This window comes from Lampetra planeri, chromosome 5 (assembly GCF_965212315.1).
Source record: "Lampetra planeri chromosome 5, kcLamPlan1.2.h2, whole genome shotgun sequence".
Classification (NCBI taxonomy): domain Eukaryota; kingdom Metazoa; phylum Chordata; class Hyperoartia; order Petromyzontiformes; family Petromyzontidae; genus Lampetra; species Lampetra planeri.
The window spans coordinates 15,481,591-15,704,528 of NC_136111.1; the positions used below are offsets into that span (position 1 = coordinate 15,481,591).

At 46.8% G+C, this 222,938-nt stretch overlaps 10 protein-coding genes across 20 annotated transcripts; 5 read left to right on the forward strand and 5 right to left on the reverse strand.

Annotated features, from left to right (window-relative positions):
- Nucleotides 1-5,156: 5,156 nt before the first annotated feature.
- Nucleotides 5,157-21,051, reverse strand: EFHC1 (EF-hand domain containing 1). Of its 2 annotated transcripts, XM_078594673.1 has the most exons (10): nt 20,985-21,051; nt 20,807-20,873; nt 18,959-19,192; nt 16,812-17,099; nt 15,521-15,667; nt 15,119-15,305; nt 12,755-12,978; nt 10,248-10,388; nt 9,512-9,725; nt 5,157-6,906 (listed from the first exon to the last, which is right to left on the reverse strand). In XM_078594673.1, exons 2-10 carry the CDS (start codon nt 20,864-20,866, stop codon nt 6,725-6,727), a joined length of 1,677 nt encoding a protein of 558 aa, XP_078450799.1. In that variant the 5' UTR covers nt 20,867-20,873; nt 20,985-21,051; the 3' UTR covers nt 5,157-6,724. The 2 variants fall into 2 exon arrangements, with proteins under 2 accessions (XP_078450799.1, XP_078450798.1); XM_078594672.1 differs by having other exon boundaries at nt 20,807-21,032.
- A 5,681-nt stretch (nt 21,052-26,732) lies between these two features.
- SPTY2D1 (SPT2 chromatin protein domain containing 1) lies at nt 26,733-50,454 on the forward strand. Of its 3 annotated transcripts, none has more exons than XR_013585512.1 (6): nt 26,733-26,945; nt 32,122-32,236; nt 33,345-34,988; nt 36,292-36,454; nt 37,948-39,274; nt 43,082-44,066. XR_013585512.1 is itself a non-coding variant. In XM_078594675.1 (6 exons), the coding sequence occupies exons 1-6, from the start codon at nt 26,886-26,888 to the stop codon at nt 45,486-45,488; spliced, it is 2,166 nt and encodes a 721-aa protein (XP_078450801.1). In that variant the 5' UTR covers nt 26,735-26,885; the 3' UTR covers nt 45,489-50,454. The 3 variants fall into 3 exon arrangements, 2 of the variants coding, with proteins under 2 accessions (XP_078450802.1, XP_078450801.1); XM_078594675.1 differs by lacking the exons at nt 37,948-39,274; nt 43,082-44,066 and adding exons at nt 44,583-44,660; nt 45,383-50,454 and having other exon boundaries at nt 26,735-26,945; XM_078594676.1 differs by lacking the exon at nt 37,948-39,274 and having other exon boundaries at nt 26,734-26,945.
- A 2,062-nt stretch (nt 50,455-52,516) lies between these two features.
- Nucleotides 52,517-55,356, reverse strand: LOC144718579 (calcium-activated potassium channel subunit beta-4-like). The gene is made up of 3 exons (XM_078593952.1): nt 54,991-55,356; nt 53,707-53,840; nt 52,517-53,096 (listed from the first exon to the last, which is right to left on the reverse strand). Exons 1-3 carry the CDS (start codon nt 55,354-55,356, stop codon nt 52,925-52,927), a joined length of 672 nt encoding a protein of 223 aa, XP_078450078.1. The 3' UTR covers nt 52,517-52,924.
- Nucleotides 55,357-61,905: 6,549 nt separating this feature from the next.
- On the forward strand, nt 61,906-65,876 carry TMEM258 (transmembrane protein 258). The gene is made up of 4 exons (XM_078594703.1): nt 61,906-62,081; nt 63,931-64,040; nt 64,508-64,662; nt 65,001-65,876. Exons 1-3 carry the CDS (start codon nt 62,079-62,081, stop codon nt 64,632-64,634), a joined length of 240 nt encoding a protein of 79 aa, XP_078450829.1. The 5' UTR covers nt 61,906-62,078; the 3' UTR covers nt 64,635-64,662; nt 65,001-65,876.
- On the reverse strand, nt 65,259-93,655 carry LOC144718995 (guanine nucleotide exchange factor for Rab-3A-like). 3 transcript variants are annotated; one of them, XM_078594700.1, is made up of 12 exons: nt 93,560-93,655; nt 87,988-88,385; nt 78,701-79,217; nt 78,293-78,388; nt 76,602-76,679; nt 75,801-76,028; nt 74,410-74,538; nt 71,385-71,497; nt 69,841-69,864; nt 68,700-68,802; nt 68,046-68,112; nt 65,259-67,092 (listed from the first exon to the last, which is right to left on the reverse strand). In XM_078594700.1, the coding sequence occupies exons 2-12, from the start codon at nt 88,374-88,376 to the stop codon at nt 67,010-67,012; spliced, it is 1,827 nt and encodes a 608-aa protein (XP_078450826.1). In that variant the 5' UTR covers nt 88,377-88,385; nt 93,560-93,655; the 3' UTR covers nt 65,259-67,009. The 3 variants fall into 3 exon arrangements, with proteins under 3 accessions (XP_078450826.1, XP_078450827.1, XP_078450828.1); XM_078594701.1 differs by lacking the exon at nt 69,841-69,864; XM_078594702.1 differs by lacking the exons at nt 87,988-88,385; nt 93,560-93,655 and adding an exon at nt 84,655-85,036.
- A 4,931-nt stretch (nt 93,656-98,586) lies between these two features.
- Nucleotides 98,587-102,867, forward strand: LOC144718997 (DBH-like monooxygenase protein 1 homolog). The gene has a single exon (XM_078594704.1). It carries the CDS (start codon nt 99,272-99,274, stop codon nt 101,069-101,071), a length of 1,800 nt encoding a protein of 599 aa, XP_078450830.1. The 5' UTR covers nt 98,587-99,271; the 3' UTR covers nt 101,072-102,867.
- Nucleotides 102,868-102,981: 114 nt separating this feature from the next.
- Nucleotides 102,982-115,063, forward strand: LOC144719216 (bestrophin-2a-like). The gene is made up of 9 exons (XM_078595104.1): nt 102,982-104,045; nt 104,893-104,987; nt 106,001-106,234; nt 107,903-108,057; nt 109,934-110,011; nt 111,587-111,739; nt 112,397-112,477; nt 112,751-112,902; nt 113,755-115,063. Exons 1-9 carry the CDS (start codon nt 103,894-103,896, stop codon nt 114,239-114,241), a joined length of 1,587 nt encoding a protein of 528 aa, XP_078451230.1. The 5' UTR covers nt 102,982-103,893; the 3' UTR covers nt 114,242-115,063.
- Nucleotides 115,064-120,459: 5,396 nt separating this feature from the next.
- On the reverse strand, nt 120,460-136,827 carry LOC144718998 (uncharacterized). Of its 2 annotated transcripts, none has more exons than XM_078594706.1 (16): nt 136,720-136,827; nt 136,001-136,167; nt 135,233-135,319; nt 134,216-134,604; nt 133,594-133,678; nt 132,719-132,773; nt 131,748-131,937; nt 130,607-130,643; nt 129,925-130,027; nt 128,851-129,000; nt 126,970-127,082; nt 124,709-124,799; nt 124,429-124,499; nt 123,881-123,938; nt 122,645-122,810; nt 120,460-121,939 (listed from the first exon to the last, which is right to left on the reverse strand). In XM_078594706.1, exons 2-16 carry the CDS (start codon nt 136,147-136,149, stop codon nt 121,743-121,745), a joined length of 1,941 nt encoding a protein of 646 aa, XP_078450832.1. In that variant the 5' UTR covers nt 136,150-136,167; nt 136,720-136,827; the 3' UTR covers nt 120,460-121,742. The 2 variants fall into 2 exon arrangements, with proteins under 2 accessions (XP_078450832.1, XP_078450831.1); XM_078594705.1 differs by having other exon boundaries at nt 122,645-122,813.
- A 2,269-nt stretch (nt 136,828-139,096) lies between these two features.
- On the forward strand, nt 139,097-159,660 carry COPB1 (coat protein complex I subunit beta 1). Of its 5 annotated transcripts, none has more exons than XM_078594711.1 (22): nt 139,097-139,211; nt 141,403-141,520; nt 142,211-142,440; nt 143,125-143,294; nt 144,086-144,200; nt 144,496-144,588; nt 145,032-145,169; nt 145,878-145,997; nt 146,622-146,729; nt 147,213-147,359; nt 147,692-147,837; nt 148,449-148,545; nt 148,980-149,140; nt 150,433-150,553; nt 151,189-151,416; nt 152,094-152,273; nt 153,204-153,348; nt 154,250-154,369; nt 154,684-154,829; nt 155,365-155,454; nt 156,695-156,850; nt 158,324-158,802. In XM_078594711.1, exons 2-22 carry the CDS (start codon nt 141,430-141,432, stop codon nt 158,381-158,383), a joined length of 2,862 nt encoding a protein of 953 aa, XP_078450837.1. In that variant the 5' UTR covers nt 139,097-139,211; nt 141,403-141,429; the 3' UTR covers nt 158,384-158,802. The 5 variants fall into 5 exon arrangements, with proteins under 5 accessions (XP_078450837.1, XP_078450834.1, XP_078450836.1 ...); XM_078594708.1 differs by having other exon boundaries at nt 139,098-139,211; nt 141,385-141,520; nt 156,683-156,850; nt 158,324-159,660; XM_078594710.1 differs by having other exon boundaries at nt 139,098-139,211; nt 141,385-141,520.
- Nucleotides 159,661-160,747: 1,087 nt separating this feature from the next.
- On the reverse strand, nt 160,748-217,689 carry RRAS2 (RAS related 2). Its single transcript, XM_078594713.1, has 6 exons — nt 216,995-217,689; nt 181,376-181,463; nt 177,139-177,241; nt 167,218-167,326; nt 163,471-163,589; nt 160,748-162,075 (listed from the first exon to the last, which is right to left on the reverse strand). Exons 1-6 carry the CDS (start codon nt 217,091-217,093, stop codon nt 161,988-161,990), a joined length of 606 nt encoding a protein of 201 aa, XP_078450839.1. The 5' UTR covers nt 217,094-217,689; the 3' UTR covers nt 160,748-161,987.
- Nucleotides 217,690-222,938: the final 5,249 nt, after the last annotated feature.

Genomic DNA, 222,938 nt, shown 5'->3' on the forward strand with positions numbered 1-222,938 from the left:
TAAAACAATCACGTCATATCTGTACTCTCATAAAACATCGCTACTCTTTATGACATGTGAAATTTGGTATTTCATTTCCACTTATTATATTTCTGGAAATATGTATAATCTACAGTGCTCCAGAAAAGCAATGGTCTGCTTTAACTTTGATGGAGAAACCTCAACTTAACAACATCTGCACAAGCATTTTCATTGTTTCAATTATATGTTTAATTGCCAGGCATGACAGAATGCATGTCCATTTCAAGGTTAGAGTGCATTACAGATCATCTATAAATGACCGTGTGAAATAGTGCTGTTTACCATTACTCTCATTTTGTTGCGACATCCACATAGCAATACAACACCGTAGTCAAAACAGTGTTAGCTGCAGCTGTAACTTTCATTGTCTTTGGGTTTATAGAGCCCTGTATTTGGAGTCTATACAGATATGTAAAGTCCAATACAGTTTCGTTGCATTCTCAGTTAGATTATGAGTACATACGCAGAATTTCCCTACATCCAATTCGATGTCAGTGTTTTCTGTTCGTGATCCCATTAACCGTGTTTATCTGCACAGATCACCGTCTTCTTCCACTGCGGATAAACCCAGACAATAGGGTGATCCTGCTACCACCTTTTGGGTCACTCTTATCCACGCAAATGCTCAGATAATCGGATGAATTTAACGGTTCCGGTATACCACATCCGGGTGCAGTATATTGACGTTCATTGTCAATTCTGTTTCAGTCATAACGTACTTGTGTCACGCGTTCTCCACATGACAAATAAAACAGGCAACAGATTATCTGCAATGTTAAACTCCTTATGGGGAACTCCAGTAAACTACAGCAATATATATCACATTGCAATGTACGATAGAGTAACACTGTACTGTAATCATGGGCTTATAAGAAGACATAAAATGTTTCCGGTCAAAATATCCTGCCGTACTATGATACGCTTTAATATGCACGACCATCTATGGCACAAATTGCCCTCAATATTTGCATGTGTTGTGCTAAGCTTGTTTGTGTCTGAGCAGTACTAACTGTTCATTAGAGACAATAAATTATTAATAATTTAATAACCATCTCATACTGGACCCTACCATCGAGCCTCCCGGTTTAATTCTAGATTTGAATTCTAGATTTGAAGCTTTCGTGACTGCAAGGATTCATATTCTTAGGTTTTTTCGGTAAAGTCACGTAGGTAAAAACATTAAAATTAATAAAAGTAAAATTAAATAAAAATCACGACGTTTCGGAGGCAACACAAGCCTCCGTCTTCAGGTGGAACCGTCACAGCCACGATATATACCTCCCGGTTTAAACCTTCCACTTCGCCAATGGTCAACCATCAACCGAATCGGCATGACCCGATGCGGCTCTCCGATGCACAAACGACACATCAAAGATTCGGCGGCCTTGGAGTGGTCCGGCCACGAATCCCAAACCATCGACCGCATCGTAAACACTCCGCTGCTGTCTCCACTCCTTTTAAGGAGGAATGGACGTGATCCACTCTGCTTATGAACAGACAATTGAGTGGATAACAAATCTGAAATTGCATCTTTCATCTGCTGCTATTAATCCATACGAAAGAAGATTAGAGACAATATACAACAAAAATACGAATTGTTTATGAAATCCATCAATAAAGGTACAATAGGATATCAGGGTTAAGGGTGAGTGGGCCCCAGATGTTGGCACTATATAAGGCTCAGGACCACTCCATATGGTAGATTATGACAGCAGGCACTCTCAGTGTTCAGCCATGTTGTGCACATGTTCCTGTCTATACAATGCACCGTAATGCACACACGAACCTATCTATGCACTCATGAAAGAGCAATATATAACAATACAATTGATTGCAGTACAGTGCTACTTTCCTAGAGTGTATGTGTAGTAAGTGTATGGTATGTATTAGGGCACGCATTAGTTATAACACCATACTGAAGAATGTAAAAATTATGTACGCATTAGAAAATGTCGCCATATGTGCCATCTTAATCTATGCTGACAAAATTAATGTAACTGTACCACACACACAGTGGAATTCCTCTTATCTGTGACCATTGTATCCGTGACTCCGTTGACCTGTGCTTCCGAGTTTTGCGGGGCCGATGTTTCCTAATTTTTATTATCTGCTATTTTCATGGATCAGAGGAGTTGTCCCAGAGTGGTCGCAACAGGAGATAAATTCATCCCGTTAAGTTTCACGGATAGAAAGGGCCACGTGAATAATTTTATGCCATTGTTAGTTTTTTGTGGCTAACAGGAGTTGTTTTTGTGGATAACAGGATGAGAACTCCTCCTCTCGTCTAGGGAAATATCAGAAAACGGTTACACCCCGACCATGCCCCCCGAGATCAAAGTGGATAAGAGGCGTTCCACTGTATTTGTTGCTGGCACACACACATTCTTATAGGTTGTTTAGCCTCATCGCGGTAAGGCTTCAGTCAAGCTTGGTATCCTTCCTCGCCACAAAGACGAACAAAGCAATAAGCTAACTGCGTCTTGAATCAAACCATCTGGCTATAAGAGCTCCAATATGTAATATTTACAAATTCACATTCGATAAATATTAGAAGTGTGAGGAAGCATCGATTCATAGATTCATAAGCCCACAATAAATGTATAAAAACTGCCGAAGAATCAATAATTTTCCATCTGTATGTGTTTAAATGGGCTCACATGACCCCTGTAGCTGCTATAGTGGCATTAAAATGCCACCTTCATTGTGGCATTCTAATAAAGGGCATGGTGAACCCAAGATTAATTTAGCATTAATAATATTGGCTGCAACTTTTCCAGAGTGTGTACATGAACAAGTTCTATTGTTGGAAGGTTTTTTCACAACATATAGTACCGTTTTGTAAAGCAGAATGCTACTTATAGATTTTTTTAAAGTAACCATTATTTGGCAAAAAAACATTTAACAAGAAAATTGCAGCACAGCGTTAATAGTTTACAGAACTACAGATTTCACGTCTCAAACACATCCGTCATGACAAAATCCTCGGTGGAAGTGCGTATTTTCATACATTTCACAGCACAATTTCCTTTCACCTCTAAAGATGTGTGACTCTGTGTACTCTATAGTTGTGTGTGGGTGCGCAAGTTTAGAGTGCACTGTGTTCCAATCCCAGCCACCTGGGTTGGATTATCGGCTTCGGACAACACCAGTATGTGTGGCAAGTGGTATCTGACCCTGTCCTGGGCCTCCCGTAGGGTCTACCCAGTCCTAAATAGGTAGTCGGTGGATTGCATAAACATTGGGTTGGCCACACTATCCCCTCGTATGCCATTTCGACCTCACTTAATAGGGTCCTACCAGCACTTGACCCAAATGTATTTCAGGCTAAATGGGGGTCATTGTCTTTCTATTTTATGCTCATTTCACGCATTATTTGTCATGTGGCCCTGGTATCGCCATAACCTGTAAGTGTTATGTCATAGCCTTGGGCTGTCTAGATCTTGCAAGTCTCAATTGAACACCCCTGGCTTTTAATGTGGTCAATTCTGTGGTGTCACAGCACAGGAAAAAAACAATGGACCATCGAGAGGTTCCCCTGACCACTGCCAGTCAGTCCCACGTCCCCTGGTGGCCACTGTTACTCATTTCCCACGTTGGTGCCACAAGATGTTCACCGTAGGAGAGGCACGGCATACCAATTCTAGATGACGGAATTGCGATTTTGTTGATACGCATAGCGTATCACAATTGTACAATTTATGCGTGTCGACATAAACGTTCATGTGCACCGTGGCAGTAGTGTACTTACACGTGTTTCAGTCAGTATTCATCTGAGGCAAAACACTTAAACAATGTGCTGAGATTGTGTAATATCATACTGATTGGCATTTTGGTTTCAACATTACAGTACACAGTTAAATTGGTTGCCTATGCATCAGTACATTTCTATACATACAGTACAGTCATGTGGTAATCCACGTGAAGATACGGTCGTATTTCAGATTTACTTCCACACAAATCTTGTTTTCTGTATATGTTACCACCACTGCTTCTCTATCACCACCAATGTTGCACGGCATCAGTGGAAAAAACACCACCTTAACATCCGCTAAAACTCCCTGTAGCACTGGTCAGCTTAAAGATCCACCTCATCACCCACACATCTTAACTCCACATTACACACACCTCATCGCCCAACCACATCAACTCACAATGTAACGCCTCTCAACACCCATTCACGTCATTATTCACCACTTCAAATACTCGCAACACCACGCGCTGACCTCAGCTCGTATAACACCACCTCATGACGTGTTCACTTTGTAACCCACACCTTGCCACCAATCCATCTCATCATCGATCCAACTCATTTTACAAAAAAACCACACCTCTTGGGCGTTTCTGTTGTGATGCCTGTAGTTTGGCTGTAACTATGTTGTACTATGGTTTTTGTTATTGTATGTAGTGTTTCGTGGCTAAGTTGTCGTATGGGTATAGCTGTTGCATTGCCTTGTAATCAGGTTTAGTGGTTATTTTGATGTCGTTGTTGTGATTAATTGGTGTAGAGTATTTTGTTTTATTTTATTTATGACCAAATCGCTTGCAATGTTCCCTATCTCAAATCTTGGAATCTAAGCAGGGCCTGGTTAGTGCTTGGATGGGCGACCGCCATGCATGGGTTGTCATAGGACTGTGGGGCTATGTGGTGAGCGGTGCAGCAACATCCATTGTTGTACTGAACTATGCTCCCACTTCCATGATCTTCGCCTTCATCAACCCTGATCCAATAACCCACCTGACCTCCACGGCGTGGGGAGGCCCTCATCCAGCAATGGATTTGACAATGGATATACATTTGATCAGATTGTTGTCGCCTGGTTTTATGTTTTAACGGCAGTTTCCAGCAGTTGCAGATACGCTTTTTGAGTCTCATGGTGTTATCTGATACACGATTACCTGTAGGTTGCAGGCAGATTTATTTTTGGAAAGGCAGAAAACTGCCAAAATGCGCCACCCCTATCATCAAGGATTTCATGGTACAACTGCAACCAAACACCACTAAGTCAGTGTTTGTCTCATTAAAAAAAATATCACACATCCATTCATGTGCCCAACTTACAGATACTGATCGTTACAATAACGGACTATATCACCAATTAGGGGACATGGGTGTAAAATGACAAAACTTCAAAACGACAAAGTGGTATATATATTGAACTTTTTTAGTAGTGTCCACACACTTTAATACAGGCATTTAAATTGCTTTATTAAAAATTTTGAGTTTAGATATTTTTCATTTACATCTTAATTCAGTAACATGAGCTCTTCACCCCATTTCATGTAATGGAATTAACCTAAATTTCCCCACCCATACAAGACATATACTGTACTGTGATTACTGAATTAGCAAGCATCTAAAGCAAGATAAATGTTTTAATTCTTAACACTCAAAGATTAAATATTATCAGCCCAAAAAAAGCACGGTAATGACACGAACCACAATATTCATTTTTGTATTGCCTTTGGATTTTCTGAAACACATTGTGCATGTAAACATAGCAGTACACTGTAATGTGAAGCTGCTGTAGAGGAAGTTCACCGATGATAATGAATTGCAGGACTATTATTAGTGTGTACCATGATTGAGAGGGCACATTACGCCTGCCCTTCTGTCTGCTTCTTTCTGGAATAAAATATCCCTCCACAGTCTTGATCAGGAGCAAGTTATTGCATCATGTTTTGGATACATTTCTCACCAATTTATCCCTAAAAAGGGGAAAAGTTTACACTTATTTTCATTCTTGTACCACGTGGGATTTCGTTATGCACTTCTCTGTATGAACTATAAAAGATACAAAAAATACCAAAGTAACAGCTGAAGACAAATATTTTCTCAACCATTTCTAATCAATTCACAAAAACTACGTAGCAGCACACATCAATGCCAAAATGTGTAGCACTGCAAAACTTTAGAAAAAAATGCATACAGCATTTTCCAATGCAACACAAACATGCTAACAAGGTGCCTATTTCTATAAAATACTCTATTTATCCCAATATATTAGAATGTGGGGTGAAGTAATAATGCAGTGCTTAGCGCATTGAACTTTGAACCTAATGACTTAATTTTAATTACCAGCTATGCCTAACATCAGTGGTGAATTATTTTTTAACCGGTTTATATTAAAACTTGGGGAATGAAACAAGCCTGCAGCTGTCATAAGTATGTACGCAGGTTGGCTAGTTTAAATGAATCCATGTAATGAGATTCTAGAGAGCATATTCACTGATATTAATATTTTAATGTTCTAAGAGAACCTCCAGAGTTTACAAAGTTCGTTTTGACTTCCTGTGCTGATTGAAATAATGTGGTGTTCATTTTGTGTTTCATATATATGTATTAAAATGAAACAAAGGTATGGTTTTCGAATTTCAAGTCTGATTAAATTTGAAAAGATAACAGTAGTTAGTCGGCACCCACATTGCAATATGACTCAAATACGGTATAAGCAGGGCCTGATTTCAGCTGGAACTATCTGAGTCGCATCCGGCACACCACATCCAGTTTACCTATCGCTGCGGATGTCGCTACTATTCATGTGCATACTCAAGTCTACTGGTGACCCAGAAATCATTCAGTGGGAAATTAAGCCCTGAGTATAGGGCTCCAACAATGCGATTTGAAATTACTGTATTTCAATCGTATTGCAGTATTTAAAAGCTACAGAGGAGAAGCAGGATGGCAGTGGGAATCATGAAGCTATTACTGCTCCTGCACCGTGGCTGATGCTTCAGTATCCAGTGGCGCTCGCTCCTCATAGTTTGCTGTGTCGTGCTTCTGTTGGAAGGTCTTGAGAGTTGCTTGTGGGATCATTGCAGCATTCTCCTTTAAAAACTTGAGGACGTATTTGTCAGCATCGGTGATAATGTACCTGTGCCCAAACGCTGCAGAAGACATAAAAACAACACAACACATGCTGCCTGTAAGTAGATTCATGAAGACGTCTTTTTTTAAATTTCCCAAACCACATATGAACCGGCTTGACTTGGTGTATGATTAAACTCAGAAACGGTATAATCACAACTTTGGGAAATAAACTAAGAATAGTATTGCAGGTTTATTAACTGTGTAGAAACCCTACAATGATTACACTGATATGAGGTCCACAGTGTAAATTAACTTATATTATAGCTTTTCCTTCTTCATAATGGTTTTAGAGTTACATTCCATTGATGGCAATGACTTGGTTTATCAATGATGGCAGTCATATTGTATATTTAAAACATGTAACACAAGACTTTAAGCAATTTAGAGCTTTAAGATGAGGCTGCCGTGTAAGTGAAAACAATACACCTCCAGGCTGTAATATTTGCAGGAGCAAAATCGAAAATGTTAATTTGAGGATTTTTTCTCACGGTGATTAAATAGTTAACTGCAAGTGAACCATTATTTGTAAGTGAACATAAATAGTGTACAACAATAGACCGACAATGAAAATGGGGCTTTACAAGTAACTGTTAGGGAAATAGAAGAGTGCTTGTAAAACACATTACTCCCACCGATATCTGCACAATTCAAATGTACTTCCCTTTTAGCCAAAACAAATAAGACAACAAACTACTTTTATATTTAATCATTCCACCATAATGCACTTTAATTTACCCAAATAATGTATTCTGGCTGGGTGGGAAAATGAGGGCTCTACTCAATGCCAGAAGGCGGGTCAGATTAGTTCATTGTGTGGGGGACATGGAGACCTTTCACAGAACGAATCGCTGCAGGAAGCATGGAGCATCACGACTTGACATGAAATTATGGAACAAGGGGAAAATTCACCTCAGTGTATGCTTTGGCTGGCTACCAATATGCCTGCGGTGTGCAGTCTACAAGCCTCCCAACTGTCAACACTCTGCATAATCAGAGGTCACAATGCCCTGGGACTAAATGGCATTTTCACATTTTAAAAAACAAACTGCATAACATCCCTCGCATCCCCACAATCAAAGTCAAATTGTGACGAAAGTGTGCTCTGATCTGTTAAGACTCCCTTGTAACACATACATTACATAATGGGTTGCTCTGGAATAAAGGTTGCTCTGCATGACTGGCTGTGTTGCTTTGTGGGTTAAATCCTCTTATAAGATTACTGCTCTGGCACCTTTGAGACCTCCATATAGTTCTGAGTTTTAATCGTGGACTAAATTATACTTGGCTGTAAGAATGTATGCACAGGAATATACCTTAGAGAGTAGTAGATAGGTGAAAGCAAGCCAAAAACTGAGAAAGGAATATGTGCCTGGCTCTGTGGCTGAGTAACTGAAGTAATTTATAATTGTATTCTAGAACAGCTATAAAGCTGGAATGTATCACAAATACAGTTGAGTCTGGGCTTATAAATACCACAAACTAAAATTTGCCAATTTGTATGCCCCGAAAACATAGGGCCAAAATGTTGCTTTGTTTCTCTCATACGGCAGTCAGCCAAAATATGTTTCTTCATTACGTCTCGTGATAAACACTTCATATTTCATTGGTATCTTCAGTGAACCAAGTCATTTGGCTCCTGTATAGTGTGATGCAGAGCCCACTACTGGTTTATAGTAATAACATTATATGTCACAGCCCTTTGTCGACCAACTGCTGGATGAAGGCCTCCCTATACTGTATCAGTCATTCAAATTGTTTAGCCATATTTCACCCTGCTGGTCAGTGCAGGTTGATGAGAGGGCAGGGGACAGGACCGGTCGATATATCACTTGCTACCAGAGGTGTGGACTCGAGTCATGTGACTTGGACTCGAGTCAGACTCGAGTCATGAATTTGATGACTTGCGACTCGACTTGGACTTGCATAACAATGACTTTGTCCCACCTATGAGATGTGGACTCGAGTCATGTGACTTGGACTCGAGTCAGACTCGAGTCATGAATTTGATGACTTGCGACTCGACTTGGACTTGCATAACAATGACTTTGTCCCACCTCTGCTTGCTACTGATGTTAGCTGTGGCTGGGAATAACCACCCCCTCTTGTAGGGTGGTGGTCCAGTGGTTCATGCACTACGCTATAATCCTGACGATATAGTATTTTGGTCCAACTCCTAAACATGGCTAACATTAGGGCCCCTCCCACTTCATCAACCAGCAATGACTAGCATTGTGAAATATCGGCAAACAACACCCACAAGCTTGCACTCACAATCAAATTACATATATGTATATACAGTACATGCAGATATAACGTCAAGCAAAATACTTTGTGTAACCTTTTGCTGTTGTGCTGTATAGCTCTCTGATTTGTTTTTGGGTTGTACCGCGTGCTGTTCTGCATGACGTGTGACATTTCGCTCCACGTGCTGGAAGCTTCTGCAGAAACTAAAAGTTGCGCCTCGCTGCCAGCACATCGAGCGAAACGCCGAACATCATGCCAAACACCACGCAGTACGTCTCGCAAACACATCGGAGAGTTACCAAGCGCAATGCGTTGGTATCCTTCCACTTAAGGGGCAAGATACGTTGAAGTGAAACGCCACAGGCATGCTGAGGATACCGTGAATAGTGGCGCCAATGGCAAAGTCGGCTGGTCCGTAGTACTCCGGGCTCTCGGTGGAGGTGCCGGGCTTGGAGATGCGTGTCTTCTCCAGCACCTTGCCGCCCACGATACCGGAGTTACGAACGGGCGGCTCGTAAATACTGACCGCGTCCGTGGACAGGTAGTACGAGATGATAAACCGCCGTCCTCTCTCAACTTCCCGCACAGAGTCCTGGAGAAGACACACAGGGGATAATGCAGTTGTCATTAGTTATTTTTAAAGACTGAGATACATTGTTGTCGAATTTAATAATAATACTATAACAAATAATTCACTTTCATTTTAAATACCATATATGGGTCATCAGACATGTAAGTGGTGGTTTTAATGCAAAACTGTTAGGTGTCAACTTTGCAAAAACGAAGGAATGCAGTGTAGCGATGTGTTTTAGGGTTGCACTCAATGTAGTTTGGCATGATGCTCAACGTTTCGCTATCGTGTACTGGGAGCTTTATCAGCACAACATGAGGTACAATCTTAAAACATATCAGAGAGCCGTACAGCAAATCCGTAAAAACCTTCGTAGGCAGTAACAAAGGGTCAGCGACGACAAGGTGTGGTGGCATTGGCCTTGCTGACCTTTTAACCTCGACTGAATTCCTTGCAAGGAGCTAGCTCTTAAAACCCTGAGCCTTCCCATTGATATTAAACGAAGGGATGCCTGTCGTAGACCATTCACGAGTGACCTCTCACCAGCACAGCCTCGTATCGCAGCACTTTGCCGTTGTTCTCCAGCATTTTAACAACATCCTTCTTGGGCGGCTGCGGCACCAGAGTGAGGCAGTTTTGCAGCGAGTCCTCCAGGGACCCAAGCCCATTGTATGGTGGAATTTCCTTCAATGAAACGAAATACACATGAGCCGCATTAATATTTTGTATTTCACCTCCTGATATAACACTTTTCAAGGCACATAAAAGCGGCTCCTTTGAACTGTTGGTTTAGGTCTGCCAGATAGAATGTTGTCAATGGAATATTCACTACATGTGTTGGTCTCGAGAGATTAACATTTATGCAGCTGTAGTGTGTCCAACTGAGTCGCAGACGTTGTTCCTTTTAGAGGCAACACTTTTATTTGTAACACCGTAACACAAAGGGGTAACTGCCCCTTTACCAAATACAACCTCGGGTGGTGACCACCCAGCTAACTACACTATACAGAGGAGTTACTGCTACGAAGGGTCGGACCCTCACTCGGGTCTCCGACCACGTGTTTGCCTCGTAGGACAAAGAGCTTCCAGCTTGAGACGTAGAGCTTCCAGCTTGTAGAACGAAGAGCCCCCGGGCCCTCTCAGGGACCCGCCTTATATCCCCCTACGGTCGGAGCCGCTCCGCCCTCGACCCCGCCTTCTCGAGCATTCTCGTTCCCTCTCGATCCTTCTCAAGAGCCTTCCCCAGACACGTAATCACCCACTAGCCCCCCCACCTGGGGCCCCCTGTGTGGACACTAGGGATCACGTGTCTACGGGGTCAACCAGAGTGCCATGGCCCGGGGCAACCCTGCCCCTGGGCTGACACTCACCCACTCCCCCTCGGGGGAGCCCCCCACCACACGCTGTGCATGGTGCCCGCACTATCCCAGTGCTCGCCAAGCCCCGCTAGGGCTGGTGTTACACACAGCCACCCACACGGTGCTGTCCACGATGTAGGAACATCGAACGGCGCAGCCCTTCTGGGCCGGCACCATACAGTGACATCCCTGATGTCACTACACAGCTATAAACTGATATCAAACATTTGTTTGATAATTGAGTACTTTTCTAAGACTTGCAGCTCTGGTAATGACTCATTTAGTAAAATTATGTATCAACTAGCCTTTTGCCCGTCCAAGGACGGGTGTATTGCAGTAAATCTGAAACTTGCAAGCGAAAGGCAGACCGCGACGTGATATTCATTACATCCATTCGTGTGCAATTTGTAAGGCCGCGGTGACAAAGACTTATTTAATTTTAATGTTATAATCCCTTGTTCATCATGACGTCCTTTTTACTTTGATGTCTCAATAGCGTTTAGGAGATCGCGTGATGTGAGGGTTCTGCCTTTGTAGTGAGGGTTGTAAGTTGACGCCGAGGAGGGGGGAGCAGGCGCCTCGGCCCCCCATGTGGAGTGACGTCAGCCGCTAATTATTATGAATGGGGGGGGGGGGGGTCCATTTTGAGGACGTAACCTGCTCATGATTATTAATGAGGGGGGATGGTCGACGTGGAATAACGTCACCTGCTCATGATTATTAATTAGGGGGGAGGGTGCTTCATCTGGAGTGACGTCATCTTCTCATAATTATTAATGAGAGGGGGGGGGGTCCATGTGGAGGACGTAACCTGTTCATGATTATTAATGAGGAGGGCTGGTCGACGTGGAGTGACGTCACGAGCGTTGCACACAGACATTCTTGGCTCATTATATTAGGTAATAGTAATAGGGACGATGTCCATTTGGAGGATGTTACCTGCTCATGATTATTAATGAGGGGGGCTGTTTGATGTGGAGTGACATCACTTGCGCATGATTATTAGTGAGGGGGGGGAGCACTCCATATTGAGTGACGTCACCCGCTCATGATTATTAATGAGCAGGGGTGGGGGGGGGTGTCCATTTGGGGGACGTCACCTGCTCATGAATATTAATTAGGGGGGCTGGTCGATGTGGAGTGACGTCACGAGCGTTAAGGACAGAAATTCCTGGGTGATTGTATTAGGTATGAGCGAAATCAAAATTAATGTAATCATGTCCTTGTAAATACATACACAAACAGTCTTCGTAACCATATACAGTAATACCCTGGTGAACGTCAGGGGATACTTTCTCGAAAGGTGCGATGACAAATATTGAAACGATGTAAATCAAATAAACTTACAGGGTAGGTGGAGGCGAAGGCTGAGGCGACGGATACGAGCAAGGATGGACGATGCAGTCAGCGATGTAAGTGTGGATTGAGGTAGCGCAAATCGGGTATTAATAATAAACCGACGACGTATTTGCGAAACGACGTCAAAGGGGAAGGTGTAAATCGGGGTATTACTATATATCAAGAGATCGAGTGGTTGTCATACAGATGTGCAAGCATGTATACAGGAGTCTAAATATTTTCTTGAAGAAAGTGCACACAGATGTCGTCCACCGTGCAGTCACAAATGAACGCATCCGTTTCATATGCATGCAATATCAAGACAGACCCAATGGGTCGAGCAGTGAGCCTCACCCGTGTGATGGAGTACGAGGGGTACTGCTGGGGCGGTTCCACGGGAGTGACATCTGACATCTTGAGGTATTTCTGGTAGAAGTCCTTGGTGAAACGGTCCGCGTCGTACAGCAAGAAGCGGCGTCCCATTACCTCCACCTCCTTCCCTAGGACCAGGTCCTTGGGCGAGAGCCACCCCGACACCTCCTGGTCTGACAGCTCCAGGACGCACGATGGGAACGTAGCTGCAGGGGGGGCAGGGGGCATAGTGTGAAGAGCGTCTCACCTCGCACTGTGTTCAACAACCATACTGCAGGACGTACGTTTGTATGTATGTTGAACTTCTTTAGCACCGTATGTAGCCAACCGTGCTAATCAGAGGTACGAGGGAAGGACAGCTAAATACCAAAAGCAGTTCTAAAGAAATTCATTTCCAATTTAGATTTAAAAGTGCATAGCTCCAGTGGCTTTCACATATCACAAGGAACAGCATTTCAGACGGCTGCAGAAGCACACGAGAAAGCGTGCGATGCAGTGACCATCTTTGTTCAATGGTTCACCAAAAGCTGGATGACCGGAGTTTACAGAATTATGTATGCTCCTTGATGGGATCAGCAAGGTATTGTGGTTCATATGTGGCAAGCACTTTGTGTGTAATGAGTGTAACCTTATAATGCAGCTCAGTAGGCACTCGATGGACATAGTCGGATCTTGCATTATCCGTCACGACACGTGGCAAATAATATTGGACACTCTGCAGCTTGGTAATGTACTTTTCCAGACGTCCCGTAGTGTAGTCAGTTGCAATAATCAAGCCTTGTCGATATAACTATGCTACACGCCACCGTGTTGGCTATGTCATGACTCAACAGTTCTAGAATGTATTGTAGAGCCCTGATATGAACATTGCAAGACGCGATATTTTGCACGTGGTGATCAAACGATATATTCTGGTAGAATATGGTGCCGAGGGTCTTTAGATGAGTAGAAAACTGAATCCTGGAGTCTGTGACCGCCACACCTAATCCTCCCACATATTTGTTTCACCTGAGCCCGAGTGCCAAAACACTTGTCAAACTAATTATTTTATTGAGCCTGCTCGACTTTGAAATTCCATTCCTTCATCTCGTTTTCCCAAGTTCTTAGAATCTTGCTCAATAAAAAAAAACACAACTCTTTTCTTGTACACCGTCATGAATGTTGTTTATCGCTGGCCCTTTGGCGTTCTGGGCTTCTGGGCCTGTGCTTGGCAGCTGTGATTTAAAAGCATAAGTGTCACAGTGCAAGGAGCTCTGCCGTGTAAATGAAATCGTAGGTGTAGTCACAAGGTAATGGGCTCAGGCGAGTCGCAAAAAAAACCCATCATTAATTTGGTTTACTTGAGATTGATTGATATAAGAACACTCGTTACAGATCTTAGAAAATAAATAACCGTAGTCAGGATAAAAAGGTCTGTTAAAGTGACTTCAGGTCTGTGACATCTGTGTTTGTTCTCTGACCACAAGGTGATGCAGGCTGTGAAAGAATCAAAAGGACATTTACATGTGTCAAGCGATGACTTGGATATCACAATTGCAATGTTATCTAAATCATAAGAACAAAGAAACAAGTTAACACGGTATAATGATTCAAGTAGAGTATTTGCCCTAAGTATAATTTTGTCGTAAAATGAAGTAGTATTTTTACATAAACATGGTACGTTCATGTTTATTCGCGAATTTACCAACGTAATGGGAAGAAAAATGCTTCAACATGCAACATGGACCAATTAAAAGCTAATCCAATGTAAAAATTAAAATCACATGCTTATTATTATAATATCCAATAAAAATTATCATTACATTTGTTCGCGGCCACGTGTGGTCTCTGTTTTTCGGGTGCCCCCTAAGCCCAAGAGGGGGCCCCCTCTAGTGGCCGCGCGCTGCACCTATAAACTAAAACTAAACTTTGTATTTTACCAAGGCCCACTGAGCTATATAGCTCTTTTTCAGAAGCGACCTGGCCACAAATGAGCTCAACGAAGTGGCTTATCATGTGGACATTTATAGCAGCCAAATACTCTAAACGCATGTTGATTATAAATGTGGAGGGAAAAACCGGGGGACCTGGAGAAAAATCCCCGCGACCACGGGGAGAGAAAAACACGCAAACTCCAAATATACAGGCATCAGGGTTAGGATCGAACCCATGCCCTCCTGTATACTAGGAGAGGTCGTTATCATCTCGCCATCGTGGCACCCATTGATGTAAAATTATGCTTAAAATGATATAATTTTTATTTTGATTAATTTATTATTACTAATTATAATAATTAGAAAACTTCTATAGCTCCGGTTCATGGCAAGCCATTATAAGGACATTGAACCCTTGGAGTGTGGGACCCACGGCTTATGGAGCCACGATCCTTGGGGATGCGCTGTCGTCGCAGGAGCACGGGAAAGGGGTCCCGGCCATCGTTGGGCTGGTGAACCTCTCGCACTTCCAGCGTGTCGTCCACCAGGTAGTACTGCAGCACCACGGGCCGAACCTCGCCGCTCTCCTTGTCATCCCATACGCAGTAGAACCTCAGCACCTGGCCAACACAGAGCACAACAGCAACGTTTCTCTCCGGATCATTGAGTTGCTGCAGAAGCTGCCTTACACGTGGAGCAAAACATCAGAAATAATGCCGAGCAACTTACGGTAAAACCCGGTAGCACATCAGAGGGTTATAATTAAATTTGTGATCAGGTGCTATCAGATGTAAATGGCTGAGCGGCTTCCTCACATGTGTCAAGGAGAGGGTACCTTGCGGTCCATGGTGAGAAACTGGCCGAGCTTGTCCAAGGCGGTTTGCATTGGGGCAGCCGGAGCTGGCGGAGGCATCTCCTGGCGTGGATTTGATGGCATCTCCTCTGGCTCATTCAGCAATATCCCCTCGCTCTGCAGAAAATCCTACAGGAAGATCGCGCGGAAGAGGACACCATGATGTACGCACTGAGGTATAACGTACAGATCATTTAAGATAATATACACACTGAAGTATAATATATAGAAATAATATTTTTTAATCAGACTCGTGTATCAGCAATGGCAAAGGCCAGGTGACTGGGCGGATATGTTATGTGAGTGCTAAACAAATGCAACATAAATTCACGTACATTGAATAAATGCATATGCTGCTATAACAATTTGTCGATTGTAAATTTTTACATTTCGTGTATGCACATTTCAACATTATCAATGAAACAAAGAGAAATAGTAAAAAACATAATCTACGTGCATTTGTTTAAAAAAAAAACTCTTATGAACAAGTCATAAAACAAGGCGAAAGGAAAGTAAGGATACAGGTTGTTCCTAGATCATGACTTTGCATAATTACATGTGGACTAAAGATTTAAACCAAACAATGATCTTCAACAGTATCCTTGACGCTGTATGGACACACGTCAATGTCTCAACTGATACTCAACAGTATTAGCCCATCTTAATCGTTACATTACAATGCTAAAATAATCAATTTAGAAGTTTATTGACTAATATACATATGGGCATGAGACGTCAATACCTATGGAGAATGGAAAATGAACTCTTGAAATGGTACATAAACCACAAACCCATATTAAACAACAAAAAATGTGGACAAAAGATGCGACATACACTACTCTATATAGATGCTATACAGCAGTGGTTCCTAACCCTTATGGATGCGTGGACCACTGTCAACCCTCACAACAATTTTTGCAGACCACAATTCAGTAAAAAAAAATCTATGGTGTGTAGTATTGTGAAAATAAATATTGTATCTGCAACAATTATGTGGACCACTTCCCAATTCTGTAGACCACTTCCCACGGCTTCACAGACCACGAGTGTCCCATGGGCCACCATTTGGGAACGACTGTTAAAGGACAATGGTAGGGAATTTCATTAGGACTGCTTTGTGAGTTTAGTTAGTTGTCCTTCCCCGCACCTTTGATGAGCATGGTTGGGTACTACGGTGCAAAATAAGTTCAACATACATACATACAATGGGAATTAAAAATGCAGTGAATTAAGTGTTTTATTGATTTGTGCATAAGTAGGCTTTGGTACGTACGGCAGTGAAGCGGTCGCAGTTGATGATGTGGAAAGTCTTGCCGTACATCGTGATGCTGGTCGCCACATTGAGGTCCTTCCAGTGCCAAGTGTGCCCCTCGTTGTTCTTAGGCATTTGCTGCCTCTTCATGAGCTTCCCCTGCGTCAGACCAGAGTTCTCCACCGGGGGCTCCATCACCACCATGCTGTCATCCTCCAGGTAATAGTATATGATGACTGGACGAATGAATCCGTCTTCGTCAGAATACTCGTCCGCATTCTGCTTGAAGTAGGCATCGAAACGCAGCACCTGACGCAAGTAAAAGCAAGGACATTTTTACAACAGAATCCTGTTTTATTTGTGACAATATTACGGTGTTTTATGTTGCCAATATATCGTATGCATTTTAAGTTTGCAGAATGCCTCTGTTTGTTCCAAGAACATCTGACTGAGGTGAATACATATATGTCGACAGATTATAATGTTCATTGCAGCTTTTAAAAATTTAACCAAAATTTTTGTATTGCTTAACATTGTTGATTTAATTACAGTACAGTATTTGTACAAGGCAATTCGCTTGGCATAGTGTGCTCAAGAAAGTAGTTAGCAGAGGAGCCAGGTGCTCAATTGTAGAAGTTCAACTTGTTTTAAATAAATTTAACCTTTCTTATCACACGTAATTCGTATGTATATATAACTTCATTCACACCGTACGTAGCCAACTGTGCTAATCGGAGGTGCCTCATAACAAGACACCGCATACTGTAAGACTAACATTACTGCCCTAAATGTCTTGAGATTGGGGTGCGTTTAGATGTTGTATTCATCGAAATGACATCATAAGGACAAACGGCACACATATCTATTATCATAGCAATGTTGATCTGTAGAAGTGCCATTGTCCAAAATCTTAGCGTGTTGCATATTTTCTGTATGTTTATTTAATAGGAGAGTGTTAATGATGGTTCGTGCTTTTACAACACTAACAATACAGTCCCATATTTTTGTCCTGATAATCACTTGCACTTTATTTGACAATGTTCTTCGCATTGTCAACAGTAAAAAAAAAACCTTCATGGCCTCTCAATATGCGAAAGTGGATAGAACACTGGATACTGTGCTCACAGCTTTGTAAAAATGTCAAGTGGCTGCACTTGCAAACAACTTACGATGTTCAACAAGTTCTTGAAAACTTGTGACATTCAAGGATGCCTGACAGTAATGAAGCACCATGTATGATACCTGCTATTTTTAGTAATTCTTCGAAAATGTTCTTGCAGAAATGCTCAACATTTTACTTTTTCTGTTGTAACAACAAAATTGCACCTGTAATCTTTTAACTAATACAGTAGTAGTGCAATAGTATTTAAAAGGCACATTCATCTAAACACAGTTCTTCTGGTTGACTTTACTCCATTAGTGCCGGTGACTTACTAAACTTTGTTCTCAGTAAACCCTTTATTGTGAATTATCTAATAAGTTAAACATTCAACTTTGAATCCTATAATTTTAATCCTAATACCTCTGCTCATAGTAAGAAATACACGTAATGCAATCAGTTTATAAGCCATCCATATAGAATGTGATACTGTATCGTACATGACATAACATGAAATACAAATATAAACACTTTCTTGTAATTATTTTGTTGCCATTGGTAAGCTGTATCTTAAGTTTAGTCATGATTGTTTAAGAGGTTTTCTAGCTTTCTGGAAAATAATGTGAAGTGTCCGCAAATGGACGGACAAACTGACAAATAGACTTAACATTTCATGCTCATTGTAACAAGCAGCCATCGCCTCCCCAGTGATGTAGCCTGGTTGGCATGGGCCCTGGTGAATTAAATTAAATGCAGCTCCCCTGTCCAATTTCCACACCCCTCATCATAGCCTGGCCACTTTAGGCTGCCCGGTCCGTGGGTCTCAGTGCAGTTTTATGTATCAGGCAAGGCCCACTGAACTATGCAGCTCTTTTTCAGAAGCGACATGGCCACAAATGATAGCTCAACGAAGTGGGTTATCACGTGGAAATATAAAAGCAGGTAAATACTCTAAACGCATTTTGATTCTAAATGTGGAGGGCAAAACCGGAGGACCAGGAGAAAAATCCACGCGACCACGGAGAGGACATGTGCACCACCACTGCTCCTGCCATAAATAATGTATCACCTTCTTGTCCCAGATGACGTGCGCAGGTACGAACGGCGGTGGTGGTGGCGTGCGGGGTGGCCCATACGTAAGAAGGGCCTGCTGCGTGGCCATCTCCTCCAGCTCGGCCAACGAGGGCTGCACTTGTGTCGGACCCCACTGCGGTGCCTCTGTGCCCACGCCAGCGCTCGCCACCCGTGGCTGCGCGTACCCATTTCTGTAGTCCAGCGTCTGCAGCCGATGGAACCTGGGCTTCTGCTCTCAGCAAACATCGTTCAAGGGTTACGTGTAAGGTTGCTGTTGCAATTTGGCTATGTGGAATCGTAATTCTGCTGTGATTATAAACAGCATGAAAATCTCAGCTTATCATCGCACATAGTCGTTAAATTGAGTACAACTTTATGATAAGTCAATGGACAATAGACCCCAGATATGCACATGCACACTGCTGATGATTATGCTTATGAAAAGTCAATGGTTGCACTGGTATAGTACCTCCAATTAACACGACTGACTTACGTACGGTGCGAAAGAAATTCAACATACGTAGTCCATGATATCTGGATTGCTGGCTCTCCCTTTGTTTGAAGAACATGCTCAAGACTCGTCTTTCTCTTCTGCCTACGATTCCCTAGAATAGTAATTGAATGTGTTTAACTATTGTTTTTTGTCTGTTTTAACCTTTCTCTATTTATACTCTTTGGTTCTGACTTTACCGAAATAACCAAAGAGTATGGATTCCTGCAGTCACGAAAGCTTCAAATCAAGACTACTTTCTCTATTGCACTTAAGATACATTTGATCAGAATTCCTTCCTGTCAGGCATCTTGCGATATTTTTTTTTTACATTTTAACACTATAAAAATCAAACGTTTAATTGTATGGATTTCCACCCCTGGCTCAGGAACGCAAAGAGACAGATACAATACGAAACAGGATTTCTCCACAAATCTGGCTATCGCCTGATGAAGCTAGTTGTAATTACTGGTGAAACGTCGTACTCAAATTGTAAATGCTGTAGGTTTACTCTCCAACACACCGGTGTGCTGTACTAGTAACGAATTGGCACGTTCTGTTTACGTGACAAACCTTACTAATTGGCTGGTCGAGTGGTGGCGGGTTTAACGACACATTTATATTTAGGCGATCTAACTGAAAATAAACCTCTTATAGAGACAGATAAATACTGCTCCACTCTTGTTGAGATACTTGAATACACCCTCTGCCTTAAATTAAAAACACGGACAATTATGTCCGCCCTACTATGCTTTAATGCACGCGTAATTATCAAGAAGTGTTAGTAAAACCTGTAAAATGCTTTTGTGAAACTTTTATGAAGTCACGCACACGGTGCGGTTGAAAAGAACTCGCCACAAGAGGCCAAATACACAAACAACAACAAGAAGGAGGATCCAACGTGGAAACAATAGACACGAGCAGACACAATAGGAGGTGTAAGGCACCAAAGAGAATACACACAAGAGGGAGACACACACGAGGGAGACACAAGAGAGAGAATTAGCATGGTTGGCTACGTACGGTACATGAGTACAACAGGGGACGTAAGAGATGCAGGAGAATGCGTGAAAGACGGAGACATGATATACACAAGAGACAGAAAAGGGATCACAATACACACAATGAGACGTAAGAGGAGATATCAGAGGCGACAACGAAATAGATGAGAGGTATAAACAACACGTACACAGGATGAAGAGACACAAGAGACACACGCACACTGTGGAGGAGACAAAATAACACGCACAGGAGACGTAAAAATAAACTTTTAAAAGGGGGAGCCGCAAGTGGAATCACAAGGGCAGAGAGGGGGGGGGTGCGAGCCCCCCACGGAGTTCGAATCTCACTCACGGCAGGGTCCCTGAAGGAGTTCCCGGGCAAGAATGGCAGCTCCGGCGTGGACAGAGACATCTTCAATCTGACAACAACAACACGCAAACTGAATCAATGGCCACACGGAGAGAGAGAGAGAGACTCTCTCTCACGGCTACAGCAACAGCAGCCTTCTCACTATCTCTCACTAACTCACTGCTACTACTGCTGCCACCACCACCACTCGTGTTGGTTCCTGCGGGTCACTGCGGCTCACAGCTGCGGTGGCGGCGGTGGCTGTGGCGGCGCGTCCTTGCGTCTCCACGGCGACGGTTGCCAGGCGACGGTTGCCAGGCGACTGCCTCACATCAACAGCCGGCGGTGCCACGTGCGGCTGCTGTTACAAACACAAAGATTCTCACACCCACCATTGGAACCTCCTTTGCCAGTAGCAAAATACGATAATTGTTTTTTTACCCTTTTATCTGGCAACAAAACTGACACCTTTTTTTACAAGGAGTCATGTTTGTATTAACCACAATACCTGCAGTCGGAATGCAAACAAAAAACACAACTCTGATTGGAACCTCCTGGCAAAGGAGGTTCCAATGGTGTAAATGTTTACCCCGAGCTCTCATACCCTGATGGTGCGTTGTCTTTGAGTTGTGCGCCTTTTGGCGTCATCTGGTCCAACACCATGTGAGACTAGGCTCAAAGAAAAGCTGTCTCGGGTGTGGACCAATCAATTTCAAGGACAGTGCATACATTATCAGAGTTGTGTTTTTTGTTTGCATTCCGACTGCAGGTATTGTGGTCAATGCAAACATTACTTCTTGTAAAAAAAAGGTGTCAGTTTTGTTGCCAGATAGAAGGGTAAAAAAAGCAATTATCATTCTCAGACCCCTCCCCCTCAAATATGACGTCACAAAGCTCTGCCCCACCCCCCCCAATAATAAAACATGCTTCAAATCGCTTTGAACTATTGTCATTGTGTAGCGCGTATTTAATGTGGCGCTGCACTCTGATGTTGTAGAAGAAAACATTTATTAAAAAGTCTATTTAATTAAGTAGAACGTGTTGTCTATCTATATATATAAAATCGCAAATCTGTCTGTCCGTCTGTCTGTCTGTGTGTGTGTCTGTCTGTCTGTGTGTGTGTCTGTTTGTCTGTGTGTCGCCGGACCATACGCAGTTTCATTGGACGGCGGTTGCCCCTGGCAACGGGTAGCGACGCATTCGCTGCGGGGTGGACGCCATTTTTAATTCCCGTTAAAAATATGCGCACGCATTAACACGCGACTCTGAGGTAAATTCATCAAAGTTTCACGTCCTCTTCACTCCCCCCCCACCCCAATGTGTGCAATTACCAGAGGTGGGACAAAGTCATTGTTATGCAAGTCCAAGTCGAGTCGCAAGTCATCAAATTCATGACTCGAGTCTGACTCGAGTCCAAGTCACATGACTCGAGTCCACATCTCATAGGTGGGACAAAGTCATTGTTATGCAAGTCCAAGTCGAGTCGCAAGTCATCAAATTCATGACTCGAGTCTGACTCGAGTCCAAGTCACATGACTCGAGTCCACACCTCTGGCAATTACTATTATAGGGTCGGTAGATAATAAAATTATAGCGATTAGACAGTATTATTGTAGCGCGGGGGGGGGGGGGGTAACGGCCCCAGTACCCAGCCTCAACCGGGTGGGCAATCTAGGCGAGGCCGGAGGCTCTGCACGGTACTAGGCCTCACCACGCCACTCTGACAGGTGAGTACTTTGTGCTATACAGTCGATAAATACTGCTATAGAGTCAGCATGTACTGCTGTAATCATAGCAGGTACCACCACAGTATGCACTGCTGCAGTGAAAGCAGGTACCACCACAGTCAGTACGCACTGCAGTTACATTATTAAGAGTAGTTTTGAAATATTTTTAAAACCCGGGCAACGCCGGATACTTCCTGCTAGTATTTATTTAAAGTTGTGAATTTTGATGTGACGTCACATTTCTCACCCCCGCCCCTCGTCACAAATGTCTGACCCCTCCCCCCCCCTAGGTGCGTGACGTCATTTATGGACGGCCCCTTACTGACGGGGGGTGGGGGGACCTGAGCGTTGACCCCCATAAGAGACAGAGACACACTGCTCTGGTGGAGTACAAAGCACAAACAATGACAACAAACTCTGTGCATTATTAACACGGTGGCCTTAACAGGACCCTGCGGGGTGGGCTGGTAGGAACGAATATCCAAAGAATATAAACATAATGTATTATTACACTTGTTTAGCCAGGAAAGCCCCACTGAGTGAAAAGGTTTTTGTAGGGTCCTGCCAAGTGTTTGCAGTAGGGGGCGATGTTGCTACACCTAATCGGACCATACGAAGGGAGAGATTGAGGCCTAGTTCTAGGCTTTAGGCCTAGCTGTAGGCTTTAGGGCGCTGAGTTAATTTTTAATTTAAATGTTTTAATTATTTATGTAAAAGCTTTAAATTTAAATGTTTCTATTTAAAAACATGAGGGAATGTTACATTGTTAAACATTAACTCCCTTTCACACACGCGGGGGTACGATACGAAGGGAGAGTTTCAGGCCTAGTTCTAGGCTTTAGGCCTAGCTGTAGGCTTTAGGGCGCCGTGAGTTAATTTTTAATTGAAATGTTTTAATTATTAATGTAAAAGCTTCAAATGTAAATGTTTCTATTGAAAAACATGAGGGAATGTAACATTGTTAAACATTAACTCCCTTTCACACACGCGGGGGTAGGATACGAAGGGAGAGTTTCAGGCCTAGTTCTAGGCTTTAGGCCTAACTGTAGGCTTTAGGGCGCTGTGAGTAAAATTTGAATTTCAAAGTTTTAATTAAAAGCTATCTCAGGGAATTATAATGGAATGTTACACTTGTTTAGCCAGGAAAGCCTCATTAATTTAAATGTTTTAATTAAAACCTATCTCAGGGAATTGTAAGGGAATGTTACACTTGTTTAGCCAGGAAAGCCTCACTGAGTCTAAAGGTTTTGGTAGGGTCATGCCAAGTGTTTGCAGTAGGGGGCGATGTTGCTACACGGACGGACGGACGGACGGACAAAAACAGGACCCTGCGGGGTGGGCTGGTAGGAATAATACTAATACCGGTACAGGGATATCGACCGGGTATAGAGGAGTTAAAAAGAAAATTATTTGTGCATGGGGGGTGAGCGATGACGTCCACACCCCCCTCCCCACTGACCCGCGCGCCCACAGAGCAATGACGTCAACACCCCCCTCCCCACTGACCCGCGAGCCCACAGAGCAATGACGTCAACACCCCCCTCCCCACTGACTCGCGCGCCCACAGAGCAATGACGTCCACACCCCCCTCCCCACTGAACCGCGAGCCCACAGAGCAATGACGTCCACACCCCCCTCCCCACTGACCCGCGCGCCCACAGGGCAATGACGTCCACACCCCCCTCCCCACTGACTCGCACGCCCACAGAGCAATGACGTCAACACCCCCCTCCCCACTGACTCGCGCGCCCACAGAGCAATGACGTCCACACCCCCCTCCCCACTGACCCGCGCGCCCACAGAGCGATGATGTCCACACTCCCCTCCCCACTGACTCGCGCGCCCACAGAGCAAGGATTGCAACAGGCGATGTCATTGGCTACACCGGATGTGGCGGCCATCTTGTTTAGTTCATTTAGTTCACGGATCGCAGGGGGAGCGGGCGGCCATCTTGTCGGACAGACGACGGCCTCGCGAAGCCTGTCGCAGTAGGCCTCGCGAAGCCTGTCGCAGTAGGCCTCGCGAAGCCTCCAGCACTAGGCCTCGCGAAGCCTCCTGCAGTAGGCCTCGCGAAGCCTTCTGCACTAGGCCTCGCGAAGCCTTCTCTGCAGTAGGCTTCGCGAAGCCTTCTCTGCAGTAGGCCTCGCGATGCCTTCTCTGCAGTAGGCCTCGCGAAGCCTGCCGCACTAGGCCTCGCGAAGCCTTCTCTGCAGTAGGCCTCGCGAAGCCTTCCCTGCAGTAGGCCTCGCGAAGCCTTCTCTGCAGTAGGCCTCGCGATGCCTTTTCTGCAGTAGGCCTCGCAAAGGCTGCCGCACTAGGCCTCGCGAAGGCTGCCGCACTAGGCCTCGCGCCGTGCTTTTCGTGCACAAATAAGGCGATTAAATGTATCTCGTCTCTGTGTTAATAAATGTATCTTGTCTCTGTGTTAAAAAAAAAACGTGCTGCGTTTCAGTAAAATAAATTTGAAGCGAAGTTTAAAGTTTCGCCGTGAGGCGCCGGAAGCGACGGCCATCTTGTTTAGTTCACAGATCGCAGGGGGAGCGGGCGGCCATCTTGTCGGACAGACGGACGGACACATTAATCTATTGGTGGTCTGGTCCACTTCGTTCCTAACAGGACCCTGCGGGGTGGGCTGGTAGGAATAATACTAATACTGGTACAGGGATATCGACCGGGTATAGAGGAGTTAAAAAGAAAATTATTGTGCATGGGGGGTGAGCGATGATGTCTACACCCCCCTCCCCACTGACCCGCGAGCCCACAGAGCGATGACGTCCACACCCCCCTCCCCACTGACTCGCGCGCCCACAGAGCAAGGATTGCAACAGGCGATGTCATTGGCTGCGCCGGATGCGACGGCCATCTTGTTTAGTTCATTTAGTTCACGGATCGCAGGGGGAGCGGGCGGCCATCTTGTCGGACAGACGGACGGTCTCGCGAAGCCTGTCGCAGTAGGCCTCGCGAAGCTTCCTGCACTAGGCCTCGCGAAGCCTCCTGCAGTAGGTCTCGCGAAGCCTTCTGCACTAGGCCTCGCGAAGCCTTCTCTGCAGGCCTCGCGAAGCCTTCTCTGCAGTAGGCCTCGCGATGCCTTCTCTGCAGTAGGCCTCGCGAAGCCTGCCGCACTAGGCCTCGCGAAGCCTGCTGCACTAGGCCTCGCGAAGCCTTCTCTGCAGTAGACCTAGCGAAGCCTTCTGCACTAGGCCTTGCGAAGCCTTCTCTGCAGTAGGCCTCGCGAAGCCTTCCCTGCAGTAGGCCTCGCGACGCCTTCTCTGCAGTAGGCCTCGCGATGCCTTCTCCGCAGTAGGCCTCGTAAAGCCTGCCGCACTAGGCCTCGCTAAGCCTGCCGCACTAGGCCTCGCGCCGTGCTTTTCGTGCACAAATAAGGCGATTAAATGTATCTCGTCTCCGTGTTAATAAATGTATCTTGTCTCTGTGTTAAAAAAACGTGCTGCGTTTCAGTAAAGTAAATTTGAAGCGAAGTTTAAAGTTTCGCCGTGAGGCGCCGGAAGCGACGGCCATCTTGTTTAGTTCACAGATCGCAGGGGGAGCGAGCGGTCATCTTGTCGGACAGACGGACGGACTGACGGACGGACGGACACATTAATCTATTGGTGGTCTGGTCCACTTCGTTCCTACCAGTACCAGTATAATCTATTGGTGGCTGGTCCACTTCGTTCCTACCAGTAAAAGGAAAATGTTATAGGTCAGGTGACGTTTCGGGCAACGGCCCCACGTCATTTCATAGCGGATATAGATGCTATGAAGAAGGACCATTGCCTGAAACGTCGCCAATTGCATACAATATACGGCATTAATTTTTGTTAAGGCCACACACACCCACGGTGGTTATTGACGAATGCGTTTAGTTTTTTTTTGCCCAAGCGAAAGTAAAACGCGGCGTGCGCGATGACGTCACGCGGTACCGACGTCACCGCGTGACAACGTTTCCGAACGTCATGACGTCAGGCGGCGGCGGCAAATGCCGTCGAGAAAAAAAGATGGCACTTCAACAGACTCCTGGAGGCGCCGGGTACGCAGCGACGTCACGCGACGAGAACGTAACTGCGCGATGACGTCCCGCGACGAAAACGTATCTGCGCGATGATGTCACGCGACGGAAACGTAACTGCGCGATGACGTCACGCGACGAAAACGTAACTGCACGATGACGTCACGCGGCGATTGACGTCATCGGGGCAAAGCGTCATCGCGACGAGAAGGCGTCATTCTCCCCACCCAGCCGGCGGCGGCGGCTGCCATTGCTGTGCGGTTTAAAGGTCCTCGCTTTCGCGTCGCTTGTTAGACACCACCAATAACGACACCAAGAGCACGCGACGCGGGATAGCGTCGACAAGATGGACTTCAACAGACTGATTTCGGAAGCCTCTAAAAACAAAGAGTCCGTCCGCACCGAGGTATGTTGTTAAGGGGACCCGCGTTGTCCCCGTCGTCCCCAACTCCCCCTGCCGCTCGCCTCGCACCAGATCCTGCGGAGGTTTCGGGCAAGGCGCGGGGTACGACCGCCCGAACCAGGCCTCGTGGTTCAACGTCGGTTTTTGTGGCTCTTACCCGCGTTAGACTGAGAAATGTTATAGTTTTTGAAGCGCCCAAGTCAGCAAAAAAACTTACATTTTATTTAAATTTTAATGCCTTTTTAGGGTGCCACGGTGGCGATATGTTAAATACCTCGACTGGTGTTGGCGTGGATTTTTCTGCGGATACTCCAGTTTTTTACTCCACATTTTAAAAACGTGCGTTCCGAGTATTTGCCTGCTATACATTTCCATATGATAAGCCACTCGGTTGAGATGTCTTTATGGCCAGGTCGCTTCTGAAAAAAATATATATAACTCAGTGGGCCTTACCTGGTGAAATCAAATAGTATAGACACGGTGGCGTCGTGGTTGGTGGCACCGCGCTATGAACATCCGCCCGAGTTAATTTACCGTCCACGGCAAACCTCAGTGGCGAGTGATAGATGGACTTTACCTTTAATTGAGACTGACCAGCGTGGTTGAATACGGTTCAACCATCCCCATGACCAGGGGTCGGCAGCCGACGGCTCCGGAGCAGCATGCGGCTGTTTAAGGATTACTTCGTGAGGTTATTTATTAACAATTCCAATGTATAATGCGCATTCCATCCAATGATCCGAATGCGCAATGCATGAAAAGCAGGAAACTAAACAGAACCAGGGCAACCGACCAAACTAAAGAGGGAAGGCTCAGTTTAAAGAGATGGGGTTTTCAAAGCAGGCATACATCTCCCTACTCTGCCTGATTTCAAGTGGAAAGGCGTTACATAGTTTGGGTGCCACGCTAACAAAAGCACGATCACCAAAAGAGCGCAACTTAGACCTGGGTGGACCGTCTCGTGTTCACATTAATTGCGGCTCTTGAAATTTTCATTTTTTTTAACGAATTCAAAAGGAAATGACTTCTCTGGTTATTTTGCTTACCGACCCCTGCCCGTGACCAACACCGCGTGGGGTGAGGCCCTCATCCAGCAGTGGAGTTACAGTACAGCAAATTGTTTCACGTGTCCTTTTGGATAACGCGCGGGAACACAAGCCTCATTAAATCAGATTATTTTTCTTATTTTTTAAAATGCTTCGCTGGCTGCAGACATCGGTATTAAGCTTCGTTGAAAAGAACAAAAACTTTTCAATTGCGATCACGCCCTGAATCACGTAATGAAACATATGGTAGTGATGTCATTCCACATCAACTAACATCACTGCAGCGCCATGATACGATGGACCGGAGGAATTTTTGTCGCCTTTTCCGCTAAATACTTTTTTTTTACGAGTGGAAGGAAACTATGAGAAACCCTACAGGCGAGAACACTGAAACTGCTAAGTAAATAGCCAGTTTAACAAAAAGCAACTTGCTGTTCTACCTACTACAGTCCCTCCCATTACTCAGCAGGATGTCTCGCTATGTCCATTTCATTATGAACCACCACCCCATGGCCAAATTCTACTGAAGTTTCGGCTATGACCCAGGAAACAGTGGGCTGTCGGCATGGACCACGCAGTTATTGTCCTCAGGAGGTCATGGATGTATGGTTTGCCCACTTAGTCGCCATAAGCTCTGTTCTTATTACTGCTGGATGAAACCTTTCCATGCCATAATCATCCCTCATGAGGCCGTGATGCCAGTCCATCTCACTCCTGCACATGAATCTGTCTGCATGGCTGCGTTTCCACCATGATCATATCAGGTATTCTGTTCCTTTGGTCGGCATTCCGTCACTAGTATTATCTATTGGCCATTGTCCATTTTAGCGATCTGTCCACATAAGCAGGGTTGGCATAAAGAGTTACATTTCTAGGTTTGTGACATTTGCTTTTTATTATGTGTGGTTTACACTGGTTGATGTCAGTCAAAAAGCAATAAAACGTATCATACCTTCCGTCAAGTAAAAAAAACATTCTCTATGGAGCATTTTTTAGTGGACGTGGCACTCGAGGCAGCTTACTATTGCTGTATGCATTTCTTTTAAGATAAACTCGCTTAAAAGTCAATATTAAGGGCTGTTAATGGCTCCAACCTGTGTACTTGTGTGAAAGGGTGGCAGTCATGAACAGATCACTTATCTGGCATGTACTTTGCCAAAAAAATACGATATATGCGTCGAATTTATACCGAGGCTCCAATACTGTTCGGGTGTCTGGGGATGTTTGTTAATTTTATTAAAAGTACATTTAATTCTATCACTAGACCACCCCTTTCTCCTCGCCACGTAATTTTGCAAAGCTTGTGATTAATTTCTAGAAACACGCTTGGAATATTGAGCACATTATAAGAGGAAGACTTCCTGCCTTAATGTCAGTCTGATCTTAATCACCGTTACGTACAATTTAGTTTTTCTGTGCATTTCAACAAAAACACGGAAGCAGTTCTGCTTTCTGTATTAGAAATTGGCCCCGAAAAAGGTGACAACATGAAGTGATTTTTTTCCCCCCACTGCATTTGCCAGCAGATTGTTCCCCCATTAGCATTTGGTTTGGACATTTGCAACAGACGCTACAATGGCAAGCTGCTCCTGCGGTGCCACGTGTGCTGAAAATTGCACTGTAGGGATTTTCAAATGTTATGGAACATCTCAATGTATATTCGGATTGTACAGTGGTCCCTTGGTTTATGATGCCATCGATTTATGATATTTCGGTTAACGATCCGCATCTTATTGGGTCCCATTGTTTCTATTAATGATACCTTTTCGGTTAACGATATGTTTTCGACCAATCGGAGCGCTCCTAAGTGGACTCAGCAATCATCGACGCCCTTCTATAAGCGGTTTGAGAGCAACTGGCTCGCTTTTAAACTTCTCCATTTACCCCTTAAGCCATCCCATCTTCTTAGCCTAAGGTAAAACATTTTTAATTTGTGCTCTATTTATGCACATTTGTACGCTCCGTTTATGCATTATTTATCCATGTTTCTATTAAAAATAATGCTTTCATGTTCTAATAACGTTTATTTATTAAAATTACGTATTTAAGTTTGATAAACTTTGTTTTTAGGGTGAAAAAGGTCTGCTTCCGATCGTGTTGGAACAAATTAAGCCTTTAACATGTATTTCCTACATTCGATGAACATTAATTTTAATTAACGATGGTTTTCATGGAACCAATTAATATGGTTAACCGAGGGACCACTGTACACGCATCAGAGAGCTACACAGCACAAGCGGAAACATCCACGCAATAATCAAAGATTTGTTATTTGACGTCTCTTGACCAAAATGAGCCAGTGGAATGCCACAGATGTAACATCTTCCCGAGCTTACAAATCTTAACCTTAATCCTTCACTCAAAATGTAACCTATTGTTCATTAGTCCAACATTTAGTCTTAACTAACCTAACCCCATTACTCAACCATATAGTTAACTGAAGCGTGAGTGACAACCCAAAATATGGGCTTTATCTTCAATTACTACTGTAACACTTTGATCTGCTGATCTGTAATACAATAAGAATTATTTAATGCTTTCGATTTAAAGCTTTCGTGACTGCAGGGATTCATCTTCTTGGTTCTTTCGGTAAAGTCATGTAGAAGGGAAATAATAAAAATAAAACATAATAAAATACAATTCTCACTAAGCTGCAGTGGCTCTGCCTTGGGCTGCAGTAGCTCTCGCTATACAGTAAAACCGTGGATTGCGAGCATAATTCGCTCCGGAAACGTGTATGTAATCCAAAGCACTCGTATATCAAAGCACTCGCATATCAGTTGTGATCACGTGACGCTCGGCAGACAAAGCGTATACACGTTCAACTCGTATTTCAACACCTCGCTCGTTTATCAAATTTATATTTATTAAAAAATTTTGCTCGTCTTGCAAAACATTGGCAGACCAAGTTACTCGCAATCCAAGGTTTTACTGTATTCCTACCTCAGCAGTCCGCCTGCTGTATTTGTTCACCTGAGGACGATTGCTTGTGTTGCGATCGAAACGTCGTGATTTTTTATCATTTTATAATTTTTCTATCTACGTGACTTTACCGAAATAACCAAAGAATGAAGTTACACTCATCTAATCCTATTATACCGTTATCAACGGATGTCAATACTATTACCTGTGTTTTCATTATTCTGCTATGGTGTCTTTATGTAGTTATCTGTTCTGACAACATAGATTAGGCTGTGGCTATCCTTTGTCTCGTGTAAAGTAGTTTAAAAATGAAAAATGGGTCGTTTACATGTTAAGTGGGGCATTGCCAAACTGCAGCAGCTGCACCTACTTGAATGACAAGAAGGATTAGCATGCCTTGGATGCTTTGAGCGTTGCATAATCGGTTGCAAAAAACGTTTTGCTAAAATAAGCATTGACCAGGGCTTGCCTCCTGTTTTTTTAAAATTCCTATTGCTGTGACCAATATCTATATTTAGTGCTTTTGTACGAAGATAGCTTTCCTTATACAAAATTACGGAGTCTCCTTTCACAGTTTTTGTTTTTCCAACATTTGTTGAGCATATTTTTGAGGTATCTATAAATGTATTTATTGCCTCTATAGAATCACATTGTGATGCATTGCCTCCAATAGTGTTCTAGCAGTCTGAGGAACATGTGCATGCAAAGAGGTAATTGTATTCATGGCTAGTGGGGTCTCGTGGTTAAGACGCCATACCAACATCAAGTTGTCCCGGGTACAAATCTTGGCCACGATTCCAGCATCGGCGGTATACAATTTTAACCTGGGCCTCCCATAAGACATTTCAGCCTTCATTAAGTATCTGATGTTATATGTGAACATTGGCACTGGGAAGATAAACATGCTGGCCACATTTCCCTCTTGTGTGCCATTTCAGCCTTACAATAAAAACAATAAACATGTAATTTACAAAGCTTCCTACAGACAGGTTCACGAACGGACTTGCTGTACTATCATTGCCTGGCCACATTCCCATTCAACATGGTTTGAGAGTTTCACAAGTGTGCATTATCGGCGGCCGACGCTTATCTCCAAACTGTTGGATTGCAAGCTTGTGCAATCTTAGTAGGTGCTCTCCTCAAGCACCCCCCCCTACACTGTATGAAACTAAACATGGCATCTGTGTGTGTTTGTTTGTTTGTGTGAGAAGAAGAGGTATAGCCTGGCTGTGGGCCCCCCAAAGAGAGACCCCAAAGTGAAGGGGGTGCAGTCTGCAGCTGTGCAGGCCTTCCTCCGTCGAAGAGAGGAGGACGAACGTAAAAAAGGTGAGTGTACGAGACAATGGTTACTGAAATACATGGGTACATTTTCCAGTAGATGGCACCAAGGTTGGAGCATGTGACTCACGATTTGGAAGGGTATGAGTTACAATGCTGGTCAGGGGTTGACTCCATCCCTTACTCTTTGCAGGATCAATTAAATTAGTTTCTTTGTGAGAAGCCAACAGTGGTTGTCATGGATAGACTGGCTTTTGCCATGAGATTGTGGAATTCCTATAGCCAACTCAGGCTCACCAATGGAAGTGAGGGGACCACTCGTGCACAATTAAATGGGGAGGCCATTTTCACTCTATTAATTATGCATGATGCAATACATTATTATGTTTTTTTAAAACAAATCAAACACTGCATTCTTACGTTATGAAAGTTATGTTTGTAAGGTAGGTGTAGGTAGCCTTTGTTTGCATTGACCCTTTAATATATTTAAGATTGTTGAGAGTACACGGAAATGACAGCTGTCTTGCAGTGCAGACCAAAAAGTCAGTCTACCACGATTGCATTTTCACAAAGTGGTCCTCATTTGAATCACCTCCGAGGGGTGAAGGGGCTGGGTCAGATACCTGACTGGTATTTGAACACGTAATCTTACAATTCCGATGAATGCACTTCAACCATATCAAATTATATGGAAGTTCCCAGTACAGTTTAGTGCAGAATGTATAAAGGATTAGTTCTCTTGACAATCCACTGCTGGATGAATGTCTTCCCACCCCGTGTGGGCCATGGGAGTTGTTTCACTATACTTGACCACACTGGCCAAAAGATGAGGAGCATAGTATAGTATAACAATGGATTTTACTGCTCTGCTTTTGGCCTACATTGTATCCACGCAGCAGCCTATAACACCTGCTTTATTCTCGGTGGGCATACATCCATGCACTATCCAGGTTAAAATTCTGGTTAGCTTCCTAAATCAACATAACACTAAGTAAAAAAATAACCCAAAGCAAAGCAGATGGTGCCACACTAACATAGTGCATTTCCATGTAAAAAGTTTTTATAATAATCTTGGTTATCCTGTGTAAATAAGTTTTATATATATTGTGTTATTTATATTAATGCTGCCATGGAACTAACTCGTTTGTGCGCCCAGCCGTGGAGGATGAGAAGCGTAAGGCGGAGCTGCTGGCTAAGCGCAGCGAGCTTAATACCACGCGCAAGGCCCGGGCGATGGCATCACGAACCAAGGACAACTTCCATGGCTACAATGGCATCCCCGTCATCGAGAAAGAAAAGCCCACTCGACAGCAGCGGGAAGGGGAGCAGCACCAGAAGAACAAAGATCACGAAAAGCACTGCGCTAGCGACTCGAGTGACGGCGACAGACGCAACGTGCTTATCAAGCACTCGGTGCAGGAATCGGCCACCACCTCCATTCCTGCCAAACGACCGCGATATGACTCCGGCGCACCAGCACGGAGCCAGGAGCGGGTTCCGGGGGGTGTGGAAACGTCCAGGGATAAGACGAAAAAGGTGGCAAAGGCACAGTCTAAGGCGGCGCCATCGCTGAGCTTCATGGAGCTTCTGAAGTTGGCGGAGAAGAAGCAGCATGAGCCCGTGCCGCTTGTACCGAAGGCGCCGCCTGTCAAGAAGGAGGTCGATATCAACGGACTCACACAGCTGGAGGTCCGGCAGCGGGAGTACCTGGATACTGTCCTCAAAAAGAGGGAAAAGGGACAGCCTAGTGACAAGAAAGAAACCAAAGAGGACAGCAGGGACGGCAGGGACGGCAGGGATGGCAGGGATGGCAGGGACGGCAGGGATGGTAGGGACACCAGGGATGGTAGGGACACCAGGGATGGTAGGGACACCAGGGATGGTAGGGACACCAGGGATGGTAGGAACGGTAGGGACATCAAGAATGGTAGGGACGGTAGGGACACCAGGGACGACAGGAATGGCAGGGATGATAGGGACAGCAGGGACAGCAGTGGCAAAGAGGGCAGCCGGGGGCATGCCTCTGCAGGGAAACCTGCACCAGAGGGTAAGGCTGCCCTGCCGGTAAGACTTAATGGCTCATCATCTGCTGGTGCCAAGGTGAGCCGGCCCTCGTCATCATCGTCACCATCGTTGGCATCATCAGCAAGCCTTAAAGGGTCCAGCAAACCTGTGATTGTGAAGCAGACACCAGACAAAGAGAGCGGGATTTTAGGTCTGTCCAAGCAGAGCATTGATCAGGAACCACGTTCCAAGACCCAACAACTACCCAGAATTTCGAGTAAACCTCCCCATGGCAGCAGTAAGCCCATCAGCAATTCGTCAGCAAGACCGAGTGTTGAGCGCCAGGGAATAAAGCCGGGATCCAGCCATGGACAACCGGGGTCCAGCCAGGGACCACCGAGGCCTGCCCAGGGACCAGCGAGGCCTTCCCAAGGACTACCGAGGCCTTCCCAGGGACTACCGAGGCCTGCCCAGGGACCCAGAAAAGCAGCCGGTCCGGCTCAGGCACCAAAGCAGGCAGAGCCACGGAGGTTCGATACTGGACCCAGGCTGGGAGTGCGGCTATCTGGGCCCCACGAGGGCTCGGGAGGAGTTGTAGGGAGCCAGCCACGGTGCACCGTGGTGTCGGAGACCGTGTCCACCAGAGACTTGGCGCAGAAGCAGCAGGAGAGAGCGGCCGCGCTGGCGGGCCGGAGCCTCTCGCGGGGGCCACAGCAAGGCGCGACCATGCCCTCGAGAGGGCCACCGCCAGGAGGGCCCATGGGCAGAAAGCCTGGACCACCCATGGCCTATCGAGGTGAGCTCCCCAGCAAGATTGTTATGCTAGTTACGTGTTAAGAGGCTGAGCTGTGGATTCAAGGGTTGATGGCAGAGATGAGCAGTGTAAGTGATGTAATTTAAATGTGTAATTTCATTTCCTTTGTAATTGTTAATTACATTTCACACCTCAAAGTAATTGGCCGTTTGTATTTAAATTATACTGAATATGGATGATGGATCATTTGTCTACTCTATATTATTCCAGTATGTAATTTAAATGGCTTTTCCCATCTCTGATTCATAGGTTGTCGATTTTTGATTTGCTGGGCCAGCAGGTTTAGTAATGCCTGATGGCCAGGAGTCAGCTGATAAACTTTGAACTAATTTGTTTAGACCCTTAAAGTGTTCCCACTTATTCCAGAGTTGGTCTGCTCTGGATACCCTGGAGGAAAATGCTTTTCTCCCCATGCGAAGGACTCATAAAAGAGCATTATCCAAACATGAAAATGGAAATTCAAGACCCTCGTGAAAAATAGTGTGCGCATGGGGTGTTTTTGACCTCTTTTGGTGGCCCTGACCCAGTAGTATATATCCCACCTTCCTATGGCAGAGCCAGTATATCTGATTGGAAACTACTTCTGACAAAGCGATACACATTTGTATTAACATCATGAGGATAATAGGTTAGACAAAATTGGAACTCGTAACCTTGAGATCGTCAATCAGGCGCTGTAACTAGTGAGTCATGGTGTGGGGAATCCTCATCCAGCAGTGGATTTAAATACTCATTCCATGTCGATTGTGGTAGTAAACACATGTTCGTTTGCTGGTCGGTGTGGATTGGTGAGAGTGGAGAGCACAGTGCAGTACTCCATTGTTTTGGTTCAGTGCCACCCACGTAGGCCCGCAGCAGTCTATAACACCTGTTTTGTGCATGGCAGTAGCAGATCCAAGCGCTATCCAGGCTCAAGTTTGCTTAGATTTCATAATCTGATGAAGTGGTGAGATATAAACTACCTCGGCTGGTATACAGGAGGTCGTGGGTTCGATCCCAACCCTTGATGCCTGTATATTTAGAGTTTGCGGTGTCTCTCTCCCCGTCTTCGCGTGGTTTTATCTCCGGATGCTCCAGTTTTTCCCTCCACGTTTTAGAGCATTTGGCTGTTATACATTTGCACGTAATAAGCCACTTTGTTGAGTTATTATTTGTGGCCAGTTCGCTTCTGAAAAAAGAGCTATATAGCTCAGTGGCGCCTTACCTTTTAAAATAAAAAGTTAAATTAGTTTTTAGTTTATTCCTGGTGATTTGACCACAAGCGTGTGTGAATGTATTTCATTAGGGCCCCCTCCTGGGATGGCACCCCCTCATCGGCGGCGGATTGAGGATGACGAGGAGGAGGAGGAATATGACTCGGAGATGGACGACTTCATCGACGACGAAGACGTGCCTCAGGACGACATCTCGCGACATATCAAGGAGATCTTTGGCTATGACCGCAGAAAGTAGGTGTACGCACACGCTTAAGAAAAAAGCCAACTGCTATGATGTAACGATTATTTGCAATACATACCATAAGATTTTTGTGGTGCTTATGTCAGGCGATATATTGCAGTTTTTTTCAGATCATGAAAACCCTTGTTTGTGCATGCTTATTTTGTGTGTTTGTATGTATGCGTGTGGTTTTGTATATTTGTATGTTGGGAGTGGTCGTGTCGTGATGACAAATATCTGAACCTGTCCTGGGCCCCCTCGAGGTTGACTGAGCCTCAAATTAGTACCTGTTGTAGTGTTTACACCAGCAACTGGGAGACGGAAGGGTGTGTGGTGCTGGCTCTATGCAATGCAATTGCTGCTGCAGTTGGGGCAATTTGCTTCTGAGGCTTTGGGGGAAAAGAGCTTTGCTTGCATGTCATGTTAGGAGAGACCCCTAACATGATGGGCTGATGATTTAAACTTCATCATAGAACGCCTTTACCTGCTGGCCACGTGTCATTTGGTAACGTTTTGTGTCACTTGTCACAGGTGGGCCGGAGCCCCACGGATAAACAGAGTTTGGGAAATTCTGCTCAATATCTGGGGTTATTCGTGGTCACACCTGAATAAATGAGTGATTCCCCAGTTGGGACCCCAGATATTTGTCACTGGGGTACCCATGCCCCCTGTTTACCCTGAAATAAGTGGAGTTTGTATGCATGTCCGTGTGTGTAAGCATTTGTCTTTTCAATCCGTTTTATTATGTGTGTTTTCATAACGCAAATTAGATATACTGTGATGAATGTATTAGGGAACATATCTTTTTATAACACGAATGCGAATTGGATATAACGCGATTGAGTGAACAGAATTACGTCGTGAGAGTAGGAATAAGCAGCATCACACAAGGCGGGATACTGCTGGTTGCTACCGACGCGCCTCAGTCTTTGTTCAGCCTATATATGTGTAGAGGTGGTACGTGCTGGGGGGGAGGATCGTGAGACAGCGCGTAGTGGGTGGCTACATCACGGTCCGCAGGCAGGTGTCCACATCGCGGTCCGCATAGGCCCCGCCCCCTGGCGCGGAGGGCTATGTAAGGCGATGCGCAGCAGCGCTCGGGGAGTCGTCAACCAGTGAAGAAAGAAGACGGAGCAAGAGATAGGGCCCTGAGACCCCTAGCCCCGCTGCCCTTGTAAGGGCCGGGACTCTGTGCGGCTCAGTGGCAAGACCTTGGGGATCACGGCCTGACGCCCTTATAAGGGCCGAGCTGTGTGACCCAGGGGTCGAGACCCGTACCCTGGCTAGGACGGGTCAGATAGCCTCCCCTAGGAAGCACGTAGCCGGAGGGCCTGAGAGCGTAGCCGAGTTAGGCACGCGTAGCGTAGGCTGTATCTCGGCTGTATCTGTTACTGTTGTGTTAGTGTTAATAAACAAGTGCTGCCCCGTCAACTCGTCTCCCGCCGTATGTAAGATATTACAACTGGTGTCAGAAGTGAAACTGTCTTCAAAATATGGATACTAGGAAGACTAATCGTACTCACGAGCGAGACCGGGAAGACGACCACGAAGTGCCGGGCCAGCAAGCTTCGGGAGGAGAGGAGGAGGAGCTGCCGACACCGCAGCACCTTTCGGGGACGCCCGACGCTCCACTCGGGTCCGACACCGGACTCCAGGATGCGCACTCTCGCCTGGCGGAGCTGCTACTCGCCGCGGCTTCCATTTTGGCGGAAATCACGGCATCTGGAGGAGGAAGGACGATGGCGAGCGTGGAGGAGCAAGACCGGGCGCGGGCTCGCTCCAGCACCGCGCCGCACGCCGAAGATTCCCGCCAAACTACGCTTCGCGCCTCGAATATTGAAAATGGCGGCATTTTTACGGATCGTCCGTCGATTGGCGGGAACCGCGACCACCATGTGACCGAGGAACTCCACTCTTCGCCGCCCGCGTCATCGGCGCGCGCCAAAAGTCGCCACGAACAACCCATAGATGGGGCCGCCATTTCTCACAGCGACGGCGCAGCGCGGGAAAGTCATCTATCGGAAGACGACCAGGTGTTTCAACAACGACTTCCTGCGTTGACGGCCTTCAAAGCTGAGGGGGTGACTGGGGAGCCTTCCAGCGGAGATTCCTCGCCCATCAGGAAATGTCAGGGTGGTCTGATGCAACGGCGCTACGTGCGTTACCAGCGACGCTGGACGACGACGCACTCGCCGCCTTCAGATCCACCCCAAGATCGGGCCGCTCCACACTCCAAGCCGCGCTACGCCTCATGGCCAGGGTCTATGGGCCACCCTCGGCCTGCCGCCACCAATTCTACGATCGACGGAAAGGTGACACGGAAACTCCACTCGCCTACCGCACAGCGCTGCTTGCCCTCGCGGACGCCGCCTTTCCCCGCATGGATGAGGAGGGGAAGGACGCGATGGTGACGGAACAACTGCTGGCGTTGGCGCAGGACCTGGGGGTCCCTATCAACGTGGTGGACGAGGTAGACATTTGTTCCTTGCGGGTTGCTACGAGTATCCATGCACACGAGGTCCTGAAACGGAAGCGGACGGTCGTCTGTGCATCAGCCGCGGTTTCAACACCTACCTCGGCAGACGGCGACCCCCAAGTCGTTCTACCTCGGGAAGAGGCCTTCGCCACGGTGAGACCGGGGGTCTGGAGGTCGTTCGCCCCTGCGATCGGGCCGCAAGCTGGAGCAACCGAAACCTGCGACGTCTCTCGTCATGTGTTACAACTGCGGCCTTCGCGGCCACGTTGCATCCGGGTGCCGGGCTCCGCGTCAGCGCGCCACGGGACCTCGTCTGGACGACGACCAAGGCCCAAAGTCATCCCAGCTACCCCCGGTAAGTTGCGGCACTACACATGCTCGGTCCACATACACGTCGCACATGGGTCGCCGCTTCGCGGCGGAGGGAACACGCATGGGGGCCGCGGGTTCAGTTCGGCGAGGGGGGTTCGTACAGGGGCTGGGAGCGGCCCAATGATCCGAGCTGGCCCACAGGGTAGTGGCTGCGTCGGCCGGGTCGTCCTTAGTTACGGGGTTTATAGACGGAGTTGAGGTCCGGGTGCTGGTTGACACGGGCGCGTCGGCAACTATCATTTCAGACCTTATTTATAACATTCTCCCCGTCCAATGTCGACCCCTGCTCCCGGTAGACGTGCCATGTTATGCGGCGAACGGGGGCTCCTTGGGTATTGTCGGGCAGATTCGGGCGACCATTTGCATCGGGGATATTAAATTGGCGGGACCTGTTTTTGTCTCTTCTTCCCTGGCGGTTCTATGTTTATTGGGCACAGACTTTTTGGCTAAAATGCCGATTAAAATTCTCGTCAATCAAGGGTGTATCGAGCTCCCATCGGGTCGCCGTATAACATTTTTATCGACCCCTACCAAACTACGCACGGTTTGTGCGACGGTCCAAGCGCTGGAAACCCAGACAGTGCGCGTACCCCCGGGATCGCAGATGCTGGTACCCCTTCGGTTACGGAAACCCTTGGGGGTGGATACGGCGGGGCAGGGCGTGCTGTTGGGTCCGTCGAACAAAGCTGTTGGGGGTTTGGACTTGGCGGTGGCTCAGACGATGGTATGGGCGGACAGGGACCCATTCGTCATGGTTTTGAACGCGGGGTCGCGGCCAGCCGTCATTCCACAGGGCACCGTGCTTGCTCACGCGGCGCCGGTGCCCGTGGATGAGCAGCTCATTGCGCACGTTGATTCCACTCCGGGTCCGCATCTTCAATCGGGGGAAGATCAACAGTGGTTGGACTCATTGTGTGCTGGCTCCAGAAACCTGTCCAGTGTGCAATTGGGGGCGCTGCGCGCCCTGCTACTCGAATTTTCTGACGTGTTCAGCAAACATAAATATGATATTGGGTGCACTGACCTGTTACGCCACCACATTGAGACGGGTGATGCGGCCCCAATTCGGCAAAATCCTTTCCGGTTAAGCCCAGCCGAGAAGGAACATGTGCAATCGGCTGTTACTGACATGCTGTCCGCCGACATCATTTCGCCCTCATCCAGTCCATGGGGAGCTCCCATCGTGCTTGTTAAGAAACACGACGGATCCTTGCGGTTTTGTGTTGATTTCCGCCGCCTTAATAAGATCTCGGTGGCTGACGCGTATCCGCTCCCCAGAATGGACGAATCCCTGGATGCTTTAGCGGGGGCACGTTTTTTTTCGACGTTAGACCTGCTATCGGGATTCTGGCAATTGCCCCTCGATGAGGAGTCGAAACCAAAGGACCGCCTTCCGAACACCGGTAGGCCTATTTCAGTTTAATCGGTTGCCCATGGGACTTCATTCCGCTCCCGCGACGTTCCAGAGGCTAATGGAATTGGTTTTGTCGGGCCTCCAATGGGATACCTGCTTGATTTACCTTAATGACCTCATCGTTTTCAGTCGAACTTTCGAGGAGCACCTCCAACGCTTGAGGGGGGTGTTCCTCAGAATGCGATCTGCTAAATTAAAGTTTAAACTGGGAAAATGCCACCTACTTCGGGAATCGGTACGGTACTTGGGGCACATTGTGGGCCGCTCGGGGATCTCCACCGATCCCGCTAAGACACTCTGTCAGTTCATGGCCGACGCCCACTTCAGTTACTGAGGTCCGCAGTTTCATTGGATTTGCCTCCTACTACCGCTGCTTCGTTGAGCACTTTGCCACCATAGCCAAACCCCTGCATGCTTTGACAGCGAAAGGGGTGAAGTTTCGCTGGGGGCCGGAGGAGGAGGCCGCGTTTTGCTCCCTTCGGGATGCCTTGGTGAGTGCTCCACCCTTGTGTTACCCTGATTTCACCAAATCATTCCTGCTTGACACGGATGCCAGTAACACGGGTATTGGGGGGGTGCTCTCACAGGTGATCGGGGGAGTCGAACGTGTGGTCGCCTACAGTAGCAGGGTTTTATCGCCGGCGGAACAGCGCTACTGTGTGACCCGTCGCGAGTTACTAGCTATCGTCTTTTTTATCCAGCAATTCAGACCGTATCTCTACAGCCGTCATTTTACTGTCCGTACGGACTACGCGGCGCTGCAATACGCGTTGCGTGTTGCCCAACCCTCGGGTCAGTTGTCACGGTGGTTGGAGGTCCTCCAGGACTACCAATTCATGACCACTTACCGTAAGGGATTGCGCCACACCAACGCTGATGCCCTGTCGCGGTTGTCGCCTCGCTCGGAATGTGCATGTCTTCTGGGATCGGCGCGTTGTAAACCCCCTGTCGCCGTCCCCACGGGAATTTTGTTCGCCGCCGCCGACGCGCCACGGGTCGACATTCCCGCTGCTCCGACGGGCGGGGACTCGTTACTCGCATTGCCTCTTATTGAGTGGGGCCGACTCCAAATGGCCGACAGCTCCCTTTTCACATTGCGTCGTAAGGCAAAGGGTCCCGGGGGAGGGGAAAAGGGGGTCTGCTCCTGGATGGTCAAACAGGGCCTCTTTATGAGGTGGGACGGTATGTCCCGGCGACATGCGCTTGTCGTGCCGTCTGCTATGCGGGGTAGGGTCGTTCTGGCCGCTCACGAACGGCTCTTGCATTTGGGAGTTCATCAAACGCTTGCCCTGCTCCAGCGGGACTACTATTGGCCGGGTATGGGGAGTGATGTGGCGAACATACTCAAGGGGAGTGTGGGGTGCACCCAACGAAAATCGCCGCCCATTGCGGCCAATCCACCGCTACAGTCTATTCAAGTCTCGCACATAAACGAACTCGTTGCACTGGATATCTTGGAGCCCTTTCCGGTAACGCCTCGGGGTAACAAGTACCTGCTGGTTGGCGTGGAATACTTCACTCGATGGCCCATGGCGTGGCCGCTCGCCAACCAGTCGGCGGCGGCCGTGGCGGACGCCTTTGTCCAGGGCTATGTCTTGGACAAGGGTGCCCCCGAACGCTTGCTGACTGACCAGGGAAATAATTTTTCGGGCGTTTTGTTACGAGAGGTGTGCGATCTTTTGGGTACCAAAAAAGTGCGTACCTCTCCGTACCACCCACAGACTGATGGGATGGTGGAGCGGCTCCACAGAACGATTACATCCATGTTATGCCAACAGGTGTGCGAGGCTCAGGTTGATTGGGACTTGCAGGTCCCTGGTGTCCTCGCCGCGTACAGGATGGCCCCCCACGCGGCGACAGGGTTTTCCCCATTTTATCTTATGTACGGTCGGGAGGCCGATCCGCCCATGGATGCCCAGCTGGGGATTTCCGAACCCCGTGCTAAATCTAAATTGGCCGACCATATCAAATTTAACACTGCTCAGCTAGCCGAGGCGCGGGAAGCTGCGAGGCTGAATTCGAGGTCTCGCCAGATTGCTAACGAGCGGTTGCGTGCACGGAGGGTGTACATGCACGAATGGAAACCGGGCGATAGGGCCTGGCTGCACTGCCCGCATGCGCCGTTGGCTACGTCCCCGAAACTGCTGAGGCCATGGCGGGGACCCGTTGAAGTCGTGCGTGTTGCACGACCCCAGTGCATTCAGATAAAGTGGGGAAAACGCCGTTGGTACGTTCACCCCTCCCGGCTGAAACCTTTCGCGGCGCCACATGGCCTTCCTTCATGTCGTAATGACCGAGCATGTGATGTGGCCGTTGATTCGGGGAGGGAAATGTCACCGCCTGATCCTCACATGTCTCCACCTGATCCGCTCCCAGGTGTCTCGGAACTGACGGCTGCTGACCGTCGGCAACCGGATCCCCGAGGCACGCGCGGATCTCCGAAGCCTGCTCCGTGCCTTCCTGGACTGCCGGAGCCGCCTGACGGTCAAACACGTCCTGTGCCGTACAACGGGCCGGCCAGAAGGACCCGTGCTAACTCGCGCCGCTTTTCCTGACTGGGGGGGGGGGGAGGCAGTCCCGCCGGGTCACCTCGTCACAGCGTTCCCCTTCCGTCCGTTCTAATGTTCCGTGTCAAGGGGCGAGCAGGGGTCGAGGGGACGCTGTACAGGTCGTTCTTGTATATAATTTATTGGTTTTACTCGTCGGTGTGTACATATATTCTTGTTATTACAGTTAAGGGTTCGGTTATTTATTGCGGGGTTCGCGGGGTTCTCGTTGTGGTTGGGTTGTGATTGTTAGTTTTGGTGTTACGGGGCGCACACGCGGAGAGTTTTTTTTTGCAGCCGAGCCGGCTGCGAGCTATGTGGAAGGGGGTGATGTAGACGTGGTACGTGCTGGGGGGGAGGATCGTGAGACAGCGCGTAGTGGGTGGCTACATCACGGTCCGCAGGCAGGTGTCCACATCGCGGTCCGCATAGGCCCCGCCCCCTGGCGCGGAGGGCTATGTAAGGCGATGCGCAGCAGCGCTCGGGGAGTCGTCAACCAGTGAAGAAAGAAGACGGAGCAAGAGATAGGGCCCTGAGACCCCTAGCCCCGCTGCCCTTGTAAGGGCCGGGACTCTGTGCGGCTCAGTGGCAAGACCTTGGGGATCACGGCCTGACGCCCTTATAAGGGCCGAGCTGTGTGACCCAGGGGTCGAGACCCGTACCCTGGCTAGGACGGGTCAGATAGCCTCCCCTAGGAAGCACGTAGCCGGAGGGCCTGAGAGCGTAGCCGAGTTAGGCACGCGTAGCGTAGGCTGTATCTCGGCTGTATCTGTTACTGTTGTGTTAGTGTTAATAAACAAGTGCTGCCCCGTCAACTCGTCTCCCGCCGTATTTAAGATATTACATATGCATCTCATGTGTTATCGCGGACTATGCTTTACCCTATATTACTATAATGCTATTTTTCCAGAGCTTGGTCTTGTTCAGGAACGCAACCACCGCTTTATAGGAGAACAGACTATCTGTGAGCTGTATTGACACCCAGTGGTTCTCGTTGGCAAGATGTTAACTCCCTTGCCTGGTGTGCAGGAGGTCGTGAGATTGATCCCGCCCCCTGACACCTGTTGTATATTTGGAGTTTGCGTGTTTTCCCTGTGGTTGCATGGGTTTTTCTCCTGGTCCCTCCAGTTTTTCCCTCCACATTTAGAATCAACATGCCTTTAGAGTATTTGGCCACTATACATTTCCACGTGATGAGCCACTTCGTTGCGCTATCATTTGTGGCCATATAGCTCAATGGGCCTTACCTGATAAAATAAAAATGAGTTTCTAGTTTAGTTTTTAAGCTGTCTGGGTTTATTTCCTGTCTCTCTTTCCCGCTTGCTGTGAAGGTACAAGTACGAGAGCGACTCCGTACTGCGTTCCATGGAGACGAGCTGGAGAGAACAGCAGAAGGAGGAGGCGAGAAGGTACCCACAACCCCCCACACAGGAGGCTTATTGCCATATAGGTGGAGGCCGGGGGAAATCGTAGCGCCACGTAGAGCCAGAGTTGGGTGGAGCGGTGGCGCAGTGGTTGGCAACCGCGCCATGAAGCCTGAGTTCAATTCCCTGCTGCAGTTAATATCAGTGGCGAGTGATATTTGAACCGGTCCTGTACACCCCCACCTTCAACCTGCACTGTCCAATGATATGAAGTTGGGTCAAACAACCCCCATGACTGACATGGTGTGTGGAGGTCTTCATCCAGCAGTGGGTTGCCTAAGGGCATTGAATTTAAAGTTAGTGCCTCCCTGTGCAAATGATCATTATGGCAGTGCTTGGGGCAATTTCTAGCCATTAACCAGTGTTGGAAATTCCACATTATTCCCTGGTGGGAACCAATCTCTCTGTTGGGGGACCTCTGTCTTCTCACAATCTGGTGGTTATTTTATTAAACCTGTAGGGGAAGATAGGCAGATTTGGCCTAGACTCGGATTTAAACTTGTAAACTATCAACCTTTTAGGTAAAATCAAAAATTTCTAATTCATCCACAATTATGACCGCATATTGTTATTATACCTGTATTACTATTATCTTACTAGATGACACTGAATGTTAAGTGCTGGGAATCGCAAACAAATTATTGCTTCCCCATGGTGGCATGCCGACGAATGCTGTTCTCCCCCCCCCCCGCTCTACGTGTATGTAGCTTGAGGCTGGGAGTCATGGAAGATCAGGAAGATATCAAGAAGGAGGAGGAGGAAGAGAAGAGGAGGAAAATGCTTAAAGATATGAAGAACAAAAAGTTAAAATGAAGGACACGAGAAGTTTTCTAAACAAAAGCCCAAATGCAAACACTGCCCTTCCATGCAAAACACGGTACCTGCAAAATCGTCAAGAGGTTTGCCAGGCGCTGTGGTGTTCTCAGGCTTTGGACGGACGTGTGGCGTGAACCTTCTATGCAGACAGTGCAGCGTGATGCGATGTATGGCGAAGCTCACCTTTGTCGAAGCCAGTGACGTGTTGGTTGAGTTTTGTGGGTCGGTGAGTCCTGATAACGTTACGCACAAGGATGCCCCCTTGCCTGGCAGGGAGTTGTGGTCCCACTCGAATGAAACTGGAATAGTTTCTAGTTGGCGCTCTTTACAGTAGGGGAGTTGTATTCTCTCATGCACCTGTTTTTTTCCCAGTAAGTCTAGTTTCATACCAGATGCCCAAATAGGATCTCCCTGAAAAATTCTTAACTTGGAGAGGCTTTCCTGCGCAAAGAAATTCGACCTAGAATTAACAGAGACTCAAACAAATCTAAGACTACATTAGTCAGTGAGCTCAATATATGTTCCTATTTTTTTCCTGCAAACAAAATAACCCTAAATTCACCCAATCTTTCGTGTAAGTAGGGTTGGCCTGCCACGTGTTGTATGTAGATTGTGGGGCTGCGTGGGGGCTAGGAGATGGCAGTGCTTAGTCTCTCCCCCTCATATGCTTTGTGGATTTTCTCCCAGGTATTCTGGTTTCCTCCCACATGCCAAACGTTCATTCATGGAATTGGCCAAACGACCCAATGCCATACCCTCCTAAAAAATAATACTGAGACTCATTGAAATATTTGGACAAATGTCATCAAATACAGAGCAATACAAGCGTGTCTTGCTTAACGAGCGAGATACCTTCCGCGAAAATTGGGGTGGGTGGCCAGCACCACTCCCACTCACCTTTGTCTCCCTCGTGGCGATGTTTACACACTATCAGGTACTCATTTGAGGTTGAATCGACCTAAGGGAGGCCCAGGACCAGTTCAACTAATGGTCACTGGTGTTGGCCGTCAGCGCGAGTCAAACTGCTCGCTGGGTTTGTAGCGTCGGCGTGCTAACCGTTACACCACCACTCCTCTCCCGCCATCCACCCATTACATAACCACCACGAGGCCCCCTCTCCCCGACACGGAACACAAGGAGCACACAGCCCAGCTGGTAAACAAATAGCTGCGGGCCACGGTGCGTGCGCCCCCTGCCGCCATGGGACGCATATTTATCGATTGGTCTCTCACTTGATAAGCGCACATTTTGCTCGTTTTGCGAACAAATGGTTTTTAATTCAAATTGCTCATAGCTAATTTTGAAATAAAGAATGCTCGCTAAGCCAGATACCATCCCTGCGTGTCCTGGCACACTTCAACTACATCTTGTTCCTCAAGCACCCTCAGTACAGTTAATCAAGATTCCATTATTTAGTCATTTTAATTAATTCTAATGGCAGTGGCATCGGTTACATGAATTCCCATGTAACACTGAGTAATGCAATCACGCATCAGCACGACTCGGACCCAGATCAGATATTTCATTGAAAGTGGAAAATGTAGTTGTGTTATGAAGGTCTGTAACGTATATTATACTGAGATGTGTTGGCCAGTGAATATGTTTTTATTTATTCTCTTTTACTGGCCATGTAAAGAGATTGGGAGTGAAGTTTCAGTACTTCTAAGTGGTAGAAATGTTTTCTTTAGTCCATGGATGTTACTGTGAAGTCTGGTTTATCCTTTGATGAGGTCAATGTGTGATTCATCTGTGTACAAGTACCTTAATCATCACCTGTTCCAAATAGTTCCAGTTTGTATCAAACTGATTAAGTGGTGAAAACGTCAGTGGAATAAGCATGACACCCGTGTGTGTCTGTGTGTGAACTTGCTTTGCTGACATTGTGATAGCGACGGATGGTTTGTGGTGCCTGGCAACACGGATTGCCCGAGCCCAACTTCGTGTCAGTCTGGGCACGTAACGGTTTCTCTTACAAAACATGAAAGTAGTAATATTACGATTCTTGCCAAGGATATGCATCATGAACGTTTCGGCTAATTTTACAAACGGGACACTGAAAAACGACAAGAAATGGGACAAAATAGTTGATTATTGGATCGCATTCATCATGCCATTTGGTTTGAGGAGTTTTTTATTCGTTACGTTCCAGTCAGTGGAGCTATGAGAGAGAGCAGAGCCTTGGAGTTTGTGGCACTAACCCAAACTTACATGCGGTGATTTTTCTTTCCCGAAACAAGAATTGTCATTGCTTTGAACTAGCGATGTGCTCTCATTTCCGTAGGAAGTGCTGTTTCTAGCCTAGACTGTTATTGGGCAGTGAACGATGTGATGACAATTTCCTTTGTCGTTTCCTGTAACTTCACTTCCCGATGGAATAAGACCTTGACTATGGGTGAGTTATCGAATTAGAATTTAAGTAATGTGCTTATCTGATGGCTGCTGTCAAGGTCTCTGCTTTATTGCGTCATCTGCACTTGAAATGGTAAGACACAGTGCTGCGCAATTCCGACGGTAGCAACCGAGCTGTGGACTTAATGATAATCACTCAACCATAATGTTATTAATATCAACACGTGGACCAGTCTCTACAAGTGGAGACTACTGCTGCATAAGATGATCGACCAAGTGCCTAAAGCTCTGTTTCTGTGTAGGTTTTGCTATTATTTACCCCGCTATCGCCTAAAGCCAAAGCTCTGGATGTCTTTAGCAGGAGCTGTTGTGTACACAGGGCATCTCGATATTGTCTTAATTTCAGTAGAACTGCATAGGCGTGACAGCGACTGACCTGCCTTGCTACCGTATAGTATACATATATAGCGAGACTAGCTTGTTTTTAAAGGGCAGTACAGCAAGTTTGTTTCTTAGGGGTTCTGTGTTTTCCCTTTCTATGTGTCGGGTTTCTCCATGCACTGCTTTTTCTGGGGGGTTTTTTTCCTACTGGAAGTAGAATTTCTCAAAAAAGGAATTGGCCAAATCATCTCAAATTGAGACCCTCTCAAAACGGAGTCTTGAAAAACTCCGTGTGGCCTTCAAACATAATTAAAACTGTTACAAAATAATGTGTGTCCCCCCACCCCCTTTCTGTTGTGTTATGGAACCTATACAATGCAATGATCTTGTCAAGCTGATGTAAATAGGAAGCGTCTTGATGATGGGAAGTAGTTTGGAGCCGCGTGTGATTCCTGAAGGCCACGATGAATTTGGGCGACCCAGAGGGCAATCGTCACCAGCAATTGTTGCTAAGCCAGTTTTGGCTTTACAAGTTTTAGTTGCTCAACTCGGTACCAATTGTATTGAACCGTTTCCCCAACTGGGCAACTAGGTTGACAACTTACACACAGGCAAGTCACATGATAGAGGCTGTATGCTCTGTAAACGAATTATTCCTTAAACCCAATTTGCAACTAACACTTTTCACTGGCTAAACACAACTCTTGGCATAACATGCCAGTGCCATACTGTGTTGCCATAGTTGCTGGTGTTGGATGTGGTGCTGCTGGCACTTTTGCCATTCATGGCTGTATTGTCGTGGCCATCAGGCTTCAACGCGGTAGCAACTTGGACAAAGTTCTGGAGTCGTGAGATAAGGAAGGTTAACGAGCTGAAGATTGTTCTCAATTGATACGAATTGGTGGATCTGGCCGGATTTCCCCCTCCGACACCAAAGACTGCAGTCATTCGCTGTATTCACGTACCTAGAAAGGGAAACTTATTTTATTTAAGATTCTACTTTACAAAAATAAGAGTTGAGTGATTATGTTTACTTGAAACAGAGTTAAATGATTTACAAAGTAGCATTAAGTGACTGGTTGGTGCCGTGCGTCGTGGTTTATTCAAAAGCGCAAGTTCATGTCCTGGTTTGTGCTTGGCTCATAATCATCTCTTTGGGGCTGAAAACATTTGTATGAAAGTCAAGAGTGGTCATCCAAGGAAGAGAGTGGGCCCCCATCCTGGCACTGTGGAATTTCCACCAATGTCTCCGAGCCCCCGAGTGGAGATGAGCACTACCCTATGCTTAGTTGAGCAGGCAGATGCGTTGAGTCTTTGACTTAAGATGATGCAATGCGATGTGCTTTGTTCTGTGATGATTGGAAATAATCTGCCAGCCAGTCGCGTCCCCATCCAAAAAGTGACATTGTGTTGGGGTGAGTGGGTGCAATGCTTGCAATGCTTGCAATGCTATGCTGCTTGACATAAATGCATATGCCGCGACATTTATTTATTTTATCGTAAAACGAAAGAGTAAATCTATTGTACAGTACAATTGAGCATGTTTTGTGCCTGTGTGTGCTTGCAGTCTGTGTGGTTTGTCGGGAAAGAGCTTTCATGCATGATGCCGTTTCACCACATTGGTTTTCTCCATACCACTCGGTCATCAACCTTTTGAATTAGACAAATTATTTGGTGATGATGCTGCTGCGTTGCCAGTGGTGAACAAGCACAATTAACATACACAAACTAAACACATTCGTCAATAACACTGCCTGAAAAAAAACAATCGGTAACGTTTCGGGAAATGGCCCTTCATAACACACCTCTCTTCAGGTCGTTGAAAACCGCTGATGGAAGTCAACAGCTGTTTTTCTCTGAAAAGCCTAGCCAATTTAATCTGAATGTCAAATTTCTACCATGAGCGCGAGTTTCGCACTTCTGGTTTGCACGGTTGATTCCGTACGGTGGGAAAGACGTCCAGCATAGATTCAGACACCAGGCTTTAAACATGACATTCCGCATGATTTGTGGTTTGTCCGAGCAGGTGCAGTTCAATCTGTAGGGAATGCGTGTCTAGCCTAGGCTGTTCAAATTCCCGATACGTTGAAATTACGAAAGTGTTCTATACATTGAAACTAAATACGGTTAGACTTAGCGTTTGTATTAGAAATACCAGTATTACGCTGAAAACAAAGTCCGTAACATTTTTTGTACAGATTTATTTGGTGAATTAAAGTGAAAAACACAGGAACTTTGATCTATGACAATTTGAAATGTATGAATGCTGATTCACGTGGAATTTGCCGTTTGTCAACTTTCGTTGTGCAATGGCCAAGTTGGCAGATGCCAAAGTATCGATTTGAACATTTCATCATGCCCAGACATCGGTGGAAACGGCATTTTCTGCCAACTGTCACTGAAAATGCCTCGGCCAATGCAATAATTACGCCCCTTCGTGCATGGGTTGATGCAGCACGTGCACATTCGTGCTCATTACGTACTTTAGGGTCGCGTTCGTGTGTGATTGCATAAACATGAAAGGCAGGTAATGAAACCCATCACTGAATACAAATCACGTTTTGTAGGCTAAATATATTCACATGTAAATAAACTGATTAACACAGAAAGGGATGTTTCACCGCCCAAACAAAATTACCGTTTAAATCCATCCGCCAAAGAGTTCTAAAAGAAAATCACTGCTTTCGGACCTGAATGGGTTTTTTGTTTAGTTTTGGGTGGGTAAATACGAGCGCTTCTGTTTATTCGCTTGTTTTTATTACCCACGGTCGTCCACCAACAGTATAATATCAACAGCATAACACATTACTGCGGAAGGAGCTGGTAGGAACGTTGGGTTGCTCGGTCAATGGCCAGGGTCAACGGCGGCGTGGTGTATTCCGCAAATATGGCCGACTGTGAGGGCGGGCACAAGCCGGCGTGAGTAGGTTAAACGTTGAGTTTTATAAAGGCACCACGGGGTGACCAGCCCCTCCCCACCCAGCCCCACCCCTCCCACCCCCACCCAGCCCCTTCCCTCCCCAGCCAGACCCTCCCCACCCAGCCCCTCCTCACCCTCCCCTCTCCACCCAGCCCCACCCCTCCCATTTTTAGATGCACGACGGACGGACGGACACAATAATCCCCTGTGCGCTGGTGGAACCAGGTGGTTCCTACCAGTAATACACGTGTACCCACGGTCGTGCTTTGGGATGGCAACTGTGACCAGACAAATCGCTTCACACACAGCAGTTTCATTTTTTTTCAGTAGAATTTTGTTTCAGTTTCATTTATTAGGTATAACTCTGTGAGCCATGCGGCTCTTGACTCGGGTGCAACCGCAACGAAACAAAAACATGAACAAGAAACATCTTAAAGTGACTACAAGCAAAAGAAAAATCCTGGAAAAAACAGCAAAGCCTTTCACAAAAAAACACCGAATATCAACGCTGTGCAAAAATCCCAGTGAGATGCAAGTCAAACAATAACAACCATAAGACAATGTAGATTAAAGTTATCAGGCCAACTCTGTACTACAACAAACAAACATGGCCAGACCAAACCGTCCTCAAAATCACCAAAATAAAGCCACAAAACAATGTAACAGTGATCATATGAACTGTGATTAAAATCCAACAACAAACGATATACATAACATGTACGACCAAACCCCGCAGCCACAGCTGGCTACATGAGTCACTCCACAACAGCAGGAGCATCAGTAGCAGAATCCAAATTTCGCAATACACCTTTAAAGATCAGCACACCACAATCAAAACTCAAGATCATACTTTGCAGCGGTCATCCGGAATGATACATTTGATTTCGGGCCATGCTAAATAGCAGAGGCAAGAGCACAGCACTCGACTCGGCAGATATGGACGACTGGGAGCTTAAATATACGATGGAAAACGCAATTTTTCGAATATAGAATGTTGCGGTGAGCGTGTGCAGGTGAGTGAGCGAGTTTATCAGTGGAGTGCCTCTTGGAGAGAGCATGTCGCGTTAAGTACAGAGGGTGCTCTCTTGCCTCTGCGCACAATAGTACAAGCACATTACTGCGGAGGGAGCTGGTAGGAACGTTGGGTTGCTCGGGTCAATGGCCAGGGTCAACGGCGGCGTGGTGTATTCCGCAAATATGCCCGACTGTGAGGGCGGGCACAAGCCGGCGTGAGTAGGTTAAACGTTGAGTTTTATAAGGGCACCACGGGGTAACCAGCTTTTCCCAACCAGCCCCACCCCTCCCACCCTCCCCACCCAGCCCCTCCCCACCCTCTCCTCCCCACCTAACCCCTCCCCACCTTCCCCTTCCCACCCAGACGGACGGACACAATAATCCCCTGTGGGCTGGTGTAACCAGGAGGTTCCTACCAGTATTATACAATGGCTGAAGAATTGCGCCTGACCGCTGAGATTCTTCCATTTTAGAAAGAAACTTAAAAGCCTTTTTCCCTATATGTTTGATAAACTTAGATGCATTTTTTGTGTGCGTGTTTCTTTAAAATACATTTTACTGAACGGCTATCTGAGCCACTGTCGTACGGCCTCATATAAATGTAAAGAATGCCCACATAATTAACAAGCCGTCCCAACAACTTTACACGGCTAGGTTTATTCATTCTTAACGTTTTGTGTGCAGCATATTCCTGCTTGTTAGGGCCCGGCCACGGCCGTGAGTACCCTCATCAACCTCGGCGTCGTCGCCACTGCCCTCTTCGTCGCAGTCACCGCAACTTCTTGAGCTTGCGCATGGCCTCTGCGCGCACGGACAGGCTCTTTGCGCACGTGGCCAGGCCGATGAGGAGCAGGCCGACGAGCAGGGTGAGAAACGGCCAGAAAACGCAGTGGAACACGACCGCCCGGCTGTCGTCTCGATCCAGGATGACATCGTCTGGCCTGGGGAGGTGGGGAGGGAATCAGAATCTTTATTGAGAGACTGGAGGAATCCGATGCGTTGACGCTCTTTCTTCACAGGTGGGCCGGTCTGTAAGTGACAATTCCAACAGAGAGGGGAAGCGAGATGGAGAGATGAGTTTACGTGCACGAGCGGCATGGGTGGTAGCAGCACTGATCCGTGAGAATGGTGACGGCATTGGGAGACAATTAATGGATGACGATGGCTGTTGTATCGAAACGATGGCTGCTGGGCCACTCAAATGCTATCGGAAAATTAATGGGTTTCCATAGCCGACAAGACTAATCTTGCCTGCAGATAATGTCCACAATTATTTTCCACAGTCTCCGCTTACTTCCCAATCTCTCTACAGGAATAGGATGAGTCTTGCTTTCCAGAGTCTCCATAGAACATGGCTCACGGTGGGCATGGGAGGCAAAATAAGCGCCACGTGTCAGCGTGGAAACGCGCTTCGTACCGCAAGTGCGGACGGCGTGCGTCCCGGTGTTCCGAGCTCGAGATGCTGATGATCACGAATTAACTCATTAATACCGGGAGGAAGGATGGGGGCGGGGTGCGGGTGGGGGATTTGCAGGTTATCATCATCCTCACCTGAGCTGCCCGTCGAAGTAGCAGGGGAAGGAAGCGGAGAGCTCCAGACTGCGCCGCCAGCGCGCCGCCCAGCCGCTCACGTTGCGCGCGTTCTCGGAGGGGTCCCGGTGGCACGAAGGCGGCACGTAGGAGCACTGCGGGGCGCCGCCAAGAGAGGGATCCCGACGAGGAGGAGGAGGGGGCAGGGAGAGGAGGCATCGTGCCGTGTGCGTTATCTCTCTCGGTGTGGGGAGCGGGAGGGTTAGCGAAGGGTAGCGCGCTGCGTTCCCTAAAACCGCCGGCCCCGATTTTTTTATTCCACCGGTGACGATTTACTTAACCGGTTATTGGCCTCCCCTAGGTCGAGTCCGCCTCAAATGAGTACGTGGTGCGATATGTAAAAATTTCCACGAGGGAGACAAAGGCGGCCGGGCGTGGTGCAGGCCACCCACCCCCTCGTGTGCTGTTCCGGTCTTCATCGGTGCTCGTTAATAACACTTTCCCCCTACAGTGTTTCCGTGTGTGTCTTTGTCTCAGTGTCTGCGTGTTTGTTCATCTCTGTGACTGTGTTTCTATATCTGTGTAAGTCTCTGTATCGTTACCGTGTGTGTCTCTATCACTGGGTGTATCACCATGGATGTGTCTGTCTCTGTGTATCTCTGTGTCTATGTACATGTGTGTGTTACTGTCTGCGTCTCTGTGATGCCGTGTATCTGTGTCTCAGTTTGTCTCCTTGTATTTAGTTATCTTCCTTCATCTGTTTGTCTGTGTCCATGTGTCTGGGTCCTTATGTCTGTTTCTCCTTAACTTTATCTCAGTCTGTGTCTTTCTGTGTCTCTATGTCTCCCTGTATATGTGTCTGTAGTCTCTGTCTCCCTACAGTGTATTTGTCTCTGTCTGGATGTATCTATCTGTTTAGCTTTTGTTTATCCGTGTGTATGTCTATATATCTCCCGTGTTGCTGTGTTTGTCTATCGTCTAGGTAACAGTTGTTTCATTCTGTCTTGTCCCCCCTTCTCTGTCACCACACTTTAAATAAGGCAACTTGTCTACCCACCTACCATGTATCCGCCCATCTACTTCTAAAATAACCCACCTACCTATCTACCCAGTCACCCACTCACGTCTTCAACCCACCAACAAACCTGTCCACCCATCCATCCATCCACCTGTCCACACACCTATCCATCCGCCTACCTGCCCTAGTCACCTATCCACCATACCCGTCCAACGACCCACCCATTCGCCCACCTCTCCACCCACTCATCACCCACCCACCCACCCACCTTGTCCACCGGCACGCACCCTGGGGTTGAGCGAGAGCTGCAGCAGGTCCTGGTGGAGCAGCGCGACCCTGCCAGAGGAGTGCGCGAGGCGCGCGAACACGCGCACGCACGGGTAGCGGGAGTCGCCGCGACACGCGGGGCCGCACGAGAAGGCGCACGGCTCCCCGGCGGGTCCCGAAGCGCCGCCGTCCCCGGCGTCCACCCTCGTCACGGAGCAGTTGTCCTCCCGGGTGCGGGCGCGCAGCTGCAGCGCGGGGCGCATCCAGCACAAGGCGAGCGTGGAGAAGGAGGCGAAGGCGAAGAGGACGAGGACCACGCCGAGGCGGATGGCGCGGTCCTCGCCCTCCGACGCGAACGTGGGGGCGCCGCGCGCGTGTCGCCCCATCGGCCGAGGAATTGACTGGCGGTGATGGTGGTCGAAGGTTGGGTTCGGAAGTCGGTTGTTCTAATTCGGCCGATAGATCGTTCGGTCACAGTACTCGATTACCTGTGTGATCAGTCAACCGCGCGTTCGTTCGCTCAGTCGCCGATTCGTTCGCGCACTCACTCGCCCGGCACTCTCCCGCCCACCTGATTCACTCGACCACTCACTATCGCACCCACTCACCCACCTACTCAATCGTCGACTCGATCAACCTACTTACTCGACCACCGACTCACTCAGCCACGTGCTCATTTACTCACAGACCGTAATCATAACCTCACTCACTTGGCCACTCATTCGTTCATGCATTCACCTGCTCACGCATCTACTCAGTCACTCGCTCACTCGACCAGTGCACCACTCACGTCCATCCACTCGCCTAGTCACCAAACTAATACTCAGCATTGAGAACAAATTTCCCCAAAAGTGACAATGCTCAACCTAAACATGTAAACGTTGTGAATGAATGAGCGATAAATATAAACCAACAAAGCATTTGGTAAAATATTACATAAATGCCCTTAGCCGAGATGCCAGGCAGAGCTCACGAATTATGCCAACTGGAGATTTAGACCATGCTGGCTGATGCTGTTAAGAGATTTGTTGGGAGATTGCAGCGATTATGATTTCGTGTTGGAGATTTAATGCATTCGAGGGTTGATTTAAATGCTTCCTGATCTGCCATAAGGAGAGTGAGTGGGACAACCATTTATTTGTATATTTCTACTACTAGATTTTGTAGCAATAGATTAACCCTGACACGTGCTCACGTTTAAAAAAATCAGCTTGCTTCATGTTACCAGAAAAATGTATAGATATCTAAAGTGCGTGCAGAAATAATGTGAAAAGTCCAGAAATATCTCGAGCAAAATCATAGCCCAGTAAATCCATAAGGATCTGTAAAACGAAACCCGTACTTACCAATCAAAGGTGGCTCTTAGTGCCTTCCAAATGTCTCTACAGCTCAAGCATCAAACGCGGAGAGGAGAGCGACTTTATGGTGATGATGAAGCGACGTGAGCTGTGACCTCTGAGTGATTTGAGGGGTGAGACAAAGAGTTCTTAAAGGGCGGAGTGAAAGCCCGTGGACAGCAATGATAATGGACTTCGTACAATCCACTCCACGGAGAGCACGTAGAAATATAATTGTGGCTTAATGGAGAATTTGGCGTGGATTGATCTTGGTGGTGTAAGGTTTATGTAATGCGGTTGGTGGACTTCGTTGGTTGGTGTTGTAGGGTTCATATTGTGGTTATAGGCTTGGCTCCTACTTGGCGGTTTATGTTTTTCAGTTGATGTAGTGTTAGCTGATACTTCGTCATTGATGTTATGTGGTTGGTGCTATAGGATTGGTTACACTCCTGAGACCCCGAATATTGCAATGTTACCGAAATTTATTTGAGAAAACACATTGCATTTTTAAAATTCTTATTTAAGATTGAAAATTTGGGGTCGCCCTACCCTTTGGGAAGCTTCTAGATCCGCCTATGGTTATTTCGGCGTGGTTTGTGCTCGAAGATGGGTTTTGCATAGGCGTCATTGCCATGACGCCACGGTGGCGAGATGTTGACTACTTCGCCTGGTATACAGGAGGTTGTGGGTTCGATCTCGACCCTGACGGCTGTATATTTGGATTTTGCATGTTCTTCCTGTAGTCGTGTGGATTTTTCTCTGGGTCCTTCGATTTTTCCCTCCACATTTAGAATCAACATCGTGCGTTAAGAGTATTTGGCTGCTATCCATCTCCACGTGATAAGCCACCTTCGTTCGGTTCTCCTTTGTGGCCAGGTCGACTTCTGAAAAAAACTATTTAGCTCAGTGGGATTTACCTGGTAAAAAAAATATATTTTTTGTTTAGTTTTTACTTAGTGGCGAATGGTGGGTGTTTTTGTTTTGCGTGGTGGGTGGACCCTGGGGAGGTTTGTGCTACTTGGTCGGCCAGCCTGGGAATTGAGCGGCAGGATTACAGCATCAGCCAAATATCTCAGAATAGCCATGATCCGCGTGATGCCTGGCCCAAAACGAAGGGATTAATTCCAAAGCCACATTCTGGCTCACCTCACATCCTTGAGCCGGATTAATACCGAGGGGGACACAGGCATAGAAATATACACACAGACATGTTATCTATCCAACACACATGTACATAACATGTACTGAGACGCACCAACTCTCATACAACAACAGCCGTCATTCGCCACGAAGTGATGGTGACCTCACCACGGCGCCTGTGCCAGGTCAGGTGCACTTTGAGGTCACGTGAAGTGTCGAAGGCTCACTGACAGGAGGTCACGGGACAGACTCAGGTGCCATAGGTTGACTGACTGAGATGACTGGCAGATGCACCACTTGTGTTCCCTACTGTGTCACCTCGCATTTAATCCAACCCGCGCTCTGCTCGTTATTGTGAGCGTCGCTACTCTGCCCTCCACTGTTGTTGGAGGGCGACTGCCTCTAACTGACTATTAGCGTCCCTCAAGAGGTTCCTCCATAGAGGCCGATCTTGAGACCGCTAGTACCAGTCGTCAACAAGTCCACCGAGCTCCACATCCCCCTTTTCCGCATCAGTCCACCTTTTTTCAGTTCGTGTCGTGCCCGTTTAGCCCAATTAATCCAGCCAAACTGCTTGGGCATGCGGTGGCTGGCCATGCGAGCTACATTACCCAGCCAACACAGCCTGGCCTGCCGGAGGAGCTCATCGATGGGATTTTGTCTAGATTTTTCAAGGATTTGTGAGTTCCTCACACAATCCAGGCAGGCCAGCCGAAATATTTTTAACCGGTGAAGATGTCCCTTTAGGTGGGTCCACGTTGCGCAAGCATACGGAAGGGAGGGCATGACCGTGGCCGAGAAGACCCATAGCTTCGTGTGGAGCGACAGACCAGGTAGCTTCCACACACCAGAAACAGCTTTCTTTTTAGCCTAGTCTCAAAATGGTGTTAGACCAGAGGACACCAAAAGAAAACTGTCTCTGGTGTGGCCCAATCAGTTTCAAAGACAATGCATATATTATCGGAGTAAGTTTTTTGTTTGCATTCTGACCACAAGTATTATGGTTACTGCAGACATGATTCCTTTCTAAAAGGTTTCAGTTTGGCGTTTTAACATCTTAACACCTGTTTTGTTGCCAGAAAAAAGGGGAAACCCTATTCTCATATTTTTGTACTGGCAAAGGAGGTCCCATGATGATTCAGTGTCTCATCAACAGTAAGGATTGCTCGAACCAACAATGTTGGGTGGATCAACCGCCAGATGCGGGGAAATGTCACCAACAAAAGAAATAAATCCCCTCGCCTCTTCGCCATCTGTCTGTAAACCTCTCCCCACGTGACTACGTTGCCCCCGGGTTTGGGTATCCACGTGTTTCTCACGCCCTCCAGTGGCTGCCTCACGCAAATGTCCCCTCCTCAACGTCTGCCGGAGTTTCTCGTCAATCGTTGTTGTTTTTTAACCTTGCTTGACACGTGAAGATGTATATAACAAGACATTGCTTTGTTTAGAGATATGTGTAGAAGACGCGTCATGGGAATGTGGAATTCACCACTGGATTAATAGAGATGAGTGTAGTCTCTTTTTAAGGGAGACCTGCTGTCCTATGGTTTTACAATGAGTAGTGATTGGAGTTTGGGAGAAATAGCGGTGGGTTTATTTACGCGTTATGTTTGGCACCGTCATATAAATGTGTAATTTCCACCATATTGGAGTAGAGAAGTCGACAAAGGTTGTTTTAGTCAGAAGCAGACTTGCTCTTTCCATAGGAATGTGGATTTTCAATGAGCCAATTTTACTTGTGGCCTGGTCGCTTCGTAAAACGAGCTATGTAGCTCGGCGGGCCTTATCTGGTACAAATAAAAAAAATAGCAGTAACAGTAGTACTTTATATCCCCTCCCACCACTACTTTCTCGCTAACGTATCTTGTGGGGTTGCCCCCCAATCCCCGATCTCCTTGTGCACTCATTTCTTGAGTTATTTACCAAAGGCTTGGTTCCGTGTATTTATAACTTTTTTTTGTGCTCAATTTGTTGTCCGTTCCCCCGCACTTCCGATTAGCACGATTGGCTACGTACGGTGTGCAAGAAGTTCAACAAACAAACAAAAACATTTCCCATTATCTGGTGTAGGAATGATGCCTCTAACTCGGGGTGTACTGAGTTGGTCGTGTCATGGTTGTGTCATGTCCACCAAGTGTTGTTGAGAGACAGGGGTGGTGAGTTAAGGATGTTACTGGTGGCGTGGGGTGGGTTAAAGTGACCAGCGTTGAAAAGTAGGCCAAATACCCTCTATGAGTCTATGGGGGGAGGACGGCTCTCTACACTTTAGAGCAGTGGTTCACAATTGGGAGTACGTGGATCCCTGGGGGTGACGTGAGATGATTTATAAATGTGCGAATTTATATCATACACGAGGGCCTTTGGGTGAACAATCATGTACGAATTTGCCAATATAAAACAACTACGATCATTTTTTTTAATCCGTATGGTAACCTAGAACAATATAAAATATATGTTTAGACTCATTGATCATTAACAAGGTGGTTTCCACCTTGTTAATGATCATTAACAAAGTGTAACAAGCGAGCAGGAACAGATGACGGCACGCATCCAAAACGTCCATTGATTTAGTTTTATTCGCTTTCAGTTACCAGCTAGTGAGCATACCTCACAAAATGGGCATTTGGTTAAACTATTGATGCTCATTATTCATAAGTTTGTTTCTCAGAACCATGTTGGGTCGGGCAAGGGGGGTTACGATTCGGTTGAAACAAAATTCAACAATTAGCCAAACAAGGTTGTAGCCAAAAAAAGTTGTTCGGCTACTTGTTCTGGCTACTTGTTCTCGTAGTAAAAAAATTAACCCGTAAAAACAAAGTTTTTCACTATAAATCCTTTATATGCGTGGCGGCTAGAGTCCTCTCGTCCTCTGGCTTGAGATGGCTGCCACCTATGGGTCAGATGATTGCCTGCCACCATTAAGCAATTGGTAATTAAATATAAAAAAAATTCCTAAAAAGTGTAAAGTTATGGAAATTTTTTTCACGAAAATAAATTGTCACGCACAACGAGTCTATGTGCAAAATGTCAGCTCGATTGGATCACGGGAAGTGGGTTAAAAAAACGACCGAAAGATTTGCACGGTCGTAAGCGCGCAAGCAAACAAGCAAGTGAACTTAATATAAAGGATTTAAAAAGAAGTTAAGCTACTTGTTCTAGTCGCCAAAAAAGTTGTTTGGCTACTTGTTCTGGCTACTATAAACAGTCTGCCTCAGCAGCAGACCACGCTTTCCCACCTGATGATGGACGCTTGTGTTGCGCCCGAAACGTCGTGATTTATTTTATTTTATACCTACGTGACTTTACCGAAAGAACCAAAGAGTATTGTTCTGGCTACTTGTTCTAGTAGCCAATAAAGTTGTTGAGCTACTTGTTCTGGCTACTTGTTCTAGTAGCCAAACTAACCTTGTTTGGAGTAGCCAAACTAACCTTGTTTGGCTACTAGAACAAGTCGCCTTGTTTGGCTACTAGAAGCTACTTCTTGTTCTAGTAGCCAAACAAGGTTAGTTTGGCTACTAGAACAAACATTGTAGTTTGGCTCTAGAACCACTGCTTTAGAGCTCCGTGAAATAGGGAGCTTCTTCCACCAAGCATTGTCGTGAGTGAGCACTTTCAGGGTCGCACCTTCTTCCCGTGAAGGTCTTGCCATGGGATTAGGGAATTTGCGTTACTTAGTGGGAGCGGAGCAGTGATGGTCTTGGTGAATAGTGGAGCACTGTTGCCTCGTCATGAAAGCGTGAAGTTGTGATGTTGCCACAACTTTTGGGGAAGGGAAGGAAACGATGGCTCGTCGCCTCTAAATCGGTCCGAACTCTCGTCTCACCCACCACACTGTTCAACCACCGCACCGCGGGCCACAACTCTTCCCCTTTCAGAATCAGAATCTGTATTCAGACTGGAGGAATCCGATGAGCTATGAAACTTTTTTTTTCTAACACTGACGTCCAGTCCTCTAAAGTAGTTGTCACGGATGCTTCTTCACTCGCACTACTCCACTATGAAATTCCCTCCCGGCATCGTCTCTCTCTCTCTCTCTTATTGTTTTGTTTGTTTCTTCTTCACAAGAAAGGTCGTCGGTGCTGTTTGTTGCTGGCCGCTCGGTGCCTTGCAAAACGAGATTTAAGTTTTAAAGCAACACACGAGGGGCGGGCTGGGCATTACCATGGCAACGCGGAAGGAAAAACCAAACGTCCAATCAGAGCTCTCCAACGCTTGCGCGTGACCCCCTCCTCCCCCCCCCACCCCTGCTTCCCCCCACCCCACCCCTCCTCCCCTCACCCCTCCTCCCCCCCACCCCTACTCCCCCCCCACCCCTCCTCCACCCCCCACCCCTCCTCCACCCACCTCCTCCCCCCCACCCCTCCTCCCCCCCCACCTTCCTCCCCCCCACCCCTCCTCCCCCCACGGGCTCGAAGTAACGAGGCCACTGATTGGTGGAGGCGCGCGATTGTATTTACCACATCGCATTGGCGCGGCGCGCCACACGTCAACGAACGCGGGTCGCTCATTGGCCGCGCGGGGCTCCCGTGACGCGGCGCCCCGCCCCCCACCTCAGCGGTGGCGTTTATCCGGTGTGGGAAATTCAGTTCCTCTCTGGTCGACGTGTCCCGAGTCCGAGCAAGCAACTCGCCATGGTGAGGGCAGGCGACGGCTTCCCTCCCCACAGCCTCTCAGAGGCGACAATCCGTCTCCAGTTGTCGTCTTTGTTGTTGTTGTTTAATGTCGAGTAACTTGCGTCAGTCGCGTGGCGTCGCGGCGAAGTCCACAACGCTTCGGGTTTGTGGTTGATGGGCGAGCGCGGGGTTTGCCTCGCTGAGCGCTGCTTAGGCCTCCACCCCCCATTCATTAACAACGCCAGTGGCGTGGAGAGGATGCGGATTTGATCAAACAAATCGGTCTTGGCTATCGTCGATTGCAACACTGTCGTCGACAATCCTGCAAGGACAACGACGAAGTGACTGCACACGCGTGGCCCTGACGCCAATGGAGGATGAGTGGCGCTGTGGTCGTTGAGTTTGGGGACGGGATCCCATCACAGGAACGTGGAAGTTGCTCGCTTCGTTTGCCAGGGAGGGAGGCAGTCGAGTTGCATGAGGAGACACGGGCATGGGCCATCGCATAGCGGAGGCTTGAATGCCTCGTTGCATTGGAGATTCTTCGTGTTTAATTTGTTACAGGGATATGTCTCATTACGAAGTCCTGCTTGATCCGGCCATGATAACGTGGAGGTGACCGTGTATTTGCTGAATGGAAACACTGAAGTGTTTATTGAGGATCGATTGGAATTGGCTGTAGCAACGTGGCATTTAATGTTCATTGTTGCAGCCAAGGACGTTTTTAATGAGGCGGTGGTTACAGTTTTAATTGGAGACAAGGAGCGACCGTGCCCCGGCACAATAGCGTGGAATATGGGAATTACTTCATGGATCAGGGAATTTCCTGTGGAGTGATTGGGATTGACGACTCTTGTGTTCGATTTGGGGTCAAAGTGGCCGGGTCGTGCAGGAGTCCAGAGACGCTGATTGATCCGGCACCGCTGAGATCGTGGGTTCTGAATTCGGGTTTCTTCCGCCTCTTGACTAATTCGGGTTCTCAAATGACCGCGCAAAAAACCCACCTTAATTAAATGCAGTTTTTGCTCTTACTTTAGATACACTACCGTAGACGATTAATATATAAGTTTTGCTGTCAGAGCAGGTGGGTAAGTGTTGCTCGCTCCTGTGTGGACCAGAGGTTACTTGAAGGAATCTCACTCATAGTTCTGTAATGTCTCCTTCTGCGAGTCATTCTCTGGCATGAAAGGTGACACTGCTCTGCTGCAAGAGATCCGACTGTGTTCTTCATTCCATGACATGACGCCTATGAGACAATTCGGGATGCAATTGGGAAAACGAACAATTTATTGAAGGAGCTTCGTGAATTTTCAATGCCTCGCCTAATCGGTGTTCTAATATAGTATATTTAACTGGGTATGTATACGCAAGTCATTGAAAATGCGTGGTTCCACGTCTTTGGTGAAGGTGGCAGGCCTCATGTTATTAAAGACGGTGAAACACTGCATTTGGGATGTTTACAATGGTAATAATGAAAACAATTATTACACCATTTTGTACATTAAATATCTAATGATTCTTAAAATGTATTTGGACGGCAGGATAAGCACATCGAAGCATGTGCATAATTGTTTCCAATTGACATTTATTTTTAAAATACTATATTCTACAAATTTACACACCATAGTTTCACGTGCAAAGGAGGTCAAAAATCTAAATTATTTGCCATTAAAATCGTGCCCTCGAATTGTGACATCTCTGGTGAAATGCTAATTACCAATAATACGATTGCACAATAGCAACGCTGTAATATTAATTGATTACCAGTATTTGCCTTTGATAATCTCACTACATTAGCGCAATGTTACGTTTAATGCGCATCTCCCAATACCGTGACCCCTGCGTGTCCGTGTTGTGTGTTGTGATGCAGGAGCTGGAGTCGATGAGCCGCTACAGCAGCCCGGTGAATCCGGCTGTGTTCCCGCACCTCACCGTCGTGCTGCTCGCCATCGGCGTCTTCTTCACCGCGTGGTTCTTCGTGTATCCTTAACACTACCACCGTCAAGTTGATGACGCTTGAGCTGTTTTGTCGGCTTTTTGAGCGAGGAAAGGTGGAGTTTTGATCTTTGTCGTCGCTCTACCAAGCTTGAGCATACAATCAGGTTCAATCTTAAAATCACAAGTACTGGTGTTGTCACTGGAGTAAAGTTGGCTTGGGCAGAACACGTCGCTTGCTAGAAAGAGGGTCGATGAGATTAACGACGAAGTGGTAGCCAAAGGACGAAACGTGCCCTAAGTACATTCACCATAGAGATGGAGTGATGAAATCAGCGATGTGCAGGCACTAGACGGATTGTTACATTTCAGAACAGTGCGGGGGATGGGGAAGGCCCTGACCCGGCAGTCGATTGATCGTGGCTAATGATGGTATGCACCAGGAAAGTGCCGTTTCTCGTTGCTGCTTTGGGCCTTGACTGAAGATGCCTGTGGTGGAAACGATGGTGCAGATACGAGGTGACGTCCACCAAGTACACACGCGACATCTACAAGGAGCTTCTCATCTCGCTGGTGGCGTCGCTGTTCATGGGCTTTGGGGTCCTCTTCCTGCTACTCTGGGTCGGGATCTACGTGTAGCTGGGGAGGACGATGACGGCGGCGCTTGGTACGCGGTGCAGTGATACTGCCGGAACGTTGAATCGCACCATTTTTGTTGAATCTTCCTTGAAACTTCTCTTGTGATAATTTCATATTCGATCATTTCATTTGTCTTGTTGCCTCTTGAACTAATTATACGGCAATACTGGGTTGGCGGTGCATAAGCGCAAATAACTCAACGCATTAAATAACACTGCCTTAAAAGGAAAAGTATGTGATAGGTGATGTTTTGGGCAATGCCTCTTTACAGCAGAGGCAGTGGATAAAAGTTGTCTGTTCTGTACTTTGCTGATTTCTGCTCTTGGTCGATAAATTATGTTCACACTGCTGTTTTATTCCTTTCAGGGTCGAGGGGAGATGGAAAGGGGTTTTCACTGCGATCTTGTGGACCGACTCAACCATTAATTTGTCACTTCATCACAAGGAATAAAATTTGTATATAAAAAAATATTTCTTTGACTTGTGCACCTTGCACTGTGGTCTGCTGCCTTACGAAGACCTCCCCATGTGCACCTCGCGTGGCATAACTATCATAGTGACATTCCCAGTGGTGGATGTTGCTGACGTCACATGAACACAGATTACAACCTCGCACCAGGCCAGTTGAACATACAACACGCTGTTTATTTTTGTTATTTTACAGTAAATACATAAGGAGTCTCATCAGGGGTGGGAATTGGCCATGAAGTTGCCGGAGAAGGCACCACTCCTGCAGGCCACTGCTCACAAAGGGATCGGCCGTGGCACCTGCGTTAAACGTCGTACAATCACCTCTCCATGCCCGTCCCCCACAGTGGCCGACCATGTTTTTAAACAGCTCATTAAGGGCCAGATTGACGTCTTAACAAAGTGACCAAAACCCTTCGCCATGGCACTTGGTCCCATTGTTGATGATGGAGACTTTGGGCATCTTCGCCAAAAAAACAGACAAAACGAGATATTCGCCGACGCGTGAATTGTGGCCCCTGAAAGCGTTTTAACATTTCCCCCGCAGCGGTGAAAATAACGAAGGTGCATCTGCCAAGCCGTTATTGAAGTTTAATCATTTTTTTGCATAGAGAAAGTGGCGATGCTTAAAAAATATATCCCGTATATATGATCTTGGTAGGACGTAGTTGTAAACCGAGACGCCGAAGTGAACCTCTCACTTGTGCGTGTCACCAGGTGTAGAGGTTTATCTTTTGTTAATGACTGCACTCCGCAATAAAGTGCATCATCGTATTAAGCGTTCCAGAGCTGATCGTATAAAGTATTCACGTTTTGTCATTGGCCTTTATATACTGTACAAAGGACACGGTTGTCCTGTCACGTTCATATATAACACGCTTTCATCAAGATTGTACGAGCCTCGTTCCAGTTTTCTACTTGGCTGACCACTATCAAATATAATTTCCAAAGAAAACAATTATAAAAAACGATTGCACCCGTCGCAAACTTCCTTCATGTGAATGAATGACCACTCACACTTGAGCACTCCATGGGTCTGTCTGGGGGGAGGGGGGTGGCTATCAACACAGCAGCTCTTCATGAAAAAACCATGTACCAATAATCTGAGCATCTTCACACAAGCTAACCCCAAGCACAGAGGGTCGTGGTTAGCTGCACACCAAGGCTTTCTCCTGGGTTGTTCACTGCAAATTTGAGTTTTCGGTTGTGATGCATCAAATAAGAATCTTAAATCATGGTCAGGCACAACATGGTGCTCTCGTGATAATCACTTCTGAGCGTGTTAAGTGTGTCAGGTTTGATGTCACTGTAGAGAGCTATAATGATGCACCTGACCACAACTTCTCTTGGTGGCAGCTGTGCAGCCAAGGTGTGCTTATTGGGCTGTTCCAACATGAGTTTCAATCTTCATTCGTGCAAACAAAAACTTAAGTGACTTTTACAAGTGCTTCAATGATGTAGCTTCAGCATCACCTGCTCATAAGATGTTTCCATGACAGCGTTCCCAAAAGCGCCTTAAAGTGTTGGACAGCCCAGAACACGGGTATTTTAAATAGTTATGTTTTTAATGTTTCAATCTGCTAGAAATAAAATAAACACTTTGGTCAGTTTTCCACCAATCAAAACCCCTCCACACCCACCAAACACCCTGCTTCACTGGAAATGAATTTCAAATATATTCATTTTCACTCTGCACGCCTCTCAAAAACAAAACCTTTAAATGGCCAATCGTACATTTTAATGCTGTTATATTCACGTTAAGTACCGGCAATCGCCCATTGGAGCGCTACTCCTTTGGTAAGCCTCGCTTCACTGGATGGCTAGCAGGGAGAAGGGGTTGTTCCCTGGGGCCTGGCTGAAGGGGTGTGGAAGGTGAGCGGAGGAGGTGGAGGGAGTCCTCGTGGCTGTCACAGCTCGTCCTTGAAGAAGCCCAGCTTGGCCACCGACATCTCCCTGCGCAGCTTCATCAACTCCCAGAACATCTGCTCGGCTGTGCGGGAGACACGGACAAGTTTCGGGGAGATACGAGGGATGGGGAGGGGGAGTGGGAATAGAGTTAAAGGGAAACGTGGGGAGATACGAGGAAAGGTGGGGAAAACATGGAAGAAGCAGAGCAAAGGAAGACACGGAGAATGCAGGGATGACCTGAGACATGGAGAGAAGCTGGAAGACCAAGGGAAACACGAAGGCATGGTCATATGGGAGATATTGACCTAGAATGAGACATTCAGGGAGACATGAAGATGCGTGGAGACGTGCTCTCTCCCACCTCATCTGGCTGAGAGGAGAAACGGCACTGTTTGACCTCGGAGCCCTGGCATCAGGCTGACCCACAGAACATGGTGACGCGTCATAGCTATTCATCTCCGCTCCCCCGACAAAACAAAAAAGAAGGCATGTGTTTTATTTAGGCCTGATCGGTGAGGTCAGGTTCCACCGGGAGTCGCCTAACCTGTTTGTGTGTGCGTGTTATGTTTACCTGTATTTGTCCGGGTATGTATGTAGATCTTTCTGGACGTGTCACTATGAAGGTGTGTGTGGAAGTGCGGCTGTGTATGGAAAGTGTGCATCTATGTGGGTGTGTCTGTGTAGATGTGGGAAGGTGACTGTGTGTGGATGTGGGTAAAGTGGAGCTGTGTGTTATATGGGTGGTTCATCTCCCAGTCACCCGAGTCAGTTAACCAATAACACATTTGGTTTTGTCCTATGATCTGCCAGCGAGGTTTTCCACTTCACGTGGCACTTCACAGCCTGGTAAAATTTCTGCGGTGATGTCACAGCCACTTAGTGGTGAATGGCAGCTTTTCATGTTGGTCTTTTAAGGGTGTGCATCTGCAAGTTTTTCGTGTGCGACTCCTGCTCGATACCGGCCAGAGTGTGCGCACCAACAGAACAACAGTATCCGGTTACTGAGTTCAAAGTTCATAGAGCACAATCGCTCACCATCCTGCTTGACAAGCCCCTGCTGGATGTAGCGGATGTAGGTGAAAAAATTGCAGACGGCCGTTATCTGAAACAATAAAATGATGTGACACATTCAGCACGCTGTCTACTGCTAGCATCAGTCACACGTGGAAGGCAGTATAGGTGCAGGAACAGGTAGGAGGGTGAGTGGCTCATGGGTAGGGGGCAAGACGGGTGAAAGGGTGAACAGATAGGTCGGTGGGTGTGAATTAGCATGAAGGCTAGATTTGTTGACCATTTGATTTGTTGGTGTTAATACATTTGTCAGAGGTAGGCAAGCGAGTTCGTGATTGGGGGTGTTAATAGTGGGTAAATTAGTGAGTGGATGCATTGGCTGGGTGTGAACACATGGGCCAGTGGGTAGGTGAGCAGGCTTGTGAGTGGATGTGTCGGCTGGATGTGTGTTGTGTTTGGGTGAGTATGTGGACGAGTGGATTTGTCAGCTGCAAATGAACACTCGGGTCAGGGGTTAGGTGAGTGAGTTTGCAAGTGACTGGATGTGTCGGCTGGGGTCCTTTAGCAGTGAATAGTTAAGTAGTTAAGCGAGTCCTTTGTTGGCCACGCGAGTGAACACAACTCATCGGCTAGGCCGCTCGCGCGGATGGAGAACGTGGGCGAGGTGCGTGCGCGTACCCGCGCGCGGCACGATGGCGACACGTAGTAGTAGTGGCTGCTCGCCTCTCCCAGCTTCACGCGGTGACGGCAGGACCGCGACTGCCCGCTCAGCGCGCACTTCCTGCGTCCACATGCAGCGTCACGCATCTTAGCACAAGCCACTGGTGGCACCGCCGCAACCCTTGCCCCCCCTCGTCCCCGCTCCCCCCCGGCCGCTCAACCACCGCATTTCCACCACGATAATGCGACGACATGTCGGCGGACACGTCCGTGAGCAGCGTTTGGGATGTCGATCGCAGGGACAGTGTTAGAGGGTTAATTAGAAAGTGGATCGATGCACAGAAAGTTATCAGCATTGTCTGTCAAGGGAAGGTTATCACACGCACGCACGTATACAAATGCACGCATGTCACGGCACACGAGAAGCGGAGGCATTCCGGCTAATGGGGTTACGGAGAAGTGATGGGGCTTGGAGTTCCATAATTGCTGAGCCAGTAAAAAAGATTGCTTATCTGGTGCTGTGATTGTCAGGCCAGTTCCGTTCACAAGTTCTGGTAACTAACATTTCTGAAAGATGTCAGAACTACTTCTGTTTTCTCTTCGACCGGGACAACAACTTTTATATGATGTCCGCAAAAGTGTTGTATGTCGCAATCAAAGGAAAATTTACATTCTCAGAGCTGGTATTAAATATAATAAGCAGTAAACCCAAGTTTTTAACCATTTGCATTTTTTTGTGCAGTCATTTATGGTCACCGAGCTGGGACTAGCAACTCATTGCATCCGCGAACCCGGGTTTACTCATTCATGGCTGAAACTCGAATTGGAAGCCAGGATTCTCTGCAGTGCCAAGCTCAGCATCTCTGACACGGGATTTAACCTCCTGATCGAGAATCAGAATATCAAAATCTCAATATGTATTTATCCTGGAGGAATCCAGATGAGCTATAACGCTCTTTCTCACAGATGTCCACTTGACCCCACCTGGACACCTCCAAGCGATCACTCTCTCGTGACGTGGTTATCCGGAACGGCTCCGCACAACATGATGCCTCGCAGTGGGACGGGGAGAGAGACAGGTTTCAGCAATGCGAGCGGGATTAGTGGGTATCCAGGGTGGAGAGATTCAGGAAAACGGACCGAGAGTGAAGTCACTTACGTAACTATTTGAGCCCGCCGACCGCTACGACAGGGACAGACACCGAAATCAATGAAAAAAAAGAACACAAATTAGCAAAACAAAGACAACAAGCACCAAAATCAAAAAGAACAGCAGCAGCAGCAGCAAGTTCCCAACAGCAACAATAACAAAACACTTAAAATAACAAAAAAAGGTGAGTGTTTAAGGTAACTTGAAGAAAGATTTCTAAAAGCAAAGGACAACGACATTTAAGACCACGAAGCTATAAAAGAAAAGGCAAATGTTTGTGAGTGCAGCGTTAATCATTTAACCTGGAAGTCTTGTGATGTGTTGAGCATGTGTAGGCGTTTGTCGAGAAAATGTCACGTAAAATCGATCGACGTCTCTACACGCGGCTGTAACGACCAATCCCGCACAGAAAATTCTGCTCTTCAGTGAAGAAACCCTTCACATAGTGGCATTCGAGCAGACAGTTTTCATTTTCAGTGATGGAATAAGCCAAAATAAATTTCAATTTCACGCACTGTGCAGTCTGTGGTGATCAGGCTAAGTACCATTAAATAACGACACCAATCATGGGTTCCGTAAAAAACCTTGATTTAAATACAGGATGTGAGTGGTGGCCCGGCATGGTTATTGTACCCATAACACCACTGAGCAGAGCAAGTGAGCAGTGATAACATCTTGCTGTGGTGGGATGTTATCTCCCTCGCCTGGTATGCAGGAGGTCCTGGGTTGGATCCCCACCCTGACATCCGTATATATAGAGTTTGCATGTTCTCCCAGTGGTCGTGTGGATTTTTCTCCGGGTCCTCCGGTTTTTCCCTCCACATTTAGAAACACGCGTTTAGATTATTTGGCTGATATAAATTTCCAGATAAGCCACTTTGTTGAGCTATCATTTGTAGCCAGGTCGCTTCTGAAAAATAGCTAATATCTCGGTTGCCTTTACCTGGTAAATAAAATAGTTTACTTTGAGACTCGATTTTTACAGCAGCATGTGAGTGTGTGGGTGCACCAGGGACGTGCGGTCAGGGGAGGCAGGGGAGGCAGAGCCTCACCTCTCATACTCCAATGAAAATAGCTGTTCCCGAAAAGTAAAGCAAATAATAATTATAGATTTAGATTTTTCCACTGATCTGTGTTATAAATGTCATTTCTGTATGATTCCAATCATTACAGAGAGATAGTAACAGGCACGTGCTTATTGCCCACACTCCATCCAGTTTGTGAGGGGTTGTGCAATCAGAGGGGAGGCTGAGCTCGTCGCTGCCTCACCTCTTGTCTCTCCCTGTATTTTCAGCGGAACTCCGCAAAATTTGGGATTTTGACGACAAAAATGATTGGAATCATACAGATATTAGATAACACAGATCAGTGGAAAAGTCTTAATTTTTTTTACATTTCGTAACAGCTATTTTTATTGGAGTATGGCAGGGGAGGCAGAGCCTGCCATATTCCAATGATGTGCACGCGTGTGCACGCACGTGCGCATTGAGGCTCGAGTGAGTGCGACGAGCAAATGTTACCGCCATCCCGCCTGCCCATCCCCGGACACTCACTTGGGGCCTCCGCACTCGATCGCTGATGCCTTGACCACGGGCAGCGACTGCACCCCGACCGGCTCCATGCTCAAAGTGTTGTTCTCCACCGCCATCTGGATGGCCTGGCCCAGCTGTGCGTGCAGCAGGCACGGATGTACAAGCACACAAGGCACCCAATTCACCTAACAAACTCTAGGGGCGAGCAATGTTAGCGAGCGCCTATGAACCCTTTCCCATTCCGACAACATGTGTGTACGTCATCAGCTTTTATTCCGGTTCCGTTCCAATGACGTACATGTACGTCATAAAATAACTTTATCGGCGCTATGCCTCTCTAAATAAAATTAAAACTTACCGCTTGCCCATTCCGAGATTCATTAGTGAACACGAACCAGTCTGCAAATTGCAGACGTCTTAGAATGAAAAAGGGTTCATGCTGACGCGACACACGAGAGGGGGTTGGTGTAGCCAGGACCGTGCAAGCTCCGTCTCCGCAGAGTTGGTGTGCACACACCGTACCAGCTACTCATTTAAGGCAGCATTGACCAAGGTGAGGCCCAAAACAGGTTCAGACATGAGGGGTCACTGATGTTGGGAATCAAATCCAGTTCACTGGATTTACAGCATAAACCACCTCTTGCCGCATACACACACACATGTACACCACCCAACACAGGCATACAACATCCCAACATGCACACAAAAAAAAGACAAAGATCCCTCGTATATTCACAAAATACTTTTGGGGCGAGCACCTAAGAAGGCACTAACAAACAAACCCCATACACACGTAACAAAGAACCTTTCTCTAGCTCAGTGGTTCCTAATCTTTACTGTAGCCTGCACCGCTTTGGTTCTCAGAAAGGGCATCTCGCACTCCCAGGGGGTGCATGCACCGTAGGTTAAGAACCACTGCTTTAGCTGTTACAACTGTGAGAAGCAGGTTGTGCAGGATAGTGACTTAAATAATATGATTGATTCTGTCATTTCTAATAATATCATTTATATTCATTTGTCGTCATCCCAATGATGAGCTCGCTGTGCGAGTTTATTGTTTAATATTCGGCCACTCAACTTGCAGTCGGAAGGTTACGAGTTCAAATTGCGAGCCGGTTCTCTAATATGAGCACTACGATGTTATAAGTCAAGAGTGAAAATGGTATATGTAGACTGTCCCCCCCACCATAAGAATATGGAATTTCCACCACTTGGCCCCAAGTTACTTTAGCAGGTAGACACTGACTTCTATATCGCATTTGCAAACATATACATACAAATATCCCCCCTTAATAGACTGTTTTAGGCATTAATAAACTGTTGAGGAAAGTGCCGTTTGCGACCACCTAAGGCCAACACAGCACATGAGGGGGTGGGTGGCCGGCACCAAGGGCGGTCACATTTGTTTCCCCAGTATTACTATTTGCATGTACTCATTTTAGGCTGAGTCGACCTAAGGAAGGCCCAGGACTCGTTAATATAATTGTCATTGGTGTTGGCCGTGAGCAGGAATCGAACCACTGCGCCACCACTCCCCTAACAAAGACAAAGATTCCCTGTAAAGCATTAGCAGACTGTTGGCGCAAGTGTTGTTAGGGAGCACCTCTGTTGTTAGGGAGCACCTCTGTTGTTAGGGAGCACCTCTACTGTTAGCAAGCACCTAAGAGGGGGTGCGTGGCCAACACCATGCCCGGCGGCCTTTGTCTCCCTCGCGGCAATTTTTACACTGCACCAGGTACTCATTTAAGGTTGAGTTGACCGAGGGGAGGCCCAGGACCAGTTTAGATAATCGTCACTGGCGTTGGCCGTGAGTGGGAATCTAACTCGGGTTTCCGGGTTCGTAGTCCAGCATGCTAACCGCTACACTACCGCTCCCCACATACATACACACACTGTATTACATGCAATCTATATTGCAACACACTACACAAACCCAGAGGGGCACTGGACACATTGTTCTAGTAGGAAGTCAAAAAGGTTGTGAGAATGAGATGGATATCTTAAATTAAACCATGCTCTCACCATGTACTGTTACGGTTATTTTGAATTCCTATCCTCTCGTGATAATCCAAGCACAAAGTGAATGTGTCAGTGTCGGCAATGGCTGCAATGGGAAATGAAGCTGTAATTGCTGGTCTCGTGTGGCCTCTCAGTGTCAAGTTTCACAGCGTTTTGATCTCCCCCCATCAGCCGCATTTACACCGGGGAGCTCATTAAGAACGAACTTTCATGTGTTAAGAACACAAGCAACATGGAGCTGATTTTACCGTGTGCGAGATACAAGTGCATGTGTGTGTATGCAAGTTTGTGAGCGGGTGAGAGTGTGCGTGAGTGTATAAGTTGGTGGGAGCATGTGTAAATGAATGTGTGGTGGCGTGTATGCATATGCATGTAAGTGTTTGAGACCACGTGTGAGTGTTGGTACAAATGTGTACACGTGCGAGCACATGTTAGTATGCACGTCAATGGCTGTATATATGTTGTACGCTAGCTTGTCTGTGCATGCGAGTGCCTGTGAAACTGCGCATGTGTGTAGTGGGGAGCGGTAGTGTAGCGGTTCGCGCCCTGCACTATGAACCCAGCGACCCGAGTTCAATTTCCGCTCACAGTCAACACCAGTGACGATTATATGAACCAGTCCTGGGCCTCGCTTAGGTCGACTCGGCCTCAAATGTGTACAGTGAGGTGTGTAAACATCGCCACTGGGGAGACAAAGGCGACCGGGCGTGGTGCTGGCCAACCACCACCCCCCCCCCCCCCCTCGTGTGTTGTGCCAGCCTTCATAGGTGCTCGCTAATTAAATCAAGTCTGTTAAGGCTACACGGTCTTTGTCTTTGCGTGTGTATGCAAGTTTACTTGATGTAACCCATATTGCCGTTACACGAGGCAATGTTGCGAGTGCACGGACGCACCCATGATTGTGAGTAGCAGCACTGTGTGTAAGCATGCGCGCGCGCGAGTGCATGGGAGTGAGCGATTGTGAGCGAGCGAGGCGTATGCGATGTGCGAGCGTGCGGATTTTCCGGCATTCGGCTCGTTAGCGAACCTCGCCCTTGGGGAAGCAGAGGCAGGGCGTGATGTCCTCGCGGTAGATCCTCTCCAGAAAGGGGCACGTGTGCTCCAGCGTCGGTGCATCCTTCCATGCCTTGAACTCCGCAAATGCCAGCATATCCACCTGGGGCGATACACGGGCAGCTGTCGTCATCATCATCAGCAATTATCATTTCACTGCTGGATGAAGGTCTTTCCAGGCTGCCGCCATCTCTCACGATCATGTTACGCGACACCGGGGAAATAAAATAGCAGCACTTTGGAGATACACGTCTAGGCTGTGACCTGGGCTCTCCGACAAAAGTTTGAAGCTTTGCTCATGATGAAAAAAAAAAATTAAAATTTAAGTCAAGTTTGCCACAATCGCACTCGAGTGAGACCAGGCTCAAAGATGTAAATATGCAGAAATGACTTAGGACCATTGTCACTGGTGTGCCACACCAGAAGTAGTGACACTCGACTTGTTAATGTCCAACTGAACACTGCAATACGGTGAACTACCGGAACCCTCAAGTCGACTCCAACACCCTGGGGCTCCCCGTGCTGTCACAAGTCTCCCCCCCCCCCATCTGCCACGAAACTGCAACCCTCCAAAAAATCTTGCAAATCGAGGAGTGACGGTCGCCTTCCGATTCATCAGCATCTCAATAACGTCCCTCGTCATCGGGTGAAGTCACAGAAGTCCTTTTGGATCTATGTGCTGAACCGAAAACAATGTGAATTTAACCCCGATGAAGCTTGGAAAGCTAAATAGAGTTCAAAAGAACTCACAAACACATTGGGAAAGACCCAACACAGAAGATCCCTGGTTTTGATTTTCCATGAAGCTCATGGTCCACCTTAAAACTGCATCCGCACAAGCAATGGCAGATGCGAATACCCGATGCACAAATGGAAATTTAAAAACTCTGCAGCATGCGACTGTAGTCATCCAGAAAAAAAACCATATCGCATATAATGATGCAATGCTCGCTTCACAAATACGAAGGAGACATTACAGCGATAAACTCCACTGCTCCTGGCTTGACCACCTGAATGTGAAATTGTAGTTGTTGCTCTGCATCTACATCAGCAGCCATACGAAAGAAGAAGACTGGTGTGCCATAACGACGTGCTTGAACGCAACTTTTTTTCTCAATAACGACAACACAAACTCTTGCCATTCAGCCTAGGTCACAGCTGACATACACATATCTACAAGTGGGATTTGTCCGAGGTAATTTTAAAAGCTAGACACAACAAAACGAGTGAGCGAGCGAGTGAGCGAGCAAATAAACGAGCAAGCGCGCATTTCAAAGCAAACAGGTGAGCGAAAGACTGAAGAAACACCACAGCGAGCCGCCTCTCACCACCCACCCCAACCCCACCCCCCTCCCGACCCCTGACCTCTCTGCACTCGCGAGCGAAGGCGTAGAGCACGTCGGGGGCCTCGGCGAAGCTGTTGGGCGCCAGTATGGCGCTGCTCGTGCTCTTGTTTCGGATGTGTCCCTTCTTGAAGGGCGCCGCCTTGCCGGACGGCTGCAGCTGAGGGTGCAGCTCCTTGTTGGGAGAGCTGGGCGTGGAGGTGATGACCAGAGTCTTGAGCGCCGTCACTTCGGCCTGAAGCACGTCGATCTGGGGGCCACGCAGACGCCGGTGAGGAACGCGGAGGCCACATTTTGTGTGGCGAGGGGCACACGTGCGCGCGCATCACACACGCAGGTCGCAGAGATGACAGCGATGCTAATGATTACAAATAGGGGGGCGATTGTGATGGTCGCAAATGCTGCAGTGTAGATACAATACGATTAGGTTTTTTTGACAATGTCTAAATGTGACTGCATTTCATCAATAAAGATGACGACTACATGCAAGGATGATTACAAAATAAACAGCTGTTAAAATTATTAGTACGAAAATGACCAGGATGACAAAGATTCTGATGACGATGCAGACAACGATAATGATTATTACAAAGATGATGATGGATTTACAATATTACAATGTTTGTGAGGAAGATAATGAAAATGATTCCGAACGACAATCATGATTACAAAGATTACCGTCATTACAGATGATGATGACGACGATAATGTAATCATTATCGTTATCATAATGATTACAAACATTACGAGTCCCCGCTTCTCTGGTTCATATGCCACCACCCCTCCCACCCCCTTTCCCCCCACCCCCCACCCCACGACGTACTTTGCCCTGCGCCTCGTTCAGCTGCTTCTCCGCTGTTGCCTGCTTCACGTTTGCTTCCCGCACCATCTTGTGCGCTTCCTGCACACATGGGCCAAAACGACGGGCGTCAAAACAACAGCTGTCACCATCGACATCATCACCGCGTGGGGCTGGCTGACCTGGTGACCCTTGGCATTCTGTTATAAGGTCGCGCCCCCCACACTTCCGGTCGGCCCCAGACATAGGTGGAGGTCCGAACACGAATTTACCAAGACCAAGTGTCACTTCGTACTTCAACATCGGCCTCGGTAAAATAATGTTTGGGGCCCACTGCGTGTACACATACCGGACGCGCCCCACACTTGCATACAATGTGTGAATACAATGTGTGAAAAGAAATCTAGGTGCAGTCGCCAACACAGGCTGGCCTCACGCTCGCTTCTCCCAACTGGTATCAGTTGTTGTGCTTCACTTCCCGGCCACCTTTGTCACAAGGTAGTAGAGATGGTGCTCTTCTATGTCTCAGCGATGTTCAGAGAGTGATGGCCAATCACCGTGCATTGCCTACGAACACATCACCCTGGATGCGTTGGTATCATCACGTCTTGGAAGCTTAGAAGCGTGCTTGAACCTGGTTTATACTTTTTGCATTTAGTTTGATGTGCTTCCCCTGCACCTCCAGGAAATAATACTTATAATAAGTAAAAACTATTTGTAAGGTGTAAAAACTTTACACAACAGACAATTAACTGTGTGATCGTGAAATCGGAGGTGCGGACCACAGGCCCGTGGTTCACAGAATGCCAGCCTGAACAAGTTGTTCAGCGCGTGTTGACCTAAACATGTGATTCAGCTTGTGCTAGCATGAACAAGTGCGGTGCCTTCAGCCCACTCATGAAGGCAGAAGAAGTTTGAATGCTTCATATGTGCTGTGGGAAAAAGTTCCAGATGTCTGTCGGGGGCAGCCACGGAGAAAGGTCACTCAGTCAGGACAACCTGTCCAGCCAGGAAAACCTGTCCAGCCAGGACAATCTGCTGTAGGTTGGGTTCCGAGGAGGCCAGGAGTTAGCCATGCAGCAATTTAATTGAATCCATCTGTGTGGAACTGTGAGTGTTCTGTGTAAATACTTTCCGGGTACTCCTATATCTCTCCCACACGCCATATTAATACAACTCAATATATATGCACTGGTATGGGCTACTAAGCAACCTCGAGTCAACACAGTGAGCCGTGCGGGCGGGCACGAGTGATGAGCAATGGAGCGTCGCAAGGACTTTGAGCCGCTATTTAAGTTTTGTATTTGCTGACTACCTGCATTAAGTGGATAACAAACAGTGCCCAATTCACACATTGCTGGCAAATGCTCCTTCACTCCATCTTTTGGTGAAGAAGTGCCCGGTGCCTCCGTGACCAACAGTGATACAAAACGCCAAGGCGCTGTGTTTCACCTGTTTTCATTGAGATGCGAATGTGACCCAGAGGATTTGTGCCAATGTCTCGTGGCATCACACTGAAATGAGCACAGGGGAGGGGCCTCGTCGTTTGTTGGCAGACTTGAGCTGGCACGTAACTCGTGAATATTCCACACCATCTCCAACAGCAGTGCTCTATCCACTGCTGGATGAAGGCTTCCTTCCCCCCCCTAGACGTCACTAATTAATCACGGTCACGTGCGTTGGTGCAGGCATGCATGCAGTCTCTGCAATCGCACCTCAAAGAGGCTGGCTGTGAGCTCCTCCAGCTCCTGGCCCAGCTGATCGCGCACCTTGGACAGACGCTCGCACTCCTCATCCTTCAGCTTCAGGTCCTGCTCAGCGGGAGGGTGAGAGAGAGCAACATGGGGGGACACACAAAGCCGGAGCAGACGGAGAAGCAAAGGGGGACAGACACAACGCCAATTATGCCCCGGCGATCTTCTACCCGAGCACTAACCAGTCCCAGCGCCTGGTGCATTCAGAGGGACTTGGTCGTGCGGCAACCATTGCCCCAAAACCTCCCACAGAGCATCTCGGCATTTGTCCTACTGGACATCTGTGCAAAAGAGCTTCTTAGCTCATCGGATTTCTCCAGGATGAATACAGATTTTGATTTGCGAGCGGTGTGTGTGCGCTTCCCCCACCTCCTGTGCCTTAGCAAGCTCCTCCTTGAGCCTCTCGTAGCCCTTCTCCTTCACCTCCTTGACGGACGGGCTCCGCAGTTGTGAGATTCCCGACGTGAAGCTCTCGCTAGCATCCTCGTTCCCGCCCGCCCTGCCCGGATGAGCCGGTGCAGCCCTTGCCCCCGCAGCCGGGCGATCGCCACCGCCACCGCCGCCGACACCGTCCCTTTCATCGTCATCGCCCCCCTCGTCGTCCCCGTCATCCTCATCGTCGTCATCATCGTCGTCGCCGTCATCCACCCTCACAGGGTTGCACGGCCGCACGGGCTTGCAGTCGTCGCTGTCGGCCGAGTCTGGGGACGAGCGGTGGGGGGACGAGCGGTGGGGGGAGGGCGACCCCGACGCCCAGTCACCGCCACCGGCACAGCGCCGCAGCGGGGGGCTCCGCGCCGGTCCCCTCGCCCCGTCGGCCGCTCCGCGCTGCCCGGGGACGCGTGCCCTCATGAGGCCCTGAGCTGCGCTGGTGGAGGCCGGGGCGCTGTTGGGGGGAGGGGAGGACGCGCACGCGGAGGTCGGATGTTAGTAGAGTGCTCATCCACTTGGTGATGAGTATAATGACTTGACTGGACATCACTGCACCGGAATACGCATCATCATTATCGTCACTGCAATCATCATCAGCAGCGTAACATTAGTATCACAATGATCATCATCGATATGTATGTTGAACTTCTTTCACACAGTACATAGCGAACCGTGCTAAATCGGAGGTGCGAGGGAAGGACCACAAATGAAACACACAAAACAGTTATTAAGAAATGGGTTTTTAATCTAGATTTAAAAGTGCATAGCTCGAGTGGCTTTCTAATATCGATATAATCAGAATTGACAAGTAAAATGCATAACCGTGCAAAACTACACTAGCCCTTATCATTATCGTCATCATTATAACAATCACCAACAATAATCAACACCGACAGAATTACTGGGATCGTTCAAGACCATCACATGCACATTTATTTCAGTACATGTTACTACTTCACGGTTGAATCACATTATGTGGATTATAACCAATACTTTAATCACCAGAGGCCTCATTACATTGGCGCAAACGCTTACACTTGTGCTGCCGACGTTGCTAAGCAATTTCCGACCGAGCGCTCTTAAAACGTGACAAAATTACTTTCAGTAAAAATTGGAAAACAGGGAAAAAAACATTCTGCTGCGACATCGCAACAATGAAATACGCACGCTCAGCACCAGTGCGAGATCGCGTGCCTCGCGGAGGAGAACGCAGCTGACAGTGGCTGCTGACAACAGCTGACACACGGCTGCTGGTAAAAGTGCGCGCAACGCGAAACGACGGAGACACACACACACGCTTCGTGTGTGTGTGTCTCAATTGTACGTGCAACATGACACGACTGAGACACACATGCTCCGTGTGTTTGTTTTAAACGTCTCACTCACGCAAATAAAAAAAGCATAGCCGACTAACACAGAGATCCCCTTATTGGACTCATGTGAAACTATGTGACATCTGTTATAGTTTATGCTCTCTATACGAGACTATGGGCCCTATGTGAATCTGTGGGCGCTACATGCAAGGCAATGTGCCCTATGAAAGTCTACGAATGATACGTACGTTTTTGGGGCCAGTGTAAATCTATGGGTCTTGTGCAAGTCACTAGGTCCCATGTTAATCTATGATCTCTATGGTAGTCTCAGAGCCCAGTGTTAATCGATAGACCTTCTTATTCTTCTCTCGTATAGCAAGAGGTGATCATCAATATTAAAATAGCCACGTGTGGAATACTTAACAGAATAATACTGAGAGGATGTCTACCTTGCAGGTGGATCAATTAAATCAGCTCCTGTTTAGGAGCTAGATAAATGCTTGCTTCACAATTTCGATTTAAAGCTTTCGTGACTGCAGGGATTCATCTTCTTGGTTCTTTCGGTAACGTTACGTAGAAGGTAAATAATAACAACACAAGCAAGACGGCTGCTTGTGTTGTGGCCGAAACGTCGTGAGAATTTGTATTTGGGAATCCCTAGATTCAGCAGTGGAGGAATCATGGCTCACTATCAACAGCTTTGCAAGTGGCTTGCTGTAAATAGGATGCTGCGAGAACATGATTGAAGTGGGAACGTTGTACAATGTGGTCCATTGTTTGCGATTGTGTGCACAGTCTGTGCATTATATCTCAATCTATGGACCTAGCATTAGCATTTCGAGATTAAATAAGCCTATGAGCCCAGTGTTTGCCTATGGGTTTAATGTTAACTGTGAGTCGAATGTTGGTCAAAGGGAGCTAATATCTACAGATCAATTATACCCCTGGAATCTCCAAGGTAGTCTATGGGCCCAGTGTTAGCCTGTGAGGTACACTACTGTGCTCTAGAAAGACAAAATGGCCAAACATGCAGTCGCTTGGAGCTGGTGGTCTGCACAAGGCATCTGTGCATGCATTGCACATCTTAGTGCGTTGGTTATTAAGCCTATTTGATTTCCAGCCTCCGCTAATCTTTCTATTGTGGTGAGGTTTTCTCGTCATGAACAGATTTAGAAAAAAAAACTGCCCGAGTGCAGCCACTGTAAACCTAACCCATTAACAAAACAAGATCATCGTCCTCCGTGGGGCAGGTTGCAATCAACAACAATTTTGATAAGAGAATCACAATAATCTAATTTCGCAGGGGCACTTTTTGTCAAATCGGTCGCGTAAAATCTAATTTAATTCTACTTCACATACGTGCAGCCAGTCACGGAAGATCACTCAACATCGGAGACGGAGGGAGCCACAGGAACCAAGGCTTTCGACCCGCGAGTCTCCTCGCCCAGGCTTCACGGCCACGTGCAGGAAAGTAAAATACGCGCATGCCACCGCTGCCGGTCCATCAGAGGTCGCAAACGGGTTTTGATTCCTTACCCGTACCCGGCCGTACCAGGGTCGCAAACGGGTACCCGTACCCGATACCCTACCAGGCTACCCGTACCCGGCCAGGTATCGTGTAGGGTAAGGCTACCCGATTGCGACCTCTGAGATGAAGCCATGTTGCAGGCGCGGGTGGGTTGATTCTAGGAACTTGAATTGTGAGAAGAGACAAGAGGTTGGGAAATGAGTGACAAACGGTTACTCACCAGTGACTCACGGCCTACCCGTACCCAGCCGCACCAGGGTCGCAAACGGGTACCCGGGTATCGGGTAGGGTACGGGTATCCGATTGCGACCTCTGCGGTCCATCCACAGTCCCGGGGGCTCCCACCTCCTATGCTCTCGGCTTTAGGAGCATAAACCATCACGCAACATCCTCAGAGCAGCGGCTTCTGGCTAACCATAGAACAAAGATGGTCACTGCATTGCGCGCTTTCAGATGTGCTTCTGCGGCCGTCTGGAACGCTCTTCCTTCCGATATTAGGAATCCACTGGAGCTATGCACTTCTAAATCAAGATTGAAAACGAATTTCTTTAGAAGTGCTTTTTGTGTTTAGTTTGTGGTCTCTTCCCCCGCACCGTCGATTAGCACGGTTGGCTATGTACGGTGTGAAAGAAGCTCAACATACATGTTCAAAGCCCAGCACATCTGGGTTACATTTCACGAGCGGGTCCAGGGAAACCACTGTTTTGACGTCTTCAAAATTGCTTCCAGATTTCAGTTGCATTGACAGGAGAGCGACAATTTGTGTTTTCTTTCATCATCACAGTCATCATCAGCCGTGGTCAATCCACTGCTGGATGAAGCCCCCCCCCCCCAAGCCGCTACACCACCTCTCACGATCCTGTGATGTAACTATGTATGGTTAAGCACCTGCACGCCGATTCCATTGCTCCATCTCATCAAGGGACGCCTCTCAAGTGCATTCCATTCCTTGGCTTCGTTTCCTACTTAAGATTGTTGTGTTTTTTGGTTCCCTCATCTGGTGAAATGGTTCTTTGTACAGTACTACTTTATAAAAACAATTTTATAAAATGGTGCGATTTTGTAATATTGTTTACATAATAGTACTGCACTATTTGAACGTTTAACTGAAATGGTTTTCTAAAATTACCAAGCTGCAGCATGTACGACATTCTTTGGCACGTGTCGTGATACGTGTCGTCCCCTCACCTCCAATTAACACGGTTGGTTACATACGGTGCGAAATGTTCAAAATAGAAACGTACTGCAAGATCTGACCATGTCCGTCCAGTGTTTGCCGAAGTGCATTGGCTTCCGATTGCAGAACCAATTCATTATATAGTCGCACTCATTACACACAAAGTGCTTGCTACAAATGAAGCACCAATACCTTGCTGATTTTGTGAAGGAGCATAAACCATCACGCAAACTCCGGTCATCCTCACAGCAGCAGCTTTTGGCTAGCCATCGAACAAAGACGGTCATTGCATCGCGTGCTTTCAGATGCTTTCTCTGGCCGCCTGGAACGCTCTTCCTTCCGATGTTAGGAAGGCACTGGAACTATGCACTTTTATATCTAGATTGAAAACTAATTTCTTTAGAACTTGTTTTTATGTTTAGTTTGTTGTCCTTCCCCTGCACTTCCAATCAGAACGGTTGGATACGTACGGTGCAGAAGAAGCTCAAAATATTTACATAAATTATTTCAAGTATTATTACAGGATATATAAAACAGTGCGTTTTTATGAAAACAAGCATTGCTTCTATACTCTTTGGTTCTTTCAGGAAAAATCACGTAAGTAGAAAAAAAAAGATACAAATATATATCACGACGTTTCGATCACAACACAAGCGATCGTCTTCAGGCGGAAAAAATAATCCAGCAGTAGAACTGCTGAACCAGGAAGAAGCATTGCTTCCTAACAGTCTGGTTTATAAAAATTGTTATATAACACCGTAGTGTTAGTTCGTGGAAGATGCTCATAGTTTTCCAGCATCCTTCTCACACTGTCCCGGGCCAGACAGACGGAATGCATTGTTGTTCACAACCAGAAATGTCCGAGGGACGTCTGGGATTTATAATAATGCACGCTTGTATTTTTGCGCAGAGCACATTCTTTCCTTGTACCGAGTCGCGTTCAAGTAAAGTCTAAAAACTTTCCTCTTTCTCTGCCTATGACCGACTTCCTCTCTCTCTCTCACACGAAGTGACTTCTCCCTTCATCAAACTGGTGTCTCATTTCCCCATCCTGCAGGGTGGCGTTCTCGCCTACACACCAATTCCACAACCACCCCGGCGATTCGTTGAATCGTCACAATTCAGGGTTACGATTTGATCCAATCATCAATTCTCTCTCTAAAACATTGTTGTGGTGAGTGTAGAGCGGCCTCTCGTGCATTCAGGTGTTGATGTGCGCATTACATTCACCATATTTGATTTTAAAAAAACGTGATTCGATGCTAGTATCGCGAGCTTAAGAACAGATTATAATGAATGCATCATTACACCTTTAAAACACTCCAAATTATTCAGATGCACGTCCCTCTCCCCTCCCCACTGCGTGTACAGTGTCTTGAGCGTTGGTCACATCTTATTGATAAGTTCCTTATTTAAGACAACAACGGGCTAAGCCTATCCCCCAAGCCAACCAAATCAATCTGGCTCAGTGACGAACAGGCACAACGTAAAAAGGCACCACGTTCATCAATGAAACTGAACATTAAAATAGAAAGAGATATGCAAAATGTAGCTTTCGGAAAATGTCCCTTCTTTATTCAGAGGAGTGACAAACATCACAGAAAACGTTCGACTTATGAAGAGATTGACCGACTCGGAGCCAATGCCTGACTCATTGATCATTTCTAACTATAAGTCAGCCAATCAACATGCCTGTTAATCTGTGCCCCCTCTGTTCAGAGAAAGGCACATTGTCCAAAACTCTGGCTTATTATCTCCTTCTATTAATTACAACTTGGCAATATTACAACTTCAATAATAATAATAATTTGTTGACTGCTTGAATGCACTGCACACGGCTTCACCGCCAAAGGCAGCCGTGCGTCCACCGTACCTGATATTGGGGTCGTCCATGAGCGAGCGAGCGAGCGATCGCTGCGTCACGGTTCGATGGAAACGCTGCACCGGGCACAGCCGTGCGATCTGTCCCACTCACCGACGCTGCTCCCACTTCTCAAGTCACCACGACCTCGCCGGGGGCCCGGATCACCTCTCTGGCTGGTCGGCACTCCAGGCCGAGACGACAAAATTACGCTACCCGCCGCCACGGCAAAACGTCGGTGCAGAGAAATGAAATGGGATGGCGATAAACGACTCTGCCTCCTAGGCTGGGCAGATTTTAAGATTCGGAAACTAAGCGAGCCAAGAAAACTTTGTGGGTGCCACGAATCTCGGCGCGGAAGAAAACACAGCTGGTCGGTCCCCCCCACTCTACCGCTCTGCCCCTGCACCCCCCACTTCCCTGCCAGGGCAGAAACACGACACGCAGTCCCGCATCCTCACAGGAAGGAGGGGGCGGAGGAGGAGGCTGCCACGTGCAGAGCAAGGGGCCGAGGCCGTCAGCACACTGCAATAACGGCGTCGACACTTCCTCTCGCTTCGGGTCCAGACAACGGGGCCAAGTGTCTCGCGTTGCCCACCATATCCCTCCTCTCCGCGTCTCTGCGCCTTTCTACAAGCCTCCCCCTCCTCTCCATATCACCCTCTCTCTTGCTCTGTCACTGTCTCTGATTCTGTCACGCTGCCTTGCTTACTTTTCCCCATTGTTTCTGGCACTCTCACTGTCTTGCTGGTGCCGTTTCTCTGCCTCTTATTTCCACCCAATCTCTCTCGCTCTCCACTGTGTATTTGGGTCTGTTTGCTCTGTCCACATTCCTCTCTATCTCACACGTTATGCAAATCAATGATCTTAATTTAGAACCAGGTAATATCCCATTCAGCTCAAGGCCATTTTCGCAACGTGTGGCCACTTGCATGAAAATACCTTTCGTATAATTTCCTCAACGTCACGTGAAGCAGTAAAGGTCAAACGAAAAAAACCTTCCAAATGTTTTATGTGACTGGGCAAATACAATTTGTAAAAGTCAACAGCACAAAAATAAATTGCAAAAATACACAAAAACGTGAACGTTCTATGGTCAATCGCCCTATTTGGCTTTGATTGTTTTATATATTTTTCTTTAAAAAAATGTGTTATTGTTATTTAAAACACATTCTCGACATCTGGAATGCTCGCTCTCTCTCTCTCTGTTTTCATTAAACTCGGAGGTGGGGGGTGCAGATCTCTTGAGATGCTTTTCTGCAGCTCTGAGCATAACGCACGAGCTTCAAGAAACGCCACCGCAACCACGCGCGCCACCGCAACCACACGCGCCACCGCAACCACGCGCAGCCAGCGCAGGCACACGCCAATGAGCCTTGTGACTCGCCACTCTCTACTGCCCATGTGACAATTCACTTCCTATGCCACAAGCGACGATTCACTTCTTAATAGACGTGCGACAACTCTCCACTACTACTACTACATCATCATCTGCCTTGTTCAATCCAGTGCTGAATGAAGGCCTCCACCCCAGGCCATTGGATGTTCTTGAAACATGACCATTGAATGGCATGTGTAAGAATTTATATTTTGAAATCTTTTCTGTTATCAGCAATGGGGTCAATATGAATGTCTGCAGTCACAAGTTGCTGCTACATTCATCCCAATGAAAAAATAATCGATTCTTAGATGGAATCGAGGCCTTGAATCGCCATGATGGTGAACCACTACACTTATGATTGCCTATTATTTATACTGCATCTTATTTTTACATGTATTATGCCAAGACATTGATAGCTGCATTGTTTTGTTTTTTCTGCACCGAGAAAGTTCGAGCCATGTCTGCTCATGACCCAGGTCTCCCTATCAAAAACGCAACTTTCTCCTCCGCGTGCCCTCACGTGTTACAGATTAAAAGTTCACGCGCACTACACATGTATGCGCTCCCGAAGGACAGCGCTCCCTCCTGCGTGGCCAGCGCTCGCCTCTCCCCGCTCAGTTCCTCCAGCTCCAGTTCCGAGAAATACGGCACCGGATGCTGATGGGAGCGATTGCAAAGCAGATGGTGAAGCGCGAGTGCCGCGGCTGGAGAAATAAATCAACGCAGGCAACTGCAGGCACTGCTTCACACAAGAAGCATTCATCAGCCAAGGTGGTCCACCGAGAGAACGGGAGAGAGCTGGCGGGTTTGTTGTGTGCTGCTATCCCCCGTGTGCTTCGACTGATTAATTAGCGGCAGATGCCTCCTCAGCTCGGCAATATCCTTGGACAACGCACTTTCTCATGAACAGCAGTACCATCGGGTAGCACACAGTCGCCGTTAGCGATTGAGTAACGATTTCCTTCGAGTGCCAAAGGAGCTTTTGCTTCGTGGGCCATTCGTCTGTGTTATAATTTGTTTGCTTCGCTTGCGGATATTACCCCGCTTCTATCTTGCCTTCTTCTTCGATCACAAAACAAACAACACAAAGCTTTGGGATACCTCGTGGCACGAAAACCACGACATTACCGTTGATGCTGACGTTGTTTAAACAACAACAAATTTACATTAGTTTGATGCAATGATGGATGATGATAGTAAAAAATATATATCATCGTTATCATGATAGATAAATGACCATAAGAATAGATGATGATCAAACCAATATGATGTTTATGATAACGGTGACAATATGCCACAATCATTGACAGTGGAAAAGCTTTGCACATGATTAGAAAGGAAATCCTCGTGTTGGAATTTCACCAAACTAAATGCAATCAATCAACCCTTGCCTCAAAAGTGTTGGATCACACACTTGTCACGACACCCTGCTCAAAAGCACATCCCCGAGCCATCCAAACGTTGGCAAAACTCGACATCTCGCCGAGGCAGCAACTGCACGTGTGCTCTCCGACTTACTCCAGAAGCTGCTCCACCTGTATCTGGACACAGGACACCGACCGTGACTTTCCCACCGCCGTCACAGGGAGGCAACGCATGCTCATTAGTGCTGACGGTGACCAGAAATTAAGCCTTGAGTTTGGGGACCCCCCTCTTGGGCACATTTCCTGCTTGTGCACGCAGAGGGACTGCGCGAACAGTGGCTTCCCCGAAGCGCTTGGCTCAAAGAATACGGTGCTAATACATCACAAATAAACAGTGCACAGTGTAACAAGCATTCTGTTCCACCTCCAGTTCATACCAAACCCAGAACCCCAGTACTAAAAGCTTGCCAGGCAAATATAGACAACATAAGTTAGTTTGCACGGTCCTCTTCGTCAGTCTCCTCTGATCTGTGTAATCCAGATCGCAGTTATCTGCATTTGCATAGCTACACAAATCATGTCCATCAGCCTCCCCCTCACCTCGCGGGCCGAGCGACCCCGTTTGGGGTCGACTTGAGGGCTCTGTACGCCGGCTTTGGACTGAGCCCTGCGCCCGTGTGCCACGTGCCCGGCACAGCAGCAGCGGTGGTGGCGAGGCTCGCGGGACGGGGCGACGCGGACGAGACGACGTAGGTGTTAGCGGCGGTAGCGTTGCCTGGGCCAGAGCCAGGGCCTGGCGAGGTGCGTGGGGGCGCACGGCGGGCGTGTGCGATGGTCGGTACGTAGACGGCGATGCCGGCGGCGTTACGCCGGGTCAGCTGTGCCGCCCGGCGCGGGCCAACCCCCTCCGCCTCGTCCACCGCCTCCTCCGGGGTGGTGGGCGAGGAGAGGTTGACCTCGTGGAAGCCCTCCAGGGCGTTCCTCGCCATGCGCCACACCTGGTGGGGGCACACGAGTGGCACGGGGAGAGGGGGAGGAAGAGGAGGGATAGAGATAGAGAGGGCAGAGGCTGTTGTTAACGACACAAATGTTCTCGCCGTACACAGACTAAATGAAAATAATTCGAGTGAACTAACGTTTTAAAATTAAAATGGCATTATTGGCTTATCGATCAGCTTCAGTACGTGTGTTATTACTCGTGACTATCACTGCTATAAACGTATTTGTATCCCCGTTAAATATAACTAAAATCATAACCATCAATCTTGATTTGAAGCTTTAGGTAAAGTCACGTAGGTATAAAATAAAATAAATCACGACGTTTCGATCGCAACACAAGCGGTCGTCCTCAGGCGTAAAAAATAGAATCCAGCAGTGGAACTGGTGAACCATCAATATGAACACTATCAACCATCAATATGAACACGATCAAGGGCTCATCATGTTCAATGCTATCGGTGTAAACATAGCCTATATATGCCACCATATGAACAGCGTCTTGAGATGCATTCATATTTTAGGCTAAATATACTCAAACTGTATTGTACTGTATGTAGGGATATAAGAAAAAAACCTCCCGAGCGATCTAATGAATTGTCAAAATTTTGAGCCTCGAATTAATCCAGAAATGACATCACTTTTTTACGTTTTTACTTGAAAATGTCTCGTTTGTACATCTTTGTCCTAATCATTAGCCTCAATATAACATAAGCAACTAATTAGCAAATATTTTACCAACACCGCATTAATACATTCCCACACATATGATTCAATCTATGTGAGTTGAAGAATCTACTTTAAATCGATTTGACGTGACGTGCGCAATATCTAAACAGGAAAACGTTGCTTTTCTACATGGAAACAATTGCATCCCGCAAGTGGAAGGCAAACAATCCGGAAAAACCTCGCGACTGCCAAAATAAAACCTCTTACTGAGCACAAATGCACCCGTTTGTATTCGTGCCACCAAGAGCAATTCTGTACTGATGTACAACAACAACGTCTGTCAAAACGTTTAACCCAAAAACAACTGGTTTGGTGGGGGGAAAAAACAACCCATGACAACAAAAATACAAAACGACTTCACTTTTGACACAGTGTGTGACACAGGTCAATGGCAACGAAACGAGGTTTCCACTACAGCGAGCATGGTGAGCATGGCACTCATGTGACCAGACACAAAGCATCCATACACGCAAGCCACATTCCACAAACAAGGAAGGCTTAATCCTATGATGCCTGGCACACACTTCTCCATTGACGGGCTGTACCGGGTGAACAAAAACCACCAGAGCATTAAATGTTCCCAAGGGCACAATGCAAAGGTAAATGTTTGACAAATAACCGCCAAGGCACAGAGAACCCTCAACCACCCTTCCCAACCAAACCCAAGTCAAATTTTATTTTAAGAGCTCGGAGTGAAGGGATCAACTGAGATATAAAAAAAAAAGTCAGTAGGAAAATCAGGAATGAAACCAAGCAAACCCAACCCCGGCAATGAGAAGAGTAGGTGAAATTACAACTCTGTCAGGTATTTTTTTTCTCTCCAAGGCTGAAGTCTGACAGAAGATAAAGAGGCTAAGCACACTGAATGTAGAATGAAATCCTTGGCTTCCGAATGAACTCAGAACGGCTTGCTTCACATGCACACAGAGACAAAGAACCTCCATTTAATTTTTGTAAACTATGGAGCAAAGTTGTTGGTGAGCACACACCTACGAAAGCTGGCATGACACACGAGACACATACGCTATTCAAGACTCCAAAAGCACCGTGGGTAATCATTTTAGTTACAGTTAACCTCAGAGAAACATAGATGCAGGTCAGAGTTCCAACAGCACTTGCTGTACATGATAATGTGCGTTTTGACGAGCATGTACAACCTATTTGCTGTACTAATATCTCAGGCCCTAAAGTTTTGGAGCTTCACAAGTCTGTGTGATCCACCAACCCTTGCCTCGAAAGTGCCAGTTCTCAACTGTGTATTTAAACAAATGCTGCTGAAAAGCATTGGTTCGGAAGGCTCATTCGTGAATACTTTGAATGTATTTAGTCTTCAAAACAGAAGCCTTCTCTGAAAATCGCTAAGGGACCAATGTGCAAAGTCAACACAAGTTTTGTTATAAAAAAGGAATCTTAACCTTTATAGCCCAGATGATATTTTGCTTAGCAATCATTATGAGTATTGCCTTTACAGTGTTTGTTCTAGCACTCCTTTATTAAAGTTTAACCTGAAAAATCTGTTAAACTCTAACGCTTCAAAGTAGTATCATTCATAAAGCCCTCGGGGCTTAGTTTATCTGTAAAACAAATGTGGACCTTAAACACCAATTGCGAATAATCAACAGTGTCTCCCTACTTAGACAAGCATGGGTCAGCGATTATTGTCTCTGCAGGTCACAAACCAATATGACAATTACACATTTGTATGGCAGAGACTAGGTGTTCAATAGGAAATGCAGTTGACGTTCCACAAAGTGCTCCTCATTTCATTGATCTCCGAGGAATGTTGGTGGGATGATTATATCATCTTTATTTAGGGTAGAATGATGCATCCGTTAATTAACATTGATTGTCAAGATCAATATGCATCCATATATTTGCGGGTGTAAGAATCGATGTTTTTCAATTTTTAGATGTCACATATACACGACTCCTGAGACCACTGGCTGCGCTACGATCCACTGCACTATTACAACAGGAATATTTAGAAGTGAAAATCACCACCCCAGATCGTGATAATTCATGGCAACGCATTATGCTTCGACTAATTTCCTTCCAATTGTGTAGATATAACAACACCAATATATATCATTCATATCGCTGTAATTAAGAACGCACTGCTAAGACATGAAGCTAAGTATATGCAACTGCACCGTGGTGGCTTGTGGTCTGCCATACCATTGGTCATAACAAATAGCTGATTGATCATGGTTAAGAATAATTAATACTGCAGTTACTATTTCTATATTATGTTGTAATGGCCCCCAACTGTTACATTCATCTTATGCTTATTTTAGGCAAGATGTGTTACCTCCGTAGGTATATATTTAATAATAATTGGCAATCGGTTTTAAATAATAACCTTTACTCAGGAAAACTTCATAGACTCAGGTCTTTTTTTAGAAGGGTCCTGCTTGGTCAATTCCATTTGATTGATTGACACATGAAAGTAAACTGGAGTAATTGTAGGAAATAACACTCAAATCTTCCATAGAAATATCCCAAATCCATTCCAAGCGCTAAACCACTAATTTCGAGATGTCATGAGATCGGGTACATTCAGGGTATTGGTCATAGGCAATCAGGCTACTTGCTTAACATGTACATAACAGGTGCTAAAGAACAAGATGTTTAAAAAAATGATTTGATAAAGCAACTGTGCTATTCAAGAACAAGAATTCAAACAACAATAAACTTCTAGGAAAAATGGGGGAAATAAATCAAATTGCAACCAAACAATTTAAAAGCGAATGCCCTAGATGTGAACGTTATTACAAGTCGTGACTAACGTGATTTCCTTTGCTGAAGAACATTAGTTATAATTTCCTCCGAGTTGGTAGAACACAGACCAGTGGCTGGCCAACTCGTTTGCAAGGGTGTGGATACTGAACGGGCTGCACACTGCACAACACCAATAACAGACGTGGCTACGATCACTAGTCAAGGTCATGTAGAGCGATAAGCTCTCAACGATGCGCATTAGCAGTGTGAGTAATGCACATGCGAATTGCGTGTGCATTTATACTACTGGCATTTTGTTTCATCAGTATATATAGTTCTGTAAAAACATATATCGATGTTCATACACCGACACATACATAACAAAGAACACCATCTATTCCTCCAGTTATGCGCAGTGCACTACACAATTAAGAGTGGCATTCTCAACACTGCAGCTTATATTCATATACAAGCGTTTAAAAGCCAGTCACACATTCACAGGACCACATGCTCTTAGGTACAGCATCAGCTATTTATTGAGTAACACATACTTGCCACCACACTCTTGCACAGTAAAAAAAGCATAAAACCATACATCAGCACATTAACAGACAATGCACAAGTATACGCAGTAACGTGCACTAAAATAGAATTATAAAGTGCCCCGAAGCAACTATTATTCATATACTGTATACCGAACCCTACCCAGTAAAAAACATTCATGCACAGTAAAAAAACACTCACAACCCCACAAATGCATATGCTATATAGAGGCACATATAATGCCACTCTGCCAACTCTAAATAACATTAATGTACAATTCAAGGCGTGTCAATACCTTTCATTGGGCAGTTTCTATCTTCAATGCAGTTATGAATTGGATTTTGTGGAAATTCCACTTATTTATAAAAAAAAAAGATCCCGTACACACCTAAATAAGTGGCGACTGTTGACTCAACCACAAATGGAATGTCCTCATTTATGTGGCGTGAACCAGTCTCTCAACCGCAATTCAACATCTGACAATGATGATGAAGAAATCCTTAACCATCTCAAAGGCACACCAACAACCGCTGCTACTCATGAGTCATGACAAGCACACCAGCAACCCCAGCTCATGGCAGAGGCCCATCAACAGTCCCACATCACACAAGCTCACCAAACAACTCACGCGTACACCAACGATAAATTATCACTCACAGAAATGTAACCATCCGACGCGAACTTAACATAACCCTCCCCTGCTCCCCGTACAACCGGCACCCTTCCTTCACGTCAACCACACCGACACATCATTGACAACTGTTGGGGTAGCCTTACGTTCATTCACTCTCGCCTGAGACCTATACTGGACCGTCAATGACCAAGCCGCCGAGGCGTCTGTCGCTTAGGGGAAAAAAAGACCGCAACAACAAGCGACACTCAAAGCAGAGCCCGGTGTTTAACCCTGGACGTCTGTGAAAACGTAGCTCGTCGGAATTCTCCAGGATAAATATTCTGATTCTGAACCCGAGCGACGGGAGTTCGGGGTCCTTACGCCCCGACCACTGCTCGGATAGTTTTTTCACCGGGAAGGGCGCACCTCACCCGGTTGGGCGACTAGGCCTCGACGGGTCGGTCTAAAATTTTATTTTTAAATGTATGTTAATTGGCACAGGGGCTTATTCCCGTCCGCGCTTGCGACATTTTAAAGCAGAGCAGCTCTGAAGGTGCGAGTGACGCGTCTCACCGGGGGTGATTAATCCCGCGCTGTTCAACGAAGCCAGCCGCTCATTCCCAACGAGCGGCATCAGCCGCCTTTGCCGACGTCTTGACGTCACTGCCCTTGCTGACGTCATTACGGTCACTTGACGTCATTGCGCAAAAACGTGACGTGCCCCCCTCCCCCTTTTTTTTTGGCTGCTGCGTGATGTCACCGCGTAAATTTGCATCCGTTCTTCCGGGCGTCAACTGACGTCACTACCCCGTCGAACGTCATGTTACGCGTGACATGACGTTTGCCTTAGCATGACCGGTCTTCGTGTTATGGGTGGCGTCATTTAATTGTGCATTACGTCATCGCGTTCCGCTTGGGGTCACCTCATTATGCGTGACGTGATGTCATTATGCGGCGGAGTGAACGCATTTATGCGTGACGTCATCGCATTATGCGATGAACTCGTTTTTTTGCAGGAAATTCAAGCGGAGCCAAACGCTCAAAAGTATTGCAAACCCACAGCGTGTCGCTTTGTTCCGTGTGAATGCGTGATCAAGGCTGAGATCTCTTGGCCTTTACCCAGAACGACGCATTGCAAACGGTCAGATCCGTCACCCTGCGTCACAATGCCACCCCCGTGTTTGAGCAAATAACAAAGAACCCCCATATATCTTCTTGGTTCTTTCGGTAAAGTCACGTAGAAGGGAAGTAATAAAATAATAAAAATAAAACATAATAAAATAATTGTCACGACGTTTCGGCCACAACGCAAGCAGCCGTCCTCAGGTGAAAACCAGGTCTGTCGAGGCGACAGCGTCTAAATGAAACAGCACCATGCTTGGAGCATATATTTAAGCTGGGTTGGAAGGGGGGGAAAGGGCGCCTTGACAAAATAATTTACATATCAAGAAGAATTTAGCATATTTATGAGAAATGCAGGTATGTGATTAGTACTACTTATGCTCGTGCATTATGCAGGATTAGCAGCATCAAAGGGAGGGGATATGGGAAATGCAGGTATGTGATTAGTGCTACTTAGGCCCGTGAATTATGCAGGATTAGCAGCATCAAAGGGAGGGGTTGGGGTAGCATTAATAAAGGGAAGGAGTGTTAATAGTATGTAGCTGCAGTAACTAAAACCACCACGTAAACAACTAAAGTATAAACTACATAGTATCATCAGTATACTAAATATACTCTACAATAAGCTGAGTTACTAACAGTAAGTAATACATTACAATTCTACGTCGTAAAAATATAATATGCTTCCATTTAAACGTTATTCTCTTACATCACACGAGTCTACACCGTACTATATACTGCCATAGACAAACCCAACATTTAATTACATACTGTATTGCTATACATTGTAATATGTATTATTCTACCCACCCTAATATATATCACACTGATGTATATTCACCATACAATTACGATACTATATATTACTTTGTACATTGTATTAAGCATATACATTTTATACTATTTGTCATTATACACTGTACCATTGACCGTCGTGTGAAAGATACTAAGAGGAAGCAACGAAATATGTCAATGGGAGAGTAGAGTTAAAAAACTTGCAGCGGAGCAAAGAATCCATTCCCTGCGGAGAATGCAATGCCAGTGAGTGGAACGCGGTCTGAAAGTCACTGTAAACGTGAACACAATCATTTAAGATCCGAAATGGTTTATTACGTCCTTCCAATGATTGCTAAGACAGAATCCATCTTCTCGGTTGAAATTGTCTCTGTGTTTGTATATGTGGATCGCCTCATGAACGAATCTCTCATGGTAGCCAGATGGCTTGCAGAGAACGTCTGTCTTGGAGAAGTCAAAATCATGTGAGCCCACTTTGTCTGGTGCCAGGATGTAGAGTGGAGTTTGTCTGGTGCCAGGATATAGAGTGGAGTTTGTCTGGTGCCAGGATGTAGAGTGGAGTTTGTCTGGTGCCAGGATGTAGAGTGGAATTTGTCTGGTGCCAGGATGTAGAGTGGAGTTTGTCTGGTGCCAGGATGTAGAGTGGGGTTTGTCTTCTGCCAGGATGTAGAGTGGAGTTTGTCTGGTGCCAGGATATTGAGTGTAGTTTGTCTGGTGCCAGGATGTAGAGTGGAGTTTGTCTGGTGCCAGGATGTAGAGTGGAGTTTGTCTGGTGCCAGGATGTAAAGTGGAGTTTGTCTGGTGCCAGGATGTAAAGTGGAGTTTGTCTGGTGCCAGGATGTAGAGTGGAGTTTGTCTGGTACCAGGATGTTTAGTGGAGTTTGTCTGGTACCAGGATGTTGAGTGGAGTTTGTCTGGTGCCAGGATGTAGAGTGGAGTTTGTCTGGTGCCAGGATGTAGAGTGGAGTTTGTCTGGTGCCAGGATGTAGAGTGGAGTTTGTCTGGTGCCAGGATGTAGAGTGGAGTTTGTCTGGTGCCAGGATGTAGAGTGGAGTTTGTCTGGTTCCAGGATGTAGAGTGGAGTTTGTCTGGTGCCAGGATGTAGAGTGGAGTTTGTCTGGTGCCAGGATGTAGAGTGGAGTTTGTCTGGTGCCAGGATGTAGAGTGGAGTTTGTCTGGTGCCAGGATGTAGAGTGGAGTTTGTCTGGTGCCAGGATGTAGAGTGGAGTTTGTCTGGTGCCAGGATGTAGAGTGGAATTTGTCTGGTGCCAGGATGTAGAGTGGAGTTTGTCTGGTGCCAGGATGTAGAGTGGGGTTTGTCTTCTGTCAGGATGTAGAGTGGAGTTTGTCTGGTGCCAGGATATTGAGTGGAGTTTGTCTGGTGCCAGGATGTAAAGTGGAGTTTGTCTGGTGCCAGGATGTAAAGTGGAGTTTGTCTGGTGCCAGGATGTAGAGTGGAGTTTGTCTGGTACCAGGATGTTGAGTGGAGTTTGTCTGGTGCCAGGATGTAGAGTGGAGTTTGTCTGGTGCCAGGATGTAGAGTGGGGTTTGTCTTCTGTCAGGATGTAGAGTGGAGTTTGTCTGGTGCCAGGATATTGAGTGGAGTTTGTCTGGTGCCAGGATGTAAAGTGGAGTTTGTCTGGTGCCAGGATGTAAAGTGGAGTTTGTCTGGTGCCAGGATGTAGAGTGGAGTTTGTCTGGTACCAGGATGTTGAGTGGAGTTTGTCTGGTGCCAGGATGTAGAGTGGAGTTTGTCTGGTGCCAGGATGTAGAGTGGAGTTTGTCTGGTGCCAGGATGTAGAGTGGAGTTTGTCTGGTGCCAGGATGTAGAGTGGAGTTTGTCTGGTGCCAGGATGTAGAGTGGAGTTTGTCTGGTGCCAGGATGTAGAGTGGAGTTTGTCTGGTTCCAGGATGTAGAGTGGAGTTTTTCTGGTGCCAGGATGTAGAGTGGAGTTTGTCTGGTGCCAGGATGTTGAGTGAGCCCACTGAATTATAACAGTGATCTGCCACGGCTGAGGTAGTAGTACGGTGTAGACTCGTGTGATGTAACAGAATAAAGTTTAGATGGAAGCATATTATATTTTTTACGACGTAGAATTGTAATGTATTACTTACTGTTAGTAACTCAGCTTATTGTAGAGTATATTTAGTATACTGATGATACTATGTAGTTTATACTTTAGTTGTTTACGTGGTTGTTTTAGTTACTGCAGCTACATACTATTAACACTCCTTCCCTTTATTAATGCTACCCCTATCCCCTCCCTTTGATGCTGCAAATCCTGCATAATGCACAGGCATAAGTAGTACTAATCACATACCTGCATTTCCCATATCCCCTCCCTTTGATGCTGCTAATCCTGCATAATGCACGGGCATAAGTAGTACTAATCACAAACCTGCATTTCCCATAAATATGCTAAATTCCTCTTGATATGCAAATTATTTTGTCAAGGCGCCCTTTCCCCCCCTTCCAACGCAGCTTAAATATATGCTCCAAGCATGGTGCTGTTTCATTCAGACGCTGTCGCCTCGACAGACCTGGTTTTCACCTGAGGACGGCTGCTTGCGTTGTGGCCGAAACGTCGTGAGAATTAAAATCCTTTATATTAAGTTCGCTTGCTTGCGTGCTTGCGTGCTTGCTTGCTTACGACCGTGCAAATATTTCGGTCCTTTTTTAACCCACTTCCCGTGATCCAATCGAGCTGACATTTTCCACACAGACTCGTTGTGCGAGACAATTAATGTTCGTGAAAAAATGTTTCAAAAATTTTACACTTTTTAGGCAAAAAAAAATATTTTACATTTATTCAAATACAACTCATTCATGGCTTTGGCTGAACGTCACAGTGTAGGAGCCCATAGCGTAACCCCTCCACAGGCCCTGGCGGAGTAGCGCAGTTGGTAGCACCCTCGCTTCCCATGCCAAAGGTCGCGGGATCGATCCCCGCGTCCTCCACAGGCGAATATATTTTTAAATCCTTTATATTAAGTTCACTTGCTTGCTTAGGACCGTGCAAATCTTTCGCTCGTTTTTTAACCCACTTCCCGTGATCCAATCGAACTGACATTTTCCACACAGACTCGTTGTGTGTGACAATTAATTTTCGTGAAATTTTTTTTCCAAAATTTTACACTGTTTAGGGAAAACAAATTAAATATTTCATTAGCAATTATTTAATACTGGCAGACAATCATCTGACCCATAAGTGGCAGCCATCTCAAGCCAGAGGACGAGAAGACTCTAGCCGCCACGCATATAAAGGATTTATAGTGAAAAACTTTGTTTTTACGGGTTTACTTGTTATTATTTTATTACTTCCCTTCTACGTGACTTTACCGAAAGAACCAAGAAGATGAATCACTGCAGTCACGAATGCTTTAAATCGAAACCCCCATATAGCCTTCACAGACTGTTGGGGCAAGTGCTGTTAGCGAGGAGGACCTATGAAGGCCGGAACAGCACACGAGGGGGTGGGTGGCCAACTTTATGCCCGGCCGCCTTTATCTCCCCCGTGACGATGTTTTACACATTGCTCCGGAGGCCCAGGACCGGTTCGGATATTCGTCACTGATGTTGGCCGTGAGCGAGAATCTCCGGGTCTCGTAACACAGCGTGCTAACCACTGCGCCACCGCTCCCTTGAGTGACTGCCAGCAGCCCGCCCCTCCGCTGCACCCCAGTTGTGCGTGCACCGCTCGCACGCCGCTGCCTGACTCTTATCTGGAGGCTCCCTTGGTAATTGGACCAAGCCCTCTTTTTTTGATAACTTGACCGGGCCCCCGTTTCACTTTGTCGGGAACGCTGTTTTTAATAGCGCCAGCCCCGCTCTGTGCTCTGTGCGCCCGGGGTTTAGCGGACGAGGAGCCGGGCTTGTTCCGTCAGCTCAGGCACCATTAATTGTCTCCAGCTACATACAGTCTTAGTGGGGTGGGCGAAAACCTGTGGCTTGTGAGGCGAGTCTCGGTCTGTGGATTTCGCGTGGTCATTCGCTTAGTCTAGCCGACTAAAGCCGTCACAAGTTGAGCCAAATACCCTCGGAGTGAACGCAAGTTGGAGTGAGAGGAAGCGCGATTTGTTACTCGACAAATTTGAGGTCAGCTAATCACTGCACTCAGTAAATAGAAAATACACGTGACTTAACATTGTATTTCGCAGTGCACGTTACTCGCTTATCTTAGGCTGCGTATTCATTCAGGCTCGTTAAATAGGTCTCATCATCGTCAGGTTTTTGGTATTTGGTGGTTAACCATAGGTGATTTTTCGCGCAACCATAGTCGCAATCGTTCAGTCAAATTAAACTGCTGACCATTCTCCGGAGCCAGAGGTATCCAGTTCCCCGTGGACCGGTCGGAGTGAAGGTGCATCATGATGACCTCTCCTGCTCGGCTGTGCCTCGTGGTCCAAATAGCGGCGGTGGTCGTGGTGGCCCTGACGGACCCCAGCGGGGCTACGGACCTGTCTTTGGAGGAATTCCAGCATCGGGCCAAGCTGCACGATATGTTTGTGGTGTCGTGGAACTGCAACAGCTCCTACATCGTGTTCAAGCTGGAAGTGCAGACCCGCGGCTACGTGGGGTTCGGCGTGTCGAGGCACGGCGGCATGCAGGACACGGACATGCTGGTGTGCGGGGCCGACCGTGCCGGTGACCCTTACTTGTGCACGGACCGCTACTCGGTGAACGACACGACCCCCGTGAAGGACGACTCTCAGGACATCCACCTCTTCGCTGTCGACGTCGTCGACGACACCCGCGTCGTCAGGTTTGGACGGCAGCTCAGCACCGGAGACGCACGCGACGTGGACATCACGCGCGGCACGGTGAACTTGACGTTTGCGTTCGGGATTGACGAGGTGATCTCGTACCACGGAGATAAACGCGGCACGAGTGCGATTGTGCTACTGCTGCCGCCGCCGCCACCACCCGACTCTCTTGAGACCGTCGAGCTTCTCACCAGCAACTTCACAATCCCATCCGATCGAGACACCTTTTACTCGTGCACGATGTTCAAGTTGCCCGAGCTGCCGGAGAAGCATCATCTCATCAAGGTGGAGGCAGTGCTGGCGGATGTCAGCAAGTCGTACGTGCAGCACATGATGCTCTACAGCTGCACGGGTGACATCGAGGGGGCGCACAATCAGCAGAGCCAGTGCTACCAAGCCAACGCGCCGCTGGCGTTCGGGCACTGTCAGGGCATCGTGGCGGCTTGGGCCATCGGTGGCGAGCCGTTCGAGTACCCCGAGGACGTCGGCTACTCGCTGGGGATGAAGGACGACCCCAAGTATGTCCTGCTGCAGATCCATTACAACAACCCTAAATTGGATAAGGGCGTCGTGGATAACTCTGGCTTCCGGCTCTTCTGCACCGATAAGCTCCGGAGGTACGACGCGGGTATCTTGGAAGTGGGAACGGACCCGAGCCCCTACCACATGATCCCTCCGAACGTGTCCGGCTTCGTCACCTACGGCCTGTGCAGCACGGAGGTGCTGCGGAAGGGCCCCGTGTCGAGTGTTCGGGTGTTCGACGCGCTGCTGCACGCGCACGTGGCCGGGCGACAGATCCACGTGCGCCAATTCCGAGATGGCAAGGAAATCGGACATCTCGGTCAAGACGACGTCTACGACGTCAACTCTCACAAATACAAACACTTCCCGCGGAGCGTAGAGGTGATGGCGGGTGACATGCTGGTGGTGGAGTGCACCTACGCGACGGAGGGGAGGAGTGATATCACCACGGGAGGCTTCGAGATGCGGCAGGAGATGTGCCTGGCGTACCTGCACCACTACCCGCGCGTCGGCCTCGCGCGCTGCCGCAGCACCGTCCACGTGCCGACGCTCGCTCGCGACCTGCTCGGCTGCGAGGTGACGGCGAGCGACAAGTACAGATACGTGGTCTCGGCGCCGAAGAAGTACGAGGGGAGGCCCCTGGAGTCGGTGATGGCCGAGTACGAGTGGAGCGAGGAGCGCGTCAAGGAGTACTCGCGGCTCCTGCGGAGCGCAGACTACGACGTGAGACAATACCTGCTGACCACCGACACGTGGCTGTATGAGACCGCACGGCTGCCGGCAACGGGCAGCGTGGGTCGCGTTGGCCGCCTGGACCCGTGGCTGTGGTGCGGGTGGGAAATCATCGTGACCACCGCCGTCGCCGTCCTCCTCCACCTGTGAAGCCCCACCTCGTCCTCCCTCTTCCCCCTGCGGCCACCCCCGATCGGTCCCCGCAGCATCTCGCACCCAGGGCCGGATTAAGATTATGTAGGTCCCATGGGCTACAGGTTCTGTGAGGCCCCCAGTAAAGAAAAATTACATTTTAATTTGTTTACAAGGCTAACAACAAATAAAATTCAGCATTCACAAACGAAATCACTTTTCGCTTCAATCTCTGGAGGCCCCTCCAGCTGGTGGAGGCCCCTGGGCTGCAGCCCCTAAAGCCCCCGTGGTGCCTTAATCCGTTCCTGCTCGTAACCTACGAATATTTGTTCTGGGCAGATTTACGGGATCGGCTGTGTTCGGAATCACTCGTCACACTCATTCCGAGACACGTTCACTCGCCACATGCGCCGTACGAATGCAATCTGCGGAGATTCACTCGGAACATTCACTTCAGTTTCTTCTTCTCGTAATATTCACTCGGTTAACGACGCAGAGGCACAGCTCCGAGATCACTGCGCACAGATGTACTCAGCAGTCGGTCATCACGGTCACTACAGATTCACTCCACACAGAATCACTCCACAGACAGTCAGTCACTCGACACGTTTTCTTCAGATTAAGTGGTAGGTGTCTTGAAACATCGGTGTGTTTATACATCACCGGGGAAGTGCTGTACCACCAGATCATACTGTAGGTATTATGAACGGGCTCCACCGCCCTGCTTATGCCTGGTTGCGATTGCCAGCCAGTACTGGAAGGAAGCTTGTCTTTTTTTCTGTACACGAAGCACAAACTCGACAAAGTGGAGCACCTCCACTTTGTCTAGTTTATTCCTCACGACACTTATTATAAGTCTACGTGAATCAGGTTCATGGAAGATCCAGCACTCACTGATTCGCTGCACTCACTCGTTCACCGGCAGTCAGTCGCCTTCTTATCACTATTCCATCGCTACAATCGCGGTTACTGTTCCTGTCAACTTCACTCATCGATTCGTCCACCATGTCGAGGGCTCGGTCTACCAGACGTGTGTGCCATCCTTGCTGTGTTACCCCACAAACACCGCAGATTACAACGTGTTTTTCTGCTTTGATTCCACTTTGTAATTCCCTCCCCTCGTCTGTTTTTCCACAAGCTCTCATAAACTTGCTCAATTCACGGGCCCGTACCCAGAAATTGTGTAAAAAAATTATCCCATAATAGTTAATCTTTTACGATGCTATAGTTTACGAGTTCACTTAGCCATTGTGGTAAAGTATGGTCAAAGGACCACTGAGACTCACACGGCGTAGGGAGGCCCTCATCCATCATTGGAATTACAAAAGGGCTAGATGGGCATATTATACATTGTTCACTACAATCTACAATGTTCACGACATTGACGGTGATTATGCATGGCCAATAATGGCAACCAATACTCGCAACTATTATTCTCAGTCATATAGCGATTACATTGCTTTTGGTTTGGGAGTTGGTGGATTGCAGATACACCGCCTTCAATTTATATTTGGGGCAACGCGATTTGTAATGTTAATTCATAACTCACATTAAACTTCTGTAAATGTCGGGTCTAGCTTGCTCTCCAAATAAGATGCCTATTCAGAATACTACGTATTAATAATACATTACTGTATATCGATTACCGTACGTTATATTTACACGTTATTGCAAAATTATACGCAGGTAGACTTTGCATACCGGAAAAAAAACTGCTGAAGGAGTGGTCACGTGATCTTTTGGGCGTTATATAGCAAGCGAACGCTAAACCGCAACAATGTGTTGCTTTTGTAATAAAATTAAGCTTTTTAATACATAAAGAGTTATTTGTTTTTTTTTATATTTTATTTTTAAAAACTCGGCTTTTGTAAGAGCAATTATGCACAGCAGCACTAAGCACTTTTTGAACCGTAGTTCAATGTAACATTGCAATTAAGATGTACTTTTCAATCGTGCCATTTTCCCAACATCACCAAACCTCAAGTCGTCATCGCCACCACCTTCACAATTGCGCGGAGCTCTTGCGCTCAACATAATTCCGGATTTACACTCCAAAAATCCACGCCACGTGCCCGTTGTGTGGACGGCACAATGCCACCCATTGTGCCCTCGTGGCCTGATCCCACCACCCAAACATTCGCAAGTTGAAGAAACGACAAAACTGACCACAGGCAGTCGAGGCGAATCGTTTTACTGGCGGCAGTCAGGGCTGCCATCAGCGTATTTCTAATGAACACAATTCGCAATTGCTTTTTATTTGTCGTCTCCGCTTAGTAAAGGGGAGTGAATTGTGCGTGAAAAAGTGGTGGATTTTTTTGTGCGTAAGCCATTTGAACATAGCTCGTGTTATTATTTTTGTTTGACTGACATTGTACGAAAAGCCAGCCTTTTTTGTATCATTGTAGGATATTTCTTTCTACAGACAATTGCTTTTTTGTATCTTATACGTTTTAAAGGAAGTTAACTACATTTTCCTGAGGTAGTCAAGTGTAAAAACATACAATAAAACAATCCAAAGGTGAGTATATTTGTTGATAAAGCTTGGGATCATGTGCAAATTATTCCACAAGCTTTAAAAAAGGAATCCAAATATAAATTGTCCGATTTATTTTGCAATTCCATTTCGACATGAAGGTCAAGTGTTGTCAGGTGTAAGCGGGTCAGGTGAGGGTGAGGTCCGGGCCAAATCACATTGTGTCCAATCAAGCTCATCTGGGTCAGGGTCAGGTCATATTTTTGTTCCAGATCAAGGTCAGGTCAGACTTGGACCATGTTGAGCCAGGTGTCGGGTTAAGCAAAGGCCACGTCGGAGTCAGGTGAGGGTTAGGTAAGATCACGGCATGACGGTTACCTACTCCAACAAGGTGGCCAATGCAAGACTCGGGGGCTTCTCACAGCTGCTCCTGAGATGGAAGGGGTCCATCTACAAGCTTCTCTACAAGGAGTTCTGCATCTTCCTCGCCTTGTTCTTCACGCTCAGCAGCGTCTACAGGTGCTCGCGTGATGCGGTCCGAAGATGGGGGATAGATGCTGTGAATCGTTCGGAGAATGCGGTGTTGGTGTATTCACTGCGGAACATCACATACTGGTTTGTCAGTTTGTGTAAAGACTCCAACAGAGACCAATCTATGTATTGAAAAAACGGCCCTATCAGCCACTGGTTTGACTTTTTATTGTCTAGAAATCATTCAAAGTCTGGGCAGCATGATAGTTTTGCGGGTTAGCCTGTCAGTATAGTATTGGGTTTAGATACCATTGGCGGCTGTGTGTGTATAATAGTCTGACGATCTCACCAAACATAGATTTGTCAGTATATTGTTATCCAGTAGACCTCATCAGAGACTGGTCTATCAAATTGTATGCTTTAGAGACACAATTAGAAACTGGTTTATCAGTCTGTTGTCTGAATACCTCATCAGAGATAAGTCTGTGTATTGTATAGACACCCCATTAAAGACTGGTGTTAAGACTTCATTCGAGTACTTAATGTTAATCTTCTGGTCGACGGCGTGAAGACCTCATCAGAGATCAGTATTCTGTCTGAAGCCTGTTAGAAATACAGTATTGTCCTGAGAGCAAAAACAAAAATCAAATTCAAGTCAATTCCAGCTGGTCACTACATCGTATTATTTAGCTATCACTTGATTAAAGGCCAGTGACTTGTGGCTATAAAACTGATTTAATTCCATTAGATGTAGGTACCAATATCAGCCCTGCGCAATAGATAATCCAGAGACTTCCCTGCCGATTTAACTGGGGAGGGAGAGCAGCATAAGACCAGGAATGATGTCTGTTTTGATGATAATGATAATGCTGACATTTGGTTTCATATTTTTTAGGTACATGCTTCCGGAAAATCAGAAAAGATATTTCGAGAAGCTCGCGATGTACTGCAACAAATACGCGGAGCTCATTCCTGTCTCATTCGTGTTGGGTAGGTGTCTCAGTGACCACGGCTGTCAGTGCAGAGTCTGTTATCAAAGTTGAGAGTGCAAATACGTGTCTGAGAGATGGATGCACACTTGGAATTACACTGAGACAGTGGCGTAGTAACTACGTTATCAACTCAGGGGGTGTGGAAATCGGTCAAGTGGGGCCTCAAATTTGTATTTGTCTCACACGTTCACAGCCAGGCTGCATATCACGACTCCTCTTGTCTAATAACATTATGACGTAAGTTTTTGTTCTTTTACACTGTCGCTGAAAACACATCTCATGGTGGTTGTCAAGGCGGCTCCAAATAGCTTTAGCCACCAGGATGGGAGCAAGGCACCCCTGCCCCCACGATAGTTATGCTACTGCACTGAGAGAAAGAGGAATGACTGTTAGGAAGAGTAAGTGGGATTGGATAGATCACGTCGCAAGAAGGGCTGCTGATGGCTGGTCGTCGAGGCGAGCGACGTTGAGGCAGCCACAGGAGGGACACGTGCCAGTGAGGATGTCCACCGTGCATGTGGAGCGATGCGATTGGCTCGTGTTCAGGAGCTCGAGAGATAAATCTTGATGTGACTGCAGGAATTCATATTCTTTGGATCTGTCGGTAAATTCTAGATTTTGAAGCTTTCGTGACTGCAAGGATTCATAATCTTAGGTTTTTTTTCGGTAAAGTCACGTAGGTAAAATAATAATAAAAAATAATAATAAATGAAAATAACTCAATTAAATCACTCTTTTGGTAAAGTCACGTAGAAGGGAAAAAATAAATAAAAATAAAACATAATAAAATAATTCTCACGACGTTTCGGCCACAACGGACGGCTGCTTGCGTTGTGGCCGAAACGTCGTGAAAAAATATTTGATTTCGTTTTATTATTTTATTATTTTATTATTTCCCTTCTACGTGACTTTACCGAAAGAACCAAGAAGACAGTTGAATCGTTTCAACAGATTGGTGGCCCGCTCACTGCCCACACGCGGGTCCCCCCGTGCGTCTCGCTGTCGGTGCAGGCTTCTACGTGACGCTGGTGGTGTCGCGCTGGTGGAGCCAGTACGAGAGCCTGCCGTGGCCCGACCGTCTCATGCACCTGGTCGCGTGCAACGTGCACGGCGCGGACGAACGCGGCCGCCTGCTGCGCCGCACGCTCATGCGCTACGCCAACCAATCGGCGCTGCTCATCCTGCGCTCCGTTAGCACGGCCGTCTACAAGCGGTTCCCCACCATGGACCACGTCGTTGAAGCCGGTGGGTGGACTCCCTCGCGTCCACCTCTGCTCGAGAGGCTGGTCGTCCGCTCTCTGCCCTCAGGCGGTTGCTTCTCGTCTTCTGCAGGTCCCGGGTCTAGAACTCATGTGGTTGTCTGCATTTCTGGCTTTAGTCAAGTCCTTGAACGAGAGCTTACACTCGTCTCTCCATCGTACTATCACGAGACTTTCTCTCTCGGTGGGTGACCGCTTCATCTCCTCTGCTTGCCCACATTGAGTGGACACCCACACGTCCACCTCTGCTCGAAAGGGTGGTCGTCTGCTTTCTTCCCTTGGGCGGTTGCTTCTTCTCTTCTGCTGTTCCTCTGTCTGAAACTCATTTAGTTGTCTGAATTTCGGCAAATATCGTCATCTGTTTACACATCCGTATGACAGTATATAATCATCATCATATATTTGTTTAATGTTGAATGTTGTTATAGCTTATTTTTGTAAATTGTGATGTGATCAGTCTGGAGGTAATGTACCTTAGCCGACATGTGCTGGAGGGAAATACATATTTTTTAATTTATTTAAGTTTGAAATAATGTTGATTCCTCATGGGATAGTGTTTTGTGTTTGTTATGATTTATATTTAGTTGATTCCTGCACTTTAGTTGTCATCGTGATGACCCAGCTTACTCTTGCAAATGAGGAACATCCTGGTCTTTTGAGCTTTCATCTGGTAAAACAAAATAAAGTTGAAGCTTGCAAATGTACACGGCTTATACTCCTCTGCACCTGAGCGTACCGAGGAGAAATCTGTGTGACAGAGCTTCCAGTAGTCGGGCACCTCGTTTGTGGAACGTCTTACCTCTTAGTCCGTCAGGGTCGCTCTGTCAATCCACCTTTTAAGGGCTCGTCTTAAAATACATTCTTGCGTATATCCGTCTGTATAGGGTTGTTTTTCCCTCATCGTTTTAATGTTAAGGGTTTATTGTTTTCCCCTCATAGTTTTAATGTTAAGGGTTTATTTTTTACTGGGACTGTGTTTTTTTATTTAAAGCTTTCGTGACTGCAGGGATTCATATTCTTGGTTCTTTCGGTAAAGTCACGTAGAAGGAAAAATACGTGACTTTACCGAAATAACCAAGAATATGGGACTGTGTTGTCAAGTGCCGTGAGGCACTTTGCAAGACAAGCCTTTGATTACCTCTCTCTCCATCATACCATCGGCCTTTAGCTCTCACTCTCCCAGATAAACTCTAAACAATTGTTAAACGCCAAACAAATGAGTGCCGATAAGCATCTACATTTGTCTCCCAGTGCATCCTGCACTGCTCTCACTCCCAGGAAAGGCCATGTGACCTCTCATCGCCTAATTGGCAATCTTAATTAAGAATGGGGGCTGAGTCTGCAGCTGCTGGCGCGGGCGGAGTCCACAGATCCCAGTTAAAGACACGAAAAACTCGACACACTCGTCAATCTCACGGTGGCCTTCGATGGGAAAATATATAACATTTGACGTTTCAGGCAATGGCCCTTCATCTTATTATTATATATACACACACACAGTATTTTTTGTTGCGTTGGCAGTGTTGCCTTTATAAGGCAGCAATGCCCATACCTTTATAAGGCAGCACTGCCAAAGCATCCGCAATGACCAACTAACTGAGTGAAGAGGGCGAGAGACGCGGACTTTAGGCGCGCGAGGTGCCACCACCCGCAGGCTTCATGACGCCCGCGGAGCGCCGCAAGTTCGACGGCCTCCGCTCTCCGCACAACAAGTTCTGGGTGCCGTGCGTGTGGTTCGCGAACCTGGCGGCGCAGGCCAAGGCCGAGGGACGCATTCTCGACAACGTGTCGCTGCAGCTCATCCTCAACGTGAGTGACGGGGACAACAAACTAAGAAAAACTGAAAAAAAACGATTTGATCCACAATAGGGGTTTTTGGGGTTAGATACGAATGTGCCGTTAAACCCGCCACCACCCGACACAGCCAATTAGCATGGTTTGTCATGTAAATAAAACGTGCCAATTCGTTACTAGTTCGGCACACACCCGATGTGTTGGAGAGTAAACCCACAACATTTACCATTCGAGTACATTCGAGTGGGGTTACTGCCCAACACACCAGTGCGCTAAACTAGTAAAGAATTGAATGTTTTATTTACGTTAAAAACCTAACTAATTGGCTGTGTCGGGTGGTGGCAGGTTTAACGACACATTTATATATACGTAGTCTAACCCATTTGGATATTGGTCGTGAAAGCCTCCGTGTTAAACTAAACTATTTTATTTCACCAGGTAAATCCCACTGAGTTATTCGCTCTTTTTCAGAAGTGACCTTGCTATCACAAATGTGTGGCCACATCGGCTTCTGAAAAATAGCTACGTAGCTCAGTGGGCCTTACTTGGGGTCACACTAGCGGTGGACATTTATAGCAGCCAATGAAGCTAAACGTGTCTTGATTCTAAATGTGGAGGTGAAAACCCGGGGACCCAGATAAAAATCCACGCGGCCAAGGGTAGAGAGACAGGCGTCAGGTCGGGATTGAATCCACGACCTCTTGCATATCAGGCAAGGGAGCTATCATCTCGCCACCACGGCACCCCAAACAGTGAATGAAAACCGCTGCTACCAGGGTCTTAATTTTTTCACCAATAGTTTCTGGGTCGCTGGTAAGACTGCAGTAGGCACGTGTCCTGCAGCAATGTCCATACCGAATGGTATACTGGATGTGGTGGCCGGGTGTGGGAATATTTTCTGGGTCGCTCATTCGGAAAAGAATGTAGCCTCTGATAAAGATCACCTCTAATGGTCGACGTTAACCACTTTGGAAAAGCAGAGAGGTCAACTTTTGTGTTAAGAGATGGATGAATGAGGCAGGACCAATATCTATGTTACTATTCTGGACGATAACAAAGCAATAAGATAATGAACTATTGGCTATTTATGATAAGTTACGTACGGTTAAAACACGGAAAGCAATGGAAAGATAGGGTAAACAACTGGAGGCTCAGAGTAGAACATGGCTGGAATGTGTTTATACTGTAAATGTAATCAGGAAGAGAATGTGGAGGAGGTTGTGATGAACGATGTGCGTGTGGAGGGAGGGTGCAGGGGAGCGGTGGTGTAGCGGTTAGCACGCTACACTACGAACCCAGCGACCCGAGTTCGATTCACGCTGACGGCCAATACCAGTGACGATTTTCTGAACCCTTGGTCGACTCAGCCTCAAATGAGTACTAAGTGTGGTGTGTAAACATCGCCACTAGGGAGGGAGACAAAGGCGGCCAGACGTGGTGCTGGCCACCCATCCTCTGGCGTGCCGTTCCGGCCTTCATCGACACTGTCCCGCTAAAGGCACTCGCCCCAAAAGTGTGCTCAAGGCTACACGGGGGATCTTTGTTTTAGGATGACAGGTCGTTGAGACTGGCGTTGGAATGTCACCCAGAGGTCAGTAACCAAGGGGGCGGCTGTTAGAGCGTACCCAGGAGATTGGGTGTCGACTCTGTAAACTCTGCAACAATAGCAGGATATGGCAGGATACGGCAGAAGGAAGAAACGGTGACGGGGGATTGTTGTGGTATCAGTGTGTGGGCGTCGTGGTGGCAAATAGGCATTGGCCACGATTTTATTTGCATCTGAAAAACATTACCGTGCAAGATAATCCCCAAAAAAACAGTTCGAACAAGTTGAAGATTGCAATAAAAGTGAACAAAATAGCCTAAACATAGGCTATTTGCCGATTTCCAGGACCTGAACAACTTCAGGAGTTGCTGCAGCATGCTGTACAGCTACGACTGGGTCAGCATTCCCCTGGTGTACACGCAGGTACACTATGAGATCTCTTTTACCAGTGGCAAAATATAGTAGTAGGTTTTTACCCTTTTAAACTGGTACAAAACTGACACCTTTATTCAAGGAATCATGTTTGCAATAACCACAACACAAGTAGTCAAAAAAGCAAACAAAAAGAAGCAACTCTGACAGTGCATATTATTATCATTATCAGAGTTGCTTTTTTGACTACTTGTGTTGTGGTTATTGCAAACATGATTCCTTGAATAAAGGTGTCAGTTTTGTACCAGTTTAAAAGGGTAAAAACCTACTACTGTACGCAGGTAATGTCACCTGCCGCAAACCGTTCTCACCTGCACCCTTCCCCCCATGCTCTTCCTCGCCACGCAAAGGCTGCCACGTGCCTTGCGCTTCACTCACATTCACAAACGCTATTGCCCCGTCTGCCTCGACCTGTGTGGCCATGACAGTATACCGGTAGTATTCGCAACGGCCAAGGTTAACTTTTCGCAGCGGCTTTTGGCGAGCCATTGCGCTTCTGCGGCCGTCTGGAACGCTCTTCCTTCCCATATTAGAAAGCCCACTGGAGCTATGCACTTTTAAATCTAGATTTAAAACTAACTTCTTTAGGACTGCTTTTTGTGTTTAGTTTGTTGTCTTTCCCCCCACACCTACGATTAGCACAGTTAGATGCGTACGGTGCGAAAGAAGTTCAACATTCCACAGCGCACACACACCTCTCGTGCTTGCTCGATCTTCACGCGGTAAAGTCAACCACACACATCACAGTGGGCCCCTCATCCATCAGTAGATTGATCGTGGCTGATGACGATGATGGTCATTGTGTGTGTGTGTGCACGCTGCTTTCTCAAGTAATACGCTGGCCTTTGTTCGTCCATCTGGATCTCTGCGTCTGATCTACTGTGCTCGTCTCAATGACCGTGTGCGTATTGCTTGCTGTTGATGCCTGTGTGTTTACGTGCTTGTTCATTCATTTACTTCATTGTCCGTGTTTCTGCCGATCAATTCAAAAGAAAATACTGCAGCACACCTAGACGTGTTAACGGCACATCGGTTGCACCGCACTTCATTTTTCGTATGGCTGATATAGATGCAGAGCAACAACTACAATTTCACATCGATCAACCAATAATGTGTCGTTTAAGTTGTCCTGGAGGTGGGACCACCACACACTCAGCCCAACTTATATCTCCACCAGCTGACTGTGGATGCATTTAACATTTGGTTTAAAAGCTTTCATGGCCCGAGTCCAGGACCTGCTTAACGGGCAAGTGCCATTTGCTCAGCGGTCCAGTCCAACCCTGGTGGCTGCTAGGTAATGTGTATCATTACTTGCATGCCCGTATCGTCCTTGTGACGGATCGTGCTGCCCTGTGCTGTCGTACTGTCATGCTATACCTTGCTCAGCATGTGCAATGCTGTTCCACACCATGTGGGCTCGTGCATGTTGCCTGTGCAGTATGGTGCATGAAGTTGTATGGTGCTCATGGCATGTGCGGTGTGTGCCGCCAATGTGTGGTGGCACGACAATGAACCATCTGTGTGGTGCCGAGTTGACTCGCCTGTGTGGTGCGCGCGGTGCTGCAGGTGGTCACGGTGGCAGTGTACAGCTTCTTCCTCGCCTGCCTCATCGGCCGCCAGTTCCTGGACCCAGCACAGGGCTACCCGGGCCACGACTTGGACCTCTACATCCCCGTCTTCACCCTCCTGCAGTTCTTCTTCTACGCCGGCTGGCTCAAGGTTCGGGAGGTGCACGCTGCCCGGGATTTGAACCCTCGACCTCACGGCTGAGGAGCCGTGTTGTTCAGCCGAGTTGTCCTTGTCCAATGAGTCAAGAATCAAAGTGTCTCCTTGCTCAGTCGAGCTATAGTGCGGTACTCCTTGACAATTATGACACTAAGCCAGTGGTGGGAATTCCATATTCCCACAATGCAATAGTGCGGTGCTCCTCTCTTGGTGTATAAATAATTTCTGATAAAACTCTACAGTGTGCTACTGTGGTCATCCAGAACAGAGCATACAACATATAACGATACAATGCCCAATCCAGAAATATCACAGCGATACACTCTGCTGCTTCTAACGTGGTTGTCTGGTTTGACCACCTGAATGTGAAATTGTAGTTGTTGCTCTGCATCTACATCAACCATATGAAAGAAGAAGTATCGAGTGGGGGAGAACACGGGATGTGAAGGTTCAACTGCCATGGAACGTGGGATTGAGGAGGCTTCCCTCGACGTGATTAAGTTATTTTACAGCCAACCATATCAACCGCTTGGAATGTTGGAGTTCTTTAGTTTTTGCAATGTATTTATGCAAGGTTATTTTCATGTTTATTCTTGGCTGTGAAATTCATGGTGATGATGATTTCCCCTCCATCACGGCCTCTGTCCGCAGGTCGCAGAGCAGCTTATAAACCCATTTGGTGAGGACGATGATGATTTTGAAGCCAACTGGTGCGTGGACAGGAATCTGCAGGTAAGGAGTAGCGCTCGCCACGACCCCTGTAATGTTCTGCACAACTGTCCACTTGAGTTTTTTGGACATGATTGGCAAACATCAAATCTTTTATTATTTAAAGTAAATACCTTATGCTGCACACCAGCATGATTATTAGGTGGCTGTGAGCGAGTTTGTTTTAATAATGCAAGCACATGTGGGTGCACGCAGTTGCACGTTTCCCCATGAGCCGGCCTGAAAGTTTGTTGTGGGCTGTATTTTCCCCTAACGGGCACAACGCGGTGGCCGCAGGTTTCGCTCATGGGCGTGGACGAGATGTACCGGGACCTGCCGCCCCTGGAGCACGACGTGTACTGGGACGACATCTCACCGTGCCCGCCCTACACCGGCGCCAGCTTGGTCCACCACAAAGCCTCCTTCCAGGGCTCCACCTTCGACATCAGGTGCCCCAGGGGCTCGCACTGGCAACTAGAACTAAAGCGCCATGGTGGCGAGATGTTATCTCCATCACCTGGTATGCAGGAAGTCGTGGGTTCGATCCCTGACACCTGTATATTTGTAGTTTGCATGTATCTCTTTCTCTCCCGGTTGGTCACGTGGATTTTTCTTCGGGTCCTCCGGTTTTCCCTTCACATTTAGAACCAAAATGCGTTTAGAGTATTTGGCTGCTATACATTTCCACATAAGCGGCTTCGTTGAGCTATAATTTGTGATAGCCAGATCGCTTATGAAAAAGACCTATATAGCTCAGTGGGTCTTAGCTAGTAAAATAAAAAATAGCAAAGTTTATAGTTCAACTCGACTGCAAAGCGTGGATCGGTCGCTCGCGTTTATTTTACTCACGGAGTCAGACGCAGGATTGAAAATGTTAATTACTCGACATCAACATTACCTCTAGTCGTGGTTGTAATGTCAAGTGTGATCTCTGACATTGCAATTTGGAATTGCGATCATTGGCTTATGAAAGTCAATGGAAAGGAGCACCACTTCAATGTCTATTTGAGAAAAGAAACACTGACTTCATACGAGCCGCTTATGGATTTTCTTGACTCCTCACATTGTAAATGACCATCTCCCAACTAAATCCTGGAAAATTATGGTCAGAAAATATTGCTGCTAATTGCACACCAGCCTCCCTCCCGCACTTCCAATTAGCACGGTTGGCTACGTACGGTGCGAAAGAAGTTCAACATACATACATACGCCCCATGGGCAACACCCCCAACACCCCCCCCCCTAACCACATCATGACGAGATGTGCCATCACACAGCAACCCCCTTGCCGTCCGCCCCAGCATTCCTGCACAGGAGATGGAGTTCCAGCGACTGGATCACATCTCGGAGGAAGCCGAGCGATGCTCGTCTCCAAGCGTTGCTGGCACCAGCGATGGCAGCCTCACACCACCGCTGCTGCTGTCGCCACCGGCAGTGCCGCCAGCGGGGAGGGGAGGCCCGTCGCGCCCCCGCTCGCTGCTCACCATGCTGGCTGCGGCCACCCTGCCGCCACCGACAGCGCCAGATCGTCGCGGCTGGAGCAGCGCGCCACAAACGCCCGTGCTGAGACGCACGCAGCCATTGCTGCCGCTGCCGCCGCCACCGCCACCCAGGGGCCGCCGCTGCGGGTGTGCCGTCGGCCACTCCGATGGCCTCGTCGTCCCGCTCGGCACAGGGCAGCGGAGCAAGCACGACGCACAGGTGTGGGACAGTGTAGATATATATGCGTGTTCAAGACCTATGGAGACAAGGATTGGTGGCTCACACACCATCATTAATATGATGTAATCTGCATTATAGCGGAATGGGTTGATCTAAATGAGACGAATGCTATGTGCGCTGGCGGATAACACGTTGATCTGCGGAACTCGGGGTCGTTATGGGATACAAGTTGGCCAGTTAGCAGTACAGCAAGTATGTTGAACTGACCCCTGCGATCACAATACAACCCATATGTTACAGAATGCTCTCGTATCTAACAACCCTGTGCGTTTCACTGCTCTACCCCATGGCAGGTCAATGGGAGCTGCCACGTGGACATGTCCACTCTTTAAAGTGACGTCCGCTCAACACATCACGTAGAGCAGTGCTCAAATAGGACTGGTGTCGATTCATGAATTAAAACATTACATGAATTCTCTATCTAGATATTTTAAATGATACTACATTTTTACTTAAGGTGATTTCATCCAACCAGCCACCCACTTGAATACATCCCATACCTGCTTCGAATCACAATGAAACATACGGGTTAATTGCATGAGCTTACTTCAGTGTGCAATTGTCATATATTAGGCATATGAAACACCCGTGCAGAACTTGTCTTCTGATGTTCAAAGAATAATTCGCATTAAAAGCGTCCCCAATACGACATCATCACGATCTACGGGCAGATCGCCCGTCGGTGTCCACTGCACATTTAGCCATCCTCTTTGGTTCTTTCGGTAAAGTCACGTGGGTAGAAAAAGAATAGATAACGACGTTTTGATCGCAACACAAGCAATCGTCATCAGGTGGGTCAACCACAGCAAGAAAAAAACTGCTGAAGTAGCCTACTGATCATATATGCATTGTCTTGAGAGATCTGCCGTGGCACGAGGTTATATAGGCCTCGGCAGTAGGGGGGAGAGAGAAGGGGGGTGGGGGGGAGGAGGCGGGGCAAAAAGTGGAGCCCGCGGCAGCACCCGGGTCACTGGAGTAGAGATCGGAGGGAGATGCACAGAGAGAGAGAGAAAGACACACAGAGAGTCGGAAATAACAGCTGACATAGGCAGGTAGGATGGAAACATCACTGTCAGTTAAGACGTTACCTGGTTAATAACGTCCTTCCAATGATTGCTCAATTTGTACCCATCTTCTCGGTTGAAGTTGTGTCTGTGTTTTAATATCTGGATGGCTTCATGAACAAATCTCTGATAATAGCCGGTGGGTTTCCAAAGTACCTTCGTCTTGGAAAAGTCAATTTCGTGTGAGCCCACTGCATTCAAACAATTATCAGCAATGGCAGAGGTATTAGTCCCACCGTGTTTCAGATCTGCCTTGTGTTTGCGAACACGGTCCGAGACATGTCGTTTCGTTTCCCCAATGTAAATGCTGCCACAACCACAACTCAGTTTGTAGACATCAGGGTATTGCATATCAGGAATCACATCCTTTACAGATGGGAACAAATCACAGACTTTGTGTACTGTGTTGAAACGAACTTGGATCTTGTGTGTTTTTTTAAGGTTTTGGAAATCTTTTTGGTAACCCCTGCTATGTATGGTAAAGTGATGGTATTGGTTTAACTTTTTATTTTGTCTTGTGCCAATATGCTCAAGTAGTGCACATCTTTCTGGTACCAATCTCTTGTCGTCATCACACCATTCTGTTAAGTATTCCTCTCTTTACATTTGGGGCCGTCCATAAATGACGTTATGCACCTGGGGGTGGGGGGGGGGTTAGACATTTGTGACGATGTGTGACGAGGGGGGGGGGGTTGATAAATGTGGCGTCACATTAAAATACACAACTTTAAATAAATATAGACAACACGTTCTACTTAATTAAATAGACGTTTTAATAAATGTTTTCTCCTACAACATCAGAGTGTAGCGCCACATTAAATACGCACTACAATGACAATAGTTTAAAGCCATTTGAAGCATGTTTCAAAATGGAAATATGGTTTGGGGGGAGGGGGGCAGAGCTTTGTGACGTCATATTTGAGGGGCGGTCTGACTTTTTGTGATGCCATGTGACGAGGGGGGGTGGTCAAAATCGTCCCAAATCGCGTGACGTCATTTATGGACGGCCCCTTTCTCCAAACACACTTTACATTTTCCTATTGTTACCCATCCTAAGTGTCCAAATAGTTCCAGTTTCCTTCTCATTACTGCCTGCAACATGTCTTCGATTTGAAACCTTTTTCTGACTTAGACATTGGTCTTTGGGTCCAGCTTAGATGCAGCATCATTTTGTAGAAATATTGATGCCAATATCTTACCTATTCTTGGTTCTTTCGGTAGTCATTATTATTGTATTATTTCCCTTCGACGTGACTTTACCGAAAGAACCAATAATATGAATCCCTGCAGTCACGAAAGCTTTAAATCGAAATATCTTACCTCTGTTAGTCTTTTTTAATTCTTCAAAGGCATAAAGCTATACTGAACACGCATGTTCTTATGATGTTCAGATTGATCTTTTAGCCGATTTTATTGCTTCTCCAGATGTTATTGAATTCTGCCATTACTGATTTTACCTTTGCGATTCTCGCTCTTACATCTTTTGTGCAGTCGTCCCATGTCAGAAGACTTTCCTTTACATTCACAATCTTGCTAATATTATTACTTCTTTTTCAATGTCCTCCCTTCCGAACACCATAATCTTTTCCACGTTAATCTTCAGCCCTGCATCCTTTCCTGACAGTGTACGGGCACTTTCCTGCAATACTACGCCGCTTTCTTCCATCAGATCTATGTCGTCCACGAATCTATGCTTACTTATTCCTTCTCCTTGCAGAGATGTTGCCGTGCTGTTGTCCTGAATGGCATCTATCACTCTTTTCATGTGACGAAGTTGTTTGGTGATTGTGGATCTCCTTGTCTATCTATTGTTGTTGGGAACCATTCTCATATTTCTTGTTCAAATTTTACTGTCAACTCTTGACATTTCACCTATATCCTGCAGTGTTTTATGGTCTTAATGTTTCCGACGTTAGCTTGCTTAGTCGAACACCAAATGCTTTCTGGAAATCCATGAAACAGTTGAAGATCAGTCTATTATTTCTCTTTGCTTTCTCTACTATAAGCCTTAACATCAATATTTGCTTTACTGTGTTTCTATCTTTCCAAATTTCTCTCTGTTCATCTGCCAAATAACCCTCAGTATGCACTTTTAATCGATTTAATAGTACTATCGTATCTCCCCCATGTGGCTCATTAATGCGACGGTTGTGTATTTTTTACAATCGGGGTATCGTCACAAGTGTAATGATAGGGTGACACGTGCTGGCCTGGGAAGGGATTCACGGGTACGGGCACAGAAGTAACAACCAATCAGGGAAGGAGGTGTATCTGGGGCAAAGGTAACAGGTGGAATTAGCTGCGATACTCCGAGAACCTGCTCGAAGGTTCCACGAGAGGGCGTGGCCGGAGGTGGGGCTGAGCCACGCCTGGGGGGATATAAGAGGGAGTGGACCCAGAGCTCAGGGCTCGTGTGTGGGGTCTTGGGTCCTGGCTGTGTCGCTGCTCGCCGACATCTCTCCGTCGTCTGGCCACGTGGAAGATCTCCTGCGTGGTTTCCATCGCCGTCGTCGTCAGCTAGCGGCGTGGCCGAGGGGACCACGCCGAGTGATCGGTGGTGTCGCCAGTAGAGACGTTAATATCGAGTGTTGTACTCGGTGTGAGGAATAGTGTTGGCCTGTGTTATGCCCAGTGTGAGAAATAAAAGTACCCTCTGCACAACGTGGCGTGGAAGTCGCTCATTACACAAGGATGGAATTTGCATAGCTCATGGATGTACATTATAAGTTACTTCCCTCCAGTCTTGATCATTTCTCCGCTTATACCGCCCACTCCTAGATATTTGTTTTCCTTCAGATGTTTTATTGCCTTTTCTACTTTGTACAAGACGTCATCATTTTAATCATCCCTCAATGGTGGGATATATTTTCTACTTCATCCAGCAGCTCTTAATTCTCCCCAATACACCATGCCTAATTATTACATTTAGTCATTTTACTTAGAAATGAATTCACACCGATTACACATACAATGTCAATGAATCCATATCCAATCTCTATCCACAAAATCAATCTGACTCCACCCAACCTCTCTACCAAACTTGAAGGATTGTTTTAAACTTCTTGTACGTGTAATAAAGTATTTCCACAACGGGAGTTTGTTGAATGCTTCTTTATTCAAAACGGTACCACACACAGCTTCACTTCCCTCCCGATGGTTTTACTCTCCCAACCCGTGGACGAGGCGCCTCTCTCTCTCCACGTTCCCGGGGGGCTCACTCCACTATCCGGCCTCGTCGCTGGCTGACGGCGCGCTGGGAGCGGAGGCAAGCTCCGAGGGAAGACCCGCCACGTGGCCCGTGGCAAGGAGAAGGCAGCGCCACCGTACGCAACCCAGGCTTCCACACTGACCCCGAACCTTCCCCTGCTCTCCATTATCCCCCTTGGCGGAGCAAAGCCCCGCATCTGGCCACATCCCCTCAGGGAACCTTCTCGAGGGTTCCCAACGCCTCACCACCCCAATCATATCCCCCCCTCTCGGATTGGACCCCGATGACATCATCGTGCCCGTACTCGTTACCCCCTGGTAGCCCCCGGATGGCGCTCCCTCATTACATATGTATGTTGACCTTCTTTCGCACCGTACGGAACCAACCATGCTAATCGGAGGTGCAGGGGAAGGACAAACTAAACACAGAAAGCAGTTAAACAAATTAGTTTTCAAGAGGCTTTTTGGCCAAAAAAACATATTGCTTTCCTTTTAGCAAAAACAAAATTTGATATCTTTATTAAACTCGCTATACATGGCAGTCGAGATTTTAAATATCACGATACATAAAAAATACAAACGAAGATTGCGAATGGTGCAAGTGGGGGAATTAAATAAAAAAAAACCGTGGCACACATTGTGAATGAGAGATGCAAATTCAGTCTGCTGTGATGATCAATGCCCAAACAGTTGCCATCACCTCTGTTGCTTTGGCACTGGTTCCTTTTAAAACGTTTTGACAATGCCGCTCACATTAATCACTTTAATCGATTGGGAGGAGACTTGAAAGACTGAGTTGTCGTGAGGCGGCAAGGCCGGAGAGTGGCGAGTTTAGCAGCTCGGGGGGGGTGAAGGATTAAGGGTGATGCAATCTAGGTTGAGCATAGTGGCACACGGCGTTAGAGAAATTCAAAAGCAGTTTCTGTGACAGACATAATTCTCATGGCGAGGTGATATATGAACACGAGTGGGTTAACAAAAATCTCGAATTGTAGACTGCTTCGACCACACCTGTCAACGAGGCTGCTATGAATGCAATTTACAATTGCGAATATATATTTTGAAAGTAATAATTTTACAGACAAGAGGTTTTCCAAGTGACCAATGGCACATCAACGTATCCATGGTTAGGGGTAAATAAAGTACCATACAAGGCATTGCAGCAAAGCATTACACCAACACATTCATTATGCATTTCTGTACAAAACGTCAAACTAAATATTCACCACAATCCTGCATAAGAGGCAGTGATTAAGACAGGGCTGCCCAAACTCCAGTTCTCACTTCACCTTTAATGTCCTCCAACCTTCACTGCGATGTAAGCCTGCACATTCCAGACCTTAATACTGTTGAAAATTTGTCTCGCACCAAGCAGTGCAGTCTGGGAAGCCCTGAGCAAGCGTTTAGAGGCACACCGACAGTAATACAGTACATCGCATTCCTTCCTGCAATAATGGGGGGTGGATGGGGGGGCGGAGAAGGGTTTTAGGAACTTTGCCAAAGATGAAGCAAAGCGAGAACATTAATTACATGCTCAATTCTGACATGCAGTAATGGCATTATTTGTTAATGCGCATCAGTTTCTGGTACTGTTAGCCAATGAACGGTCTAGTTGTGCACAGGGCCTAAGCCCAAGCTCAGAGCGAGCAAGGGTTTTTTTGATTTTGCCGATACCCTGCGTATAAGGCACCCGGTCAAGGTGGAATACATCTAAATATGCATTGCCAAACTAACCTTAAGATGCCAGCACAGAAGTTAAAACTACGTCAAACAACAGCAGTGCATTGTGCGTCAACGTTGGACACAAACTGCCACCTCCTGCTCTAAAGAACTGCAGTTTTTGTTGCGTCTAAAAGTCTAGAGGCCAATTACGCCTATTGGAAGCATTTTGGCAGCACAGAATGGTACGGGTTGAGTCTGCAATGAAAATACAACCCTATTTATCTCAATGGTGATTGTGAAACGGTAAATTTTGGAATATTTTTAGCTGGGAAACTGGACTAGCTTCTATATTTAACTTTGGCATAAGCATTAATAAACAAAAATCCTTCATGACCATGACTAATTTCTGTGCACAAGTGATTTAAGGCAGTTACTTACATGTGACTGCTCAAACCTTAAGCCTGCCTATCAATTGGCAAGAACCAGTGTGAGTGAAGATGCTGTTAAAATTACTGTTATTAACACTGGCTTACAAGTGAAACATCTGTATTCAGATAACATTTCATTCAATGGCCCCTCTGAACAAAGTATAGAGGGCATGCAAAAGATTGTGACTTGCATTTAGAATTACAATTTCCGACCATCCGCTCTGAAGAACGAGCATCACCCAAAATAATCTGTAAAAGCAGGATCACAGTGGTGTATACTTTCAAGCAGTGGCTCCTGTGCAACTGCCAACAGTGTCCGATGTTTCATTTGCAGTTCTAAAGCAAGACAGACACTGGCCTGGTGTCACAAAACGAGGGGAAAACATCACAAAAACCGTCGCAATTGAGTCCCCGGGCTCACGCATTGCACGTGCACACGTGTCGCTTCAGCAAAATTCATCATAGAAATAGATTGTTTTAACTCGATCACACATTTATATTGTTTTAACAGCACAACCCCCGAATGTGAATCACCAAGTAGCGACTGTGTATTGGCGAATGTTCGTGAATGTACACGAGAGTCTCATTGTGTAAATCAGGAGATCTCCAAGGGGGCAGCAGTAACATGGGACAATTAGCAGGTGCTGAGAACACAAGTTAAAAGTGCACGCTTGGCAACAGGAGGGGGAGGTAGGGAAACCTATTACAGGAACGGAGCACACCAGCGGATCTGATCCTATCCAACTAGACCTTCAAACTCCAACACTAGCCATAACCATAACACTAACCACAGCACTAACCTTACTTCTAACCCAGTTATAATAGTCAACGAGACCCTAGCAGTATCCCAAGTCATAAACTACACCCAAAGGGCCATCCAGACTATGCAAGTAACAATGCACCGATTTATCAATTAAAATGTTATTATGCTCACAAATGAAGCTTAGGATTTAAAAAAAGCATTTTTTTTATTATATGCAGTTGACAGGCCAGTGTTACACTTAGGCAAACAGTCAAAATATAATTTCTGAAATCTAATCATGACCGGCGGGTGAATTGTCACATGCCGAAACCAGACCCTACCCCTGCGCCTGCCAGCCAACCAGACGTGATATCAGCAGCACCCCTACTGCTAACCCTATCCCTAAGCCCAATCGCCCCGCTGTCGCGAGCGCAGTGCTGCGCTTTGACAGCCCACGCTCCCCACTAGTGTCCCAGGATGCCAAGCCTGGTATTCTTGAGCGGGGGTGAGTTCCAGTTGGCCGAGCTGGAACGACTGACGTAACACTTCTTGCGCTTGTTGAAGATCACCTCCAGGTCAGGTACTTCGATCACATCAAACAGTTCGTCGAGGTTGGGCGGGGTGGCGTACTGCTCCTGGAGGGTATGCGCCAGGTTCTTGTCTGTAGGTGGCGTGGAGCGCCAAAAGCACGCATACACGCAAAACAACAATAACTATCGCCGCCATAAGTGATGGTGGCATCGTCAAAGCTGGGTGCACTTTTGAGAGCCATGTGAAGTGTCCAAGGCTTGTCGGTAGGTCACAAGACCCAAGTGTTTTTGGCCAAGTGCTGAGATAACCGGCTGACGCACCCACCTGTCCTGCCTTGCTCTAATTTATCCGCTCGGCGCATTGCTCATTGTGCATGCTTCTCTACTTTACAACTCCACATGCGGTGCACGTGTACACTTTCATGCATGCACGCATGCACTAGGTAAGTAACTATTTACCCCTCCTGGTGATTCAATGAATTTCGGGGTTGCTATTAGATTCAATACTGTAATTTTTTATGTCCTTGTTAATGTAGTTTGTATTTATTACTTAATTTGTCTTGTTTACATTGCTTTCTAAGCTATATTAGCCTAAATTAAATGTATTATGTAAATTGCTCATAATTTGCATAAAACAAATAATTATAATGAGCATCATTTTCTGTGTGTATCATGAGCACGGAAATAAATGGTAATCGATTTTAATCCATCAATGCATTGTTGCATGCATGATGGCCACTGTGTACAAAGAAATGTAACCCTCATGCTGCCCCAGTTGCTTGCCTAGTGCAGAACATTCCTGCCATTCCCTCTGGCCGACCTGCGGCCCCACCTACCTGTGGCCCAGAGTGGGATGGACTTCTTGGGCGAGCGCTCGTCATCTGTCGAGTCCCCGCTCTCCAGGTCTATGCCGTAGTTTTCGCCTATTATCTGAGGCGGCTTGGGCACCGTGGCGGACTGTGGGGTCATCTCGTACGTCTGTGGGCTGTCCACCATCTGCGGCTGCTGCCACCAGACGGGGGGGGGGGACATGGGTGAGCGAGAACCTAACAAGCAGGACCTTGCTAGCCGATGATGAGCTTGCATGCCAACATATGGGAATGAATTAAACAGGGAAATGCAATCAATAATACAAAGCAAAACATTTATATAGTGTCTAAGGAAGACCAATCTCAAGATTCTGTAGAGAAACTGGGCATATTTTATAGGTGGAGGGAGCTACTCATAGGACGGTCTTGAAAAGGGGCAGGGAGTAGACAGCATGGATGGCAGGGGGAAGAACATTTCAGACTGAGGGTAGCAGAGGTGGTAAGGAGAACCAGAGGTCTAAGTGCGCACACACGCATGCACACAAGTGCACACAAGCACATGCGCAGAGGTACACAAACGTGCATTAATGAAAGTGCACTCGTACACATGCATACAATTGCATACACGCAAGACATACATTCACACACCAACATGCACTTACATTCAGGTACAAGACAAAGATCTCCTGTATAGCCATAAGACTTTTGGGGCAAGTGCTGTTAGTGAGCACCTGAAGGCCGGCACGGCACATGGGGGGGGGGGGGATGGTCAACATCACGCCCGGCCCCCTTTTTCTCCCCCAGTGGCTATGTTTACACACCGTACCAGTGACAAACATTCGTCACACTGGTGTCGTCCATGAGTGGGAATCAAACTCAGGTTGCCGGGTTCGTAGCGCACGGCACTAACTGCTACACTACCGCTCTCCGTTCAGGTACACATGCACACACATGAATACAATTGCAAGTATTAATATTCGCGGATGTAATATTTGCACTGTTCTCCAGAAAAGTATCCCCCGCTAATATGAAGGGTTTACTGTACGTGCTTTTGTATGTATGTAGAACTTCTTTTGCACAATATGTAGCCAACCGTACTAATCTGAGGTGTGGGAAAGGACAACAAACCAAACTGCTTTTTGTGTTTTGTATCAAACACTCCACCCCATCTCCTCACGAACACAAACATGCACTCGCATACACGTGCATGCACACAAGGGCACAGCCTTGTACGCAATGCCACGAGGTTGCTTATGCATTCACCTTTATCGATTGGTTGAGAAGAATTTTGGATCCAGGATTTAAGGTGATCTTGACAGCCCTGTTAAACCCAGCATCACAAACAGTTGGGCAACACACACACACACGACAAACAGCCCTTGTTTAGCTTTGCAGACAGTAAGGGTAATTACAATCAGAAAGCACCTACTAAGAAACTCATGCCCCATGATGGGGTGCTGTGGGTTTAGCACCATGCCTGGGCTGCCTAATTTTACGTTAACAATTTTCATTCCTGTAAATCTACCAGCTGGATAAAGACCTTCCCACGCCGTGTTGGTCAAGGGGGTTGTTTAACAGTACTTCTCCAATGTAGTCGGTGCGCTGAAAGAGGGTTGCCTTGGATCAGTTCTGATCTCGTTCGGAATTAATGTTAGCCATGGCCGGGAATAAAACTCGCGTCACCGGATGCATGAGTGGTTAGCATGGTATGGCACTAAACAAAACAATCGAACAGGAAAACTCTCCCAAGGCAAAACCGAGAGGATGGAAACAGATCGGAGCAGTGCTGTTGACAATGTGATCACCGTTACCTGAGCAGGGGCACGGGAGTCTTGGGGAGCTTCTTCGCCTCGTTTGCCTTGCGCAGTCGCTCCTCCTCCTCCTGCGCACGTGGAAGCAAAGTCACGACGGCACTGAAACACAACGTTCACTTGCGCAGCATCCGAAGTTAATATATTCCTTTTAAAATGTTTTTGTAATTGCATTCCAACATTCCAATGTGATCGAGATGCAGAGATGAATCGTTGCAACTCTCAGGATACGGTGGCCAAGAGACTAAACAATGCAGATGCCGTGCGTGGCGTTGAGAACCTTTTCCGTTTTTTCTTCGGCCTTCCTCTTCTTATTGAGCTCCTGCTGTTCCATCTTCTCACGAGCCTTCTGCTGCCGCGCCTCACGCTTCCTGCACGCTCCCAGACACCGGCACGTCATGCAAAACGCTTGCTGCGGCGAACTTGCCATACACTGCAATGCCACGCAATACCGCACTGTCAATTGAGGTCGATCTTCCCCACCGTGCCCTTCGTGTCTACTCAGCGTGGCGGCAAGTGCAGGGTAGGATCGCCCTTTGGTGTCTCGTGGGGGGGGGGACCGATACGTCGATCGGTTTGCGCCTCATGATGATGATAGCATCTTTCTTGCCGCTAGCCATCAAACAAAGATGGTCACCCCGCATTGTGCACTTTCAGATGCGCTTCTGCGGCCATCTCGAACGCTCTTCCGTTATTAGGAAGCTGCTGGAGCTATGCACTTCGGAATATAAATTTAAAAATATTTCTTTACAACTGCTTTTGTGTTTAATTTGTACTTGCCCGCACCTTCGATTTGTATGGTTGGCTACGCGCATTGTGAAAGCTTAACATACATACATAGCCACATTGATCCACATAGATACGGTTTTAACGGAAAGACAGTTTGCAGTGACGTTTGACAGATACATTAACAAAATACTGCTCCATTTCTCCAACCTTGTTATTCTGGCAAAAATGTGGAATCTTACCTCTCCACTTTCTAAATGAACCAGGCTCCTGGTATTAACTCATAATAATACAAAACAAAAATGAACTTTCCTTGTGGGAATGAGTGGCAAAAAGCATCTAAAAGACAACATTTCTGAATTACAAATGTATAATCTTGATTGGAGGCTTTCGTGACTGCAGGAATCCATACTCTTTGGTTCTTTCGGGTGTAAGTCACGTAGGCAGAAAAAAATATATAATAAAATATCACGACGTTTCGTTCGCAACACAAGCGGTCGTCCTCAGGCGGAAAAAATAATCCAGCAGTGAAACTGCTAAGCCAGGAAGAAACACAGCGAGAGAGCTGTTACAACAAGAGGTTATTTATGTGGCGAAGTGCAAGCAGGCGGGGTCTGAGCTGGAAAGCACGCAAAGCACGTCGGTTGTGTTAATGGGGGAGATTAGGGAGAGAGAAATTAGGGAGAGATATTAGCAGACCCCACCTTCTTGCCCTTCGCCACATAAATAACGTCTTGTTGTAACAGCTCTCTCGCTGTGTTTCTTACTGGTTCAAGAGTTCCACTGCTGGATTCTTTTTTCCGCCTGAGGACGACCGCTTGTGTTGCGATCGAAACGTCGTCATATTTTTTTTTTCTACCTACGTGACTTTACCGAAAGAACCAAAGAGTACAAATGTATACAGTCAATTTAATCATGAAATCAAACACGGTATACACATTACATTTTTCCACGGGGACCTTGGAAAAATAATACCGATACCTTTTATTGATTCAAGTAAAGCAACCCTGAGGGGGAGACTTTTTAGGAGGGTTCTGATTTGGATGCGGGAAATTCCTGATCGAGTATCGCAATGCAATTCTGAGGATTTGTGCAAATCAAAGTGTATTGCATTGAATACTGAGCAACTTTTAAATTTCGATTTAAAGCTTTCGTGACTGCAGGGATTCATCTTCTTGGTTCTTTCGGTAAAGTCATGTAGAAGGGAAATAATAAAATAATAAAAATAAAACATAATAAAATATTTCTCATGACGTTTCGGGCACAACGCAAGCAGCCGTCCTCAGGTGAAGAATGAAACACCACCAAGCTTGGAGCGTATATTTAAGCTGGGTTGGAGGGGGAAGAAGAGCACCTTGACAAAAGAATTTGCATATCAAGAGGAATTTAGCATATTCTTAGGTTTTTTCGGTAAAGTCACGTAGGTAAAACATTAAAATTAATAAAAGTAAAATAAAAAATAAAAATCACGACGTTTCGGAGGCAACACAAGCTTCCGTCTTCAGGTGGAACCGTCACAGCTGTCGTGGCTGTGACGGTTCCACCTGAAGACGGAAGCTTGTGTTGCCTCCGAAACCTCGTGATTTTTATTTTTTACTTTATTTTACTTTTATTAATTTTAATGTTTTACCTACGTGACTTTACCGAAAAAACCTAAGAATATGAATCCTTGCAGTCACGAAAGCTTCAAATCTAGAAGGAATTTAGCATATTTATGGGAAATGAAGGAATTCCATATTTATGGGAAATGCGTAGGTGGGCGGGGGGTTTCTTGATGATTAATGATGATTAATGCCGTAGCACTTGAGGTCTCACTTCTTCATCTCCTCGAGCTTCTGCTTCTTGGTCTCCTCGGCCTTGCGTTTGCGCTCTTCATCCATCTCCTGCTTCTTTTTCAGCTGGTCAGCCAACGCTTGCCGCTCACTCTCCTGCGCCACAACCACCAAAACAGACGATGTTTACAGTATCCTGTCGTGAGGGATACGTTCCAGAAATGCACGTGAATCGAACATTTGTGGATAATTAATTAATTACCTTAAACACATAAATAAGCTATTAAATCCATGAAAATTATCATAACACGCCATCACTTTGTCCCATCACTTTCTCACATCACATTCTCTCATCACTATACTCTTTGGTTCTTTCGGTAAAATCACGTAGGTAGAAACAATAATAGATCACGACGTTTCGATTGCAACACAAGCAATTGCTCTCTTTTCCCCTGAAGACGATTGCTTGTTGCGATCGAAACGTCGTGATCTATTATTTTTTCTACCTATGTGACTTAACCGAAAGAACCAAAGAGTATGGATTCCTGCAGTCACGAAAGCTTCAAATCAAGATTATCTTATTACTTTATTTATCTCTCTTGATGCAGTTGTGTAGAGTTCCAAATGCGATTCGCAGATAGCCAAAATCGTGGATAACTTCGTGAAAAAACAATACTGGAGTAATAACCAAGTAATGCTCACCAAGATGGGAAGTCTCTTTTAAAAAGAGAGACCTGGGTTTAATTGTGTACAGCGAAGCAGGATATACTGACAAAGCAACCCACACAAGCCAGAGTGGGTTGGAGCGGTAGTGCAGTGGTTAACGTATTGCACTATGAACCTGGCAACCGGTGGTGAATGATTTCTGAACAATTGTCGGGCAAGCCTCTACTGACCAGCTTGGTGAAGCATGACAAAATAATCCCAATGATTAACTGTGGGATGGCCTCCATCAAGCAATGGAATACCAGGAGTATTAATTAATGACTTACGAAAATACCCCCGATTTACATTCAGATCTATCAACGTTACTCATTAACATTTTTACAAACTCCTCCAAAAACGATAAGGAGAGACACGTGGAATGACAGTGATTAAGGGCAGGCTGGTTCTGTTCATAACAAAAAAAACTGGAAATCCAAGTGAAACATCTAAGTGTCTCCCTCCCTGCTTATGTGAGAAACGAGGTAGTTATTGTCTCCATTGATGGCCATGAGCGAGTGATGTGAATTCCACCTTTGCAAGGTGTGTGGGTCAGTCTATCCATAGGATAACTATTCAATTCCAACAAAATGGCTGTCTACTCTATGGTTCTCGTTTAAAATGGTTCTCATTTTATTGGCACTTTAAATATTACAGACCGAGTTTCCCTCACCAGGACATAACTCACAACTCTCCAATTGCGAGTTCCACTTTGCCCAAAACATCTAGTTGTTCATCGTTATAGCGGTCTACTCATGATGAAATTGACATTTCAGTTTGTTTTACCTTGCAGTTTGTTAAAACTCTTGTCACATGCTCAACAGCTCCTTTTGGCATTGCACTGCTGGATGAGGACCTCCCCCACACCATGTGGATCGTCAGGGTTGTTTGACGATACTTCACCACCACTCGTCAGTGTGGGTTGGTGAAGGCGGACAGCGTAGACGTTGCAGCATGGTTCAGTAAAATATTGCATATTGCATGTTTTTGCAATGCCACTCTGCTGTCAATGTAACCATCTATGGCACCTGTTTTATGCATGGTCATCACCTATCAAAGGGCTCAACCCTGCTTGGTTCCCGAGATTGGACACAATCCAAATGAACTGGTTATAGACGATCAACAACAGCAATCTGTAACAGGAAATCCTGCCAGCTTCCTCATTTCAATCCACAACTCCTATCTCCACCACCCCCGCATGAGGGGGCCGGCATCCTCAAACCTTGGAGTCTGCCTTGCGCAGGGCGTCGGGCTTGACAATGGCCTTGGGGGTTGCGGGATGCCCAACCAGCAGTGGCCTCCCTGGTGAAAAAACCTTGCAAATCTGGCTCACGAAGCTGCGTGGCCCGGTCTCTGCAAAAGTCACTGCACGCTTCACGGTGTGGGGGGGGGGGGGGGTAGGGAGGGGATGTCATCACAATAATGGTCACATTTATTTAAAAAGCCTTAATGAGTCTTAAGATGCCTTTGTTTTAGGTAGGTAATGCATTGGTATGTTTCACCAATTCCTTTTCAATCCGTGTTTTACTTTGTGTGGGAGGAAACTGGAGTATGGCAAGTCCTCACTTAATGTGTGTTCGCACAACGCGTTATTGCTATAACATGGTTATTCTATTCGGGAACAGTTTTTGTACAACTTGGAACGCGCCCATTATCACGCGGTTTCTGAGCGGTCGACAAGCTACTTTCGTGAGCTACATGGCTGAGCAGTAAGATGCAGTATGCAGAATGATACAGTATGCAGAATGATACAGCATGCAGCATACCCCCTTCATTAAATTCTCTGCCATTTCGTGGCTACGTCACAGCCCAAGCTTACAGCGCCTGTTATTCCTATTGTACAACACTACTCAGGTTTAAAAACCTGATAAATTTCCAAGATCCGAGAAAAGGAGCATCAAGGGTTATTTGGACATCTGCAATTTATCATCATCTTACATTAAAAGACCTGAAGGTGGACACATGGGGCTTAAAGCACATATGAAAATCATAGATATATTGACTTAACAAAAGTGACCTTAGGTACAATGTCTCTAGAAGGCATAATGACCAGTGGTCGAAAATAACTATGGTGTGGTAGCGAAGGTAGATAACGCTCCCGAGAGGAGTGATGAAATCAACTCATGTGCAAATGCTGGGTGGACTGTGGCATCACAGGACTGTGGGATGTGGCGGTGGACTTGGGGGTGGGGACCTTAAGAATCCAGCAGAGAATTTATAATTGCTGATGATGGTGATGACTGAATCGATACAAAGACAACTGCTGTGCTTTCACAATCAAGCGCAGGAGCTATACCTTGAGCACCTTGGCTGGGATGGTCTGAAGTCTCTTCCTGGGCGGTGATTTCATCGGGGTGGTGTTGAAGCCGATGAGCAGGGCTCGCTTGAGGCTGAGTCTCCTGCATCATAGGGAGGATATCATCAGCAACATTACTACCTTCATTATACCATCACTACCCCCATCACCAATAACACCACCAATGTCATCACAAACATTACCATCACTATCATCACCACTTATAAGCTTTACCATTATCAGAATTACCCTGACCACATCACCATTAATCACTACCATCATAATCTTTCCCTCTCCCCTCTATAACACTGCATTGCTACCCTCACCACTTTCCCCCTATATATTATTTTGTTTTCTATTATTTAATTGATGTATGAAGCCGCAGCATGTCCGCTGCTCTGTGTTACTTGAATAAACGAATATAAATTACCGTTTTTAATGTTACTGTCAACATTACTATTTAATGCTATTACCATCCTCAACACAATGGCCCTTGTTACAATGACCTTTGAAGTCACCATCACTTCCATTATCACAACATTCATTACCAAATTTACCAAAGTACATTGGTTGTAGTAAAATGTTAACCACGTACAGCACTCACCTGATATTTGTTTTTAGTTCCGATTCTTAACTTGAGCCTTAAATGTGAAACTCACACTTGCCTGGCAAGAAAACTCACCTTACTACTTGCATCGCATCTGCATCGTTTCCAGTCTCTGTAACAAACAAATTGCTTTGCTTTAAATGAAAACTTTCATACACAAAACCCCACGATAGTTTGACGTGCTCACCGTGTTACACCTACATTCATGTGATCCACAATTATTATAAAGACAATCCTTGACTTATGAACACCCGACTTACTAAAACCCATACTTACGAACCAACATCCATGAAAGATAAAAATATAACATTGACTTAAAACGCCAACTCACACTTGCAAACTGAACCGTGGAACTATTTTGTTCAGAAGAGCGATCCTCCGGAAGATGTAACGAGGTGGCCTCGCACTGGGAGTGTTTGCGTGTGCAAATGAGTGTGAACGTGTGTTTGGGGAGCGGTAGTGGTGGTTAGCACACTGTGCTTCGAAAGCAGCGACTGAGTTTGAGTTTTGCTCACGGCCAACACCAATGACGATTATATGAACTGTTCCCGAGTCTACCTAGGTCGACTCAGCCTCAAATGAGTACATGGTGCGGTGTGTAAACATCACCACTGGGGAGACAAAGGCAGCCGGGCGTGGCGCTGGCCACTCACCCCTTGTGTGCCGTGCGGGCCTTCATTGGTGCTGCTCGCTAAGAGCACTTGCCTCACCAGCCTGTTAAGGCCATAAGGGGGATTGTTGTTGTTGGGATGTGTGTGCATGCTTCCATTTGTGTCTATGTGTGAGTGTGCACGTGCCCTGTATGTGTGCAATTGCAACCTCTCATTGACCCCACTTCCGACATGCAAGCCAGCATCAGGACTCAAGCTAAGTGAAAATAAAACATTTTTTTTTTATTTGTTACTTTATTTAGTTTTATTTACTATACAGTATTTTTTTTAGTGTTACGTGCAAATATACAATATGTAATAAGTTTAACAATATTTCCCATTTTGTTGAACCGTAACACATTTAATAACACCGACCATATTGTCATTTAAATACAGTGCATTAGTGTTCTGATTTACGAACTGTTCAACTTACGAATGGGTCTCCAGAATGAATTAGGCTGGTAAGCAAGAGGGCGTGGGCAGTGAGTGCATACGACAACCACCAAACACCCCGTCCCACAATTTCCCCATCCGTGGCCCCTGGTGTAGGTTGGTGCTTTTCTCACCTCTCGCGCTCGAGCATACGGGGGTTGAAGAGCAGTGGGCCGAAGGGGTGGTGGACATCACGGCAGGGCTGCTTCGTGTGCTCGTTAGTGGAGTCTTCGTGGGGGTTGCAACGATGTCCTTGCCGGTGGGGGTCGTGGGGTTCCTGCGCATCGACCGCATGGATGCGTTCCGCAAAACCTTGGCCAGCTTCTGAAGGCGTACACAGTCAGTTCAGTGACTTTTATTAATGCTTTCCAAAAAAGATGTAAAGTATTAATCCATTAGCTTTGTCGAGTCCGTCTGCCTGCCTGTAAAATAGGGTCATGTTAATTTTGGTAAAGATGATCAAATATAAATGCTTTTTTAGGATAAAACTGTGTTGCTGTATGGTATTTACTCTATAGAAAAAACTGAAGAAATTTATCAAATGGATTCCTAAAACTTAAGGTGTTTGTGTGGAGCCATTGAGACCATAACGTCTCCACATTTAAGGATCCATTTTAATGATGGGCTGCTGAAACCTGGATTTTAATACAGGAGAGTAAGGATCTCAGTAGTTCAAGCTCAATTCTCGGACATGCGACCACCTCTCCAATTTGTAAAATGTAATGTACCTTATATAACCAATACAATCTAATAAAAATGTGTTCCCATTTTGATTATTGGATCATATCGACTTTCATGTCCTTTATTTAATCCAAAAGTCGGATTCTATTTGTCCTTCATTTAACCAGTGTCACATTGAATTTCTTTGTATTAAACATTACATTCAATTAAATCCTTCATTTAACCAGGGCGATACATTCAATAAATGTAACCAATGTTCAAAACCAATAACCTTTTCCTAACCAGTGTGTCAAGTTCAATGTCCTCGATTTAACAAGCACATCATAATCGAAAGAGCGTCCTTTATTTGACGAGCCTCTTTGGTTTTAATAGCAAGATGTCATTTCAATGGAGGCTTCACACCACACATTTGAGAAGCACGCACTTTCTGTGGTTGTTCTTTCTCTGCTGTACTCTTCTCCGATTTCTTCTTCTGCAACCTGTGCAGTAACACATTCGGATCACACAATCATAAATCAACAGCACAGATCAACAGCATTGAAATAGACGAAAATACCCTACTGACTAATGTAATACATTATTAGAGCACTTACAGCTATTTGTCCATCCAGGAAGTTGCGTGACTATTGCAGTTGGGTTGTACATTAGGATGTTTGGACAATTCATTTTATTGGAAGGCACAACACAAACAACATAGCCCCCAATCAACCTTTGTTCAGTAGGAAGGCACTCAATCTCCTCTGCGAACCAGTCTGGAACTCCCTTCCCCCAGCTGTCCAGGACTGTCTGACATGAGATAGAATATTTTACTTCATGTGGGAAGAAATCAATACCCAATCAGTGCAGAGAGAATACCTACCGTGCACATGAGGAGGTAACTCAAAGGCTGACAGATGGGTCATGAACCAATTTGGTATATTTCCATTTCTTACATACTTTAGAGACCCATGGGTTTGAGTATTGCAGCATACGATAACTCATGAAATCCACATCCCTGCCTCTAAGCGTTGGATTACAGGTGTGCACCATCACACCTGGCTTGAGTAAATATACACGACTCTTCATGAATATAAAAACCCTTAGTATTCACCTGTTTTACGAATGAGTCACATGGCAAACTGATCCAATTCATGTTGTCCACTACCTGAAGTGGTTGGTCACCAGAGGTGATTATGCAAGCGTTTTCACGAATAATAGTTACCTAACAGTGCAGACAGATTCACCCTGTTATCCAGGTTTAATTAAGACATTCTACAGAGTTTGGCTGGCATGGACACTGTGCATAGCCCACTTGCCTACCTCGTCAGGGTGCAGTGGGGTCTCTCCTCCTGCTTCACTTCATTTTTCTTCACCTGCAGTCGCTCTGGGACCTTGTCAGCATTTTCTAAATGACAAATGACAGTACCAACACAGCAACATAGGGCGAAAGGTTGGTGATTAAAGCAGCATCCATCGACGCAATGCATAGGCCATTGCTAAGATAACATTAAATGCCATTTATCTATCTAGGAAAGTTTCAAAACACCTCTTTAGTAGGATGCTGCATTATTTATTTGTATTTAACAGCTTTTGTTTTGCTTTTTGGAGGAAACTAGAGCAAACCAACCATGTGCATGAGAGCATATCACTCAAAGCTAAAGGCAGGTTAACGAACTCACTTTGTACCGATATCTACTGGCCACCTCATAGCCCAGGAGGCTTGGGGATTTCACAAATCTTCATGTAATCCACCAACCGTAACTGTCAAAGTGCTAGATCAAAAGTGTGAGCCATCAACCTAACAACAGTGTTACCCCCTTCGCAATGGACCAAGATCGCTTGAAGGTATCGCAGATCACAATCAGAATAACATATGGAGAATGTAAACGAAAAGCAAATAATAAACAGCAGTTGCAAGTGATATGTGTACAAACAGCCACACCTGTGGGCTGAGGGGTAGGTGAATCAGTCAGGCTGGTGAAATCCTTCATCAGGGTGCGGCAGATATTGTCAAAGCCAGGCTCCACCGCTGCGACTTCACTCGACTCTGGTTTGTTGACTTTTCCAGGTCCCACCTGCTTCTCCAAGTCACTACTGCCACTACCGTCATTACACTGTAAGACAAACTTCTCCTTCGCAGATGCCACTGCCAACTCGACTTTGCCAGTGACAATGGCTAGTACCGGCTCGCCCAGCGGCGTGGCCTGTGTGGCAGCTTTGACCAAGGGTGCTGCTGTCCCACTCTCTGTGAGGGACGCAAGCACCGGGTAAGGGTGTGTCTTGAGGAGTGAGCGGCGAGCACTGCTTCTGCGGCCGGACCCCCACGAGCATCTGGAGGCAGGGACAGTCGGAAGCATGCAAACGTGCATACATGTAAATGCACATACGTGCACTCAACGCAGTGCATTGTGTCGTGCAGTTATGCTCGTACAGTCAACGGCAAATATGTCCATGCTCCAACGAGTAGGGCAAAGCTCACCTCTTCAAGTGTGAAGGTTTAAACATTATTTATTTTTTCTGAATTGTAATGCCCTCAAGTGAATGCAGGTGTCACGTGAATCTACTACATACCATATACAATGATTTTAAACCATCAATTTGAAAAATCTATTCTCACGTGTATGATTTAATCTACTTAATTTCGATGGTAAGAATAAATCTCTGTGAATCTATCCAATACAGACCAAAAAATTACACGTTCTTTGATACATGCCAATCACAACACAGAACAATTAGTCCTGGCTTTCCAAGAAGCAAAGCTGTACTCAATTTGCCAGCCCCAGAGAAAAGATATGCAGAGTCATTCCCCAACTGGGATTTACATTTGAGACTCCCGGAGGGAGTCGGGCATTCTGATCACAATGGCACCAGAGCGGATTGTAGTTGGCAAACAAAACACAACTGGAATTACTCATTTATGCAGGCTTTGGCAATGCAGACAAACGATATTGGTACGTACTTCCTGGGGTCTTTAACGAGAAGGGACTTGCGTTTCTTTTGGCGGTTCTTGGCTGACGGTGTCTTTGGCAATAACTCAGGCTCTCCGCTGTAGTCGTGTCACACACCAATGCATAACACAGACACAATGTACACAAACATATCACAAATACACATTATATACACAAGAACCTCACAAACACATCTAATACACATATCACACAACATAAAAATTGCACACATCCTACAAAAACACACACATACAACACATGCCCACGACAAAAAATAAAATAACACACGCATCAGTCACTCGACCATACTATAAAAACACTTAGCTGCTTCGAAGTCCAAGCATCCTCTAAGCCTTCAGCGGCAAACAATGATGGCTTCCCAGTGGAACAGATAACATAATTCGTTCAAAATGGTGATACATTCATCAAATTCGACACCTTAGCCACCAAAAAATCAAACATCACCACCAACATCAAAGATGGATGCCGCAAAAAAGACCATCCTGGATAAATTGCGGCAACCTTTGATTTTCAGAAGGCAAATTAGTTTTTCTGAAAATAAAAACCATTGCGAATATTTACAAGTGCAAAGCTTGAATCACGATCGAAAGATTCCAGTGAACAAATGCAATTACACGCTCCACTACAATCTACATAATTGATAAAAATTATTTTTGAATGTTTACCATTTCAATTGCGTGCCGATTTTAAGGGGGTTAGTGTTAGGATCACAAATAACGCAGCTCAGTGACACACAGAACCCAGGATTACGGTCGCACCAGCAGAAGCGTCCTTTGGCCTCTCCCAGAATCTCATCGAGCCAGACGAAGTGCTTATCTTCCACCTCGCGCACCATCTCCTGCAGCCGCTGCTCCACCATCTCATTGAGAGAGGTCAGCAACTCCGCGAACGAAGCCGCGGCGTCCATCGCGTGCTCCTCCTCCGCCTGTAGTCACGCCGCCCCGAAAAAGCGACGCGTTAAAGCGAAACCTGACGATGCACATCGCGATCGACCCCTGCGTAACCGCAAGTACACGCGTTGAACTTTGTTGTGTGGTCACAAGTCGATTGTGAATTCCCACTGTAAGAATTTGCTCAGGCGAGTGTGGGAGCGGTGATTTTTCCCCCCGAAATCGCAGAGCGACTCCACGTTTCCACAAGTAAACACGTAACGAACACATTCACCGATTTCACAATCACCAGCGTGTGCTTAAAACATTTTTTTCAGAAACATGTAGATTTAACCATGGCAAATGAACTTTGAACAAAGCAGATGAAGCATCGGCAAACACTTACAACGTACAGCAATAGATTAACATTAATAATGCGAATTTACTCGAACGTACGATACATTAAAACTTGTGAGGCCTAGCTCAGGCCTTACTCAAACGAGAGCTCGATATCGTGTCGTTACTTTAACTCTCAACGAGCTGGCGGTGGACGCGATGGTGGCGCAAAACAAAAGTAATGGAAATATAAACGAAATATAAAACGTAACTTGTATGTTGAGGTAGACCGAAGGCGGGAGCCGTATTGTCGATAGCGACTATTCACGGCAACAAAAGTTTAAATTCAGCAGCTGGGTCGGCTCAGCCAATGAGAACGTAGAAAGGTCGTGACGTCACCGCGCCGAGCGAACGTCATCACGAGAGTTGATAGTTGACGTCATCGGAGCGGAAAACGAATCGCACAACGGTCACATCCGTGACGTCATCTTTCGCTTGTATTTCTGACAGATGTCCAGTAGGGGCAGCTCAGAACGTTACAACAGTACAAAATAATTGATAGGAGTGCAAAGTGCAGGAAAAGTAAACAAATCACTTGACATATATAAAACCATTAAACCCAACTATTTTTTACCTTACCAGGTAAAGGTCCACTGAGCTATTAGCTTCCTTTTTCAGAAGTTACCTGGCTACAAAGTATGAAAGGTCAAGGAAGTGGTTTATCACGTGGAAATGCTGTGCGGTGACGTCATTAATGGAGCTGACATGGGTTGAGGATGATGTCATCGCGGCTGGGTAAGACGTGGCGGTGGTGACGTCATTAATGGAGCTGACACGGGTTGTTGAGGATGATGTCATCGCGGCTGGGTGAGACGTGGCGGTGGTGACGTCATCGTCGCGTTGACCTGTTTTCGGCCGTATCATTCGGTTTTCGTTCGATAGGTGGTTTTTAAAGACTTTTGACCACTCACTTTAACATACAACTGAATATATTCGTCAGTAACACCGCCTTAAATAGGAGAAGTGTATAATAAGCGACGTTTCTGGCAATTACCCTTGTTCATAGTATTTTGGCCATTGTGAAAAACTTGGAAACTTTACACCATAGGGCCTGATAAGAATTACATTTCCTGATGAATGCATTTTAAATTGGCATCGGAAGAGGAAAGGATGTCATGAATTTTTGCTCCGCGCTTTTGCACGACTGCGAATTCAGTATCGCAAAAAAATGGTGAACTGTATTATGAAACTCAACACGTTCGTCAATAAAACTACTTTAAACGAAAAAAAAACATAACCGGCGAAGTTTCGGGCGATGGCCCCCCCTTATCCATAGCACGATAGTCCTTCCGCTTAATTGCGTGCCAGTGGCAACCACTGCCAACGCAGCACAATCACCCAATAGAAATAGGGGAGAGGAGGAGGGGCGGGGGCAGCGAAGTGAGAGGGAGAAGCCATGGAAGGAAGAGGGCGGTGAGTATGTACATTATAGCGGGAGGGGGGTAATTAACATAAGAGGGCGGGGTTATATAAATTAGCGAAGGCGGAGATTAAGTTTAGGGGCGGGGGCTATGTAAATGAATCGGAGGCTCGTGAAGAACGCTGCTACTATATTCTTAGGTTTTTTCGGTAAAGACACGTAGGTAAAAAATTAAAATTAATATTTTATTATTATTTTACTTTTATTAATTTAATTTTTTTACCTACGTGACTTTACCGAAAAAAACCTAAGAATATGAATGCTTGCAGTCACGAAAGCTTCAAATCTAGAACGCTGCTACTACTGTGGTCAGTTGGAGGCAGTCGCCCTCCGACAACAACGGGGGGGGGGGACGAGCGGAGGCGCCCGGCGGCTAAATCGCAGTAAGTTGGCAGAGTAAGGGGGGGAGGGGCAACAGCTGGTTGCACGCCTGCCAGTCATCTCAAGTCAGTCGACCCTTGGGGCAACCTGCGTTTTGTCCCGTGACCTCCCCTGTCAGCGAGCCTTCCAACAGCACCACGTGGCATCAATGTGCACCTGACCTGACAATCACCGTCACTCAGTGGCGAATGGCGGGTATTGGTTGTGTTTGTAAATTAACGACGGGGAAGATGCAGTTTAGAGGCGGAGGCTTTGCAAATAAACGAGCAGCTTCATCTTCTTGGTTCTTTCGGTAAAGTCACGTAGAAGGGAAGTAATAAAATAGTAAAAATAAAACATAATAAAATAATTCTCACGACGTTTCGGCCACAACGCAAGCAGCCGTCCTCAGGTGAAGACCAGGTCTGTCGGGGAGACAGCGTCTCCCCGGTTAAGACCTGAAGGCGGAGTTATGTAAATACAAGGGGCGGGGTTAACACCTCAAGGCGGAGTTATGTAAATACTAGGGGGCGGGGTTAAAACCTGAAGGCGGGGTTATGTAAATACAAGGGGGCGGGGTTAATACATGAAGGCGGGGTTATGTAAATACAAGGGGCGTGGTTATGTAAATGAGGACAAGCGAGGGGCGTGGCCACTGAATCAATCGAATGGGGATCGGGGGGAGGGAGGTCAGCTGATCGCGCCTTCAAATTCCTTAGCGCGGATAGGCGCGGCGCGTGCACGCCCCCACCCCCCACCCCCGCGCCCCACGTAGACGCCGCGCCGCGCCGCGCCTAAGCGCAGTGCGGAATCTAATCGAGCCGTCGGGCACCCTCCACGTCACGGGAAGCGGCGGCAGCGGCTGGCGGCGCTTCGGGCAGCACCGAAATCCACTCGGGCGAGAGGTGAAAGCGCCGCGAACAGGTGGGGGTGGCCGCGTCTCTTCCCACGGGAGAGACGCGGCCCGAGACGTTGTCGTTTCGCGGTGGCCGCCGACGTTTTTGTGCGGCGATCGGAGGCGCGGGGTCCGTTCCGCGTTGGCGGGGAGGGAGCGAGCGAGAGGAGGGGGGGAGGGCGGCTAGTCGAGGTGGCGGTGGTGGTGCTAGGCCCTCGGATACGACGTTTCTTATCGTCGCTCAACTCTCATCATCATCTTCGTCGTCGTCGTGAGCCTTTAAAGCGGGCACACGCACTGCGGTGGGATTGTCACCCGGCGAAGGCACCCAACGTGTGTATCGTGTGGGTCACGTTCGTGGTGGTGTTGGTGGTGTTCGTGGCGCGATGGAGGTGGGGCTGGAGGTGTAACGTGGAAGACGCCGCTCGCCAGTCGTGTGCGAAGCGGGTTTCACGAGATTTCCACACGGAGGCGCTGTGCGCCTTCACTTCGTCGTCGTCGTTCCCATCATCATCTTCATCGTCGTCTTCATCTACTAAAACGTCGTCGCAGCTTAATTTTTATATAAATAGATTTTTGTGTTTTAAGTTGTGGCCTTGTCCGCCCCGCCCGCCGCCGCACCTCCGGTGAGCGCGGTTGGTGGTGCGAAAGAAGTTAAAAAGCCATTATCGTCTGCTTTTTCACCGTCTTCATACAATCTTTTAACAACGGGACGTCATTACCTCCACAGCTGTATCGCCATCGTCGTTTTGTGATCACCTTTGTGTCAGCAGTCGTCCGTGATCGTCTTAATCACCACCACATTTTACATCACCATCGTCGCGACGTATCGTCCCTTCTCACGCCTTTGCCATCTTTCGGAGTCTTGCGATGCCACAATCCTCTCAATCCGTGGAATTCCTTCGCCGTGTGGGGCTAGTATTGTCGGGCTCGTTTCCCCTCCTTTAGCTTCAATTCCACCACCAGTCTCGCTCATTTTCGTTCTTGTGGCGACGCCGTGCCGGGCACATGCTCGCTAAAATGCCACCGCATCGGAAAGAGTTTAACATTTATCGTTTTTTTTGCGTTTCTTTTGCAAGCGCTCCCCTTTTCCTCCAAATGAAACCTTATATAATGCGTCTCTTATTGGTTCTATGCATTCCTTTATTCTGTTTGGCAGTGGCCATATTTATACAAGTTATAGCTTGCTGTGTTGCACTTATTGAACTCGTTCTTCGTTGAACGATTATTAACAAGGAACATCGCTATGACTAGCCGCTGAGGGCCATACTACACTTTGGCATATACAGTCCAGAATAAGCAAATCTCGCCTTCCGAAGGTCTCGTCAACAATTCAATGCCCTGCTAAAGACTGCCAGTAAAAGCTCATTATTACATCAGTTCTCGCAATACCCATTTACAGAACTGTCCAGAATATCCAAGAGTGATAGGTTGGTCTTCATAAATATTAGGCTTAATGAGTGAGCCATGCCCTGCTACCCACTACCCAGAGTCCTTGTAATGGGCTGATAATTCAGTGTGGGGCTGACTTTTCACGTCGATAAAATGAGTACCACTTCGAGGAACATCACCACACAGTTGTAGGACTGTGGACAGACGGATCTTGCCAGAGGATTATGGAATTTCCACCACTCAAAGCCACCAGCCAGAGATGTGCGCTACCACATGCATGTTTGAACGAGGAGGTGCACTGAGACTTCTGGCTTCTGAAGGGCTGTTCTACTTCGGCAAAGAAGCTCGCTAACTTTAATTTGCACTGTCAATCTTTACTTCATGAGGAGTTGCTCATACTTTGTTGCTTCGACCACTGTTTTGAATACCTTTCCCATTGTTAACTGTACAACTTGAGACTCCCACTTTTCAATTTTATGATCAAGACTTTGTACTTTTACCGATGACTCTGTCTATGACATCTTTTCATATGCACTCTAATTTCCTTCTGACATGTAGAATTTTACCCATAAATACTCTTTCTGTGTGAATGATAACTATAAGCAGTAAATAACCATGTAATATTTTGGCATGTGTGCCCTGTTTATACAGCATCTTGAGACTTTAGGTCACATTTGCATACTTTATTAATCTAAAATGTATTTGTAATTCCCACCCATCTATCGAATTGCAATTGAAGTTTCCAGTGTGTATCAAGTCAATGGGTTTTTGTCACAGTAATAAGGAATTTTGTGTCCCATCCAACTTCAGGTTGTGTTCGGCACGCAGACGTGCGCTGCAGGCTCGTCACGAGACATGACGGCCGCCGAGAATGTGTGCTACACGCTCATCAACATCCCCAGCGACTCAGAGCCTCCCACTGAGATCAGCCTCAAGAATGACTTGGGTAAGGTGGCTGGGGAGAAAGGAGGGCAGGTTTCATAATGGCCGTGTCAGACACCGAGTTGGCACCGGCTGAGATCTTAGTCCCAAAAATGACCTGTGTATGTTTGCCCGGTGGTTCTGGTGTAGAGGGTAGGTTTCATAATGGCCGTGTCAGACACCGAGCTTGCACCGGCTGATGTGTACTGGGTTCAAATCCAGGTATCGGCCGCCCCGTTGTTAAAACCAGGTTCTCAAATGTAGTGAGTTGATGGTCTGAGCAGTCACTAATGACTGCACATAAAAGCCAATATTTAATTTGCTTAACTTGTAATTTGAAAATACAAAAGGACACATTACTTTATGGTTTATCATTTATATTTTTAAATATACTTAATATACAGGGTAATCGATTTATAGATAACCCACTAAAATAACCCACTAAAATAATGCAGAAATTATAGAGAAAACTAAATTATATTTTTAAGCCTGGGCATGTCTCCCATGGGCCTCACTATGCTTATTAACTTTAAATGGTCTTTATTGTCTTGAGCCATCTCTTTCATATTATTCAACCACCTGTTGGCAAGAAAGTTAAAAGGTTATTAGAAATCCATGTAATATCTATAAATTGTGAATGGTTTGTAACAACAGATGCAGTTTTCTTGTTCGAAAAGGAATACATTTTTTTCCCCCTTACTCCTTTGACTTACAGAGAAGGGTGATATCCGTGCCAAGACAGAGGCGCTGAAGAAGGTGATTGTGATGATCCTGAGTGGCGATAAGTTGCCGGGGCTACTCATGACAATCATCCGCTTCGTGCTGCCTCTGCAAGACCACACACTGAAGAAGCTGCTGCTTGTCTTCTGGGAGATTGTGCCCAAGACGACGCCCGATGGCAAGCTGCTGCAAGAGATGATCCTTGTGTGCGATGCCTACAGGAAGGTACGTGCATGTGTTTGTGCATGCGTACGTAACTGCTTAATCACCTATTCACTAGATCACTGAAATTCATGGCCACCCCACCTGCTAGTTCGTCCATCAACTCAACTGTTTAGCCATCTGCGCATGGTCTATTACTCACCCACCCACATACTCATATGCTCATCTTGACTTTTGGATTTAGACATGGGTGAGATGTCTTTATATTTGGATCTCTGGGAAGGAATCGTGTCCATTGCTTGAATTCTTACATTTGTTTTTCTGAAGCAGTGTTGTTAATATTGACAGTGGTGAGCTGTTCTTTGCTGTCCATTGGGGCAAGAGGCGCAGAGGTGTAGGTGCTGACTCGACATACATGGTTGTATGGATGCATTTATTAACATGGGTTTCAACACTGATATTACATCCATTGAATGCAACATATAAGAATGCATTTTTTCCGATTTATTCATATTTTCATGTTATTGAGGCAAATATAATTAACACAACTGTTAAAGCGAGACAGAATAAAATGAGAAACAATACAAATAAGACAGTGCAAACAACACGAAACAAATACATTTTTGATCGAATCCCATCCATAAATTTCCACGCTGCGTCGAATCAAATCTCTGGGCCGGGACGGGCGAATCGTTAAAGGACTCGTGCTGACGTCTGCTGCGCCCTCCTCGCTCCCTGCACCCTCAGGACCTGCAGCATCCCAACGAGTTCATCCGTGGCTCCACTCTGCGTTTCCTGTGCAAGCTGAAGGAGGCGGAGCTGCTGGAGCCGCTCATGCCGGCGATCCGCACGTGCCTGGAGCACCGGCACAACTACGTGCGGCGCAACGCCGTGCTCGCCATCTACACCATTTACCGGTGAGGCTGCACCCTCTGCAGCACGAGTGCAACAACAACCAAACAGCAGAATAAGGGATTTAGTTGGTGTTCAAGGTGCGGGGCAAAACCTTAGAGGTGAAGCACACCATCAAACCAGACTCTAAGACTTGTCCTTAGTTACACTTGCAAACCAGACCCTAATGCTAGCATTACTCACATTGGTCAACCAGGCCCTTCTCCTACCCATACCCCTATCCACATTATTCAACCAGTTGCACCCTTAATTCTGATACACGACCCAACCAGACACAAGCTTTAACTACTGCCAATCTGCTCTAGATGTGTTCCTACCCCAAAGCCTAACCATACTAGCCATTCCGTACACTAGTACTAGCACTAGCCCAAACAAAACACAATAGCCATGCTGCCCCTCATACTATCTCCAACCCTATTCCCTAATCAAAGCCCCTCTGCACCTACTTTGGCCACCCACATTTTATTTGTCTTGATGAGAGGCATTGTGATGTTATATATATACCCTTAGTTCAATGATGACCTGATGCTCTGTTTACGATGTATTACATTGTATTACATTACAGTTTTGGTCTTTTCAGTGTCTAATGCGACTGCATCTCAGGACTCTTAACAAGGGCTATGTGCATCAAGGTCAATTGAGCAAGTGGCCTTATTTTGTGGGATTTTACCTTTTCATAGGAGACAGAGGGTGGGGTGAATTTATTTAAATATTCGCTCTTTTCCGAGTACAAACAACAACAAAAACAGTCCTTGTAATTACGCGTCAAATATTTTCATGCATTTTTCAAAATCAGAAACTTCGAGCACCTGATCCCGGACGCCCCGGAGCTGATCCACGACTTCCTGGTGAACGAGAAGGATGCGAGCTGCAAGCGCAACGCCTTCATGATGCTCATCCACGCCGACCAGGCATGGCACCACGGAGATAAACAAAGCACTGCTCTAAAAGAAACGCTGCCGTCGATCGCTGTTGGTTTTGGAGCCCAGGGGGGTTGCGTGTGACATACCCCCACGTATAGGGGAATAGGGGGACGGGTCGAGTTTGGCGGGAGGGATAATTAATGGCTACTGATCGTCTGCAGCGCTATTTTTCAAAGCAGCTGTATAAAGCACTGCAGCGCATATCTCGCACCCACCGTGTGTCTTTAAATTTTACATTAACTTTCTTCACGTTAACCGGGGCCTGTTTATTGCACCACTATAGGATCGTGCCCTGGACTATCTGAGCACCTGCATCGACCAAGTGCAGACGTTTGGCGACATCCTGCAACTCGTCATTGTTGAGCTCATCTACAAGGTAAGTCTCCGCCACGCCAAGCTGTGATGCATTCAGGCACTTTTAGGGCTATTGTTGCATGCAATTGTCACCAGCAGTGGTGGTGATACCATGTTCTATTGAATAAAACAAAATGGTTTCCAAAATTGACAAATCTGTTCACTTTGATTGTAATCTCAACTGTACATTCCTAAGACCAATTATTGATTAAATTATCAAAGCCACTTTTCAACAATGTGTTTTCACTGGCCATACATAATTCTGCCACATGATGCCATTGTTCATAGTAAGTGAATGTGTTGCTCGTGACAATTTCCGGCAACAATTGTCCTTGTGCATCATGGCCTTGAGGAACAAGTGCCGCAGAAAAGCCTCAATCTCGTTTGCACTCTGGCCGCTTGATGATGCTCGCTCACCTTGCTCGCCTTTCCCCCCCCCCCCCCGATGGCCGCTGCCCATCGTAGGTGTGCCACGCCAACCCCACAGAGCGCGCCCGCTTCATACGCTGCATCTACAACCTGCTGCAGTCGTCGAGCCCCGCGGTGCGGTACGAGGCGGCGGGGACACTCGTCACGCTCTCAAGCGCCCCCACCGCCGTCAAGGTACGGGGCCGGGCCCCTCTCGCCGGGAACACGGCAAACCAGTTGTCAAGCGGCCCCCATGAGCCAAGCCCGTTGGTCGGTACCACCTGGGTTGGCAAATGGCACCAACACATATTTTTGGAATGTTACCCATATCGTTCCAGATATGAATGATAGCAAAGTCTGTGTAATAGATTGAGAAAAATGTAATTATCCAAATATCCTTCTTAAAAATGTTCAGTAATAGTTGTCTTTGTAGAGCTCGGCTATCCGATTAGCTAATGGATTACACTACAAAGTGTTGGCTTGAGTTGCTTGATTAACTGGATAACAAACATAGTTTAGAGAGTGTGGGGGGAGACCAATCTTTTTAAAGGGCTCAGAGTAATTGACCACAAACAAAGTTCTCGCATCGTGCCTAAACGTTTGTCCTACTGTAGCGGATAGCGCGCTGCACTACAAACCCAGCGACCCGGGTTCCATTCCCGCTCACAGCCACCACCGGTGATGATTATTTGAAGCTGCCCTGGGCCTCACCTAGGTCGACTCAGCCTCAAATTATTACCTGGTGTGGTGTGTAACATTGCCGCTAGGGAGACAAAGGTGGGCAGGCATGGTGTTGGCCACCTACCCCCTTGTGTGCCATGCCGGCCTTCATATGTGCTTGCTAATGGCACTTGCCCAAACAGTCTGTTAATGCTATGAGGGATGGTCTGTGTGTGTGTGCAGGCGGCGGCCCAGTGCTACATTGACCTCATCATCAAGGAGAGTGACAACAACGTGAAGCTCATTGTGCTCGATCGCCTCATCGAGCTGAAGGACCACCCGAGCCACGAGCGAGTGCTTCAGGTGCACAACTGGGAAGGGGAGGGAAAGGGCAGCAGAGGGAAAGGGAAGGGCAGTAGAGGGTAGGGGAGCGAAATGCATTGTAGGGCACTCGGTATAGCCAACATCTAGTATACACTTTGCAGAACGAGGGCGTTTGAAGCCTATTTTATGTCACTTGGCAGTAAAACTTTCGATACTTTCTGTGAGAATCAATAGTTTATAGAAGATTTTTGGAGTGAGAATAGGGTTTTCCCTTTTATCTGGCAACAAAATAGGTGTTAAGTTGTTAATACACCAAACTGAAACCTTTTACAAGGAATCGTGTCTGCATTAACCACAATACTTGTGGTCAAAATGAAAAAAAAAATACTCTGATAATATATGCATTGTCTTTGAAACTGATTGGTCCACACCAGAGACAGCTTTCTTTGAGCCTCTTCTCAAACGGTGTTAGACCAGAGGACGCCTTTTGGCGCCTTTTGGCGTCATCTGGTTTAACACTGTTTGAGACGAGTGCATGACAATCTGCTGCTCTTAGCAACACGATTGGCATATCATTTGGAGAAAAACTGTAAACAGAAAAAAACCAACGTAATAATTGACTAGGTAAAGGTTAATCGGTGGGTGCCCTTTGACCCGACGCAGGACCTGGTGATGGACATCCTGCGTGTGCTGGGAACTCCCGACCTGGAGGTGCGCAGGAAGACTCTGCAGCTCGCGCTGGACCTGGTGTCCTCGCGCAACGTCGAGGAGGTGAGCGCTCCCTTGGTAGCGGTGCCGCAGTAGCGTCCACCAGTGATGTCAGCCACGCTGGAGGCCCATGAATAGCTCCATCGCGATGCACGTGGTGCATGCTGAGAACCTTTCCATGTTAACCTAGGAAGACTGGCACATGGAGGGGAAATTAAATTGCATACACTCACAGTCCTGTATCTGGGAGCCGGGATTTGGGAAGTCAAATGGGCATTTAAACTGCTATGGAGGTCTGGAGATATTGATTGCAGCTGTAAGCCCCAAGCCAGTGTTCAAACATTGTTTTTGAGGGGCATCTCCCTGGATTCAAGAACACGCTGCATATCCTTTGCAGCATAGGGCATCCCAACTTTGGGAACATGGACAGGCATCGGTGTGGACACCGAAATGGAAAACAAAGCTACTGCTCACAGCCACCACCTTTGATCCTCTCGTGTCCTCCTTGCCCCCCCCCGCCACCACCCGGGACACATGCCGACGCAGCTGGTGATCGTGCTGAAGAAGGAGGTGATCAAGACCAACAACGTGACGGAGCACGAGGACACGGACAAGTTCCGCCAGCTCCTCGTGCGGACACTACACTCGTGCAGCGTGCGCTTCCCGGACGTGGCCGCCAGCATTATCCCCGTGGTGCGGCTGCCTTTCTTGTGACCCCACTCTGCTGTAGCCCCTATGACCTCTCGTTTGACCCCGCTTGTCTTGTAGTCACTCGGCTAACACGGGTGTTGGGCGAGCGTTGGGAAAGAAAAAAGGTTGTCATGGAAGGAGTGAAACATTACAGCCTTATCGGTTAAGATCGGTAGCAATTGTTCATTTGAGTTGAATTTGCTTTTTAAGTTTTTGTATAAATCGAGTTTTCGGAGAATGCAATTGTTTAAAGATAGAAATTGATAGTTTTCATTCAAATGTCTTTCCACTTTATTTTTCCCCACGGTGACCCGTCTCCACCTTCCCCGTGCCAGCTGATGGAGTTCCTGAGCGACACTAACGAGCTGGCGGCGGGCGACGTGCTGGTGTTCGTGCGGGAGGCCGTGCAGCTCTTCGAGAGCCTGCGGCCGCTCATCATCGAAAAGATGCTCGAGGTCTTCCACTCCATCAAGGCTGTCAAGTGAGTGGCTGGGACGAGGGCAGGAAGAACGGCAGGAGAGGCACCGCACTCCCGCGTTGGACAGATTTATACTCTGCACATATCCGCTTAATGCCGTGCACACACGTGTGCTGGGTCTCCTTCAAAAAGCCGAGTGAGTTGAGTAACTTCTCATTTTCCAAAATGAAATTGTGTTTTTAACAGCAAATACTGACATTCTGTACTTTTATTATTACTTAATTTTTCCAGGAGCTTCCTCATAACTAAACCTAGATGGAATCCATTACTTAGAGCTAATTTTAGCTTGGCTTATTCACTTTCTGAAACCATTATTCAGCAAAAATATCCAGGACTTAAGAAAGTGAATTGTTAACCTAGTAATAACAATTGGACATGTGCTTATTAATCTACATGTGTTAAAATATTAATCTACATGTACTTGTGCCAATTATATGTGATTCTAAACTATGGCGTCATAAAACAAACAATACTGAGAATGAGACGGATGATACGAATGAGACCAAACGCGACGCAACTCTTGAATCAAATTGTGACCACGCTCATGAGACTTTGTGATTGAATGGTAGGGCTGAGAAGGTCAATTGTTGTGTGTGGGGTGCTGTTGTGTGCAGGATCCAGCGCGGGGCGCTGTGGATCCTAGGCGAGTACTGCAACTCCAAGGAAGACATCCAGAGTGTCATGACGGAGGTGCGCCGCTCCATCGGAGAGGTGAGTCGCCCCACTGGCAACCTCAAGAAGGCCTTGGCACCGTGACACTCGCAATCGCAGTGCGTGGTGGGCACACGCCCATGATCTAATGCACCCGAACACAGCTCTACCCCAGACACTACCTCTACCGACTCGCATGCATGCCCTGTCACCCACCGGACGATGAGGAGATGGAGAATCCAGAGAAGATACTGGTGCATTACCATCTTACTCTTAAATTTTTCCCCCACAATGCTGCTAGGATGACGGCTAAAGCTCTCGTTTAAAACCACCCTTCTCCAAAACCCACTACCGGCAGAGCGACTGGAGAGGACCAGGGTTTGCGGCGGCACTGACCGTGAGACATTCACGCAGCGTACAATGGCACCCTCCAGTTCCTCCCCGCTTCAACGTTCATCTCGGTGTCGCCCCCCCCCTCATCTTACTCGTGGCAGATCCCCATTGTGGAGACGGAGATCAAGAAGGCCGCGGGTGAAAACAAGATTGATGAAGAGGTGTCGATGGTGCCCGCGCAGAAGCTCGTCACCGAGATGGGCACCTATGCCACGCAGAGCGCTCTCAGCACGGCTCGTCCTTCCAAGAAGGAGGAGGAGAGGTGGCGTTAACTTCACTGCTCTCTCTCGGGTTATGGAGGCTGTCGCTGGCGACGCTCTGCTGTTAGCTCGTGGTGCAGGAGAACTCACGGGTGGCTCAGGGGTCACAGCACTGAGCCGACACTGCTGTGACCCTGGGTTTGAATTCGGGTTTTCGCCACCCATGCAGCGAGGTGATGGTTATAGTTAGGCATAGCCCGGTTCATTTGACAAAGAGCTCAGTGACTGTTGGCTGGTTGGTTAGTGGTAGTGCTAGGATCAGTGGGAGCGGCTGTACTAACGTTTAGGTTGCTAATTGGTCAGGGTCAGTGAAAGGGCTACATTAGTGACTGGGTAGCTAGTTGGTTAGGCCTGGAATTAGGGATTGTTTGTTTTGTAGGGTAGTGTACTCCACTCCAAATTGCTTGCCCATCTTCCCTGTTGCAGAAGCAGCCTTTGAATTTGCTGGTTGCTTTATGTTTCTTGTGTTTCACCACGTAATCGCTCGGCACGTCACTGAGCTCTTTGTCAAATGAACCGGGCCGGCTAGCCGGCGCCTCTGCAAAAATGTGGCGCAATGCTTGCCAGGGCCAGGCGACCCACTGCCAAATCGGCGCTCCCATTAAATGGGCCTTGACTAAATTTGGGTTTAACTGAGCATGCTTGCAGAATGAGTGGCGCTCTGCTGCAATGGGTTGTTGCCAAGCACAGCTGCATTCCTTTAATTCCATGAGTAATGGAAGCTGTTAATTTGAGCCGTGGCTTGAAAGTGGAGGCCAGAGTAGAAATGGAAACCGCTTTTGCCTTTTGAGGATAAACACAGAGGAAAGGAAAGGTCAGCAGAGGTGACTGCTGAGACAAATCATGCAGGATAGAAACCTGACACCTCATGAGGGCTGAAACCACAGACCTTATCGCTGTTATGATCTGTGCATGCTGTTATGTCTTGTGTCTGCTGTGTTGTGTAATGTGTTGTACGTGTTGTGGTGTAGGGCAGTCTGTTGTGTGTTGCACTGTGGTGAGCGTGATAGATTTTGCGTGTTTTGTTGTACGTGTGGCGTGTTGTGCTGTCACACATCCCGTGTGGTATGTTCTGTGCCACGAGTGTGCATCTGTATATGAACTATTTCTTGTGTTGTGCTCGGTGATATATATATAGTATGTATATCTGTGTATCTATGCGAGCTGCTGCATAATTTTGCATGTGTTCTTGTGTGCACTTATGTAATTGTATATGCAGTGTGTGTGTGTCTGTGTATCTTCGACATTTATGCGTGTATATTTTTCCCCGTGGCTCTGCTGTGCCGTGCCTCAGGCCACCCCTGCGTGGGTTCCTCTTGGAAGGAGATTTCTACGTGGGCGCAGCCATGGCCACTACCCTCACCAAGCTGGCCCTGCGCTACATCGCGCTGGTGGACGACAAGCGCAAGCAGAATGTGAGAGCTTCCACCTCCACACCCCCCCCCCCCACTTGCCTGAATTCACCACTCCCTGGCCTTCGTCACGTTTCCCGTGTGTGCTCCGAGCCACAAACTCGCACGTTCTTGTGTTGCTCAAAGTGGTACACAGCAGAGGGTGACCGGGTGGTTCAGGGGGCTGATTCTGTACCTGACACGGGGTGGTGCACTGCTCATTGCTTCAGAGGGTTGGTTCGATCAAGGGTCTGTTGCTTCATTCGAGCACTGAGCTGGCACTGCAGCCTATCTGGGTTTCCAAGTGTGCAGTGCCAACCTACACGTGTGTACGCCTTGTGTGCATGTGTGCTAGTTTTTCTACGTGTGTCTATACATTACATTTATACGTAATTATGTTTTTCCTTGTGCGAGCGTGTCTCACGCTGTTTGTGTGTGCATGCCGCACTGTGTGTCTGGAAGGGTGAGTGTGTGTGTCTCACGCCTCGCTCTGTGTGTCTCACCCGGTGCAGGTGTCTTGCCCTGTGTGTGTGTGCATATGTGTCTCACCCTGTGTGTGTGTGTGTGTCTGAAATTGTGTGCGTGTGCGTGCGTCTGGTCCTTTGCGTACGTCTCACCCTGTGCTGCGTGTGTATTGTGTTTTTGTTGCTGCTCCTCAGTCATTTGTGGCAGAGGCGATGCTGCTCATGTCAAGCGTGCTGCACCTGGGCCGCTCGTCGCTGCCGAAGAAGCCGATCACCGAGGACGACGTGGACCGCATTGCACTGTGCCTGCGTGTGCTGTCCGAGCTCTCGCCGCTGCTCTCCGACATCTTCAACAAGGAGTGCCGTCGCTCGCTCTCCAACATGCTCTCTGCCAAGCTGGAGGAGGAGAAGCGATCGCTCAAGGTGCCAAGCCAGGCAGTGGCAGTCTCCTGCTCGAACGCGCGGTATCTGTCGCATGTGATGTTTGTGAGTGCGCGTGTGTACGTAGGTAAGTTGAACTTCTTTCGCACCGTTTGTCGCCACACTGCTCATTAGAGGTGCGGGAGAAGGAGAACAAACTGAATACCAAAAGCAGTTCTAAATAAATTGCGTAATTTAGAGCTGAAAGTGTATAGCTCCACTGGCTTCCTAATATAAGAAGAAAGAGTGTTCCAGATGGCCATAGAAGCTCATTTGAAAGCACAGGATGCAGTGACCATCTTTTTGCGATGGTTAGACAAAAGCCGCTGTGTGTCAGTGTTGTTTGCACACTAGTTGCACATTCTACAGGTGTGTCTATCTCCTTATGTGTCTTTGTCGATGTATTTGCCTCTGCTTTTAAAGTTGTCTTTCCTTGTGTGTATGCTTTGCTTTGTGTGTCTCTCCCTTTGTGAATGTCTCGTCCCTGTGTATGTGTTTATATCTGTGTTATTTTGTCTGCTTGTGTGAGTGTATACGTCTTACACACACACTGTATGTGCATCTTTTCTTTCCTCTGCGTGTCTGTTTCTATATGTGCATTCACATCTCTGTGGGTTTGTCTGTTGGTATGAGTGCACACGTATCTCACGCTGTGTGCGTGTGTCTCTTTGTTCATACAGAAGGAGAGTGAGAAACGCACGGTGAGCGTGCAGGCCGACGACCCGATCACATTCATGCAGCTCATGGCCAAGAGCGAGAACTCCTCTAAGGAGGACCAGTTCCAACTGAGCCTGCTGGCTGCCACGGGCCACTCGCAGAAGAAGGAGGCTGCCGACCCCCTCTCCTCCAAGCTCAGCAAGGTCAGCGGCTCGGGTGTAGGGGGGAGGGCGGGGGGGGGGGGGCACCGTACACGTGTAGGGCGGAGGTGAAGTTTGCTTCAGGCAGGAAAGCGGTTGTGCCGGTGGGGATCGAAGGTGGCGGGAGTTCTGGGAGCTCATGCTGCCATAGAGACGCGGGGTCACGGACACAGAGCCGGTACACTGTTAACGTCCTGGAAATGCATCTGGATTTCGGCTGCTCGTGATTAAACCAGGCTCTCAAGTGTAGCGAGTTGATGGTCTTGGCCCAGTCACCAATGAATGCACACACAAAAATTGTTAGATTAAAATTTTCAACTTAACATGGAATATTATAACTTCTTATACTTTTCCAAATCAAGCCAAATTGAAGCATTTGGGTTGTTTAACATGCGGTTATTTGCCGAGCATATAAAATGGACTTTCCACTCGGGGCCAGGGGAGTGGAGAAGTGCCTCGTGTTCATTGGAGCAGGAATGTACTTTTGACTTTTCTTCTTACGAAACCCCTCCCTGATTCACATTTTTATTTCATGCCATTTAAACTCCGGCCCCAATTGGACCCCACCCGATTGCCACCTCGCGGTTCCAATTCACTCACTCGTCACGCACAACGCCCACAAAATGGCACTCCTCAAAAGCTCTCCGGCGTGTTTCCAGGGGTTGTAGACTGTGTTGATCAGCTTGATGTTCGACGTTTCTCTCCACGTTCCGGGAGCTTTGAAGCGTCGGACACCAGCCTGAACAACGCGCGACACAACCCAACAGAGCTGTACAGCACGACCGCGTCAGTTACGCTTTCCCCATTGCTGTGTGCCCATCGTCATGCTCGCGTGCATCTCCCCCCTCTCCCCCCGCACCACCTCCCTCACCCCTGTTCTCCCGTCGCGCCGTCCGATGACGCCTGCTGCTGCTGCGGTGGTGACGGTACAAGGTGACACAGCTGACGGGCTTCTCGGATCCTGTGTATGCCGAGGCGTACATCCACATCAACCAGTACGACATCGTGCTGGACGTGCTGGTGGTGAACCAGACGAGCGACACCCTGCAGAACTGCACGCTGGAACTCGCCACCCTCGGTGCGTCCCGCCGCCAGCGTTGACTGCTGTGGCCAGATAGATTTTTCACTTAAATAAAATCTTCCTTTTAAAATCATGTAGGTGCCCACATCTTGTTCATAATGTACGCCCTGCAGCAATGTTTCTCAATTCCAGTCCTCATGACCCTATTCGGTACCGCTTTCTGCGATTACCAAACCATCAGGTACACTTGCAGTATGCAGTGGCATCATTTGGAGCTTGCATGGTCGCCTGGTATGCAGGAGGTCAGAGGTTCGATTCTGACCCTGACGCCTATATATTTGGAGTTTGCATGTTCTCCCCGTGGTTGTGTGGATTTTTTCTCTGGGTCCTCTGGTTTTTCCCTCAACATTTAGAAACGTGCTTTTAAATTATTGAGAGTATTTGGCTGCCATACATTTCCACACGGTAAGCCGCTTTGTTCAGCTATCATTTATGGCCAGGTTGCTTCTGAAAAATAAGCTAATAGCTCTATAGGCTTTACCTGGTAAAAGAAAAAGTTTCGTTTTATTTGTTTATTGATTTACTTACCTTTCCTATACTATGCACGCCTATCGTGTGTTCGTATTGTTGTAACTGACCCACGCCGACTGGATATCTGTGAAAAAGAGCTTCATAGCTCATTAGATTCCTCCAGTATAAATAAAGATTCTGATTCTCATAATGTCTATATATCGGTCATTACCAAAAGGTGGACTGTGGCATGGGAGAACCTCATCCAATCATCCAGCAGTGACTGTATTATCAGTGGATTGGCCCAGGGCTGTACACACTCATCTAAAGTAGGATTGATAGTCCAGTGATGCAGCCACTGCGCTTGACTTGTAAGCAGGTCTGTTCCCGGTCCGCTGGTCGTCGTCGTTGCCTCTATGTTAATATCGTTGTTTGGCGGCACTCACAGGGGACCTGAAGCTGGTGGAGAAGCCGTCGCCGCTCACGCTGGCTCCCTACGACTTTGCCAACATTAAGGCCAACGTGAAGGTGGCCTCCACCGAGAACGGCATCATCTTCGGCAACATTGGTAAGGCGAGGAATGCGAGTCGGGAGTCGATTCGTCCCATCATCATCATCATCCCATTAGAGGCTGGTAAAATGAATACCACTTTTAGAGAAGTCTGCAGTGCTCGTTTTTGGGGTTTTGGCTTCTGCCAAAGGAATATGGAATTTCCACTGCTGACCTAGAGCCTGTTGAAGTGACTTTAGAAGTAATTTGGTGATGTCATCTTGACATAACGATGGACCGGAAGTGTCTTTGTTGATGCATTTAATGAGTGATGGGTCATTGGTTAAACAAATCCCCCCCCCACCCCCTCTTCACCCCCACAACGTGCCCAGTGTACGACGTGACGGGCGCGGCGAGTGACAGGAACTGCGTCGTCCTCAACGACATTCACATCGACATCATGGACTACATCCAGCCCGCCACTTGCTCTGATGCCGAATTCCGGCAGATGTGGGCAGAGTTCGAGTGGGAGAATAAGGTACCACAGTCACCGCCACTCCAGAACCTCGCCGTGCCGCACCTCCGATTAGCATGGTTGGCTGTGTACGTTGCGAAAGAAGTTTAAAATACATAGAGCCCCAGCCTGTGCTTGGTTGCAGAGCAACGCAGAGCATCTCTGGCCATAGTGTCGGCCAGTGAATGAGCAATTTGTTTGATGGTTACCCGAAGCATCCTGGCCATACTTGATTAAACGGGCAATAAATAGGCATCGAGCAAGTCATACGTTAATCGATTTTGAAAGATTTTTTATACGCACAATAATACATACTTTAACATTTTGACACGTAAGGTGAGCATTAAGAATAGATTTTTAATCGATGGATCAATGCATCGTTGCATTCCTCATTACCGTTACACCCGTCTCCCTTTTTAAAAGTGGGACTGAATATGAAATGGTCACGGTCAAGTAAAGTGACCGAGCACTAAATTTGGTAACCGGCAATGGATCGCGAGCCTGCGTCTCTGGCCGACTCGGTCACGTTTGTCTTCGCCCACGTTCTGCGAACGTGCAGGTCACCGTGAGCACCAACATCCTCGACCTCATGGAATACCTGAAGCACATCCTCAAGTCCACCAACATGAAATGCCTCACTCCAGAAAAGGTCAGTCCACCAATTTAGGGGCAACACGCGAAACCGGGCGGTACACGTCTTGGTACATGGGCTGCTGAAGCCACGCCAAACGCTCGGTGCAATGTCCAACACCGGAAACAACCACCACCGCTGCTACTACAGCTTAAGCTTAAAACACTTTCTCTCCTTTGTCTATCCACTGCTGCATGAGGGGCCTCCCCACACCATGCATTTGGTCTAGGTTATTTGACCATGCTACACCACACCGGTCTGTGTGGGTGACTGAAGGGGGGAAGTGTAAATGTGGGAGCATAGAAGTACTCTTTGGTTCTTTCGGTAAAGTCACTTTACCGAAAGAACCAGAGTAATTCCTGCAGTCACGAAAAGCTCCAAATTTAAGCATAGAAGTAGATTACAACAATGGTTATTGTTGCACTGCCCTCTGCTGCCCATGCTGTAGCCATGGGGCAGTGCGTGCTGCTTTACCATGCTGGAGTTTACATCTCTCGTGTGTGAGGTTTCTCAGGGCACTCCAGTTTCATCCATGACCCAATCATTGGCAATGTGCCTGATCTTGTCAGATCCGAGACACTAAGTAGGTTTGAGCCTGGATAGTGCTTGGTTGGGTGACCACCCATGAACAAAGCATGCTTTTCTAAGGTCTCTGGCTACATGGTTGGTAATAGAGAGCAGTGCAGAAATATCCATGATGTTACTGTGTTTCTATGACCTGACGTCTGTACTTCTGGCTTTCGACAAGTGTGGTATATTATCTTCTGATAACCCTCATGGCATGGTAGAGGTCCCTCATTCAGCAGTGGGTTGACAAAGTTGTGTACATGTGTAGTGAGTGACTTCCGAGACACAACGTTTAGAGGGCTTCCTATTTATTCTCACACTTCTGGCATAATCACCGGGCGACATATATATACACGGCTACGCATAGCCGACTCATCTACACAGCCCCATCGTCGTCGTCGTCTAAACTATATAGTTGGCTGACTAATATAGTGATGACGACGATGGGATCCGTGCAGAGGATCGGCCATGCGACCTGACGTTGAAGAGAGATGACGGCGAAGACTGCGATGGCAGCCAAGATCCGGGACCCCACGACAGCCCCGAACCTTCGGTCACGTCCCCCTTAGATACTTCCCGGCGTGGCCAAACGTAGTCGGATCTTGTCGTACCCGAGTGGCGTTAGGGGATTGTGTTTGTGAGTTTAAGGTGGTGGTAAAGCCGTGTTTACAGTGAGCAGTTTTCGCCGCAGGCACTGCTTGGGAACTGTGGCTTCATGGCGGCGAACCTGTACGCACGCTCCATCTTCGGGGAGGACGCGCTCGCCAACGTGAGCATTGAGAAGCCCACGCACCTGGGCCCCGACGCCTCCGTCACCGGACACATCCGCATCCGTGCCAAAAGCCAGGTACGGCGTCCCAACCACCACAAGCACCACTAAACTATTTTTATTTTCCTATGCAAGGCCCATCGCTAGGCTAATTGCATTGACCATGACACTACCGCTCCCCACTGTGAGAACAAGCACCTGGTTATGTGCACACTAAACTAAACTTTTTATTTTACCAGGTAAGGCCCACTGAGCCATATAGCGCTTTTTCAGGAGCAACCTGGCCACAGGTTGATAGTTCAACGAAGTGGCTTATAACATGGAAATTTGTTGCAGCCAAATACTGTAAACGCATGTTTATAAATGTGGAAGGAAAAACGGAGGACCAGGAGAAAAATCCACGACCACAGGGAGAACATGCAAACTCAATATACAGGCATCATGGTTGGGATCGAACCCACGACCTCCTGTATACCATGTGGGGTGGTTAACATGTCGCCACCGCAGTGTTTTTCTACCACAACTGCAGCTTAAACTCAGAACCTTTTGTCAGAAGATATGTGAGGTTGAGCCTGGTTCGTGCTTGGATGGCTGACCACCGGGGCTTGGCAAGTATTGAAGGCGTGTGGCCAGGAGATGGCAGTGTGGGTGGGTTTTCTCCAGATTTTCCAGTTTCCTCTCAATGTCGATGGCCATAAACCCAAGATCCTCCTGAAAAAATATTCGGACTCAGGAAGGCTTTAGTGGATAATTAATTTCTATAATAGAGGCACGGTAAAATGATCTCATGTATTGAGTGTTAATATTTACAATTAATATTTTCTTTCGGCACTCCCAGAGTAGTAAAAGCTGATGAAGCCGTGTAGAGGTGACGATCCGAAAAGAGCGTGCTCGATGAATTGTCACAACACAGTCATGCATTTTAGTAAATAATTGATTCACAAATTGTGTGTACTTTGTGTCGAGTTTAGAATAATTTATAGAAGTCACGATCGATTTGTTATCCTTGGAATGCGATGATGAACCTCCTTCGGTTCCTCTTAAAGCTTACCTATTCTCCATTGCTCATTCTCTTCCTCTTCTCTCATCCCTCCACTTTCCCGCCCCTCCCCTATCCTTATGATCCATTAGTACTCTCTCGTCGTCAATCATTCTGCAATCCGTGCACTCCGCTGACATGTAATTAATTCTATTATGTTTTTTAAACTATGTCAAGCACCGCAAATGAAGGCGCTCTATATATATATCATTAGGTCACGCAATAATTTCTTCACACGCATGCATGCCTGTCAGGGTTTCACATTGGTCCACTCAACGCAAACACAACACAGCCTCGCGTATGCACATGCTGATCACGCTTTAATATACAATCGGTCCGCAACACGACGATCTTTGTTCTCACTTTGCTGGGTTTTTTATTCTGTCGGTGGCCGTCCAGCTGTGGATAATCCTTACCAGCGAAGTCTTCCCTGGGTGTGTCTGAAGGAACACTGCCGATATTTGTTGTTAATTTGCAGATCTGTCTCCTCCCACCTCCCCTCCACCTCGCAGGGCATGGCACTCAGCCTGGGAGACAAGATTAACCTGTCCCAGAAGAAAGCTGCTGTGTGAGAGTTGGCACGGGCACGAAGAAAGGGAGTGGATGGCACTGCTCTGCCGGAGTTTTGCCAATTCACTGCTAACACCACCACCAATAGAGTACTTAGCACCACGTGAATTGGCTGCTGTTGGCTAAAAACGGGATTACCGTGGCTCTTGGCCCAATGCGGTGTAGACATTTTAAACGCCGTTCGGAAGTTCTGCCCATAGATGGTGGCTTTTGAATTTGTACAAGTGACTGTTTTCCAGGTTTGCATTATTAGGGCAAACGATCCTTTGAGTAACTTTATGAAATACACTTATCTGTTGAACGATTATATTTTGTTTCTTGTGGTTTTTTGTTGGTAAATCGGCAATGTTATAACAGCCCTTTATAAACGGGGAAAATAAATTTGTGCATTAAAACTATCATTCATCGAATTCTCAAATAATGATCCACGTCTGTTGCACGTTTTTTTTACATTTTGCTAAATTAAATTTGACGAAGCCATTTTATTTCCATTCGTATAAAGTGGGGTTGTTGAGAGTAATTCAAGGTTCACAATGGAAGGCTTTCAAATATCATTGTGCATTTGTCATTAACTTACTGGTGTTTCAAGCAAGGGCCACGGCCTGAAAGGAGAGGGGGGGCTCTGTTGTAAGGGCCATTGTCTAAAAGTTGGCCTATTATACATCTTTGTTCTTATGGCTGTCGATGACAAATGTGGTGCTGTTTCCGATCGCAAACCACCGCCAATGCATTTCATTAATACTTTGTTTATTTGGAAGGTTCATATAACGAACTCCCCATCTTCCCATTAACTATTATTAGTATTTAACAAGTGTACTTATGGATAACTTGGGACAATGCACAAAGACTTGCAGACAATCCCTTGAAGCTATGGATTAAATTAAAACAGGAAGAATCGGCAACTGAGGTGCATTGGGGAATAGCAGAGGAGCAGTGATGTTGTGACCTCATGGGACCAGCTGACAGCAACCACCTCAATCATCCGACTAAACCACACCCCGCCCACCCTTGACAACCTGGGCTTTAAGTCACTTCCACTGTTGCAGTGAGCAGAACCATTCCATACCCACAATCAAGTGTCTGAGCCAGTGATGAAAATTCCATATTCCCATGGCAATAGTTCGTTTCTCCAGAAGACAACTGTTAAACTCCCAGTGCAACTCTGGCACATTGATGGACTCCATCCCCAATTGATATTTTAATGAGGTGAGCTCTAACCAGTCCCACCTGCCTGGAATTTGTTATGCCCCAATTGTGCATTAAAATATTGTTAACTTTTGCCCAAGCGTGTGTTTATGGTTCATGGTGACTACAAAGTTTGTAGGATTGTTATCAGTTATGGAGTCGATTCTCAGTTTCGGAGCACATTTCAACGTTTGGCAGCTTGGCCATTACTGTCACGACCCTTACCACACGTGCCTCATCATAGTCACATGGCCCAGACTGCGACAAGGATATATCCACTGTCTGGAAATATGTGAATTGTGGCACCAGCCTAATGAAATAATTTGCCAAATAAAAATTCGTTGCACCCTTGCCAAGACAATTTCATGCCACATGACATCAACCCAACACCATGGTTGTAGCCTTTTGCGACTTATCCCAAACAGGACAGTGTGGGGAGGTGGGGGATACCAGACAACCGAGTTACGGTGAAATGGCAGGGTAAGGGTTCATTCACTCCCAATGGTGAATCCACCCAGTTCTCGTCCCACGAGACTAAACGACGCATGGCAGGCACACACTACTCGTCCTTTATGTACATATACACAAACGTATACTTGTGAAAGCATTGGACTTATAAACATATAAAAATACCAGTTTTGTTGGCTATATATGAAAATAAGGAATAGGATTACAATTATTTTTTTTTCAGATTTTTTTTTTTCAACGGCTTTAAAAAGGCAGGTCAGTGGACGACCTTAAAATAACAACAGGCAATGATGACCAACATTAAGGAAGCACAGCAGAAGCAGGTGGACAGATTTATAGGGTAATGTAAAAATCGGGCAACACACTCTAAAAACAGAAAGACATTACAGTAGTTGCTGGACTTAAAACAGTGTTAAGAAAATGAAATAAAACCATTGGCAACAGAATTATGCTTGAACTTTTTTGCGTTGTCATTTGAATCTGAACCGAAACGCACAACCTCTTTCGGTCGATTTACACCGTTAATGGCTAAATTAGTCGCATTATTTCAGGCACAAAAGAAAATAATGAAATACCGCGCCCATCCGACCCCTGCCTTCTGTACTAAGAACGAACGCCACTCGTTCCGATACAATGAACTTGCAAGTCTTGAAAAAAACCGATAACAGTAAAAATAAAAAAACATTTTAAAAAATCCACCATGCAATCAGGCACACTATTTGGTAATATATTGCAATTAACATTAGCAAGCAGTCACAACTATATACTTAATTTTTTTAAAGTTTGACGTAAATTTTTTTTCCACCGATTTTTGATTTTTTTGTTCGTTATATTTTACACAGCGGGGGAGAGATTGACAACCCCCTCCCCCCGCCACCTCTTCACAAAATCACCCGGCAGTCTCGCCTACACGTTGCCTGTCACCTTCAGTTTGTACGACTTCTCGCTTCAATGACTACTGTGTCTCAATACCACGTACATCGTTGGCGAGCGCGCCGTACACGCGACGATGCCCATATGGGGGATGTACACGGCTTAAGGGTAAAACAAGGAGCCCACCTCCACTCTGCCTTTGTTGGCACGTGCTGTTAGCTATTAAGGCTGCCATGGCAACACGGCTGAGGAGCCAGTAAGAGCAGTACCACTCACACATGCACGGCCACCTTTGTCTCCCCAGTGAAGCTCAACCACCGCAACAGTTAATTTTATGCCAGATTGACCCAGGGAGGAGGCTCAAGATACGTTCAAATAACCATTTGGCCAAATGGACAACAAATCCGATCTAGAGTCGAACCTGGGACGCCGGGAGAAAAGCGCAGTGCGTGTGTGAACCACACGAGCACTGCTTCACCCTAATGCGGGGAAGCAAATGCTGTCGTGGGTTAACATCACCATATATACCTCATCACAAACGGGCACTTCTGGTACGCGGGCTTAAGAAGTTATTACAACTTTGGCATAGGAGGATGTTTAATGACAGTTACCCGTGTTGGGTTCTCTTTACACCCCCCCACCTCTACCCTACCCCCCACCTCTACCCCCCCCAAAATGGTCGACATTACACAATAGGCTTAATACAACGGTCACTAAGTCTTACACGTCTACTCTGCGCGGTGAAGGTACGTGTTAGGGACACGGTGGGCATGGCTAATGGAGCATGCACTCCCAGTAGTTTTCATTAAAACGACGAGCGCGGTGGTAGCAGGATGATGTGGGCCCTGGCCCTCACTCTAAGGCATTGCATAAAACAGAGAGACCGCTTCCCCGCTCCCGCGCCACACCCGCTCACTCTTCCAGCCCCCCCCCTACTCCCATCACGGCGCTGCCGGGGCAGCTCGGCTTAGTGGTGGCAGCGTCGTCGACTGGCGGGGTCGGTGTCTGGGAAGGGGTGCGGGCGAGTGAGAGGACAGCTGGGCGAGGAGTGGGCGAGTGGACGAGCGCTCCGCCCGGCCGTTAGAGGATGACGCAGCGGCAGCCGTTCTCGGTCGACTCCTTCGTGGGCGGCTCCGAGGAAGGCGGGCACTCGTCCACCTGGAACTTCCTGTGGGTCATAGATGGTGCGCGACTGTTCACTATTGCCCCTCTCATTGCATGTACACATCCGCTTATCTCTTCTAAATCCCATAAATATGTGATTGGCTACCCTGCTCTACTGCTTCAAACACAGGCAGGGATGACCAGTACCCACGTCCCTCCTCATTTGGACTCATTTGTAAAAATCGGACAACATTCTAAAACCATCGATGACTTCCATCTCGGTCTCCCCTTGCCTTGCCGAATGAGATTTCCTCGAACAACACGTCTAAGCAAAGATATCCCACAGGTGTCAGTTTTTGACCGTATATGCATTCACACCTCTGATTAACGCAGTTGGCTACGTACGATGAGAAAAAAGTTCAACATCTAGATATTCTAAACCTTTTCTCCATTTAAGTTCACCCATGATGGACTATGTAATGCTGTGTCACAGACGCACAAACAGTAGCCCATCATTGATTCCGCTTTACATATTCCTCGATCACATACGTTCACCCTCTTCTTCCGCTCTCGTAGCAGCTTCTTCCTGTCTGAAGCTCGAACATTCTACAGCAGCCCAGCAAACCTTAAACTTGATTTATGTACAAATATTCCACCTCTAAATGCTGTGTGAAGATTTGAAATGCTGCCATTTTCCACTCTGATTCTCTTTGTCCCTTGCTTGTCAGGTCTTAATCCTGCCACGACCTCCACATCATCTCCTTGCTCATGACAACTCAACTCCGGCACTGCTGGATCCCTCCTTCACCCCGCTCTTCCCTTCATGGAATTCCTCAGTCATTCATCTCCAGCTGTCACACGTGGAATGCTGCTGTTAGGATCCTTACACAAACCCATAGAGAATGGTTTGTATTCCCATGCTGTCACTTCCCATTCTCTGGCCACCATATCAACCGCTGGATCCCCAATCCTCACACCTGGTAATTCACATGTTTTCATCCAGAGACATTGATCACATGGCCATTGCACTTGGTGCTAAAGTAGCAACTTAAAAAATAAACTTACAGTACTTTGTTTATCTGCAACTCATGAGATGCAGAATTTGTCATGTGGGTGTGGTAAAAAAAAGTGTGGGTGAACAGAGCACTGAGCGCATGTGTGTGTACATGGGACTGTACGTGTAGCTGTAAGGCCACGTGTGTGTGTGTATAAGACGTCTAAGTGTATGTATGACCATGCATGTGTTTATAATACCATGTGAGCGCATGTATGACCATGCGGGCGTAAGACTGCAGGATTGTATAACCACGTGTGCCCATGTTCAACCGTGTCTGCATGCGATGTGCACGTGTGTGTGCATGTGCATACTGGAAGTCCCAGTGCAACTAAACACATCCACGCTTACGTACGAACGTGAATGTGTGTACGGCGGTGTGCACGCGCATGCGGTGTCCCTCACCGTATGACCCTGACGAGTTCGTGGAAGGCCTGGTCCACGTTGAGTCGCACCTTGGCCGAGGCCTCCATGTAGGGGATCTTGAGGGAGCGAGCGAGCTGCTGTCCCTCCTCCTGCGTCACCTGCAGCAGCAGCACACGACACGCGAGGCACCGAAGCCAAAAGTCGGTCACCTTTCCTGATCTTCAGCTTCCCTTGTGTAGAGTCCCCATTCAACTACTCGCATCGTCCTGCCAACTGATGCGTCTCCTTGCTTTTCCCTCGTAATATCTTGATTTTTTTTTCTACGTGGCTTTACCGAAAGATCCAAAGAATATAATAATTATCTTGGGCAAATAGAGACTCGATAAGCACAGGCACATGACGCTTACAAGCTGATGTGCTGTGCCGGAATGGTGGTCCGCACCTAGTACTTTGAAGGAGAGGGTTGACGGATCACGTAGACTTGTGAATACACAGACCTGTTAAGCTGCGAGGGTGGCTAGGAGATGTAAGTACGAGTACAGTGATCCACCCTTGTGTGAAATGTTGAACGTCATTGCCATCATATGTATGGGTTTGCTCTGGGTTTTCGGGCTTCCAGACAAAAACACACTCATTGAACAGAAATTGGCCTAACAATGGGTCGTAAAGTAATGTAAAATACTCTTTGGTTTTTTCGGTAAAGTCACGTAGGTAAAACAATAAATGAAATAAAATAAAATAAATGAAAACAACTCAATTAAATCTCGACGTTTCGGAGGCAACACAAGCTTCCCCCCCCCCATCCTGCGCCCGTCCTCCTTGGCTCCTCCCCCTCCTCTTACCCTATATAACAATGTCTCATCACAAATAACTCTCACTACAGTTATTTTGCTGTGCCCTTTTAACACCTGATGGAAGGGAGCTTGTATTGCCTCTAAAACGTCGTAATTTAATTTAGTTGTTTTCATTTATTTGATTTGTTTTACCTACGTGACTTTACCGAAAAATAAACTAAGTATAATTCCTTGCAGTCACGAAAGCTTCAAATCTAGAAATGGTGTAAAACAGTTGGGCATCTAAGTTAGGTCTTGACAGTTATAACCGTCAACTCGGTGAACTTGAAGATCTGGGTTCAGTTTGGGTGGCTGGAATCCAGATTTGAACACAAAACATCAGGAGTGCTCAAGACACCACACTCGCCTGTAACTTTAAAGTCGAATATCTCATTAAGCTCTTTGTTTTCTGGTAAATGAAGCTTAAAACTTGTTGTTGGCCTTATTAGGTTGCGTCCTTTAATCACTCAGTGCCAGTTCAGTTTACGGGTCTGGGATTACAGTCGGCCAGAACCGACTGCTCATCGTGCTCCCGCACCGCCGACGCGGAGCCAACACGGATGGGGGCGGTGGAGGGAAACGATGTCGCGCCTCCACCACGGAGCTGGACAGGAAATGCGACCGCTCGACCAGCCAGGGGCGAGTGCCTCGCAGCGTGGCTTGCGAAGGTTTAACACAATGCCTCCCTGTCTGATGAGGCGTTGAGGTACATCTGCGTTTTATTTATGCGCGCCCAATTTTTCCTTACAATAACGCTACACAAAACTTGGTGGAGCAGGACTAATTGCGAGCTACCTAAAAAGCTGTAATTGCAGGAAAGGGAGTTAATGGTTTTCAGACAGCACCTCCAAACATGGACTTGCAGCCGTCCAGTCCAACGTGGTACGCTTGACGTTGTTTTGTGCTGTTTTTCCAAAAATAAAATGTGTGTACGGTGTTTTCTGATCTCATCAAGGAGCATAAACCATCATGCGAACTCTGGTCATCCTCACAAGCAGCCGTCGAACAAAGACGGTTACCGCATTACGCGCTTTCAGATGCGCTTCTGCGGCCGTCTGGAAGCTCTTCCTTTCAGATATGAGGAAGCCACTGGAGCTATGCACTTTTAAACAATCTAAATCGAAAACTCATTTGTTTCGAGCTGATTTTTTAGTTTAGTTTCTTGTCCTTGCCCCGCACCTCCGATGACCACGGTTGGCTACGTACGATACAAAAGAGGTTTAACATCGATACGTTCTACTACCGTCAGGACTGCAACGTTACGGAAGTGAGGTTGTAAAGCATATTGAGATGGGAGGTGCCCACTTGCACCATGGAGCTCATAATGGCCATCACAATCACAGAGCCTGGAACTTCTTGACAAACTCTTCCTGGAGGATCTTGCATTCATATGTTTGGCAAAGTAAATATGAATGTGTTTTTTTAGTTTGTGGCACAACCAGAGTTACCCGGAGTAAATCCATGCATGAAGGGAATAACACCCAGAGAGATGCACAGATGGATTTAAAAAATGCACCTGCTCCACTGCCATCGAATGGCCACATCAAGAGCAGCAGGGGGTTTGGTTGTTTCACAAACTGGCACGAACCAGCCACCCATTTTTTTAGCCCAAAGCAACCAATCGCAGTCATGAGCCACCACACTGGGTGTAAGTTCCACATTCCTATGATGTAAGCCAGCCTACCCCAAAAGACAAACACAAATGATTTGTTACAAAGTCAGGCTCATCTTCTCCATCAGAGAGAGATGATTTGCCGATTCAACCACCAACTGCGATTTGAACTCCGAACCCTTACGACTGAGTTGACCGCCTCACCACAATGACTGGCCAGTGTCTGCCAAAGCAAATGGGATGCAGCTGGGCTAAATAAACGACCAAAACAAACTAAACGGAAACAATACGAGGGGGTGAGATTTGTGAAAAGGACAGATTTGGGGCTTCCAGCTGCCGGCCGCTTTGCTCGCGCCGCCTTACGGCTCTCTGTGGGCCTTTTCCGGTGGTGTCGAGTGAAAGGTGATCCCCAGAAATATCCGGCGTTTCTGGCACAGCACCAGCTCACACCGCAAGAATGCCGAGCTGCACATGATCACCAAGGAGACGTGGATGTGGTGGGGTGACGCAGAGCGCAAGCACGTGCACCGCACTTGCGTGCACAACGCCACCCTAACGTGCTCACCGCCAGCACACCAACGTCCTTCACTGCCATCACACCACTGCGCACCACCACACCATAGTTCTCACCACCGCACGAATGTGCTGAAAGTCACCACACCAGTGTGCTTACTGCCACCACCACCACTCCAATATTCTTACCACCGCACCAATACGCTCCCTGCTACCACACCAATGTACCTCACATACCACATCGTGGACTTTGCATCACTTTGTGTACCGAGTATAACATCACCCGTGCAATGTTCTTTCGAAGACACTTACAATTGACCAATTACATTTGGCAATGGTACAGGCGCATATAGCAGACGTCGTATGACACAGCTGTACAGGATGGAGGTTACTAAAAAACTCAAAACTTTAATTTTACCAGGTAAGGCCGACGGAGCTATAAAGATATTGTTTAGAAACGACCTGGCCACAAATGATAGCTCAATGAAGTGGTTTACATGGAAACGTATGTCAGCCAAATACTCTTAAACACATGTTTTTAAATATTGTGGGAAAACCGGAGGACCCGAAGAAAAATCCTCACGACCACGGGGAGAACGTGCAAACTCTAAATATACAGGTGTCAGGGTCTGGATCGAAGCCACGACCTCCTGTATACCAGGCAAGGTAGCTAACATCTCGACACCATGGCGCCGATGGTGGCGAGATGGTTAAGAGGTGGGTGTACATACAAAACATGTGGAGGAAGGAGTGGACGAGCAGACATAGGTCAGAGTTCAGAGGTGGGGAGCCAGGAAGGACAGGGGGGGTCATTGTACGGTGTGCTACCTGGCGCTGGTGATCGAGATCCGCTTTGTTGCCGACGAGGATCATGGGGAACTCGTCCCGGTCTTTCACGCGCAGGATTTGCCGGTGGAATTTGTAGATTTCATCAAAGCTGCAGGCACAAGGACCACATTCATAATAGGGTGAAATATACGTCGAAATTTAAAAGTATACACGGAAGTCAATACAAAATTTTTTATTAACCACAATTAAAACTGCACATTGCACAAAAATAACATCAGATAATGAAATGGATACGCACATCAATATTTTTTTGCACGAGTCATGTTATACACAAATCTATTTTGCAGACTTTATTAATAATGATTTTTACCCAAACTCCACTGGTAAAAACATTACTTTAATGTCCCGGTTACAAATCGTTCAGTTGTTGCCCGCTTGGCTGCCCCTTCCTCCACTTGTTCTATACACCTGGCACGTACACCTGGCACGTACACCTGGCTCTTAACCATCTCGCAACCCTGGGCGCCACAGTGGCGAGATGTAAACTGCCTTGCCTGGTATACAGGAGGTCGTGGGTTTGGCCCGACCCTGACACCTGCTGTATATTTGGAGTTTGCATGTTCTCCCTGTAATCGAGTGTTCTCCGGGTCCTCCGTTTTTTTCCTCCACATTTAGAATCAACATGCGTTTTTAACATTTGCCTGCTATAGATTTCCACATGATAAGCCGCTTTGTTGAGCTATCATTTGTGGCTCGGTCGCTTCTGAAAAAGAGCTATATAGCTCAGTGGGCATTACCTGGTAAAATAAAAAGTTTAGTTTTTAAAAATAGTTTTAACTCCCAGTGGCCACCACACCTCGAATGCCCCCTCTCCCACCACCCACAGCCATCCCCGGCCCCTACTGCCCCATCCATGAGACCTGATTAATGGCACAGGAATGGTGTGATGTCACGTCTGTCTCAACAGGGTGGGCGAGCGGGTGGGAGGGCCAGCGAAAGAGGGGGTGGGGAGCTATGAACTCGCTCTCGCCTGATCGCACGTGTGCCGGATGAGTGCACACGAATAAGCAGGGAGCTACGGGTTCCCGATATATATTCTTCTCTTTTATGTTATTTCAATTTATTTTCCCAGAGCTACGCGGTGAAAAAAACCCCATAATGTAAGAGAGGCAATGGTGAAGGCAGGCATGACCCTGCTGGGGTGAGTGTCACACCTGCTAAACAAAGTCACGACCAAAACAAATGATCAGCACTCATCTTGTTGCCAAGGTGCCTGTGTTCTGGGCAGCTGACGCAAGTTTTAAGCTTCGGTAATGAGAAGAAAAATACTTTAAAATCATGGTCAGGTGGCTCCATCATACCACTACAGTGACGTTGCTGCTTTGACATGCTAAAATGTGCGAGAGGCATGTTTGTGCTGTCACCAGCATGCAATACTGAAACGTTTGACCGGAACATTAAAATGTTCTCATTATTGGAGCTTCAAACTTGTGACAAACAGCCCCTAACACACAGCCTAGGCACATATTTTAAACAGTTGTTTTGATCAATGGATTGAACCCTCCAACACATTCCTGCGGAGGGAGCTGGTAGGAAGGTTGGGTTGCTCGGTCAATGGCCAGGGTCAACGACGGCGTGGTGTATTCCGCAAATATGCCCGACTGTGAGGGCGGGCACAAGCCGGCGTGAGTAGGTTAAACGTTGAGTTTTATAAGGGCACCACGGGGTGACCAGCCCCTCCCCACCCAGCCCCACCCGTCCCACCCTCCCCACCCAGCCCCTCCCCAACCTCCCCTCTCCACCCAGCCCCACCCGTCCCATTTTTGGATGCACGACGGACGGACACAATAATCCCCTGTGGGCTGGTGTAACCAGGAGGTTCCTACCAGTATTAACTCGTGACTAGGTTCATCAGACATGTGGCAGGGGGACACAGAAAAGAGTCTGTATCATTATAAACAAGATGGCATTAGACTATCACCTGCTTTAAATAAAGGGCAGGTTTTTACAACCCTTTGTCAATCCACTGCTATATGGAGACCTCCACCCCTGCTTTGTCAGTCATGGGAGTTGTATGACCATACTTCACCACTCTGATGTTAGCCGCTATCAGGAACGAATATCAGTCCACCAGGTTTATAGTGCAAGTACATTAATCACTGCGCTACCACTCTCCACAACTCCAACAGACGATACCTCCACACCTTCCCATCTACCCACCACCTACCTGTATCCCGACACACCTGCCTACCTAATTGTCATGATATGGTGTCAGGGTTATTTTCCAGATTCAAATCGTTATTTTGACATTGTCGTGGTTGTCGAAACCACAGTGGCTGCAGGGTACCCATGAAGCAATCACGTGCCATGGTGGCGAGATGTTAACTACATCGCCTGGTATACAGGAGGTCGTGGTTTCATTCCCAACCCTGACACCTGCTGTATATTTGCAGTCTGAATGTTCACCCTGTGGTCGTGCGGAATTTTTTCCTAGACCTCCGGTTTTTCCCTCCACATTTAGAATCAACATGCCTTGAGTATTTGGTTGCTATACATTTCTACATTTTAAGCCGCTTGGTTGAGCTTTTATAATTTGTGGCCAGGTCGCTTCTGAAAAATAGCCATGTAGCTCAGCAGGCCTGCTTAGTTTAGTTTCACTTGCATAGCACTGCGAATCATAAATGATGCAGGTAAATATTACGCACGCTTCATTTGCAGCATGTATCCTGGGCGTAATAAATGACTAAAGAATGAATATACATTACCCACCATCTATATAAATAAACACCTTAATCTGTATGTATGTATGTCTCAAAAACCTCGAAGGTATTTCCCGACAAGGTAAAAAGCTGAACTTGTTTTACACAGGTAGCTTTTAGGACACACGCGACAGGGAGAAAAATATTAAACTGAGAATTTTCTACTTAAGGCCACCAAAACTCAATTTTAGGTGCTCATAAACATGTATATGCGTGTCGTTTAGAAACCGTTAAAAATGTAAGATTGCGTTTTTTGTTCGTTAGATAGTATGCTAAACAGAAAATACAATTAAAGCGAGAACCATTGTTCTATCTTATTGTTTGAGATATTTCCGATTCAAGTGATTTTGAAAAAAAAAATACGCATTTTATGATGTTCAAATTAGAATAATTTGAAAACAGTAAACGATAGAGTTTGCTCTCAGAATATTAAGTTAATACATTTTTGTTCTTTCTAATAACAAAAAAAACGAAATCTTTAAGTTGATCGGTTTCCAATGGGCACGTCTTTAAATATAATAAGTTTAATCAAGTCGTCAACAATTTTATTTGTTTTTAGCGGAAAAAACACACATTTTTGGAGTTGTTAGTGTCTGATCGTAGATGAAAACTGTACAAAAAATCATATCAGGTCAATTATTATATTTATTGAAAACTTTTGTCTGCCGAAGATAGCCTTTACGAACCAAGTACGTAAAAGACTTTGTGATTTGTTTAATAAAAGCGCTGTTCTCGTCCGTCACCACGAGATGGCGCAGCGTCAGTTCACATCTTAGTCAAGACTGAAGGTGCTGTACCATGATCATTGTTTTTTTACCCTTTTATCTGGCAACAAAACTGACACCTTGTTTTTTACAAGGAGTCATGTTTGCATAGACCACAATACCTGCGGTCGGAATGCAAACAAAAAACACAACTCTGATAATGTATGCACTGTCCTTGAATAGTGCTGTACCAGTCCGCATAAAAAACACACACACAATAATAATTATCAGTGATGCTCACGATTATATTGTGGTTATGGGTTATATAGTTTTGCGTCGATATAGGCCCAATATCGAACAAAAAGGGTCCTTGCCTACATACACTTTGCAGATCACCATCATTGGTTCCACTGCTGATGAGACGCTGAACATGGAAACCAGCCGAGTGCGTACTCTTTGGTTCTTTCGGTAAAGTCACGTAGGTAAAAAACAAATAAATGAAAAAACAACTAAATTAAATCACGACGTTTCGGAGGCAACACAAGCTCCCATCTTCAAGTGGAACCGTTACAGCCAAATTCACTGTAATAAGCTGTAATAAGCTTTCTGTAATAAGCTGTAATAAGCTTTCACCTATTACAGTGAATTTGGCTGTAACGGGTCCACCTGAAGGCGGAAGCTTGTGTTGCCTCCGAAACGTCGTGATTTAATTTAGTTGTTTTTTCATTTATGTATTTTTTGCCTACGTGACTTTACCGAAAAAGCCAAAGAGTATGAATCCTTGCAGTCACGAAAACTTCAAATCTAGAATCAGCCGAATGCGCTAGCGTTGGGCCAACTATGCTCAATTAACGCACTCCCAGAATGCCGTGTGACTCATGTGATGTATACAAACAAGAACACTTTTACATTTTACATGGAGGAACAGATATGTGAAGGCGTTTCTCGTCTGCTCATGGATTTTATATTATAATAATAATTACAATGTGCTTCATGTTATTCACGAAAACCTCGAGGTCTTCCAGGCCCACTTTTTTTTCAGGAGGGTCCTGCACTTAGATTATTTGGCAAATTCCACTCATGGGAGTTTTGGCAAGTGGAAAGAATTCGGAGTGGCCTGGAGAAAACCCACGAATACGAGGCGGTGACACCGGAGGTTCACGACGCACTCGTAACGCAGCTCATCTGACTAAAGTTGGCAGAGTACTGCGCGTTCTGCATCTGTATGTAAATGAACGAGCGTGGATTCTCAAAGGCGACGTCACCGCGCGTGTAGGACAAAGACATTCCTGCGGAGGGAGCTGGTAGGAAGGTTGGGTTGCTCGGTCAATGGCCAGGGTCAACGGCGGCGTGGTGTATTCCGCAAATATGCCCGACTGTGAGGGCGGGCACAAGCTGGCGTGAGTAGGTTAAACGTTGAGTTTTATAAGGGCACCACGGGGTGACCAGCCCCTCCCCACCCAGCATCCCCCCTCCCACCCCCCCCACCCAGCCCCACCCCCCACCCAGCCCCACCCCCACCCAGCCCCTCCCCACCCAGCCCCTCCCCACCCTCTCCTCCCCACCCAGCCCCACCTTCCCACCCAGCCCCTCCCCACCCAGCCCCTCCCTGCACGATGGACGGACACAATAATCCCTTGTGGGCTGGTGTAAGCAGTGGGTTCCTACCAGTATAATCATCTCCTCGACCTACGGGCGCCAAGCCACCCACATGCGCGCACGTTTCAAATTCCACGCATGTGACTGATCTTACGATTTACCTAATGAAGAACGTTGCATGAACAACGACAAAATATATTTTTTGGGAAAAAAATATATTTTATGATTACAAAGTTAAAGTGCAACTTTGCATTGACATGTATTGGTGAGAGACTATTTATAGTATGTGTAATATATATGGGAAGGACTTCATCCAGCGTTGGAGAGACCATGGATGATGAAGTAAAGTGATAAAATATTACTAATGTATTGCTTTCAATTATATTTTGGGGTATTTTTCCACACCATATTTTCCAGATCTCTGCCAAATGTGCTTTTCTATTTACAATCGCCTATTATTATTATTATCTTATGCAGTGAAGTATGTTTGTCCCACTGGTTTGTTTTCATCCCAGACCTCGTTTGCAAAAAAGGAAAACTTCATTATCAAGAAAACTCTCGCTCACCTGCTCATGAATAAACACTTCTGTGCGAAAGAGAGATTTTGGCCCGTGTTTGCCGGGTCCTGTCCACGTGATGTGCGAGTGGAAAATTACCATTAAATTAGAATTTATATACTGTATATAACATAAACACGCGAGTGTTATTGCTCTGAGAGTGCCACTTAAGAATGTTACCCATGTGTGGAAGAAATTGCTCACACTTCGCTCTGGAGACACGCTGCTGCATTTCGCACGCATAAAATCAAAAGTATGCGCGCACTCACAAACACGACTTGGTTTTGGACAGCAGCGACATGTGATCGCTTTTCAAAATGCTAAAAAGATGCAAACACAAAGACACACGAGCCACATACGCAAAGGAAACATGCACGCACACACACAGACAAACAGGTAAACGGATACACAAAACTCGCTTAAAAATTACAGTAACCCGAAAAGGAAAAACCACATATATTAAGGACTTTGAGCTCTGACTCCACACCTCTGAGTTCTCGACCAAACATTGTGCCCGATTTGCGAAATGTGTGCATTATAAATTGTTCATTATTATATGACATGAGGGTTTCGCCAACGGCCCTTCTTTATCACACACTAAGGGCCATTGCCAGAAATACTGCTAATTACATGTTTCTTTTCAGAGCAGCGTTATGACAAATATGCTGAGTTGATGTTATGTGTGCTTATTCACAACTGCCAATGCAGTATCACAAGAAACGTAACATTTTCATAAACAAAAGACACATACACAGATACAGACAAACAAGGATAACAAAAACACGGATACACAGGGACATGCACATTGAGACCTACCCACCCACATACATACAAACCAACACAATACAGATGTCCCCTCACATCCTTAACAGACTGTTGGGGCAAGTGCCGTTAGTGAGCACCTATGAAGATCGGCACGGCACACGAGGGGAGGCAAAACCATGCTCGGTCGTCTTTGTCTCCCCAGTGGTGATGTTTACACACCGCATCAGGGACTTATTTGAGGCTGAGTCGACCTAGGCAAAGCCTAGGACCGGTTAAGATAATCGTCACTGGTGTTGGCCGAGAGTGAGAATTGAACTCGGGTCACCGGGTTCGTAGCGCAGCTCGCTAACGCTACAGTACTCCTCCCTACATACATATGAAGCAAGGCACACACACACACACGCTGCTCAGAGTTTATGTGGAACAGGTGTGTGTGTGAGAGCATTCAACCCTAACCCTATCTAATCGCGGGGCAGGAAGGAAATGTTTAATGTTGAACGTTTGAGCTGTGCGCAGCACTAGGTAATCGACAGTTCAATGGAAACTTCACAACCTGCAATGTTTACACCATTGGAACCTCATTTGCCAGTAAAAAAATATGATAATTGTTTTTTTACCCTTCTATCTGGCAACAAAACTGACACCTTTTTTTACAAGGAGTCATATTTGCATAGACCACAATACCTGCTGTCTCGGGTGTGGACCAATCAACTTCAAGGACAGTGCATACATTATCAGAGTTATGTTTTTTTGTTTGCATTATGACTGCAGGTATTGTGGTCTATGCAAACATGACTCCTTGTAAAAAAAAGGTGTCAGTTTTGTTGCCAGATAGAAGGGTAAAAAAACAATTATCAACCTGCAATGTGTTTAGCTGTGAGAAAGAATAAAAGGTGACCGACACTAGTGTTTAGACGTGTGTTACATGTTCGGTGTAACACACACGTGTGGCCAGTGGTGTGTGTTACATGTTCTGTGTAACACACACACGTGTGGCCAGTGGTGTGTGTTACATGTTCCGTGTAACACACACACGTCTGGCCAGTGGTGTGTGTGTGTTACATGTTCTCTGTAACACACACACGTGTGGCCAGTGGTTTGTGTAACATGTTCTTCTGTGCTCAGCAGCATCGTGAGCGGCGATCACAAACAGAAAGTTGCGAGTTCAAATCTTGGCTCTGGGATTGACTCAGCCCATAACTTCTCGGGGGTCGATGAAATTAATACAATTTTGTCAACGGTGGTCCTATGGATAGACTTGCCCGACCAGAGGAAATGTGGAATTTCCACTACTGGCTGAGCTGCAAGCAGGAGATGTGAACCAGCATCGATTATGATCGACAAATCGTCACGGTCCTCATCAGCAGCGAGCCACTGCACGAGTCACGTGGTGTGTGTGTACTGTACGTGCCACATGCAGTTCGGCCACTGATTCCTTTGTGATTGTCGTGGCCACGCTTTCCGCAAGCATGCCACAGTTTCTAAGAATTAAAGAAACAGTCAGCATTAATCTCATTCTTTTAAATGTTCCCAATCCCATTGAGCACGAATTGGACGCTGAGTCAAAGTTTCCATGAGTGCGCTGCCTGGGACTGCTCATCGCTCTCTCACCAATCACCGCTCTCTCACCGATCACCAATGTTAACCGCCCTGCATCATCAACACCGGCACCATCGGGGCATGTCATGGTTCATCCATTCAGTTGGATTCCTACACTTAGGACAGAGCCATTAATTGTGGCTCTGTTAGTCGACTATCTATTTACTGTTCAAAAAAATACTTATCCATCTCCATCAGCTATGCTTAATCCACTGCTGGATGAAGGTCTCCCCAAGCCATCGGGCAGCTCTTATCACCCTCCTGCGATGTAACAAGCCACTCGTCACCTGTACAAGAGTTGGTTTCATCACTCCGTCTCCACGGTCGGTGACGTCCTCTTGGCTGCATTCCCTCTCTTGGCCACCACTCCTGTCATTATTCTAACTCATGGGTCACAATCCCTGCCGGTGAACGTGTCTTGCCAAAACCCACTTAAACTTTTATAAACCGTCAGATCGATGTCTTTAACCTGTGTCCGTTCTCTAATCCATGCATTACTCTGCTCAGAATTAACGTTGCCACGTAGAGAATGTAATTCTTATGATAATTGCACCACTGGCTCGAGGTCTCCCCGTCCTTGGTAGCCGACGTCATCGCGAGAATTTTATGCGGCATGGGACGAGTAGCCAAGCCAAGAGCCACCCGCAATCCCTCTGTACTCATCAAGCTAAGTGGTGTCCACTTTAATCTGTCTGAGAATACATTCCTCAAGACACTGCTTCACTATATATTGAAATTTTAGATGCTGTGGTCAGAGCATCCGGCTCACGACTGGAAGGCTACGAGTTCAAATCCCGGGCAAGGATCCAAATCAGCGCCTTCATACCTACGGGATCAATAAAGCAAGTACCGCTTCATTGTACTGCCCACAGTTTTTGTTCTATGGGCACAGTGAGCCCCATTATGGGAATGATGGGGCTGCCAATGGGGAGGAGCACCACCCCATTTGCTCGGTGCAGATTTGAACCCACACAGTGCACAGACCATGAACACAGCATCAATTAAAGCCTTTAAAAGATCATCCCAAACTCAATGTGCCACTAATGTTACCGATAGCCAGGAGCTTAACCAATATTTCTGGGATTGTAGTATACTCATTAATAGGCATGTAACGATTCACCTCCCCCCCCCTCGTTCACCCCCACCGCTCCACGATTTGATTTGTCACGAATATGTTTCTTTTTGTCTCATTCACTCCGTCCCGTACACTGTCTTCCCTGTGCGTTCTCTCCATTTTGTTTCATCGGCCTGATGCGTGCGTCAGGCGAGAATCAATTTTAAATCGATAAATTGTTACTCGCCTACTCATTAGCACACAATCGCACTCGCTAAAGCACTCATGTGCACACCGCATGTTTAAACGTACGCCCACGCGCTCACAGGCTGCGATACTTGAACGGCACTGTGGGTTCACTTTTTTCTCCCGCACAACACCGTGTGTAACCATGGGCTATGCGTGGGGCACAAAGATGGGGCCCGCTACCTGCACGATGCGAGAACGGCTTTGAGCACATGGCTCCTCGCTTCCCATTGGTTGACGCTGCCTGCCAGCTTCTCTGTGCTGGAGAAGATCGTGGGGTGGAGGAGGAGCAGGCTGAGGGGCCGGCTGTAAGTCAACCGTTGCTATCGAGACTTGGGGATAGGAAGGAGGCTTTGCCAGGAGGGACCCCGAAGAGGGAGGGCTCTTTTGGAGGTTTTGCCGGGAGGGCCCCTAGGAGGAGGACTCACCTGGGGGCTTTGCCAGGAAGGACCCCTGGGAAGGGGGGTTGCTTGGGGGCTTTGTTAGGAGGACCCCTAGGATGGGAGATCACTTGGGGGCTTTTCCAGGAGGGATCCCTAGGAAGGGGGTCACTTGGGGGCTTTGCCAGGAGGGACTAGGGGCTGGTGCCAGAGGGTGGCTTACGCTACATGCTGCCTCTGTGCACGCTCTCACGCTTGACAAGGTCGTCTCTCCCCAAGATGTCACGCGCCGCTCACCTGCCGCGCTCCGTGATGGAGAAGACGAGGAGGAAGCCCTCGCCTGTCCGCATGTACTGCTCACGCATGGCCCCAAACTCCTCCTGCCCGGCCGTGTCGAGGACTGCACCACAAAGCAACAGACACCCAGTGTTCGGTTTAATACATGTATACTGTGGGGGTGGGAGCCAGCACTGTTAGCGAGCACCTATTCAGGCCAGTAAGGCACACACGACAGGACAGTGTGACTTGAACCACACTTGGCCCAGCAAAAGGATGTTCGTTTATGGCTGAGAGGACCACTTGAGATGTTGTTAGCCTGGGCGGGAAACGAATTGTGCTCTCTTTGGTCAAGCAGTGAGATTGAACTATATACGGATGATACAAGTCCGTCAATATGTGCTCTCTTTACAATCACCCTGTCGTGCAGGCTGTACAAGCATGACAAGACGGTACAGACAAGACAAACAGTACAATCAAGACATTACAAACGAGAAAAAGCAAAACCAATTCCTGAATGAATTGTAACAGTCCATTCAATTACTAAGGGGTGAATAATTACAAACATAATGTTCGCTACAGCAAGGAAAACGATTGGAAACCATGCCAAACTCAATTGGTGGAAATTACGGTGGTTGTGACTCAGACTTAAAGAATTATGCAAAGCCTCAGATGTCCGCTGCAGAGATGGAGGAATGAAATCAGCTCGTGTGTGGGTGAAAAGTTGAATTGTATGTAAGTTGAACTTCTTTCGCACCATACATCGACAACCGTGCTCGGAGATGCTAAACTCAAAAGGAGAAACTAAACTCAAAAAGCAGTTCTAAAGAAATTCGTTTTCAACCTCGATTTAAAAGTACATAGCTCTACTGGTTTCCTAATATCGGAAGGAAGAGCGTTCCAGATGGTTGCAGAAGCGCATCTGAAAGTGCAGAAGCGCATCTGAAATTGCAGGATTTGGTGACCGTCTTTGTTCGATGACCAGCTAAAGCTGCTGCGAGAGTGACCGGAGTTGACGTGATAGTTTCCGCTCCTTGACGAATTCAGCATCACAGGATCATGAGAGATGGCGACGGCTTGGGGAGGGGGCTTTCGTCCGGCAGTGGATTGTTCATGGCTGGGTGCTGGTCAAACCCACTAGGGGTGGATCTCACTAACGAGGCCAATGTGCAGTTGGGCATCATGGCCAATATCACCGATACCAATGCACCTCGCTATCACGTCCTTCCCTCTGTCGGACCCCCTTGGACCTGCTGGACAGTCGACACCCAACCTCACAAGGTTGGATCTTACAGTCTCAGCACCACTGGCTTTTGTTTCTCCACTTGTTACACAGGCCACATGTGCTTCAATGACTACTTATACTCTTTGGGTCTTCGGTAAAGTGACTTTACCGACTTCACCGAAAGACCCAAAGAGTATGAAATCCTGCAGTCATGAAAGCTTTAAGTAAATGACGACTTAGTCTCATTACCACCACCCTCGAGCTTCAGGTCACTCCTTCGGTCGCCGACTTTTGGGTGCCACTATCATGTCTACCCTCCTTCACCCTGCACACAACTATGTGGCAAACATTGTTATGTTATTTGAGCCTATCTATGTGACTTTACCGAAAGACCCAAAGAATAATAAGAAGCATATTGATTTTGTTAATCACCCATCGAGCCATATGTCACTGTGGTAGAAGTTACTCAACTTGAAATCAGAAGGTCGTGAGTTCAACATCCAAATCAGGGGGTCACAACAAAATATACAAATATCAATTTATGAAACGTCAACGGTGTGGTCATCACATGAACAGACCAATCCTATCATGGGAATACGGAAGTTCCAGCTCTGGCTTCGAGTAGCTGATGGGAGATTAGTGCCTTCTCTTTAACTTTTGTCTCCGTGTTTTGCATGGGCAATTTTCTGCTTAGGAACCCCAAAAGGTGTTTTATTTCAGACTTTACCCTTGAAGCCAACTCCTCACCCACTGCACTCGTCTCCATCGAGTCACGCGATTCCACCACCGATATAAATCCACAGAAGCTCTGGCTGAAAATACGAGACCGCAAGCGTAGGCAGCAGTGCGAAACAAGAAAGGTCGTTGATGTTTCATGAGAACGACCGTCTCCCTTCCCCCATAAAGTTATTATTTAGTTTTCCACCTGACTTGGCCATGAAACGGAAAACGTTAAATGACATCACTGTGTGCACTTTCTTGCAAAGCATATTCAGAACACTTTCTGTACTGCAACCAAATAAAGCCTCCACCTGTGCAATAATTAACCCAGTCATCCGGCATTGCGGAGACACTAACGCCATCAAGTTTACAGTAATACCACGGGCTTCAGACAGCGAACACGTAGCACGACCCTTTAGAGCAAAGGTGCATGACCATTTTCCCATGGCGGGCAGCATCCACGAGGCATTTTAGGCAGAGCTTCCGACGAGGTTAAAACCCGGAAAGTGTTCGTTAAAATTTGAAGGAGTGGGGTGGGTGGAGAGGTGCGAACAAATGAGTGGTGGTTAGCGCAATGCACGATAAACCTGACGAGCCGAGTTCGATTCCCAGCGGCCACGATTAACACGAGTGCCGAGCAATATTTGCACTGGTACTGGGTCTTCCGACTTCACCAAACCCGGACTGTTAGCTTTGTGCACTATGGTGGTCAAACAAGCTCCTTAACCGACACAGGGTGAGCTGGGCGTGCCCCCCCCCCCCCACTTGTTATTTCTCTCACACGGCACTAGTTTGCCAGGTGTTGTGGGCTTCAAACAAGTTCAATGTGAATGCAGCGTAAAGGAATAAAAGTGAATAAGGGTTTGGTGCATGTAACATTTTTTTCTGGTAACGGGATGATCTTCACAATCTATACGGAGAGCTGTTACGTTATGTATAATTCTGCAGGCCCGTTGTAAGTTATGTTGAACGGTGAGAATTCCATTACCGCAGCTAACATCATGGGCGCGCGGTGCACGATGGGCCTATGGAGCTCAGCGGGCCTGCATTAGTGGCGTTCAAGGGTTTCACAGGCGAATTGGGTTTTTTGCCACATTGCCATGAATCTACGTTGCCTTAGTAACGAAATAAAATAAAAATATCTCTTAGTGGGAACGAGCGAAGTTATTTAAGCTTTTGAGTCACAGCCACAGAATGGAGTTAGCCGAGGAATGCCCGTGTGGTTCCGAGCGCTGGGGGGTTTTTGTACTGTATGCAGGTTGCAGGTTTGCTAGACCCCATTCATTACGTTGACGGAGAACGCCGCCCCCACGTACACCATCAGCGCACGCACTTGCCGTGCGTGCACCGGCGCACGCACGTACGCGTGTGGTGCACGGGCCGACGCTCGTTTCTCGGTCGGGAGGCTGAATCGCTCGGTGTGTGTCCCGGCGCAACTGCGCCGGTGTAGCGGCGACGTTGCCGAGGGAAGTCGCGAGCCCAGAGAGAATGCGCACTTGACGCGCGTGCGACTTGACACGCGTGCACAGCGTCAAGCGAGTCACAATGCTCCCGTGTATCTGAGGCTTCACGGATGCCCAGGATGCGCGCGTTGACTGGTGCGCATGAGAACAGAGTGTTTTGTCTCGCATAAACGTACGCAGTGCCAATCGTATCCCTTATGTCCGCTGAAAATGTGTCTCGTGTACCGTGGGGTGTCAAGTGATTCAAGCTAAAAAGAGTGTTCTATCTGCAGCTTGTCACGGCTTGTGGGAGGGACCTTCGAGTTAGGAGTTTCGGCCCTCGCACAAAGTCACTGTGACAGCAGGTCGTGACCCTCCCGGGTGGCAGGAAGCTCGGTATGCTGGGTGTGGTGTCACAATGTACAATAAGAATAATGGGGATTTATTTACCACGTGAAGCGAGGTAAATAAATCAGGAGGGTCTTGCATTGGAATGTTTGGCCAATTCTGTTTCTACGAATGTTTTGTATGTGGGGAGGGGGGGGGAACGGAAGTATCTGGAGAAAGTGCACCGTGCATGCAAGGTGATAACACAAAAGTTCAGCTCAGACGGGTTCATAAACTCGCCTGCCATACTGTCACCTCCCGGCAATTTTCACAGACAGCACGCACAAGACAGACAGTACAAACAGTTCCGACGAGACAAACGGCGCACAGTAGGTGGTACAGATGAGACTGAAAGCACAGACGAGTCAGACAAGACAGACGAGACAGCGAGTACACAAACGGGACAAACAGCGAGGGAAGTCGATCTTCACGAGTCCAGTGGACACCGACGTCGGCAGCTGACAATGCCGCGGGGTGAACTCACTGTCGAGGCGTGCAGCCCGGTCGTCGATGACGCACTGCTTCGTGTACGAGTCCTCGATGGTGGGGTCGTAGTCCGTGACGAAGTACGACTGCCAACGACAAGGGTGGGGTTACGTCATACACTCGTTCGCATGCAGATCGCCGAATGGCCGATCTAGCCGGGCGGCGCTGCGACTTGCACACGCGCGACTTGCGACACGAAGGTTGCGCGTTTAACGCCCAGTCGGAGACGGTCTCCAAGGCCTTCATCCCTTCGGAAGCTGACCCAATAAAGTACTGCTTGGTAGGCGGTGTCCCATAGACTGTGCCCGGCCATGTGACTGTGAAATATCCACCACTGGTTCAAAGTCATCAATAGAAATGAGTGAAGCCACGTAACTTGTTTGAACAGGAAATCACTTACTCTTCACTTTCAATTTAATAAGTAATTTTGCAAAACTAACATGAGTAAAGCTACTTGTTGATCTTAGAAGTCTCAGCGAGTTACATGACTTTTACCAGAGGCTGCTAAATCGGGATGTTTGGTCACTTCCATTGTTTTCATGAGTGTTTTGCATGTTTGGGGCCATCCATAAATGACGTCACGCACCTGGGGGGGGTCAGACATTTGTGACGATGTGTGACGAGGGGGGGGGTTTGAGTAATGTGACGTCACATAAAAATGCGCAACTTTAAATAAATATAGAATTGTTATAACAACACTCCTACAACATCAGAGTGCAGCGCCACATTAAATACGCACTACAATGACAATAGTTTAAAAAGATTTTCAAAATGGAAATATTTTTTGGGGGGGGGAGGCAGAGCTTTGTGACGTCGCATTTGAGGGTGGTCTGACTTTTTCTTCTAAATAAATTTGTAAAATAATCGTCCAAAATGGCGCGACGTAATTTATGGACGGCCCCTTTGAGGAAACCAGAGTACCCGGGTAAACCCACGTGGGACTCGTAAAAGTGAATTAAAGCTCAAAAGGTCTGCACATGAGGATTCTAAAAAGTAACCAAGTGGTACCGTTATCAAGAACCAAATCACCCAGGTGGTGCCGACTGGCCTGGGTGTGAACCCGTGCATGCCAGTGTGGACCCGGTGTGTATCCAGTGTGGCCAAAAAGCATTTCTCAACAGCTGCCGAGAACTAAAACTTTGACCTTCATTACTCCACCTTTGGTAAATACACATTTTTTTTCGTGCTTTACGTAGTAATCAAATTGGTAACCTGCGGAGTGTCCTGCACAAGCAAATCATTTTCTACACATGGTGCTACACGCCTGGCCTTGATCACCACTCTGCGGAGGAGACAAGGTGACCTGTGGAAGCATGAGGGGAAGTAGGTTGCCCAGCCATCTGCTTGGATTGTTTTTCAGTGTTGTCTCTACATACGTATGACCATTGCGGTCTTCTCTCAAAAGCAAAAATGCTCGTCCAAAAAATTGCTCAAATATCCCAACCAGGACCCTCGTGAAAGTGTATGGAGACCCAGTTAAAGCCCAGTTGAAGCTTTCTTAGGTAAATAAATCCACTAAGTGATGTTCATAAGCTGTGCGGGATTAGATGTAGTGTGTTTACTCAGGTACACGCAAGCAAATGCAGCGCCACTTTTAGCGGGAAAAAACCCATTTTGTGCTCTTCTGCCAACTTGAGAAAAGTCCATTGGCCGATCGCATAAAACAACAGAGGTGAAATTTTACTTGGCGTGTCATTCGAAGCTGTACAGGTTTGATGACGTTTAATGGAAATAGTGACAAAGCCGTGTTTGTTTGTGCTATTTAAGTTATGTACAAATTTAGTCCTATGGAAGATGGTGAAAGTCAAATGCCTGTTAATAAAGAAATGAGATGTATATAATAGGGGTTATGCAATTTTCCCCATCTCTCCGACGATTTGATTCAAAACACTACGATTTGATTTGAGAATCAATACACTTAACGCATTCATCAATAAGAATGAACAGTCTTTCGATAATCTCTTTAGCAGTGTGGTGAATGTAGCGCATGCTCTACCAGCTACGGCAGGCGTCACGTGAAGCTATTACACGTGGCATGTACACATTAAATAACATTTCTTCTTACCCCCGTGATTTTAAGCATCTATCATTAGCTTAACAATCAATATTAATCAATGAATCAATGCATTGTTAAAGATCTCGCAGGCGCTAAGGGAAGGTTAAATACCATGAAGCGGAAATACAGTGAAATGATGCTGTAAGTGCGAAGGGTGAAGTTTATTGAAAAGTGCCGAGTTAAAGTGTAAAGGTGCTGATGACCTTACACGTGAAACCGCACATGCAGATATCACGGCATTTTCCACAATAATGCGGAAAGGTTACAGACACAATAAACATCGTTGTAAAAAGCACACTAACTTAAAAACTCAGCTGCGATGTATGTGCAGCGTCACTTTGGGAAGTAATAAAAAATCAAAGCCCGAAGGGAATTGTGAAATTTGATATTAACCGAGTACGGGGGATAGCGACACCGAATAATTCACGAAATGCTTTCATTCTTCTTTTAGCGTGTATGGCAAGTATATGCCAATCACACGTCCAAGTTGAAGTCCGTGAGCCATGCGACTAATACCGCTCAGTCCGCCGGAGAGCGGCCCATAGGGATGCAGTCGTTCGTGATATGCTCCCATTGTCTGGTTCGGGTGGCCGTAGTCACACTGTGGGTTGTCTAATTCTCCACTTGTGGAGGAGGTGTGGTGCAGAGACCCAGTTGCTGTTCTGAAGCAGTTAATGGAGCACCAGTTTTCTTCGGCAGATCAAAGCCGTGGGGGGAGCAATGTTGGGGTCGGAGATGGCAGCCTTCTCATGGCCCATCTGTTAAGTGCCTCATCGTGAGACAAATACCATCACTTCGGCCTTCTTGGAAAAATCGTGAATATTTTCAATGCTTTAATTGAGAGGTCAGTGGATGATAAAACGCATTTATAATTCAGATAACATTTTAAGAGGTCATTGGTCGATAAAACGTGTTGCATAGAAGACCATGACTTCAACATCCCGCTGCCTGGGAGTAGAACCCTGGACCGAGGCGGTGCTGCCTCAGTGTCTCTGACACGGCCACTATGAATCCAATAAGTGAAAGACACACACACACAGCCCTGAGGTTTGAATTCAGAATATCAGCCATTCTGGCTGAGTGCGCCTGACATGTATGTTGAACAAGAACTCACAGAGAGTAACTACACGCTGAACACCTTAACAGGAACCCTGGATCTCAGCAGTGCCAGCTCAGCTCTATGACATTATCATGATGAGCCCCATGAGTGAGTCGATGCTGTAAGTTGACTGTACGCTGTAAAACCTAACCCGCTTCCAGAGGGCAAAACTCCAATGCCTCAAACGCAAGCTGTCTTCAAGTGTGAGGAGGCAGCACTGGTAAAAATCTCTTCCCGTGTAATCACCATCTTCCTGTGTCTCCTTGCCTAAGTATGGCAACAAACCGGATTCAAACACAGGATTTGAACTCCGTATTTCTGTGGGGATGGCTTAGTGTGTTTGACACCATATTGGTCCCCTGCACGAGCAGGCCACTCGTGGGGTGATGATAAGAGTCTAAGCGCAGTGCCAAAGTGCTGGTGAAGCAGCCACTTGGGAGAGAAAACTTCAAGTGTTTCCCTGCTCAAACAACCCATATCATCTTCAGTGGTGGCCCCGAGGCAGTGTTGTAAATTCCACTTTTGTATGGTCAGGGCCAGTTCTTCCATATGACAACCACTGTAGAGTTTCAATCAAGTGAAACACATTGGATCAGCCATGAAGGGATGAAGGGATGATGGAGTAAGTTGACCACCAAACAGGATTTGAACCCGTGACCTTCTAATTTATGAGTTGGGCAGCCTGCCCACTGCAACACGCGGCCACTAATTTAGTCAGCGGTTGCACATTTTTAATGCAACGTACCACAAAATGTAGCATTTCTTTAAAGGTCAACGGCATAGATACTGGTAGTGGTTTTGATCACTGTCGGGACAGGCAAGTAACGACTCATTGATTCACGAACATAAAGAATATATTCTGTCGCTCACAGTACATTACTTTAGTTGGGCAAATAAAATTATTATTTACGACTTGGACAGGATTTTTTGTATTTTCACCACTCTCTAGATTCGACATATGGGGGGTGTAGCAGTGGCCCAGTGGCTAACACACTGCGCTGTGTTCTACAGAGACCCAAGTTAGATTCCAGGCTGCGGCTAATGTCAGTAGCAAGTGATATCTGTACGGGCCAGGCATCCCCCCCTCCCCAACCTTCAACCAACTCACATTGACCAGCATGGTTAAATATCGTCAAAGAATCTCCGTGACCAATGTGGCGTGGGAAGGACATCAAGAGTCGAGAGATCCTGGCATGACGAGGCTGTGAAATCGAGACAAATTTTTTGGGGAGATTCTTGAAAACTGAATGGCAACCCCAAACTGATACTTCATCAAACCGCTAGGGGAATGGGTAGTGGGGGAGGGGGGGTGATGAATCACTACATAGTACCTACCGGAGAGGCATGCGTTAGCGTGAAGCGACAGTGGGAGGTAACAGTTGGGAGGAGATGGTGGGGAAGGGGATGTTTAGAAGGGGTGGGATATGAGATTGTGGGGAGGAACAAGACGTTAGAGCTAAAACTAAAGCATTGTTTTTTTTTACCAGGTAAGGCCCACTGAGCTATATGGCTTTTTTTCAGAAATGACCTGGCCACAGACGATAGCTCAACCAAGTGGCTTATCATGTGGAAATTGCGAGCAGCCAAATACTCTAAACGCATGTTGATTTTATATGCGGAGGGGAAAACCAGAAGAACCGGAGAAAAATCCACGTGGCCACAGGGAGAGAGACATTCAAACTTTAAAAATACCGGCGCCAGGGTTGGGGATAGAAACCACAACCTGCTGTATACAAGGCGAGAAAGTTAACATCTTACCCCAACAGCAGTGAAGGTTGGGGGGGGGAGGGGGCACAGCTCCCGTATCTGGGCACGATGCATGAATGCATACGGACTCACGCAGACACGCCGAGTGCCAACGCACGTCTACTGAGAACGCAATCGCGAGCGTCGTCCTTGCGACCGCAAGAATCCGCGAGGCACGCGGGAGCCACGTTCACGCTTGCCCGGACCACAAAGAGATAATTGTCAGCAGCATAAATGCGCATGGTGCACCTGCTCGCAGCATTTAATTATTTTTTACAATTTTTTTTGTATTTTTTAAGACAAGCCTGTGCAGGGAAAGTGGTCGTGCGGTGCTGCCGACGTCAACGCTGGGAGGGATGCATTGGCAACGCCGTGGCAGGGAAAGGACTCGGAGCGTTTACAGCATTGGCATCTTCACGCGCGACGCAATCAGATTCCAGGACACGACTCTGGGGAAACGTGCACTTGAACTTCAGTGCTTAAAGTGCAATGCAAGCAGCTCGTGACCGATCTCAGAAAACTCCCAGAAAACTCCGAGTGGAGGCAAAGGTCACACAAGAGTTCGCCTGTGTTGATGTCCATTGGCAGTCCCTGGGGCCAGTTTAGAAAATTCAATGAATTTTGGTTGGAACCAGTCTCTCAATGACACACGACTTTCGTGCATGTCTCTGCAACACACCCAGTGGTAGAGCTCACAATCACTCTGGAGCTATGAATCCCGATCAGATGCTCGGTACACGATCATATGTAAGTACATCTATTTGCTGTTTGACTCCATATCTTGGAGAATTAACTTTTAATTTAGCGCAACCGTGTCTACGCATGTAACGATTCATCAACTAACTACCATTCTTGCACTTGTGCTCAACGCATCAATTTGAGCATCTAACAATGCACTATTTACTATCTCTACAAATATTATGCAAATGGTGATCCAAAGTATTATTGGGTTAATGGAATGAACAATACAGAACATACGAGAGCGACAATACAAATGAGACAACAACAATCTATTCTTGAATCAAAATCATGACCCTAGAGTCATGAGATTAATCGCTGCAAGAGAGGATGAATTGTTATATACCTAGAAATATTAAAAATCTACTACCCTATCCAATACTGACAGGTGAGCAATCGTTAAGTCAGCACATATCACCATCAGCGCCGACAATCCTACCCTTTGACCCTGATGGCAGCATTCCACCCATACGTGGGCGCAATCTCCATTCCCCGTCACCGCCCTCTCTCTAGTCGACCTGCGAGTTACAGAGCTGGATGGGCCCCACAGCAAATCCCTTAAGTTCCACCCCATAAGCCACCGACACCATGGGTGGCTTAGAAGTTGCCGGTTGAGCTAAATCAACATATAAACTATTATTATTTTACCAGGTAAGGCCCACTGAGCTATATAGCTCTTTTTCAGAAGCGACCTGGCCACAAATGATAGCCCAACGAAGTGGCTTATCATGTGGAAATTTATATCAGCCAAATACTCTAAATGCATGTTACTAAATGGAGGGAAAACCGGAGGACCCAGAGAAAAATCCACGCGACCACGAGGAGAACATGAAAACTCCAAATATACAGGCATATCAGGGTCAGGATCGAACCTACGATCTCCTGTATACCAGATGAGGGCGTTAACATCTCGCCAACGGTGGCGAGTTTCCCGTGAACCGTGTAAGGCCTTCCGACAAGCGGAGCGAGGCGGAGGGAAAGTCGCTCGGATTTTTCAAAGGAAAGCGACCGACCGGAAGGTTAGCGATGACACGCTGACAGAGATGAGGCCCCGTGGGCGTGCGATGGACAAAAGGAGACACCTGCCGCCCACACTCACGAGCCAGTCACCCACGTATGTTGTCGACACATTCACAGGAATGCATTACACGCTGGCAATACCGAAGCTTTAGGTGTCAATAAAATGTAAGAAGAACGGTTTAAATCGGTGCGTATAGCCAGCTAGGACAGATGGATCACAGAACATGGATGTTGACATTGCTTTATATACATTGTCCATCAAGTAGCTAGGTATCGGCAATTTGATTGTCATGATTCAGGGTCACGATATGACTTCATAATTAATTAGTTGTCATATAATTTTTAACATCTCATACGTGTTTTTTTTCTGTCTCATTCATACAAGTATTTTTTTTACTCTAGTATCGTAATAATTAAATTTGCTCCACGTGGCAGGAATTTTGTTTCTTTAATGAAACCCCTAAAACGTTGATAGAAACATCGGACATCGCTCGGTACATCCAGACAACACATCGGACAGCTACAAAGCATCAAACATACTTGTGCCAGATAGCCACACAGGCCGGACATATATCCACAAGATATCAGCTCTTTGTTGCCAGATTATTTCTTCCTTTAACCGTGCCAAACCCACATGCGAAAGAGACGTCGGGTTTTTTTTTATTTTACCAGGTAAGGCCCACTGAGCTACATAGCTCTTTTTCATAAGAGACCTGGCCACAAATGATAGCTCAACCAAGTAGCTTGTCATGGAAATTTATAGTAGCCAAATACTCTAAACGCATATCAGGTTGGGATCGAACCCATGCTAACATCTCGCCACGACTACCTCCAGAGCTAACCAAGGAACCCTCCTCTCTCCTTCCCAGTCTCTCCGCCGAGCAGGTCTCATCAGCCGTTACACAAAGGCACGCGCCCAAATCAGGCTAGCCATCTGGAATCGCAAAAATGCAGCCTGCATTGCGATGAGCGCCAGAGTTACCGACGATGAGGTCAGCACGGAGCCGTTTGGCGCGGCGACGGATGGAGGTGAAGTGAACGCAGCAGCGATGGGTGCCGTGAAACCGATGGGGGGTTCTGTGAGGCGTGCGGGTGCTATCGCGTCTCCAGATGAGGGGCACAGTTATGGGCGACCGTGTGCATGCGTGCACAAGAGTGGGGAGGAGTGTCGGAGTGTGTCTGGGTGTGGGGAGGGGGAGGTGTCTGTGTGGGTGTGTAGGGGAATGTGTGTATAGGCGTGGGGAGAGTGTGGGTATGTGTCTGGTGTGGGTGCGTGTGAATTTATGCTTGAGTGAATGTGGGGGAAGAGGGAGGTGTCTGTATCTTTGTCTCTGTGAGTGTGTGTGCATGTGTGTGGCGGTAAAGTAGCGGTTCGCGTACTGTGCTACAAACCTGGTGACCCGAGTTCGATTTCCATTCACGAACAACACCAGTGCCGATTATTTTAATTGGTCCTGGGACTCCCCTAGGTCAATTCAGCCTCAAATAAGTACCTGGTGTGGTGTGTAAAAATAATCGCCACTGGGGTCGGGTGTGGTGCCGGCCACCCACCCCCTCGTGGACCATGCCGGCCTTCATAAGTGCTCGCTAACAGCACTTGCACCCAGTCTGTTAAGGCTATATGGGGAATCTTTCTCTTGTGTGTGTGTATGTATGGGAGCTCTGTGTGCAGGGGAGTGCGAGTCTGTCTAGAGTATGTGTGCATGTCTTTGGGGTCAGTCTGGAGGTATCTGTGTCTGTATATGCAAGTGTGTGTTGAATGTGTCTGTCGAGGTGTGTAAGTGTCTGTATCAGTGTATGGGGTCTCTGTTAGCACAGTGGAGAGCACAGGTGGTGCATGTATGTATGTATGTTGAGCTACTTTAGCACCAAACATAGGCAACCATCCTTATAGGAGTTGCAGGAAAAGGACAACAAACTATACACAAAAAGCAGTTTTAATGAAATCAGTTTTCAATCGAGATTTAAATGTGCATAGCTCCAGTGGCTGCCTAATATTGGAAGGAAGAGCATTCCAGACAGTCGCAGAACTGCATCTGAAAGCGCACGATGCAGTGACCGCCTTTGTTCGATGGTTAGCCAAAAGCCGCTGCGAGGATGACCGCAGTTTGCGAAATATGTATTATAAGGGTTGTAATTGTTTGTTTGGTGTGGTCACCACAGCAGTGTATGTATTTCACATATGTACGAATTCAACCACAACAACTGGATAAAGCCTGTGACCCGCGAACCAGCCTTCACAACACTCCATGTGACCTCAAAGTAGTTGTCGTTTGATCTGTGTCTGTCTGGATGTCTGCGTTCATTTGTGAATATCTGAGCTCACAGATACCTAAGAGTTCTGGACAGTTCCATCAGAAATCTCTTCTGGGAGGCAATGCTGAATGGGGTGGGTCATGTAACCCGCATGCCCAGGGCACCACATGCCCACACATCTATTTACTCTGATACAGAGAGCTAAATGGGCATGGCACATGGGCTATTCAAAAGATTGGCTGCTGTGTTACAGGAAGACTTCCAGCTTATTGGACTTGCCAAAAAATTGGTACCAGTGGTGTCAAGATCGGCCTCTATGGAGGGGATTTGTGAAAGATACTACTGGGCAGCTGGTGGTAGCCGCCCTTCAGCAACAACGAGCAGAGGGGCTGGCTGGAGTTAGCACAGTATGAAGAGTTGGTTAAGCATCTACCACACAACCTTGCCGGTTAAGTGATAAAAAACTGCGTCGATCCCATGACGCTAATCAGCAAACCTTCACCTGTTAATGTGGGCTCAAAGTGCACCTAAGCATGTCACAAGGACCATAGTGACGTCATATTCCACTTAGCGGCAAATTGTGGCTGCAGTGTGTACACGTGTTTGTGTGTATGAACATCGCCACTAGGGAGACAAAGGCGGCCGGGCGTAGTGCTGGCCACCCCACCCCCTCATGTGCCGTGCCGACCTTCATAGGTGCTCGTGAATATCACTTGCCCCAACAGTCTATTTAGGCTATACGGGGCATCATTGTTTTATTGCATAGCACAGTAATGTGAAAAAAGCACAGTCGGTAAGAGCACGTGTACGAGTGCGCTGGTGTCTGTGTTTTGTGTGGGATGTGGTGGTGCAGTGTGTGGTGAACTAAGCTGATTATGGCAAAATTGGTTCGATTCCTGGCCATACATGTGTATATGAACCAGTTTTGGGCCTCACTTAGGTCCACTCAGCCATCAATGAGTATCTGGTGTGGGATGGTAATATCAGAAATGAGGGAAACCAAGGTTTCTGGGCTTCAACCTGGCCACACCACCCCCACTTGTACCATACCATGATTTGTAGGTGCTCGCTAATAGCTCTTTCTCCAAGAGTCTACAAGTCTATATGGGGGATATCTGTCGTTGTATTGTGTATGTGTTTGTATAATTATTCTTGAATGTGCCGAGACCATAAACTCGTTTCAAAGCCTCTAAAAGTGTGAATATAATTCATTGTTTTGAAGTAATTATATTCTAATTCATGTTCTTCATGGTTGACTAAAACAATCATCACCACCACCACCACAGGCTAAAGTGTCCACTCAAGAGCAATTTAAGAGGTTCTTCCTTCCTCACGGCAGACACGTATCTCCCCAAAAAAGCAAAAACAAAATGTCACAGGGTTGCTCGCAAACAGAAATTAGGCGACGGAGCTCAAACAGGACCAGTGGACTTCCTCCTGCCAACGGAATTGTTTTTTTTTTCCCAAAAGCATTCAAAGTCGGCACACACACACACGTGCACACAGCACCAATAACCGCACTCCGGAACGAAGCGTAGGGGGAAATCACAGGCGAAGCATGAAGACGTGTCACAGTGTAGCCAGGCCCTGCCTTCTCTGCTCTGCCCCACATAGCCCTGCACTGGCCCAAGCAAATTATCCGACCACAACTGTGACCATAACCGGAGGTGTGATGATTCACCCCTTCTGCTGACAATTTTATGAATTGTTACAATTCAGGGTGATGATTCGATGCAAGAGCCACTTACATTTCTGCTGTTACATTACCACAATGAGGTGGATGTAGCGGTCACACATGTGAACCAGTTCCATCCGACACACATGAATATAAAAATTATTTTTCTCACACCCGCGATTTGATGCATGTGTCACGAGCCGAAGAATTGATGTGAATCTATGCATCTCTACACCTCTAACTCCAACTCTCAAATGCGAGCGAGCATATTAAAGAAAAAAGGTGGGGTGTGCCACCTCACACCGGCGGCAGTCCTGTTGTTGAAAAAGATTCTCGACCAGGTGAAGGCCAGTTTTTTTTCTTACTTTCAGCACCCACAGCATTTTAAAGCTGTACGAAAATGCGTTGCCTTCGGACTGGCTTAAACCATCTGCAGAGAAAGTATTTAGACAGGCAGGATAACGCCGAACCCTAGCCACTTTATAACTTTTTAGGACTGTGCCGAGATGTAACTAGGACTCGCAGAGACTGACTTAAAACAACAAGCATGCAGCAATCGTGTGTTGTTGTCTCGCTACAGGCCATCATCGGAAATAATGAGCAGCAGAAGCTTGCCCACGTGCAAACAAACTGCCTGGGATTTTTTCCCCCCATGTCAAGGCAGTTTACATATACACACGTGATGCGGTCGTAAGTACTACTGTAAAAGCAACTGTAACCCGCTAAGTCCAGGAAGATTGTACACCTTTCAAAGAACACTTGCTACTCACTTTGAAGAAAAAAGCGTCTTCAAATATTCCATGGAGGAGGTGTAACATTATTTAGGAACACGAGCAAACACCCGTGACCAGAACAAATAAATAAAAACACGTTAGGCAATGAGGACTAGTAAAACCGATAGCATCCCTGTTAAGTGTTGGATACCAATACATTTCAGAAACAATGCAATTGGGAAGTTCACTCAAATTCAACAGGTCGGAGGTAATCATATAGATCTCGCTGGGCTTGTGCAGTACTGGCCTAACCATCCCTTTGTACTATCCTACTACTTAATAGGCGCACACAAAGAGCACCCAACGTGGGTAGCTGCCTGTGTGCTCGAGGAAAGGCACCTGCACAACTGTGCGCTCAGTCGAAGTCTGCATGACGGAAGTGTCACCTAGAAACACATTCCTGCAGAGGGAGCTGGTAGGAACGTTGGGTTGCTCGGTCAATGGCCAGGGTCAACGGCGGCGTGGTGTATTCCGCAAATATGCCCGACTGTGAGGGGGGGCACAAGCCTGCGTGAGTAGGTTAAACGTTGAGTTTTATAAGGGCACCACGGGGTGACCAGCCCCTCCCCACCCAGCCCCACCCAGCCCCACCCAGCCCCTCCCCACCCTCCCCACCCAGCCCCTCCCCACCCTCCCCACCCTCCCCACCCAGCCCCTCCCTGCACGACGGACGGACACAACAATCCCCTGTGGGCTGGTGTAACCAGGAGGTTCCTACCAGTATAAACCCAGGATTGCCAGCGCTCAGACACTGCCGCCGTGTCCAAAGAGTGCTGAGCCACTTAAAGTGTCACGATTCCAAATGAACATCCCGGCGCGCCAGGGGCTGCTGTGTCGCTCCGTTACTGTCGGGAAGTTATACAAGAGCAGCAGCGCTGCCCGGAGGGGAGAGGGCCCGCGGTCTGTTGACATTACATCATTCGGCACGACCAGCCAACACCCAGCCAACACCCAGCCATTCATTTGTCGGAACTTTCCTTGCTTCTCCCCCGTGCTGGTGTGCACGTGCGCTGGCATGCGCACACATGGATGGGTATACATTCACCCACGCAGTCTCATTCCCACACATGCCCACACCCAGTCTCATTCACACACATGCACGGGGAACAGTCCCTCTCCCACACGCAGCCAGTGTCGCTCACCCATCCAGCCACCCAGTTTCTCTCTCATACACTCACCTCGCCATTCTCTCCCACGCTCAGCCACCCAGTCTCTCTCTCACACACTCAAACAACCCAGCTTCTCTCACATAAGCACAATATCACATTCTCACGCCCACTCAAGACAAAGCACTTCCTTTCAATATGGACAAAATGTTAGGGGAAGTTAGAAAGCACCGATTTAGGGGCAGGCACGGCCCGTGAGGGGAGTGGTGCAGTAAGCACCACGCCCTGAAGTCCAAGCGCTGGTGTTGGTCACCCCGAGGTTTGGGTGGAACCCACCTAAAGAAGTCCAAAGACAAGTTCACAAAGCAATTCCCGCTCATCCCGAATGGCCACAGTTCAGGATTTTCACTAGTCACAGAGATGGGGGGGAGCGCAGTGTGAAAACCAATACAACGCCACTCCTCGTCCACACACGTACCCTCCCGCTCACGTAAACAAAGGCACAGCTACACACTCGCACAAGTACACACACGCCCATATACTCTCATGCTCACGTAAACGAAGACAAAGATCCCCCATATGGCCTTTACATACTTTTTGGGGCAGGTGCTGTTAGAGCACCGAATTAAGGTTAGCGCCGCACACGAGAAGGTGGTGGTGGTGTGGTCAGCAACGCATGCAGACACCTTTTTCTTATCCATGGCAATGTTTTCGCACTTTACCAGATACTCGTTTTAGGCTGAGTCCACATAAGTAAGACCTAGGACCAGTTCAGATCTACTCCACTAATGTTAGCCATGAGCGGGAATCAAGTGCACATCACTTGGTTCATTGTATATCACGTTAACTACGGCAATACCGCTCCCCACTGTGAGAACACACACTTGTATATGTACAAACTCGAGTAAACTTTTTATTTTACCACATATGGTCAAGTGAATTAAATAGATATTTTTCAGAAGTGACCCGGCCACAACTGATATCTCAGCGGAGTGTCTTATTACGTGGAAATGTATAGCCACCAAATACTCTAAACGCAATCATTCTAAATGTGGAGCGAAAAACCGGAGGACCCAGAGAAAAATCCACGCGACCGCGGGGAGAAGAACATGCAGACTCCAAATATAGGTGTAAGGGTCGGGATGAAACCCACAACCTCCCGCATACCAGGCGAGGTATTTAACATCTCAAATACTCCCACACAATAGAGCCACCCTAGCTCTATTTCATCCCACCGGCGGCTGGTAAACACAAAGATGGGCCCAAGGCACTCGCGAAGTGCCACTAATTCCAACACAGCGAGCCCGTCGCTCGCAGGGACATTCCTCAGCGCCCGCATGTCCTCTCCTCACCAACGTTCACGGTTACCAGATCAGAGTGTTTACCTTCAGGTCGAGAAGGTTTTTATTTCACTGCAAGTCATGGACCAACGAACGACAAGTACAGTACAAAGGTCCAAACGTGACAATTCATTGATTTGTCAAGTGCACATCACACATCCTCCACTCCCAGAGAGTCAACAAGTGGAGAGGGGGAGGAAAATTGAGTGACGGGGGCGGACCAATGGGGTGTGAAGGGCCACAAGAGCCGTGGTTGGAGGAGCATTTCCTCGGCTCACGGGGGAGGAGATGCACCGAGTAACAACCTCACATGATTGAGGATTACAGACGTTGTTACGTGGTGGATATTCCATATGAGCGTGAGGCAGAGGCATCCTTTTTTTAAATCACAGTTGCTGAGCAAATAAACTAAAACTGCCACAACAGCCAGCAAGAAGCAGCACGGTTGAAAGTGTAATAGGTCAGTCTCTACATTTCTTGAATTGCGCACGGTTATTGTTAATAACTTCGGGGGGGCAAAAATGAGAGGGAATTCCAAATAGGTGCGGTGCAAGCAAAGCAGCAGCAAGAGCAGTGATGTGGCCTGCAAGTGTGGTGGTTGAACAGTGTGCATGAGATGAAACAGTCAGTTTGGAAGACCAAGTCCTCAACATGGGTGGAGGAATCAATGAGGGAGGCTCATGGGAACAGGCTCTGCGCATAGGTAGACAACAACAATATCTGTCATTACCAGCAGTGATGCCCACCAAGCGCTGCATGTGCATACATGTGAATGAATCCATCGCAATGTCCACACATGGTTCTGTTCACAACGCTGTTTAGAAACACAATGACCGCGGCCATCATCTGAAGGGCTCCTGACACTAGGCGCTAGGTCACAGGTCGAAGGGCACCTAGCCAGAGTGTGGGGGTCGCAGCATCATGTGCCACTCAATTATAAACCACGACAAAAGCAGCAGCAGCAGCAGGCACGTGGCATGGACTCCAAAACCAGTGCAATGGCCCCAGACGTGACTATAAATACTGAGCGTCACATGCCGCAGCAATGTGTGACCTGCACCCACCGAGCCACCCACCCACCCAGCCACCCAGCCAACAACAACCGCCGTTCACCACTAAGTGGCGGTGACGTCACCACGGCACTTGTGCCATGCTCGGTGCACTTTGAGGCCACGCGAAGTGTTGAAGGCCTGCTGGCTGGAGGTCACGGAACAGACCCAGGTGCCATGGGTTGACCGACTGAGATGAATGGCAGATGCACCAATTGTGCTCCCAACTGTGTCAACTATATGCGTTTTAGCTGCCCAGCGCTCAGCTTGCTGTTTGTGAGCGTCGTGCCTCTGCCCTCCGTTGTTGTTGGAGGGTGACTACCTCCCCAGCAGTCTCCTTTATGAACCTCCTCTACAGAGGACAATCTTGACACTGCCACATCAGCCCATCTCTTCTCGAGCCCGTGCCACACCCGTTTAGCCCCATCTATTAGGCCCAACAGAAACTGCTTGGGCATGCGGTGGCTGGGCATAAGGGCAACATGCCGAAGGAGCTCACTGATGGGACTGTGTCCAAACCATTCAAGAACCTGTGAACTCCTTACACAATTAAGTCTGGTTAAACCAAGGATGGATCGTACACAGACTAGCCTTAATATTTCAAACCGGCGCAGATGTTCCTTTAGAGGGCACAATGTTTCACAAGCATAAAAAATGGAGGGCATAACTGTGGCCGAGAAGACCCAGAGCTTTGTAAAGAGCGATTGGCCAGGTAGCTTCCACACAGCGTTATGCAGCGAATGAAAATATAATGCTGCTCTGCTTATTCAGAATGAGACCTCGGCTGCTCAACTAGTGCTGGTCATAAACACACTGCTCAAGTACGGAAACTTCTCCCCTCTTTCCACAAATGCCCCATTACTCGTAGAGAGTTCAGGGAGGGAGCGACTGATGACAGGGGCTTTTTTGTGGGGCCAATGATCAGGAGCAACCTCTTGGTAGCATGCTCCAGGTTAAGCAGTAGCATCTCCAACTCCTTATCAGAGTGGGCATAAATCACTAGATCATCCGCATACATAATATGGTTGACTAATAGAGAGCCATACTTTGACTGCACCCGGGCATCGATCAGCCTTCCATCGTAACTATACCAGATGGAAATTCCACTGGTACATTCATGCAAAGCTTCTTGAACTACATGGTCAAAGATGATGTTAAATAGTGTATCGGCCAGAGGATATCCCTGTCGCATCCCAAAAATAACAGAAAATGGCTCCAACACCCACCCCTGAAACTTTACCCATGCTGGCCCAGCATTATGAAAATCCTTAATGTCTGTGACTCCAAAAGCATAATAATAACTTCGAGTCCTGGCCTATTGATGGTATCATAGGCCTTGACCAGGTGAATAAAGTAGAGATGCACATCCTGTTGAAATTCTCTACACCTCTGCTGTACCATATGGACAGAGAAAATGGCATCCGTGCAGGACTGCCACCTAGACCAGGGGTCCCCAACCCCCAGGAAGCGGAACGGTACCGGTCCGTGGCCTGTAAGGAACCGGGCCGCACAGCAGGAGGTGAGCGGTGAGTCTGCACGTGGCCCGCCCCCATTATTGTATTTACCGCTTCCGTCCACGCCTCTTTCCCACACTGCGCACTTGTCTCAGTCACAGTTTTGGTAAGCCCACAAGCAAACCCTAGCCAGAATGAGTTAAAAACAAACGTCGCTGGAGAGCTTCTTTGAAAAGGGGGAAAGACCCAATGATGACCCCCCCCCCCGTCCGTGAATGAAAAAATTGTCTTCCACGAAACCGGTCCCTGGTGCCAAAAAGGTTGGGGACCGCTATCCTAGACAATCACCCACACATTTACCCAGTCACTCACCCACCCAACCACCTGACCAATCACCTACCCACCTATCCAGCCAGCATCTCCATTGTTTGACTACAATTGACCCCTCCAACAAAGTGATACGGATTTTATTACCCGCTTGAACATGATAGACTGAGTCAACCTCTGACCGGTATTTCAACTCACAAGCTTGTGACTTAAACAAGCACTCTGCACATAGCGCCACCTAGCATGAAACATTATCACCGATTAGTCTTCTTAAATGCGCTTTTCGTCTGAATGCTAATAGCACATTTGTCTTTCTGAAAGCACACTTCCACAAAGGGCCTGTCTTTAACACAGGCATGCATCATCTAAATGATATCCACCTTACCCCTGACCAGCCCTAAACCTAACCCCAATCTATCCCATACCCTGATCCACTTTCATCACGCAACCAATTACGACACTGAAAGCCATATGGAGGTACCCATTTAAGCATACTATTACAATATTGGGTTCTACTTGACGATAAAAGTTTCACATCAATGCTAGGATTGAATAAACTCACTCTGTGATCTTCCATGCCTTATATGTGCGTGTGTATTTAAACTCAGGATTCCATATTATACTATAAACTATTTTTATTTCAACAGGTAAGGCCCATTGAGCTATAAAGCTCTTTTTCAGAAGCGACCTTGGCCACAAATGATCACTCAACAAAGTTGCTTATCATGTGAAAATTTATAGCAGCCAAATACTTTAAACACAAGTGTCTAAATGTGGAGGGAAAAACAGGAGGGTCTGGACAAAAAATCCCCACGAACACAGGGAGAGACATGTAAATATACAAGAGTCAGGTTGGGATTGAACCCACAACCTCCTGTATACCAGGCGAGGTGGTTAACATCTCGCCACCGTGGCGTACACGTAAGTGCCGTATACCTTTGAATTACACGTCAATATCATGGTTTATTTGTTCTGTTTTAGTCACCTTTACCATGCGATTAACCATTAACAGACATCTGTTTCCCCCACAATCTCGAGTAAACGAAATGTTGATTCATCGAGTACATTCTTGGATCAGGGGACCTTGAATACACACATACATACATTTGTTTGATCGATAGGGTGAGGGGGCTTTCCAGAGGCGTGGCACGCTTCAGAGCAGCCGGATATTTAAAAAGAGCAGCCCCTCTCCATTCATCGTCCTCCATGCATCGCTCAGTGCCAGATGCGCTTGGAGTCAAAGTGACTCCCAGTTCGACACACATATGTGTTGGCAGCCCTGAGTCGGTGGTGAAAATTCCATTTTCATATATCTGTTGGACGAAGAGTTCGGGTATATAGTGGGTGTTATATTCTTCGTATGCTCCATAAATTGGATGTTGGGTTTTTGTGGATTTTGAAATATTTGTTAAAATATCAAACCCGATGTGCTGTGGAATGTCTAGAGACAATAAAATCAACCAGGCCAGTGTAACAGGTGTAGCTCAACCACCGCCACATTTCTATTACCTGTGATCTTCCTGGATGGCGCTTATTGACTGTGTGATGTTAAAATGAGATGCCTTTCAAAATGTTGAAAATTACAACGCACTTGAACAAGGCAGGTTGTGTTTGATACTTTTTGGTTAAACCGGTAGCACTGAACCTGATTATATCCTTTCAAGTAAACAGTGCCACCGTTAATTAATGACGAGTGGCAAATATTTAAAACAAATTATATAGCCGTCGACATCTTGTAGCATTTGGCCGGAAGGACATATTGACCAATTTCCATTCTGCGTTGCCGGTATCAATAATCACCAGCGAGATTGGCTTGCGCCGCGCTGCTGATGGTTCTGGGCCCGCTGACTCACCCTCTCGGTGAGCCCCACGCCGTGCGAGCGGTGAGTCATCACGTGCCAGTGCCCAACGCAGTGGGTTAGTCAGCACCAGCTGACACTTGCACACACGCACACACGCTCGTTGTCGACAGATGAAAGGTCTCTCACCTCCCGAGTTTCTTCTACGATGTCAGGGAACAAGAAATTCGGGCAGCATTTTATTTTCTCCTATTTCCATGTTACAAAACGGCCCACAGAAGCAAATATTACAGTGTTACTTCTGAGATAAGACAGGGTTTAAAAAGAAACTTGACAGTTGTTCCATGTTGTTGAATAATTGGTCCCCACCGTTCGAATTTGGAAATTCCACTGCTGGCTTAGGGTCACTAATGGAGATTAATGCTTACCCACTGCTCATTTGTGAAGGGATACAACTTTTGCTTGTTGAGGTGCACAATGCACTGGCAACACTGACAAAGTATGAACACAACATGGATGAATGACAGAGAGAAAGGTGAATGGACATACAGATGAATAGATAGGAGAACAAGATACAGATGGACACAAGGACAAAGCAAGTATTGGATAGATGGATGAATGAACAAAGACAGACAGACAGATTCAGTGAGAGATGGATGGAAGGCTTTTGCCAAAAAAAATGAAATTAACGATGCTCTCCGGGTTCTGCAAACGACGTCTGCACAGGCATCACCACATGCAGATCGACTCTCCACGAGCAGCCTATGGGACTAGACGGACAGAAGACCAAACGGAAGTTGAAACGGGAGAAATTATCAAATGGATATATGGACGGATGCTCGGGTGAACGGCCCTGCAGGCATGGCTCGGAGGTAGAGTCTGCAGACGGCGCGGAGGAGTGGAAAATCTGACCGTGTGATCGTGTGTGCATGCAACTCGATAAAGAGTCGTGACCGAGATAGCACTTGTACTCTGGCAATGGAACAGCCACAGAGGCGGCAGTAGTGGTGGCGGATGTAGTGACGACAGTGCTGATAGTGGTTGGAGTGGTGGTGGCGATCGTGGCACTGACAGTACCGATGGCAGAGGCAGTGATGGCAATGGTTAAAATAAATAAATAAACTGCTCTTCAAAACCACAATCATTTAAATGAGTGGTTCTCAAAGTGTGGTCCACGGACCAACAGTGGTCCACAACGGTCCTCAAGGTGGTCCTCTTTCACACCGTATATAGCCAACCGTGCCAATCGGAGGTGCAGAAAAAAAGTGAATGTATTTTGTCACGAAGGGGGGGGGGGCTGGGTGGTCTGTGCAAATGTTTATATCGGCTGAGTGGTCCGCGGGCCAAAAATTTGAGAAGCAACCGATTTAAATGATTAGCGCCACGCATAGAGGCCGAGGCTCCACGTGGCCTGAGCGTAAGCGGGTGGAGAATGAGATTTCCAAAAAAGTGTAAAGCCTCTCCAGTCGACTTGCTAGGAATGTGCTCATAACACGGCACATATGTACAGTGAAGGTTTTTTTTTCACAAGAACCAATCTCATACCTGCCGCCCACACAGACAAGGCACACATGCAGGACAGCAGGAAACATCGTTATATAATAACGCGCCGTGACAGGCAGAGCCGTGCTGCACACACGGGGGAAGAGCTAAGGGCTTGCGCTCCCGCAATGTTAGCGAGGTCGTTTGGTATTCGCTTAATTCTTTTCGCTTGTTTTGATTTCATTCATGTTTTCACCAAGGTAACGTTCGAAAAACAGAACCAGGATAGAGGAGCGCCGCGGTTGGTACGGAAAAATGGGTCTTGGAGTGAAGAACCTGGCTGTGATCTAAGGCAGGGAAGAGTTGCTGGGAAAAGAGAGAAAGGAGACGAGAAAAAAAGAAAGAGAAGAAAGAAAATGAGTGATAAGTGAAGAACACACTGGAGTAAAAAGATCAAGCCAACAATGACAGTGATGCCTGCAAGAGAGCCCCAATTACGTTTGTGTAGGGATACCTCATGCATCAGAATCAGCCACCGTTAAAAGACCAGGGTAGAATGTGAGTTTACCAACATCTCAATTGTTAGAGCCTATATTCGCTCGATTCTAATATAGCACAAGGCGATCACAAAGACAATAAGTGCCACAGGAGAATTATCGTTTGCCTGCAGGGGGCGATGTTGTGATAATTCACCAAATTCAGTAATTTGCAGGTATTGTTTCCACGTGCTAAACCTTTACAAAAACTCAAATAACGTTATGTTTTTTTTTTTAAACGTCTGCTGCGAAGCAGATGGCGTGCTGTCTCTCTGGTTAATAGCCCCACAGTAATAACCATGGCGGTCGCTGGGATGGAACCACGAACCTCTGCAGGAAGCAGCGAACGGGATCTAGCGCTGAGCCCTCCCACCACTCAATAGCGGTGCCTCGGCAAGGATGGAACGATTCCACACGGGGCTCGGTGGCCAGCCAAACGGCTCAGACGCTTTGTAATTGAAAGTTGCTGATGAAATGTCTGCGGCTATTGATTGTGAACCTAATTACAGTCGGCATTGGTGGATCCGAGTGTGGTAGGTGGTTAAAATTAGATTTAAAATAAACCGGCAAACCTGTAATCGGGTATGAAGGCAAGGAAGGGGGCAATGGATTCCAGAGTTTAGCAGTAAAGGGTTAGGTAGAAGGGTGAAGAGTTCCAGAGTTTAGCAGCATGGAGTTCGGAGGAGACAGAAAGCTGATGGAACCATTAATACATCGGGGGGGGGGGGGGGGAAATATCACAACTTTGCAACGACAACAAAATTCATGCGCTTTTAATTGAATCAGTTCCTCAAAATGTGAAGTGCGGCTCACTTAGTCGATGAGTCTCATGAAAGTTTAAGCTTGTGAAAGTCTGGCAAGCTGGACTCGAATTCCACACCCAGTGATTAGTCACTGCAGGGGGCCTCTCATGACTGATTGCTCCACAGTAGGGCTTGAAACACAGACAGTTGCCCATTTGGCTCATAATGGCCATGTCAAGCCAAAAGTATATGAGAACCTTCGTTCAAAGTCAGTGGCACATTCTGCTAATAACACCACACTTGGCCATCACTTCCTTCCTTCTGCCAGACCCACCAGCTGTTGCAGTCAACACCCAAACTCCAAATTCTGCTTCTAAAGAATCATTACCACCATCTGGATTTATACCCAGCTTCAAGCTACGTGACCAATGCACCACGTTCCCATGTGCAGTAAGTTTTGTGGTTTTAATTTAAGTAAGAAGTTAAGACTGCGATTGCAGTTATAGAAAAAAAAACAGAGGACTACTTTGCTCAATCGCTTAGCCGAACAGATAATGGGTAAGAGACCCTTGAGGGATTTGAGGCAAAATCTTTCGTCTCTTTCTGTTCATTACCTGCCTATACAGACACCCAGGAGAGATAAAAACAAAAAAAATCCTGCACTGTATGCCAAGAATATGCCAATAACAGTTATACAACTAGAATAAAAATAAAGGACACATCCATTAATTTAAATAAATAAATCAGCTCATGATACATGCATGGAACCATGTGTGAAAAAAATGTACGATTCGTATACATGTGTTGTATTTGGCTATTGGGAGATGCCGACAGCTTGGGAAGGCCTTCATCTACCAGGGGATAGATCATGGCTGACGATGCTGATATACTGTATTGCGATTGGTTCGCGAAATCACGGCGGCCATTAAAGATTCACTATGCATCACAAGGACAAAAACTCCTTTAAAAAGTTTTTTTTTAAAACAACGGTTTTATTTTGAAGTGCACTAAAAAGTAAATAACTCGATTGTACAACGGGAAGTGTGAAATCGAGACATGGAGCGCCTGCTTTTTGCGTGAGCCGATTCCACAGTTTAGGGACCACGGCGTTTTTGACCTACAAAAAGATATAATTAATATGCCGTCCATACAAAAATTGTAATTGCTTGAAAGGATGCAATTAATTGAAGTTTTGATGCCGATTTTCATACAGGCGTGCATTGTCACCGGATCTGAGTACGTGTGCAAAATGTGGAATTGATTGGACAACAGGAAATAGACGAACTTTTGATTACAAGATTTGACCATGACACAGCTTTCAAGTTAAGTAAAACCGTTGAAAAAAACAAATAAGTTATTCTGCTGAATCGTGGTTCTGAATAGTTACACATCACATACATAACCCTGGACGAGATTAAGCATTACAAGTCCAACAAGAAAGTGCTACAAACCCAAAGGTAACATTTTTTTTAAAAGGAAGAGACTGGCTGAATGCGTAAAATGATTCATTGTAAAGAAAATAACAGCTAACCATCGGCGCAAGGTGCCAAATCCCAGCAGAACAGCCACCGCCAGCGCGTCACATGCCCACTCCGCTCTCCTTAGCAGCTCCGTGCACTCGTAAAGCACAGCCTGGACTAAGGTTTAAGATAATTAACCCTGCTCTCTCTCTCCCTGGCGGTACACGTTCACTGTCCGCTATTTGTCAATAAAGTTCGGCCTGTTCTGCAATAAGACTCAAGACAGGAAATGTTTTGTAAAACTTCAAAGGCTAACTATTGCGCTGCCGCCGTAGCCTTTGCACTATGAAAATGGCGCAAGCGGCAAATATACTTGTTTATATCTTATTTAAAGTGGCCAGTGCAGAACTAGAGGAGGTGTTAAGGTGAGGGCCAAGTATAGTACTTGGGCTGACTTGCCCATATAGATGTTTGAGTGTTATTCTTGTGTTAGTTGGTTTTCTCAAGGTCCTCCGATATCTCCCAATGTGCAAGGAATTGGTCAAACATCACAATGTAGGACCCTCCTTGAAGAGCGAGGCTTTCATGAATATTACAGTTTTTATTATGGTGTTACCGATGAGCGATGTCACCAAGCCCTATGCGTCCATCATCACCTCCCATCCAGCAGCACACATGGGAACAGAGGTAGACTTGTTTTCTTCCCAACTCCTTCGGTGCACACCAATTAGTGAAGTGATTGAACTGATCATTTGTCGAGTAATCGATTACTTGAGCCACCGGATAAGCCCAGCACAAATTAGAAGTACTATCATTAATAGGACGTTGTGGCTCCCTTGTGCAATGGGCCCTTTTCCGCCCCCCACATGGGAGTAGGATGCCGTGCATACCGAAGCGGGTGGGGGGGGGCAGGAGGAGGCACGAGCAGGGAGGCCGCGGCAAATTCTTTTCCCAGCCGCTCACCCACCCCACTGGGCCCCCGCTCGCTCAGCTCTCTCTCCTTTCGCTCGCTGTGAAACAACTGTTTTGGGCACAGGCTGAAAATACTTCGGCTGCCCTTGTCAGAAATGCAAACCGAGATTGCGGGCTGCGTGGTGAGGTAACGTTCCGGGTGATGGGCCTTTGTCATAGTGCATGGGGCTGGAATTCCGGCAGATTCTAACTTCTACGTGGGTGCCAACGTTTTTGCACTGCGGTGAGATGATGATGCCAGTGACAGTAAAATATTTGCTCAGTCCAGCGGCGCTGCAATTAAATTGCTTGACTCACAAACGTGAGAGGTATGGAGTTTAAATCTCTGTGAGGAAGCAGCGGCCGAGCCCATCATCTCTCCAGGGTTGGACAAATGTTGTACCAATTTGTTGGGACATTCAACAGTGGTTGTGTTAAGAGGCTAATGAAACGAGCACCGCATTATGCTGGAAGCCAGCAGTCAGTGGCCATCCTCACCAAAGCCATGAAAATATTGAATTTCCTATTTCCATCACTGGCTCAGGTCTACCAATGAAGAGGATTGACGCACCGTTGCTCGTTTAAAGACGGAGATTGCCTCGACTTGTTCGAGTTCAACACCACCGCCGCCAACTCCTGAACTTTTATTTGCTTTGGGCAGCCCACAGCAGGCACCCAAACTCCCACCATCCCCAAACGAGCATCCCTAACACATCCCACCCGCCCAATGCAACACAACACGCCCAACGCGCAACGCCCACCCCTGCACCTCCAACAGGGAAGGTCCTGCTCCGACACAAATCCAGGCGGAAATCCCACGTGCGTGGCAACAACTGCTTCCCATCCGAGCCTGCGCCCCTTCTCCATTAACACGGTAACGAGCTCAAGAACAACGGCAAGGTTGTTCATGTGTAAACCCAGCTACAAGTGAAGGATTCTGAAAGTAAAAAAAAACTCCTCACTTGTACTTGCAAACAAGACTGCATCACCCCTGATCATCTGATCCCCCAACCGGCTGCCAAACGGATCTGAACACAACTACAAGATCACCCAAATCTTCTTCAAGATCCGAAATATACTTGCTCTAATCTACTTCTCCCCCTCTCATCTCACTCTACTCCACACACGCTACTATCCACCCCCTCTCATCTCCCTCTAGTACCCTCCTTACACTCTATACTTCACCAAGGCCTTGGTGTTGCTCCTTTTCATATGTTGTCCACGTTAAGTATCGCCTTACAATGGTGCTCCTCGCCTCAATCTACTTACGACGATCTCTTTTCCCACGGTGCGTTGTCGCTTCCTACAAGGGCTGTGACATTGAATCTATTAAATGACTTGCTAATATTAAACAGAGGCGAAGAGAACAAACCACGTTGTACAGAAAAAATGCAAAAGAAACTGAAATAAACCAAAGAAAAGGAATCCAATCTAGAACCAAATCACAATCCTGAATTGTGACAATTTATATAATAACGTGGGGAGGTGTGCAGAGACGGGGAGTGAATCATTACTCACCTACCTCATAGCCCGTAGAAACCTCTATCCTGAGCTCCCATTACGACGCAAGCAAAGGGTGCCTTGAGATGCAGTGACATTTGGCCGAAGCGTAACTCCACATTGTAGCGCGCTGACGCGTAGACGTTTTAAACGATGCAGCGATTCATCTTGTGCCGGCGTAGCACGTGCCGCGATACATCGGGAGAGATAAAAAAAGAACGCGGCTGGATTCCTCACATTGCACACCGGTTATTCACAACGGATGCGGTTATTCACAACGCCGTTTGTTTATTGTTGTACAATGCGTTTTCATTTTTTTATTAAGAGTCATTGCTATTGAACCCCGGGCCACTGAGGTTCCATGTTTGGCTGAGGGGTGAGCATTGCCGGGTCTGAGATCAGCTGGAGCTGGTGGCCACGGTGCATAAACATTGCACACCAAGCAACTCCCCCCCCTCCACCAGGTTAAAGAGGAGAGCAGAAAGGAATGTAATGCCACTTACAAGCCCGGGGTGGTATTTCAGCAAACAGCGTTAACGACATTACAGCAAATAAATGTTTTTGCAAGAATCTTGACGTTTTTTTAGAGTTTCAGTCACGATGCGAGGGTCATGGTCCAATGCAATAATAGATTTGTTTGTTGTATGGTTTCCTGTTCCATCTCATTTGTATCGTTTTTGTTCGCGCCATTAGCCTAAATGTAACGTTAGAATATTGTTTCTACCGAATTTTCTCAAGCCATAAATAAGGCATTCTTTACGCGCACACTTTAATGCGTGTACAGTAATAACTCAATATATATACTAAGTAGATGCGTTCCAGGAGCTTCAGTCGTATATCAAAACTTTGTTTATTGAATAACTTCTAACATGACTACTGTGAAGGATGCATTCATAACCTTCGTAACTTACCATATCATACTATAAACGTCTTCTTGGTTCTTTCGGTAAAGTCACGTAGAAGACCTGGTCTTCACCTGAGGACGGCTGCTTGCGTTGTGGCCGAAACGTCGTGAAGATTATTTTATTATGTTTTATTTTTATTATTTTATTACCTCCCTTCTACGTGACTTTACCGAAAGAACCAAGAAAATGAATCCCTGCAGTCACGAAAGCTTTAAATCGAAATTTAATACTATAAACGCTTCATACATTAGCATTCATATTGTAAACAAGGACAATTTACGTAAAAAAGTGTATAGTGTACAGGATTAAAATGTTAAACTTACATGTATAAAAGAAGCATTGTGTACTGTCAAATATCTTCACTCAGTGTAGCCGTCGGTGCAGTCATAACGTTGCATTACCCTCCAAACACCACGTAGCTCCATAACACCGTGCGCGTTGCTGTGCACTGATTGGCCGAAACGAATGTAAACAAACATTCTATGACCTATCGCGATGCGCAACGCTTAAGACACAGATCTTATTATACTTTCACTCTTATTTCCTATAGTACAATAGACTGATGTTTTTGTTACATACATTCCAGCGTACTTATTTTTTATTTTACTAAATTTTTTACATTATTATAATGATAATAAACCCGAAGTTTGGTATACCGAAACTTCATATATCGAATATTCCCATATCGAGGTATGACTGTACTGTGAGCATAAAGGTTGATTTTAAGGATTAGACTAGTGGATAGTTATGTCCCGAGTTAAGTTATGTCGATTGATCATTGGGGGAACACGAGGAAGAAAAAAAGTTGTGCATTTTTTACACAGAGTGTGGTCCATGGCTAAATGTTGTGTCAAAAGCCTAACGATCATTTTGCACAATGCCAGAAAGACCCACTCAATACAGCAGTCACGTTGACAAGGTGCCTGTCAAGTTCATCAAAGCGCACGTTGTTAAACGTCATCATGGTACGAGTACCAGTGAAGCGAGACAAGCTATGAGTCACAGCAACAGCGACCAGCCAGTAATAGCTGCAAGCGTGACACCCCCATTACATACAATATGAATACATCTCGACTCAAAGCTTTCGTGACTGCAGGAATTCATCATATTCTTTGGGTCTTTCGGTGATTTTCGGTGATTTTCTTTGAACCTATCTACTACTACGTGACATGACCGAAAGACCCAAAGAATATAAATAAATTAAAACATTCCCCTTTCTCACGCCTCTGATTAGCACGGTTGTTGACGTGCGGTGCAAAAGAAGTTCAACATACATACACGTCAACGCATTTATGTATTGTGTGCAAGATAATCGACGTTAAATCGATGAATCTAAACACCTTGAATAGCTCTACTATGTAGGAATAAAAAGATAGGAGCTGTTGATTTTTTGGACTGCTGATATGCCAGGATGCGATGAGACGGTTTGCTATACGAGGTTACAACAATGTATTTGGGACAACGCCATCAACAGCCATCACCGAGAACGTGAGCACTCCAATACAAATTGCGAGATCGAGTGACTCTAGCAGGGTATTTACCTTCAATTAGAAGATAACGATTCATCCACTAACATTGATTCTTCGCACTCACAATACAAACACCGAATTGTGCGTATGAAAATATATTATATAAGTTTTAATATTATTTGCAAACTTTTAAGATAATGAAACGAACGAGCAAGAACAGAAGGGGCAGTACAAATAAGCATGCTAACTAAAAAAACAATACAAACGAGACAGTCCAGAGGTGAAAGACAATCCAAATAAGACTTGAAATTCATCGATTACCGTAATTGAATAGTGAAAATGCGTTGAATCGCGGCAGATGGAGGCACGTGAAGTATTACGTGCTTATTCAATACACCACACTGTGTGTGGGTCACTGCGTGGGTGTGCATATTTGCTTTTTTTTTACAAGTGAGAGTTGTGGAAAATTTACTTTGCAGTTAGATAAAGCACGGGCCAGGTAAAGGCAGCTTGGGCCACACAACAGATGGCAACTGCCGTTAAGTTTCACCACATCCTGCAGCCATGTACCGATGAATTTGCGTCACTTTTTTACACTGGAAAGCCTCGCCGAGTCTCAGCACAGAGTCAGGAGGGTCCTGCCAAGTTCTTTTGCAGAAGGGGGCGATGTTGCTGTCGTGATAATTTCATAATTTGCATATTTCAGAATTGGGAAATTTTCCCAATACCAGTTGCATTGTATGAGGGTTTTTTTTTAGCTTTGGAAGGAAACCGGAAAACCCTGATGAAACCAATGGAGAGAACATGGGAGAACATCCAAACTCCTCACAGAAAGGCGTCTGCATTAGGAATCGAACCTTTGCCCCCTTTTGCTGAGAGGCGTGAGCGTTCCCACTGCGCAACCCTACCGGCGAAGTCGAGGAAATGAGCTGCAAGGAACCGCCCCCCCCCCAGTGCTGACCCACCTCGGCACCAATCGCACCTTGGGGCCAAAGGCCACTCTTACCATGCCATTTGCAGGGGGTGGGTGACAACCAGCTAATCATAATGCAAGACCTACGACCAGCTTACTGTTATTTGGCAATTGGCCTCTAAAGCCCCCAAGACTTGCTTGTGTTGCGATAGAAACATCGTGATATTTTTATTAGTTTTCTATTATACGTGGCTTTACCGAAAGACCCATAGAATACCTGATCATAACATTACTACACTTTGATTTGTCACAGACTCGGAATATATTTCCCCGAAATGGAAATCGCATCAAAGTGCTTCCCCCTGCTCAATAAAACAATTCAGTGACACTCATCTTCTATGATTGGCTCTGAGTCAGTGCTGTAAATTGCACGCCACTATGGCAGATTCCATTGTCTTCCCACAGAGTGGTACTCATTCTCGTCATCAGCCATGATGTTGATGAAGCGTACATTTCGTTATATTCATGGAAAATGTCAACTTTTAAGGCCTGTTAGAACATTATAAGTATTTACTTCATTTGTTCAGTTATGAACGAATGACTGCAGTCATGTGTACAGTATATATTAATAATGAATAATCATTTTTATAAATACATTGAGTTTACACAAACAGACTTGCTCTTTATGCCATTAAAACTATATTTTAAATACACTTTAAAGTTCCTTCATTTTTAATTAATTCATAAACTTCTTGAGCTGTGGCTAAAACAAATGATCTGGGTTTTAATCACAAAACCACAAACATGCCTTTATCTCAAGCAGGCGGATAATTATCATTGCCGTCCCCAACTCTGGGAAAACAGAGGCCACTCCTACCTCAGGCCTTGTGCAAACACATCGCTAGAATTCCTCGTTTGAATTCATCATCCTACACCACCACCACCTCCATCAACATATTTTAACTTGTTCAGCACAACTGCAACACATCACTTTTGTTCCTATCGGTCTTTCATTCAATGTTCGATCCATTCAGCTGTGGATAGATCACAGCTGGTGATGGTGATGACAATGATGTTAACACGAACACAGCCGAGAAGCTAAACTAAGTGAGTGACATCATGGCACACAAGCAGGTCTCACTTTGACGCTGACCCTGTGATGTCATGGCTGGTAATGGAGACGGTCCAGCTCTTCGGCATGCACCGTGGGTCAATAACTGAGAGTCGACACCAGGGTCAGCGACTCCGTGGTATTGGATCAGCCGGGCCGGTTGGAGTGGGCTCGGTTGCCATGAGAATGTGGGCAGAGAGGTGGGGATGTCCGAGCATCTGTCCACCTAAGACCTGCGGTCAATTATAACATTTACAAAAACACTGCCGAATTTACAATGACATTGTGATTTAAATTTACACAAGTACACGTACTTGTGTAAATTGCAATCACAAGGTCAAGTAAAATTGTACAATTGTACAATTGTACTTGACCCCAGGTCTGTTGGGTCTCTTATTTAGACATCAGTCGCTCTGTAAGACTACAGCTGTGGACATTCCACAAAGGGCGCCAACGTTGTGAGATGTTAACTACCTCGCCAGGTATACAGGAGGTCGTGGGTTCGTGCCCGACCCTGATGTCTTTATATTTCGAGTTTGCATGTTCTCCCTGAGGTCGTGTGGATTTTTCTCTGGGTGTTGCGATTTTTCCCTGCACATTTAGAAACATGCATTTAGAGTATTTGGCTGCAATAAATTTCCACATGATAAACCACTTCCTTGAGCTATCATTTGTGGCCAGGCCGCTTCTGAAAAAGAGCTATATAGAGCTCAGTGGACCTTACCTGGTATAATAAAAAAAAGTTAATAAATAGTTAAGTGGTATTGAATTTATTATTCCCGGGCGAACGATTGAAATGACCCATAGCCAGGATTTGAACTTTGCAAACTTCCAACTGTCGAGTTGAGGTGCTCTGGCAACATTGCCAGCCAGGCCCGGCCTCTAGGAAAAGGTTCCGCCACCTCTTTCCAGGCAGTGTTACTGTGCGAGAGAATGTTTCGGCTGTTTCTATTAAAAATAAAAAGTTTCATTGCTGTGTTTATATAATACTTTGAAAGGTCTTGGCATGCTTTGCGGGATTTGAATGTTGCTGTTGCTGGCTGAAAATTTGTTACAGCATCACGCCACAACAGTCCGGCAACGTTAATTAATTTGTGCGATATACAACGTAAAATATATTCCCCTACATCATTTCCCTTTGTTGCTTTTTGTCCCCGGTTAGGTTTCAGCTGTGCTTTCAGCATCAGGTAATGAGATGATTACTACTTCCAAGATACCTTAAATAGGCATATTTATCCATGCAAGCAAAGACTTTTTTACATCCTCCAAAGAATGTTTGTTTCATGTTAATAAAACCAGAAATATTTAATCGTGACAATTCACTGAATCGGGGGGGAAGGGGGGGGAATCATTACATGCCCTTGCAATAACATTCCCAGTTCCCAAATTAAGCAAAACACTGAATGTAATTAAGTGTTTTGTGCAGTTATTGCTGAATTGGTTCAGACCATCAACGCTCTACTCTTGAGAATCCTGTTAAATCATGGGTTGCTGAAACGTGGATTTGAACCCAGGTCCTCAGCTGTGCCAGCTCAGTGTTCTAACACGTTATTAGTCGTGTCAGAGGGCAGTTATATTAGTTATATTAAAGATAACAACAAATCAGTCAGTGTTAGCTGCTGAGGGCATAACAGTTTTTTTTTATTCCTGTTGCTCTATGCCCCTCTACCGTTCCCGTTATGCTGTAATATGCACTGATGCCTTCTTTATTGAGGGCGATATTGCCACGTAAAATAACGATTGAGGTTCTTACCATGGGATGTTTGACCAATTCCATTTCGCAGAGTGTTTTAATGCAACGGTTTCAATGAGAAATAATGGAGAAGCATCATCTGGGCACCATTCTCTACTGTCTCATGGCAACATGACACCAACAACACAACTGGAATGTACTTGGGATAGAGAAGAGAGAAATAAAGCACAAGTTATAATAACAATAAAAAGCAGAGGTATGCGGAGGCCTGCGGGGATAAATGCACGCATGCCGCAGTGCACGTGTCCGTTCGGCCGCCCCCTCCGATCGACAGCGCCGCGGCCAGCATCGCGTGCATCATCTCGCTGCGCGTCCCATGGGACCTCACACCCCAGTGCCGGCCAGCGCCAGCTCCGACACAGAGGTCGAGCGCCAAACGACAGCGTCCGAAGCGGTGGAGTTGTTAATCACATGGCACCGCCTCCTGTGACTAACGCTACCGTATAACGAGGCTTGTAAAGATCGAATACATTGGACCGTAGATTCAGTGAATTGACCTGGGTGGAGCAGTGGGTGGAGCATTGGTTAGTGCACAGCACCATGAACTAAATGATCTCAGTTCTATTTCTTGGTCACGGCTAACACCAGTGGATAGTGATATCTGAAATCTGGTTCTGAGTCTTCTTCCTTTCACCAATCCACAATGATCAGCACGGTGAAATGATCAAAAACCTCCACGACAGATAAAGCATCATCCAGCAGTGGACTGGTGGAAAGGACTTTAAATATTTGCACAGTGGTAGGCTGACGTCTGGAGCCACACCCCTTCTTGAGAGCAGATTGAGAGGGGCAGAGACATGAACCGACTTACAGAAGGAGATGCGGTGCCGTAGACCTGAGTAATTTGTAGACAGTTGCCGTAAAAATGGTTTATTACGTACCCATTCAATAAGTATGCATCTGTAATAATGTATGGTTTGTATACCTGAGTGAATCAACACAATTCATAAAGTGTCATCTCCAATTATAATTCAGTCAATCTCTTTGAGAGGGAACTACATTATTATTACTCAATCTTTGAGCTCTCACTCTGCTCTGAAGAATAGCCATTTCCAAAATATCAGCCTAGAAATATGTAATAGATTTGTAAATAAATTTCATCTATGATTTTATGAATTACCATGATTAACTGTCATGATTTGAGATTTTTTTTTCATATCACAAAAAAACATTGATTAAAAAAAGATTGATTCTGCAGAGGAATCGATTTTATAAACATAACATATACTTTCAATGTTGCTGTTGTAAGCAGACATGTTACAATTTCATTATTATAATCTTAATCTCGTGATACATGCAATGAAGCATCTGGACAACATATGATCAATCATAACATATGCAAATGTACTTCGTAAAGTTATATTTAGGATAAAAGAACAAACGAGATGGCACAAATGAAAAAAAATAACAAAGAGGCAGTCCCAAGCAAGACAAAGAGACGCTTGCATCCAACCGGAACCGCGAATCTTTACAATTCTCATTGTTGGTGGGCAGCAGGAATCATTCCACATTAATTAGTAATGACAGAGGTGGCGAGTCATTTGTACTTGTGTGCGCGCACACCACTGTCAACGTCAGAAGCTCAGCAAATGTACGACGCACTTTTACGGTTGGTAAAGAATCTACTCCGGTAATAACGATGATCGCCCAGCGCGTCAAGACAGAAGAAAGGGACCCACTCAAGCAGCTCGCACATAGCGGGGCGTTGACTCGGTAAATCTCAAAATCAATAGGAACGTCCTTTTGCGTATAATCTGGGTTAATGGAGGTTAATAGGCATTGGTAACATCTCGGATCACAGCTCCCAGGAGACGTGCCTGCTTCAAGCCTCTCCTGCTGTGAATGAGTCACGTTAACAAACAGGGCGGAGTGTAAAAGGTACGGCCGAACTGAGCGTCCATGAGTTTACAGGTCTCCCGTGTAAAGCCCCCCCCACCCCCCCGTTTAGCGTGTGTTTTGGAGCGCTCGACTCCGCAGTCAGGAAGTTGTGAATTCAAATCCTGGGTCAGTGGGCATGGGAGTAACCCACTCTATCCTCGTCCTTCTGGGGTCGACAACGTGATACTCTTTGGTTTGGACCAAAACACTGGTCATCCTAATGGAGAGACTGGATTCGGCCATGGGAAAGTAGAATTCCCGCAACATTTGCATCTCTCGTTTTAAAATATAACACTTGTTCTTCATCCCCGATTGCCCTTCAAATGTATTCAAAGTCTCATTTGCAAGTGACATTGTCGATACAGGCTTTCACTTGACAAAATAAAGGTTACTGTATTAATCCTCTTCCTATTACTACTGTTGTTTTTCCAAGTTACACGGTATAGAGTGTTGAACACGAAAGCCGCAAGGCACAGACCGAGACGCACACCTCGAGAAATAAGTGGTTGTGACGAGCCAGGATATGAAAAACTGTGGAATAGAGGTGATGGCTCAGAACAAGATTGAGTGGAGAGAGAATACAAATAATCCAGACCCCCAGGTTAGTGGGAAAAAGGAAAGTGAAAAAATAAGACACTAAAGAATCAATCATCAGCAGCCGTGGTCAATCCACTGCTGGATGAAAGCCACCCCAAGCAGCCAGCATTTTCCAATCCTGACAGCCAAGGAAAAGCATCCAAGAGGACTTAAAACGAGGCAATGGGGGAATGAAATCAGTTGTATGCATTATAGATTTTATTTAATTAAAAAATGAACATTGACCAAGGTAAGACTGAAATTAGAGATGTAGGTCAGGGTTCGTGAATCGGCAACAAGCATTGACTCGAGTGTTATGGTTCTGGGCTGAGATTAGAGCAAGGAATGTGGGGTATGGTGAAGCGTTCAGCTTCAGGTGCAACGCAAAGAGCAACGTCCTTTTATTTTAAAAGTATCTGCTGGGTCGGAAACGGGTCACTGCTTAGCATTGAGTCGTGATGCACACTCGGCTCGTAACGACCTTGCACATCTCGCTATTTGATTCGTTGAGATTCGGTAATACTGTATTTTGATTCAAAAAGTGTTAGGTTTTTGTGCATTTTTACGTGTGTATAATCTGCATGGGCTGCATGGTAGACAAGAAAAGATAGATACCAGGTCAGTGGGGATTAATGAAGAGGGGACCACGATTGGTTCGGATGCTACTCGCCACTGATGTCACTGGCCAGGAATCAAACTCAGGTACTCAGAGATTCGTAGTGCAATGCAAGGCACGAACCCCCCACCCACCGCATAACCATTACAACATAACACATCTTTTTTTATTGATTCAACAATTAAAATGTCTCCTCGCTTGAGCGATGTTCACTAATTGCAACCCTACGCTGATTGAGGAAATTCCACATTCACATGGCAAGGGCAGGTCTGTCCATAGATAAGAACACTGTTGACCTCTTACAAAGTAGTTGCAACCCTGGATAGGTGATGATGATGATGACGAGAAAGAGACCCCCCTCCCCTCACCGCCCGCCTTTTGAACTCGCAACTTTGTGAATGTCGACCTCTGACCACAGTAGCAAAACATCTTCAAGAGAGAGGTGTGTGGATTTAAACGCGATGGTTGGAAAGGGCAAGAGGAGGAAGGGCTGTATAGCTCCCAGATGCCGAGGAAGACGTGTCTCCCCGGCTCTCGACTTCCCTAGTATCCGCTTTCCTCCAAATCCGCTAACTCTCCATGCCTTAAAGACGCCACTCAAAACAAACAGCTGCGATCTTGTGGACGAGAGCCGAGGTTGCGTGCTGTGGGCTTGTCTTTCGTAAAACAAAAAAAAATCAGGCGCTTGAGCAACCTCGATGCAGTGTGGTATTAAACTGCATAGCAGTGTTGTAATTGTAAACGTAAAAGTTGAATAACGGCTTCCTGAACGTGACTATGTTTTTTAAATCCTAAACAAAACTTCAAGTGTGGACAGCCCAGAACACACAGCATAGGAATGTATATACATCATACAGCCACCTCTACTACCAAAACAATCTTCGGTATCCGTCACGCAACCACAACACAAGCACTCTCCGCAAGTCCCGCTACTACTGCACATAGCGGTCATGTCAACGCGACGCCCCGTGCCAGGCTAGGTGCACCCAGCCACACTGAACAAAACCTGACCGCACTCAACCACGCCTCGGCTACCCCCCTCCCCTATGCACCACGACCGACTAAAAACTCTTAAAACGTAAAAAAACACACAAGGCGGCTAATTCGTGAGAGGTCCTAGCGAGTTTTCGTGAGATTGACGAACGGCGGCGTGAGAGCCGAGGAGTATACAGCAGCATGTTACAGGGTGATGGGGAGAATGAAGAGACAGGATGTCGTCGTGGAGGATGAGACTCGAGGATGAGACTCACGCATCAGGCGTGAGGGTACCTGGCCATGCCCCTCACCTGTATGAACTGGATGGTGAGCGCGCTCTTGCCCACGCCGCCACCGCCGACCACCACGATCTTGTGTTTGTCTTGCGTCGCCCCGTCCTTAGCCGCCATGGTCACTCCTCTTCTTCCTCCTCCTGCTCCTTCTCCTGCTCTTTCCTATGCCTCCTAAATCCTCCTTCACCTCCTCACTTCTTTTTTCCGTTTCCTCCGCTTTCACCTCGTCCTTCTCACGGCTACCGCTATTTATTGTCTTTCAGCTCTCTCACCTTTCTTCTTTCTCGTCTTTCGCACTTCCTCTTTCCTCCTCCTCCGCCTCGCTCTCCTCTTGAGGCTTACTCCTCCCCCCGTATTCACCTCCTTACTCCACCTCTCCCTTCACCCCCTTTCCTTTTAACCTCCTCCCCCGCAGTCTCCGCCCCCGCGCACAAGGGGGCCTCTGCGTGTCCCTGCCGGGCCGCCCGCTCAGGCAAGACGTCAGGCTCCGCGCGGAGCGAGCAGGCCCGCGCTCCCTCGCCCCGCTCCCCGCGTCTCCGTTAGTTTCTCCGAGTCTCCACGAGTCGCCGTGGGGGTCTCTCTTCACCGCCGTGTCTCTGCCGCTTCTCTGGACGTTGTTGTAGTTGACGTCTCCGTGTTGCGACGAGTCCCTTGCAAGGATCTCGGGGACCTCTGCGATCTCTCTCCCCGCTACGAGCCGAACCGAGCACGACTCCGTCGCGGGGGAGACCACGGCGAGGGGCGGGGCTAGGGGGGAATCGAGGGGCGGGGCTAGGGGGAAGCCAGGGGCGGGGTTAGGGGGGATGTGAGGGGCGGGGTTAGGGGGAAGCGAACGGCGGGGATGGGGGGAGACGAGGGGCGGGGTTAGGGGGAAGTAAGGGGCGGGGCTTGGAGCGGTGATCAGCGGGGCGGGAGAGGGGAGGTGAGGGGCAGGCTGGGGAGGGAGGAAAATCGGATGGGGCGGGATAAGAGAAATAGAGGGGCGGGGCTTATTAAGGTGGGGGGGTGAGGGGCGCTGGCGGCGGGGGTGGGCACTTGGGCGGGGTCTAGAAGGAGAGAGGGGTAAGGCGGAGGGGGATGAGGGGGCGGTGTCGAGAGCCGGGGGGGGGGGCTGTGAGGAGAAGGGGCCGAGGAAGGGTGGGGTCAAGAGGGGTGGGGTCAAGAGGGGTGGGGTCAAGAAGGGCGGGGTCAAGGGGCGTGGTCTGCAGGGAAAGTGAGGGGCGGGGCTGTGTGGGCGGGAGGCCCCAGGAGTTCACGAATCCCGCAAGGGCCTTGCGCGCCCTCTGATGGTCTTCTTCCGTACGGCTGCTGATGTAGATTTAGCCCAGTGGTTCTTAAACCTTTAAGGTTTTTAAACCTTAAACTGTGTAACCTTGTATCCCGTTGGTTCTCAATCGTAAACAAATGTATAATGTTAATAAATACATAGAGGGTTTGATGAAACAAAGTAATTGTGCTTACGTGCTAGTGCTTAATTTGTGTTTTCGATTATTTACCATCTAACAAAAGATCTGGCCGTGTCTCGCACCCCCAGAAAGGGTAACCTGGAGTGCTTGCACCCCAGGTTAAGAACCACTGATGTAGGGCAACAACTACAATTTCACATTCAGGTGGTCAAGCCTTAACACTGCATCACAGGAGTAGCTGAGTGTATCACTGTGATGTCTCATTTGTATTTGCGGATCGGAAATTGCGTCGTTCTACGTTGTATAGTTTGTTCTGGATTACCACAGTCGCACACTGGAGAGATTTAAATGTTCCATTTGTGCATCAGGTATCCGCATCTACTTCCATGGTTCGGATGCGGTTTAGGGTGGACCATGAGCTTTGTGGAAGATCAAAATCTGAGATCTGCGTTGGGTCTGTCACAAGGGCACTGCATCAGAGAGGCCCCTGGACATAACCACAAAATAAGCATTAGCGTCGATATAGAGAATACATAATTAACAAAATAAATAAGCAGTTGTCTTCTTCATATATCCGTCGTTCCACTTACAAAATAAAATATATGTATTTCTTACACAACCTATCAACCGCATGGCCTTCCAGGGGTGAATCATTTCAGCAGCATTGTTACCGGTTTTGACAGTCAGTGTCTCATCGGGAGTCGGGCTTGAATCAACTCTGGCAACCGGCACAGAGCCCCACTGCTGCTGCTGCTGCCCTTGTTGGCCCACTGGCCAGAGACATTGAGCCAGCAGCGCTGAAAGTCTGGGTTCCAATACGAACACAAAGCGATGTTACATTGGGGTTTTCACTTGACTTCAATAAATATTGGCTCTGAGAATTATACAGTATATGCAAATATACATCTTGGTTTGCCGGTCATCAAACAATCTCATTGCACGGTGTGTGGGAAAATCCACCTCCGAGATAATTCACCAACCACACAACCACTAACCACACTACTAGCCACAGCCATTCCAAAACTCTATTTCAAGAGCCGCAATGCATGTGAATACGAGACGGTCTTAATAAATAATGTCACTAAGCAATCCTTAAAGAGCTAAAGGTGGCTGATCCCTGGTCTAGTTCTTATGAGCCTTGAGAATTATCATTGAACCCTAACATTCCTAAATGTGTATTGGTCTGGCTCTACGAGCCTGGGGTATTAACACACAACCCGAAGAATCTCAAATATGCCTTAATATGGATATCATAGCTTCAAGAAATAACACAAATTAACCATATGTTAATCACAACTTAATCGAGTTAGTGGCAAGCTATCTATCTGAAATATTTATGAGACCTCTCCCTCATCTCAAAAGCACTCGCACAAGGTTCGGTGTCAGCATGCTGCTGTTCTCCATCGACAGGATCAATGTCGGCTCAACGTTAACCCACTTGCAAATCCCCTTCTCTGCTGACGATGTGATGTTATACATACCTGCCTTCCCTGTGGATGAAGTCCAAAACAAAACTGCCAATAGATTTTGATAATACTTTATCCCTTCGAAAAATATTAATGCAGTTCAAATTAAATCTTTATCTTTTTGTCATCATAAAATTCTTCACCATGTCCAACCGTGGCACAATTTCTCTTAACACTAAATAGTGGCTCTACCATTCGGCTTGCCACCGGCTCAGACAATCCAGGATCCAGGAATTGACATGTTTTTTTGTTTGTGGCAGAGATTGATCTATACCAAGATCTATAACATGGCATTGTGTTAAACTTGACTAGAGCATACAGTACTGTATAGGTGTGATAAACCTAATTCTGACTAAGAAACATGTTCGAGTTTGGTCTGTGAAAAAGGTAGAAATCCTACTCTCTAGGACGGTAGTTCTCAACATTTTTTGGCTACTTGAACCCTTTGTTGAATTTAGTTTCAACCGAGTAACCCCCTTGTCTGACGCAACATGGTTCTGAGAAATAAATGTATTCACAATGAACATCGATATTTTAACCAATTGTCCATTTTGTGAGGTATCCTACCAAGCTAGTAACTGCAAGCGAATATAAAAAAAAACTATTAGCACGGTTGGCTACGTGCGGTGCGAAAGAAGTTCAACATTCCTACATGGCGTAATTGTATAATTTCACACATTTATAAATCAACTCATGTACCCCTGGATGAGAACCACTGTCTCAGGTGTTAACTCCTACAAGCATCTGTTTTCATTGGAACTTTACCACAAAATATTCATTGCCTGAAACGTCGCATAATATATATCTTTTCATTTAAAGGAGTGTTATTGATGAATGTGCCGAGGTTTTTTTTGTGGCCTGCTCATGCCAAATATGCAAGTGCATTTTGCCCTATCAGCTGCCCGTCGACTTATGTGCTGCGAATTAAATACTCCCAAGGACAAACGCGTGTTAGAAAGGGTTACATAGTAATAAATGCATTTTATGTATTAGATTTATATCATCTTAGTTCATATGAACGGAGAGGTATGTCGCTACCCACTGCCTAAAACAGGGATAACAATGAGGGTCGGAAAGCCTCACCGAGACTCAAGGACATTTGCAGGAGGGTCTTAGCATTGGAATGACTTTGGCAATTTCCTTATTGAGCAATTAATGAGTTGTGGGAAGAAAGTGGGGCGCTAAGAGAAACTCCATGGATATGAGGCATGGACACTCATGAAATCTGTACAGACAGCATGTAACATATTTAAAAAATCCTACCATTCACGGGCCCTAATTACATTATTAACCCTGCAAGTTTGGTGTCTGAAGATCTGTGCATGATCCACCAACTTCACATACAAATCATTACATTGTCCCGAATGTCACCAGGTCACGACCCATTGAGGTATATTTTGTCTAATTTTCATGGTATTTTCCTAAACATTGCCTGAAAGACGTCCGGCCACCGAGTACTGTACTAATGTTTGCCTCAGTGGACCTACAGGTCATTTATATAAAAAAAAAATTCGTGTGAGCTGGCCTACGAGAGCCCCATGAACCGGATACACATTCAATGCAGAGCTCACCTTCAGGTACACATTTTATTCTGCGTTGACGTCCTGGAGACCCATTCACCAAGTTTAACTAACATACAGATACTGTAGTGCAAAAGAGTTTCTACAATTGGTATGTGTTCTGTAATCGGTGCTCGCTCGCGATACTCGTTACTCATTACATTACCCTCGTTCGACATGAATGTGAGTGGTAAACATTAAACAAAGCAATAGCCAAAGGGCCTTACGATAATTATTTAAATCTTAAGTGACCTACAGGAGGACCCATTCACCGGGAACTAATTTCAGGCTGAGGTGACCTACAGGAGGTCATCTCACATGATTTAGGCTTTATTTTTTAAAAATTGTTTACGTTTTCAATCGACTAAGCTGCAGGAGCTTGATGAATTGTTGCACCACGAGACCATGAACGGTGGCGGTGCCATGTGGAGACCTTCGTATCGCAGTGGATCGATCACGGTTGATTATGATGATGGTGGTTGTTGTTGTTGTTTACCCAACTATGAACTCGTCACCCCATGCCACGCCCTACACTGCCACGCTCCATAGCTCCTCACTTATTTCAATTCCAACTTCTCTCTTCAGATTTCCAATCAGATACGAGAACAGCTCCGTTTCACAGGGAGGGCAAGGTGAACACGCGCAGAACCCGCAAACGTTGGGTGAAACGGTCAAAGTGGTCGTTGACTTTCTACGGACTTGGACGAACTTGGCTCCGTCATAGGAATGTGCAATTTCCACCAATGACTCAAGACCGCGTGCCGAGTGGGGCACAGCCTTACACAAGAAATACAAATGTGGGATCCTCAAATGTACCTCTGTGATATCCGCTTCCATGGTCCATTTTTAACACAAAAGGATCCATTGCTCTGTGCGATAATTAAATGGGCACTTCCTCCCTTGAAATTAGACAATGGGGATAAACTTGGGGATAAATGACAAACTAAGATAAAAGGTTAATTATTTATCAAGAAAAGCCTCGCTTAATCTGAAGACTGTTTAACGAGGGTCCATTGAAATGTTTGGGCAATTCCTTGTCGAGTATCCTTTGTCCCGACATTCTCGAGGAAACCGGTGTCTTGCAAAAACCCTACACAATAAGAGGGGTCACTACTTAAAATTCACGCATAAAAGTCAACATCCCACTTTCTCTGTCCTGTAATCTAGAGGTGGCGTATCTTTACCAGAACGCCAGGTGTCTATCTCACTTTGCATATCAGCATAATGGGAATCTCCGTCTCTGTGTGTGAACTACAACCTCAGCCCCACAGGGCACAGCACAGCGAATAGGCAGGAGAGAAAATAGGTGGCGAAGCTGTCGGGGTTGCTGATTTTAAGTGGTTTATCTCCTTTGTTTGTGGTGAGGGGTTTTCTCCTGACTTTGCGGCTTCCTCGAATACCAAACCAAAAAAATAAATAAAACTTTGTCAAGCCATGATCGTTTAAAAAAAACATCAAGCTGCAACACTGTCCGATACATTACTATACAGTACTGCCATCACATGACACGACTCGACTACAGCACACACCC

Coding starts and splice junctions, on each gene's coding strand:
- SPTY2D1 (XM_078594675.1), top strand. CDS start 26,886: ATGGACTTCAACAGACTGATTTCGGAAGCCTCTAAAAACAAAGAGTCC. Junction 26,946..32,121: donor AAGAGTCCGTCCGCACCGAG/GTATGTTGTTAA, acceptor TTGTGTGAGAAG/AAGAGGTATAGCCTGGCTGT. Junction 36,455..44,582: donor TTTGGCTATGACCGCAGAAA/GTAGGTGTACGC, acceptor CTTGCTGTGAAG/GTACAAGTACGAGAGCGACT.
- LOC144718997 (XM_078594704.1), top strand. CDS start 99,272: ATGATGACCTCTCCTGCTCGGCTGTGCCTCGTGGTCCAAATAGCGGCG.
- LOC144719216 (XM_078595104.1), top strand. CDS start 103,894: ATGACGGTTACCTACTCCAACAAGGTGGCCAATGCAAGACTCGGGGGC. Junction 106,235..107,902: donor GGACCACGTCGTTGAAGCCG/GTGGGTGGACTC, acceptor CACCACCCGCAG/GCTTCATGACGCCCGCGGAG. Junction 110,012..111,586: donor TTCCCCTGGTGTACACGCAG/GTACACTATGAG, acceptor GCGGTGCTGCAG/GTGGTCACGGTGGCAGTGTA.
- LOC144718579 (XM_078593952.1), bottom strand. CDS start 55,356: ATGGGGCGACACGCGCGCGGCGCCCCCACGTTCGCGTCGGAGGGCGAG. Junction 53,841..54,990: donor AGCTCTCGCTCAACCCCAGG/GTGCGTGCCGGT, acceptor GGCGCCCCGCAG/TGCTCCTACGTGCCGCCTTC. Junction 53,097..53,706: donor TACTTCGACGGGCAGCTCAG/GTGAGGATGATG, acceptor CCACCTCCCCAG/GCCAGACGATGTCATCCTGG.
- COPB1 (XM_078594708.1), top strand. CDS start 141,430: ATGACGGCCGCCGAGAATGTGTGCTACACGCTCATCAACATCCCCAGC. Junction 147,360..147,691: donor CCGCCAGCATTATCCCCGTG/GTGCGGCTGCCT, acceptor TCCCCGTGCCAG/CTGATGGAGTTCCTGAGCGA. Junction 155,455..156,682: donor AATGCCTCACTCCAGAAAAG/GTCAGTCCACCA, acceptor TACAGTGAGCAG/TTTTCGCCGCAGGCACTGCT.
- LOC144718998 (XM_078594705.1), bottom strand. CDS start 136,149: ATGGACGCCGCGGCTTCGTTCGCGGAGTTGCTGACCTCTCTCAATGAG. Junction 134,605..135,232: donor CTCGTTAAAGACCCCAGGAA/GTACGTACCAAT, acceptor CCCTGCCTCCAG/ATGCTCGTGGGGGTCCGGCC. Junction 133,679..134,215: donor ACCTACCCCTCAGCCCACAG/GTGTGGCTGTTT, acceptor TTTGTCATTTAG/AAAATGCTGACAAGGTCCCA.
- TMEM258 (XM_078594703.1), top strand. Junction 64,041..64,507: donor TTCACCGCGTGGTTCTTCGT/GTATCCTTAACA, acceptor ACGATGGTGCAG/ATACGAGGTGACGTCCACCA.
- LOC144718995 (XM_078594700.1), bottom strand. CDS start 88,376: ATGGCGAGGAACGCCCTGGAGGGCTTCCACGAGGTCAACCTCTCCTCG. Junction 68,803..69,840: donor CGGCGGGCTCAAATAGTTAC/GTAAGTGACTTC, acceptor ATGTGGACGCAG/GAAGTGCGCGCTGAGCGGGC. Junction 67,093..68,045: donor GGGGCTTGTCAAGCAGGATG/GTGAGCGATTGT, acceptor TCTCCCGCACAG/CCGAGCAGATGTTCTGGGAG.
- EFHC1 (XM_078594673.1), bottom strand. CDS start 20,866: ATGTCTCTGTCCACGCCGGAGCTGCCATTCTTGCCCGGGAACTCCTTC. Junction 12,979..15,118: donor GGATCGTGGCTCCATAAGCC/GTGGGTCCCACA, acceptor CCCCCCCTGCAG/CTACGTTCCCATCGTGCGTC. Junction 10,389..12,754: donor CCTCGTACTCCATCACACGG/GTGAGGCTCACT, acceptor GTTTCATTGAAG/GAAATTCCACCATACAATGG.
- RRAS2 (XM_078594713.1), bottom strand. CDS start 217,093: ATGGCGGCTAAGGACGGGGCGACGCAAGACAAACACAAGATCGTGGTG. Junction 167,327..177,138: donor TCCATCACGGAGCGCGGCAG/GTGAGCGGCGCG, acceptor TTGTGCCTGCAG/CTTTGATGAAATCTACAAAT. Junction 163,590..167,217: donor ATCTCGATCACCAGCGCCAG/GTAGCACACCGT, acceptor CTGCTGCTGCAG/GTGACGCAGGAGGAGGGACA.